This window comes from Heloderma suspectum, chromosome 4, assembly GCF_057233095.1.
Source record: "Heloderma suspectum isolate Gila_16-S chromosome 4, 16-S_ref, whole genome shotgun sequence".
NCBI lineage: Eukaryota > Metazoa > Chordata > Lepidosauria > Squamata > Helodermatidae > Heloderma > Heloderma suspectum.
This window is the reverse complement of record NC_139461.1, coordinates 199,563,697-199,784,304: the sequence shown is the minus strand read 5'-3', so window position 1 is coordinate 199,784,304 and position 220,608 is coordinate 199,563,697. Positions and strand designations below refer to the sequence as shown.

At 43.5% G+C, this 220,608-nt stretch overlaps 4 protein-coding genes across 29 annotated transcripts; 2 read left to right on the top strand and 2 right to left on the bottom strand.

Annotated features, from left to right (window-relative positions):
* The first annotated feature begins 9,461 nt into the window (after window positions 1-9,461).
* C4H1orf146 (chromosome 4 C1orf146 homolog) lies at window positions 9,462-36,597 on the top strand. Of its 7 annotated transcripts, none has more exons than XM_084851923.1 (6): window positions 9,462-9,559; window positions 17,899-18,030; window positions 26,763-26,856; window positions 28,852-29,020; window positions 35,164-35,242; window positions 35,960-36,575. In XM_084851923.1, the coding sequence occupies exons 2-6, from the start codon at window positions 17,962-17,964 to the stop codon at window positions 36,092-36,094; spliced, it is 546 nt and encodes a 181-aa protein (XP_084708049.1). In that variant the 5' UTR covers window positions 9,462-9,559; window positions 17,899-17,961; the 3' UTR covers window positions 36,095-36,575. The 7 variants fall into 7 exon arrangements, with proteins under 7 accessions (XP_084708049.1, XP_084708045.1, XP_084708048.1 ...); XM_084851922.1 differs by lacking the exon at window positions 9,462-9,559 and adding an exon at window positions 13,251-13,421 and having other exon boundaries at window positions 35,960-36,597; XM_084851920.1 differs by lacking the exon at window positions 9,462-9,559 and adding an exon at window positions 14,569-14,828 and having other exon boundaries at window positions 35,960-36,574.
* GLMN (glomulin, FKBP associated protein) lies at window positions 36,082-77,504 on the bottom strand. Of its 5 annotated transcripts, none has more exons than XM_084851916.1 (19): window positions 77,430-77,504; window positions 75,664-75,724; window positions 75,143-75,268; window positions 72,028-72,147; window positions 65,241-65,349; window positions 62,061-62,307; window positions 58,949-59,051; window positions 56,441-56,631; window positions 52,826-52,879; window positions 52,165-52,195; window positions 50,512-50,601; window positions 48,873-48,914; window positions 48,710-48,783; window positions 48,308-48,392; window positions 47,317-47,426; window positions 45,489-45,552; window positions 39,587-39,710; window positions 38,513-38,592; window positions 36,082-38,345 (listed from the first exon to the last, which is right to left on the bottom strand). In XM_084851916.1, exons 2-19 carry the CDS (start codon window positions 75,700-75,702, stop codon window positions 38,229-38,231), a joined length of 1,806 nt encoding a protein of 601 aa, XP_084708042.1. In that variant the 5' UTR covers window positions 75,703-75,724; window positions 77,430-77,504; the 3' UTR covers window positions 36,082-38,228. The 5 variants fall into 5 exon arrangements, with proteins under 5 accessions (XP_084708042.1, XP_084708041.1, XP_084708039.1 ...); XM_084851915.1 differs by having other exon boundaries at window positions 36,104-38,345; window positions 77,210-77,504; XM_084851913.1 differs by lacking the exon at window positions 77,430-77,504 and adding an exon at window positions 76,896-77,185 and having other exon boundaries at window positions 36,104-38,345.
* A 48-nt stretch (window positions 77,505-77,552) lies between these two features.
* RPAP2 (RNA polymerase II associated protein 2) lies at window positions 77,553-134,971 on the top strand. Of its 16 annotated transcripts, none has more exons than XR_014790474.1 (14): window positions 77,553-78,010; window positions 80,584-80,629; window positions 81,685-81,799; window positions 82,550-82,648; window positions 85,461-85,526; window positions 87,104-87,192; window positions 93,647-93,682; window positions 96,856-97,822; window positions 98,982-99,076; window positions 99,666-99,746; window positions 108,449-108,517; window positions 129,013-129,184; window positions 129,807-129,956; window positions 132,816-134,971. XR_014790474.1 is itself a non-coding variant. In XM_084851906.1 (13 exons), exons 1-13 carry the CDS (start codon window positions 77,575-77,577, stop codon window positions 132,826-132,828), a joined length of 1,884 nt encoding a protein of 627 aa, XP_084708032.1. In that variant the 5' UTR covers window positions 77,553-77,574; the 3' UTR covers window positions 132,829-134,971. The 16 variants fall into 16 exon arrangements, 6 of the variants coding, with proteins under 6 accessions (XP_084708032.1, XP_084708036.1, XP_084708035.1 ...); XR_014790473.1 differs by having other exon boundaries at window positions 77,553-77,632; window positions 132,816-133,381; XR_014790475.1 differs by lacking the exon at window positions 129,013-129,184 and adding an exon at window positions 106,854-106,914 and having other exon boundaries at window positions 77,553-77,632; window positions 132,816-133,380.
* Window positions 134,972-193,161: 58,190 nt separating this feature from the next.
* On the bottom strand, window positions 193,162-219,965 carry GFI1 (growth factor independent 1 transcriptional repressor). Its single transcript, XM_084851905.1, has 7 exons — window positions 219,822-219,965; window positions 212,188-212,446; window positions 211,529-211,726; window positions 201,949-202,355; window positions 201,031-201,168; window positions 198,582-198,747; window positions 193,162-195,782 (listed from the first exon to the last, which is right to left on the bottom strand). Exons 2-7 carry the CDS (start codon window positions 212,300-212,302, stop codon window positions 195,604-195,606), a joined length of 1,203 nt encoding a protein of 400 aa, XP_084708031.1. The 5' UTR covers window positions 212,303-212,446; window positions 219,822-219,965; the 3' UTR covers window positions 193,162-195,603.
* Window positions 219,966-220,608: the final 643 nt, after the last annotated feature.

The following is a 220,608-nucleotide window of genomic DNA, read 5'->3' as shown; positions in this document are numbered from 1 at the left end:
CTTAACACTGGCGTCCCCTTGTAGAGTTGCCCCTGTGAAGCACAAACTCCACCCACCCACCGATTCTTTCTACTACCACTCAGTTCTTGTCTTGTTGATGAGGGCAAACCTTCTCCCTCCCAGTACCTAAATCCCTAACTTCTCTTCCTTTGGTGTTTGGCTGGCAGCTGTATAGAGCAGCCTTCCCCAGCCTGGTGCCCTTCGGATGTTTTAGACTACAACTTTCAGCATTTCTTACCATTGGCTATGCTGGCTGGGGCTGTTGGGAGTTGCAGTCCAAAACATCTGGAGGGTACCAGGTTGGGGAAGGCTGAGACAGAGTGAGGTGGCCACCTCAGGCAGCTGTTTTAGGTGTTTCAGGGCCTGTTGTTGTTGTTGTTGTTGTATTTCTACCCCAGTGAGGGGAAGAGGTGCTTGTCGGATTTTCTGCCTCAGGTACCAAAATAACTTGCCTGGCTGTCGTCATCATCGTCATAATCATCATCTTCATTACGGTCACCGACCAGACTTTGAACATACAAAAATAAAAGAGTCTACAAACACATTTAGAGAATATACAATAAAATCCATTCTGAAGAGATCTGATTCCCAAAGCATTCAAAAAGAATTTATCAAAAGCCTCGATTGTATCCCTATCCTCTGTTGTCCTAAAACAATAAAGGAGTACATTTATATCTGATCTAGTATCAGACAGTAATTTCTCTCTAATATCTACATAAAAGGAACAAGAAAGTAAGACATGAATACCCGAATCGATTTCGTTCCTTTCACATGGGCATAAACAATCTAAAAGACTAGTTTTCTGAAACCTCCCTTGTAACAGAACAGAGGGTAAGACATTAACTCTTGCCAAAATAAGTGCACAATGATATTTGGGAATGTTACGGACTGATTAAATATTTCGCTTCTACCAGCCCATAACTCAGATTCACACCCCAAAACAGAGGAGAACAAATTCTATCCGCTGCAGACCTTAAAACTTGTAGGCCATAATCCCTGGCCCTTTGCAACAGAAGATCTTTGGCCTGCTTAGCTTCCATCATTAGTACAGACTCTGGGCATAGGCCCAGAGAATTGATCTTATTCCAAAGCAATTTCATCCACTCAGAAACATAAGGGCCATTACGTATCTTGTATAAGTAACCTAAGGGACCAGGGCCATACAAATGGATCAGAAAATGTAATGAGCTAATCCAAGCTCTCAGGGTGATTATCTGTAGGCCAGTTTCCAACAAGAGAGCAGGGGTTGCCACACATTTTGGAAGACCAAGGATGGAGAGTATGAAAGCTGCCTGCACAGATTCTATTGAAAAGTTAACAGCTTTGATCCAGATTGCAGTGCCATACATCAATTGCATAAGTGGCATAGCCTTAAAAACCTGAAGTGCAGCAGGGACAGACTGACCCCCTTTGGTATTTTTTTTAATTATTATTTATTTCTATACCACCCAATAGCCAAAGCTCTCTGTATAATAGAACCTTATTCTTGCAGCAGCTGTATTGTTAGCTGTTGCTCTAGCCCTATCTCTCTGCAGAGACCAGTTGAGAGTTTTATGGAAGTATATACCCAAATATTTATAGCCTGAAATTTTTTGATACAATTCCCATTCACAGACCATCCAAAAGTCCTCCTGCACCTTGAAAAAACCAGCACTGCCAGCAGATGCAGGAGGCCAGCCCTGGTCTGTGATATTAACCGTGATATTAAAGCAGCAGCATCTGCATAGAGTAAAATGGGAATATTTGGATCAGGCCTGGATCAGGCCTTTGTGTATCTTGCCTTTTGTGGGTGCAGGCGGGATCCTTTGCTGCTCTGGCTCAGGCACTAAAATATATTGGCTGACCCTTTTGGAGGCAACCACCAACCCCGCATCAAGACAGCCAAAATTATGTATTGTCTCGTCCTGTGATTTTGAATTCAGGCATGGATGCTGCCTCAGGCAGACTGTTTCAGTGGGAAAGTGGGATATACCTTTAAGATGAAGAAATGCATAACTCCTCTGAGGTCACAGAGATGCTGACTCAACAGTGCTCCGAGTTCCAAATGATACCATCACCTCAGTTGTGTCTTTTTGTATCAGCTGTTAGTACAGATGAGGAGCACTGTAGGTGACAAAGGGCTGGATCCAGAACTGCCTTCTGCTCGTGGAAAGTCCCTCTGCCCAATTTTGGGGGATTCCCCACCCCCAGATCACAGCTCACTTCATTCAGCAGGATCTCCTGAGTCTCCGTAGTATTTTCAGGGGGCTGGAGGACTGCTGTGGGAAGGAGAGGGCATGACAGTCCACTTCCATCAGACCAGTTGGTCCAGTGTGAATTTGGATCCAATCCAGAGATGGGTGTTTTTGAAATATTTACATAATTGTTTAATCTGTGTGTGTGTGTGGTGGGGGTGCTACTTAGATTCATAGTTTAACTAAGCATTATATTTACAGATTGTTTTTGTTCAGTCATTAAGTCGTGTCCGACTCTTCGTGACCCCATGGACCATAGCACGCCAGGCCTTCCTGTCCTCCGCTCTCTCCCGGACTGTGCTCAAATTCATATTCGTTGCATCGGTGATGCTATCTAGCCATCTCATCCTCTGCCGTCCCTTCTCCTTTTGCCTTCAATTGTTCCCAGCATCAGGGTTTTTTCCAGGGAGTCTTCTCTTCGCATTAGGTGGCCAAAATATTTGAGCTTCAGCTTCAGTATCTGTCCTTCCAATGAGCACTCAGGGTTGATTTCCTTTAGGATGGACTGATAGGACCTCCTTGCAGTCCAGGGGACTCGTAAGAGTCTTCTCCAGCACCACAGTTTGAAGGCATCAATTCTTCGGCGCTCAGCCTTCCTTACTGTCCAGCTGCCACAGCCATACATTGCTACTGAGAAAACCATAGCTTTGATTATATGAATCTTTGTCAGCAAGGTGATGTCTCTGCTTCTTACTATGCTGTCTAGGTTTGCCATAGCTTTCCTCCCAAGGAGCAAGCGTCTTTTAATTTCATGGCTACAGTCACCATCTGCGGTGAACTTGGAGCCCAAGAAAATAAAAGCTGTCACTGCTTCCATTTCTTCCCCTTCTATATGCCAGGAAGTGATGGGGTCAGATGCCATGATCTTCGTTTTTAAAATGTTGAGTTTCAAACCAGCTTTTGCACTCTCCACTTTCACCCTCAACAAGAGGTTCTTTAGATCCTCTTCACTTTCTGCCATTAGGGTGGTATTGTCTGCGTATCTGAGGTTGTTGATAATTCTCCCGGCAATCTTAATTCCGACCGGTGATTCATCTAACCTGGCGTTTCTCATGATGTACTCTGCATATAAGTTAAATAAGCAGGGCGACAATATACAGCCTTGTCGTACTCCTTTCCCAATTTTTAACCAATCAGTTGTTCCATGTCTGGTTCTTACTGTTGCTTCTTGACCCTTGTACAGGTTTCTTAGGAGACAGGTGAGGTGGTCTGGTACTGCCATCTCTTTAAGAATTTGCTACAGTTTGTTGTGATCCACACAATCAAAGGCTTTAGCGTAGTAAATGAAGCAGAAATAGACGTTTTTCTGGAATTCTCTTGCTTTCTCCATGATCCAGTGAATGTTGGCGATTTGATCTCTAGTTCCTCTGCCTCTTCGAAACCCAGCTTGTACTTCCAGTAGTTCTCGGTTCACATACTGCTGAAGCCTAGTTTGTAGGGTTTTGAGCATAACCTTGCTGGCATGTGAAATGAGCGCAATTGTACGGTAGTTTGAACACTCTTTGGCATTGCCCTTCTTTGGAATTGGAATGTAAACTGACCTTTTCCAGTCTTGTGGCCACGGCTGAGTGTTCAAAATTTGTTGGCATATTGAGTGCAGCACTTTAACAGCATCATCTTTTAGGATCTTAAAAAGCTCAGCTGGAATACTGTCATCTCCACTAGCTTTGTTATTAGTAATGCTTCCTAAGGCCCACTTGACTTCACTCTCTAGGATTTCCGGCTCAAGTTCAGTGACCGCACTATCATGGCTATCAGGGACATTCAGATCTTTCCTGTATAGTTCTTCTGTGTATTCTTTCCACCTCTTCTTAATCTCATCTGCTTCTGTTAGGTCCCTGCCTTCTTTGTCCTTTATCATGCCTGTCTTTGCACAAAACGTTCCCTTGATATCCCCAATTTTCTTGAAAAGATCTCTAGTCTTTCCCATTCTATTGTTTTCCTCGATTTCTTTGCATTGTTCATTTAAGAAGGCCTTCTTGTCTCTCCTTGCTATTCTCTGGAACTCTGCATTCAGTTGGATATATCTTCCCCTTTCTCCCTTGCTTTTCACTTCCCTTCTTTCCTCAGCTACTTGTAAAGCCTCATCAGACAGCCACTTGGCTTTCTTGCATTTCTTTTTCTTTGGGATGGATTGAGTTGCTGCCTCCTGAACAATGTTACGGACCTCCGTCCATAGTTCCTCAGGCACTCTGTCTATCAGGTCTAATCCCTTAATCTATTCCTCACCTCCACTGTATATTCATAAGGGATATGATTTAGGTCATACCTGAATGGTTTAGTGGTTTTCCCTACATTCTTCAATTTAAGCCAAAATTTTGCAATAAGAAGCTCATGATCTGAGCCACAGTCAGCTCCAGGTAGGGATGTACGAAAGTCACTTACCTGTAACGAAATTTGATTTGCAGTGGGGGGGAGGCGCTCCCTCCCTCCCCCCGAAATTCTGGCTGGGGGGGGAGGCGCTCCGACCCTCCCCCCCGAAATTCTGTCCGGGGGGGAAGGCGCTCCTTCCCTCCCACCCGAAATTCTGGCCGGGGGGGGAGGTGCTCCGTCCCTCCAGTCCTGAATCCTGGCCGGCCAGGCTGCAAATGGCGGCGGCCATAGCCGCCGCCGTTTGTGTCCCTTCAGTCAGCCGTGATAGGCTACGTAAATGTTTACGTAGCCTATCACGGCTGAGTAAAAAAAAACAACCCACGCGTATGCAAATGGCGGCGCCCATGGGCGCCGCCATTTGCGTTCCTTATTTTGGCACGTCTAGTCTACGTAAACATTTACGTAGACTACGGCAAAAATAAGGGAAACGCAAATAGCATTGACGCTACGGTATTTGCGTTCCCCTTATTTTTGCCGTAGTCTACGTAAATGTTTACGTAGGCTAGACGTGCCAAAATAAGGAACGCAAATGGCGGCGCCCATATGGCGGTTGTTTTTTTTTTTACTCAGCCGTGATAGGCTACGTAAAGTTTTACGTAGCCTATCACGGTATTTTTTAAAAATCTAGCTGTGATAGGCTACGTAAATCTTTACGTAGCCTATCCCTTTTTTTTTTACTGGAAATGGCGGCGGCGGCGGCCGGTCAGAAGATCGGCTGTCGCAGCCACCGCTGCCGAACTGCCGCCGAACTGCTGCCGAACCGCCGCCGCTGCCGCCAGGAGGATTCGCCCAAGGTAAGTCCCGTCCCGGGGGGGGGGGCGGGGCGGGCAGGCTGTTTCGCCACCAATTTCGGGGGGCCGAATGCGCTGGCATTCGGCCTCCCCGAGATCCGTGGCGAAATTCTCTGACATCTCTAGCTCCAGGTCTTGTTGTTACTGACTGTATAGAGCTTCTCCATCTTTGGCTGCAAAGTACATAATCAATTTGATTTCAATATTGACCATCTGGTGATGTCCATGTGTAGAGTCACCTCTTGTGCTGTTGGAAAAGAGTGTTTGCTATGATCAGCATGTTCTCTTGGCAAAACCCTATTAGCCTTTGTCCTGATTCATTCTGTACACCAAGGCCATGCTTGCCTGTTATCCCGGTTATTTCTTGACTTCCTACTTTAGCATTCCAATCCCTATGATGAAGAGGACATCTTTTTTTGGTGTTAGTTCTAGAAGGTGTTGTAGGTCTTCATAGAAACGATCAACCTCAGCTTCTTCGGCCTCAGTGGTTGGGGCATAGACTTGAATTACTGTGATGTTGAATGGTTTGCCTTGGATTCATACTGAGATCATTCTATCGTTTTTGAGATTGTACCCCAGTACTGCTTTTCCCACCCTTTTGTTGACTATGAGTGCTACTCCATATCTTCTAAGGGATTCTTGCCCACAGTAGTAGATATAATGGTCACCTGAATTGAATTTGCCCATGCTTGTCCATTTTAGTTCGCTGATTCCCAAGATGTCGATGTTCAATCTTGCCATCTCATGTTTGACCACCTCCAGCTTACCTTGATTCATTGATCTTACATTCCAGGTTCCTAAACAATATTGTTCTTTACAGCATCAGACCTTCTTTTCACACCAGACACATCCACAGCTGAGTGTCCTTTTGGCTTTGGCCCAGCCGCTTTACTCTTTCTGGCGCTACTTGGAAATTCCCTCTGCTTTTCCCCAGTAGTATATTGGACACCTTTCGACCTGAGGGGCTCATCTTCCGGCGTCATATCTTTTAGCCTTGTGATACGTTCCATGGGGTTTTCTTGGCAAGAATACTGGAGTGGGTTGCCATTTCCTTCTCCAGTGGGCCACATTTTGTCAGAACTCTCCGCCATGACCTGTCCGTCTTGGGTGGCCCTGCATGGCATATCTTATGGCTTCACTGAGTTACGCAAGCCCCTTCGCCACAACAAGGCAGTGATCCATGAAGGGGATATTTACAGATAGGATTTGCTTTATGTTTCATTTATATATTGATAATGCTATTTAAGAATAGTGAGGTGCAATCCTATGCATGCTTAGACAGAAAAAAGTTATGCTCGCTAAGGGATGCTGAAGGATTTTTTTCTGTCTAAACATGCATAGGATTACACCTTTAGTAATTTAGGTAGAGAGGCTGGATAGGTAGATTAATATTTGACATTTGACATTTGACTGTGTTCCTTCGTGTAGGTAAAGCCATTTACCAGCTAGGATAACAAATGTAATTATGTGTTACTGTAGCATTTTTGTCATAAATAAAAGCATTTGGAAGACTTAGATTCTCAGCCCACCCACCACAGCTCACTAGGCCTTTCTGTGTTTTCCTTGACATTTCTCAGGGAAGGCGTATTTGATCTGTGTAGAGATCCCCCACCCATGCCCCCTGGTGCCCCTTGAATTACAGTTCCTAGGGAAGAGGCAAATACTGTACACCACCGTAGGTCTGCAGTATAGATACATACCCATACATTTGGGCAGGGAGGGTCTCTCCACACGGAGCTTTTATCCTGCTATTGAGATGGCTCTGTCACAGAAGTGTGCAGGCTCTTTAGATGACGCCAGGGCATCTCCCGCCATTTCCCCCAGCCTTTCCCATGTTTTCCCCAAATGCAAAAATGTGGTATTTTTTCCAGCCCACGGAACAGGAATGCCATGACCTCCCCATGAAATTCTCCAGTAGCAGAAGAAACCACTCTGTTTGCCAGCTGTGGGAGTTCGTTTTCAGTTGTTGGGGGAGCGGTAAGGATGACGAAGGCACTGAGGATGGGCTGAGGGGCTGCGGGGCATGTTGCAGTCGGGAGATCCTGAGCGGGGTTGCACAGAAGGAAACTGAGCAGATTTCACAGGCACGAGGGCAAGAATTGCCCACCAATTGTGCTGTCTCCCTTCCTTGTAAGGAGGGGAGGGTGCATGGTTGGAGGGCGACTCCTGCCTCCGCTCAAGTCTTGCTGAGGAAAGACTTTCCTCAATTCAAACCATGTGTCTGCCATGTAAATGCTTGAGCACATTTCTCAACTGAAGGGAGAAGGTAAAATGCCTCCATGCAACAAAGGGGGACACATTGATCCGCCACCCCACCAAGCTCAGAATCAACATCCTCTGTTGATTCAGAGCACCCAATTAAGTTCAGTGGGGCTTACTCCCAAGTAAGTGTGCTGAGGGTTGCCGACTTACAGTGTGTCAGTCCCCATCCACCAGTAATGTGCAAGGGGAGGGAAAGGAGCAGGAACCAGGAAGGAATTATCGCTACACCCCAAGTGGCATCACCACCCCCGTGAGAAGGAAAGAAATGAAAAATAACACGATGGGGGACAGCCATCTAAAGAGAATGACCCAATCCTGCAATGATACCAGATGGGGAAAGAATTGGCATTGATGTGGAATTCTCCACCTGTGTGATGGAGCCCTAATAATGAGACAGTCCCTGTCCTCAGGCTTAGACTCTAAAGACATGACACAAAAGAAAAAGGGATTGGGAGGGAGGAGGGGGGAAAAACCAAAACTCAGGTACTACTTCTTCGTTACAAAGTTCTTATAGGTGTTCTTTCCGGTGAAGCTCACAACTTCGAATCTTCGAAGATCATGCCTGAATTAGAAAAAAAACATTGTGGAGAAGCTCCGATTCTGCGAGGATAACGCCTTAATTTAAAAAAAAAAAACATCCGGAGTGGGGGATAGGAGGGGGTAAAACTTAGTTTCATTTGAAGGGATAGAACAACCCCCTGCTCAATGCAGGAAGCCTGATTCCCAGGTGGTCTCCCATCCAACTACTGACCAGGGCCGACCCCGCTTAGCATCCAAGATCCAGGGACACTGAATTCATTGCGATGGTGGGCGCAATGTAGATTGACCCTTAGACGTTTGCTAGTTAGTATCCTGACTGGACATGCTGGAAAAGATTTTCTCACAATAGATTACAACTATCTGAGAATCCATTCTTCCATTCCTTGCAAGTAGTTAAATGAGTTAAAAATTCCCCATTCCATCAAAATGGCATGAAAAAATGAAATTAGTAATGATTTGTCTCTTATTGCAATCGTAACGTTGAGAGAAAAATAATTGAAGAACAAAATTTCTTGGGGTATGCAGTTCTGCAATATTGCCACTAGCTTCGTTCTTCCTGAATATTACATAGAATTTCTGCCTCAACAAACAACAGACTGCTGTGCTGCTTCTACTTCTCATTTCACTTAATAGCTTTTGACAATAAAGGGATGGATGTGATTTCCATCACAAAATTTTTGTAATCATTTCTATCTGCTCTGCACATGTATTTACTGAATCCTTATACTTCCAAGAATCTTTCCCTTGAATTCAACCTTTGTTTTTGTTTTTCAACTAAAAAATGTGAATTGCTTACTGCACAGTGATGGGGCAGCCAGCTATGTGTTGGTGGAAGTAAGGGTGGGATTAATACCGAATCACTGAGAATGTATCCAAACCAGGATAGAAAGAGAGTCCAAAGTTTCTCTGCCACACCATTTAACACCTTGGGAACAATTGTGGAGAACCTGGGACCAGGCCAACGACAAGGATACTGACACCACGGACATAGTGGGTTGGATCCAGATTTACATGTGAGCAAGTGCACTGGTGGATGTGGACTTCTCAGCCCCCTGCTTCCAACAGCAACCTCTCCAGTCCCATGAAAATGCTACACAGCAGGAAATCCTGCTGAATGGGGTGAGCTGTGGTGTGTGGGAGGGAGAGGGATCCCCCAAAATTGGATAGTGGGGCCTTCTGTGAGTGGAGCCCTGCCTCTTGTGGAAGGCATAACCTGGATCCAACTCAGTGTAGCTACCTCCTCCCACCACACTCCTTATCTGAGGCCCTGGAGGAGACGATCAAGGGTGTGTTGACATGGGAAGAGGGTTCAGCAGCAGGACATGGAACTCAGCGGCAGGGCCAGCTCCAGGTTTATAGGTGGGCAAAGAGTTCTCAGGTTATCTGCCTCCTCTGTTAGTGGGCCTTGGATGGGGCTCGCCTGGCTGCAGTGGCAGTACTGGGCAATTGGGTCTAGTTACCCTTTAAATTTCCCTCAATGTTTCAGAGAGACGGGGGGAGGGTTCCATGCTATCGGCTTCACCTGGCTTGCAACTTCGTTGCAATGTTTCCCCAAACACATCTGCTCCTCTCCAGTTTCCACAGTCTTTGAAGTCCTGGCTTATCATCACTGCAGCCTGGGGCTCTGTGTTGTTTCCACTGAGCTGTAATCGAGTTATTTTCTTGATGGCTGGGTGGAGTCTGGGTGGAGTCTGCATTGGGTCTGATTACCTCATCCGTGTTCCTGCCTCCTCCTCTTGCTAAGTCCCCCCTCCATCTCCCCCTTCTCTGACAGAAACATACTTCTAGGGGGATTGGGTGTGAATGTCATCTTCTAGGGTGGGGGGATTGGAAGTGAATGTCATCCGACTGGCAGGGGCTGCTGAACCAATCAGAGAGGCTCCCCCTCCAGGCTCTACTCCCCTTAATGGCAATCTCTGGAACAAGTCTCATTGATCTCAGCGGGAGTTACTTCTGGGTAGACTTCCCAGACCTATGCCTGATTCCACCTATTTTTTTTTTCTTTTCCCTCTAAATAGCAGGCATTAGGAGGCACCGTTAAGGCTACCACATTAGCAGGTACACGCTAAGTTGTTAGGGATGTACGAAAGTTACTTACCGTTTCATGGATCTGCTTCGCAGGGGGGGAGGCGCTCCGTCCCTCCCCCCGGAGTCCTGCCTGGCCGGCTCCGTTCCACGGGGATTCCACGGAGCCGCCGGCCAGCTCCACCAGCAGCCGGACATCCGGCCGCTGGGTAGCAGGGACGCAAATGGCGGCTGCTGTAGCCGCCGCCTTTTGCGTCCCTGTTTTCAACCGTGATAGGCTACATAAAGACTTACGTAGCCTATCACGTCTGGGTTAAAAAAAAAATGCGTACCCAAATGGCGGCGGCTACGGTGGCCGCCATTTGTGTTCCTTATTTTGGGCTGTCTTAGTCTACATAAATATTTACGTAGACTATTACAGCGAAAATAAGGGGGAACGCAAATAGCATAATGGGCGCTATTTGCGTTCCTTTTTGATTTGCCGTTTTAGCCTATGTAAATATTTACGTAGGCTAAAACAGTGAATCAAAAAGGAACGCAAATAGCGCCCACTACGCTATTTGTGTTCCCCTTTATTTTCGCCATAATAGTCTACGTAAATATTTACGTAGGCTAAAACAGCGAATCAAAAAGGACTGCAAATAGTGCCCACTACGCTATTTGCGTTCCCCTTTATTTTTGCCGTAATAGTCTACGTAAATATTTATGTGGACTAAGATGGCCAAAAATAAGGAACGCAAATGGCAGCCGCCATAGCCGCTGCCATTTGTGTACGCGTTTGTTTGTTTTTTAAACCCAGACGTGATAGGCTACATAAGTTTTTACGTAGCCTATCACGTCTATGTAAAAAAAAAAAAAGACGGGACTGCAAATGGCGGCAATGGCCGGTCGGAAGACTAGCTGCCGCTGCTGCCGAAGCTGCCGTCGGAGCCGCCGCCATCCGGAACATCCGCCCCAGGTAAGTCTCGTCCCAGGGGGGATCCACGGGGGGGCAGGGGGGGAAGGCTGTTCCGCCATGGATTTCGGGGGGCTGAATGCACTGGCATTTGGCCTCACTGAGATCCGTGGCGGAATTCTCTGACATCCCTAAAGTCGCTATCTCATCACACTATTGCGCAAGTCTCCCATCAGTACGCATACCCTCCATGTCAGTATGTTGCTAGGACTCTATCACTCAATCATGAAATAGAACTAACACGCATTTGCGCTATCGCATGATAGTGCTATCACGCGATAGCGCATTACTCCAGGGGTGCCTGCTGACTCCTGTTGAGATCAAGGGAGCTTGTTCTGGAAAATACGTTATTGCACAATCCCACAATAGCGCAAATACGTGATAGTGCTATTTTGCGATTGAGTGAGAGTCATAGGAAGATACTGACATAGAGGGTGTGCATATTGATTGAAGACCTGCGCAATAGTGTGATAATGAGATAGTGACTTAGCGTGTAATATGAAAACTAGACTATGATGCTTGCAGCATTGTTTCCCTGGTCCAAATGACACAAAGGAATATAAGCCGTGGATCCTCCCCACATGTAGTTCTGGGGAAGCTACCTGAGATAAACTTGATTTTCAGGCTGTAATGGGAGTACTTGCTTGCCCGTGATAGCAGGCTTATACGCACTACTGTTCTAGCACTTATTTTCAGTGATGTTTTAAAAGTTGGTCCCTCGGCATCCTGCTCCAAAACAGTGATTAAACTTCCAGAAAACAGGGAGGGAAAGGGTTGGGTCACTGAGGTCATGAGCGACACACTCACAAAGGCCGGGCTACATGCCCCATGGGCAGGACTATGATACTGAATCCAGTGTGGTTATGGAAATTCAGGTCAGTAATGGAGCCAAAGTAAGCTGGAAAAGTCAGACTATAACCAGTCTCCGAAGAAGTGGTTTTTCCACAATAAAATGCGGGGCTGGTGCTGAATGGCCACAACATCATGGAAACACAGAGACCTCACCTTGCAGCCAGGTGGGAGTAAATCACTGGTGGAAACACACCCCTGGAGGTCAGGAGCATTGTGAGCAATTAAAAGGGCAGCTAGAACCAGCCACCTGATGCTGCTCAGAGTGCCAGGCCAGAAAAAACTTGGGGAGGGGGGATGGCAAACATCAGCAATGGGTCCTGCCACAACATTAGGACCTTGTTCAGTGGGCAGAGCACATCTGCTTCCATGGACCATGAAAATCAAGGATCTGCCACTCATTGGCACCACCTCAGCACAAAAACATGGATCCAAAGCACAGATCCTCACAATTTTTACAGGGGAAATCCTCCAAACCACAATCAAATTACACAGCACCTCTGCTTCCACAGACTGAACCACAAAAATCACCCATCTGGTACTTGTTGGTGCCTCCACAGGGTAAAAATATGGATCCGAGGCATGGATCCTTATAATTTTTACAGGGAAAATCCCCCTGTAAATTAAATCAAACCAAACCACAATCTGATCATAGAGCACATCTGCTTCCATGGACTGAACCTGAAAAATCACAGCTCCTGTACTTGTGGGTGCCTCCATGGTGCAAAAACATGGATCTGAGGCATGGATCCTCATGATTTTGACTGTATAATTTATTTAACATAATTCTCACTGATTTTTTTTGTAATGCTTTAGATCAGAAGTGTGTCTGTTGCACAAATTATGCTTAAGTTCGTTCCCTCTAGGAGGGGTATGCCAATATCCCCTTAGAGACACACAGAACTCTGAGATTCAGTCCAACGCAGTTTTTTTTGGCAGGAGACAAACAGCGCTGTTTGGGTGGATTCTCGCGGCTAACGCCGCAAAGGAGAACCACACCCTAGATATTTTTGGTACAGCTTATATACATTCAGTATAATGACCTCATTAGCTATGTGGGGTGGGCCACATAATATTCATGAACTTCATTAAGCATGCGTAGTTGACATGTCGCTACGGCTGACCTGTCCTTGCAAGCTGGGCAGAAAGCGATCTAGCTGGAACTGATTCTAACCAGCTGCAGGAGTGGCAGCTACTGGGGGGGGGGGGGCTCCTCTCGCTGTACCTAATATGAAACAGACCATTACTGTTGGTTTCAACAAGGCACTTGATAAGACTATCTTCCTCTGGGACTTTTCCACTGTAGGAGGCTGCCTCGGATGGCTGCCAATACTTTAAGATGGTGCCTCTTTGGTTCTATCATATCTAACAAACATCATAACAAGCAGTAACGTACGCCATTTTTATTACAACACCCTATTACAACACCCTATTCCTTCTCGGAGCATTCTCCGCTGTTGTTGTTTTTTAAACAACTACTTGTATAGATTACAGAGAAGCACCGCTCAGTACTTATTCTTGCAAAATACCTCAGATGGGCTTTGTGGCTTTAGTAGTGATTATATTTTAATAATTAGCTCTTGTTTTAGGGCTGGATGCGCCTGATCTCGACTGATCTTGTAAGCTAAGCAGGGTCAGCCCAAGCTAGTACTCGGATGGGAGACCGCCTGGGAATCAGGCTTCCTGCATTGAGCAGGGGGTTGGACTCGATGGTCTTGTAGGCCCCTTCCAAACCTTTGAGTCTATGATTTATTTGTGCAGTTATGGTGGATGTAGCTACATCACCAATCTATTATGCTGGTTCAATAGTTCCAGGAAACCTTGGGAACTGTAGTTTTTTTTTTATGAGGACTGGATAATCTATTCTCAGCAGGACATGTTAAGTAGGAGGGTGGGGTGGAGAAAAGAAATGGAAGGAAGCCACTGAGCCAAATCCAGCTTTTTGCATAAGGGCCTGGTAATATTTCCATTGGCAGCGGAGTGGCTAGAAAAAGCCTAGCGATGAAAAAACATCTAGCAAGTCCCTTATTAATCACTGGTAGCAAAAATGGTAGAAGATAGCTTTATTTGAGAAACTGACACATCAAATATGATTAGGGACAAATGAAATTGGATGTTTAATTTTTATTACAATGTGGCAAAGCTTCATTTCTTTTGTTAATAAAATTAATAATTTGCATCTCACACACACACACACCCTCCAGTCTCCTGGGCAAATGTGGAAAAGAAAGACATACTGGAATGATGGGAAATATTGATTAAAAAATATTGATTTAAAAATGGAGTTAAAAACATTACTGTTCTTCTATAGGCTCTTCATGCTCAAGTTGTAATGACTCCCAGAGGAGAGGTGTTTTCTCACTGGCCCACATTATATTTCAGCGTATCTGTAAATGTAAAGTTGCCTGTTGACTAAAGCCTGTTTAAAAATAAATGAAGAGGCCTGTGGAAAACTCTGCATTCCTTTGATTATGACACCAGAAGAGGGAAGGGCCCTCAAGAGCTAGGCCCAAAATCCTTCCTCCATTTGTGTCTGCCTGACTTTGGCTGTGAGGGGCAGATTGACTGAGGCCTTCCAGCTCTCTAGAGGAGCTTTAAAATGGCCTATGCAAAGTGGGAATGGGAATATATTGTTTAGAAATCCCTTTGGCTCCCACATCATCCTTAGCAAGCCTTAATGACAAAACCAACATACTGAAGATCACACTCGGACTCTGTTTTAATTAATTTGGAATTAATTACAGAACAATACATGGCTTTGTAACCACAATAACCAATGCTGATTAGAATTCTCACTGTGTGAGTATACGATACTGAGCAGGTGGGGAAATACTGTCTTTCTCGATCTGTTGAAGTGCCACTTTTTCTGATCGTTTTGTCAGAATGAACCTGCTGAATTTCTGCCTGTCAGGGTGCTGTTATTAGTTAAGTAATAGATGAACTATTAAGTATTGGATCATTACATTTTTATCCTGCTTTTCCTCCAAGAAGTTCAAGGTGGCATTCATGGCCTCCTGTATACCCCCATTTTATCCTCGCACAACAAGAATTAGTGAGGTCAGTTTAGAGATGTGAAGGCTTGAAAAGAACGTTGTGGGGGGGGAGAAAATGGAGAGGGGGGTTGCTTTTTCTCAAATTTTCCAAAAATCCATGGGAAGAATGGGGGGAAATGGGATTGTTGTTTGTTTGTTTTAAAAACTTTTTTCTGGTTCCCCGCCCCCCATTTTTTCAATTTTTTTTCTCCAGGCCTTCAGATCTCTAGCTAGGTTAGGTTGAGAAATAGCAGCTAGCCCCAAGTCACCCAGTGAGTTTCATCACTGAACATGACTGGAAGCCACGAGGTGTAAATTCAATTTCCTATCCACTTCATCACACTGTTAAAGGCACAGTGCCCCTGTCACATAGAAAATTGGGAAACCTAGTCTTTAACCACCATAACTGTGAGGTCAACAGAATTGTAAATGTGGTGTCAAGAGTAAGTTAATCTGCATGAAGTGATGGTGCTATGTCCTCTGTATGTCACGCTTGGCTGAGTGTCATAACATTTCTCTCATGCAATAACAGAGAGAGGGCTGCTTACCTATGTGAAAAGGTGACCAATCTTGAATTACCACAGTAGCTTCCTGAGGCCTGCCTTCCAGATGTTACTGACAGCCTCGGTCACAGCTAGTTTGCAAACTCTATGAATTTACAATTCATAGACTGCTGAGCCAGACCGAAGCTATAAAAGCTAGAAATATCCCCTCACAGTACTACTGTTGTTCATAATATTAAACAAATCAAGGATGCCACTTGGAAAAAAGTGCCTTCATGATTCAATAAAGTCCTACTTGCTTTGGTACAGATATATTTGGTACAGATATATTATCACTTTTTATATAGGGCCATCCATGTACTGGATGCTTTACAAAATTTAATAAATAAATAAATAAATATAACCCTGTTCCAAAAGGAGATTAAAATCTAATTTGACTGTGGGAGTGATCAGAGGGAAAGGAAGGGAGAGGCAGGAGTAACTCTGAGCAAATGTATCTATATGGACTCAGACTTCATTTTGGGTGGCACAAGAACTAGGGTTAAACCTAATGAATTAACCAAAGAGGTGGGTTTTCAGGGGAGCCTTGAAGGAAAAAAGAGAGAAGATGATGTTCTGGAAGGCAGTGCTACAAGGTAAGATTTAAATCAGCTGCCCCCAACTTGGTGCCCTCCAGATGTGTTGGACTACAATTCCCATCAGCCATGACAATTGGCCATGTTGGTTGGGGGTGTCCAACTCATCTGGAAAGCACCAGGTTGGGGAAGGCTGATTTAAAGGATCAGAAGAGTTTGGGACTGTGGCTTTCTTCACATGGAGCTTTTATCCTGCGACAGAGATTGTTCCTTCACGGAAGTTTGCAGGCTCTTTACATGACACCCTGAACCTCCAAGGGCATCTCTACACCATCCTAAAATCCTGCATTTTAAACGGGGCTTTCTGCTTCGATTTTAAATGCGGGATCACAACGACTCCCTTTTTCACATGCTTCCTTTCCCCCCACCCCCTTCCCCCTCCCCCTCCCCCTCCTTCCCCCCATATCTGAATCTTCCATTATCTTACATTGATCTCGCACCTCTTCTTGCCGCTTTTACTCTTTTCACGAGGAAACCAACAGGGTAATGTCACAGCTCGTTATCTGAGATCTATTTTAAAACGGAACAAAGGGCATTTAGTGCAGGAGATGCCATGTAAAGAGCCTGCAAACTTCCGTGAAGGAGCAATCTCAATCTCAGGATAAAAGTTCAGTGTGAAGGAGCCCCAAGGCATCTCCTGCATTAAATGCCCTTTGTTCCATTTTTAAATAGATTGCAGATAATGAGCTATCAAATTACCCCATTGTGTTCCGCTTGAGTTCCCTCCATGAAAAGAGGAAAAGAGCCAAGAAGAGCAGTGAGATCAATGAAAGATAATGGAAGACTCAGATACAGGGAGAAGGAGAGGGGAAAGGGGAGGGGGGAAAGGAAGTGGATGAAAGAGGGAGTCTTTGTGATCCTACATTTAAAATGGAAGCAGAAAGCCCCGTTTTAAATGCAGGATTTCAGGCTGGTGTAGAGATGTCCTGTGTTGGGGTGATAGAATTGGATGAATGATGGTCAGGGGGCAGGAATATGTTGGGAAATAAAGGTTAATAGAGAGTTTGGAAAGGCAATAAATTTGTGCTGGATGAGAAAGGCAATGGGAAGCCAAAGAAGGGATTTATTCGTATTAAGATAAAGCTGCAATCATAAAGCTCTGTCACTTGTTCCAATCCAGCTGTAATAATGCAATATACTTTGACCAATTCGGTCCAAATGGGCTGCACAGTTGAAGGGGAGTGAGTGTACAATGATTTGTAGCCTGTTAGGCCTACTTAGAGTAGACCATTGAAGTGAATAAGATTGGATATAACCCACAGTCTCCAAGAACTAAAATGAAATTAAAATAACAGCCAAGAGTTATGCATGTCTACTCAGAACCAAGTCCCCCTGAGTTCAATGGGCCTTACTCCTAAGTAAGTGTGCTTAGCCTAACACAGTGCTGATCTTCTGTACTTTGTAGATTATACCTTCCCTTGGCACTTTTGCTTGGCTTCTGTCATTGTTTTGGCCATAAAGGGGGAGGGGAGAACATCATTACAAAGTGCCCTGTTACATTAGTGCTGTTTACCAGGGGTTGGATCCAGAATTAGTTATGCTTAGAGTAGTCCCATTTAAATCAATTGAAAACAATGGGAGTTAAGTTAGTCATGACTAACTTGTCACATTGATTTGAAAGGGTCTGCTCTAAGCGTGACGAATTCCAGATTGAAACCAAGATGTGAACAACATTTCTACTATTTTCCTCCTACCATAGGTAGTGTTTCCATAAGTATTAGAAGATTGTGGCCGAGACTGTACTGCACAAATCTGTGTCAAAATGGTGGAAAGTGGTGGGCAAGAAAAGACACGATGGACTACAACAGTAATCATGAGTTCATCTCTTCAGGTACTGTATACTACCACTGTTCGTAAACATTGTTAGAGCCATGAGCCACACTTTAAAAAACATATCCTAGAGTTTAGGGCATTAAAAATACATGGGGCCTGTCCTTTCCAGAACCAGCCAGCTTGCAACTTTGTCCAAGAACACCTAATATAAACACATGGAATAAATATTTGGGAGTGTATCTGACTAGATAGGAGGGACAGCAGGAAGGAGAATAGGGCCGCACTATAGGATTGATTACAGGTCGGGGATGGCATCATCATCATCATTATTATTATTATTATTATTATTATTTCTTCATTGATATCCCACCTTTCTTCCATCGTGGAACTCAAGATGGCTACATGTCGTTCCCAGGTGGTCTCCCCTCCAAGCACTGACCAGACTCAGACCTGCTTAGCTTCAGCAAGGTAGCTGTGTCATGTGCTTTCAGACCATGCCTGGGACCGTGGCATGGAATGGGGAGAAGGAAGAATTAGCAGTTCAGAGGATATAGATGGGTGCAGGCCACCTCCTCTGTCAAGATGGAGTCTCTGAGCATCTCTACACAACTGCTTTATTCCACCACAGCACTGCTGTTTCTGGTTACTATTCAAGTATGGGGTTCTTTATATGGGTTTCTTTTACCTCGCTTTGCTTTTTAATCATTCCACGGAGGGGCAGTGCGTTTCGTAAGAACTGGTCATGTTGCGAGACAAGCCCTTATGTGCTCCGGGTCTATCATGTCTCGTGCTCCGTGGTACCTCCCCCTTACCGTGCCCTTGCCCTCTCCTCGCTGATCACTGGTTGCTTCATGGTGATTGGCACACCCAAGCAAGCATCCCAGAGAGGCTTACAATCTTTTGTAAAAAGCGGGGTAAAAGTAAATTAAATAAAGAAATAATGTATTTGAATTTATATTGCACATTTCCTTGATTTGTGAGCCTCTCTGTGTTCCTCCCAAGGCTGAAGAGGGTAGAGATAGAAATATACAAAATCTGTTTTTAAAACTATTTGGGACATGATGTGTGTGAAAGAAGATATTTCGGGTTCTCGATGTTCTCCACCATGCCACACTGCTGTGTTGCTGCTCCGCCAGCAAACAGTAACAAATGAGGTGGAGCAGGAAGGGCACAGGAGCGCTGGGGTGACACTCCCAACCCGTCATGTCACTGCTATCATCATCTAAACCGCAGCCCCCAGAAAAGCTCTCGCTTCTGTCATCACACAATCACACAGGCTGCTGCTGGTGCTATCATGGTGCGGGCACAGAAAATACTGCATTTTCTCCATCATGGGATAGTAGGGGGAAAGCTCGGAACAACAACAGGAGGGGGATAATGTCATGTAAATGCCTTGCAAAAAAACACAGTTGGGGAGTACCCAATGCACAGCAAAACACCAGTGTAGAGACACCCTCTATGGGTGGGTGGTTCCCAAGTATGGAAATCAGGGAGTTTGTCTGCTCTACAGGGGTTTGTACTCCCTCAGAAAAAACAGGTATGTAATTTGGGAGTGCTCATAGATTCATCATTGTTATTAGAGACCCAAGTGGCTTCTGTGGTGAAGAGCACCTATTACCAGCTCCGGTTGATATGTCAGCTACGCCCTTTCCTGGACAAGGGTAGCTTGGCCACTGTAGTCCATGCACTGGTAATGTTTAGATTACTGTAATGCAGCTGGTGCAAAATGCGGTAGCAAGGATGCTGAGTGGAGCGTCTGGCCATACACATATTACACCAGTCTTGAAGCAACTGCACTGGCTTCTTATTAACTACCAAGCCAAGTACACGGTTTAGCTGTGGTCATAAAAGCCCTGAACAGCTTGGGACCAGGTTACCTGGCAGACTGCCTTCCCCAATACAGACTGATGCAATCATTAAGGTCATCAGAGGAGGCCTTGCTGGTTGTGCCATGGCCTGCAGATTGCCATCTTACAGCAGCCCAGAAGCAGGCAGGCTTTCTCCACAGTGGCACCCACCTTACAGAATGACCTCCCCCCAGTATGCAAAAAGCGCCAACTATAGCATGCTTTAGGCACCAATTTAAGACCCATCTCTTTACCCAGGCCTTCCCTGAGTGAGCGTGCTGCCCAGTTTTTGTTAATTATGGTCTTGCATTGGTTTTAATGTTTTTAGTGATGTCTTATATAAATGTTTTAGCAATGATTATATATTTTAATTGTATTTTCATGTATATCACAATATATTTTAATATATTTAAATCTTCTTGTAAACCACTTAGAGATATTTAAAAAAATGGTAAGGGTATAGAAATCTTTAATAATAACAACAACAACAATAATAACAATAATGAGCAGAGTGCATTTCCCACACCACTGTATTAACCATGTCCCCACATAACTGTGGGGATTAAGATTTACAGATCAGAGACTTAAGCCCACCACCTTTCTTTTTTAGAAATTAACCACTGTGAGGCATGAAGGGATTGACTAAGGTTGAAGAATATTTTTATTCAGCCAGGATTGGTGGCTGCTGCAGAAGTATGATTATCTGAGAATGCATGTATATTGAAGAATGAGCCTATTCCACTTCCTGTGCTGTGCTTCTCCCCCTGCTCCCCCCCCAAAATGCTGTTTTTATTTTTAATTTTTTATTAAATTTATTAATTGCCCATCTGGCTGGTCACCCAGCCACTCTGGGCAATGTACAACGTACAATAAAACAGTTTAAAACAATAAAATTCTACAATAAAAACATTTTCTAAAATACCCTAACCCACCCCAAATGCCTGCCTGAACAACCACGTTTTTAATGCACGACGGAAGCTCATTAAAGAGGGGGCATGGTGGAGTTCCCTAGGGAGGGAGTTCCACAGAGTGGGGGCCACCACAGAAAAGGCCCTCTCCCTCGTCCCCACCAGTCTAGCTGTCCTGGCTGATGGGACAGAGAGAAGGGCATCCGAGGCTGATCTTGTTAAGCGGCCCGTGTGGTGCTGCTGGAGGCGCTCCTTAAGATAGGCCGGGCCGGAACCATATAGGGTTTTAAAGGTCAAAACCAACACCTTGAATTTGGCCTGGAAAACAACTGGTAACCAGTGCAACTCCCTTAGCACTGGAGTGATGTGATCTCGCCCCCGGCTGCCTTTAATCAGGCGAGCTGCCACGTTCTGTACCAGCTGCAGCTTCTGAACCGTCTTCAAGGGTAACCCCACATAGAGCGCATTACAGTAGTCTAAACGAGAGGAGACCAGGGCATGTACTACCGATGGGAGCAGATGGTCGGGAAGGAAGGGGTGCAGCCACCGTATCAGATGGAGTTGATACAGCGCTATCTGGGTCACAGCTGACACCTGAGCTTCCATGGACAGCTGGGAGTCTAAAATGACCCCCAGGCTGCGGACCTGGTCTTTCAAGGGTAGCCGTACCCCATTCAACACCAGGTCAACATCCCCCAGCCTCCTCTTGTCCCCCACCAAAAGTACCTCGGTCTTGTCAGGGTTCAGCTTCAGCTTATTCCTCCCCATCCAGCCAGTCACTGTCTCCAGACATTTGGACAGGGATTCTACGGCCAACCTTGGTGAAGATTTGAACGAGAGGTAGAGCTGCTTGTTCAGCTGTCATGACCAGAGCACTGACCATATTCACACTTTCAGTTCAAGAAAATCAAAAACATCGGTGGCCTGCCTAGCAGGAGAATCACTATATCCTTTTGCCAAGAAAGTGATATATTTTGGGGTACAGGATCAGTGCGGTATAGCTAAGGTGTGTATCATTGTACCATCTGCATAAAAGGATGGAGATAGGAATGTAGAAAGCCCCCATTTAAACATGCCAAGGACTGCATCTGGGTGCCCATGTAAGATGGCAAACAATATGGCAGCATCGTTAGTGGCTCAAAGTTGGGTACCAACATCCAGCCTTCTTGGTACATTCACTGTTAAGTGCTTCTTCCTAAGTTGCTGTGGGAAGATGAGTCACATCTTGGTGCCCTTCCAGTACCACCTCTGTGACATGTGGAATTGTTACCCACTTGGGGCAACCCCTGCTTCCTGTCAAACAAAGTGGTTTATGCATTGACTTTTCATCTGTACAGCTGATGTTCACCAATGAGTTGCCCTTCCCTTCGTTTCCCCTCTGGAGTCTTCCTTTAGCTTGTTAATAGCAATTGCAGCATGCAGTGAGCAGTCATAATGACAAACAGGCGATGCAGAAAGTGCTGTAGAGGGTTTTATCTGGGTACTCCTTGCTTTCAGGAAGCATTTGGATCGATTAATCTATAATGTTGATCTTTGCTGTTTCTCCTTTTTTTAATGCAGCTGAAGGGTGTTGATTAGTTTCTCTTTTCTTGTTGGTGGATTAATTCTGGAAGCCAGTGCATTGTCAATGCCTTTAAAAGTTGACATTCTCACTGAATTGATAGAAAAGAAAATATATAAAAAGAAACTTGGCTAGTTTATCCCAGGATAAAAGTGTAACTGATGAAACAACTGTATACCTATCTAGCTATGCGGGTTTGTTTGTTTTTTAAATTGCAATGAACCCTTGAAAGGACTCACCATGACATATTGGGCTGATTCACATGACATGACAGACCATTGTGGATTAATTTACCCTTGAGGAGCTGTGGTGCATGCTGGCTGCCACTGTAAATATGCAACCCCTGACTGGGTGTTGTCAGGGGTAGTTGTGTCAACAGGGGTTATTTGAGAATTAAACAACCCTGCAACAGACCATGGGTTAAGGGGTGGGAGGACAGTGGCTATTGTCCAAACCAGGTCTTTGTCAAGTCTCTGATCTGTCAATCACACACAGGGTTGTCCAGGGGTACAGCTGAAGGCGAGTGCAGCTCTGGCAATTTTTCCAGAGCAGGAGCAATGCTATCATCTGCCAGAGCAGTATTTGTTGCCTGTGCTTTGCATCAAGCCCAGATAATAATCATTCAGTCGAAGCAATTTCCCCAGTGATGAAAAGGCCTGTTCAATGGTCTGTCTCCTGTCATAAAGGCAGGGCCATCCATCAAGCAATCTGCACATTCCATACCCAAACAGAGAGTGGGTGAACCCTGGGCACACAGACAGATACACACAGACTATGGAACAAATAGCCCCAGATAATTTGAATACGTAAACGAAGCCACACACTCTGTAGAGCAGCTTTCCCCAACTCGGTGCCCTCCAGATATGTTGGACTGCAACTCCCATCACCTCCAGCCAACACCAACTTAATTGGGGATGATGGTAGCTGTAGTCCAACACATCTGGAAGCACCAGGCTGGGGAAGGCTGCTATAGAGAAACAAAAGAAGGGGTGCTTACTGTAACGAGTGCCTTTGCAGTTCAGATTTAACTATGGAAGTATGTCCCAGATAAACATGCTTAGTCCAGCAGCTTTCGTTTGATGCTTGGCAGCATGTCTTTATAGGGGCGTGGCTATGTGGGCTATCATGACAAGCTTCAGCACTTCAAAATTTACCACTACACCACGGGTTGCCAGACTGCAGCCAAGAGATCTGCATGTGAATGTATTAACATTCCCCTGTTGAAGTGGAGACAAGGCAGCCATAGCGTCTCCTGTCCATTCCTCCTCTCATTCTGGGCCCACCCTAATTCCTTGCATGTTATAATAAACAGGCTTCAGGTGTGCCACCCCAGAGGTGGAGGTGGGATATGGATGACAGGATCAAGAGGAACTGACAGGGGAGGACTCTGCTGTTTTGTCTCCCATTGCATTGGGGAGTTTAAATTACAGCATGGATCTCTAGGCTACAACGTGGCAACACTTATGTATGGCAAGCCGAACACAAACCACCCTGGTTATAATGGCCAATATTTTAAATAAAAATTGGATGTTTCATAGCATCTTACTTGTGGTGGTGTGAGAAAGGGAGGGAGAGGTTTAAAAAAATGAATAGTGTGAGTAATTTCTCTCATAATACTAGGACTTAGAGCAGAGCTTTCCAAACTTTTAATGTCAGTGACACACTTTTTAGACATGCATAATTTCGTGACACGGTAATTCAGTTTTACTCGCAAACCGGAGGTTAAACTAACCCATTATAAGAGATATGGACACATACATAAACTGTAATAACGAAATGTATGGGGATACAACATATCTCATGAAAACCTTTCATTTATATCTTTAAAAATATATGATTTGTAAGCTAATAACATACATTGTTGTCATTTATGAGTAACAGTATGTAAATATGTGCAAGAATTTAAAAAAGTTGAATAACACCAATAACTACTTACCATTTTAATGGGATGTATGAGGTTGATGGGATGAACGCAGCTTTTCAATATTTGGTGGAATATTAGATAAAGACACTCGCATTTCATCATCAAGCATTTTTAAGCTTCCACGTTTCAGTGTCTTTAAGTTTGCCATGGCTGAAAAGGATACTTCACAAATGTATGTAGTACAAAACTGCAGAAGAATTTTTAACGCTTTTTTAGCTATGTTTGGATGCATTTTTGAAATGCGAATCCAAAAGCTGTCTAAGTCACCCTGTTCATGCATCATTAACAGATTTCGATCATTTTTTATGTCAGATAATTCTTCTTCTTCAATAAGTTAAAAGTTCCTCATTGCAGTTGAAAGAAATGGATTTCTAATCCAATCATAGTCTTGGATTTCAACATTTGGGAAGTCATGATGAACTTTCTCTCCAAGCAAAGTTAAATGCTCAACAATTAGCGAGCTGATATCACATTTTAGCTGGCACTTAGCAGTTTTGGAAAACATTTCAAAATTTCCTTCTTTCACTTTCCTTTTCCAAATCGCTATTTTGTCTCTCATAGCACAAATTTTATCTACCGCTGTTAAGATATTTTCTCCTTTTCCTTGCATACTGGTGTTTATTTTATTCAAATGTTCAAATATGTCAGCAAGATATGCCAATTTTGTGCACCAAAGTTTGCTTTGAATTAGATCACAGAATTCATTTTGCTGATTTTCCTCAAAAAGTTTAAGCATCATTTCCCTCAATTCATATACAGGACAAAGCACTCGACCTCTTGAGAGCCAACGAACTTCTGTGTGTAGTAGAAGCTTTTTAAACCCTGCCCCCATGTCTTCACAAATATGAGCAAATAATCTTGATTGAAGAGATCTACTTTTAATGTAATTGAGCATTTGAACCACTTTGTCCTAAACTTTTCTTAATTCATTTAAGAAAATGAATTTAAGAAAATGGAGCGCAGGTGCTGAAAATAACAGTACCTGCGCTCCACTCCCACAGTGATAAAGTGAGATAATAAAGATAGGAAGCAGGACCAGGAGAAAATGTGAAAAATAAACAAAATTAACTAAAGTATTTACAATACATATTAGGACACATAGGTCCAGGTAGGAGCTCAGCTGCAAAAACACATGAAGTAGAGAAGCAAAAGTCCAACAAAAATGGTGTAAATACACATATGTCTCACTACAAGGCTATACTGCTGTAAATATTTGCAGTGCCTATGTCCAGAGTCCAGTTCCAGCACTCTCCGGTGGTACACTGCCAGTGGGTGGTTAATCCACAATTACAGCAGAGTAAAAATAAAAATAAATGGCAGAAATCAACGGAGCTCTGTTCCGACTGGCCAAGATGGCAGACGGCCCGCTCGGTGCAGTCCCAGGCGGTGTTTCCACCTGCGTGTTACTCTGGCCTGGCCGTGAGGCAGCGTGGTGCAGAAGTCCGTGAAGGACACGCCCAAAACCACGCAGGGCTGGTGGCCGCTGCCACTTCTCTGTGCCGGTGTCGGCCGAGCTCTGCTCCCAGGGCAGTGCCTCCCTTCCCCTCTCTTCGCCCCACGCCTCTACCTTTCCGGGGAGTGCAGGCTCGAAGGTCTTCGCCTGCCTGGCACAGCCTCCCTGCTCTGGGGGCGTCCAGCGGGCTGTTGTTCTCCCCTGCTGCCCTGCAGCCACACCAAGGACGTGGGGAAGCCTCTCGCCCAAGCTGATTGCGAATTGCTCGACTAATTGCTCCACTAACTTTGAATTCTCCACACTCCTCGTGCAGCCCGTGTTACCACACTCCTCGCCGTACTGCTCCAACACCGCCAATCACGTGCGTCCTCCGTCAAGACGCCACGTGATCCTAAAGCAGCTAATGTTAAAGCACCTAAGCCTTAGCAGCTAAGCTGCTTTAACATTAGCTGCTTTAGGAAGTTCCGGGGGAGGGGCCAAGCAAAGCAAACGTGAGTAAGGGAGCTCCGCGGTGCTCTTCCGCACAATTTTCTGCATTTCGCGCGATACACCTACACACTGCTGCCAACACACTAATGTGTTGCGGCACACAGTTTGGAAAGCTCTGTCTTAGAGTAACCCAATTAACTTGATTTTGGACAGACAAGAAAGTGCTCTACAGAACACACAATTCTCATGTATAATTTCCTTCCTCAAGATATGGTGATGGCCACTAGCTTTGATTGCTTCAAAAAAGATTAGAAAAATGCATGGATAGGTCTACCAATGGCTATTATTTATGACAGACTGAAACCTCCATGTATAGAGGCAGTGCACATCAAATACCAGATTCTGGGAACAAAGAAGAGAGGGTGTCCTTTGTTTTCATGCCCTGATAGTGAGCTTCCAGGATCTCCTGTTTCGCAGCTCTTGGAATACTGCAGTAGATCAACCTTGGACTGATGCAGCAAGTCAGTGATTGTAGTATTGTTGCTTATAGATACGTACATATTTCAAGCTTTTTTTTGAATATGTGAATATTTTCTAATAGAAATTCCATCCAAGGCATAGAATGGCAAGTAAATAAACATGTTTTAATATAGTATTTTATAACTTAGGGTCATGAAATTTCAATGTCCCTACAAAACCAGCAACATCGGGTTCGATACTCAGAATCAGTGGAAGATGGATCCATTATTTTCTCTCTTTCTGGTACAGTATCTTACATTGTGGCAAAGACAGACTTCTTTTAAATCCTGACTTTGAATAGGCATCTCAGATCCCCTTCTAAAATCAGCTATCCAGGGAAGGAGAGAGAATAACATGCTCTCATACGTTCTTTATCTTTGCAAACTCTGTGGGTTAAGTGAGCAATGTTGTTGGCTGCAATAGTAAACTTCTTTTGTTGGAAGGAAAGTGTTACTGGCTTTGCCTGTTACATGATGCTCTCCTTTCCTGTAGCAGTGTGCCCCCATAACCTCTATTTAACAGTTTGAGAACCACTGTAATAAGCTAAGCAATATTTTTATTTTTTAAATTGCATTTATTATTACATTTATATCCCACCTTTTCCCCTCTTGCAAGGAGCCCAAGGTGGCTTAGATGGTCCTGACCCTGTCCATTTTATTTTCACAATAACCCTGTGAGGTAGGTTGGGCTGAGAGTCTGTGACCGGTAGGGATGTCAGAGAATTTCTCCACGAATCTCGGGGAGACCGAATGCCAGTGCATTCGGCCCCCCCAAATTGGTGGAGAAACGCATTCTGCCCCCCCTGCCCCCCCCGGGACGGGACTTACCTTGTGCGAATGTCCCTGGCAGCAGCGGCTCCGGCGGCAGTTCGGTGGTGGTTTGGTGGCGGCGGCAGCTGCGGCGGCCGATCTTCCGACCGGCTGCTGCCGCCGCCATTTCCAAGTTAAAAACAACAACAACAACGTGATAGGCTACGTAAAGATTTATGTAGCCTATCACGGCTAGATTTTTAAAAAACACCGTGATAGGCTACATAAATGTTTACGTAGCCTATCACAGCTGAGTGGAAAAGAAAAAAAAATACAGTGCGTACGCAAATGGCGGCGCCCATGGGCACCGCCATTTGCGTTCCTTATTTTGGCACGTGTACTCTACGTAAACATTTACATAGACTACGGCGAAAATAAAAAAAAAAGGTAAAGGTGTCCCCAGCCAGTCGTGTCCGACTCTAGGGTGCGGTGCTCATCCCCGTTTCTAAGCCGAAGAGCCAGCGCTGTCCGAAGACGCTTCCGTGGTCATGTGGCCGGCATGACTGAACACCGAGGTGCACGGAACGCTGTTACCTTTCCCGCCGAAGCGGTACCTATTTATCTACTTGCAATTTCTTGCTTTCGAACTGCTAGGTTGGCAGAAGCTGGGACTGAAGACGGGAGCTCACTCCGTCACGCAGCACTCGGGTCTCGAACTGCTGTCCTGCCGACCTTCCAGTCTGCAGTTCAGCGTCTTAACCACTAAGCCACCATAGCATTCCCCTTATTTTCGCCGTAGTCTACGTAAATGTTTACGTAGACTACACGTGCCAAAATAAGGAATGCAAATGGCGGCGCCCATGGGCGCCGCCATTTGCGTATGCACGGTGTTGTGTTTTTTTTTCACTCAGCCATGATAGGCTATGTAAAGATTTACGTAGCCTATCACGGCTGACTGCAGGGACGCAAATGGTGGCGGCTACGGCCACCACCATTTGCGTCCCAGCAGGACAGGATTTGCGGCCGGAGGGACGGGGCGCCTCCCCCCCGGCCAGAATTTCGGGGGGGAGGGACGGGGCGCCTCCCCCCCACCGCGAATCAACTTTCGGGTTCAGGTAAGTGACTTTCGTACATCCCTAGTGACCAGTCCAAAGTCAGCCAGGGAGCTTCATGGCCAACCACAGACTAGAAACCAAATCTCCTGACTCCTAGTCTAACATTCTAACCACTAAACCAAACTGGCTCAGTGTGGACATTGTAGAAACCATTAGTTCCAGATCTACCTTGCCACTCTTTCGTCCCTGTCCTAGACCGACATACTTGGATGTCCCATTGATTCCAGGCACATGTGCTTAGGGTTGCAGCGTTACGTTAATTTCTGAACAAACACGGTTTCAATAATTGTAGTATATACCCCATCGACATATGCATTTTGTTTACTTTTTTATCAGCAGTTACATCTATCATAACAAACTTTCTTCTTTCCCAGGTGTTGCTTTTTTCTTTGCTGATGCTCAAGACTTGTTTTTCACTGACAGAGAACTGTTTTTTGAAAAAATAAAGGGGTTTATGACCATTCATAGGAATGGATTTTTGCTTTTGTCAGCTGCCCTTCATGGACCCAAGGAGTGGGATGTGATGTTCAAAGTTCAGCAGAGGTATGAAATAAATAAATCATCAATAATTTGTTTTATTACTAAAGGAAATTGGGTATACCAATGTGTAGTAGCTGCCTAGTCATCTAAGTTGTAGGTGAATTTGATTTTGGTAATCCAATGGAAGCTAGCCAAGAAAGAAATGCACTGTAACTTCATCTTGTTGTATTGCAGTTTGTAAGCAAGTGTCATATCTCAGTCACTGTGACATGTGTAAGTCATTTTGACAATATGAAGCAATTTTTGAAATGTTACAACTTAATAGTCCCCAAGTACAATGTAACTTTAAAAATTATTAGATCTGGAGCCCTAGCCTAATAAAGTTAGCCTAGAAGTAATTCCTGTTGATTTTAGCGAGACTTGCTTCCAAGTAAGTATGATTAAGCCTGCAGCACAAATTTACTTGACCTATGATTTAAAAATGGGAATTGTATTCCCAAGGTCCAGTCATACAGATTTTTATGCCAACAATAAAGCAATCAAAGTGGGTAGAGCAATACTCCTATCTGGTGCATGCCACTAGAATGGCAAGAACAGAGTTAATTCTAATGATTTAACAGGGGTAGGTCAGCATTACATTTACATTCAAAGGGTAAATGCAGTGATTTAGGAAATTGTCATCCAAGATTATTTGAATATATAATTACACTCAAGATTTCAGAAGATCATAGATTTGGTCTGCTGCTACTGTTAACCTACATGAGTGCTTGCTAGCTGAAGGGTGGCATTAAAATCAGTGAATAACTAAATAACTAAATAAATAACGCTACTTATCAGGTCAAACTCTTGGTCCATCTGGTGCACTATTATGGTAGATCAAAGGTAGCATTTATGTGTGAGTTACCGACTGAACAACAACAACAACAAAGAGTGCATGGGTGAGCTTTCCCATCCCCTGAACCTCCTCATTAAAGATTCCACTTTCCCTATGCAAACTCTGTGCTCTACCACTCAGTTATGGTCTCTCTTGTATATGTTGTTATTTGAGTAAATAAAAATGTAATCATTATTCATATAGTGCCATTGATGTTCATGTACAGAATAACATAAGCAAAAAAGGTACTTTGCTGTTTCCATGGCGCTTATAATTAACTTTTCACTAGTAGGAAGAAAACAGAGGAAGAGGCAGGAGAGAAATGCCTAGCTAATAATCGATGAATGTTGGCACATGCATTTATGTGCATTTAGGCTTTGTTTTGGTTTAGGGGAGAGAGGTTGTGCTACACAGAAGGGAGTCCAATACATATTTTTATACAAAACTGCTGGTTTAAAAGTAATGCAATAATTATTGTGCCTGCGTATATTTTCGCACTCATATACAGGAAGGGTAGAGCATGACTTTACAGGAGCATAATCACCAGCTCCGAAAGCTGTAGAAAACCTGGGGCCCTCCAGATGTTGCTGGACTACAACTCCCATCTGTTCCAGCTAGCATAGTTGATGGTCAGAGATGATGGGAGTTGTAGTCAAAATATCTGGAGGGCCACCAAGTTCTCCACCCCTGTGCTATGGCTTCATTTGCCCTGGGAAAGTGTGGATCTATGTTGGATGCTGCTTTGGCCCAGACTGAGGGGACCCTAATTCATCTTCTGACACACCGAAGGTGGTGCTGGGGGTCTCCTGTTCAACTCCCTGGCCATTGGCTTGTGGGGTCCCTCAGGGTTCTGTTTTGTCCCCCATGCTATTTAACATATACATGAAACCACTGGGGGAGGTTGTCTGGAGTTTTGGGGTTTGGTGTCACCAGTACGCTGATGATACCCAACTCTGCTTTTCCTTTCCATCTAATTCCAAGGAAGCTGTTGGGGTGCTGAACCGGTGTCTGTCGGCAGTAATGGACTGGATGAGGGCAAACAAATTGAAGCTTAATCCAGACAAGACAGAGGTGCTCCTGGTCAGTCGAAAGGTAGATCAGGGAATAGGGATACAGCTTGTGGTTAATGGGATTACACTCCCCCTGAAGACACAGGTTCGCAGCTTGGGTGTACTTTTGGATTCAGCCCTGAGCCTGGATGCCCAGGTCTCAGCGGTGGTCAGGAGTGCATTTGCACAGTTAAAGCTAGTGCACCAGCTGCGCCCGTTCCTTCAGATGTCTGACTGGGCCACAGTGAAACATGCCTTAGTTACATCCCATTTGGATTACTGTAATGCAGTCTTCGTGGGGCTGCCTCAGAAGAGTGTTTGGAAACTTCAGCTGGTTCAAAGAGCTGCGGCCAGACTGCTGGCTGGGGCTGGTTACAGGGAGCATACAACTCCCCTGTTAAAACAGCTTCACTGGCTCCCAGTTTGTTTCTGGGCACAATTCAAAGTGCTGGTTATGTCCTATAAAGCCCTATACTGCTCAGGTCCAGGTTATCTGAAAGACCGTATTTTCCCATATGAGCTTACTCATGCCCTGAGATCTTCAGGGGAAGCCCTTCTCACCATCCCGCCATCATCACAGGCACGCCTGGTAGGAATGCAGGAGAGGGCCTTCTCGGTGGCTGCCCCAAGGCTCTGGAACTCCCTTCCCAGGGAGGCGAGAGTGGCACCCTCCTTGATATGTTTTCGTAGGCATGCAAAAACTTTTTTGTTCCAGCAGGCCTTTGGGGATATGCAACGTATGGATACCATTTTTGTTGTTCTGGTTGTCTTTTAATGTTTTAATATTTTTACAATTTTAATATTGATGATTTAATATTTTAAACTTTTGTACAGTTGTATTTCTATTTCTATTTATAGGTTTTAACTGTAGCAGTTTTAATGTTGTAAGGCCGCCTTGAGTCCCAGTATTGGGGAAAGGGCGGGATATAAATAAATATAATAAATAAACTAACTGGGCAAAGTAGACCAGTGGCCAGACTAAGGCAGTTTTGTATGACATCTCCCAAAGCAAGTATCTGCGTCAGCTTTCCTACACATCAGGCCCCATTCTTCTATACCAGGGGTGGGCAACCTGTCACCTCAAGATGTTTAATAACTGCATCTCCCATCAGTCCTAGCCGGTACAGCCAATGGTGAGAGCTGAAAGGAATTGCAGTCCAACAACATCTGGAGGGCCACAAGTTGCCTAGCCTATACCAATGAGTGGCTTGAGAACTGTTGTCCACCATCTATTAAACTAGATTATTGTAATCAAACAGTAAAGAAACCTGGTTCCCATTCCTTAAACATTTCCCAGTGATCCCCAGCGATGTCTGAATATTCAACTATAGTTTAGTTTTTTGCTGCTGATACTAACATCAAAAACCATGAACACAGCTCAGTTCCAATTGTAGGGTATATATATTAGCAGACCAACTGCCATTTATTTTCTTCTTTGCATCAAAGGAGCAACTATTCTAATGGGATGTTTGATTTCCAGATAGCTGAGGCTAAAACCAATTTAGGTAAAAGACTTGGGCAGATTGCCAATTGCTGCAGAGCAGCAGAATATGCAAAAGGAAAATAGATGGCTGCCATTGATACATGCAAGTGTCTTGTTAACTTTAATGAGAATTTTCTCAGAGATACTTCTTAGCTCTTGTGTAACCACTTAAAAAAAAAGAAAAAAGAAATGTAGATAACTAATGCCTATGTAAATAGGATTCTCAGAGTTAAAGTTCATGTTACTTTAAGCGCATTATCACATGTAATGTGTCCCTTCATATTTTTTTAAATAGCAGCCATGGCATGGAGGCAATCAGGACTGAGAGCATGTTATGTGAAGGAGACTTAACCATTCTCCAATCTACACTGCAGTCCTAACAAAAATCCTTTGTTCCCAGAAGCTATTTGTCATGGGAACAGCTTCCCTCCTATGGCAATTTAAGGGGGCAATTTTCATTGGTACCATGGCATCATAGGGAAAGCATGAAAATAACCCTCCTACAATTGAGCTCCTCCTCTGGTTATTTCCCAAAATACCCAACGCAATCATACATTTAACATAATATGTAGTTTGGCCCTTCTTAATCTGAGGCTATCCCCTACTATGGAATAAGACTGTACTGAAATTCCTAAAGCAGCATCCTATTCTGGGCAGGCAGAGTCCTTATGGTACCCTAGTTGCCTGTTCCTTAATATTTAGATACCCTTACTACATCTCCTGACTGAGAGCTCTTAGAATGGACCACAGGAGGCTGACAGCAGGCCCAGCCCACACTCTACTTTTGACAACACAATGCATAAAACTTTGTGCTGTGCTCCTTAGGAGCTTCACCAGTGCCACAAAGCATTGTGCCAGTACAGGTAGCCCATTTCTCTGCTGCCCTAGTGCAACAGGGCCTATGACTGCGTTGTTGGAGGGAGCAAGCAGAGATTGTTGCGTGCGGTTGGGAAACTCCCATAGATGAATGTTTCTGATTCATTCATGGCTACGAGTCCTGATGACTATAGGCTGTCTTAGGTACAGAGGCAGTGTGCCACTGAATTACCAGCTGCCTGTGGGTTTTCTTGAGGCATCCATTCGGCCACTGTGGGAAACAGGATGCTGGACCATTGGTCCAGTTCGGTAGGCCTCCGCTTCTGTTCTTATCCAATAAAAGAGGGACTCAAACTGTGAACTGTCAAAGTTAATTTTTTTCAAAAGCAGCAAGAAATATTCTCAAACCAGCCAAACTACAATTATCCCATCTCAAGGCCTTCTTTTTTTTTTTTTTTAATTCACATTGCATAAATCTTGTTGGAAGGTGTATCTAATAGGTGGGTCAGTAATATAGCTGCTAGGAAGGGGGCAATCAGGTGCTGAGGAAGAAGAGTTTTTTGTACTATTACTGAACTGTAATAGTCACTTTTGCTAAACCAACACACACACTTTACATTTTAAGTCTGCTTAGTGATACCTAGTTATGATCTAGGGAAGAGAGGGTGGGGGTGAGCAATATTAGGGAAAACTTTTGGACTCTTCAGCTTCCCCCCCCCAAATGGTTTATAGCTGTTCTCAGACTATCCCTACTACTTACCTACCTTCCACTATCCCAACATAGCAACAAAGAAATGCCAGAGCCCAAAATGCTGCAATCAGATTAAAATATATTTATTATTAATTAATTCAATACCTCCTATAATAAATTGCTGTAGGCTATTACTTATGTAATCATATAACATAAGTTATATAAGCTGGGGATATATATAAGTTAGATAGGGTGGGGAGAGGTAATGAGTGCTGTACCGCAGGGCTTAGTCCTGGGCCCAGTGCTCTTCAACATTTTTATTAACGACTTGGGAGGAGGTGGTGCAGGGAATGCTGATCAAATTGGCAGATGACACAAAATTGGGCGGGATAGCTAATACTTTGGAAGACAGAAACAAAATTCAAAGTTATCTGGATAGGCTGGAGCGCTGGGTAGAAAACAACAGAATGAAATTTAACAGGGATAAATGCCAAGTTCTGCACCTAGAAAAAGAAACCAAACGCAGTTACAAGATGGATGATACTTGCCTCAGCAATACTACAAGCGAGAAGGATCTTGGAATTGTTGTCGATCACAAGCTGAATATGAGCCAACAATGTGATGTAGCTGCAAAAAAGGCAAATGCTCTTTTGGGCTGCATTAATAGAAGTAGAGCCTCCAAATTACGTGAAGTACTAGTTCCCCTCTACTCAGCACTGGTTAGGCCTCATCTGGAGTACTGTGTCCAGTTCTGGGCACCACACTTTAAGAAGGATGCAGACAAACTGGAGAGGGTTCAGAGGAGGGCAACAAAGATGATCAGGGGACTGGGAACAAAGCCCTATGAGGAGAGACTGAAAGAACTGGGCATGTTTAGCCTTGAGAAGAGAAGACTGAGGGGAGATATGATAGCGCTCTTTAAGTACTTGAAAGGTTGTCACAGAGAAGAAGGCCAGGAGCTCTTCTCGATTATTCCAGAGTACAGGACACGAAATAATGGGCACCAGTTACAGGAAGCCAGATTCTGGTTGAACTTCAGGAAAAACTTCCTGTTAGAGCAATGCGACAATGGAAGCAATTACCTAGGGAGATGGTGGGCTCTCCCACACTGGAGGCATTCAAGATGAAGCTGGACAGCCACTTGTCAGGGTTGCTTTGACTTCGATTCCTGCGTTGAGCTGGGGCCCCTTCCAACCCTACTATTCTATGATATGCTACTATTCTGATCCATTGTGTAAAATTGTAAATACTTTACTTGGCATGATTGACATTTATAAGCATTCTGTGCTTCAGGTTCTTAGGCAGTAATTTACGAATAATCCCAGTCCACAATACTGCAGAAGCCATTAAACTCATGCTGACTATAGCAAAGGTAAGTAGCAGCATTTAAAGTCACTTGTACATTCTTGTGTACTTAACTGCACCCAATACTGCTACAGCAGGGATTCTGGCTTAAAATCAGCCGCTTGCTGATTTTAATTACATTATTACTTGTAATACAAATTATAGATGCATCTAACAACAGGATCCAAGGTTTCATAGGATATGAAGCAAACTAAGTCATATTAGGTACTTCTGCAAGGATTATTTAGGAGTGCATCTTTAAAAAAACAAGTTAAATATTACTGTTCTTCTGTTTGGTATAGCTTACTGTGCAGTGAGAACAGAAATAGATTTAAGAGGCTAAGGATATTTTAAGCTATGTTCTTAAAAATAGCTGCAGCTTCTTGTTGTTTTAAAGGTACTTCAGTTTGAACCCATGTTGTTCCCTAGATCCCAACAAATGAAATCATAATTAAGGTATTAAGTTTGGTGCCTGCTTAAACGATCACCTGAAAATGCTATGCAAATTTAGATAAGAAAAAAATCCTGCAGCTTCCAGCATTCCCAGCTGGTAATACTGCGAGTTGTAGGACTCTTTTCTGTCTAAACATGCTTAGGATTGCACCCTTATAGACCCACTTCCACGATTGCCAAAATCATGGGAACGCTGAACAAAAAAGACTCCAAAGTCATTCTCAACTCTTATGGTATATTACCATTACTATAACCCACCCCCTCCTCTCTCTCTCTCTCTCTCTCTGTGTAGACTACTTCAAAACCACACCTGGACAACATTTGTTATAGAATGCTAATGGCAAAGACGCAGATTGTAGAACAAAGCCCTGTTTGGAAAATGCTTCATCAGAGCCAACTGGATTGTAGTTTATTAAATACCACTTAAGGTTTTATTCAAAATGTTGACCATGTTTATTTGCAAAATACAATCTCAATTTTGTGCTTTAAAAAGCCGCGCCCACAAAGAAATAAGCGTGTCAGTTTGGAAAACACATTTCTGTTTCAGATACATTCAGAATGAAAATCTGTGTGTAATTTGTGAAAGTTTAATTTCCTGCATAACCACCAGAGCCATATTATTGTTCACTTAGATTTCTTTTCCTTGCAGCATTAAAATATGAAAGATACTGTTTAAGCTTGAGTGGAAATGGGTATCCCAATGTCCTTAAACAACATTTTGGGTGAATACTCATTATTCAAGAGCACAGATGAGCAGCTACTGGGAGGGTCTCCAAATGTACATGATTACAGTGATTTAATTTATGCCAAAAAGTTATTTATTCAGTTATACTGCTGCTTTTCTAAGAATTATTTTACTTATTAGTTTCTTCCCTCATAAATAGAAATAAATGTATGTTTGTTGTTCAAGAAGTACTCTTTCTAGTCAGTAAACTCCACCTCACAGTGTCTTTGTTCAGGACAGACTGTACTGGGGGAGGCTCTGGCTAAGGGACAAGTTCAGGAATGATCAGGCAAATTTGCATGGAGGAATTTACTCACAGGTGACATCACTGTTAAATTCCTAATGTATCACCTTGGCCAGTATCCGGTGTTAGTCCTACAGGGAGTAGGCCCATTGAAACAAATGAGACTTAGTAATGACTAACCCAAGTCTCATTCATTTCAGTGGGTCTATTCTCTGTAGGACTAACATTGGATACTACCCCTTGACTATGTTTGAATACAACAACATAGTCTCAGGGTGTGGTGTCATAGGTTGTGGACTGGTCAAATTCTCTTCATTGCCAGAAGGTTTCAGGCAAGTAGTAGTTCAAGCTGTTCAACATGTGATTAGACAGTGCTGCATACTCTGTGCTGCTATATACCCCAGACCTATCTCCATATAAGTTGTAAGACAGAATGAATTCCCAGTTTCTATACTAGACATATAGTATATGTCTAAAATAAATTATTTCCAGTGTTAGCATAGGCACATATGTCTTCTCCATTCCACCTGTTGGGGCATTTCCCTACCTGCTCCCATATTTTCCTTGTGGATATGAAGTAACAGAAGCAAAAGAATGTATCAGTTACTGGCTTGTTGTTCAACCTTAATTTTTGTCTGATGCTCCTTTTTCCTTGCTGCTTCCTGAAGCACTGGGGGGCGGGGGCGTCTATATCATATACCTTGGCATTCATTCCACCAGTGCTGTGTTTTGGGAGCTGAGAAGTAGTGTGCCAGCACATCGTGTGTATAAACCTATGCCATCCAAGTTATAAAGACAAATATGTCAACCTTCTGTAGATGTGTCCACTGGACACATTCAATAGGACTGGATCCCTCCATTCACATAACAGAGATCCAGCAGAGGCTCTTTGCTGAAGGGGGGGGGGAGAGGGAGAGAGAAAGAAGGGAGAGACAATTTTTCCAGTTCCTTCTTCCTCTTGCAGTCATCTTTGTGCTGCCTGTCATACTGTGCTGCAGGGTACCACAACCCTCCAAAGCAGATTTACAGGGGACTGTAGGCGGAAGAAGGGATTGGCAAAAGTTTCCTCCTCACCTTCCTCTGAGGTTTGTGATCACCATCAAGTGCGTGTCTGGATCCAACCTACTGAGTAAAACTGCATGCACATGTACCAGTGACTGTTCTCATCCCTGATCACCGTTACATTGAGCTGCATGTCTTATGTCATAGTAGGGCCCTATAATTAGGCTGTGTCATGCAAAAGCCTAGTATGTTACTCATGCCATGAAAACTCATGGTTATGCATGCTCCTGGGAGTTTTGCCAGCCAAAAAAAATGGCTCAGATCACTGAATTGTACTGTGCACTTGCAGACTGGTGTTTAATTAAACCTAACACACACTTTACATGTATTTTGCAAATATGCCAACTGAGCTAACACTTCTTTGAACTTCTGAAGGTGTAAAAATATTCTTGGACCTTCTTTTCTAGCAGCCAGGATAATTACTACTTGGTATATATTTAAAGTTTGGTACTTTATATGTTCAAGTCACAATGTCAGACATATAAATGCAGTGCATGATGTGAAACATTGGGATAGGGGAGACAAAATGCTTCATTTGATCCCAGTAGTTTCTCCAGTTGCAGGCTGTGTTTTGGTTTCAATGAGTTCTTCTACTCTGGCCAGAACACTCTCTATTAAATCAAACGTGAAAAGGGCTGAACGAAGAACCTGAAATATTAGGGGGAAATTAATATTAATTATATATTAAGCAGTTACCAGTTCTCCCTCCCCAGGGTAATTCTAAATATATTCTTTAGGTAAAAGAAACCCAAAGTCTATCTTCATACATTTGAACTTCATAATTCAAACAATTTCAGCAAATGTAAGCCACTCACTTTAAGTTCCATTTCAGTTGTCATAGTAGGCATCTTTTCCCCGGGTACTGTTACAGAGCAAATCTTAGAAGTGTGGGATTCTGTAACAGGAAAGAATGAAATCTGGTAACATATCACTTCCTGTAACTTCTGCATTTCCTGCTGTCACAGACCATGGGGTGCTGATCCAGGGTCCTGCAGCCCAGAGGGCCCCAAAATGGTAGCACTGGCAGCTACAACATCTTGTGCATTTTAACTGTAAACAGAGGCCAGGTGAACCCACCATAATAATTTCCCAGGGAGCCTCCGGACCCACATAGGTCCAGAATCTCTCTGGGGAGTGAAGATGGTGGGAGCACCTGGAGCTTTGCTCTGCAGCAAGCCAGACTTCTTTCAAAAGTCTTATTACACATACATGCACAAAGACATTGTGCAGTGGCTAGGGATGTTGGAGAAATCCACAACAGACTGGCTTTTTCCAAGTTGTGCAGGCTTGCGGACCAGTTTTTTTTTTTTTAAACTTTTGGGAGGATTTGCACATCCAACTATTTACTTTGGGAAGCAGTATGAACCTAGTATTTTAGCGCTCAAGCCCAAAATGTACAACCACAAAGGCAAAAACATAAAGGGAGGAGCCCTGCGAGTCACTACAAGATGAACAAAGAAATGATTCTGGGATGCTGTTCAAGGGATGTAAATAATCTGAACTTTTTCAAAATTAAAAGCTAGATTTCTCATCTTTGACTAAGAAGGAGTTCTTTTCTATGGGGAAAGGCCACAGCTCAGTGGTAGAGCACACCCTTTGCAATCGGAAGCTTTCAGGTTCAATCCCCACATTCCCATTTAAAGATCTCCAGGTAAGATCCGTTTGAAATCTTGGAGAGCTATTGACAGAACAGACAATACTGTGGTAGATGGACAAATGGTCTAAAACAGTTTCATATGCTACTACAAAAAATAGTATTTCTTGTTTTTTGTTTCTATAACTCCATATAATCCACGCACCTTGGTCTAAAATGCAGCTTCCATCAACTCACACCCAAGCTTCTTGGGTCACACCAAAAGACAGTCACGACAATAATGAAGTCAACTCACCTCTTCTGTTTTCTTTTTTATTCTTTATTTCTGCTTCATAGTGTGCTCTTGACATATTAAGTCCAATGTGTAAGGGCTTCAAGAAACTTCGTTCAATCTTGTAAAGTTCTGTCCACACACAGGTCTCATGGAAAAAAAGAAAAAATCATTGTACGGTAGCAGTGAGATCCCTAAGTCTAAATGAATATTTTCTTCAGCTACATAACCTGCTGGTTTAAGGAAAGGAATTTAGATGTATCCTATAATGCTGACCTATACTTTAATGTGTTGAATACCTGTAGCCTTCCCAGCCCTCATAATTCAGCATAATTCACCTTACTCATAAACTAGACTTCAGCTTATCTTCTCTGGAGTGTCCTATGAAACAGGCATGCACAACTTATAATTTACCAAGTTGAGTACAGCCGACTAACCTTAGGCTGAGGTGCGTCAGATACTTGACAGCTGCTTGGTTTTTGTAGTCCAAATGAATAATAGGAGACCTACTGAGCACTTGTTGGGCCACTGAACATGACTAATAGCCTACCAAACCAAGGACAGCCTACAAATTGTGCAGGCCTGTCAAAGAAGCTACACAAGACTCTCATCTTTGGGTCAGCTTTCTTTGTGTGGTGACTGTTAATTTACTGCATTTTAATTCTTGATTTATGCTTTAGCGTGTCAAATAGAAATATTGCTCCAAGTCAGCAGATGATTTCTCTTCCAGGTAATTCAGAAAACATGTTTACACAGTATTAGTCTTGCAGGAACTCTCTCTTCTCCAATATTTTCTATCACAGTCACACAATATAGACAATTGTGTCATAAGAAAACCACAGCCACTCTCCAAAGTCACATCAATGTTGGGATGTAATCCATGAGCTAAGTGGATGAGGAGTATTAAGCAAAGATTTTTATGTGTGTATGTTTTAAAATCAAAAACAAAGCACAACATCCAGTGACATAATAGTTATTTATTATGGCTGTTCTATTTGTAGTATTAGGGGATAGGACCTATAATGCTGTAAAATATACAGCAGTCCAAAGAGACAAATGTTCTTTTTGTTTGCCTTGTATAAACTTGCCATTTCCTGGTTAACTAGATATTTGTCCCCATGCTGACATGGAAGTTAGTGGCGTTTTTGGGATAAGCGGCCTTCCCAGGATTGAAACAGCCAGAAAACTAAAGTTACAATGGCTTGTCAGTGTTTAATGAACCTCAGCTAGAACAGTGCATGCTCACAGAATATTAGGAAATAGAAATCTGATGCTAAGCCTGCTGCAAAACTTAAATATAAATTGCTCCCTTGACGATCTCAAACAATTTGTCCAGCAAGATGCAGCAGCTGGATATGGATATGAGCATGCAAAAGCCACCATATCAATCAATACATTTCTACAAAAAGCTACTACAACCACTGAATGTTAAGCTACCAAGACTATGAATACTGGATGTTGCAGAAGGCGTAAGGCAGGAGACAGGCAAAGAAAATTGGGGGGTGAGAAATAGACTCGCTAATGCAGCTGTGCTTTTGTGCCACTGCAAAGCCCAAATGTCAAGTAAAAATAATACTCAGGAGAGTGGGTGGTGGTAAGTCACTGAAATCCAAACTGAAATTTTCCATGGACAGGGTTTGGCTACCAAGCTTCAATTGATAAAATCTGAAAATCTGTCAAAAGCAGTATCTGAAAAGCTCTTTGCCCAAGTTATCAGAGACTAGTAAAACACAGTATTTTCTATTGAACAACTCTACTTCTGTCTTGCTTTTCTTTAAATGTCCCTGTCTACCGCTTGCTAAGCTAGAGCTCAAAGTTCAGGATTTGTTCACCATCCTTCTACTTCAAGTTTCTCTGCTCTAGAGATTTAGGAAGTTTCCAGTAATGCTTATAGTCAAAGGACCTCTATTCCTGGTACAAGTATAGCTTTTGCTATTATTTTCCAACACTTTGCTCAAATCCTTCCACATACACTAGCAATCTACCTGAATATTGCAACCTTACTCTTAACATTACCATGTACAAATGGGAAGGCATTTTTGGATTCCAATATCAAACATCAGAAAAATCAGAGCAATTCCAAATGATTAATGATTGCACCTGCCTACTTCCATGAACTAAAGCTTCAGATACTTTGAATGTACCATATACATACAGGAGTGCCAGAGGCCTCCCTGCAGCCTGAATTCCCCCAGTCTGGATGGGACCATCTCTTCATTTTAATTACTGAATTAGGAGAGTCCCAACCAAGTTGGGAGGAGCTCAGATTGTAAGGAGGCCTCTATGCCCCACTATACCCTTGAAACCACCCAATCTTTGATGCTGTAGCCCCTAGAATCCTCTAACTTTGCCACCCCTGCCACTTCCATGGAGTCATCCAAGTATGTGGCGGTGGCAGGGTGCTAAATATACAAGATCCAATGTCATTGGAGTTGCGGCTGCTATCATGGAAGAAGAGGACTGGGTAGGTGGGGAAAGAGAGGGCAGCACATCCAAATGAGGTGCTCTGGGAGTAGAGATAAACCCTTCCCGCAACAGATGATGTGCTCTCTGGTGGCCCATGCAATTACCACACTGGAGAGATAGAGGTGGTTTGTTTTGGTGGAAAATTGGCAGTGGCCCCTGATTAAGGTCCCAGTCTAGGTTGAACAGAGGTTCCCAGGGATCCTTATATGACCCAATATAAAGGTCCTCAGTCCCAGTCTCCCTCCTTGATGCACAATAATCCGCTGTGTCCTGATTGAGCAATACCATGCTCCTGTCGCCTACAGCGGAGCTCTAGGGGCAGCTTGAGCCAGCTGGTGGAAGAGCAGCAGAGCTCAGGCAGCAGCTATGCTCAGCTGTAACAGGTTCGCCAGCTAAGCTGTGATGGCAGCTATGCCCAACCAATATAAGCTCACTGGTAACTGTGGGCGGCTCCTAACTGCCCCAAAGCACTCTGGTGATTTCAGCAGGGGTTTGGGCAGACTACAATGTAAACCTCTTCTGTATGACTCTAACAGGAGTCATAGCCTCAGAAATTCCCTTCCCCTTTACATATTTTCTGTCCTTCTAGCCCATTGGGGACATTGCCAAGGAAAAGAGGGAGAGGTGAAAAAAAGCCCTTTTAAAAAGTGTACAGGAAGAACTGAAAAGAGTTGAAAGGAATTATTATTTATTTATTTAGCGTATGGCACACGTTGCCAGGGAGTCTACAATGTTTTTACACGGTAGATGTTCTGGTGCCAGTAGTTGCTAGTCTTTGTTGCACTGATGCACCACAAGAGGGCAAGCTAGCTTTGCATCAGCTGGCCAGCAGCGTTCTTAGGGAAGTCAGCTCATCTGGGCTTTTTCTCCACCGCTTCTCTGCAGATTGCATCCAGGCAGATACAGTGACGGTTCCTGCCCCCCGCATAGAGTGCTGCCAGCGTTTCCCCCCACCAAAATGGGGGTACCTATTTATCTACTCGCAGATGGTATGCTTTCAAACTGCTAGGTGGGCAGGAGCTAGGGATGAAATTATAGGCGCTCACTTCCGTCATGTGGAGCTGGGCTCAAACCGTTGGAGTGTCGACCATTTCTGGCTGGCAAACTCCAGCATCATTAAGCCGCTGAGCTGCTGCGTCCCTTCGTTGAAAGGAATAAAATTCAAGAATAAAGAGGTATATGAGGCCTTGAAAGAGTTGTGGGAGAGAGAAATATGTACAAGCTCTGTCCTGGGTGAAGGCAGTGAATGAAAGGGAAGCAAGAACCACAGAGGTTGGGATTAAGGCATAAAGATCTTGGGCACAGGATCCCTACCTTCCTGGGCTGTGGGGAGACATAACCAGTTCTGATGTTGCCTCACACCGAACAGGGAATATAAAAGCTCTAATGTCATTGGCAGTGCACCAAGGCCAGGAGATCATGCTAATTCTCAAATATTTGTAAAAAGGGATTAAGTTTAGGAAGTCCAATAGACACTCTTAATTAAATCAAATTTAAGCAGATCAATTTGAAATTGGATGCTAATTATGTATATTAAACTGCAATTACAGAAACATGAGAACAATCCAAATTGCACTACATTCCAACAAATATGTAACACAAAGCATGTAACTGTGCACTTACATCCCATAGATTTCAATGGACTCTATATGGTACATAATCCCTAAAATAGTTCCAAATCAGTAAATCCCACTAAAGTCAGTCAGTTTAACTTCTGAATAAACATAATTAGGGGGAGGCTGCTCTATTATGCATTTAAACGGATACATCTTACTTTCAGGTTAGTACTTGCTTTTTAGTAATGCATATGATTAGAACTGGGGTGCAAAGTAGCTCACACGATTAGCATATGTTAATTGTCAATTTGTATCAACCATGGGATTAGAAAAACCAGGTCAGGGTGCAAGGCCTGCATAATGAGATGTGAATGTACAGGGTAGAAATATTAAATAAATACAGAAATGGAGGTAAAACTGTTCGCTGCTAGAGAAGCATAAATTATCTCCCAGATCAGAACCTTCCAACCTAGGTTGGCTTTATTTATTTATTCATTCATTTCATTTCTATACCGCCCAATAGCCGAAGCTCTCTGGGCGGTTCACAAAGCTCTCCGGGCGGTTCTTTAGTATGCTGAGAGCTATTAGCCCTCCAGTAGAACAGAATTTACCTCAAGATGACAGTTCAGTAAAGCATATCTACCAGTAGCAATATAATGCTAGCTCCATTGCTCTCTCCTTTTCCCTCCCACATTGATTTCAAGAGCTTGCAATGCTAAATTTAGCCCACTCATTGTCTTAACACAACAAGTTAAGATTTCACATCTTATATAAGAGATAGGTTAAGCACTGCTGTAGAGATTCTCACAATCGAAGATACCAGACCAATAATCATTTTACTTGTGGAGGCAGGAGGAGCCATTAAGATGATTAGATGTCTCTCCTGATATAGAAATAGATATTATAATGTCTTTATATAAATTCAAACAGACCTATCACTCCTGCTATTGCCTGAGCAGTTATATCCTCCTGACAAGCTGAAATTCAGATCAAATACCCTGTAGTACTGTTGACCTGTTTATAGAATGGAGCTGCAAGGAAGGATTACAAAACCAAGCATCATCATTCTTGTGCAAGATTAAAAATAAATGATTTGAGGCAAAGTTGTCAAAACACTCACAGATATACCCTGACATTGCTATAATTTTTTCTCCTACATGCTGGAAGAGTATAGAACATTCCTTCAAGCTGTGTGATGAAGAGCCATATTTAAAAAGGGAAAGGCACTTCCAAAATTCAAATGGCTTGTAGAGACACATTGTTGGGACATGTTCAAAACACTGGAGAGAGTTTAAGCTTATTTCTATGAAAGCAAGCTAGATTATTCGTAAGGTTTGCTACATGTAGATATTCAGTTATTGCTAAATTATCTGGAATTATACATTCTGATCTAGGTTACTAGTATATGTAGATCAAAAGGACAAAAGGCGCAATCACATTTAAGAATTCAGCAGTGTATTTCAACTGTACCAGTTTCAAAAATCTGCAGTGATGTTAACACATTTTGATCTGGTTTGCGTCATACGGCAGGCTCACCATGGGCTGTTTAACCCATGAGGAGCCACGGCACATGCAGCCACAATTATGAATGTGCAACCCTTGATGGGGTTATGTTGTACTGTCTGAACCCGACCACCCTGAGTTATATGAGGGTTAAAGAACCCTCACATAATCCTACAAACCAAACGAGGTGGCTGGGTTTGGACGACACACCACAACACCATTGGGGGCTGCATATTCAAAATACCGGCCACACATGCTTGGCATGCATCGCAACTCATCATACGTTAAACAACCCATGGTGAGTCCAACATGTGGTGCGAACCAGCTTCTTGGCCCCCCCCACACTTTCATTTACACCCTACTGTTACAGAAAATTTGTTTTTAAATTCATCATCACTTACTCGATTGTCATCTTCATTATCTTTAATGATTAAATATCTCAGCAGATTTAGTGATGCCATAATCCTGCAAATTAGAGATGTTTAAAAAATCACTTAGGGCTGTATCAGACAATGCTTTTCATTCACAGAAGGATGCCTGTGGAATTAGTGTGAAACAGGTTATGCTGGAACATGAACTCTACAAGGATTTTGCAGAAATGATAAGAAGTCTACATTTCCGCTCTTTCCCTCCTGCAGTATTCCCTGAAAATTCACACAGACTTTGCATCCTTTTATAATATTCCAAGTGCATTTAACCAGTTCTGGCCATATGGTTTCTTGAGTACTAAATTACAATAGGCCCCAAGACCACCCCAAACAACCAGTATATGAAGCTAAGCAGTTAAAGCCTATTTGGTTAACGAAAGAACTAGACTATTAAAAGAAAAACGGTTGTAGACACTAACTCAACTTGATTTGGGTCTGACTTCATCAGAATATTCATCTACTGGATTGCCAGTGCCATTAAATTATTGAGCTAGTTGTCTCTCCCTTTCCCACTGCAGTCATTACTTTTTAGCATCTGCATTTCATGGGATGCACAGAAGGCAGCCTTGTTCACACCCATACATTTACAGAAAAAACAGCCGATGTACAGAACCCACTATTTTAAGTGGCAAAATGACAAAGAACAACCTTTATTGCATGGCTGCATTTTTATTTCACTTGTCTTTCAATTATATTCTTTACACTGTATGAAGAAATTAACAGTTGGGACTACTGGCTAAAAGTGGAGGAGAGATTTTTGCCTTCTACAACCACCACCTATCAGTTTTCACTGCCACTTCCCCCGCTCCCTCTTACACAGTCTACAAGGGATTCCTCAGAAGTTGCTACAAGCAAATCTAGCTTCTCCTTACTCTCAACCTATTCCCTCCCCCTTACTTTCCAAGGGAATTTTGTGGTTCCTCCCAATGACTTCTGGCAGATACCAGGCAGGTGCAAAACAACATCTCAAACAGGGTGAACCAGATGCCTTGAAGGTTTGCAAACTAAACCATACCTCCCTGACCAGAGGGTCACAAAATATCTGCTTGGCTTACAGCCAAGCCTCCATTTGCTGTCAGCACCTGGAGCCCTTACGGAAGCACAAAGAGGTTAAGGGAAATGTCTGGAAGCTTGGATTTTAAAAAGCAGGAAAAATACCTGCTGTTCCTTCTTCAAACTGCAGCACAAGTATCAGAGGCTCTTGAGAGTCTCTCACCAGATGGTGAAGGGTACTTGCTCTTAGTGAGCAGATCTGTGGACACTTGCCCCCTCTTCCATAACCCTTCACCAAATCCAGTAAAGCAACTACATCACAAAGTATCCTTTAATGTGAACATTTCTAGGCAATCTCCAGTCGCTCTGGTGGCCATTTAAGCTGCCAGGGGATTCCCAATCAACATAAAAGTTCCACACTCTGCTCTCCAACTCATGCTAAAAGAAAAGGTAAAATCTGGATCACATTTTAACACTTACAGTTACGATGTGAACGTATTATCTGAATACATGACTGTCAATATCAAAATAAGATACTTGAACCTATGAATAGATTATTCCCTGAACAGTAAATTTTATGTTTTATGTAAACAGTAAATTTTATCTTTTTGCAATTCTAATACTTCTGACCACCTGCAAATCTTAGCTTGGATAGGAGCTCTTGAAGGAAGCTCCGGTAAACTAGTTAAACTCTAGTGAAATGTATCTTGATTATCAGCACTGTTGCAAATTCCTCATCAAGGTGGCTTGGGGGCGGGTAGGAGTCCTTAGCAAAATACTTCTGCAGTGATCATTAATCACATCTCACCTGTCCGAGTTCTGGAGAAGATCAGTTTCAGCACCTTCAGGAAGTGAGAGCACTATGTCTAGTAGTGAGACCAAAGCAAATCCAGTAAAAAATTTGCTGTCCTCTGACCTCTGAAAAGCAACATATGGTACAGGAAATACTTAGCCGATACATTCTTTGTGCAGTTCGTAGCTATTAATATCACACCTGAGCAAGGTCCAGAAATGAAGCTATTGAATTTGTATTCCAATTGCACAGTATCATTTTTTGCAATGGCAGCCTTATGTTGTTGTCTCTTACTCTTAGCAAAGACTGTATTCTAACAATGTCATATTGGTCTTTGTTTTTTCTCCAGACTACAAGTTAGTATCTAAAAATAGGTTTGAGGATATTTGTTACAATATGACACCCAACTGCAGAAAGACCAAACCCAAAGACTGCAAATAGAATAAGTTGTATATTGGTCATACAGCTATTTTTCAAGATTTTTTTTAAAAAAGCATTTGTTCAAAATCCTCTTAGTTCAAGTCAGAGAGGTGTACAAAGTGGGAATATCTCTACAAATTAAGGCATACCTGGACCTTGCAACATGTGCACCAACTAATATTTGTACTACATTAAAAAGACACATCCTATGACTATTTGCATTTTTGTGTAGAACAAAAATTGCAGATTTTCAATAAGACCATGACAGCTAGAAGCTTGCTTATTAAAAAAAGAAAAAGAAAAAAGCTGTAGCTTCTGAAGATGCTGTACAAGCTTCCAGTTAGATATTCTTGCAGGAGTTCAAGACGACACATCTTACTGTCCCCAGCAATTATTTATACTCTTAGGCCAGGATCCAAAAGGTCATGTATGCATTTCTTTTTTGGTCATCCCCTTCCTACTGTAGCCAATACCCCATTTCTATGTGTGTCCAGAAATAATTGTGCACTTATACAGACCTTTGAATTCTCATCCAAATGCACAGGAATACATTCTCCACTGTTCTACTTTCAATAACCTTCCTCACCTGCAAGGCTAAATCAATTTGATTTTTAATATTTTGAATGATGTATCCTTCCACACCAGAATGGTTACTTGTCTTCAACAAACACCTGCAACAGAAGACAGAAGAGGAAAGAGTATACCCTATACCAGCCTTCCCCAACCTGGAGCCCTCAAGATGTTCTGGATTACAACTTCCATCAGCCCTGGCTAGCATACCAATGGTCAGGGATGACAGGAGTGGTAATCCAAAACATCTAGAGGGCCCCAGATGGGGTAGGTCTGCCTTATGTATTACTTTCAGTTGGAATCAAATTTCTAGAGTATACAAGACAGTAATAGGCTTAAAACTAGAGTACCCAAATTAAACTACAGTTACAGTACCCTTCATATGGCTTACTTGATTTTTGGTCATATTGAGACATACCTGAACAATGTGTATTTTCCCTCTTCATCAAACTTATCTATATACAGCTGTAAAATCTTTAAACTCTTCTTTCTCTGCAGAGAAATACAAGTAGGAGGGAATGAATGAGATAAACTGTACTGTAGAAAAGACACATTTAAAGTCATATGAAATTGTTACATACCAGAGGTTCAAAAGGACACAGTGTAATGACCTTTACCAAATCCTGTTATTAAAACGAAAAACACACACAAGTTACTCAATCAAATTCAGAGGAAACAAACTGTTCGCAAGCAAATGCGATGTAAAATGTTATTGAAAAAAGGAAGTAACTTCAACTCACAAAAATAAAAGGAAACAGAGTAGTAAAGCTGTAACTCCATCCTTAAGCCACGCTACTGCACACATACATATTGGAGAGGACAAGGCAGTAGGCAATCTCAATAGAGGCAGAGAGGAATGGACTAAGGAGAGAGTGACAGACATCAACTCAGATATAGTACTTTGCCCAAGACAGCAATAAGGTTATAGCAAGTGTTTAGAAGATGAAGAAAAATCCAGGAACTGGTTAACTCCCCATGAAACCTAATCAACTCATGTGAACACTTTCTGGAGACACCATACATATGCAAGAGAACTGATTAGGCTCATTTCTATATTCCAGATGGAATCTTCTCACAGGATTATTCTAGGGAAAATTAATTCTGTGCATAACCATATTCTGACAGAAATGTTTCATTCTGTTTTTATAATTTTACTTTATAAAGTAATTGAAAAGGTGGGAAAAGCATCAGGTTAACTCCCTGGATTATCTGAATGCTTCCCCTTGTTCTAATATTCTGTTCTTCTGTTCCAATACATTGAAGGCTGAAATCCTAACATATACTTAGTAGGGAGTAAGCACTAAAGCAGGTGTTACATCAGAGTAAATATGCATAGGTTTGTGCTGTACGTTTTAAAAATATTTAAAGCAGTAATTAGTAAAGTACAGTGTTCAAGAGTCCTTGCTTCAGATGTCACAATACTATTTTGCATTGTCCACCCCCCCCCCCTTCAAAAACAAATGCAGGAGTCAAGCTAGCATTTGTACGTAAATGTATGGAGTTGGTTCCAGATAGATTTTCCTCTCCTCCTTCCCACATGCCCCAAATTTCTTGAAGACCTCCCAACCCTCCGAAGCAAGTTTAGGGGTGCGCAGGCGAGAGGGGAAAGTCCATTCTGCCAGTGTTCTGCTCACTGGTGGAAAAATACTATTGGATACAACTGAAAATGATTCCCTGAATGTGCATGCCAACTTTCATTCTAGTATCTCAGTGTTCTCACTGCATTATACCTTGCATTTTTCTGCCAGCCTTCAAAAACTGGGGCAGGGGTTGACCTGCTATTCAGTTTTGAAAGATACAATATGTGTATCGAGTTTTATACTGGTGTCTCAGTGTTCTATGAAGTTATTGGGTTACAAACAAAGCATCCAATTGGCTAGCTTAACTACAGACATTACTTTGCTTGACCAGTTACTATACAGGATTATCTCAAATGGCTGGAGTCTAAGTTTCATTTTTAGTCCAAACCAAAGTTTGAAGAAAAGGAGGATTTTCCATTTAAGTGACAGAAACGAAACTTGAAAAATGTATGCTAAATGATACCTTTCTAAAAAGCCACAATGGGTATTTAAACATTTTTGTCTCAGCCTGTTTAATTAGCTCCATTAAAAGTACTAAGCAAATACTTTCAGTCTACATTCTTTTCAAAGCACTTAATATCACTTTATATTAGAAAGTGCAGTGTGTATAGTTAAAAGCGCATTGTTTCCATCAAATTACCTGAGGAGTTGTAATAAAGCCTGTGAATTCCAAGTGCTCAAGGAAAAGGCTTTTGTCTTCCAGCCTCAGCAGACAGTTCTCCAATAGAGCCTACAAATTAATTTTAACATATTAATTTTAAGAACTGTGGGCATGATCTTCACACACAGGGAGCATTCCCCCAAATGACAGAACAGGGTAACCAATATGAGTGGGGAAACTCTGAGTGTTCTCATTACAGCCTTTTGTGTACAATAAAACTCCTGGACCACAGTGAATGGAACTTTGCCTTTGGAATGCTAGACAGTGGCTAGATGGCCATAGGATTTTTCAGTTTTCAGGAAATGACCTCAGAGCCAGCGGTCCAAGGGCAGTTCCCAGAAAACCACCTCCCTGCCCCCTCCCCTGTCGCCTCATAGGCAGCACAGCTCGTCCCCAGCTCTGGGCTTGGAAGAGCAGTGTGGAGTGGGGGAAAGGGGGTGTCCCTGCGGCGGGGACTGCGGAAACCGCCCAGAGAGCTTCGGCTATTGGGCAGTATAGAAATGAAATAAATAAATAAAAAAAATGGAGGAACGACACTTCTTATGTGCCGTCTGCCCCCCTGGCTTTAAACGGCTCCTGCTGGACAGCCGCACTTGGCCATCTAGCTGCAAATGCAGGGTGGCCGGATCGCAGAGAAGATGCTCTCTGCGCTCCACCCACCCAGCAGTGGATAGGCAGTCGGCTGCCTCTAAACTCGGAGGCGACCGATCATCCCCATAGGATTGTGCCCTCTACTATTTTTTTTTGTATCCTCATCCTGGGATCTCTTTTTTGGGCAGGCTTGACAGGATAGGATGTTTGGAACTGGCAGATTAAATAAGACAAGTTCTACCTATTTTCAAGCAAGTGTAATAGTGCACCTCTATTTTCAGACCCCACCACATTAGTTTGTATTAAGATGTCTCCAGGGTTTTGGACAATGTATGTAAAAAGACCTGCAAACACAAGGCACAATCAAGCAAGCATGGTCTCCGTTTATTTAAACTGCAATCAGTACAGCTACTCAATATGCTATATTCAAATCAATAGTGAGTTGTTGCTTAGCAACAGTGCTTCATGAATGAGGCAGGGGGGACTGTAGTTCACTGGCAGAACATATGCTTTGGATGCAGAAGGCCCCGGGTTCCATCCGTGGCATCCTCAGTTAAAATGATCAGCTAGAAGGTGATAGGCAAGACCTCCACCTGAGCCCCTGGAGAGCCCCTGCCAATCAGAGTACACAATTCTGGGCTAGATGGACCAAGTCCACCCTGGTTCCTATGTTCCTTTGATTGCTGTGGCAGGCGTGCAAACTACTCAAGCGCACATGTTAAAGACATACCCATTTCTATTGATATAACCTAAGTTAGGCTACAACCATAAACGAATTCCAATGAAATCTATGTGACTAATTGTCAAGGAACTTACATGTAGGATCAGGGTGATGCATAACAAGCCTATACATGTCTGCTTAGAACCAAGTCCCACTGAGTCCAATTAGACTTAATCCCAAGTAAGTGTGTGCACAGGAGTGCAGCCGTGTGTGTGTGTGTGTGTGTGTGTATACATATATTCCTTTAAGAAAAGCAAACGGATAGCTATATTGTGCTTATGTTTTCTGAATAACAGCTTATAAATAAATCTTATACTTACAAGTCCTTTTGATAAAACAGATTCTTCTGTCCTGCAAGAAATTAAGATGCGATCAGTTTTTAAACATAAAATTTAAAGTTGTTTTGTTGCTTTTTCCAGTAACAACTAAGACTCTTTGTCACCAGTATATTATATCTGTGATGTTTTGCTCAGATCTCCTTCCTCAGCCATTACCTAGCAAAAGTCTTCAGATTGGACCTACCCACAAGATGCTTTTGTAAGGCAGTTTACTGTTTATCTCCGAGTTGCACAATACTCTTGTAGGTCAGCTACCTACATGACTGCAGTACATATCATAGTTCTTCACATCTATTGGAATACAGTGCTGTGCAAAATGGTCCCAAACCCAAATATGTTAATGGATCTGAGCCCTTTAAGAGTAGTTATAGTTGGTGCAACCTCATCCTTTGAAGTTAGAATTTTGACACTAACTTCACCACAGTCAGGCCTTCATTGTCTCAAATGCTACATTGTGTCAAAAAATAAACTGAGCCACAACTAAGCTAGTTAAGCAGGAAATAATATGTCTTCCTGCCAAGCTCCAATTGTGTTATTGTTAGTCCCTTTTATTGTAAGTTTCTGGAAGTGTTGTTCCCTGCCCTGCACCCTTGAGAACAGTTGAGGTAAAAATTGAAATAAAAGAATGAATAAATAACCTTACCTTTTCAATAGAACTCTGATGTGCACCATGTTGCACTGCAGAATATATGATGGCCTACAATAGAGAATCATGCATGACAATATAACCTACAAGAAACAAAAACTAGACAATACAATTTTTTTTAAAAAAACTCCATCTACGTTATATTAAACATGTCACTGAATATGGCAAGCCAGAATATACAGCAAGCCATCCTCAAAGTATGTTCACAAAAGTTATTAGCCCACAAAAAATTTTCCTAGCTTGCCCACCCACACAAACATACATGCCTATATTAATAATTTCTACCACAAAGGAGAACCACCTTTTGTTAAGTTGCCTTGCTGCATCGCTTGGAAGCATTCCAATCTTTTTGTGGTGTTAGTTCTAGAAGGTGTTGTAGGTCTTCATAGAACCGAACAACCTCAGCTTCTTCGGCATCAGTGGTTGGGGCATAGACCTGACTTACTGTGATGTTGAATGGTTTGCCTTGGATTCATACTGAGATCATTCTATTGTTTTTGAGATTGTACCCCAGTACTGCTTTTCCCACCCTTTTGTTGACTATGAGTGCTACTCCATTTCTTCTAAGGGATTCTTGCCCACAGTAGTAGATATAATGGTCACCTGAATAAAATTTGCCCATGCCTGTCCATTTTAGTTCACTGATTCCCAAGATGTCGATGTTCAATCTTGCCATCTCATGTTTGACCACCTCCAGCTTACCTTGATTCATTGACCTTACATTCCAGGTTCCTAAACAATATTGTTCTTTACAGCATCGGACTTTCTTTTCACCACCAGACACATCCACAGCTGAGTGTCCTTTCGGCTTTGGCCCAGCCGCTTCACTCTTTCTGGCGCTACTTGGAAATTCCCTCTGCTCTTCCCCAGTAGTATATTGGACACCTCTCGACCTGAGGGGCTCATCTTCCGGCATCATATCTTTTAGCCTTGTGATATGTTCCATAGGGTTTTCTTGGCAAAAATACTGGAGTGGGTTGCCATTTCCTTCTCCAGTGGACCACATTTTGTCAGAACTCTCTGCCATGACCTGTCCTTCTCGGGTGGCCCTGCACGGCATAGCTTATGGCTTCACTGAGTTACCTTCTAGAACTAACACCAAAAAAAGATGGCCTTTTCATCATAGAGGATTGGATTGCTAAAGTAGGAAGTCAAGAAATAAACGGGATAACAGGCAAGCATGGCCTTGGTGTACAAAATGAAGCAGGACAAAGGCTCATAGAGTTTTGCCAAGAGAACATGCTCATCACAGCAAACAATCTTTTCCAACAGCACAAGAGGCAACTCTACACATGGACATCACCAGATGGTCAATATAGAAATCAGATTGATTATGTCCTTTGCAGCCAAAGATGGAGAAGCTCTATACAGTCAGTAACAACAAGACCTGGAGGTGACTGTGGCTCAGATCATGAGCTTCTTATTGCAAAATCTCAGCTTAAATTGAAGAACGTAGGGAAAACCACTAAACCATTCAGGTATGACCTAAATCATATCCCTTATGAATATACAGTGGAGGTGAGGAATAGATTAAGGGATTAGACCGGATAGACAGAGTGCCTGAGGAACTATGGACGGAGGTCTGTAACACTGTTCAGGAGGCAGCAACTCAATCCATCCCAAAGAAAAAGAAATGCAAGAAAGCCAAGTGGCTGTCTGATGAGGCTTTACAAGTAGCTGAGGAAAAAAGGGAAGCGAAAAGCAAGGGAGAAAGGGGAAGATATATCTAACTGAATGCAGAGTTCCAGAGAATAGCAAGGAGAGACGAGAAGGCCTTCTTAAATGAACAATGCAAAGAAATCGAGGAAAACAATAGAATGGGAAAGACTAGAGATCTTTTCAAGAAAATTGGGGATATCAAGGGAACGTTTTGTGCAAAGACGGGCATGATAAAGGACAAAGAAGGCAGGGACCTAACAGAAGCAGATGAGATTAAGAAGAGGTGGAAAGAATACACAGAAGAACTATACAGGAAAGATCTGAATGTCCCTGATAGCCATGATAGTGTGGTCACTGAACTTGAGCCGGACATCCTAGAGAGTGAACTCAAGTGGGCCTTAGGAAGCATTAGTAACAACAAAGCTAGCGGAGATGACCCTATTCCAGCTGAGCTATTTAAAATCCTAAAAAATGATGCTGTTAAAGTGCTGCATTCAATATGCCAACAAATTTGGAACACTCAACAGTGGCCACAAGACTGGAAAAGGTCAGTTTACATTCCAATTCCAAAGAAGGGCAACGCCAAAGAGTGTTCAAACTATCGTACAATTGCACTCTTTTCACATGCCAGCAAGGTGATGCTCAAAATAGGCTTCAGCAGTATGTGAACCGAGAACTACCGGAAGTACAAGCTGGGTTTCGAAGAGGCAGAGGAACTAGAGATCAAATCGCCAACATTCGCTGGATCATGGAGAAAGCAAGAGAATTCCAGAAAAACATCTATATCTGCTTCACTGACTACGCTAAAGCCTTGGATTGTGTGGATCACAACAAACTGTGGCAAATTCTTCAAGAGATGGCAGTACCAGACCACCTTACCTGTCTCCTGAGAAACCTGTACGAGGGTCAAGAAGCAACAGTAAGAACCAGACATGGAACAACCGATTGGTTCAAAATTGGGAAAGGAGTACGACAAGGCTGTATATTGTTGCCCTGCTTATTTAACTTATATGCAGAGTACATCATGAGAAATGCCGGGTTGGATGAATCACAGGTCGGAATTAAGATTGCCGGGAGAATTATCAACAACCTCAGATACGCAGACGATACCACCCTAATGGCAGAAAGCGAAGAGGATCTCAAGAGCCTCTTGTTGAGGGTGAAAGTGGAGAGTGCAAAAGCTGATTTGAAACTCAGCATTAAAAAAACGAAGATCATGGCATCTGGCCCCATCACTTCCTGGTATATAGAAGGGGAAGAAATGGAAGCAGTGACAGATTTTACTTGCTTGGGCTCCAAGATCACTGCAGATGGTGACTGTAGCCATGAAATTAAAAGACGCTTGCTCCTTGGGAGGAAAGCTATGGCAAATCTAGACAGCATAGTAAGAAGCAGAGACATCACCTTGCTGACAGAGGTTCGTATAATCAAAGCTATGGTTTTCCCAGTAGTAATGTATGGCTGTGAGAGCTGGACTATAAGGAAGGCTGAGCGCCGAAGAAGTGATGCTTTCGAACTGTTTGGAGAAGACTCTTATGAGTCCCCTGGACTGCAAGGCGGTCAAATCAGTCCATCCTAAAGGAAATCAACCCTGAGTGCTCATTGGAAGGACAAATACTGAAGCGCAAATATTTTGGCCACCTAATGCGAAAACTCCCTGGAGAAGACCCTGATGCTGGGAAAGATTGAAGGCAAAAGGAGAAGGGGACGGCAGATGATGAGATGGCTAGATAACATCACCGATGCAATGAATATGGACTTGAGCACACTCCGGGAGAGAGCGGAGGACAGGAAGGCCTGGCGTGCTATGGTCCATGGGGTCACAAAGAGTCAGACACAACTTAACAACTGAACAACAACAACATCACTTGGAAGTGAGATTCTTCCATGCCTCAGGCAACCAAGTGAATGGCTACTTAAGCCTGCAATTAAAAAAAAAAAAAAAAAACTTACTTGAAAACTACTGGAAGGCAGTCAATACCAAAGCAGTCCTGAACAAATACCATATAAGACAGACATGCCAGAGAATCCGCAAACAGTTCTTTGTCCATTTCCAGTAGGGCCTCATTTTCCCAGTTTTCATTTCTGTATCCATGCCAAGAGAACACTTTTGGAAACAATTCTTTAATATCCACCAAAATGCTCTGTTAAACAAAAAGTTTTTTCTCATAACTAAACATTGTGATGTTGTGAATATGTTTAAAGGCATACTGACAGAATACATACATCTGAGAGAAAGCAAGAAAACAAAAGTTTCTGCATCAACTTGAATGTAATGAAAAATAGGTATCATCTAAAAGAGAAGCTTAGATATGTTCTGTTTGCTGTAATATTTTTATCCACTTTTTATAATAGTTTGTGGACTTTGTAATACAGGGCAGGATAACTTCCATCATCCCAGGCTATTGGCCAGGTTGGGGTTGATGACAGTTAAGAGCTCAACAACATCTGGAGGGCCAGAGATTTCCCACTCCTGTTGTGATGTGAAAATAAGGTTTTATGTGTTTTTACATAACAACAGCACCCTAAATATACTAATACACCAATGACTTTGTAAATGGGTATAGACCTTCAACAGGAGAATACAGGTTTACAATAGATATGTAACTATCTATTCGAAGTACCAAACTGAAAATTCTATCTTTGTTTACTGAAGTTGGGAAGAGCCAAATATATAATAATGTTAAACTCAGATGGATCAAAAGAAGGAAACCACTAATACATTAAAACATTAGGAAAGGCCATTCTCTGTGGTTGTGGCTACATTTTGGAACTCCCTGCCCAGAGGTGGTTGGCGGGGTCTCTTTTTAATAGCAAAATGGGTGCTTGGTTGAGGAATACAGGACTCTTTCCTCCAACTAGAACTCAATTACATTTCTCTTAGCTGAGAACACTTCTAGTTATCAAAGTTTGTACGTGGAGAAAAGCGCTGCTGTGTGTGTGGGGTGGGGGTGGAGGAGGTGGGCAGGGTTGTTAGACTGCTGGAAGGTAAGCTGTGTGTGAGTGAAGGTTCTATAGTCCTCACCCTCATACCTCATTTGCTGATAAAAACAGACCCCCTCCCACCGCCCTTTTTCTATATGATAGTGAAAGAACTGTGTTTAAACACATAGACATTCTGCTTTCATGTCTAGTATGACCCTGACAGTCTTAGCTTTCCTTTATTTAAAAAAGCAAGTTCTTAGTCTTCAGAGTTGTCTGAAATATGTCAGTTGTGTCTGGTGATGTGTTCACAGCATGAACAAGAGGAGGAGGGGAGAAGAACTGTATGGAGACTGAAACTTGGGCCCCCTTCCACATGGTTATTGTATATTAGCTGCATAGCCGAAGTGTCTAAAGCCCCCATAGACTTCTCTTTTTCCTTCGGTTCTTACAGGGGAAAAAATTAAGTTCTTTGAAAACCTAGGTCTCAGATGCAAAATAAGTGGATTAAGAAGAATTTAAGTAGCAGCAGAAAGGACATTCAAATGGGATGCTAATGACGAGACAACTGGACAGTTATGATGGGGCATACATTCAGCGCTTCTATGAACCCGTGGTTTCCAGCTTAAGGGCAAGCTAATAATACTGAAAGGTAGAAGATGTACACAACCAAGCTTAAGATACCTACTCCTTGCCTCTGGTCAATTCCTGGGTATATGAATATTCAGTTTCATTGGCATAATAAAGTCTAACTACGGCATAATCCTATGGAGATAATCGTCAGTCTCTGAACTTGGATGCTGATGACTATCCACTGCAGGGCTCCTGGAGCATGGAAGCAATCCTCTGGCTGTCCTGCATTTCTAGCTAGACAGGCGATTTTGTCTGTCTAGCTAGGGAGCTTTGGAGTGAGGGAGGGGAGGCCACACAGAGCATAGGAAGCTGCATAACATGGGTTCCTCCTCCTCTCCCCTGGGACTTCCCCCTTCTCCCCATCTCCATGCTCCATTTCCAAGCACAGAGACGTTGCTGGCATGGAGAGAACCATGCCAGTGACAAGGAGGCAGGGAGCATGGTTTCCGGGAACCGAAGTTGGAGCCCTAGCTCTGACCTTGGTTCCCAGAAACTGAAAAATCCTATTTCCCCCGGTTGCTGTCTAGGGAACACAGGACTGCTCCCTTACAGAATTAGGAGTGTGCATGTGTGCGCAGAACGCACGTACAAAACAGCCTTATCATCTGGTTTATACCACAGCAACAAACAAGCCATTTACAGCAGACACTGCAGCTGAAGCAGCTGAAAGCAATTTATCACAAGGAGGGAGTCTGGATGTTCAAGTGTAACTCATCTATAGCATTAAGAGTTTTAGGCTCTCTTTAGATACTGTTTCCAGTCCTTACCTGAATCAACACTGCCTTAGAGAATCCTATACATGATTCTTGATCATCAGGACAGGAAACCAATGTTTGTAAATGATTTTGCAAGTAACTGTAAATCATTTTACAACTGGGGGGAAACACACACACACAGCACACTTACTAGTATGTCAGAAGCAAACTGCCTTAGCGGATGCTTCAGAGTGTCTTCAGGCAGTTGATCAAGCTCTGCCATTAAGAGGGGATATTTCAAGCTTTTCAGACAACTGAAAACAAAAGAGGTTGAGCACATTATAGAACCATTCAAGATCCTCAATAATAAAATCTCCAGTAGAGTATCAAATGGCTTTACTGTCTTATCTACTTTAAAAATGACCACACCATGTAACTGGAGGTGGGGGAAGGAAAGAAAATCTCTCAGAAATTAGGAACTAGTACTTCCCGTTGGAACCGATGTCGCTCTGGCAGCTTCCCCACGGGTTCTCCGTGGGAGCTTTCTCAAACAGCTATTTTAAAAGGTTAACAAACCTTTTTGTCACCCCCCTGGAATTAAAAGGGGGGAGGGGCAAGGCAGCCCTGGATAACATCTTGGAGCAAAGTATCCCCCACAAGATAGTGTGGGGACTGGATTCCAGGATTATCTCCCCAGAGCTTTACCAATGCAAAAAGCTGTACTGAGACTCCTATTTCATAGGAGAAAACAGGGCTGACGTGTTCTATAATAATATATGCTTTAAGAAATATCAACAACTTCTGAGGGACGATTTAAGAAATGTTAACAATATTTGAGAACATCTGAAGACCTGTAAGATCTGTTTGAGAGAAACATGTCTGCGCCGAGGAGAAGAAAGGAGCTGGCATCAACTCCCCCCCACCCCATGTGTCAAAAGTTTCGTGAACAGAAGATATAGGGGAATTATTTACTCTGATAAAGACTTTCTCTTCGCAATTTACGGAGCAAGCCAAAAGGTTGGATTTAATCCAAAATTCCATCACCGCCTTGCAAGGAGCTGTAGAATTAATTAATGCGTCATGGCAAAAAATGGAGATGAAAATTAATGAGCTAGAAGACCAAGCGGCAGGAAATGAAACTACGACACAAATTTGTTTTAAAAATGCCTGATAGAATTTCTCAACTGGAGGCCTTCACAAGGAGATCCAATGTACGTATTACTGGGATTAAAAATCTGTCTAATGATGTAAAATTGCCTATTTTTGTGGATAAATTTTTGCATGAGATATTCTCTATCCCATCTGATAATTTACTTGATATTGAGCAGGCATTTTGTGTGCCAAATGCTAAAGGGACTGATTACACGATCATAGCTCAATTTGCAAAAGTCTCCACAAAGAATTATATCCTGCGTTTGGCAAGAGGGTGGAAGCGTTTCCTTGAAACAAGATAAAGTTATGTTATTTCCAGACTACATCAAAGAGGTGCCGAATAAAAGAAGGCAATTTATAAAAGCAAAAAATATGGCAAAACAAATGAACTTACAATATTACTTAAAATATCCTGCTACACTTTTTATTGTTTCTGAAGGTCAGATGAAGAAGTTTCAAAATCATGAAATGGCAGAGGCATGGCTGAACGTAAAAATGCGTGAGAATTCTGTTACAACCCCATGAACTGGAATCTTTAAACAAGCTTTGTTAACTGTTTGTGTTTAGTCTACATGATCCAGGCTAGCTCAGAAGATAAATGATTATACATATATTCGTTTTCATCTTTTTTTTCTTGCTTTTCTTTATATTTTTATTTCAAGATAGATAATATATCTAGTATAAAATATATTACTGACTGTTGAAGGTTTATATTAAGTTTTATTATATAACGCTATTTATTATTATTATTAATAATAATAATAATAATAATAATAATAATATAGACTTCTGGGAATGAATTGTAGACCTGTTTTTTTGATATAAGATTGATGATATGATATTGAAATGTAAGGATGTTTATTAAACTGTAAGATTGTTAAGGTTATATAGTTTTTAAAATACAATGGCATCCGAGGCCAGGGGATATTGGAGCTTAAACTTAATTCTTTAAAGGGGAGGGGGAGGGAAGGGGAAAGAATCTTCTTTTTTCATCATTTCCTTTTCTCCTCCCTTTTCCTTTTTCCTTCTCTCTTTGTTATTGTGGTGTCCTCATTAGAATATTGTATTGTTGGGAAATTGTAGTATTGATCAGGTTATTGGTAATTTTGGTATTGTTTATTTCATTTATAAAGATAAAATAAAAAAGAAATAAAAAAAAGAAATTAGGAACTAGTACAATGCCTGGAAATGGAAATATTGCTTTTCACTGTAATACAGCAGGGGAAAATCCCCTAAAGGTAAAGGCTGCTTGCTCACCTTCATACTAAGGAGCTACCAGGCCTTGTATGTCCTAGCTTTCTTCCTTTAGGTTCTTTAGGATGGAGAGCCAGTGTAGTGTAGTGGTGAGAGTGACGGACTGGGAGCCGGGAGATCCGGGTTCTAGTCCCCACTTGGCCATGGAAGCTCACTGGGTGACTTCGGGCCAGTCACAGACTCTCAGCCCAACCTACCTCACAGGGTTGTTGTTGTGAGGATACAACGGTGAGGAGGAGGATAATGTAAGCCGCCTTGAGTTCCTTGCGAGAGGGAGAAAGGCGGGGTATAAATGCAATAAAGAAAGAAAGAAAGAAAGAAAGAAAGAAAGGTTACCTAAAAAAACCTGTCTGGTTTTTTTTCCTAGTGGAGCAAAGCCCACTGAGGAGTCACAGAAGAACAAAGTTGTGGGACCTAAGCAAAGATGAAATCCCACAAATGGCTCTTCCCCCTTCCAGCAACATATTTAGGAACTACAGGTCTAGCTAGTAACATGGCACCAAATGTCTACAAAAAAGTCAGGCATGCACTCTGAGTTTTATGCTTTAGGATGGAACTACACTTTCAGTAGCAGAGCCAGCTCAATGCAAAACAACTGTAAAGTACCATGGTAAGGGAGCAATTTACAGCAAAGAAAAGCAGAGTTAACTTTTCCCCTGGAATTTCCTCTTGTCTTCCACTTTCCTCCCATAATGTGACAATTATACCTGGAAAGTGGTATGAGGTGGGGGTTTCAGGGCAAAAGCCATGGGAGAAGGCTTAAGCACCACTCACCGCTTCTCTGCTGCAAATCATCCCCTCAACCTGCGCCTTTGCAACTGTTTGTAAAAGTCCAGTTCCCAGACTAGGGTACACCGATGAACATGTAGTGCTGTGATTTATTAAATAACTGTTCTAAGCAAAAGTAGGGTACTTACAATCCTAGCAATTCCTCCTTCAGATCTTTGTAATCTCCACCTATTGAAGCTTCCATGCGTTGAACAACCTCATCCACAAAAGGTTTAACAAAATATGTTAAAGCATTGCAACACTGGCAGAGACCATGCTCGTCTTCTTGGAGTTGATGTTTTGTGTAAGGTACTGGCAGATGTGAGAGCTGGTTCAAAATGGTAGACAATGACAACCCCACCGAATATGCTTTCTTACAGTGAAGTTTCAGAAGCACTAAAAACACAAAAATAATTCCAAAATACTTCTTTAAAAATTTAAAATTTTTACTTATTGACTGTATACATTACACATTTTTCCATGTTAGTTCAAGAATAAAGAAGACATTGAATAATGGCTTACTGAATCCATATCAGCTGTTGCAATTCTGAGCTTCAGCAAAGTCTCTCTCACAGACAGAAAATAACCTTCTGCCTGAGGAGCTCTGCAAATGCTCTTACCATTACAAGCTAGTCCAGTAAAGACTTCACCCTCACAAATTATCATCTAATGCAATAATGCAATAAAATATTTTAGAATAAATTGCCAGTTTTCTCAGCTGTATCATTTCTCACTTAAAACTAACAATATCAAGCAGGTAACCTGGAGTGCAAGAGCTCTTTTACTAAAATTCCATTTTGGAGAAGCTTTTGAGTGCCGTATTCCAGTGGTGGGTGGTGCTGAATGCAAAATGGAGTGGGCAAAAAATACCAGTGTATCTGAGGTTAAAGGTCTTACTGCCAGTAAGGAAGCCTTAGGAGATGCATTTCAGACTTTTAGAATTGGGGGGGGGGACGGGGGACGGATGGACAGCACAGAAGCCAGGAAACCACCATACAATTGGTGGTTGGAGGAGAGGATAGAGCCAAGGAAAGGGGCGTGGCCATTTGGGGAACCCCAGCGGGCTGTATTTGGCCTCTAGGTCTGAGGTTCTGTACCCCTGAGGTAACCCAGAAGCTGGTATCTAAAGATCTGTAATGGAATTCTTGTGTTCTCTTTTTGAACAGGATTCCCCATGCCATTCCACAAACTATTTTTGCAAGTCCCATCATGCAATAGGAGTTGCTACTTGGGTCCCATTTTGGGTTCAAGTGCTGGGAACAGAGGGCTTATAAGGAAGTCATGGAAGGGAATAGGTGTAAAACTTTGGTTCACAAGCAGGCCTGTCTTTCCTTGAGGGCAGAAAGTTTTTGCTGCCTGGAGTCTGAGATGCAGACAGTAATGCTAACAAAGCTGTGGTCAAGTTGTGGAATAATGGACCAGTATGAGAAGAAGTTACGATGTTTGTTACTCCTCACAGCTAGCAACTCCCTAAATCTGGAATGTTCCTGCATACCCTGATAAGGCCTAGGGTAACATCAGCTGCCTAAAGCTATGAGAAAATACTGCTTTTGCAGGTTTCTGGCCACCCAATATGTCTCTCACAAATCCAGAACCAAATTTGTAGTTGATAACCAGAAAGGAAAAAAGCCAGTCAGAAGGCTGGAAAGTTTAGGGGCATCAGTGAATTAAAAAAAGTGACTGAACCCTAGGAGAAGAACTTTGTTTAGTTCTTTATTTTGTTTTCTCCTTTTTGCATAGCTCTCGTTTTTGCTAACAAATTTTTGCTAGTTTAGGGGCCTTTTCAACCATAGTTTGCATGTTTGCCTTCTTTTTGGGAGAATAGGGAATTTCTTACTTTTGCCATGTCCCTTTTTCACTTTTAAGGCTGTAGTTAGCCACTGTTTCTGAACTAGCTTTTTGGGACTAGATGCCTATCTCTTGAGAAGCTTGATTCGGTTTTCCCCACTATTTTATTTTACTCACTGGTGAGGCTCAAACTTCACCACCCCTTTCTACTTTAGAACTTTCTCTTCACTTCTTACTCAAGATTAATTTTTCTATCTGGACTTTGGACTCTAGAAGTCTCTTTTAATTTTCCTCTGGGTCCACAAAAGCCTGTCCTATCTCTGGGATAGGTAGCTATACATTCCTTCTAATTCCCATCCCCCTCTTTTTCTCTAAAAGTTTGGACTATACTGCTATATTGTTGAAAGCTTTAAACATTGCATTTAACTAATTTGGACTGGTGGAAGTTTAAGTGGAGCTAAATAACAATTCAAACTGCAGCTAGTTGGGCCTACTATAACTTTTGTATGTCATAGCTATTCCATTTGATGCTCTAATTTTTACTGGCATGTGATGTTCCTTTGCGTTTATTTTTCTCTACAAACCATTAATACCGTAATAATTCCTGTGTGGCATGTTTTCATTTGATTAACAAGTTTAAAGGGAATTCACTGTTTTCCTGCTTGAGTTTTAAAATATATTTTAAAACATACTGAACTTTTAAGTAGCCTTAAGTCAGCTCTGGTTACACTCTCTCTCCACTGGAGCAAATTCAGAACCTCATTTTCAGAATGGCTGCTGTTCAAGAAACACAAGCCCCCAAAGCCCTCATGGGTGTGTGCAACTAGTTGCGCTGCTCTTTGCAGCCCACAGTATTTTGGATGTGGGTTGAAAACATTCTGCTCTCCATTTGGGTAGGCTTGGGCAAATTCTCATCTCAGCCTCTGCTTTCCTTCAGTAAGACAGAAATAAAAGGTGCAGATCCCAAGAACTAGGAGCAGCATTCCACTCACAGGAACAAGACTTTGCCATCCCCCGTTTCTCACTTCAGCCTCTTGCAACCCCTGAAAAGCCAGCCTGGAGGATCTGGGACCCACTGGAATGATATTCTGTGTACCCTGCAGCTGGAGTGAGGAAGTGGCAGAAATCAGGGACTCCCCTTGTGTGAGCGGAAGTCCTTCCACTTGCCCTAAAACATCCTTGGACCCAAGGCAGTGCTTCCACCCACAGAGTGGCCATAAGACCTGTTGAGAAATTCTCTCAGCCTAACCTACCTCACAGGGTTGTTGTAAGGATAAAAGGGGGAAAAAAGGAACTATGTTGGTTGCCTTGATCACCTTAAGAGGCAAAGAAGAATTAAAATGCAACAAACAAGCATCCTTCAACAGTGATAACACTACAACACTGGATGTCTTCCCCAGAGTTCCAGCTGTATGGCATCACTTAGCTTCTTTGATTGTGGTTATCAGGTGAAATGTTTCACAACACTTTCTGTGGCAACTAAAGTAATAAGGTCAGTCAAGCAGCTTGTTTCAGCATTCAGAAAATAAAATGTGCATTACCTTCTTGCAGAGGCTTAAGCAAAAGTAGAACAGTTTGAGATGTCTGCTCACTAGAGGCTTGTTCAATCTGCTCCAGAAAAGCTAGCACAAGCTCTTTTGGACTGCACAGCTGCAAGAAAAAGCAAGAGTAACATGCTTGTATTAGTTTGTTTATTTATTTATTTTTACATCTTAACCACAACTATTTCCTTTACAATGATAAACATATGGCAAACCAGGACATTTTGTAGGATAATGATGGTTACTATTCAGCTAAGAGGTCTTAAATCACTTTTAGTTTATTAATTCATACAAATTAAATCTGCATAGATTTGCATGCGAGGAAAAAATCTCAAGAAAAAAAGCACTTTGTTTTTAGATTATGCATCCATGTATTACAGAAGAGGCATTTTTCCTCTCTTGCTCACAGCTTTCCTTCTCTTCATCTTAAGATGGCAGCATCTACAGTTTCCATATGTACTTGTATTAACAATCCTTAAAAAAAAAAAAAGATCAGTGTCCCGATTTTAATCAAAATGTTTCTGTTTGATATAATCAGCTAAATGCTGAAGCCCTAATTATAATATTTCCTTTTGGGATAGCACTTGAGGTTATTACAGCAGACAGTTTTCTGTTTTATGCAGAAAATGTCCACTCTGTGATTGTGTAAAAGGTGAAGAGATTCTATTTTATTCTACAGCTTACATTTAATTCAAAGTGACAACTTCCACTTCACTACTCTGATGTTTCATAGTAGCATAGATGTAGATTGTTCTATCAAAAATCCAGTTTGTCAAAACCAAACTTTTTGATTAATTACCTCTTGAACAACTAGCTTTTAAATTTCACTCACACACATACCCTCAAATCATCCTTCCCTGTATGTACAATAAACACTAAATATGAGTTCTGATTTAAAGTTCTTGCCTTTTCACTATTGGGAGATGCTCAGGCCAGGGCTTTAAGAAATGATACGTAAGATCCCATGGCAAGCGACTCTAACGAGAGAAAAGGAGTCCAAGATGGGTGAGAGTTCAAATCTCCAGGGCCAGATGAACTGCATCCTAGAGTAATAAAGGAACTGGCAGAAGAACTCTCAGAACCGCTGTCTATTCTCTTTGAGAAATCATGGAGGACCGGGGAAGTGCCAGATGACTGGAGGAGGGCTAACGTTGTCCCTATCTTCAAAAAGGGTAAAAAGGAGGAACCTGGGAACTACAGACCAGTCAGTCTGACATCAATCCCTGGGAAAATTCTGGAGCAGATCATAAAGCAATCCATCTGGAAGCACCTTGACAACAATGCCGTGATTACTCGAAGCCAACATGGATTTGTCAAAAACAAGTCCTGCCAGACAAATCTGATCTCATTTTTTGATCAAGTCACCTCCCTTGTAGACCGTGGGAATGCTGTAGACATCATATACCTCGACTTCAGCAAAGCTTTCGACAAAGTGCCCCATGATATCCTGATGAGCAAACTTGCTCGAAGTGGGCTAGATGAAACAACGATCATGTGGATCCACAGTTGGCTACAGAATCGGACTCAAAGAGTGCTTATCAATGGGACCTTCTCAAGCTGGGGAGAGGTAACGAGCGGGGTACCGCAGGGCTCAGTCCTGGGCCCAGTGCTCTTCAACATTTTTATTAATGACTTGGAGGAGGAGGTGCAGGGAATGCTGATCAAATTTGCAGATGACACAAAATTGGGAGGGATAGCTAATACTTTGGAAGACAGAAACAAAATTCAAAGTGATCTGGATAGACTGGAGTGCTGGGCAGAAAACAACAGAATGGCATTTAATAGGGACAAATGCCAAGTTCTGCACCTAGGAAAAAGAAACCAAATGCACAGTTACAAGATGGGGGATACGTGGCTCAACCACACTACGAGCGAGAAGGATCTTGGAATTGTCGTCGATCACAAGCTGAATATGAGCCAACAATGTGATGTGGCTGCAAAAAAGGCAAATGCTATTTTGGGCTGCATTAATAGAAGCATCGCTTCCAAATCCCGGGAAGTACTAGTTCCCCTCTACTCAGCACTGGTTAGGCCTCATCTGGAGTACTGTGTCCAGTTCTGGGCACCACACTTTAAGAAGGATGCAGACAAGCTGGAGAGGGTTCAAAGGAGGGCAACAAAGATGATCAGGGGACTGGAAACAAAGCCCTATGAAGAGAGACTGAAAGAACTGGGCATGTTTAGCCTGGAGAAGAGAAGACTGAGGGGAGATATGATAGCACTCTTCAAGTACTTGAAAGGTTGTCACAGAGAAGAAGGCCAGAATCTCTTCTTGATCATCCCAGAGTGCAGGACACGGAATAATGGGCTCAAGTTACAGGAAGCCAGATTCCGGCTGAACATCAGGAAAAACTTCCTGAGTGTCAGAGCAATACGGCAATGGAACCAATTACCTGGGGAGGTGGTGGGCTCTCCCACACTGGAGGCCTTTAAGACGAGGCTGGACAGCCATTTGTCAGGGATGCTCTGACTTGGATTCCTGCATTGAGCAGGGGGTTGGACTCGATGGCCTTGTAGGCCCCTTCCAACCCTACTATTCTATGATTTTTAAAAAGGAAATTCTAAAGCAACAATTACAAGCAATTCCAACAAGAAGAAAAGGTGGAAGACAACAGAAGAAGCCAATGCGGCTTCACAAAAAGCTTAGAGATGACCTGAAAACAAAAAAGCACACATATAGGAAGTGGAAGGAAGAATTGCAGGGATGGCATCAGGAAGGCTAAAGCTGAGAACGAGCTGAGGTTAGCGAGGGATGCTAAAAGCAACAAAAAGGCTTTCTTCAGATACGTGCATAGTAAAAGACAGAGGAAAGAAATGGTGGTTCAACTATTAAATAAGGATGGCGAAATGATAACAGATGACAAAGGCAGAAGTGCTCAATTCCTACTTTGGCTAAGTCTTCTCCCAAAAGAGGGTCTATGACCCCCCCCCCCCCCCGGCCAAGGCGAAGAATAGGCTGAAAGGGCAGGATTGCAGCTTGGGATTGATAGGCATATGGTCAAGGAACACCTAATTACTTTGAATGAGTTCAAATCTCCAGGGCTAGATGAACTGCATCCTAGAGTAATAAAGGAACTAGCAGAAGAATTCTCAGAACCACTGTCTATTATCTTTGAGAAATCATGGATGACAGATAAAGTACCAGATGACTGGAGGAGGGCTAATGTTGTCCCTATCTGCAAAAAGGAGGAAACTGGGAACTACAGACCAGTCAGTCTGACATCAATCCCTGGGAAAATTCTGGAGCAGATGATAAAGCAATCCATCTGTTAGCACCTTGAAAACAATGCAGTGATTACTCAAAGCCAACATGAATTTGTCAAGAACAAATCCTGCCAGACTGATCTCATTTTTTGATCAGGTAACCTCCTTTGTGGACTGTGGGAATGCTGTGGACATCATATACCTAGGGATGGCGGAGAATTTCTCCCCGAAACTTCGGGGGGCCGAGCGCCAACGTGTTCGGCCCCCCGAACAAGTTTCGGGGAGAAATCCTCCGCCCCCCCCGCCCCCCGCCCCCCCCCCCCCGGGACGGGACTTACCTTCCCTGAATGTCCCTCCCGGCGGCGGGTCCGGCTGGCGGTTCGTCCGGTGTTCGAGCGGGGCGGGAGCGGCAGCCGGTCTTTCGACCGGCTGCCGCCCCCGCCATTGCAATGAAAGAAAAAAAAAAAAAGTCCCCTGATAGGCTACGTGACGATTCACGTAGCCTATCATGGCAAGATTTGCAAAGTCAGCCGTGATAGGCTACGTGAATCGTCACGTAGCCTATCACGGGTGACTTAAAAAAAAAAAAAAAGTGTGTACGGATAATGGCGGCCCCCATAGGGAGCCGCCATTCCCGTTCCTTATTTGGTCGCTGTAGTCTACATCAATGTTTACATAGACTACGGCGAAAATAAGGGCAACGCTATTTGCGTTGCCCTTATTTTCGCCGTAGTCTACGTAAACATTGACGTAGACTACAGCAACTAAATAAGGAACGCGAATGGTGGCTCCCTATGGGGGCCGCCATTCGCGTACGCGCTTTTTTTTTTTTAAAGTCACCCGTGATAGGCTACGTGACGATTCACGTAGCCTATCACGGCTGACTTTCCAGATCTAGCCATGATAGGCTACGTGAATCGTCACGTAGCCTATCAGGGGACTTTTTTTTTTTTACTTTCGTGTTCGCGGCCAGGCAAGGCGGGAAGCCTCCTCCCCGGCCTGAATTTCGGCCGGGCGAGGCGGGAAGCCTCCCCCCCCCGGCCTGAATTTCAGACGGGCGAGGCGGGAAGCCTCCCCCCCCCCGGCCTGAAGTTCGCGGGGGGAGCAGCGAAGCGCTCCCCCCCACCGCGAAAAAGCTGCGAGAAAAGGTAAGTGACTTTCGTTCACCCCTACATATACCTCGACTTCAGCAAAGCTTTCGACAAAGTGCCCCATGAGATCCTGATGAGCAAACTAGCTCAAAGTGGGCTAGATGAAACAACCATCAGGTGGATCCATAGTTACCTACAGAATCGGACTCAAAGAGTGCTTAGCAATGGGATCTTCTCAAACTGGGGAGAGGTAACAAGCAGGGTACCGCAGGGCTCATTCCTGGGTCCAGTGCTCTTCAACATTTTTATTAATGACTTGGAGGAGGAGGTGCAGGGAATGCTGATCAAATTTACAGATGACACAAAATTGGGCGGGATAGCTAATACTTTGGAAGACAGAAAGAAAATTCAAAGTGATCTTGATTGACTGGAGTGCTAGGCAGAAAACAGAATGAAATTTAACAGGGATAAATGCCAAGTTCCGCACCTAGGAAAAAGAAACCAAATGCACAGTTACAAGATGGGATGGATACTTGGCTCAACAATACAACATGTGAGAAGGATCTCGGAATTGTTGTAGATCACAAGCTGAATATGAGCCAGCAATGTGATGTGGCAACAAAAAAGCCAGATGCTACTTTGGGCTGCATTAATAGAAGCAGAGCTTCCAAATCACATAAAGTACTAGTTCCCCTCTACTCAGCACTGGTTAGGCCTCATCTGGAGTACTGTGTCCAGTTCTGGGCACCACACTTTAAGAAGGATGCAGACAAACTGGAGAGGGTTCAGAGGAGGGCAACAAAGATGATCAGGGGACTGGAAACAAAGCCCTATGTGGAGAGACTGAAAGAACTGGGCATGTTTAGCCTTGAGAAGACTGAGGGGAGATATGATAGCGCTTTTCAAGTACTTGAAAGGTTGTCACAGAGAAGAAGGCCAGGATCTCTGCTCTATCATCCCAGAGTACAGGACACGGAATAATGGGCTCAAGTTACAGGAAGCCAGATTCCAGATGAACATCAGAAGAAACTTCCTGACTGTTAGAGCAATACAACAATGGAAGCAATTACCTAGGGAGATGGTGGGCTCTCCCACACTGGAGGCATTCAAAACAAGGCTGGACAGCCATCTGTCAGGGATGCTTTGACTTGGATTCCTGCACTGAGCAGGGGGTTGACCTCGATGGTCTTGTAGGCCTCTTCCAACCCTACTATTCTATGATTTTATGAGATCTCTACAGAGGAAAATTGCTAACCAGTAGAAAAGCCTCCAGGAAATATTTGTTTGTTCTTCTGAATTAGATAGTGTCAAGGCAGTTTTTTTGGATTGTCCAAGCGCCACCTAACACATTGCCCAATAAGGAGTAGATTTGACAAAATTCTAGACTGTACTGCTTCAACCTGCAAGTAGGGAGGCTCCCTCCATATAGTAAAGTAGTGTATCAGGAAGAATGTTATGTTAAAGCCTCTTTACCCTATGTGTTAGTTTACTACATGCAGGAAGTGTGGGGGAGCATTAAAAACGATCACTTCCACACATCATCTGGAGTGATAAACCCAGAATTCTAGCCTCACTTCATAAATGATATACATACGTGTGAGAGAGAGAGAGAGAGTGTGTGTGTGTGTGCGCGCGCACACGCACACACGTGTATGGGACCACCTATCTCACTATGAACCTGTACAGTTATTAAGATCTGCAGGAGAGGGCCTTCCAAGTGCCATTACCCAGAGGCCTGTTTGTCAGGCATCTGTGAAAGGGCTTTTTCCTGTATTGCTCCCAAACTATGGAATGCACTCTCTCAAGAACTATGATTTACCTCCACTCTCCTGGCTTTTAGAAAGGGTGTAAACATGCATCTTTTCAATGTAGCCGTTTAAAGTACATAGTTTAATGTTTTTACCATTTTTAATGTTTTTGTTTTGTTTTAAATTGTTATACACCACCTTGATGGCTTTTTATTAGATAAGGCAGTATACAGATGCTAAGAAAGAAACATAAATGAGCAGTACCCAATGGTGTCATTCCACAAATTCAAATCGCTATAGCAGACCTCCACTGAATCTTTCCACTGTGCAAGTGGCTGCACAGCCACAACTGCACTTACACAAACATAATTTTAGTTGGATTTTCCTCTTGCTCATAGTTCGAAGCCTAGTTTTCACTAGCCCAATGTCGTTTGTGCTAGTGGAATAACACAATTGGATACTGCCCTATGTGATCCAAATACAGTCTGCCCAGTCCTTTGTCTCTCACTTATGTATGCTGCTTCAGCAGAATTCCTTTCCTACTTCAGTCCCCAAGAATATACACCAAACGATTGCCATTCTCCCTATCCTCGGGCAATTCTACCCATTCCACATACCTTACTTGCTCAGTTAGCAAAAATCCTAAGAATGTCTACCTTCTGTCTCACTACTGAAGGGCAAAGGCAAATGATAACCTGTAGAAAGCGCCCAAAGGCAATTATCGGGACAGACATCATGACTTACCTCTGTAAGTTTATCTAGCATTTTCAGGCAGTGTTCTCTCTCGACATCACCTTGCTTATACTTCAGTATGCATCTGATTAAAGGGCCAATAAGATTCCAGCCCATACTTTTAACAATAACCTGTAGGGAGAAAACGTGTTTCAAATACCAGTTTAGATGAAAGCAAAAACTATTCAGATACCAAAGACAAGCACAATGAGTTAGTACAGAGTTTTACATTCAAGTTGTTCCAACATCAATGCCTGGGGCTGTTTTTGAAATATATTATAAGCCCCACAGCTACTGCTAAATTACCTGCAGTCTGCATAATGTATGTAAGACCTAGTCCTCACTGAGGTGGTAAGCCTGTGTATGGACTGTACTACTTCAGACTGCAGATGGGAATTTACATAATACAATGCTCCTCTATACAAAAAAATAAAATAAAAGTAAAAATCCTTCCACAGAGTAAACTAACATACAAGCAATAAGGCTAGGTTAAAAATAATTCTCCTATGTACTATTTTAAGTGGAGGGACGTATTTGTATAAGGAGCATTCTATCATGCAACCCCCCTCCTACAGTCTGAAGTGGTACAGCGCACACACAAGCTTATTATTTCTGTAAGAATTAGGCCTAAAGCTTCAGAGTAGAGTAGTTCTAAACCAGGAGTGGGCAACTTGTGGCCATCCAGATGTTTTGACATACAATTTCCAGCATTCCTGACCATTGGCTATACTGGCTAGCACTGACAGAAGTTGTGGCCCTCCAGGTGTTTTGGCCTACAAATTTATTTATTCATTTCATTTCTATACCACCCAATAGCCGAAGCTCTCTGGGTGGTTCACAAAAATTAAAACCAACAAGCACATGGTAATACAATATAAAATATAAAAACATTAAAACATTAAAACCACAATATAACTATACAACCAGAATAAAACCAGCGTAAAACCTAGCAGCAAGGCAAAGATTTAAAATACAGATTTAGAACAGCAAAGCTAAAAGTCTAGAAAGCTAAAATGCCTGGGAAAATAAAAAGGTCTTCACCTGGCACCAGAAGGAATACAACGTAGGTGCCAGGCAAACCTCACTACGGAGCTCATCCCACAGACCGGGTGCCACAGCAGAAAAGGCCCTCCTCCTAGTAGCCACCTGCCTCACTTCCTTTGGCAGAGGCTCACAGAGGAGGGCCGCTGAGGATGATCTTAAGGTCTGGGCAAGCACATATGGGAGGAAGCAATCCTTCAAGTTGCCCATCCTTCTCTAAACTGAGAAATCTTCCTGGTTAAGTCCTCCGCCTGGGCGTGCAGGAGGGGAAGGGTGTTACTACACTTGTTCGGGACATGCCTCTCTATACATTTCTGCACACTATGTCTCGGTGTTCAGGTTTTAAGCCCTTCTGGAACATGAATGTTTTGGGGGATTTTAGCTCAAACTGTGTGCTAGGGGAAAGCTCTTTCCAATGCAACCCTGCCTTATTCCACCAGAGAACACCCAAGTGTCAGTCTGATGGAACCTCGTTTTACCAGCAGGCTAAACAACATGCAAATGAGCCAAGTGTGGGCAACTTTCAGATCATTTAGCCAGGATGGAGGAGTTGCCCTCATAAACTACTCAGGAAACAATGAAGAATTAGAGCTTTTCCAGAAAACACTTTTTTTTACCAAGATGAAAATAACAAAATAAAAATTAAACCATTAATTACAAGATTCTCTGAAAAGGGACAGAGATAGGGAGAAGTAGGTCTGTGGGGTGAGTTGGTGGCATGGCTGTGCAGTATAGCTTTGGCTTGGGTGAGAAGGTGGAGAAAGAAGGGGATAGTTACTGAGGGAGGCAGGAAAATGGGGTTACAGAGCTTATTACTTATTGTTTTTTATGTGGCCTAAGAAGGGGGCAATGATCCACCAGGATACAAGCAGGAATCAACCAGGAACTCACAGACTTGGGGACAGGAAAAAGGGAGGTCTGGGGAAAGCTGGTGCTGTGTCCAAGAGAGCAAAGGCTACAGAGAGAAGGGCTAGTGTGTCCGAGCAGTTATAAACTTGGGTGTCAAAAACTTTACAAAAGAAGGGTGATGGTCCTGTAAGGGAAACTCCCAGGCAGGAAAGACAGACAGCTATCTTTGGCTTGATTACACAAAACAGGGTGGGGTGGCAGGTGACTGACCTCTCCTTGGAATGTCTTTTCAGGGGGATTGGCTCCTCTTCAGGGTGATGGCTGCAGAAGCATACCAGGTACAAAGAGGGTTTCCTGTTCAACTTTTGGAGGTGGGGTGATGACCTTAACAGGTGCTAATGTGTTCATGGCATTGTTCTAGCAGAAGGTTTCACAATGTTTCCTGCATAGTGTCTTCCATCTCCTAGAGCTCTCTTAGCCAATACAACAAAGGTGCTGTGTGGCTTGATTAGACTGGAGCCAAGTAAAGAGTAGGGCATTTGCACATTCCAGAGGTCCCATGCCTGAAGAGGGTGGAGATGTGTCTCCTGTTCATGCTAATAGAGGAAAGCCATTGCATACTTGCAAACCATTCTGCCCTTGAAGAGCAATTCTGGATTAGATCACTTCCCCAGGGGAAATAAGGTAGCAGAGAAACAGTCGAAATGGCAGGGAAAGTGTGCCTCCTTGCCAATGGGTTATGGGGAACCCATGAGCCAAAAGCTTTGCTTGGGCTCACAAAGGCTTCTCCATGTAATGCTAAATCCTGGCTTACTGTTATGTGCTAACACAGCCATGGCATAAAAAGGCATATAAAAATAGTTAAATACCTTAATATCCCATAATGTTTTATACACTTCTAATTTATTGCACAAATGTACGTTTCAATAGGGCTATGCTGGAAGTACATAAGTTTTTATATTTTCCCCTCTGCGGTGCAAAGAGAACATTTCTCCTAGCATATGCTAGGAAACATCCTGCAGGTAACTGGCTAGGTGTCGTGATGTGCCAGTAAAGCCATGAACACACGTGAAAAAAGCTTGCAGGTACACAGCCACCAAACCTATGGACTGAGAAGAATGTAAACTGGGCCTATCACTAAAGCAAAGCATATATGGCAAAAATGAGCTTAATTGCCTCCAGGTGCTATTGGCTTTAGTACCCAAGCATTAAAGACAAATATATACTTTTAACTCACCATATTTTTCTCATTTTGAACAACTTCCAATACTTCAGCTATATATCCTTCTTCCAAGCACTTCTGTCCTGCAACTTGAAAGAGATTGAAGTCTTCTCCTTTAAATTCCTCTGCATCTAGAATTTGCTGTGGGAACATAAATGCTTTCATTGTAATTCACAATATAAATGTAGATAGAAACAAAACACCTTAACTTGCAATAGCAAATTCAAATCAACAAAAATATGCTACTTAAAGATATGGCAGCAACTCCAGGAACCTGCCAGACTCTTAGTATTTTGTTCAAGCATAGTTTAGAAGCATTGTGTTCAAACTACTGCCTTTCAATAAAACTTTAAAACAAAGTAGTCTTTCTTTCACTAGGCAAATGGCAAGTAATATCAGCACTCGTAAATAAGAAGAGATAAGAAGAGAAAAGAAATGAAGATCAGGCTTTATTTACTGTGTTGACACTTATGAAGACTATCAGAACAGCAACTTCTGCCACTTGGCATAGTTTAACAAGCAAATAAATTACTTACACATCTTTGTACTATGTCCCGAAGTTCCTCTTCTGCCATTATTTCCAAATTCTCAAGAGCTCTATCACAAGTTAAAAAGAAAAGACTTAAATGAGATACACTTGACCTATATCAAAATGTGTTGAATGCCTTTTTCTTTTTTCCTGGCTGTTAGACATTCAATGAGAACAAGTCATGGAGAGCATCCCTTGACTATGGAAGCATCCCCCAACCTGGTGGCCTCCAGATGTGTCGAACCACAACTCCCATCATCCCCAACTACTGGCTGTGTTGGCTGGGGCTGATGGGCATTGTAGTCAAAACCATCCAAAGGGAACCAGGTTGGGGAATGGTGGTCTGAGATGAATACAGGAAGGAAGGAAGAAGCCTTATGCTGAGTTAGACCATTGGTCCTTTATCTCAATATTGTTTGCACGGACAGGCAGCAGCAGATCTCCAAGGTTTCAGACAGGCCTGGCATCAGCACCTGGTATCCTGGGGCACCAGATAAATAATAATTAACAACAAATGTTAATTACTTTCCCTTAGCAGTTGGATAATGAATTATATATATAAAGAGGGGCCAGGGGAAGAAATACTATTGTGTTCATTTCAGAAACCAGGACTCAACTTCCTACAAGACATTCTAGAAATTTGGGACTGCTCTTCCAGTACTTACAAAGGAAGCTTTATAGGCCAACCCAAATTTAATGAGAATTAAACAGGATATGCTTCCCAGTAAGTACGGTTAATAGCCTTTCAGCAGACTATTAAGCATATTACACAAGAAGTTCTACTGAGTGCAATGATATGCTGACCTGATTTAGAAAAGAAGAAACTTAAAAGAGCATTCTGTTTATTTAAGGAAGTAATAAAAATTATAACTTAATTTGGCCTCATCTATATTATGGCCAAAAGTAAAGCTAAAGCTGGGTGAGAGTTTTAATTGGTATCAAGACAGAGGGGCAGAAGGCTGTTGAAGGGAACGCATAATTCTGAGGAAAGCTGCTCTTTGATGCAAACAGGAGTAGCCAGTACACTTCTGAACAACACTGGGGAAGAAGAGCCCAAGAATATGAAAACAGTGTTTAATGGTCTAATCCTATGCATGTTTACTCAGAAGTAAATCCCACCGTGTTCACTGGGGCTTACTCCCAAGTAAGTGTGTATAGGATTGCAGCCTAAATCGCTAGAGAGACAGAAAAAGGCCATAGGCTACCCAACAGCTATGCAACCCGACTGGAGAAGCTCACCTCCCGCGTGGCTCAGCATTAACGCAAAGCCCCTCTGCACATGCCCCGAAATGTTTTCCTTTCTTCCGCCTGCCAGGAAGTGGCTCAGCTCCCAAGCCGAGCGCACTCTGCAAATAAGACTGCAAATCCAGCGCAGGCTTATGGGGAAGGAGCTGCCTTAACAAGTATGAGAAAGAAAGAAAAAATCCCATGGGGCTGTATCCAAAACGTTAGCCCTACTTACAGCAGACCCATTAAATGAATGGGGCTTAAAGTTAGGCTACCGCTGGGCACAACCCACGGAGTCGGAGCTACAGGAGGCTACTCACGCTTACCCGGGCATAAGCTTCACAAGAGAGCGGGCGAGAAGAACTGACTTCCGAGTAAACCTATCGCGAGCCGGGCTGCCATCCACTCTCTACCCCCGAGCTCCCGGTCCCTCAGACTCCACATGAGGGGCGCATTTGTCTCTTCTCGCCAAGGCGGCGGCGCCTTCCCCCCTCCGTCGCCCTCTGGTACACTGAGAGGCCTCGCCCCCTTCGCGGCCCCGCTTACCTCCAGAGCCGCCCGTCCCCCGCCCGGCTGCAGCCGCGACTCCCCCGGCGGCCTTCATGACCACCTCCAGCGCCCGCCCCCTCCCGCAAACTCCGCCCACAGCGCCGCGGCGGGTGAAGGGTCAGAGACGGAAAGGCTCGTAGTGATGGCGGAAGAGAAGCCGCCGAGCGCCTCGAAGGCCAGGAGTCACCGCAGACGCGCAGGTCAAACCAATAAATACATTCGCTGACAGGAATCCCACTAACCCCCTTTCTCTCTCTCTGTGGGCTGTTCCTTCCCGCTTCGTCCCTGAGGATAACAAACGGGGAGGAGGGCTAAACCAACGCACGCTTTCTAGAGGGGTGGACAGCATGGGCTCGGTGGTGGGAGAGGAATGTGGGAGGAAGGTGCTGCGCAGCGCGGCCCTACGCGCGCCGACTCGGAAGCGAGCCCCGCAGAACTGAGTGAGGCTTGGTGGGTCGTAGGTGCTCGAGGGATGACAGCCCTGCTGGTTTTCCTTGCTCCAAATCCCGCGTGCGGCACGATCCTGTGCAAGCTGATTCGAAAGTAAATTGCACTGAATTCTCTGGGACCTACTTGGAGTAAGTGTGAGTGGGTTTGCAGCCTTATTTTCTTTCACACCGATTCTAAATCGTACTTTACTAGAAGTAATTTCCATGGAAAAATCAATAGGACTTACTTCCACGGAAACCTGTTTAGGTTATGAATTTATGTTTGGCTTTTAGGAGTTTTAGGCTGCAGTCTTCCAAACCATACTTACTAGAAAATAAGTGCTACTGAACACGCTGGGATTGTGCTGTTAAGGGGGTAATCCTGCACAAAGTTACTACTAAGTCCTATTGGAATCAGTGGGGCTTGCTTACTTCGATGTAAACATGCATAAGATTGTGCTGTATGCCTGCAGACTTGTTCATCTTATCTGGGAGAAAGCCTCACTGAACACAGTGGGACTTACTTCCAAGTAACTAAGAACTAGTGCCTGAGTTTGCGTTTTCTCTCCTCCTTACCAATTCCTTTTCCTTTTGTGTTGTGTTTTTAGATTGTAAGCCTGAGGACATTATTATATTATTATAGAACCAATTGCATAGGGAGGTAATTGGCTGAACGCCTGCACACTGGAGGCATTCAAGACAAGGCTGGACAGCCTTCTGTCAGGGATGCTCTGACTTGGATTCCTGCATTGAGCAGGGGGTTGGACTCGATGGCCTTGTAGGCCCCTTCGAACCCTACTATTCTATGATTCTATGTTATTATTAATCTTTGTAAGCTGTTCTGAGAGCCTTTTTCAGCTGAGTGGGATAAAATGCTTAAATATAAGTAAACATGCATAGGCTTGGGCTGGGGTTTCTCTTTTGCTTGCTGTGCCTCAGTTTCTAGAAATTAAAAAGGACCTCTCTAATTCAGGGAGACTGGTGGGGTTCTTTAATATGGACAGGGGGTAGCAACTTGTGGTTCTACAAAATTGTTTAGCCTACAACTCCCATTATCCCTCATCACTGGCCATGCTCGCTAGAGATGCTGGGAGTTGTAGGCCAAAACATCTGTAGGGCCACAAGTTGCCCACTCTTGATTTATTTCAGTAAATAATAAATAAATGTAAGTTAAACATGCATAGGCTTGGACTGTGGGTTTTCTTTTGCTCGTGGTGCCTCACTGATTAGAATTGCTCCAGACAATAACAGGGTTTAAAACCCTGCACATGCATTAAGTGGTGAGTTATCCATTCCCCCTGCCAGGACTCTTGTGTCTTCACTAACTGTACAATATGCAGAAATTCAGCAGGTGCAGTACTCCCACGTACAGAGAGAGAGAGAGAGTGTGATGAGGAAAGCTGGCCCTGCTGAACTCTACCTGCCGTATAGCTGTGAAAGACAAAGAGGCTTTAGCCATATTCAGACGATCACGGAAAAGAAGCCACCATGTCTTCTTTGCCCCACACATGCTGCTCACGTGTCTGCAACACGGCTTATCATGTCATCTGAACCTGGCAGGGGTGCAGCAGGGGTGGCTTCTAAACTGCCCCATGACCCTACAAGAAGCCATGGGTTTAGAAGTCAAGCCTGTGGTGCGGCTGCCCAGGTTCGGATGACATGATAACCTGCACCACATCACAGGTAATTAGGGTAGCCATTGTTAAAATAAGAGCTGGAAACTCAAATTATAAAGGACCTTTATCATTCAGGGAAACTGTGCGGTTCTTTAGTATGGATGGGGTTCTCTCCTTAAGCATATGCACATGAACTTTTTACTTAGGACTAATAAATAGACTCAAGCAAACTGTTCCTTAAAATTATAAATATCACTGACCTGTGCCTTTAATAGCAGCTAGGAATAAATTTAACAAGTAACACCTGGTGCACAGGTAAAGGGAAGGGCATCACCTGCTTATTTTCTACATCTCAGGCTGCAGTTAAAGACACAGGAGCAGCACCAGTAAAAACATGTTGGCAACCCTATCATTGAATGAATTGGTCCTGTAAAGTATTTCAGTCTTGTTTACTCTGTGGATACACAAGGGAGTACCCCTTTAACCTACATTAACTGCCACCGATTTATGCATTCAGTACTGCTAATGTGGGCTACAGTTGCCTACTGTAAATAAGCCTGGGCAGCAAAGGTGTAAAACTCACCTTTTCACCGCAGTGTAACTGTTCTGAGAGTGTATGCAAAATAATGGTTCAAATATGTTAATCCACAAGTGCTTTTGAGTATGTGACTGGTGTCTTGTTTTGTGGGACCAATAGACATGTAAGCTCATACTTGCAGCTGGTAAATCTTAAACTACATGTGCACCAAAGGCAAATCATACTTACACAAAGCTCAACATGCTGTTTTTGATGTGTTTATGCAATATATGTTTGGCTTATTTTTCTCAGCATTTGCACACGTAATTAGAGATACTTTCCATGCCCGAACATCTGTTATAATCTAAGTTACAGCATGCTTTAAGCAGACAGCAAAGTTCCCAGTCTGTTGCTAGAGGAGCCTGTACCTGTAGCCCAACACACTTGAAAAGTGGGATAGGAAAGATATCCTACAAGTAAAAATAGGGCTTTCCCCAGATGAGTTAAGCTATCCACGAGAATCCTATATAGCCTTACATTGAGTTAATCGCTTATTTCCTTGTTGTTTATTTTGTTTGTTTTATTTTTAGGAAATGAGCCATCCAGTGTTATGAAAAATGAAGATGCTGCACAAAGGTATTGTTATCTCCAAACAGAATTTAAAAGATTTGGTTTCCCTATCTCTTTGTAGCTCATTAAGTTTGTGTTTTGTAGATACTTCACTAGTCTTTTCAGTGAGAGGTCTATTAGCAAAGGAGAACAGTGCAATCTTTCTATACATGTTTCCTTAGAAGTAAGCTCTAGTCAGTTCACTAAAACTTACTCCAAAGTAAATGATGGTTAATTCTAAATTTGTTTGACCAGTTTGCTTTCCTCTGGCCCGTCAGGGACGTGTAAGTTCTTGACGTCAGCCCCAAAAGTGTCCTGTGCGGGTGGGCCTTTGCTCTTTTCCCCATTTCTGAGCTGGAGAGGGGATTGAGGTTTGTCCTTGTCAGAAATCAACTATGTAACAAATGTTGCTGTTGCTGTTTTCTGAGAGTCTCTGAAGTTAGCAGTGTGTGTGTGTGTGTGTCCGTCTCTGCCCTTGTCTAGACTTGGGAGAAGGATGGGAACCCTCCCTTATGTAGCACTGAGCTCTCACAAGATTAAAAAACATGGTCACCGACAGCAAGCACGTTTGTAGATGACCCTTGTGTTTGACTGCTAGCAATTTTTCCAAACCATGCCAAGAATTTCACACCCAGTCTGAAAATAAATGTAATAAAAGTGGGTTGTTGTTGTTTTTCATGTCATGTGTGAGAAAGGGGAACATCAATATTGCAGTGAAATATGTTCATGAAATTATATTGAAAGAGTCGAAAACTTTCAGGTATACATTTCATAAGCATGTGGATACCAGTTGCCAAAGTGTTATCCGTAGAGTTAAGCAGGGGTGGGCAACCTTTGGCCCAGTTTCAAAAGTGCTTTGCATGTGATCAGTTGAGACCTCTGGCAAGAGTGATCTGTCCCTTCCCTGGCAGCCTGCTTGGTGGGAAGGAAGAGGGAGAGAGAGAAAGGGGTGACTCACCCACTTTTGGCTTTGACCCTGCCCACCTCCGACATGTGGCCCGTGACAGATTACTCTGGGGGAATGTAGCCTTTGACAGAAAAATGGTTTCCCACCCCTGAACTAAAGGTTTCTTCTGCCATAGGAAAGTTGCACTTGAAGCTGCTATCAGAAAGAAGATTGAGCATGAGCGAAAAGCCTTGCAGGTTGTCGAACGACTGTTGGAAGATGATATCACTGAAGAATTCCTTGTGAATTGTGTATGTCCTCTTTTTACAAGTTTTATACTAAAATGTGTCGTTTTAGAGTGCAGTCCTATGCTGGCTGGGGAATGCTAGGAGTTGTAGGACTTTCTTCTGTCTAAATATGCATAGGTTTGTGCTCTTAAATGTTTTAAGGTTCATTTTTGCTCTTGGAAAAGGTTGATGATTTCGCCAACTTTCAGTAGTGTGTTATCCAGATAATGCTCCAAGTCCAGAGAAAGCTAAAGTGTATAGTGTTTTCGAGTGTTCAGAGGACTTCATATGCATTATCTAGTTGTACTCCTTCGCCAACCCAGTAAGGGCAATCAGCATGGTTTCCCCCCATATTGCAGATGACGCTGAGAGAGAGGGCTATTCAGATTCAGCCTGAACATGTCAGGACCATGTCCCCATGTGCACTGGCTGTGTTCCCTTCATTCTCAACATGCAAAGATCTGAAGGAGACTCTGAGCAGGTTCAGCTGGATGAGCTTAGAAGCTTCCCCATTTAAAAGATGCTCACTCTCCCTCTTTCATTGTTCGCTGTTCCTTGTTCAGTGTTACCCTCTTTGTTTTCTAAGGCTGCAGTCCTCTCCACACATACTTGGGAGTAATCAAATTGAACTCAATGAGACTTGCTTCCAAGAAGACAAGCATAGATACCACTGTCAGTCACCGTCTCTCCACCCCACCCCCGCATTTCATTTACTGCCAGGTTGGGAGAAGGTACTTTTTTTAATGTGAGTCTCTTTGTTTTTCATAATTTCAGGGGAAATTTATAACACCTTCTCACTATAAGGATGTTGTGGAAGAACGATTTATCATCAAGCTGTGTGGCTATCCCATATGTCAAAATATGCTACAGAATGTAAGCATCTATGAGTTACTTCTTTTTCTGCAATGTCTCATTCAAAATATATTCCTTCCAGGGAACTGTCCAGTAGGGATGGGACAACCAGGGATGCTTGAGTTCACAGTGATTCTCTGAACTCTGCATCATAGCTCGGTTCAACTTGCTCCCGTTCTCATTTGCGACCTGTTTTTCGTTTCATTCGAATGGAGAAAGTGTGCATTTCGAACGGAAAAGTGTGCATCTTTGTGTGCATTTTTAAAAAAATGCAGATCTTTCCCCCATTGACTAAAGCATGAAAATGCTTTCAAAATATGCATTTTTGAACACAGTCACGAGCTTGGGAATTTGTAACATTTTTTGAAAAAATATGCTCCCATTTGCATTCGGGATTGCGAGTGGGCCAGGTTCAAATGATTTGCGAACTGAAACAAAATTCTTGTACGCCCCTATTGTCTAGTACCTAACTTTTATTTCGTTCTCCAAAATATATCTCTGTATTGGAAACTGGAATTTGATCAATGATCTTCACTGATGCATGGAAGGGAATCCTTGGTCATCTCTGTGTGGAGATAGTCACCTGCCCAAAGTCATCTAGTGAGTTTCATGGCTAACAGTGTAATCCAGTACATGTCTATTGAGAAGCCTAAGGCTGCAAGCCTATATCCACTAAAGTGGGAATAAGCCCCATTAAACTCAATGGGACTTACTTCTCAGTTGACACGTATAGAGTTGACTCGCGTGCTGTAAGTGAGGATTTGAACCCAGATCTTCACAGTCTGAGTCTAAAATTATGTGCTACACAATATTGGCCTCAACTGGACATAACAGTAAACTATGGCCTGGGCATGCCACAAGCTCGCATATTCCCCCCTTCTCTTTCCTCCTCTGTTTTTTCATTGGAAAGATTATAAGCTTTTGCTTACGTTTTTGAGTAATCACAGGTTAACCCAGTTCTCATGGGAGGATTTGTGGGGATGGGCACCGCCTGCAAGCCGCTTCCATTTCTGTAACCAACCTCCAATCAGAAGTTGTCAGCATTATGTGTGAACCTGGACTGCAGTGTTGTTTAGGGGCTAAACAACCCAGTGGTTAACCCGTGGTTTGTTGTTGGGTTAAATGGTCCAGGTTTGCATATCACACAGCCTCTGATTTCACTGATTAGAACAATAGAATCATAGGGCTGGAAGGGGCCTTCAAGACCATCGAGTCCAATCCCTTGCTCAATGCAGGAAGCCAGATTCCCAGGTGGTCTCCCATCCAAGTACTAACCAGGGCTGAAAGGTTATTTACAGAAAATGGAAGTGGTTCACATGTGGTGCAGTTCTGTGCAAATCATGGTTTGATGAATTACCCTGTGATTTGCCACCATGACATGTGAACAGCCTCATCATGTCTGAACCCAGACAAACTGTGGTTAGTTTTAACTAGGGTTTACTGATGTAAGCCAGCTTCAAACCTTGATTTATGAAGCTGGCTTATTTCAATAAATGATAGGTAAGATTAACCACAGTTTAGGGTTTGGTCATAATGCTAAACTGTGATTAACTGAAAACAGAAACAAAATCTTCTGATCACCTTACAGCTGTGCCAGAGGAAGAAAGGGGAGTGGGGAGCACAAGAGCCCAAGGCTCATGCACATAATAATAAGCCATAAACCATAATTGATTGTTATGTCCAAACCGGGTCATTGGCTGCGTTCTTTTAATTGATATAGTTTAGGGCAGGGTGGGGAACTGCTATACAGATCCAGGGGCATTTGTGGGCCAGAGGATTTCAGTGGATGTTGTCATACCGATTGACGCCATCCCCCCTGCCCATTTTGCCTGAGAGGTGGAAAAGATCATGGAAAAAGCGACTCAGTTGGCAGTGGGAGGAGTGCCTCCTCCCACTGCCAACTGACTCCCTAGCTTCATTTGCTACTCTTTCTGTTCTGGAGGTTGTCTCCATAGGGGCAGCAAGCAGCACACAAACAGGTTTGGCCGGTGTTGGCAGGAGTGGCTTCTCCCTGCTCTGCCCAAGTCCCTGGGTTTGCATGCCTTTCGTCGTCCTGATGGGGATGACGAGTCGCATACAGAGAGATGTGGCTGGCTCCTCCCAGTGTTGGCCGAGTCCTTGGCTTCACACATGCTCGCATCCCTGCTGTTATCTCCAAATTGTGATCAGAGAGAACAATGGCGATTCCTCCAGGGGCCCAAGCCCTGCTTGCTGTAGGAATCTGAGGAGGTTCTGCAGGCTGGATGGGGGAGCCCTGCAGGCTGGGGGTTCCCCATCCCTGGTTTAAGTGGACCTCCATTGAATCCCTTGGGAGGGAATATTCTACAGTTTATGCAACATATCCCAAGAATGTTCTCCCTTAAACATGTTGTTTAACGTGTTCACAGTCTTCAATAACTCCTGGCCTAAAATAATTGAGTGATTCACACTGGGCTGCCTGTGATTGACTTGGGGGCTGATAATATGCTCCACACACATATGGAGAAAAGTGAACACCATTAAAAGCACACACACACACAAATAAATATCCAGGGAGCAGGGCAGGCACAAGAATGCACTACCAGTGAGGAAGGTGGTGGAGAAAGAGCGCCTGCAGTCATAGTTACATGAAGAATTGTAACACCTAGAAAATTACTCTTTTCAAGTACAAGCTGAAGTCTTCTGGGTTTAAATGACAATTCTCAGAAATCTCATCAATTTGAGATTTGTGGTGATAATGTAGTGGTTGGGTAAGCAATGCTAAATACGGAGGATTATTTCAGAGAAAAGAAATGCTAAAAGGCACAGTAACTATTTTTCCAAAGTATGTTTGTGTTTATTTTTATTTTTTCAGGTGCCAAAACAAAAGTACAGAATTTCAGCAAAAACAAACAAAGTTTATGATATTACTGAACGAAAGGTAAGTTCAGACGCTGTTTCTGAAATTAACATTTTAGGGTGCAATTCTATGCATGTTTAGACAGAAAAAAGTCCTACAACTCCCAGCATGCCCCAGCCAGCCAGCTGGGGCATGCTGGGAGTTGTAGAACTTTTTTCTGTCTAAACACGCATAGGGTTGTGCCCTTACGTTACTGTTCACTAGACATTGGTTCAAAATTGCCAAGAACTATGAGGATGGAATACTGGCCACTTCACCTATGTGCTCCTCTATCACCGCAGATGGATCCCCTCTCCATGCCCCAGCGATTTGGGGCCACTTCACGTAAACAACTCTTAATGTAACAAAGTCAACCCCGAGTTCATATTTTCAGTGGATTTGGATTTGTTGAGCTGAGCATGTAAATTAGAGCTGGGCAACTTGTGGCCCCCCAGACGTTTTGGCCTACAGCTCTCATCAGCCCTATCAGCATAGCCAGTGGGGAGGGATGATTGGAGTTGTAGACCAATACAACCAGAGGGCCACAGGTTGCTTACCCTGTGACATGTAAATATTGTGACATGTGGCTGGATTAGAACTCCAAGCCAAAGAAGGAATTCCCTCACTGCTGCTCTGATGTGAGCTGCTGCTCCAGTGACACAGGGAGAGATCTGTCTGTTAGTTTCTGTTCCTGGTGCCTGGAACACTGGGAAATGTAGTTTTCCCAGGGTGCCTGATAACAGCTGCTCCTAGGAAAACTACATTTCCAGCGTTATAGGCACGGTAGAGAGGAAGGAAGAAAGATACGTCCTATTCAGACGTTCTAAACCTGAATAGGGTAAACACGTGAAGGAAGGGAGCACTTTAGCCCTGCTCCTCTCCCTTGTCCCATTTTGTCACCCTCTACTTGTTGAAGGTCTCCATGCGAGCCAGAATGCTGGAAATCAGCATTCTGGATTGTGTGGAGAGCCTCCAAAGATACAGGAGACTCTTCTCTTCACAAGGCTGTCCTCCGCAAGTAGAGGGTGACAAACGCAACAATGGAGTGGGGCGTAGCAAGAGCACTTCCTCTCCTCACGAGTTAAAGTTAGCCACGTAGAGTATGCCTGAATAAAGCTAAAGAGAAGCAAGCAACTCACCCGCTGCCTCCTTGCTACTGTGACCAGAGCAGTCATTGTGGAGGAGGGAAGGTGGTAGAGAGAGATGCAGCAGACACTAGGTTATGATGGTTGAGGGGCCTACCAGTGATAGGCAGATAGGTTGGTGGGCCGCATCTGTGAGGAACTATAGAACTTTCGGGGAAACCCTTTTCTTAACTGTTCTCCACATTTGCTAGTAATTGCCAGTCCCAATCGAAACTGAGCCTGGGGGATTTTACCTGGGGGAACCTGTGGCCTTCTGGACATTCTACAAAATGTCCATCTATACAAAAACAACCCTGGCTTTCCTGTTGTTATTGTGATTTCTGTGTTCAGCACCTGATCTTTAAAACTTTTAAGTATCTGTGCTTAATGTGTTAAATGATTCTTCACATTTACTGATCTATTAAAGCTTGCACCAAGTTTCTATCTATTTTATTAAAAGGCAATAATGCTTGTTGTGGTTCTTTTTTGGGACAGTGTTTTTGCAGCAACTTTTGTTACACAGCTTCAAAATACTTTGAGGGTCAGATTTCCAAAAGTCCAGTGTGGATCCGAGAAGAAGAAAGGTAACTGGATAAACTTATAACACAAGTTGTCCTTCATGATCTTTGCTTCTCTAGACCAAGCGGGGCCAGGGTGTGTGTGGGGGAGCCTGTGGCCCTCTGGACATTCTTGAACTCCAGCTGCCATCAGTCCCAGAAAGCATAGCTAGTGGTTAGGCATGATAGGAGCTGAAGTCCAACAACATCTGTTCTCCACCTCTGCTCAAGGCTCACAGTTCTGTTCTTTGGCATCAGTGGCAGGAAAACAGGTTGTGTGTGTGTGTGTGTATAGAAAAAGGCAGTATCCTTTATTTGTGATGTGCTTTCAGATATGCCTTTTGTCAAAGGATGCAGTATTTACTATTGAATAAAGTAGCTGAATTTGCTTAGCTTCTCAATATTGATGTCTACACTGAGGCAGTATGCCTGCTAAGACATGTTTCTAAACTGATGGGGAGAGCAATCCTATGGCCCCTAAACAGCAGTTGGGGGCTATAAGATATTTTGGATTCCTGGATCCAAGGTCAGAGACAGCATCTGGGGGGCTCAGACCCAGGAGTCCAAGGCCCTCTCCCCCTCGCAGCCAGTGTGGAATGAAACACACCAGCTGCCTCTCGAGGTCGCAAAGGTGACCTTGGAAGGAAGGGGAAAGGGGCATCCCGGTGGGCAGGCAGGGGAGAGGATGGCTTATGTCATTTCCCCAGGCCTTGCCTGCCCCTTCCCTCCCTGTCCGTCTATAAACTACCTATCTAGCCAAAATGCAGGGTGGGAGGAGCACAGAGGTGAAGATCACCTTTGCTGCTCCTCCTCCTCTGTATTGGATAGCTGTAAACCTCTGAGTTTGAACACTTATGGCCATCCCCATAGAAATGTGCCCACAGTGGTCAAGACAACCTCACTGAGCACATTGGAAGCTGCCTTATACTGAATCAGAAAACTGGTCCACACCAGGAGTAGTCAATTTGGTGCCCTCCACGTGTTTTGGACTACAGTTCCCATCAGCCCCAGCCAACATGGCCAGTGGTCTGGGATTGCGCGTGGTATAGTGTGTAGCCAGTGTGGTGTAGTGGCTAGAGTGCTGGACTGGGAGCCGGGAGATCCGGGTTCTAGTCCCCACTCAGCCATGGAAGCTCACTGGGTGACTTTGGGCCAGTCACAGACTCTCAGCCCAACCTACCTCATAGGGTTGTTGTTGTGAGGATAAAAGGGAGAGGAGGAGGATAATGTAAGCCGCCTTGGGTTCCTTGCAAGAGGAAAAAAGGCAGGATATAAATAAATAAAATAAATAAATTGTGGGAGTTGTTGTCCAAAGCATCAGGTTGCTTACCTCTGTGCTGACTGGCAGTGGCTCTCCCAAGTTTCAGACAGGGCTCTTTCTCAGCCCTACCTGGAAATCCCAGAGATTAATTAGTCATAAAGCAGTTGGGATAGGCAAACTGGGGAAAATATGAAGAAATGTCTGATAATATTTTATCTATGCAGGCTAAAAGCATACATTAAAAGTCAACAGGAGAAAATATAATACTGTTGTGTATTTTCCTCTGTTGTCTTTTAATGTTTTTAGCCTGCATGGATAAAACAATATCAGTATTTCTGGGGTTTTTTTTAATCTTCACCAGTTTGTCTATCCCAGCTGTTTAATCACTATTTAGTTCAGAGTTGGGATGCATTTCCTGTTTTGTTTGGAATGCCAGAGATTAAACCTGGGATCTTCTGCATGCAGCACATGTACTCTACCAATGGGCTACGGCCTTTCCCTTAACAAGGGATAACTCCTGAAGCACATGCCAAATATAGGATACTGTCTCCCCCACACACACACACACAGTTGCTTTTTGTCTTTTCTCCCCCATATATTTTTACAGCCATTTGGGTGCTTCTGGGTGCTTGGAAAGAACACAAGCTCTACTACCAGCAGTGGAAGGATTAACCCTTATTTTACTCTGTAGCAAACTGAGAAAATGGCATGATCAAATGGTTGCGCTGGTGACTTTGAAGATGAATTGGTAGTAAAGCGCATTCTTTTGGAAAGCAGCGCAGAGTCTTACAGAAAGCGTCGCTCCTGCAGGAGTGATGTGGCCGATGACTGTGCTGTTATGCTTCGCTGTCATAGCGCTGAGCAACTGTGGCTTCTTCGGAGGATGGTGCAGATGTAATGTGCGATTCCCATTAGCTGAAGGGAGCAAGGACAGAGCCAGCTTTAGGGAACAGGCAGCACCTCCCCAATGGCTTGACCACAGTCAAGCCGTTGGCCAGCACTGACGTTAAGCTTTTTTCAGGCTAACCAGGGATCTGAAATGTGCATCTGTCTGCCGATTTAAATCATGGTTAGCCTTAACCACGCTCCACCTTTCCCAACCTGGCGCTCTCCAGATGTTTTGGATGACAACTCCCACCATCTCTGACTATTGGCCATGCTGGCTGGGGCTGACGGGAGTTGTAGTCGAAAACCTATGGAGGGCACCAGGTTGGGGAAGGTTGACCTGGTGTTGATGAACTCTGTAACTACAGTTAAAGAGATGAGGGAGGGACTTGCCCGGGAGAAGCAAGGAGCGGTGGGGAGGTTATGCATGTCTCCAGGGCTGGCATCCTCTTTGTTAGCAGTGGTTAGCGGGGAGCCAACTGTATGTCTGCACTGGCCCCTCTTTATTCAAAAGCCTCCTTCTGAGATCCTGTCTTGGATCTTTTTATTGGAAAGGCAGGGTTATCTTTCCTAGTCTTATTAGAACAGTTCTAATTTGAGCAATAATATCAAATGAAGACTCCTAAATCAGGCTTTGGAAATATTCACTTGTGAAATAGACTGTTAGGGTGCTTCCAGACAATTCTTTTATTGTGCAAATGCAGAATTGTACAGGACGTCCAGAAAACGGTGTCTTCCATTTGTAACCACCCCATGTTGTCCCACCTCTTCTTTCATCTTTTTTTTTTTAAACCGCTGAAAATCCATTAAGGAAGGGAAAGACAGAATCATTGCCTAATGCCTTTTGATTGGTAGTGCTAGGAGGCCTCCCTGTGGAAGCATCCTTAGAGTAGATATGGCAGAACTACAAGGTTGAAAAGAACCTGTGTTCTGTTCCTTGTCTGCAGCAGATGTGTTCTATCTGACTAGGCTAACTCGAGAAACTGACTTACAACTAACCAAGTTCCCACTGGGTGGCACTGCCTTCCAGGGCATGTCTCTCTTATCAAGAGACAAAAGGTCATACCGATCTAGCAAACAATATTCAAAATCTGATGCATATTGTACAACACAGATAACAGTTCTAGAATCAAAAATAATCTTTCTCCCTCCCATGCCCCCCATATCAGTACAGTTGGAAGGGAGGGATTAATCTGAACTTTCAAAACTAGAAAAATACAACTATTTCAATTGGATTGTATGAAAAAGATATTCTGAGATAATTGTGGTATCCAAAAGTACACCGCTGCCTTTAAAAACGATTAAAGCTTTGGAGAGTTGTTCCCCACCCCATTTCTTTCTGTAGTGATGCTAAGTAAACTCAAGGAATCATGCTGAATTACAACATTCAACTCAATGAGAATATAAGAAGAGCCCTGCTGGATCAGGCCAAGGGTCCATCTAGTCCAGCATTCTGTTCACACAGTGGCCAGCCAGCTGCCAGTGGAAAGCCTGCAACTAGGACATGAATGCAATAGCACCCTCCTACTTGTGTTCCCCAGCAAGTAGTGTACATAGGCATAGTGCCTCTGAATCTGGAGGCAGAATATCGCCATCAGGACTAATAGCCATTGATAGCCTTCTCCATAAATCTGTCTGCATTAAGCCTAAAAGGCTTTGCTCAAGGGAAGTAACATGAAGGTAAAGATGGCTTGTGACATTTTGGTGCCAAGATCAGAAAACCCAAGTGGCATTTCTGAAGAATGTATCATGTGTTGCTTTTTAACAGCACAGCAAAATCCGTTTTTGGTGGCGGGGGATGAGGGAGGGACCTCTCCTTGCCTAATGATATGGATGGTTTTGGTTGAGGAGAGAAGCTCCAAAAGGATCCCTCCAGACTGGGAGAATGGGTATCTAAATGGCAAATGCGGTTCAATGTAAGCAAGTGTAAAGTGATGCACATTGTGGCAAAAAATCCCAGCTTCAAGTATAGCCTGATGGAATCTGAGCTAGCAGTGACTGACCAGGAAAGAGATCTTGGGGTTGTGGTGGACAGCTCAATGAAGACGTCAACCTAGTGTGCAGCTGCTGTAAAAAAGACAAACTCCATGTTAGACATAGTTACAAAAGGAATTGAGAATAAAACTTCCTCTATCATACTGCCCCTATACAAATCTATGGTGTGGTCACACTTGGAATACTGTGCCCAGTTCTGGTCACCACACCTAAAAACATATTGTAGAGCTAGACAAAGTGCTGAAAAGGGCAATTAAAATGATCAAGGGGCTGGAGCATCTCCCCTATGAGAGAAGGTTACAACAGCTGGGATTGTTTAGCTTGGAAAAAAGGAGGGTAAGGGGAGAAATGATAGAGGTGTACAAAATTATGCATGGTGTGGAGAATGTGGATAGGGAGACATTTTTCTCCCCCTCTCAAAATACTAGAACTCGGGGTCATCCAATGAAGCTGATTGGTGGGAGATTCAGGACAGATAAAAGGAAGGACTTCTTCACACAGTGCATAGTTAAACTATGGAATTCGCTACCACAGGATGTAATGATGGCCACTAATTTGGATGGTTTTAAAAGGGGGTTGGACAAATTCCTGGAAGAAAAGGCTATCAGTGGCTACTAGTCCTGATGGCTATGTGCTACTTCCAGTACCAGAGGCAGTGAACCTATGTACACCAGTTGCTAGGGATCATGGGTGGTAGGGTGCTGTTGTGCTCATGCCCTGCTTGAGCATTCCCGGCTGACAGCTGGTTGGCCGCTGTGTGAACAGAATGCTGGACTAGATGGACCCTTGGCCTGATCAGCAGGACTCTTCTTATGTTCTTAGAAGGTGCATGCAGTGACTCCCGATAATGTATTAGAATATACATGCCTGCTCACATCAAGTGGGTGATGGATGGAATGTCCGTCTCCATCTGCATTGTACGGTGGCTATAAGGATCGTACTGGATATGTCCCAGCCTGCCCAGTGTGGGATTTTGTGCCAGGTTCTGTGTGTGGAATGTGGCCCCCTGGATCCAAGAGTGGCAACCCAAAGCCCCACTCACCTTTAAGAGTCTGTTGCCTGTTCTGACAGATGAAGCTGTGCAGCCCCTGAGGGGAGCGAACAGAGGGATCGCTCGGTCACACGCATGGATCTGCAGTGCTGATTGCAACCATTTCAGCAAATGCCTGAGAAATTTGAGTTAAAGGTTCTTCAGGGATGAGACCATTTCAAAACAAGAAATACATTCACAACCAATTATTCTTCCATTGCCTTTGGAAACAGCTCCAGTGTCGCCATGTCCCGCTACTGCCGCCACCGGAAGACTAATGAGCAATTGGAGTGAATGCACAAATATTTTGGAGGGTACATTAGCAGTTACTTTGTAAGGATTGCTTCCAGGGAATTTTCTCCTGGCCCATTCTTAGCCCAAGATTCAGGCTGCAATTCTAGGACTTGCTACAGAGTAAATATGCATTGGAATGCACAGCACAGTTTGCAGACTTGTCTGGTGTATCTTATTCATGTGAACATAAACATGCAGGTATTGACTTATCTTAGCAGGGCATTTGAAACCCCACCCCCCACCCCAAAAGTTCATTGGGTCTGCATAAGGTATGTTGTTTAAATGTTTAGATTGTCGCAGAACTGAATTAATACATAATTTAAATCAGTTCCACATAAAATCAAAATAAAGTATGCGTTGGCACAGGATGGGTACTGTAATCAATTGGGAGCTGACTATAGTCATATCTTTTAGAAATGTCCAAAGATTAAAACTTATAGGTGGTCTATATTGTTTTATATTGAACGAATTCTAACCTGTTATAACTTCTCAGTGGCTCTTTAAAAATTCTGTTATTTTTTTTTTAAGATAAAGTCGAAAATTATGATGTTGAGATGATTGTTAACTATTGACTGGTGCTAAACTCTCTATTGCATCTTACTAGGAAAAGCAATGTTTCTCCCTCCCCACAGAATTTTTTTTTTTAAGAACTGGAATAGCATGATAATGATGTAATTAAGGGTGCAATCCTATAGGGATGCTGGTAAACTGTCTAGGGATTGCGACGCTAACTTACATTTGCTCTACATAACTAACATTTGCTCTAGAGATGATCAGATATATGAAGATCGTTTTGTAAAAAGATGGATGATATTTAATTTTTGAATGATCGGTTTAATGAAGATCCTCATCCTTGTTCCTTATTTACTACATTATATTTTTAAATATCTCTATATTTCTATGCAAAGTATGGTTATATGTTTATATTAAAAATAAAATAGATAATTTAAATCAGTTCTTCACTCATCAGTATAATCAGTTTTGTTTCTAAATGCATTTTATTTTTATTTTTCAAGGCCACCAGACATCGAGTTGCTGAAGGAAGGGGCAAGGTACAGTAGAATTGATGGTGTCATTTATATATCCACAATCGGGTTTCACAAAGTCTTTGATTTCCTTTTCTCTTCTGTCATATGACTACACTTATTGTAGCCCCCACAAAGACTTATTTGCCTTGATTGTTGCTGGTGGTTTTTTTTCCTTTTGTGATGGTGAAAAGTGTGTTTGATTTGTATGATTTTCAGCTGCCCCTAATACTGTAGTGTATTTGAACCTGTTGAAACACGGCACAAATGCAGTGTTTGCTCTTGGATCCGATGCATCAGTTTTTGTATATGACTTCCTTTGTAAGTGAAATGGGAGCAATTATATGTGCTGAAAGCTTGTTTACATCTTCAGATAAAACATTAAATAAGTAGGTCCACTGGTTTTGTATTTATTTAAACATAGAAAAGAAAACTTTGGCTAGATCTGCAATCTGTGTGGTTTTACTTTTTTTTAATGGCTGTGTTCCTTGGGTCTGTAGAGGTCTTTTTTGTCTAAAGCGGAAAGCAAATTCATAGTACTTGCTGTTCTTGTGTAATAGGGTGGGGGGAGAGGGCTGTGATGTGCTTGTTGATATGATGTGCTTGTTCTTGTATAAATCATATAGTAAGATAGACTTTTAAGCTCCTTCATATAGTAAGGTAGATTTTAAGCTCTCTCATATAGTAAGGTAGATTTTAAACTTTCTTTAGAAATTCAGCAATGTATGAAATTGTTATTGCCCAAACATCTGATAGCTGAGGGGCACTTTCAGTCCTACAGCTGAAAAAGTTTTACTTCTTAGATTATATCCTGCCTTTCTGCCAAAAATGATGCTTAAGATGGCTAACAATAATAAAATACAGATTAACATCACATAAAAACAGATTCATTAAAACACAATTAAAAATATAACAATAAAAGCAGCCGGCACATGAGCCTCAGCTAGTTGGCGCGCTTGTGAAGAAACGCCTGCCTCCACATCAGTCTGCCCGAGCACTGAGGTTGTCATCTGAGGCTGTCCTCCATATCCCCCTGCCATAAGAAGTGTGGTGGGTGGCAACTGGCGGAAGAGGGAGCCCTCTCAATGGTGGGTCCCATTTGTGGAATTCCCTTTCCAGGGGGACTCTCCTGGCATATACTTTGCTCCCTTTTTGGCACCAGAAAAATGCCTTTTTTATTTTCTCAGACTTCAGTTGTTAGACTGTGACAATTTTATCTGCCACATTTCCCCCTCCCACGGCCACTGTTTTATACATTTTAATTTTTGTATTATGCTGTTCCAAGTGGGACCTGCAACAAAATGTTGCAGTGTAGAGTGTTGCTGTTCAGGATTCCAGGCCATCCGTTCCATCCTCCCCCTACCCTCATTTTCCAATGCCTTCCCCCTAATACTCAACATTTAGTGTTCATTGAGCATGTTCAGGTCTCACTGGATTGGGTTTTTTTGCGGGGGGGGGGGGGGGCTCCTTAGGGTTTTTTTCCACCATATTTTTTTTGTACTTCTGCAAACTATTGGGGTTTCCCCCAAGCCTTTTGTACCTCCCTCTCCTGCCTAGGTGAAGCCATTTTGGCTCCAAAAGGATGGCATGCACACCCCTAACATTGGAAATAGAGAGAATGACGTTAGTTTTATTTTTATTGTGCAAGCTGCCCTGAGAATATTTATACTGAGGGGTTGCATAGAAATGGTATAAATAAAAGTATGAAATCCACCTTCAGAGGAGCCCACTCCCTAGTTTATAGTTTTGGGTCTCCTACTGATTGTGGAGTAAGCGATTCATGCAGAGAGCTTCCTTGGAATGGAAGTGGGTAGTTCTGCTGTGTTTCTGCATTGGGAGTGATTGGATCATTCAGAAAGTCCTTAGAATTTCTTATTCCCAATAGAGGTTGAGTGGAGGAAACAAAACAGATCAGTGAATCATGCACAGTGACAACTGGCATCCTCCTCTCTGGGTATGGGTTCTTTAGATTCTCAGAAGCCTTCAGTTATTAACAGTGCAGTCCTATACATACCTACTCAGAAGTAAGGGCCACTGAGTTCAAGGAGACTTATTCCCAGGTAAATAGGCTTAGGATAGCAGCCTCAATCAATCTATTTCTTGTGGCAAGCAAGTTACCGGGATGTTATCCCTCTAGAGTCTTCAGGATAGAATGCAATAATAATAACAATTTTATTTTAACACTTATAAAATGCCTACAACTATACAAGTGTTGTACAGATATTGAAAGATAAAATTGTCCCTGCCCACAGGCTCACAATCTAAAATGCATAATGGGAAAGGAAAAAGGAATGGAGAGGGAAGAAGAAAGCAAACGTTGGAGCTAATGGAAGGGGCCAGGTTGGCCTCCCCCTTGCCATGATGCTCCTCTTAGGAGGCAGGGATTGCAGCCTCCCAGTGGCCCTTGGTCTCCTGGGTGGTGGCAGAGGCCAAAGTGTGTCCCCATTCAGCTCTACGGTCCAGGTTTCTAAATTAAAGTTAACCAACTCACTAAAAGTCACAGTAAACCCCAAATGTGTCTCTGTTTGACACCTGATGTTTGAAAGAAAGTAGACGTAATGACATTGCAATCAAATTGTGGGAAGTTGGCCAAGTGGCAGACCTTGTTTTCTTTCTTTTTAAAAATTATCCTTGCTGCTACTACACAAGCAAGGGGAATGTGGTCTACTGTTGCTAGTGCAAGCTTGCTGCGAAGGGTAGATGTCCCTTGAGATGTGAAGGCCTGGAAAACAACAAAGAAAAAATGTGTGTGGGCGGGGGGAGAAAGAGAGATTTTTCAAAAAAGTAATCCCCCCCTCCCCCGCTTTTCAGGGATTTTTGGCGAATTTAGGGAATTGTTTCCCCCAATTTTTTCTGGTCCCCCCCCCAGTGCTTTTCGCCAAGCCTTCACATCTCTAGATGTGCCTGGTTGAACATCTGCCTCTCTCCTTCTTACTGCTTGGATGTGCTCCATGTGACTGTATATTCTGTGCCTCCTTTGGCCTGCCAGCACAAGAGGCCTGTAAATAATCCTCATGCTGGGGAAGGGGAGGGCCGGATGGTGGGCAGACCTGTCCCCATTTCCCATGCAGTCCCAACTTCTTTGAACGAAGGGCTGTTAACCTGTAGGCTTTCTTAAAATGGTAATCTTACCAAATCTTTTCGCCAGCCTAGTCCCATTCTCTATGCATTCCTTACTGTTGTCGTCTTTCTGTTAACAGTGGCCACTCTGGAAGGGAAGTAAAACTAGTCACTGAAGGCATTAAAGCATTAGATGTTGAAAATCCTATCCCAGCGGCAGTCCAGGGTGACTCCAGCACTGAGAGCGAGAGCAGCAGTGATACTGAACAAGAATTTGTCTCCTCTGTTCTGCAAGGGAACCTACCGAGTGCGGAGAAGGCAGATCATCCAGTGCCCAGGAAGAGCATACTCAAAAAGAAGCATGCTGAGAGAGCCCAGATCAAGCTGACCACTACTAAGGATGCAGTTAACGAGGCAACAGAGTGGCTAAGTAGATGCAAATTAGATACCCAAGAAGAGAAACGGGCTGTTCTGGGCAACACTCAGGTTGCAAGAGCTCACACTTCTCCAGACAGTCTCATTCCTGAAACTGTACAAACCTCGGAAAGCTTTGGAGACCCCTCTAGCAGTTCACGAGTGGTTTTCCTGGGTGTGAGCCAGAAAGGGGCAGACCAAATGAGAAGGTTGCTCACTAAATCAAAACAGCCTGTCAAAGGTGGCCTCACGAGTGCTGTGGACCCTTTTGCTGCCAAAGGTAGCTTGCTCGAAGGCCTCAGGCAAACATTTAGCGAATGGAGGACGGAGGAGACGTTGAAACTTCTCTGTGGCTCCAACTTGGCGCCCCCCTGCGGATTGCAGACCACCCTCCCAGCCAATGGTGAGAAGGAAGACCTTGATGAGGATGATTTGGATAGTGCTGACGAACTGGATGTTGCTGCCGCCGCCGCTGCCACCAACCAGAGAGACACTGTGAGCTATTTGAACTGGCCCTTGCCTTTCCGGGCCTCAGTTACAGCAGCTGAAGCTTTACCTAGCTATGAAAGATTAAAAGAAGAGACATCACAGTTGGAATTAAAGGTGAGGGAATTTTACGAAGGAAAGTTCACCTTAGCTGAAGAAGATTTGGCGACGCCGTTGGGAAGGGAACAGCACCGCAGCAATGCTAAAGTAAGTATTTTGAAAACGAGTGGACGGGTTTACCGTTCCTCCTCCCCAAAAAGCGATCTTGTTTTTTATAGTGCTTTATCAAGTACCACATGGGATGTTGAACACAAATGTGGCATGGGGCGGCTGTTGCCTCAGGGTGGAAAGGAGCAAGTGGGGTATCCCAGAGAGTCTTCTCTTATATTCTGAACTGGCATACCAAGATCTCCTTTGGTATATATCCTGGAATATTCCACAAAGTGGTTGCTGCTTGCTGTCTCTTTCTTGCAAGCCAGTGATGTGGATTTTCCAGGAAATTTTCCATTGCCCTAAATTGATGGATATCTGATTTAACATGTTTATTTGACTTGTGCTGAGTAAACAGAACTGAGCTCAAAGCGCAGGGAGGCTAGCATGGACGAAAGGTGTCCTTCCTATAATCTGGTCCCAGACTGCCTAAGGCTTCATAGGTCAATACCAGCATCTTAAATTGGACCCAGAAATGCACTGGCAACCAGTGGGACTCATACAATATTGGCGAAACGTGCACCAACTGCCTTGCCCCCACCAATAACTGAGCAGCTGCATTTTGTACCCGTTGAAGTTTCTGGACCATTTTCGAAGGCAGCCCCATGCAGCGCACTTTACAGCGGTCCAGCCTGGATGTTACTAGCACATGGATAACTGAGGCCAGGTCCACTCTGCCCAGATAGGTTTGCAGCTAGTGCACCAGCCTAAGCTGGTAAAAGACACTTCTAGCCGCGGCTGCTGCCTGTGCTTCCTCCAGATAGTGCCAAGGCCAGGAGCACTTGGTCCTTCAGGAGGAGTGCAGTCCATTCAGGCCAGGTTGCACCCCACCACCTGGATCAGGCGGTTTCCCTACCCACAGCACTTCCATCTTGCCTAGATTACGTTTTAGCTTGTTCACCCTCATCCATCCCGAGACCACCTCCAGTCCCTGGTTCAGAAGTTCTGCAGCCTCCCTGGGATGAGTAGATGGAAATGAGAGGTAGAGCTGCATGTCAGCCACATACCAATGACACCGCAGTCCAATTTGCTAACGTTGCTTATGTTACATTTGTTCCACATAGAATAAAGTGTAGCATCTTCTATATCCCCCGCCCCCTCACACTCAATGACAATATTTACTGAGCTGTATTTTTGCTATTTTTAAATCACATAGGATGATCAGCAGTGGGTTCCTGCTTTTCCACTTGTAGATTCTAACGCTCAACAGCAGATTCGGACACGGATCGTTCTTGAAAAGCTCCGAAACGCGCAAGTACCCTTTCATGCCTGCTATTCAAATACTTTCAGAAAAACTGAATAGCCAGGTAGAATTAGCCCAGAAGGGATCATATGGCCAGAGCCCCCAGGGATGGGGGAGGCAATATCCCTGTGCACAGTTGATGGGGAGGAACTAAATTATGAAGTTCATCTATAGCCCAGTATAGTATTTATCTATACCAGGGCTGCAGAACGTCTTTCATTCCGTTTTGGAGAAGCTCTTGGCGGCTGCATTCCAGTGGTGAGTGGAGCTAAAACCAAAGGTTTGGGGCCAAAGGGGCAGGGCAGCATATTTTAGATTAAGCTCTTGCTGCCAGGCAGGAACTAAGCCTTAGGAGAAGCATTGCAACTTTTTAGAATGGGGAAGAAACTGCATAAAAGATGATTGGTGGTGAAGGGTGTGGCCTTCTGGAGAACTGTAGAGGGCCAGATTTGGACACTCAGAGGGCCGGATTTGGTCCCCAGGCCTGAGATTCTGCACCCTTCATCTATATTGTTGATGTCCGGTGGGCCAAAGTCTCTATTTTGGAGTGAGAACATTTGCTAATAACTAAATGACCTGATTTTATTTCCTTTTCAGCTTGCCTGCTGTTTTGGGGCCTCTTCAGATTCCTCTCGGCGATGTTTATAGTGAACTTAAAAATCTTGTTAAAACATTCAGGTAAGTACAAAGAGCTATCGGGGACTTTGTCTAATTAAGCAGTGCCAATGGGCGCTGCTTGCTAAGTAGTGGCAAGCTAGGATGATGTTGGATTAGGGATGTCAAATCTGCAATGGAACCAAATGAGTTTGGATTTTCATGAATCCAGCCCCTGGATTCTGCAGCGGACAGGCTTTTTCCCGTGGGTGGATTCTGTGGACTTGCAGACCAGTTTGATGACTTTCCTGAATTTTGCGCAAATTCCATTGTTGAAAATACGCAAAATAAAAAACCCTGGCCAAAAATGTGCATTTCCCCCAGAAGCTAAAGTGTGAAAATGCACATTTTGGGGATTTGCACATTTTCAGATATGCAAATTTGTGCAAGTGTGAATTTGTTCAAACAAATGCATAAACGAAAAAACCCTGATTCTGTCGATGGGCGGACAACAGAACAAAAGGCGCCTGGCAATCTGCAAAATACAGACAGAACAGATTTTACACAATCCATATGTCCCTGTGTTGGATCCCCTTTTGTTGTGAGAATTAGAATCCTAAAGTGAGGACAACGCCTACGGGCTGTAATGTCTAACCAACCTTGATAAGGCAGGATGGCTTAAAGCTAAACCTGGCTCATATGTACTCACAAGCGTGCTTATTTTATCTAGAATGCAGAAGACTGTAAATCTGTAGTAGTATGTGCAGTACGGATTCTGGGTTGTAGTGCAAAATCTGGTATCTTAGAGTTTTCTCGTTTTTCTGTGTTTTTAAATCAATCTTCAAAGGCTTAAGAAGTTGTCTTGGTTGTTGCTTCATGGGGTTATGAGTTGAGGGTTCCACGCTCTCTTCCTTCTTTTTAACAATCTGCATCCTTATTAATGCAAGAATATAAAAAATACAACTTTTTGCGAGCCAAAATAAGTAAATTAAGTGCATTTGCCAAATTAAGGCTGCAAGCCTATATGAATACTTATTTGGGAGTAATCCATATTGAGCACAGTTCTCCTTTTGAACAAATATGCACAGTATTAGGATATACATGTATGCAGCTGTGATTTGTATTTTCTGAGTGCAGAGTTTCTGGGGTGTGGGGTTCAGGGCATTTTTAGTACAGAAGTCTATAAGCCTTTCTATGAATTATGCTGAATTTCGCTGGGGAGAAGCAGGGAGAGTGTGTGTGTGTGTGGGGGGGGAGCAGTGACCTGGTTCACACGATCCCTGCAGCCTACCATGGCTTATTAGCTACGGTTGGTTGCAACACCCATGGGCGCCAGGTTGACAATCCAAGGCCCTGCGACCACGGCTTTTTGTTATATGCGAACCCAGAGAGGATGGGTTGTTGAGGTGGCTGACAAAGCCACTCAGAAATCATGGGCTGTTCAAGAATCTATGGCACACACCCCACCGTGCCCCAAATATTCCAAATGGTGATCACTGCCACAACAAGGAACCCCAAGGGGAAATTCACCCATGGTGGCTTCTCATTACATGTAAACCAGGCCACTGTCTCATCCTTTTCCATTCTTGAACAAGATTGTCACTGTTACTTATTTTTATTAAACATCAGCACTAGGCCACACAGAGTGTTATGACAGATGGTTGGGATGTAAATGATAGCAAGAAAATAAAGACATTGTGTGTTCAAAGTGCACAGATTACAAATGTAGTCTGTATCCATTTGGTATGAACAGATCATATGCATTGTACCTTGTAGTAACAAAACGTAGTAAGCATGTCTTGGCACATTTGGAATCTTCTGCCATGGTTCGACATTTCCCTCTGTGTCTTCTGGCATCTTCACTCTCGTAGTCTCCTCCTCAGCCTATGACCTCTCTGCCTGCCTCACATCTCTTGATAGCATTGGCTGAGATTTGTTGATGTCACAGAAGGTCTGGGCTGCTTAGGGCTGCACAACAGTGTGGTAAGGAGGACTTGGTTGTCTTTAGAAATGGAATCCCAAACTCCACGTGATTATAAAGCTCATGGGCTGGACGCGCCTGATCGCGGAAGCTAAGCAGGGTCAGCTGTGGTTAGTACTTGGATGGGAGATTGCCTGGGAATCAGGCTTCCTGCATTGAGCAAGGGGTTGGACTTGATGGTCTTGTAGGCCCGTCCAACCCTATGATTCTATGACTGCCTGCATACCATGAACTTTTGGGAAAGGTGAACCAAAATGGACATACCTGAACCAGTATTGACTATTCTAAGCTAGTGGTTTTTAAAAGGCTTCTTTTAAAAGGATAACATTAATTGGCTGTACTTCTGTGTGGTGTAATTCTTTGTGACCTACAAATCTGGTTAAACAGGCCTATGGGCTGTGATGGATTATGGTTGTGTCACCGGTTCTTTGTATTGAGGAGAAAATTCAGATTGCCTTATCTTTTCTTCAAAGAAAGGGAAAGAGCATGGATCAAGATTAAGAGCCATACTGTACCCCTTCACTGACCTCATGCAGTCATAACACTGCCATAACCCCTTTCTTTCATTTCGGAAGCAAACCACTGTTAAACATTATATCTCCTTGGCATTTTCACTAACCCCATATGGTTACCATAATTAAAAATGGGATTGCTAACCATGGTTGTAAAGAAATGCTGCACCTGGTTAACTCCAGAAGCTAAAGAGAGGGGTGAATTTGCCTGTGAGGGGGAAGGAGCACCCAAGTGAAAATACTACTCCTGATCTCCTTGTAGTCCAGCACTTCTGGTGGACACTAGGTTGGGGAAGATTGCCCTATAGTCTTATCTCTTGGTTGGGGAAGATTGGCCTATAGCAGGAGTGGGGAACCTCAGGCACAGTGTCCCAATCTGGCCCTCCAGGGTTCCTCAGATTACCCCACCCCCTTTCCCTGACCACCAATCATTTAGTGGTTTCTTGGCTTTTGAGCAGCTCCCCCCCCCATTCTAAAAGGCTGAAATACCTTTTTAAATTAAGGCTTACTTACCGGCAGAAAAAGCTCAGTATGCTGGTGTCTTTTGTTTTTGTTCCACCCCCTTTTGCCTTTGGCCACACCCCTTTCCCTTTGGTCCCACCCACCACTGGAATGCAGCCCCTGAGAGCTTCTCGGAAATTGAATTCGGTCCTCAGGCTGAAAGAGGTTCCCCACCCCTGTGCTATGGTCTAGATTGGAGAAGACTACCGTATAGCCTTATCAATCCTGAAGAGGAAGTTATCAACCCAGACATTTCCCCCCACCCCCAGTTCTTTGCACTCCATCATCTCTTCATCAGAACATTGTGGCAATAAAACTTTACAAACCTGTGCTCATGAGTATTTTGGCCAATTCATTTACAGTAATAGTCTTCATGAAGACTTTTCATGAGTAAAGTTAAAACTGTAAGCACTTGTCAGATTGAAAGCCTTAATGACAGCTGACTAAATAGCTAAAAGGGCATTGGACCTGTGAGTAAAGCAAAATTAAAAGCCATCAGTTGCCTCAGATAGGATCCTTCTGTGTGTGCATGGGCTGAAAGTAGGGATGACGGAGAATTTCTCCACGAATCTCCGAGAGGCCGAATGCCAACGCATTCAGCCCCCCGAAATTAGTGGAGAAACGGTCCGCCGCCACCCCCCCGGGATAGGACTTACCTTTCCCGAATATCCCTGGCGCTGGCGGCTCCCGGCGGTGGTGTGGCAGCAGTACGGCGGCGGCCGGTCTTCCGCCGCTGCCATTTCCCAGTAAAAAAAAAAAAAAAACTCAAGCAAACGTGATAGGCTACGTAAAGATTTACGTAGCCTATCATGGCTAGATTTTCAAAAAACACCGTGATAGGCTACATAAATCCTTACGTAGCCTATCACGGCTGACTTTGGAGGAAAAAAAAAAAGCGCGTACGCAAATGGCGGCGCCCATGGGCGCTGCCATTTGCGTTCCTTATTTGGGCACGTGTAGTCTACGTAAACATTTACGTAGACTACACGTGCCCAAATAAGGAATGCAAATGGTGGCACCCATGGGCGCTGCCATTTGCGTACGCGCTTTTTTTCCCTTTTTTCCCCCCAAAGTCAGCCGTGATAGGCTACGTAAGGATTTACGTAGCCTATCATGGCTGACTGCAGGCCAGGAACGCAAACGGCGGCGGCTACAGCTGCCGCCATTTGCGTCCCGGCCGGCAAGGAGGATTCGCGGCCGGAGGGATGGGGCGCCTCCCCCCCGGCCAGAATTTCGGCCGGAGGGACGGGGCGCCTCCCCCCCGCCAAGAATTTCAGGGGGAGGAACGGAGCGCCTCCCCCCCACCGCGAAGCAAGCTGCGGGACCAGGTAAGGGACTTTCGTCCATCCCTAGCTGAAAGACACTTCAGACTAAATTTGAAAAAAAGCCCTATTCCAAGAGATAAAATGCATGCTTATTATTTGAGGGAGTTCAGTTAAATAAATAAAAAAGATGACATCAAGAAAAAAGCATGTGGTGAACTCAGCAAGAGCAATTTTCAGCTCCATTGGTTTTTAAAGGAACACTTGCAGTTCATCCTCTTCTGTGCAGCATTTTATTCAATCACCACTGCTGGGAAATACACTAAAGAGTTCTCTGGAGACACTTTAGAACAGTTATAGTTCTTCCTAAGCAAAGCCCCTCAGTGCCTGTAAGCTTTTGTTACGAAAACTGAGATGTCAAATAATCTCTAGAGTCGTCTGGAGCATTTTGTTGGAAGAGCGTAGTTGGGGGTGCGGTGGAGTGGAGCGATTACAGAGAAATCCAGGCTAACTAAAGAAGTTGACAAGTCTGATTTTTGTTGTTACCCTTTTAGTATTTCATCAAGCTTGATAATTTTGGACTTTGAATTTCTCTGGTCAAGAGAAAGGAAAAGTGTATTGCTTTAAATCTTTTTGGTTGGCAAATGGTTTTGCTAGTGGGCCGCTGTAATTTCAGCTCTTTTCCATTCTTTGCTTTGCCTTAAACCAGTTTTCCCCACATTGTGACCATGTGTTTTGTCTGTTGGAAAAGACAAAAGCTTTTTGTTCAGAACTTGTGTTGGAAGCATCTTCCAGCCAGTGTTATAAAATATATATGTAGTTTGTTATAAACAGTATACATTTTGGGGCTGCTTTTTAAGACATGCCACTTAATTTCCTTATGAACTGTCTATTAGACTGACCTATCCTCTTTATACATTTATCATTGCAAATGATGAGACTGGCTTCTTAAATATAAAGTAGGTTATGGTTTTGAGTGTAAGAGTGAAGTGTGCCCCCAATTTTAACCAAGAAAAAAAACCCAACCCTATGCCCCAAGTATCAAAGGTTTAAGAAATTGTGCTTTGACATTTTGTTCTCAATATTTTTACCAACTTGAATTTATTTTTTTAAATTTTATTAATATTTCTATATCTCCTTTCCAAGGGGTTGTATAACAATTCAGATACAAACAATAATACCTAAAAGCAATAAAACCATATTTAAAACATTAAAACAACAATGAAACAATATTAAAACCACTATGCACAATTTTAAAAGGTGCAAATCCTATGAATTGTTTTCTAATTGCTATCTGTCTGTTAGATTTGATAGTGAATCTGCACATCTGCTGGGGGGTAAAGGGCAGGAGGAGGAGGTCTACTCTTCTTCCTTTGCTAACAACTAGTTTTACATTAGGTCATTAAAAAATATATATATATTTAAAATATTTTTATCCTGCCTGTCTGCCTAATGACAGACCCCAAGGCAATTGACAATAAATGCGAATGAATGCATAATAACACATAATAAGAACCTTTAAAAGGCAATGTTGACTTATGAAGGCTCTGGGTGGGATGAAGGTAGAAAATGTCCACTCCCCAGGCCTTAGATCAGGGGTGCAGAACCTAGGGGCCAAATTTGGTTATCCAGAGGCCCCAATCTGACCCTCTGGGATTCCCCAGAAGTCCATGCCCCCTCCCATGGCCCCGCCCCTTTCCATAACTACTGATTGCTTGGTGGTTTCCCAGCCTTTATGCATTTTCCCCTGGATTCTAAGAGGTTGAAATACCTCTCCTAAGGCTTAGTTACTGGCAGTAAGAACTTTAGGCTAAAATATTTTGGGTATTTTGGCCCTGTGATGAAGGCTCTGGAGGGATGATGATGGAATATGCCCACTCCCCATGCTCTCTTTTCCCCTTTCAACATTCCTACATGGCAGGATGTAGAACAGGGGTGGGAAACTTGTGGCCCATGGGCTACATGAACCCTCCCATAGGCAGTTTTGTGGGGGCCCTGGTGCTGCTGAAAGTGTATGTGTGTGTGTATATATAAAATTTAAAAATGTAAAAAGAAAAAATTGAGAGCTGTTGCGGAGTGTGTGCCTTTTTTGCAAGGAGAACCACCCTCCTGGAAGCTTCCCAGGAGTACGATTCTGCTTGTGAACAAGGTGCATGCTCCTTGCAAAATGGCCACTTCTCTTGCTGCTGACACTGCCACAGCAACACATTTTGGTGGGGGTCGGGTGCCGTTCCAGATGCAATATGGTGTCCCCGGTCCCCAGAAGTTGCCCACCCTGGCGTATAAGGAGCAACCAGGATGTTCTTTTAAAAACAAGTGACCGCTTAACCTTTGTGTGTGCCTCAAACCTTTCCTTGTTTTCTTTTTATCAGGGGAATCAGCCTTGTTTCTCTGTTGCTCCTGGACCTTCTGTACACACACCATGATGGTTTTCTATAACAATTCCTACATGTAGTTGGAATAGCTATTCCTCGACCCTGTTTATTCCTTGCCTTTCTACTTGATTTGCATTTATTCAGCCAGCTGGAATGTGCAAACTGTAGGGATGCTCTTCTTACCTCAAACGACCATGGCCTCCAACGACGGAAACAGTGTGGAGACCTTCACAAGCGTCCCACATGAAACAAAATGACTGGCGATTTTCTTGCATGCTTTTTTCCCAACATAGCAAGTACTCTACAAAATGCAAACAAAATTGACTTTCAAGAGGAAAAAAAATCTTTTCCCACCCTGTTAACTTGTGTTTTTGCGAGGGAAAGAGAGTGCAGTAGTATGTGTTATCTGCAGACAACACATAGAACTAGTGAACCATTTCTCTATGGGACATGCTCTTGACCGTTTTCTGAAAGCTTTGTTCCCTCTTCTGCGGCCTCGGTGCTGACACACAGCTTGTTTTTGAATGTGACTGCCCTTTCTCTGCTCCTTATTATTGAAGGCATCACACCTGTAGGTTGCTTGCTTCGGTCTGAGATGGCTTCTTCAAGACCACTGTGCAGGTGAGAAGCTTGCTGTGGGACTGGTGTTGTAGCCAAAGGTTTCTGGAGCCCCGGTCACTCCTCCAAATGAGTGACGGTGTGGCAGCATATTTCCTGCTCTCCACTGTTCCATGGAGCAAATTATTGGTGTCTTCCAGCTACCTCCGCTGTAAGCAGCATATTGATGGCAACAACTAGTGTTGAGACCTTGCCAATCAATACTGACATTGAATGAGAGTTAATTGACACAAATAACTGCATCTCTTGGTTTGTGTACAAGAAGGATGCCTTCTTGAGCTGTGATCAATAATGGCTCCTTGTACGGGCACTGAAACAAAGCTGCTTTTCTCTGCTGTTCGACAGAGTTCTCCCCAGTGATTTTTGGATCTGTCTCTTCCGTTGCGTCTCATGGAAGCAGATTAACTGGAAGGTTACATATGAATTGCCTGTCAGGATGATTCCATCAGGCATTTCTTCATAAGTGCTTACGCCTGTCATCAGTATCAAGTCTAGACCTCCAGCCTTTGTTTTGGCTCTTATTCACAAAGCCAGGAAATATAACAGCTTAGTAAGTACAGACTATGTTGGTTGTACATGGAGTGGGTCTTTCCCCCACTACTTCCACAAACTCTCTGTTCCCTTAGAAGACCCCCTTCTGAAGATGTGCGCTTGGAAGTAAATTCTGCTGAGTCTAATGGCGCCTACTTTCTAGTAAATGCACGTAGGATTACAGCCTTAATGAATGTTTCATAACTCGGCCGGGAACGGGAAACAAAGATCTCCTAATTGGTTATAAGCATCAGGAGCTATTGTTAATTTTTTTTGTAGCTTCATAAAAATAACACAGTTCATTATTGATTCCACCTTTTCCAAATAGAGTTGTGGCATATTAGGAGTTCATTCTTGAAACATTTCTCAAAACTGAGTGGAAAAGAGCCATGGGGGAAGAAAGAAAGATGGCTGACAGTTAAAATTACTGTCAAATGAAACAGCAAGGGGTGTTGCTGTTTCTTTTGTTTTGTTAAATTATTCTTCTCGCTCTTCTCTTCTAGTTAGAAAAACATGGTTTATGCGGTGTACTTACAAATACCTGATCATCTAATTATGTTTGGAAACTGGAAACAGACACATGATATTGTGCTCTCAGTACGTTTTCATATCTTCGGGCATTGGTGTGACTCCGCAGAGGAGACTTGTGGTTTTTATTTGATTAAGCAGTAATACCGATCCAGTAGATTTGCGTTCAGCAGTCAGACATCTGAATGGGGTGGGGGTGGGTGTTCTGTGTGAGTTGTAGGATTTCTAGGTCTCCCTTTTGATTACAGCAGGGTGGGCTTGGAGGTATTACTTAGAGAATTTTATCTCTGTATAGATATTTTTATGGGCTTATGTGACCAAGCCCATGGTGCATCAGGAAAGCAGACATTACAAGGTAGACTTTTATCACTGAACTCCTGGTTTTACCATGTGGGCAAAGTTCATCCATTCTGCTCTAGCTGCTTCAGAAATAACTGCACCTGTTAATGCTGGCTTTGCCATTTGTTTGTTTTCTTAGGTTCACGAATACAAATATTATTCACAAATCTCCAGTATGGACCCTAATTGCTGTTGTGCTGTTGTCTGTGTAAGTACTTGGATGGGATTCATTTCTTCCTGATCTTTTATTAAGGTATTTAGAATTAAAGCAAGGGTGGGAAGCCTTAGGCTCGGAGGCCAAATCCGGCCCTAGTCTGGCCTCTGGGGGTTCTGCAGATGGCCCTTCCCCTGGCCCCACCCCATTATTCCCCACCCACCAATTGTTTGGTAAACATTGGTAAGCTAAAACATGCTAGTAGTTTTTGTATTTCTTTGTATTTTGGGCCCTTTGCCTTTTGCCTGTGGCCCTGCCCACCACTGGGATGCAGCCCAAGAGCTTCTCCGAGATTGAATTAAGCTCTCAGGCTAAAAGAGGTTCCTCATCCCTGAACTCGAGACACCATAATTGTACTAAAGAGTGGTCAGTTTGTAATATAAGGAATATTCATATTTTGCTTCTTAATTTAGCCAGCTTTGTTGGACTTCTCTTGTCAACAGCTGCAGAGGTGAGAAGACTAGAAGAAACAGTATGGAAAGAGTAGGGGGAGTGGAAGAGTAAAAAAGGGCAAGACCTTCAGTGCCACTGGCATTTGGAATACCCTGTCATTCCTGTGAGGTCTGACCCCTGAGGAAAAGCACGTTGAGGCCATAATTTGTGATGGTCTAGCCTTGGCCTGCACAACTTGCAACCAACCAAGCTAAACACAAACCACAACTATGAATTGGGACCGGCCAGATACTTGTTACCCCAACCCTAGTTCTGTAGGCCCAGCAGGCTTCCCTTGGGTGCTGCCATACATTGCTACCACCCTGTGTTGGTTTGGTGTGTCACAAGTTGTACAGGCCTGGTCTAGCCCTTGGATACTGTATGAGCCTGAAAAGAGCCCCCCTCGGCCCCATTGGCAAAATAGTCAGGCTCTTTCCCTGCTGAGTGGCCAAGTCCCTAAATATGCTGCTTTTCAGCTCCACAATCCTCTGAGGAAATTATGTGCCTGACTGTTAAGAGATCAGGGGGCAAGTGACCAGTCCTCATTTTTATGGCAACTTAGATTGTGAATATGTTAAGCGGCTCAGGGGGAACAAGAGAGCATTTAATTTGACTCTGGTTCTACCCACGGTGCACCCTAGTGTGCATATCATATCACTTCTTAATTTCGACTGATTAGAGGTTGCCATGGACAGGAACTCATGGTTAGGAAAACATTTTTCCAGAAGAACGTGATCTGGCTAATTGATTTTATCGGCTTGGAGGTAGAGGTAGAGATGGAGAGAGAGAGAGTCACTCTTTTCTATGCATTTTAAGGAACCTCTCTCTCTCTCTCTCTCTCTCTCTCTCTCTCGCTGTTTCTTCAAATACAGCAACTTTTTAAACACCTCATGTGAAAGTGTGGCATAGGGATGCTCTGACTTGGACTCCTGCATTGAGCAGGGGGTTGGACTCGATGGTCTTATAGGCCCCTTCCAACCCTACTATTCTATGATTCTATGATTACAAAAGCAGAACAGCCACAGGGCAGTAACTGGTTTCAGCTATACATGTTCAACTGAACACTACCCAAGCTCACTTTGTGTATATGTTTGTATTTTAATATAATATAATTATATATTCTCTTATATGGTTTTATACAGGCATTTTGATTGGGTTACCTAAGTGTTCTCCACATGCATTTTAGACAACGCTTTATTTCTACATGTGAGAAGGGCTGAATTTTCTACCCCAATCTCATCGGGGGGGGGGGGGCACTCTGTGCATGCTCCAAATGACTATTTTCTTCTTTTGCTTCATATATCCCAGGCCTAAGTTGTGGCTTTCAAAACAGATTCTGCAAAGCCCTAGTGAGAGCTGGGTTGAATAAAGATCTTGAATGCAGCCTTGCTAAATTAGAAATGTCATTGCTACTCGAAAACCTAAGTCTTTTAGCACACGTGGTGATTGAGGACCACATCTGTAGAAAACTGTCCTAATTGAGCTTAGCTTTCAATGTAGTTCCCTAAGTTTATTCTCCAAATAATTGTACAGACGTTGTGGTACAACCTACAAAAGTATAGCTAACGCACACCACAACTGAGCACCAGCAAACCCCAGACATTCCTGGGAGCCTCATACTGTGTTCCACAGGCTATGCAATGACTACTGGTGCTATTTTCTTCCTGGCCAGGAGGTTTTGCAACTATGGGGATCACTTGCAAAACCTCCTGACTGAGAGCAGGAGAGGAACCTAACATCAGCTTCGTGCTTCATTTAATGGATTGTGCCCTTTAAAGTGAAATTACAGGAAAAATACTTTGCAGCATCAAAAGACATTTGTAAAGTCAGCCATATCTTAAAAAAACAGCACTGTGTGTGTGTGTGTGTGTGTGCGCGTGTGTATAGATATATATACACATATATATGGAATTACTGGTGGCTTTAGAAAAGTGCCATGGTCTGCCTTTTAGTGGAGTCGAAACCATCAAGCAATCTTTGTCTGGTTTTCAAGCTTGAATTACAAGATTTCAAAAAATCTTATTTCAGAGGCCCTTTATTACTGCACCACTGCTTCTGCTTCCCGTTCTTTTGGGCTTGCTGGGTCATTGGAGTCTATAGGACAGCAAGTGTGCTTACCAGCCATTCACGGATCAAGATGTGTTGTAGGCCAACCTCATAGCATCCCTGAACCGCACTTACTTTGATCTTGCTTCAGTCTGACACATTGTTATGCTTTTGTTGTCCCAAGGAAGGCTATACCAGCAAGCATTAGCTCAGGCTTCAATGAGCCTTACATCAGTGTCACCCCAGCCACATACTGCTCAAACGATTCATTAAATCAGAACATAGAAAGTAACTTTACTTGAATGCCTTGGTATAAATTTTTTATCAGCTGTAAGAACAAATCTTTTGTCATTTCTTTTTTCTTTTTTGGCTATACACTTTTCTGGTTGAATTCCTAATGTGTGAAACAGATCTTATGAATTTTTCAGGTGGTGTCTTTACATTTAATAAAACGGTGCCTGTTTTGTTCACAAGTAAATATGTGTGTCTTGGAGATGAGCCATAAATGTTTCCAAACCTAAATTGCTTTAAGCTCAGCAACCTCCCTCCCCCACCCACCCCAAAACACATGTCACCAAACATCCTAGGAATAGTCTGTATTGCCAAATTAGTGACCTACAGTCAGCCCTGTTCTACTTCCATCTTCTCTGTGCGGCAGATGCTGCAACAATAAATAAGAGAACTGGGGTGGTATATTGCATTTCAGCTAAGGGGACCTGGGTTCAGATATCTGCTTAGTCATGAAGTTCATTGGGTCGCCTTGGAACAGTCACTGTCTCTTACTCTACCCTACCTCACAGGGTTGTTATGAGAATAAAACAGGATCACCCCATGTACGTCACCTTGAACTTTCTAGAAAGGCTCCAGATACAAATGTAATTATTATTTACTGTATTTCCCTCCCATTTTTCAGAAAATTACTGCCTTCCAAAGTGGCTCACATCAATAAAAAAGAGCGAAATGGGCCCTGCTATCAGGCTTACAAACAAACAAAAGACAAAATACAGAAGGGGAGGGGGGTTGAGGGAAAAGGGGAGAGGAGGGAGACCAGTTCTTGAAGACCGGAAGAAACTGTGGCACTCTAAGCAGGCATTTATATCTAGTTCAGGCCAGTGTGATCTACTTTGAACAGCAGTGGGTGGCTCTTGTTCCTTTAGCCAGAGCACCTCTTTCCTCTGGCTTCTGCAGTCCCAGGGGAACATGCAGTTGGAGCCAAGTGTCCCTTCTGGCAGGGCAGGGGAAGCGTGTTTCCTGCAGCTGCTCCTTTTCTAGCTGATGGATGTGGCCAGGTTGGTCTCCCCAGTTAAATAGGGGCAGCCATATTGGGCTCCTAAAAAGGCATGGTTTGGATACTTCTTTACTCCCCCCCCCCCAATCTGACAATTGGGCTCATTCATTGTGCTTGTATAGTGCCTGTTATGAGATGTGCAGAAGAAGCTACTGACCTCATACTCACCTCATACTGAGCTGAAAATCAACCTTGTCTCTTGTCAGATAGCTAAGCAATCGGCTGACTGTCTATGTGGCCATCTGTAGTCCACAATCTGCACAGTGCTCGGGTTCTGTGGCTAATTTAAACTTTGGTCACATGACTCAGCCCAGAACTTTCACTACTGAAATGAAGCCCATAACACAGGATTTGGTATTTTGAATGCAATCTTCATCCTATTGGTAGCATAACTTCCATTGATCTTAATGGTTCAGGATTGTACGGGTTGCTTATTACCAGAAACTATCTGGCCTCACACATAAGCTGAAAAGGAAATATTCCTCCCGATCCAGTAATATCCATAGATGGTATGGATGTGGCTTTCCTGGGGAAGTGTTGTCTATGGAAAACAATAACATATTCATTGTTCTGCTTTCCTGATACAGAAACTATACCATCAGTAGGAAGAAAATCTTGTACAGATTGGCAAGGCAGATCAGCTAATCCATTTCCACGTGAACAAAGGGCAGTATCCAACATTGCCTGCGCACCTCCACTCATTCTCTTGTGCCCATGGGACCAACTGCTGACACAACAGGAAACTAGTGTTTCCTAAAGCTGAAATGCTAATTTCAGAAATGGCACACATCTTCTGCAAGCTTTGCTCACCTGCCATGTTTCAGAAATGAGTGTTTCGCCTTGTTTTAGGAACTGCTAAATTCCCACTGCCCTAGCAGTGGGACCACTGGTGAGCAGGCAGTGTTGGATACTGCCCAAAGTGTTTTTCATGCAGGGATTGTGTGTGGCAAAACCCTCCAAACCCACATCTAGCAATCAGGCCCACATTCCACAAAAATACAGTGGAATGTAGGATGTCTGGGGAGTGGGAATAATGAATTTCAACATCACATCATCCTTCCTCTCCAATATTAAGCACTGTCTAAGCCAGGGGTAGGGATGTCCATCCTTTGAAAACCCGGCCCTTCTTTGGGCCCAACAGATCCCTGCTGCCTGCCCAGCTTGACTTGAGTTTGTGAGCTGAGCCACAGGGTTTTCATGAAATCTGGTAACTTCTTGCATGTTTTGTTTCCTCGTCAAGAGAAAGTTGTGCAAATTGTGGGTGTAATTTGTGCAAATTACACATATTCCTGCCATAATTTGTGCAAATTAAGCAAATTATGGCCGGAATTTGTGCAAGTTATGTGAATTGCACCTGCAGTTTGCAGAACTTTCTATTGATGAGAAGGAAAAAAACCCAGAAAATCCATAAACTGGCCTGACTCAATGCAAATTGAATCTGGCCAGCTCACAGGTATGTGAGCTGAAGTCCGCGGGGCCGACCTGCTGAAAGCTCGGCATCATCCACCCCCCGGGTGGCATAATCAGCATAGCTGAGGGTGAAGGTTGATGGGATTTGCAGTCCATCAACTGGAGAGCCACAAGTTTGCCCACCCCTAGTCTAAGCTGACTGGGCCCACAATCTGACTGTGTCCCAACCTCGTGCACAAAGCCCACTGCTATTTGTAAGAATCTCTGAATTGTGGCTTTGTGTGTGTGTGTATGTGTGTGTGTGTGTGTGTGTATGTGGCTGTATACCTCAATTGCTAAATGAATGCTGCCCATAAACCTGTCATTTTAGAAAATGTCCTTGACCACCATGCCCCATTCAGGTGTTTTGGCCTTCTAGCTGATTCTAGTGATTTCATTTCTAAAGACGAGCAATTCTTCCTACTAGCAATCCGTCCTACTTCTAGCCTTCTGTCGTAGTATTAAAGCCTTCATATAAGAATATTTCTGGCAAATATGATTTTCCACCCAAAGATCTTTACTAAATATCAAATCACGTATTTAAATAGATACAGATGCAGCATTTGGAAGAGGTTCGTATTAGGGTTGGTGAAGGGTTGCTCCAAACCAGCCTGGGCACTTGGCTGTTAGTGAATACCCCTGGTACAGTCTAATGGAAAGCTTTCAAGATAATTTCCAGGAACGTCCGCTTTCATTTTATTTACCTGATCAGGCTGATTCCAGTGAACTGTGGCCAGTTTCATCTACAAAGCCGATGCAACAGTTCCCTCCCCCCTTTCTTTCCCCATCTCTTAAAAGCTTTAGTGACTTCCAAACGTTCTGGGAGTAGCGTGGTAAGCATTGGGAGTCCATAGTTAAACAAACTCGAAACGCCCACAATTGCTGCAGAAAAGCCATCACTAGACATGTGCACTTTAGGAAGATGTGTCATGCGGAGACAGACTCTAGAGGTTTGCTTTGCGAGAGGTAGCAACGCAAAGACAGAAACATCTGCATACAAGTGCTTTTTATGCAGCTCTAAAACACACCTATTGTGCCTGAGAAGGAAACGCCTTCAAGAAACCTGCTGAGTACTTTGGAAGAAGAGGCTGCTCTCTCTCTGCCCTTAAACTAGTGTACTTTTTATATCTCTTGCAGTTAAGCTTGTAAAGAACATACATTTCAGATGGGCTTCCTTCTTAAGAAACTCTGAAGAACTGGGGATGGTTCCATGATTGAGTTACTTGGGAGTAGCCAGATTAAATGCAAATGCAAATGAACTTGCTTACCTTCACTAGTTCCACTCAGTCTGATTATTTATCTTACAGATCAAGGTATATTGTCCACTATGCAAAAGAGCAAGAGCTTTTCTTTACTATTTAATCTTCTCAGGTGACCTGTTTTCTCCTCACATTGGGGGGGGGGGGGGAGACCAAAGGGGCAGCATTATCTTATCTCACCCCATTGTACAAAAGGCCAGAATTAGGACCTTAACAAAACTTGAAGGGGAAGAGTCTCCATTTCAAGACATACAAATAACTGATCGAAAGATTGGAGGCTTGTGGTTTTTCATTATTAGCAAATGAAAATGTTGCAGCTTCTGACGATGATGAGTGTATGACTTATTATTGGAAACATTAATTTGTACTTGGTTCCCTTCCCTTGCAGCTTTTTAATATTCACCTTTCCTCTGCTTCTGTCATTCAGTTGACCAAAGCAAATCAAGAAGCAGTGCTTTGTGTAATTCCAAAAGTCCATTCTCCACCCTGTGTAAAGACACTGTAATCAGAATTGCTCTGAGGAAGAGACATACTGTTGTTAGGGCATTTCCGTTGTGGCTGTTATGTCTAAACCGGATTTAGACATAAAAGTTTGACATTGGAGTTAACTTGGGATCACCCATTGAGCAAACGGGCTTGAAATATTATCCAGAGGTAAATTGCGTAGCATTCATGGTATCTGTGATTGGAAACAGCTCTTATTCAATGCAAACGTTTGGGATCTGTTGAACTGAAAATGTGCTGGCTAGCCAGAGCCTTTTGGTTCAAAGCATTATTTTTATTATCTAACTTTCTAAGAAAAGCTCATTTATACTGATGACAAACACTGCATTAATCCTAGTCATTAATCTTAGTCACACTAGCTTTTCATTTGATATAAAATTGGAAGGTGAGTGTATGTGCTTATGACTCCCATGCACACCTGTATTGGCTCCTGCCAGACTCCCTGCACCTCCTGAGTTTTATTTTATTTCTTAAGATTTTTTAACTGGGATGGTGGCATGCTGTAAAGTCAAGTGCTGCCTTCCAGCACCATCTTGATTTGGGTTCAAAACAGTGGTTTTGTGTTTTGGAGCTCAGACCCCACCTGTGCCTTGTACTATGGTTCTGGGGCAGGTTACATTTCTTTTAGTCCCACCAGTTTGCCTTCTGAAAAATTATTATTATTTATTACATTTCTATACTGCCCCATAGCCGAAGCTCTCTGGGCACTTTACAGAAGTTAAAACATTAAATACAATATAAAAAGTTTAAAAGCCATTTACATAAAAGCACACAGGCAATATACACAAGCAACATATAACTAAAAACAACTTTGAACTATCAGTCATAACTAAAGACACATACAGGACCAATTAAAACTCATAATCAAACACACAAAATGAGTGTTTTGTCTCCAGCTGTGCCCACCATGGCAGCCATTTTATGAATGGGCAACCCCCCATGGCAGTCATTTTGTGAGAGCACCCACAACACTTTAGCAAAATTCCAAATATGCCCACTGACCCAAAAAGGTTGGGGACTCCTGGAGTATTACATTCTTATGCATTCAATAATCTATTGTTTTTTTAAAAAATACTATGTATTTTTAAAAAGATCCCTACAACTATGCAAAACCCCCAGATTGTCCCTGTTCTGCAACATCGGTGTGCATGGGGTGGAGAGGAGTACACACAGAGTGGCTGCTTTATTTACTTTTGGATTTCTTCCCCATTATTTCTGGAGAAGTATCCCAATCAGACACAAGGCTCTGTCCCCTGATACAGAAATGAATAGATGAGTTCCACTCATCATGACTTCTATGGCTTCATCAGATTCCCATGAAGCTTTGGATTGAGGCTATTTATTTATTATTTTAAGGATATTTGTACCCTGCATTTCAGCTCGGAAAAAGGTCCCTAAAGTGGCTAACAATAAAATACAACTATTATACAAATATGCATCATACTTTACGGGCTTGTCCAATGCAAGGCTTGCTGAAATTAATGGAAGTTGTGTTTTGCATGCTACTAAGAATGACAGGGACGTGACCCTGGGGGAGCTGGGGGTGGCGACGGCCGACAGGAAGCTCTGGCGTGGGCTGGTCCATGAAGTCATGAAGAGTCGGAAGCAAGTGAACAAATAAACAACAAGAATGACAAGAAATGTTTCTAAAGAAAGTGTAGGATATGAAATCAGAGTAAAGTATTAAGGAATGAACCAAATATGTACTCATCGTTTGCAAAATATTTTAATATTGAATGTATTTAAATGCTCATGCTAAGAAGCTAGAAGGTTTTGGTCCCCGTCCCCCGCTTTATTCATCTCTTTATTCAGCTGTTTTATTCCAGGTGCTTGGATTGTGTGTTGGGTTAGAAATGGAGATAATCAGATTATTGTTTTAGGAGTTTTAAAGTAAGTTATGATCAATTTTATGATCATAGTTTCCGCAGCGACTGAGTGCAGGTGAGTACATTCATAAAGTCTTGTATTGATGAGATGTTTACCTAAGTGGATTAGACTGCATTCTTTCACCTGCTACTCTCTCCTTCTGAATCCATATTCCCTACGTGTTTTCCATAACGTTACTTATTTATTACTGAACTTATATAGCCACCCATCACGATATGCCGTCTGAGCGGCTCATAGAAGTGAAGAATAAATACAAAATAAAAAACCACAATCAATTAAAATGCAACAGCAGAAACTTTATAATGCAGCTCTAAAACTTTCCTTTAGCAGAGGAGAATAAAAACAAAAATTAGCAGCTCAGTATTCAAAATGCATTAAAATGCCAGAGCATTTTGTAAAGTACTAGAAAGCAGTGTATGAAATCACTTTCATGAAGAATGCATGTGTAATTTTATTTTTACTGTTCTAAATCTAGAGATTTCAGTGCCTTTATGTAACATTTCCATATGGACTTACATTTCATGTCCCATCTTTATTTGTAGGCTTTATACAAGAAACATAAAGCCAAAAAAGCCACATTTACTCCAATATGGAAAACCATTGTAGTGTAGTGGATAGGGCGCTGGAATCAGACAGGGAGACTTGTACTCAAATCCCCACTCAGCTAGGAAGGCCACGAACTGTCAGCCTAGCCTGCCTCGCCTGTTTGTTGTGAAGATAATATTGGGGGAGATCCATGTATTTTATCGTGAAGGAAGGGTGGATTCAAAATACAGTCATATTCACCACCACCACCACCAAACCACAGTGTATGTTGAAGTTATGAAACTTAATGAAATATATGCTAAAAAAAAAACCCTACGCAACACAAATTTTGTTTTTTAAAGGAAGACTTAACATATTGATAAAAGACTTAAGAATCTAACTATTCCACTCTTTCTGTCTTTTTTTTCAAACATTATGGGTTGGATCCAGACTAAGTCATGCTTTAGACCCACTGAAATCAGTGGGGAAAGTTAGATTTCAGTGGGACTCAAGCATGACTAACATAGTCTGGATCCAACCATACATTTTTTCCCTCTGAGTCTGTAATATTCTACTTGAAAGCTGCATAGCAAGTGAATCTTTGATAAATCCAAATTATTTTTCATAAATTGTTCAGTGTTCATTGTTCTTGTATTATTAAAGTATTTTATTTCATGTATTTATTACAGCGTCTCTCCCCACTTTTTTTCTCTTCATAAAAGTCCTGTAAGCTAGGTTAGTCTGAAAAGATGTATTTATTTATTTAGTTATTTGCTGAAATGTATATCCTGCCTTTTCACACAATGGTGCGCAAGGTTACTAACAGCAAACAAGATAAAAGATAACATAAAACAACAGAAAATATAAAATAGTATATAAAACATGGAGGTAAAAACAGTTCGCTAAATCAGCGAGTTAAAAACAAAAACAGCAGCAGATAAAATGGATCAGTTTGACAGCTGAAAGGCATGTCTAAATATAAAGATCTTTCCTTTACTTGATATTGGAAGACCACCAGAAAGGGGATTAAATGGGCTTCCCTAGAAAGGGAGTTCCAGAGCCTGGGTGCAGCCACCAAAAAGGCCTTCTCTTAAGACCCCAAGATGTATTTCATACATTGGCAGGACAGAGAGAAAGGCATCTCCCAAAGAGAATGTGGTCTTTCCGGTAATCAGGTCTCAAGAGGTTTAGGGGTAAATAAATAATAAAAAGCACTTTGAATTTTGCCCAGAGACAGACTGGTGGCCAATGAAGCTGTTGTAACAAGGGAGTCATATGCTCCTTGTAACTGGCCCTGCATTCAACAGCTTGGCTGCAGCATTCTGAACCAGGTGAAGTTTCTGAACACGCTTCAGAGGCAGCTCCACGCAGAGCATGCTATCCTAGTCCAGACCAGATGTGACTAAGGCATGTGTCACCGTGACTGGATCGGACATCTCCAAGAATGGGTGCAGTTGGCACACTAGCCTCAGCTGTGCAGAAGCTCTCCTGGCCACTACCAAGACCTGGGTATCCAAATACAAGGCTGGATCCAAGAGTACACCCAGACTGTGACCTGGAGTTTTCAAGGGGAGTAGAAGACAGACTGAATCTCTGTTCCCTGATCTGCTGTGTTACTGACCTGGAGCACTCTGTATTAAGCTTCCATTTGTTATCCCTCTTCAGATCCATTACAAATGCCAGGCACTGATTTGGGACTTCAACAGCTTCCCTGGATTTAGATCAAAAAGGAAAGATAGGTTGTCTGTCCATCCACATACTGGTGGCACCAAAGCTCAAACCCCAGAAAACCTCTCCAGCATCATCTAGATGTTAAAGAGCATAGGGGAGAAGGTGGAACTCTGAGGGATACTGCAGGCCAACAGCCCAAGTGGCCACCCCCACACCACCTTCCGGAACTGCCCCTCCAGGGAACCATAGCAAAAGTGCCTCCCAGTCACTAATCCCTATTGATCAAGTGCACAGTAGGCAATTAGTTAATGGAAAACCCATGAGCCATCTGCACCACATGCGGAAACACCCCCCCCACACACACACACACACTTTTTTGGTTTCAGCAGCCATTGTATGGCCAATGGGGCCATTTTGACTCATGAGGGGAAAAGACTCTTAGCAAAATTTAAAGGTTTGCTCTTGGACATAATCAAGATTAAAGTGCGTGCACGGGTGCGCATCTGTATGTGTGTGTAAAAATCCATCATGCTTTTTAAATACATTTAATCAAATTTTATTCTTCCTCCTTTTCCTTTCTTTTCCTTTTTAAATAACAGGATTAAACCACTGACTTGCATACCTTAGATAAAGGCCCGTTTTATTGTTTATATGGTGAGGGACTATTACAAAACCAGTGAGTTGGCCAGAAATGTCTGTGGTTTGGGGGAGCGGGGATCACATGTAATGTGAAACATCAAAGCGCTGGGGGGGGGGGTAATTCCTCTCCCTCCCCCCCCCCCACATGGCACCCATTGATGGCAAAAGAGACATTTGGGGGGAGAAGGAGGGAAAGCTGGTCTTTCAAATTGGCAGATTATATGAATTGTTTGAGTTACAGAGATCCAGTAACTATGTTCAATGAGAGGGAGCAAATATATTTGCGTCAGCTGTGAGCTGGGCTTGTGCTCCAGAAATACTGGGTTTGCACTTCAGAAATGAAAAGTGAAACCAAAGGTTTTTCTCTCTCTTCCCCCCACCCCCACCCCTTTTTCTTTTTTTTCTTTCTTTGCTTTCAGGGGCTTCTGAAAATAGCCAACCATTTGTGTGATTAAATCAGGGCTTGGCTAGGCTGCATGAGGTGAGGCTGCCAGCAGTGGGAGCAGTCAGCTAAGTTAACATTGGATTGAACTTTACTTCTTGCAAGATGCAAGGAGCATGTTAGAATTCAAGTCTTTTTGGTTGAAATCCTTTTTTGTTGTCGTTAGCATTGATTTAAGCGTATTGCCTGTAAGTGGACAAAACCCCCATATGGATAATTTAGCTTCAGTTCCAACAAACGATAAAAGAACTTGCTATTTTGTGTGAATCCATCAGCATACAAGAATAAAATTTTAAAAAATTAAATAAAACATAGGCTGCCCTCTATTTGCAAAGTGTATGTTTATTATAAATAAAGGAGCTTTGGCTGGCACTTAAAACTGGACAAGAAGTAGAGGATTTGGTATCTATTAAAACAGATGTCAAGTATTATGAAAATCGAAATGTAGGCCAGGCTGTTCTTATGACTCATCAGAGTAGATGACATCTGAATTTTGGAGAGGGGGTCAACATCGGCCAAAGTATTTCTTCTCCTTTGCTGTTGGAAGGCCAGTATTAAAGCATTTGATATAAATATTTGCTCTTTAAAAAAACTTTTAGATTACTTTTGTTCAGATAAAATTGGGTTGATTGGGAATATTAAACTGCTAAAACCTTGTACTGGGTCTGTCTTTAAAACATGCTGCATGTTGATAATGGTAAGTTAGATGTTTCCAATTCAAGACCATCCATCAAATATTAATGCATTCTAATGGAAAATATTCACTCTAGAGGCACCTCTTTTTGCTTTTAACTAGATTTTTTTCCATGTGTTTTGTTGAGCTTGCATTTAATACACAAGTATGCAAGTTATAAGTGAGGGATCTTTTAAAAACAAACTCCTAATAACACAAATGAGGGAGTTATACTCAGGAATAATTGAGAAAAACACATATGTACTCCAACAGATGTGTTTCTGTAGTGTCAGAATGGGTATTATAGTTGCTTTTAAAAAAAAGGTATTACTCTGCACCTTTTTTCAGTCAAATGCATGCCTGTGCATTCTCCAATGAGTCATAAGAATAGATTGTCTTACATTTAGTTTTTCATAAGGAATGTATTTCATTTCAGTCTTCATCCCTCCATGTTAAAATAGCGAATTGTTTTAAGAAATTGGACTTAGCAATAAAATTTTCCTAGAAAAATGTACAAAAAGTTTTCTTGTAGCACAATCCTATGGATATCTACCCAGAAGGAAGGCCCACCGAGTTCAATGAGACTTACTCCCAGGTAAGTGGGTACAGGATCACAGCTTTAAAGAGTTTCCTGAGAAGGAGAAGCCATTTGATTTTTCCCACCGTGAAAAGGTTGGAAAGGTATTCTGCAAAGATTTCAGTGCACTTTATATATGATTCTTTATTCCTTTGTTTCTTTTGCTAATGAGTTCAGTCCATCAAAGCCATGCTTAGGATATATGTTTGCATAAATCACATCAATTTATATCTCCTACAAGTGTCCAACTATTTTAACTTGGAGCAGCAAGGAAATAATACCTCTTTGTAAGTGACTTTTGACACTCAACCTCTACCATGATGTATATATACTGTATAAATATGATTATTTTGGTTTTATTTGTATTGTTTCCAATACAAATGAAAACAGAATTAATTTTGCTTTTCCATTCTTGTACTTCGGAAATCTGAATGGGAAACTGACACTGAGGTGCTTAATACTGATATCCTTTATAAATTATGAAAGATCAGATGCAAATCTGAGATATGCATCTGGCAGATTTTCTGAGCAGTTTCATTCCCATCTCTCATGATGCATACACAAGATCACCTTTAATATGAATTAACCCTTAAATTCTCCATTGTACTCACACTCAAGATAATAACAAGCTGACTGACAGTATGCCAGTCATGTGGAAAACACCTACCCAATCAACTCTGCTAACAAGGTTGCAATATTCACATACATTCTCCAGCAATGTGGATCCCATCAAGGGAAAACAGCTCCCACGCTGCTGCTGGTGTGTGTGTGTGTGTATGTCTCAGAGAGAGAATGTTTGTGATCCTTTTATGCCCCCCTTAGAGTACAATCTTATGCATGTCTACTAGGTTCAACAGGACTTGCTCACAGGTAAGTGTAGTCATCTTTTTCTCCTGAGCTAAAAATCCACAAATGTTTAACCCTTTCCTTATCAGAAAAGCATTCCAACCCTTTGATCATTTTACGCTGCAGTCCTGTCCACTTGGGAGGAAGTCTCATGGAACTTAGTGAGACTTCATTTTGTGCTGTAATAAGGGTGCTTCCAGACGAGGCTTTTATTATGCAATCACACCATCTCATTCCCAGAATTTTAGGGGAGTCCAGACTATGACATCCTCGATTTGTAACCCTCCAGTGTTTTCCCACCGCTTCTTCCATCTTTTTTCTTACCAGAAAAAAAGTCTGTTGAGGAAGAAAAGATGGAATAGCTGCACAGTGCCTTTTGATCGGTAGAGCTAGGAGCCCTCTGTCTTGAAGCACCCTAAGTTGCCCTTTTCCTGTACCTTTTCCAGCTCTATAATATCCTTTTTTGGAATGTTGGCCCCAGAGCAGTACACAGTGTTCCAAGTGGGGCATGCCATACATTTGTAATGACACTGTAATGGCTCTCCTCCACTTATGGCTCAGGGGTGCTGTGGAAAAAGCAGAACTTTTAAACATTAAACAAGATGCAGGATCTTTTTCATGACAACCTTTTAACATGATTAAGTCAAGGCACAATGGGTCATTTGGGGTTTATGTTTCACTCTGCTTCTTGGGATGCTTCTAATGAATGTCATGATGTCAGATTTCAGATGGAAATGTGCATTTTAGGTAAACAGGCCTTAGAAAACTTCCCCATGATATTGCTCAACCGTTGTTAGGGGAAATGATTTATTGATGCTTTTAGGTAGGAGAACATGGTCTAGGTTGTTTTTTTTCTCTCTTTATGCATTAAGGGCTACACTTTATTCTTAATACGTTTTTTATCTTAGATGTGCACTGATAAATGCCATGTGCTGGAGAGACATTTTCTGCAAAATCAGATTTCATTAAATATTTAGATTTGTTTTCTCCAAAGTCACAATGCTGTTGACACACCTTGCATTATAGGACTGCTCTAGGCCAAAGCTGCAAACCTGTACACACTTAGCTAGGAGCAAGTCCCATTGAACTCAACAGAGCTTACTTCTGCATTGTTAATTACTGTGTTCTAGATATTAGGTTGGATCCAGACTTAATTTGTGGTAGAATAGACCCATTGAAATCAGTGGGACAAGTTAGTCATGACTAGCTTGTCCCATTGATTTCAGTGGGTCTACTCTAACCCTTAAAGTACAATTTAGAAGTAGTTGGGCCTGCAACAAAATGTTACAATGTGTTGAGCTCCTCTTTGCTAGTGGCTGGCTGGAACTCTGTCTTCTCCCAGGTTACTCCATACTGGCTGGGAATGCTGGCAGTTGCAGTCCAGCACATCTGGAGAGCACCAGATTTGGGGAAGCTGCTCTAGCCTTATTCAGCGGTCCACCCACCACACCCCCTTTGCATCCTTGTTGCCCTCCACAGAGTCTGTTGTGCGAATGTCTGCAGTGGGGAGCCAGCTCTACTCTTTTTAAAAATAATATATTTTTATTTTATCTTTATAAATGAAATAATACCAAAATTACCAACAACCTGATCAATACTACAATTTCCCGACAATACAATATTCTAATGAGGATACCACAATAACAAAAAGAGAAGGAAAGAGGGGGAAAAAAGGAAAGGAAGTAAAGAAAAAAGAAGATTCTTTCCCCTTCCCTCCCTCTCTCCCCCTTAAAGAATTAAGTTTAAACTCCAATATCCGCCAGCCTCTGATGCCATTCTATATATATAACCCTAACAATCTTACAATTTAATAAACAACCTTACATTTCAATATCGTATAATCAATCTTATATCAAAGAAACAGGTCTACAGTTCCTTCCCAGTAGCCTATATTAATAATGATGATAATAATAATTAAAAGAAATATAGTGTTATATAATAATAAAACTTAAACCTTCAACAATCAATAATATATGTTATATATAAATGCATGTGCACAATCACCCTCAAACAAATTTATATACCATATCTATTTTGAAATAAAAAATATAAAGAAAAGCAAGAAAAGAAAGATGAAAGAGATTAAATGAATATATATAGGGAGCCAGCTCTACTCTTGTGGGATCCCTGTGCAATTGGGAAAATCAAGTTTCTAAATCACGCAGGGAGCCTTATACAAATAAAGAAGACTTCCTGCTGCCAAAGTAATCTCTTCAATGTGTAGAGAAGGAACCAGCAACAAGGATGCAACAGTGGGGCCACTGGGCTTCTCCCCACTTTCCCCTTCATGTGATTCTTCTAATTGCATGAGGGATGATCTTCTGATTTTGGCTAGTGCCTAGTGGTCCATCCAGTGGTGATACAGGCCAACCCACGTTCCAGCAGCCATCACCTGTCCCAAAGCTCCTTGCGGTGTTTGCTGCCATTCCAGCCCTATCTGACATGCTAAGGGTGCAATCCTAAATGTTATTACTAGGAAGTAAGTCCCATTGAACACAGTGGGACTTACTTCCAAGTAAATAGCACAGGATTGCACGGTAAGGCTGCAGGTCTATATATATTACCTGAGAGTAAGCTCCATTGAAATCAATCAGACTTCGGTAGACATGGGACCTCAGTAGACATAGCTAGAATTGTGCCCTTTTATTACTTTTATTAAACCATGATAAAATCCAGTAGCAGTATAATATGTGGATTGAGTTCAAGATGTGCGTTCTGTCTGCTGCTATATATGTGCCCTTACACTGCACAGATACTTTGACAAAAACTAGTGGATTAATGTTAGGGGAAATGGCTCAGGTGCAGAAGGCTGGCAAGATTTTCTTTCAGTAAAAATAATGAAAATATTCTAATACTAGAGTACTTGAGTGCACATTATTACTGCACTGTCAAATTGTTCTTACAGTAAACAATTTTATAAAAAGCTAGGGATTTATCATTTCTTCATTTCAGTAAGGAAAGGTGGTGGTGGGGAAATATTCTAGAAGTTTTTCATGTTAAGCAGATGTCGTTTTAATAGTTTAAGAATAGCTCAGTACTGTTGCTTGTCGTAACATGAATTTTCACTCAGGCTTTTCTTGTCTAGCATATGTGGAGTAGCCTGCTTAATAGGGATTTATTATCTGGTGTTCTTTAGACTCTCTTTTTTAATTTTATGAAGACCTATTTACCATATGCTGAATGGAAGGATTTGGAGCAGGGGTGGGGAATCTGTGGCCTTCCTGGCGATGTTGACCCCCAGTCCCATCAGCCCCAGTCAACATGGCTAATGGTAAGGAGAGTTGTAGTCTACCAACATCTGAAGGGCTACAAGTTCCCCATCCCTGATGTTAAGGATGAACTGCTTTTCTATCCGTAATCTACATTTTTGTTCTATAATGCAAACCTGGAACTAGGCTTGCCTGATTAAGTGGCCTCTTTTAGGCAAACTTTGAAATATTGCCATACTACTTTAAATAACCAGGGAAGTTTGACTACTGCAAGGGAGGAGAGGCAATTGTCAGAGTTTCTTAAAGCCAATTGGGTCGTTGTCCTATTAACATTGTCCTATTGCAATGGTTGACAAACCTACATTGAGTAGGCTGCAGAGGAACACCTGCACGTTATAGAGGGTTCTGGGTAGCGTTATTGGGGTGCCCAGTCAGTTCCTGCTGTTGGGCCATAGGGATTGGGCCCAGCAGCTCTGCAAAGGCATCCCAGAAAGATGTGGGAACTGATTCAGAGTCAGAGGGGGAGGAGGCGGAAGAGTTTGTTGAAGTGCCAAAGTTGCAGGAGACCACCAGTCCCAGAATGGAGGCTGTGCAGTGCAAGCTAATCAGTTGGAAAGTAGCCAGCCAGGGACCTCTTCTCCCATAGGGATGCCAGAGCTGGAAGAGGAAGAGTTAGATACATGTGATCACAGGGTGAGACATCAGGGTAGGCAAGAGGTGAAGCATTCCAAGAAGTTAGCCATGCAGGGAAGGTCCCTCTGGAAAGATCCGCCCTAAGGGAGGGGCTTAGCCAGCTACTCAGCTTCTCAAAGAGACAGCTGGCGCTAGTTTTCCTTGCAACTATCTAACATAGTGCATTAACCAAAGGGTGTTGCTTGTTGCCTAGGTGGTCCTGTAGTATGCAAAGCTGTCTAGAGACTTAGTACTTTGCTGCTGTTTGTGGATTACAGTTGTAATGTGAGACACTGCTGGCCTGACTGTACATTGTATAATGAAAGCAATTGTTTTGCACTTCGCCTTCTCTGATTGATCACAAAAGAGGCTGGACACTTGACATGGACTGCCAGAGTGCCTGAAGTGAACTGAAAGTGTGCACTAGAACACTTTTTTGTGAACTGCCCAGAGAGCTCTGGCTATTGGGCCAGAAATAAATAAAAATTCCCAGCCCTCCTTTGTATTACAGGGGGAAATCAGGAGAGGTGATCAAGCCGTTTGTTCATTGGTTTTATTTCATAAATATGGCACTTTTCCTCCAAAGAGCTCAAGGCTACAAACATGGTTCTCCTTTCCCCTTTTATCCTCACAACAACCCTGTGAGGTAGGTTAGGCTGAGAGGAGATGACTGGCCCAAGATCTTTCAGTGAGTTGTGTAGGTCAGCGGGGCTTGGAACCTGGGGTAATTCTTAAAAGTACTTTTGTCCACTGTTGCTGCTCTTCTGGTTGAGAAATCCCTGCTAAGCTTCTGAAGGACCGCCAGGTTCCCTGAAAACACAGTTTGAAAACCACTTCCCTATGGTGTCATTGTCTCTCCCGATATGGCCAGAGCCTACTGCTGAAAGCAAACGTGGCTGAATCAAAAAGCAACTGAGTATGGGCAAAAGCTTTCAAAGGTTTCTGCAATGAGCAGGGGGTTGGACTCGATGGCCTTGTAGGCCCCTTCCATCCCTACTATTCTATGATTCTAGGTTGCTTAGTCCATAAAGGTGAAAATAGCTGTGTTTGCAAAATGTTGTGTCTGCCATTGATCTCATGGGATAATGTTGCTCCTATAACTGAGACAATTTTTAAAAAATTGCCTACAGTTTAGGTGCAACTGAGATAAAAACATTAATCAACTGCCAAATCAACAATTCTCTGTCTGTTCATATACACATGATAGACCTGATTCTCTCCCCCGCTCTTCTTTTTAATCACTTTTTACCTTCTGAGTTACAGATCAATTCTAAGTGGGGGTAGTGGAGGAGCAATCACCCCCCCTCCATCCAAAGCCCTGCCAGCTCATGCCAGCCCTGGTGGAAGGGGGGGAGGCAGTCTCCCTGTCTCCACCCCCCACCCACCCCTGTCTGAGTAGATATTTTAATATTCTCACAACAGGAGGGAAGTTCCTGTGCCAGCTCCAGGTTGGCATAAGTGAGGGGCTTGAATCAGTCTGTTTTCCAGAGTGGCTTTGGATCCAGTGGATTTGGGGGTTACTGTCAGTGGGAGAGCCACCGGCAATTCCTTTCTTCCTTTCTGCCCAGGCACAGTGGTCCCCACCAGCAGAGCTCTCCACAACCAGAGGCCGGTGGAGGGCCCCCATCTTTAGATCCTAACCCACTCTGGCCATTAAGGATGAAGGTTTAGAATTGCCCTGTCAGGCACCTTTTAAAATTTCCATGCACTAATGCTCTGCAGTCAGTGGAGAAAGCAGCTGTGGGTCTGGTCCTTTTAAAATACCAGCATATTTGTCATCGTTTTTCCTAGCTTCATAAAATGAAATCTTGAACTGCGTGCCCAGTTGCACGGCCGTTTTTCTCTTGCCACGGCTGCTTTGAAGCCATCCCTTGCGGTGTGCATCTTTATTTATTTTTATGTTACTTCTTAGAATTCTTGAAGGAATGGGAGCTCACCGGAGAAAATGCACTGCTCTGATTGCTCACCCGCTCCCATTGACCTGCAGCTTCCTAGAGTTATTGTATCCATATTTTATGTGCCCACTGGCAGTTAGGTAAAGTTAAATTAAATAGTCATCTGAAAGGCCCTTGTGGTAAAGCATCCAGGCATTTTGTAGAAATCATGGCACACAAGGCAGGTTCAGCACATAAAAACCTTTGTTTCACACATAGGATGGGAAGAGATCGAGCAGCTTCTGCTGTTGTTAGGCAGGATATAAATAAAGAATATGAACAGGTTATATATTCTCCTTTTAAAATGAGAGCATACGAAATAGATGCAGGTTAGAACTTCAATTACTAGGTGAAGATGCTGTCTGAGTTCTCTGCCCTGCATATCCATTGCTCTTCTTCACTGGTCCTGTATCCTCTGATTTTTCTGTTTGTATAGGTATTACCCAGTTTTCTGGCTACCCAGAGCTGTGTGTTGCTGGGTAATTCTGCAGGATCAGGTGCAAAGGGCTGCGCCAGCACATCTGTTGGGTGGCATTTGATGCAGGTAGCCAGACTTCGTGTGCAGCACCACACCCATGCCTTGTGTATGAAACATAGGCAAGCAGATGGTAGGTATCTGCCCTACATGTTTCACAATAAAGACAGTTGCAAAGATTTAAGGTGCCACAAGATGCTTTGTCATTCATCCTTATGTGTATCCTTGTGTGTTAACTGATACACTATTACCCATGACTTACTAGCTGTATGCAACACCTAGTTGCATGATTCTTTCTGTACTGGGGCCTTGAGGTTAAATATCAAATCCTAGTAAATAGCCATGATGCATTATATGTGTTGGCACTGACGTACAGCTGGAATTACCTTTGGATGTGCTTCTTCTGGTGTAGCAGTCGCATTTGACAAGTGATCATTTGGTGTTCAATTACTATTGGAAGTCATAGTAGGATGTTACTGCTGTTTCTCCCAGTCTGTTTGAAAGAGAACGTGCTGCCTGTTCTGATTTCAGTTAATTATTTCAAATCATTGTTGGAATCTTTCCATAATTCTTATGGAAACGATACATCTAAAGAATAATTTCATACATAAAGAGTATTTCTTAACTATCTTGCCTCCAAAGCTGTTGGTTAAAATTTGACATTTCTTTGTACCGATTTCTAATGTTTCCTCACTCCCAATCCTATTCAGTATTGTAAAATTACTTATTTTTTAATATTCAACATTGTGTTTCAGGTTGTCAAAAAATATTCCTGTCTTCACAAGTTCCCAGCAGAGTCAAGGATATACACAGTTCCTGGCAACTTTCCTTGAAGAATTACATTTTAAACATGAAGACTTAGAAAGTTTAACAAGAACGTTTAGAAGTGATTATCTTCCTTACGGGTCAGTTCATTTTTTTCTCCTCTTCTGGTGACTGTCTTCTTTCTTTGATTCCTGTAAGATCCCCGATGAGCTGATTGCAATCTAGACTGCAGATTTCTTAGCCAAAAACCTACATAAGGAACATTCTTGAAAGTATATGTTTTTCTGACTAAAAGTCAGAAAACTTTGACATTGTTGTTAAACCCGAAAGAAGTGTATCCAGTCCTCATTTTTTTTCTCTAATGCTTTGCACAAAGGAGTAGCATTTCCTGCCCAGTTCACTGATGGTAAATAAACTAGCAGGGACTGCAGAGGATATGGGACACTATTCGATTTCAACATGATTTGAAGAAATTGAAGTAATGGGCTGAAAATAATAATCTAATTTCCACACAGGAGCTTCCTGTGCCCTTTGGATGTGCAGAAACTCTTCCACATTTCCCCAACTAACACACACACACACACACACAACTACAGCTTCTCATGCTGTGTCAGAGGCTGTTTCCAAACCTCCACCAACAGTCAGGAACCACTTGTCAGGTGATGTGCAGTTGGGAAGCACTTCTTTTAAAAACCATTTGCCATAATTTCATTCTGTGAATGGACCTCCCTGTATGGCTCTTTAGCTTTGGTCCAGCCTTAACTCCCAACTAGAAATGTGGGAAGAAGTGTTAGGGAAGGGGTGAAGAGGTGTTATTTTGAGAAAGGCTTTGTAGCTCTTCCATCCATGTGTTGTTGATGTTTCTGGTTTAATTTATAGCAGCCTTCCACAACCTGGTGCCCTCTAGAAGTTTTGAACTACAACTCCCATTGGCCATGCTGGTAGAGACTGATGAGAGCTGAAGTCCAAAACGTTGGGAGGGCACCAGCTTGGGGAGGGCTAGTTTATAGTACTGATAAATGCATAGATCTTACAATAGCTATGCAGACTATCAGGAAATCAAGATCGAGTTAGCATGTGAATAATGAATAAGTGAGGTTGCAGGAGGACACCATTTGGACCTGCTCTACAATCCAGCAAGAACAAGTGCAAAGGGAAACAAGTAAAATAAATCCCGAATGAGAGGTAGTACTGTTAAGGAGAAATGTCTGTAGGTCGTACTAGAAAATAAGCTTGCAGAGAAGGGTTTGTTTTGTTGTTGTTCAGTCGTTCAGTCGTGTCCGACTCTTCGTGACCCCATGGACCATAGCACGCCAGGCCTTCCTGTCCTGCGCTCTCTCCCGGAGCGTGCTCAAATTCATATTCATTGCATCAGTGATGCTATCTAGCCATCTCATCCTCCTCCGTCCCCTTCCCCTTTTGCCTTCAGTCTTTCCCAGCATCAGGGTCTTTTCCAGGGAGTTTTCACTTCGCATTAGGTGGCCAAAATATTGGAGCTTCAGCTTCAGTATCTGTCCTTCCAATGAGCAAGGGTTGGAATCCTACAAATGGCAAATATGCAGGTTTCACCCTTAGCTGCAGGATGCTGAAGATTCGTACTCTTGGTTTGCTAGGTAGAGAAGAAAGAATATACTGTCTTTTTTCCCTTCAGTTTCTTTCTTCATATGGATGTGTGATCTACATCTTCAATATAATATGATCAATTGCTTCTAAAAGCCAGTTTCGTTCAAAGTGTAAATATGCAGTTGTATTAGAGGGGTGAAGGGGGAGGAAATTATGGGGAAATGACTGGACTGGAAAGATAAGATTACTGTGTTTACCAAGATGATTCCATTTGTCTGCTAAACGCGGGTCATCAATAAAATGATTTAAGTTTGGTAATGTGGTTTTAAGTGGGATTAGGTTCACCCAGGGCTTGTTAACGCCATCAAATATATATAGAGAGAGAGCGGGCGGGGCTTTGGAACAAGTTAGCAAGCATTGTATTTAAGAGAGAGCATCACTCTGGTCAGCACTTGTTGGGCCTCAGCTAGAGTATTACGTTCAGTTACATGTTACCACATTGTAGGAAGGATGTGGACAAGCCAAAGAAGATTCAGAGGAGAGGAACGAGGTGATAAAAGTTTCAGAACCCAAGACTTATGAAGCAAGATCGATAGGGCCGGTGTGTGTGTGTGTGTGTGTGTGTGTGTGTGTATTTAGCCCACAAAAAAGTAGATTTGTCAGGAAGCCATGAGGTAGTAGAGATTGCCCAAAAAAATTGCTTTATTTTTTGGCAAACAGCTTTTTTCACTGCTACTGAAGGAAGGTTAACAGTGCATCCTTTGCATGTTTACTCAGACGTCCCCACTGTATTCAGTGGCACTTACTCCCTAGTAAGTGTGTTTGAGATTGTAGGCTAAGTAACTGCAACATCCATTTGAGATTTGAATATTGAGGGGTGGAGATGCTAACTCTAAACCATATTGTCAGAGGAAGTCAGCAGTCTTCTATAGCTGAAAGGTATATAAGGATCTGTCTGGAATGCTACAGCTGGCTTGTATTTTCTAAACCAAAACAGGGAGCTAGAATGGATTATGTGATGGATCTCCTAGTTTTACAATTCTCTATTACCTTGTTGGAGACAGTTCTAGCATTTGTAGTATTTTGACACAAATCAAGATTTCTGTATTTTTATGTTTCCACATAAATATGAACTTTCCACACAATAAGGGCCCCGTCCCCTAGAATGCATTACAGATTCAGAGGGAATTTTATATTTCATTATTCAAATCAAATGCCAGTGAATTACATGGCATTCATCTTGTTAAGTAAGAAAGAAACTTCAGACACTATAATCTGTTTCATATGTATGTTTCCAATCAATCTCTTTTCATTTTTATATTTTATATGTAGACTTCTATACTTTTTTTTTTCTTCTGTAGCTGATAAATGTTTGCTTTGATGATAATGCCTTCATGGTATTGATGAAATATTGTTTGTGTCTTCTTTACCTGTAGAGTAAGAAGATGATCGTGCACTTCTTTCCTGATGCCAGAAATCTGATCAGGATTGAAAGAACACTATCAATACCCAGACAAGTTAATTTCAGTACACAATGTAAAGGAAGAAAAAAAATTCATTGTGCTGTCACCAATCCTAGTTCCTATGAATAAGTGACGTGAAAGTTTTCTAAGAAATCTGAAAACTCCACCACTGATTTTTTTTAAAGCCAAAGTGAAGTTCTTTGACAATTTTTTTAAAGGACCTGTTTAAAAAATACAGTAAGAATATTTGATATTTTTTGTCTCTTATAACTGTGCCACACTAATTTTTGGACACCATGGTTGAATACCTTTCCAGCTCTTTCACCGTTTTCATCAAATTGTGCCAATGGAATACCAAAGGGGTTTCGTGCATGTGTGTGTATATGTACACCTTTAGTTTAGTTCATAAGGAAATGTTATCATTAAACATTTCTGAAAATGTGAAGCAAATTTTGATGAAGTTAATTACTTTGATATTTCAAGTAACAAGCACCTTGAAATGCATTTTCAGTTTTCTTAATAAAGTATCAAAGACACATAATTTTAACTTCTAATTTCAGGAGTTACAAAATAACGTAATACTTAGACCTAGTATGTTATGGAATTTATCAGTAAATTGATTAGTGAAGGTCTTTATAGCCCATGTAACTCAGCATTGCTTTATGACAATTTCCTGTTAATGCACTGTATACGTTTTTCTCCTTAGTTTAAGAATGTTGAACGAGTACTTGATGTGCATCTTCAGAAGCCAGAGAATTCACACTACTTTCCAAGATAATGTTCCACGTAGCATAAAATCATAGAGCTGGAAGCTGTGGAGGCTGGTGGCTTCTATTTTGGTGGGGCTGTGACTCCATTCTGGGTTTCAGCCAAAACCAGCCAAAACTGTAAAGGAGCTATCCAAGATGCTGAACCTATTTGGGGGACAGGGCTCAAGACCTTGGATAGCTCCTTTAGAGTTCTGGCTGGTTCTGACTGAAATCTGGAATGGATTCATAGCCCCACTGAAATTGGAGCCACCAACCTCCACTGGCTGGAAGGGCATTTGGAGGTCATGTTGATGCAACCCCTTGCTTAATGCAGGATCTGCAATGCAGGGTGTAACTAGAGCAGTGGTGGGCTAATTTCAGGTTTGTGGGACCTACTTTATTCTTTACTAGAACCCCAAGATCCACCAACCAGAGCCTGGTGCAAAAGACAGACACTCAGCATTAAAGAATTCTGGGCCAGGGAATTTGTTTTGAATCTCAGAGCTGAATAGAGCTCACACTCTCTTCACATGCACAAGAAGCTGTACTCCTGTTTACCCCAAGCTTTCTTCATTTCATCAGTATAAGATAGCAGTGGCGGTGGGGGGGAGGTTATGTAGTTGCTATTATTAAACAATTAGGAGTCAGAAATTCTTGCTGATCTACTACAACTCATCCAGAGATCTACCAGTACATCCAAAGCTACCTTCTGCCCACCCCTGAACTAGAGCATCCCTGACAGATGGCTGTCCAGCCTCAGCTTAAATACATTCAGCAAAGAAGAACTCATCACCTCCCAAAGCAGTCTGTCCCAAAGCAGTCTGTCAACAGGGATCGTCCTGTTAAGATGCTTCTCATGATGTTTCCCCAAAATCTGCTTCCCTGCAACTTCCACCCACTGGTTCTAGTCCTGGAGCAATATGTTATTTATTGCCTTTATATCATTTACAGCTAAGCTAGCTGCTCAGCAGTTTAGTTTGATATGAAAGCCACAGACCTGCTCCTTCTAGGGGCTCCACAGAGGGGCTCCACTGCAGAGTTCCAAGACTGACACCATAATCTTATATGAAGTCTACTCAGAAGTAAGCTCTATTGAGTTCAGTGGAACTTACTCCCTGATAAGTGAGTAGTGGATTGCAGCTTGAGTGTATTGGGTAGGATCTATGGACACACAACAAGTATTGTTTTTGCCCTTCCATTTTCAGAGGTTTTTATTTTTACATTTCCTGTTAGCTTAGCGGCATGATTTTTACAGGTTTATTTTAGGCTTGCTCTTCAGCACTTAATCTCCTGAAAACATTTGAGCTGGTTTTTAAAATGAGAATGGCTTCTAAGAGGCTAAATGTGTCAGGCTGTAACTGAATAATAAATTACTCCTTTAAAACACACACACACCGAACAAACCTTTTCTTGCTGATCATGACCCCTTCCCATTATTATTACTATTACTACTACTATTACTATTCTTGATTATATTTCAATACCACCCCATAGCCGAAGTTCTCTAGATGGTTTACAGAGATTAAAAACCATTAAAAATACAGCACGCAAAGTTTTAAAACGATTTACATAAAAATACGCAGACAGTTCACACACACACAACATATATCTAAAAATAACTTCGAGCAATCAACCATAAAGGTGAAAAGGTAAAGGTGTCCCCAACCAGTCGTGTCCGACTCTAGGGTGCGGTGCTCATCCCCGTTTCTAAGCCGAAGAGCCAGCGCTGTCCGAAGACGCTTCCGTGGTCATGTGGCCGGCATGACTGAACACCGAGGTGCACGGAACGCTGTTACCTTTCCCGCCGAGGCGGTACCTATTTATCTACTTGCAATTTCTTGCTTTCGAACTGCTAGGTTGGCAGAAGCTGGGACTGAAGACGGGAGCTCACTCTGTCATGCAGCACTCGGGTCTCGAACTGCTGTCCTGCCGACCTTCTGGTCTGCAGTTCAGCGTCTTAACCACTAAGCCACCGCAGCCCAATCAACCATAACCGCAAGACAAATCCAGGACCTTATTAAAACTCATAATATGCTGCCAAATGCCTGAGAAAAGAGAAAGGTCTTAATCTGGCACCAAAAAGATAACCATGTTGATGCTAGGCGGGTCTCATCGGGGAGATTATTCCACTCCACTCTGTGGAACTCCCTTCTTAGGGAACTCCGTCATGCCCCCTCTTTAATGAGCTTCCGTCGTGCATTAAAAATGTGGTTGTTCAGGCAGGCATTTGGGGTGGGTTAGGGTATTTTAGAAAATGTTTCTATGGTAGAATTTTATTGTTATAACTGTTTTATTGTCTGTTGTACATCTCCCAGAGTGGCTGGGTGACCAGCCAGATGGGCGATTAATAAATTTAATAATAAATAAATAATAAAAAAACAAATTAGGGTTTTATGTGAAAATGGAGCAGGACTTTTCTACCCTTAACATGCTCCCTCATAGCAGCCTATTGAACCCTGAAAATCATGGCTTTCATTTTAATTTAGTACCACAAAAAGAAATACATTTCAGGCCCTCCTTATTATGAGAAACTAGAAACTGCTGCGGTGAGAGGATCTTGAGGGTATGTCATTGATAAACAACTCTGCTTTCAGCACAAGGTCTTACCCCTCTTTATGGATCAGTATCCGTGGTCAAATGGGTAGTATACAATGTTAGTTCTACTTAGAGTAGCCCCATTGAAATGAATGGGACCTAAGTTAATCATGACCCATTTCAGTCCCATTTATTGTCCCATTCATTTTAATTGGCCTACTTTAAGTAGGACTAACACTGGATACTACCCAATATCTATATTTACTGTTCCCTTGTGTTCTTTCTCCAGACCCTGCAAAGCGTTTTTTTTAAGAAGTTCAAATTTAGAACAAAACAAACTAAGTACTGCAGTCAGACACGTACATATTTGTATATTTTATATACTTTATTCCAACTATAACATTTAGATTTTGTGGATTACAGAATATAAGAGGCTTTTTTAATGTAGATTTCTATTTCCCTAAGCCCTTAGTGTCTCTTAAAAAAGACAGGACAATTACTTAGAGCTGTTCTTCTTCTTCCACTTTCCTTCAGCTGTGGTTAGGCTTAACCTTTATGTGAACCAAGATGAAGCATAACTCTCAGACAAAAGACGCCTGCTGACAATACTGAAAGCTGAATTGATTCACTCAGAGTAGTCTCAGGAAAACCTAAAGTTACTGAAACCTGTCTGCAATGCATTTCTCAAGGCAGCCATGGAAGAAGCCTCTTTTCTATTAATCCGACTGCAGCAGCAACCCAATACGCACACAGCTGATGTGGGAAGTAGTTTTCTCCGCTTAAACCCAGCACGACCACATACAAATGGTGGAACCCTCGGTGGCACGCTGTGATGAGTTTGCACGGCACTTTGAAGATAAAATCGTTCAGATTCGTCATGAATTGGACACCACGATTAATGCAGTTCCATTGGTAGAGGCGTTCACAGCACCGTCTGGCCCAGTTTTATTGGATGAGTTTCAGTTACTGAGGCCTGAGGATGCGGACAAGGTGCTTGGCCAAGTCCAATCGACCACTTGTGTGCTTGACCCTTGCCCTTCATGGCTTATTAAATCAAACAAGGAGGGGATGTCTGGCTGGGTCCAGGAGGCTGTAAATTCCTCCTTGAGGGAGGGAGTGGTGCCTGCCACTTTAAAAGAGGCGGTAATTAGACCACTCCTGAAAAAGCCTAAACTGGAACCAGGGGATGTTAACAATTATAGGCCAGTGGCCAACATCCCCTTCCTGGGCAAGGTGCTTGAGTGGGTGGTTGTAGGACAGCTCCAGGCACTGTTGAATGAAATGGATTATCTAGATCCATTTCAGTCGGGCTTCGGGTTTTGGAACGGAAACTGCCTTGGTCGCCCTGTGGGATGATCTCTGCCAGGAGAGGGACAGGGGGACTGCGACCCTGTTGATTCTTCTGGGCCTCTCAGCGGCTGTCGATACCATTGACCATGGTATCCTTCTGGATAGGTTGTCTGGGTTGGGAGTTGGAGGCACTGCACTACAGTGGTTCCGCTCCTACTTGAATGGCCGATTCCAGAAGGTGGTGCTGGGGGATTATTGCTCTGAGCCATGGCAATTGTGCCATGGGGTTCCACAGGGCTCTATTTTATCCCCTATGCTGTTTAACATCTACATGAAACCACTGGGGGGGGTTATCCGGAGGTGTGGGCTGAGGTGCCATTAATATGCAGATGACACCCTGCTCTACATCTCTTTCTCATCAAACCCAGGTGCCTGGGCACGGTATCAGTGCCTGGGCACAGTAATGGACAGGATGAGGGCCAATAAACTGATACTCAATCCAGACAAGACAGAGGTACTGTTAGTGGGTGGTTCGTCTGCCTGGCTAGGTGATATTCAACCTGTTCTGGAGGGGGTTGCACTCCCCCTAAAGGATCACGTTCGTAGTTTGGGGGTGCTCTTGGATCCAGAACTATCGCTTGAGGCACAGGTGAACTCAGTGGCATGGAGCACTTTTTATCAGCTTAGGCTGGTATACCAACTATGCCCTTACCTGGACAGAGACAGCCCAGCTACAGTTCTCCATGCTCTGATAACTTCTCGTCTGGATTACTGCAATGCGTTATACGTGGGGCTGCCTTTGAAAACGGTCCAGAAACTTCAGCTGGTCCAAAATAGGGCAGCAAGATTGTTAACAGGGACTGGCCTGCGAGCTCATATTACGCCAGTACTTTTCCAGCTGCACTGGCTGCCAGTCCATTTCCGGGCCCGATTCAAAGTGCTGGTATTAACATTTAAAGCCCTTAATGGCTTGGGGCCAGGTTATCTGAAGGATCGCCTCCTCCCATATGTGTCTGCCCGGACCTTAAGATCATCGTCAGTGGCCCTTCTCTGTAAGCCCCTGCCAAAGGAAGTGAGGCGGGTGGCTACTAGGAGGGCTTTTTCTGCTGTGGCATCCCTGCTCTGGAATGAGCTCCCTAGTGAGGTTCGCCTGGCACCTACATTGTATTCCTTTCAGCGCCAGGTGAAGACCTTTTTATTTTCCCAGGCATTTTAGCATTTTAACTTTCTAAACTTTTAGCTTTGCTGTTTTAAAAATTTGTATTTTAAACTCCTGCACTGCTGCTATGTTTTATTGTGGTTGTATTGTTATATTGTGTTTTTAATGTTCTATATATTTTAAATTGTTTTATTGTGTGCTCTTTGGTTTTAATTTTTGTGAACCACCCAGAGAGTTTTGGCTATTGGGCGGTATAGAAATGAAATAAATAATAAATACATACGGCTCTGATTTATGTGTGTGTGTGTGTGTGTGTGGGGGTGTATATTTAGGGTGCAATACTACGCATGTTTAGACAGAAAAAAGTCCTACAACTCCCAGCATGCCCCAGCCAGATATACTGGGAGTTATAGCCTCTCTCTCTCTCTCTCTCTCTCTCTCTCTCTCTCAACATGCATAGGATTATGCCCTAACTGCATTAACTTATGGTCCCTCTCCTGTAGAAGTTAACATGGGCAAAATCCAGCAGGAAAGTCTGGGTATCTCTACACCAGCCTAAAATCCTGCATTTAAAATGGGGCTTTCTGCTTCCGTTTTAAATGCAGGAGCACAACTGACTCCCTTTACATGCGCTTCCTTTCCCCCCTCCCCTTTCCCTGTATCTGAGTCTTCCATTATCTTTCATTGATCTCGCTCCTCTTCTTGGCTCTTTTCCTGTTTTCATGGAAGGAACTCAAGCAGAACATAACAGGGTAATTTGATAGCTCATTATCTGCGATCTATTTAAAAACTGAACAAAGGGCATTTAGTGCAGGAGACACCCCTGGAGGGTCACGGCGTCATGTAAAAAGCCCACAAACTTCCATGAAGAAGCAATCTCAATTGCAGGATAAAAGCCTGGTGTGAAGGAGCCCTCTGTCCCACAACTATCACCCTCTGAAATACCAAGGCTATTTTTGATGTAACATGCATTAACTTTTTTTTTTTTTAATGGATCACATGAGCACCTACAAGTACAAGTGTTATGTGGGGGATTAGTTACCCAATTAAGTTTTCTGGACCAGGATCTGTAGATAACATGTGACCAGAATATAGGTCGCTGTTCAGTTTGCTTATAGCAAAGGTTTTAATCCTATCACATTCACTGAAATGAATGGGACTTCTGAGTAAACATTCTTAGGATTGAGCTACAAGTTCCATTCCGTTGCTTTCAGCAGGTCTTGCTCTTGACTAACTTTCGTTCGATTGTGCCCAATGACTTGAATCAGGCTGCATCCTATTGCACCAGTAGAGCGGCAATTATAACTAATTTGGAAACAAACAAAACCCCGAGTCTGACATGCCCTGAATGGAAGCTGATGGAATAGCTTTGGGTGCTGTGGTACTTTTTTTGGCAACCGAACATGGGTTTCAAGAAACCCTACTTCATGTATCATCTAGCCCAGGGGTGGGCAGAAGGTAGATCTCAGATGTTTTGGACTTTGACTCCCAGAAGCCCCTACCAGCATGTCCAGTGGTCAGGAATGGTGGGAGTTGAAGTCCAAAACATCTGGCGATCTACTTCCTGCCCACCCCAGAACTAGCCAAAGTGAAGTACTTTTAAGTTGGCATTGGTTTCAGGGGAAAAGTTAAGCATGTGCTTAAATGATTCTTGTTAAAATCTGTGAGAAATTAAAGTGCTTAATTTTGGATGGGAGTCTACCTCGTGTTTCCTCTGCAACAACTGACAGGTGAAATTCACATACGCAGCTTTTGCAGTCCATCTTCTTTGAACTGCTCACATTCATATCAATTCAAGTTGTTATTACAGATATTGTAAAGTCTTGGGCCTGATGGAGGCACCCTTTGTATCTTCCCCATCCCTCCTTTCACCCACTGCTCAACATGTGAGAGTTTGATGATGCCAACTCCCCACCCCCCCACCAGCACTCTTGGCTCTTAGGAGCACCTTTATGTACTCATACAGGGATTTATGTTATCCACACAATGTTGTGTGGGGTTTGATCATGCATATTAAGTTTACTGGATCCAGATCGGAGGCTGATATACGACAAAGATCTAGGCTCTTGTTCTTGGCTCCATCCAGGACACAGCAAGTGTTATCCACATATTTCATTTTCACATAGAACCACAGAGTTGGAAGGTGCCTAGGAGGTCATCTAGTCCACCCCTTGCTCAATGCAGGATGCAACTACAGCATCCCTGTCAGGTGGCCATCCCACCTCTGCTTAAATACCTCCAGAGAGCCCACCACCTCCCAGTGTGTTCCACCCTGTAGGTGTTTGTATGATCTCTTAAAAAACCAATATATAGGAACATACAATGTTGCTGACAAAGGTCCGTCTAATCAAAGCTATGGTTTTCCCAGTAGTAATGTATGGCTTTGAGAGCTGGACTATAAGGAAGGCTGAGCGCCGAAGAATTGATGCTTTCGAACTGTGGTGCTGGAGAAGACTCTTACGAGTGCCCTGGACTGCAAGGAGGTCAAATCAGTCCATCCTAAAGGAAATCAACCCTGAGTGCTCATTGGAAGGACAGATAATGAAGCTGAAGCTCCAATATTTTGGCCACCTAATGCGAAGAGAAAACTCCCTGGAGAAGACCCTGATGCTGGGAAGGACTGAGGGCAGAAGGAGGAGGGGACGGCAGAGGATGAGATGGCTAGATAGCATCACGGATGCAATGAATATGAACTTGAGCACGCTCCGGGAGAGAGCGCAGGACAGGAAGGCCTGGCGTGCTATGGTCCATGGGGTCACGAAGAGTCGGACACGACTGAACGACTGAACAACAACAACAACAACAATGTTGCACCTTAGAGTCCAACTTAAGTCCCATTTATTTCACTTCCCTAAATAGAACTAATACTGGATACAACCCACTATTTCAAAAACGGGCGTGAAGCTGGATCCTGAAAGTTAAGCTGTCTTTTGTGAAACCCTGTATCCTTCATCTCCAGTGTGCAGTTGTCAGTTGCAGTGATGGAAAGGCACTCTGCGTGTGCTCATATTATTAAATCGCATGTCCCATGTTTAAACCCAAAAGCTGAAAACTGGTAATGCCGAGGAATGAAATGTTATGAAAATAAGCACATCTACATTTGGACTCTAGAAGGCATGGCAGACCTGTGGCCCACGGGACAAATCCAGCCCTCCTGGAGTACCAACCTAGCCCTCTGGAGTTCTTCAGATGTCCATGCCCCCTTTCCCCTAACCCCCAATCATTTGGTAGTTTCCTGACTTTTGTGCAGTCCCCCCAACTTCCAAAAGGTTGAGATTCCTCTCCTAAGGCCTAGTTACTGGCAAGAAGATCTTTAGGCTCCATTACACTGGTATTTTCAACCCCGCCCATCACCAGAATCCGGCCCCTGGGAGCTTCTCCGAGACCTAATTTAGCCCTCGGACTGAAAGAGGTTCCCTTCTTTCATAGATCATACAAGCACCTCTGGATTACAGCCTGTAAATTCTTCTTCAAAATAGAAAGAGTAGGCTTTCATTTAAAATAATTTAAGTTCCACCAAATAGCTTTCTTTATGGTCTGCAAATCTGTTTCTGTTTTAGTACTCCAAGTGGGAACTTTTCATATATGCTAAGATAACTCAAATCACCTTCTTCCCCTTTGCAAAAATCCCTGACCATCTCAAAAAACAAATAGAGGAGACTGCTTTAAAAGAAAAAAAACCACACTCCTACTGCAATAACTTTTTCAGCATCAAAGTATGCTGAGCGCAGGCGTAGGATGTGGGTTGGGGGCTGTTTCATTTTGTAGGCAGCCGGGGGAATGACAAAAGTAATCTTGAACCATATTTGCCACAAGCTGCTAGTTACTGGGGGTTCATCCAAATCATCAACCATTTTTGCAGTCCAAGTCACTTTCCATGCATTGCTCAGAGACATAAAGCAGTCCTGGAAAAATGTAACATGGTGTCACCTCCGAAGTTTCAGTGAGTCACTTACATTGACCCCTCCCTTCTTCCCATTCTCATAGCCTCTCTGCTGCTCAGCTTTGGATTCCTGTAGGACAGGGGGTGTTGAACCTCTTTCAGCCTGAGGGCTGAATTCCATTTTGAAGAAGCTCTTGGGGGAAGGGGACATTTAGCAGTGGGCAAAAGAGGTGGAGCTGAAATATTAGCATATTTTAGCTTAAAGTTCTTACTGCTAAGAGTAACTGAGCCTTAGGAGAGGCATTCCAACTTTTTAGAATGGAAAACTGCACAAAAGCCAGGAAACCAGCAAATAATTGGTTGGGGAAAGGGGACATGTCCATCTGGGGAACTCCAGTGAGGTGGATTGGGACCCCAAGGGATTTAACACTCAAGCCTGAGCGTCTGCACCCCTGTAGTACAGCCACTGCCTTGCAGGACTGATGCGGCCATTTGAGTATTGTTGATGGAGACATAATCAAGCAGTCCCATCCCTGGATTAATCTGGAGATGTGTCCATGGGATCAACACTCCCAAAGATCTATGGATATGCATTTGAATGTACAAATCATCACATTAAAAATGAAAGTCTCCCCAGATTCCAAATCACATGGATGCTCCAGTAGGTACTTGCTGGCTCAAACAGCTGATGCACATGCACAAAGGAAATCACACACAAGTCTGCAGTGTTCATTGAGGGAAATGGGGCTAGGGTGGCCAGTTGAAAAAGCGGACAGGGCTCCTGCACCTTTAATTGTGGTGTTGAAGAGGGAATTTCAGCAGGTGTCATACACAACTATTAAAGGTGCAGGAGCCCTGTCGTCTTTTGCATCTTGCCACCCTAAATGGAGCGATCATGTGCATAAGTTCTGCATGGGCACTAGAGCTCCCATTCCTGTAGGAAATCGGAACTTCATACTACAGTTCTTGCCTGTGATTTGGAGTATTTGCTGTCTCTATTGAAATGCAGGAAGTAACTAAAGAAAAATTAGGTAAAATTGAAGATCTCAGCACTTATTGATGTACTCCCAAAGAATCTTCTGTTAGGGCTTTTTCACACACTTTTTTTAGGTGCCCAACTGAAATGTTTTTAAGTTTACACCTGAAAATTTAAAGTGTGAATGTGACAGACCAATGTTTGGAAACGTGGCTTGCACAGGGTACACCCTGACCCGTCCATAAGCCAGGATTTAATGGGGGTATACTATCTGCTAAATATATTCAGTGTCAAACCACCCATGACAAGGGAGATGTGTGAATTTCCCAACCCCATTACATCAGCAGCCAAGGGCTCTAAGTTTAGTTGTAGCAATAGTGCTGGAGGAGGAGGTGTTTAACCACTTTCCCCACTCCGTTTTCCAAATTAAATATACACACAGGCACTCTGCTATTAGTCCCACACTTGGAAAAAATACAGGTACCTATATTGTGCTTGTTTCCTCCCGCCCGCCCCCGGCTCTAATGGCCGCTTTGCTGGGGGTGGTGTGGTGTTAGATTAGAAAATGACTTGGAGGAAAGGATTAAATCCTCTCAAATCTCAGCATTGGTGTTTCATTCAAAATCAGAACCCTGTGGCTGCTTTAAAGTTTGTTTTTTTAATATCATAGTGATCCAACCATGGATTATTTATATCACGGCTTACTTTAGTCATACATGACCAAGGCAGGTTTGTTTCTATGAAATGGGCCATAGGGACAGCTCCATCCCTGAGTTAATCATTACACACACACAGCCAGTGTAGTAAAGTGATTAGAATGTTGGACTGGGACGCAGGAGATCTGGGTTCTAATCTCCACTCGGCCATGAAGCTCACTGGGTGACTTTGGGCCAATCACAGACTCTCAGCCCAACCTACCTCAGAAGGCTTGTTGTTGTGAGGATTTATTTATTTATTTATTGCATTTATACCCTGCCTTTTTTCCTCTTGCAAGGAACCCAAGGCGGCTTACATTATCCTCCTCCTCTCCATTTCATCCTCACAACAACAACCCTGTGAGGTGGGTTGGGCTGAGAGTCTGTGACTGGCCCAAAGTCACCCAGTGAGCTTCCATGGCTGAGTGGGGACTAGAACCCGGATCTCCCAGCTCCTAGTCCAACACTCTTGCCACTACACCACACTGGATAAAATGTAGAAAAGGAGGACCATGGAAGCCACCTTGGGTTCCTTGCAAGAAGAAAAAAGATGGAATATCAATGTTGTAATCATCAACATAAGAATAGCCATGCTGGATCAGACCAAGGGTCCATCTAGTTCAGCATTCTGTTCACACAGTGGCCAACAAGTTGTCGACGAGGAACTCACAAGCAGGACATGAGTGCAACAGTACCCTACCACCCATGTTCCCCAGCAGTTCATGTACATAGGCTCACTGTCTCTGGTACTGCACATGGCTATCAAGACTAGTAGCCATTGATAGCCTTTTCCTCCAGGAATTTGTCCAACCCCCTTTGAAAGCCATCCAAATTAGTGGCCATCACTACTTCCTGTGGTAGCAAATTCCATAGTTTAACTATGTGCTGTGTTAAGAAGTCCTTCCTTTTATCTGTCCTGAATCTCCCACCAATCAGCTTCATGGGATGACCCCGGGTTCTAGTATTTTGAGAGAGGGAGAAAAATGTCTCCCTATCTACATTCTCCACACCATGCATAATTTTGTACACCTCTATCATGTCTCTCCTTACCCTCCTTTTTTTCCAAGCTAAACAATCCCAGCTGTTGTAACCTTCTCTCATAGGGGAGATGCTCCAGCCCCTTAATCATTTTAGTTGCCCCTTTCTGCACCTTTTCCAGCTGTACAATATCTGTTTTTAGGTGTGGTTACCAGAACTGGACACAGTATTCCAAGTGTGGCCTCACCATAGATTTGTATAGGGGCAGTATGATGTTGGCAGTTTTATTCTCAATCCCTTTTCTAATTATGCCTAGCATGGAGTTTGCCTTTTTTACAGCAGCTGCACACTGGGTTGATGTCTTCACTGAGCTGTCCACCACAACCCCAAGATCTCTTTCCTGGTCAGTCACCGCTAGCTCAGATCCCATCAAGCTATACTTGAAGTTGGGATTTTTTGCCCCAACATGCACCACTTTACACTTGTTTACATTGAATCGCATTTGCCATTTAGATGCCCATTCTCCCAGTCTGGAGAGATCCTTTTGGAGCTCTTCACAATCCCTTTTTGTTTTAACCACCCTAAATAATTTGGTGTCATCTGCAAACTTGGCCACTTCACTGCTCACTTGTAATTCCAGATCATTTATGAACAGGTTGAAAAGCATTCGTCCCAATACAGATCCCTGTGGGACCCCACTTTTTACTTTCCTCCATTGGGAGAATTTACCATTTATTCCTCGTCTCTGCTTTCTGTTCTTTAACCAGTTACTGATCCATAAGAGGACCTGTCTTCTGATTCCATGACTGCTAAGTTTGCTCAGGAGTCTTTGGTGAGGGACTTTGTCAAAAGCCTTTTGGAAGTCTAAGTAAACAATGTCTATCGGATCACTACATGTTTATTGACACTGTCAAAGAACTCTAAAAGGTTAGTGAAACAGGACTTACCTTTGTGGAAGTCATGTTGATTCTTTTTTCAGCAGGGCTTGTCCTTCTATATGCTTACTAATTTTATCTTTAATAATTCCTTCAACCAATTTACCCAGAAAAGACATTAAGGTAGCTGGCCTGTAATTTCCCAGATCACCCCTGGATCCCTTTTTAAAAATGGGTGTTACATTGGCCATCTTCCAGTCCTCTGGTATAGAGGCTGATCTTAGGGACTTGTTGCATATTTTGGTTAGAAGATCAGCAATTTCATATTTGAGTTTTTTGAGAACTCTAGGATGGATATCATCTGGGCCTGGTGATTTATTTGCTTTCAATAAGGTTAAGAATTAACCTTATTGGTTAATTCAATAAGGTTAAGAATTTCAATAAGGTTAAGAATTTCATCTTTTGTCACCACTATTTGCCACTATTTGCCTCAGTTCCTCAGACTCCCTTCCTGAAAACATCAGTTCAGGCACAGGTATCTGTCCTATACCTTCTGCAGTGAAGACAAATGAAAAGAATTCATTCAGCTTCTCTGCAATCTCCTTGTCCTCCTTCAATACACCCAATGGTCCAACTGCCTCCCTAGCTGGTTTTCTGCTTCTGATATATTTAAAGAATTCTTTATTGTTGGCCTTGATATTGTTAACGATATGCTCTTCAAAATGCTTTTTTGCATCTCTTATTGTCTGCTTGCATCGTCTTTGCACAAGTTTGTGCTCCCGTTTGTTTTCCTCACTTGGGCGAGACTTCCATTTTCTGAAAGAAGCTCTCTTTTCTCTAATAGTTCCCTTAACGCTGCTCGTTAACCATGCTGGCGACCTCTTGGACTTGGTGCTACCTTTCCTAACCTGTGGTATACATTATTGTGGTTTTGAGTAATCCCCAAGCATTTTGAAGGGATTTATTCCTTTTGACTCCCCCTTTTAGCTTCCGTTTCACCAGTTCCCTCATTTTAGAGAAGTTTCCTCTTTTGAAGTCAAATGTGACTGTGTTGGACTTCCTGGGCAATTTTCCACATAAATATATGTTAAATCTGATAGCAATCATCATCATACTGAATCATTAGGAGGCTTAGGAAGGAAATGTTCCAACCTAAGTGGGACTTAGCATGTCCTAAAACCCACTGGCATAGTACAGAGTCCTATCATGCCATTTCCATTAAAATGTTGGCATTAAATATTGAAAAGACAGAACCAGCTTGTATTAGCAAGTCTTTGGTTTCTGTATTCAGCAGATGGTATGTAAGGCAAGGCCAGGCTGTCTATAAAACTCTTTTATTCCCCTGTCCCTCTACCACCTGACAGTTCATTCTTTCTAGCTCCACTGATTAGATTCTGAGAGTATATACTGGAAATCACACACCTTTCTTTCTGCATATGGTGTTCCCTTTCAAAAGACAGTAAACCAACGAGATGGCAGTAAAAGAAGGTTCAAGCACAAAATCCTGGGAACTTACATGTTTGGATATCGGGAAACTTTGTAGCTTCTTTGTTGGCAGTGGCAAGGTGTGGTGAGTTCAAATCCTATATTGACTGGGTATATATATTCAAAGCTGTTTTCCAGCTTGATATAACCTTTCATCCACTGGAGAAATGGGCTAAAAACCATGCAGTGCAATGCAATGGAATATAATCAGCAAACAGAAAGCACAACCAGTGTTGCACATAACTCCCAAACCCCTGCATCGATACAACATGAAAGACATCAAACAAACCACAAACTGGGTAAGATTGATTTGGAGACTACTGTAGGTCAGACACAAGGCAAGAGCTGGTGAGAGTTGGTTTTGCTGTTGCAAAAAGAGGGTGTATAGCTAGAGAAATGGGAGAAAATTCAAAGAGGAAGAAGCACCGGCACAGAGACTGGTCTGGAAGCACCAGATGTGGCAGCATTGCTGAAATGGTGTAGCATTTCTCATCTATCCTCTGGATGAGAGACGACTGGAGCCCTACGTAAAAGTGGGATATAAATATAATAAATAAATAAATAAATGAGAGCAAAGCATGATCAAGAGTCTGAAATACCTGTGAGATGAAGCTGAAGGATCTACTCAGCATAGCTTCTAGAAGACCAATGCATTTCAACCCTGGGGTTCCTCAGTGAGAAGATCTGTCATGGCAGACAAGCAGGACAGGCTACAGGTTTTGGCTGGCCCTTGGCTAGAACATTTTCAGTGGGCCCTTCCTTCAGCTAGTCAATCTACCTCCTCCTCACAGCTGTTGTGACCAGCTGCTGCCAATTCCTGCTTCTCCTCGCCATTGCTACTACCTACTTGTTTGCCAGGCAAAGAACCAATAAGCAAGCAGGTGGTGACAGCTCCTGCTCCATCATCTCCACCATCAACTTGTTCACCAACTCTGGGCCAGAGAAAGAAGCAAGTGAGCAAGCAGGTGGCAAAGGTGAGGAGGAGGAGGAGGAGGAGGAGGAGGAGGAGGAGGAGGAGGAGGAGGTCCAGGAATGCTTCTCAGTGGTCCCCATGCTGGAGCAGGGTCCCTAGGCAGGTGCCCAACCATGCCAAACATAGCGGCACCAGCACTGCATAAAAGCCTTCCTAAAAGTTAGTTTTCTCCCCAAAGACCACCAATTTTCCTATGAGGAATGTACTCACAGAAGATGCTTGTGTTTGAGATTGCACTCCTAGTTCAAATGAAGCAAGGTGAGGTCCAACAGGTCTGGCTAGTCCCATAGAAGAACTGAGTATGTGCCCTCGCACATGGGCCAGAGTCCTCTGCAACGTGCTGGCAGAGATGCAAGAATTCCTTGGCACATGGTGAGTCAATGTAGAAGGATCTCCTTGGAGGTAGAAAGCTTGAAAACCATCAGCTTAATGAATAGTTAGTGGGGAAGCACCCAATCAGTTTTCAGTGGTTGCCATTGTATAGTAGCCAGAGGACTGGTTATTGAAGGAAAGACAAGAGGCTGTGGCAGCAGTCTAGCACAAAGGCATGCTCAAGCATCATTGGTTACAACAGGACTTGTCTAACTGAGCACTGCTGAATTGTGACCAGTGGGTTGAAGACCACACTGCATTATGGCCAATGGGCTGAAGGTTAGGACCAGGCCCTCACCCCAAGTGCCACACCTACAGCAGATAAGAGAGGACAGCTAGAATTCCATGTTATAAAAGTTCCGATTCAGTGTTCAGAAACACAGATTCTGTGGTTGGAACTAAATTATGTCAATGGGGTGCACGTGAATTGCTTGACTGATGTATATTTTAATTACAGTTTTGCTGGGGCATGCTGGGAGTTGTAGGGCTTTCTTCTGTCTAAACATGCATACGACTGCTCCCTTAAAATAGCATTTTAGGGTGCAATCCTATGCATATTTAGACAGAAAAAAACCCTACAACTCCCAGCATGCTCCAGACAGCCTTGTTGGCTGGAGCATTCTGGGAGCTGTAGGACTTTTTTCTGTGTAAACATACATAGGATTGCACCCTTAAAGTGGTATTACTTACAGGCCTCCTAATGAATATTTCCACAATATCCAAGGACAAAAGAGTCACATATTGGCCAGCACTGCCCACATGGAAATTTTTTCTGACCTTTTCTCTAGGTCTGGTGTAACTCACATCGAATTGTGGGGACACCAATGGGTATTACCCAACACCAACTTAACGGCCTTGTCTAGACATGCTTTGTTGGTTAATTCCATCTTCAAACGGACTTTACCTTCAAAGCTGAGATTGCAAAGGTCACAGCTAAATTTTGTAGCAAACCTTTATTAGTGAGGCTAAACCTTCTGACATTAATAAATTAAATGTGGCATGGAAACTTCATCTGGATTACAATGGAGTTGTCATGGCGAATATTTTTATTATATCTATAAGTGATGTAAACAACTCTGTTTTTGCTGAAGCAGCAAGCATCCTATTTGTGTCCCTGTAAAAGACTTTTTTCTTTCATTTGTTTAATGAAGTACTATATGACTGATATTTGACACCGAAGAAATCATATGAAAGTTGTAAGAATAAAACATATCCTTACTGGAAGTGTGGTTTACACTGCCATCCTATACAATGTAGCACAGAACCTCCTTCAGCCGGAGGGCCAAATTCCATTTCAGAGAGGCTTTGGGGCGCTGCATTCCAGGGGTGGCTGGGGCTGAAGGCAAAAAGGCGTGAAGGCGAAGGGGGTGTGGCCAAAATACCAGCATATTTTAGCTTAAAGTTCTTACTGCCAGTAGCTAAGCCCTAGGGGAACCATTACAACCTTTTAGTATGGGGGGGAAACTGCATAAAAGCTGGGAAACCACCAAAGCTGGCTGGGGAAAAGGGAAGGTCAGGGAAGGGGTGGGGCCATCTGGGGAACCCAAGAGGGCCAGATTTGGCTCCTGGACCTGAGGTTCTGCAGCCCTGCTATATATGTCTACTCAGAAGTAAGTCTTGTTAACTTCAATGGGGCTTATTCCCAGGCAGGTGTGTATAGGATTTCACAGCCTTAGTGCAAGCAAATTATCTTCACACGAGGTGGTACTGCCCTAAGTTTTGGAATAAATTAAACAGAGACACTCAGAGGATGGCTGGATATGAATTACTGCCTATAAGCATTTTCAGGTCAATAAACCTTGCCCACATTCAGAAGGAAACACTGATGCTTTTATAAATCAATGATCTAAATGTTCCTAAAATGCATCAAGTTATGATTTCTTCTTTATTAATAGCTGAGTTGGTCATGGCAAAACATTTGAAAAATGCTAAAGCTTTGACATTTTGGATAAATACTATTTGGCTAATGGCACATGGCACAATCAACTAAATTAACTGACAGTGCAATCCTATACATGTCTACTCAGAAGTAAGTCAGAGTGAATTCAATCCAATTTAGGGCTTCTTCACACAGAGCTTTTATCCTGCTATTGAGATTGCTCACTCACGGAAGTTTGCAGGCCCTTTAGATGAAGTCGTGAACCACCAGGGTGTCTCCTGCATTAAAGGACCTTTATTCCATTTTTAAACAGATCAGAGATAATAAGCTATCAAATTGCCCCACTTGTGTTGCACTTCAGTTCCCTCTGTGAAAAAGGAAAAGCAGCAAGAAGAGGAGGTGGACCAATGAAACATGTGGAAGATTCAGATAAGGGGGAGAAGGACAGGGAAAGAGGAGGGGGGAAAGGAAGCACATGTAAAAGGAACCCATTGTGATCCTGCATTTAAAACAGAAGCAGAAAGCCCCGTTTTAAATGCGTTTCTTACTGCTGTATGGCACTGCTAGCTCATGTTCAGCTTGTGATCCTGTAAGGTTGCAATCCTATGCATGTTTATAACTGGCTATAGCTGGCTGGGGAATGCTGGGAATTGTAGGACTTTTTTCTCTCTAAACATGCATAGTATTGCGCCTTAAGACACCTAGTGTTGTTTTTTCCTTTACATTCAGGAGATGACGTGAACTAATGGGAAATCCTCTTGAATATACTATGCTGTACTATATTATATTCAAGAGGGTTACCTATGCAACTTCATATAGAAAAGGAAAAAAAACACTTTTATTTACCTTTAAAGAAAGAACCCTTCTGATATCCTGAAACTGATTACTGATCGCAAATATATATATATATATATATATATATATATATATATATATATATATGAAAGAAAGAAAGAAAGAAAGAAAGAAGCATTCACTTTTTCCCACCATGTTTTTGGTTCTGCTCTCTATCCAAAAAGCCTTTAAATCAGGTTGTTATACTTTAAAAAAACATACAGTAATAGAAATGTCACAGACTGTACATCAGGGGTGGGCAACTGTGGGAGATCCAAGGGCCGTTTTTGCCCCTGGGACATAGACGCACACCTGTGGGCAGCAGTCCACGGGGTGCTGCAAATTCTATGGGGTGCCCCCCAAAAGGTAAAACAGAGAGAGAGGAAAACATGGGTTTGTTGCTGCACTTCAGTGTCAACCCGCTCTAGCACTATAGAGCACTACAAGGGGTAAATTAAACTGGTTTCCCAGCTAAATTTACCCCTTTTGGTGCTCCTTAGTGACTACAGAGTTCGAAAAGGGCCAAATTTAGCTTGCTGTTACAGATGTCAATCTTTTGGTTTAAAGAATTTTTAAACACAATTTCTAGAGGTGAAAGAGGCCATTTACAGTTCATGGACTGCGTATTGTCCATCACCACTGTACATCTTGCTCTTCTTTGTCTTTTGGCCTCATTATTTACTCTGCCCCCCCCCCCGCGCTGTGTCTGTGTGTGTCTGCAAACAAAGATAGAACTTTCATGCATCTAAAGAAGTGGACTCTAGTTCATGAAAGCTTATGCCACAATCAATCTGCCAAGGGAATCTTTTTTTGTATGTATACAGTGATACAGGTTGGTTTAATTTCTTTTCTTTTTAACAAGGAACAATAAGAACTCCATTATCAATGGAGCCCAAGCAAGCTGGTTGCTCACAGTTGGTAGCTACACAGTCTGACTCATCAGGAGACTTTTTTTTATGACAGCCAGATGCTGAGCCTGTCAGAGCTCACTCTTCATGCAAAGAAGATGATAACAGTTTCCTAATCAGGATTTGCTACTGAGCAGGATTTCCTATAAACATTTCAGGCCAATAAACCTTGCCCACATTCAGAAGGAAGCATTGATAGGCAAGAGGTACAGAATAAGTGCAGGTCAATTTTCCCTGCCAATCAGATATCTGCTATATCTGAATTATTTTGTACTCCATCCAGACACGGAAAGGGCATTTGCATGACTGCTTGGATGAGTCACAGTTCAGAGTTTGCTCAAGATCCATGCCAGCGATTAGCCCCAGAGTCTATCAGTGCTGGGTTTCATCCCTGGAACAAGGAAAGTAATAATGAGGGTTGCAAAAATTAATCAGGTTAATCACTAAACAAATCAGCTGAAGCTTTAGTTGATTAATTGGTGGGACCTAATTTTAATTGGGTTGCTGCAAGTTAACCTTTTGAGGCTATTTGGGTTCTCAGGTGTGATTTTAATGTGGAATGAACAAGAAAATATTCAAGATGGGCTTTTCTTCTAGCCATCAGGGGCAGCATTTGCTTTTTAAGTGGTAAGTTACCTACCACTTCTGTCAATAGTTCAATACGGCATCTAGGCCGAGAGATTGGTAATATGGAAATATAGTTAAATGTAATCAATCAATTGATTTATTACAAGGCTAGAGATCCAATATTTTTGGTGGTTAGTCAATTGACAGTTCTGGTAATAAAGAGAAGAGGGTTTATGTGCATGTGCAAAGTGTCTTTCTCTACAATGAACACCCACATATTTGGAAGTCAGGGGAAAGGTTTTCAAGGGAAAGATCATTATTTCCTTTCATCTTAAAAAATTAAACACTAGTTCCTAGTCTCTCAGGAACAGTTCATAAACACCACTGCAGTGATGTAGCTTCTGCATTATCAGGGTTCCATATTGAAATATCAGCAATTGGTAACCAAATGGGTGGGTTGCATGGTGTGGAGAGAGACCGTTGCTCAGTGGTAGTGCACCTGCTTTCCATGCAGAAAGTGTCAGGTTCAATCCCTGGCTTCTCCAACTAAAAATGAATCAAGTAGAATGTGAGGTGGAAGACCCCTGGCTGATAGCTTGCATGGCTGTTGACAGTCAGAGTGGACAGTAATGGGCTAGACAGGCAATTACTCTGTCCTGATATAAGACAGCTTCCAATGGTAACCATAAACCAGGCTGTGGAGGAAGTGGTTCAACAGGACCGGCTCTAACATTAGGCAGAGTAAGGCAGCCTGTACCAAATACTCCTACAGATTCAAACATAATAATCTAGATGTTGACTTAGCACAAAGTAAAAAAAAACAGTAAGAGTCCAGCATGTGCCATCCCAGAGATTCTCAGACGACCAGGAACAGAATTTGCTCTGCAAACTCATGTGGATCAAACAAATAAAGTATGCCACACGTACAGGCGGAAATGAATCAAATTTGTCACATGTCCCAATATACTTATTTTTTTAAGCGACTTAAGCTTTGATTTTTACACAGCTCACCACTGAAGTCTCTTGGTGCGTGTGTGTTTTTCTGTAACCACAGATGCATCCTCTTGAACAGAAAATAAAAACTCAGTCTGAAAATGGTAACAGGTTGTACAGTACATCAAACCTAGAAGCAAGCAGCACTGGAGGAAAACAAAACTCTAGACCAGTAGTAGACAATCTGGTGCCCTCCAGATGTTTTTGACTACAACTCCCATAATTCCCAAGCACTGGTCGTGCTGCCTGGGGCTGATAGGTGTTGTAGTCCCAAACATCTGGAGGGTGACAGTTTGCCTATCCCTGCTCTAACCTTTCTTATCCCAACCTGATGCCTCCCAGATGTGTTAGACTTCAAATCTCATCATCCCCAACCTAGATGGGCTAATGGTCTGACTTGCATTAAGGCAGCTTCCTTTCTTTCTTATACACCAAGCTGCCTTTTAGTGAGGGCCAAACTAGATGCGATATTAACTGCATCAATGCAGTGAATGTGCCTTTTGTTGTTATTATGAAAATAGCTTCCCTATGCAAATAGCAGGTAATGCTTATTGGGACTATAAATTATAATAGGGAGAGAAAGTAAAACTCTCTGCACCCCACCTCCTACAGCCCCAAGGCTAGGGATGTATGAAACCCCCCTTACCTGGCTCCTCCGGGTTCTGCTGGGGGGGGGGGAGTCACGCCATCCCTCCCCCCGGAATCCTGGCCAGCCGACTCCGCTCCGAGGGGATTCCGTGGAGCCGCCGGCTGGCTCCACCAGTAGCCGGACATCCAGCTGCTGGCTAGCAGGGACGCAAATGGCGGCGGCCATAGCCGCCGCCATTTGCGTCCCTGTATTCAGCCATGATAGGCTACATAAAGACTTACATAGCCTATCACGTCTGGGTTAAAAAAAAAAAAACATGTACGTAAATATTTACGTAGACTAAGACAACCAAAAATAGGGAACGCAAATGGTGGCAGCCGTAGCCTAGATGTGATAGGTTACGTAAGTCTTTACGTAGCCTATCACGAATGGGGGTGGGGGAAAGACTGCAAATGGCGGCGGCGGCCGGTTGGAAGACCAGCCGCTGCCGCCGCTGCTGGAGCCGCCGCCGTCCGGAACATCCACCCCAGGTAAGTCTCTTCCCGGGGGGATCCGCGGGGGCGGCAGGCCGTTCTGCCACGGAGTTCGGGGGGCCGAATGCATTGGCATTCGGCCTCACCGAGATCCGTGGTGGAATTCTCAGACATCCCTACCCAAGGCTACTCAGACATAAGAAAAAGCATGCGTGTTAATGGCATTAAATGCAATTAATGCCACATCTAGTTTTATACTATTTTTATCTAAACTGTATGCTCTATTGCACTTGGCTGCGGCCCTCAAGGGTCTCAGGTGGGCCAACCTTGCTTCCTTTCACTAGCAAAGCCAGTGACTGAATCTGGGACCTTTGGCATCTAAAGCTAAAAACTGAACTATGGCTCCTCCTTCCCCCTGCATTTTTTCACAAGATTGTGCTCAGGTTCCCCTCAGCAATGTAAAACACAATATTTGAATGTGTGGTCCCAGGAGAGCCATTTCCAGCTTAATCTACAGTAACCTTTTCCAGCCTGGCACCCTCCAAATGTGTTGGACTACAATCCCCATCATACCCATGCTGGCTGGAGGATGCTAAGTGTTGTAGTCCAACACATCTATAGGCTGGGGAAGGCTGATCTACTCAGTCATGCAAAGCCACAGCACATATCTTTGTCTCTGAGAGTCAGTCTTCTCTGACAGTGCTATCCTAGACATGTCTACTTAGAAGTAAGCTCCAGTGAATTAAACGGTGCTTACACCCAGGTAAGTGCATATAGGATTGCCGCTGCAGTGCAAGGAAAGCCCACTTCCTAAGGCTCAGAGGACAGACCTTCCCTGGAAATGCCTTTATATTTTTGATCTTAATTAGTGGCATATTTATTTGCCATTTTAATGCCACAGTGACACTCGCAGTCAGTGTCCTATGGACAGCCTAGTAAAAATATGAAGGTCCATATTTTAACAGCCTCAGAGTCAAACTAGACCAAGGTTGGGCAACTCTCCCCCCCCCCCCCTGCATCATTTAGGAGTTGGGGAGTTAACACTTCCCATTGTGCCACAGTCCCAACAAAAATTGCTTTTATGAAGGATTATGTTAGGGAAACTTGTGAGGGAAACTTCCATACGAAATGAAGACATGGAATTGAGTGGTCCAGTAATTGTTACACACTACAGGGTGGGACTTGCTGCCTTGAACAATTAGGCCATCATCTTGGATGCTTCCTCCTCTCCATGCCAGTCAGAGAAGAGAGGCCCAATGCAGCACCAATTCTCTCTTAAGATATGAGGAGTATCTTCACCTCAGGAATGCTTCTGCATGCCAGTTGCTGGGAACAACAGCAAGAGAGGGCTATTGCCCACATGTCTTGCTTGTGAGCTTCCCATAGGCATCTGGTTGCCCACTGTGGGAACCAGGATGCGGGCCTAGATAAGCCTTTGGTCTGATCCAGAAGGGCTTCACTTATGTTCTTAGGAATAAGGTCACACAGGGATTCCCCGATGCAGCCCATATAGCAGCTGACCCGCACAGCAGAATCCCAGAAGCATCACCATTGCCCAGAAAGTATGGACTAAAACTAGGCAAAGAGGTGCGCAGGTGCCAGGAGGTAATAATGCCTGAGCTCTTTTGCAGTTACACGAAGGACACTTGCATATTGTTCAGGAAACTGACAAAAACAACATATGTGTCTTTTGAGTGTAGGAGTGAAGGGTGTCTCCACTTTCAGTCCAGGAAATAAACTGCCTTCATGGGTACCCAAAGTGGGGGAAACACGAATCAGTCAATTAAACCAGGTAGGCGGAATACAGATGATCATTGACCTCATGACAACTTAGCATGGTGCACATGTAAGCTAGTTTTCTCCAAATGGGTGCCCTGCAGATGCACGTGCGTCAGCTGAAATATCCTGCCAAGTGATGTGAAGAACCACCCTTCACATCACTCTTTACTGCTCCCTTTCTCCTGCAGATTTCTGATCAGGTATAAACGCATGGTATATTTGTTCTCACTTAAGTTCTAGATGACCAAGTGGTTAAATGTAGACTATGGTAAGTTACGACTTGGTAAATAGTCACCTGCATTTATTGAAGCTGGAATCGAATGCAGAATACAGCTCAGACAATTGCATGGTGTGTGTCACTCGCGTGTGTTGCTTGTGTCCATGAGCCTTTGCTACGTCCAATGGTGCTCCGTTGTCTCTGAAAGGGTTGCTGAGCAAGTAGCTGTCATTGGGAGAATCAAGACAGTGACTTGCATCTTGTTCTGCAGCAAGCAAATTCTACTTTGCTATGACCTTATAGAAAGATCCTGATTGGCACAGCTCCAACAACGGATTGAGATTTCTAGTACTGCCTTTGCACAATTAGGCAGGAGAGCAAAATAACCTGTACATTCTCATAAACTAACCAAAGCTGGAAAGCCTTGGGTGCATTAATAACCATCATAATCATTTCCATGGTGCTTTAGAATAGGAATGGGATTTACTGGTAAATCTGGGTGCAGCAATAGCTTAACAATAGTAACAACAAAAATAAATTCTCCACCTAAGTGAGGCTTCTGAAATGACGAAAGCTTGGGGTAACCAGGAGTGGACATCTGCATGAAAGTACCGTGAGTTCAGTTCAGTTCTGGCACTGAAAACAAATTCCTATGCTCAGAATGTGCCCACCGTGTTCTTTCATTCTAAATCAGGCATGTTGCACTTCAAGACCGCAGGCCAAATCTGGCCCATCTGGGGTCCCAATCCAGCCCTCTAGGGTTCCCCATACTGCCACACCTCCTCCCCCTGGCCCCTTTGCCTCAATTGCCAATCATTTGGTAGTTTACTGGCTTTTGCCTGTCCCCCCCTCCCATTTTAAAAGGTCAAAATGCCTCCTAAGTCTTAGCTAGTGGTACTAAGAGCTTTGAGCTAAAATAGGCTGGTGTTTTGGCCCTGCCCCTTTTGCCTTGGGCCCCGCCCACCACTGGAATGTCCCCCCCCCCCCCGAGGGCTTCTCTGAAACTGAAGTCAGCCCTCGGGCTGAAAGAGGTTCAACACCCTTGCTTGCTCTAAATGTATGTCTTTTGCACCTGGCTTTGGTTGGTGGATCTCAGGGTTGGGGGGTTGGGGGAACAAAGTATGTTTGTCCACCCCTGCTTTAGAATGTTCAATATGCTTTTGCATATATTATCTCAGTAATTCTTACTCCAGCCCTGTATATTAGACCACTGTTCATCTTCCCATTTTATAGAACAGGGGTGGGCAATTGCGGGAGGTCCCAGGGACACCCCCACTGCCCCCCCACGGGCCATACTAGGAGGGGAGGAATTTAAATCACCAGTTTGCAGCCAAAATTTGATGGCAAATAATTACTGCAAAGCACTCAGTAGCAATAAAAGGGCTAAGTGTAGCTTCCTGTCAAGCTAAATCTGGCCCGTGGAGCTCTCCCCTGCAGCTACAGAGCTGCCACTGAGCACCATTTTGTTTCTAAAAAAAACCCCCAGTTCTGGGGCATAGCAGGGGGTATGTTTCCCACCCCTGTTGTAGAAGGAAGGCTGCTGCTGAAAGAGAGCCACTTGCTTAAGACCATCCACCACCTTCATGGTAGAGAAGCAAGATCTGAAGCAGGAACTTTCTGGTTGATAGCAATGTCGCCATTCAGCTGGAGAAGCCCTCCATGTGCTTCCTTCAAGATTCATCTGACCCTTGGACACTTAATCTTTTCATTCCTCATGGCAGGGTTCCTGCTTGTGAATTCTGGGTCATCCCATCCATATTTTAAGATGCTTGTGGTTAAAACTCGAAGCCTGGATATTTAATGCTCCATTCCAAATTGATTGTTCTGAATATGAGAAAGACAGAGCCCACCTGCCCCCACTGCCAAGGCAAGACCAATAAAAGCCCTGTTTTGCCCACTCATGGCTGGGGGGATTGACAAAAGGTCTTCAGGTTTACATATTCATTCCTTGGAAGCTGTTTTCCCCGGAAGGGTCTCCAGGGCTAGATCTACACTAGTGCTTTTTATCAGTATTGAAGCACACTGATAATTGTTGGGGCACATTACATATTCCATACACCACTTTTCTAGTGTTATTTCCCTCTTTTTATTCTGTATTATCCAAAATACCACAACATACGTCATTGTGTGTACTACGAGGTATAAATGTGCAAGAGGGATATAGCATCACCATGATGGGATTGTATCAATATGACATGAACTGTAGGTCTGGCTGGAAAGCCATTTCATATCACAACACCATTCCCACTCATGGTACAAAACATGCCTCCCATTCCTTTACAGGCGTGCTCTGACGTACGTCTGGCTTTCAGTGGGGCTTACTCCCAAGAAAGCACTGGTACCATTGCAGCATGACATGCTTACTGAATGCGACAATCAATTATTCATTTATAGTCCATTTAAAACTTGTGAGAGTATAGAATAAAATCTGAGCAGTTCCTGTTTGATACATTCCTGCATCTCTTCAACAGAAGATCACAGATGATGGCTATACAAAACGTTGCCCTGTGGAGTGCCGCTGTTCAAGATTCTAGCCACACTATTTCATTCCGCTCAGTTGTCAGCATTCCATGGGCGCTGAACATGCTATGGGTGGTTTTGGTTCCCCCCCTGCTTTAGGACTCTCCCCCTGCCCCCCCCCAGGTATTTTGCACTTCTGCATGTCTTGTGATTCTCCCAAACCTGCTGATACATCTCCCTTACGCGTGCCGTATTAATTACATCTGCAATGGTGCTCACAGCTGGAACATCAGAAATAGAAGGAACGATAGGCAAAATTCAACTGAAGCAAAACACTTTTCAGTTCCATTTATTTCAGCAGGAGAGAGATACTTAAGCATGAGTTTCCTGTTGAAATCAGTGAGGCCAACAGAGTGATCCTAAACATGTCTACTCAGAAATAAATTGAGTGGGGTTTACTTCTAGGTAAGTGTGTCCAGTATCAGCCTAAGTCTGCAATCCAGTGCACGCTTACCTGAGAATAAGTCCCACTGATCTCAGTGAAATGTACTTCTGAGCAATGGGTAACATTGGGCTGTAAGTCTGCAATCCTATGCACACTTACAGGGGTGGAAGCCCCACTGAACACAATGGGAGTTACTTTCAAGTAAATGGGGATACGTATGGTTTGCAAGGCTGCAGTCTTAAATATGCCTATGAGGAAGTAAGCTCTATTGAACCCAGTGGGACTTCTGAATAAACGAGTGTACAAACTTCTCTTGGAAACAGACACATGTAATCACCATCTCTTGTTATACTTTTATACATCTTAAGACATGCATGCGTACAACCACATCTGCTTAAATCAGGTGGGGGGGACATGTGGCCCCCTGGCCTTTTTGTGACCCCCACACACCACCAAATTTGCCACTGAAATTCAGCACTGCAACAGCAGCACTGAAAAAAGTGGTGATTTTGCTTTAAATAAGTCTTGCAGGAAGAGGGGTTTTTTTTCAAGCAAAATCATGGTGGGGTGGGGGGTGGGGTGCTGCTGCACTGCCAAATTTCAGCAGCATGCCAGGAGCAGGACAGGGCAGAGGTTCAGCTCCCATTGGGGTCCAGGTGGGGCAATGCAGATCTCTGGAAGTTATCCACCCCTCTCTGAAATAAACATAAAAAGTGATCCATAGATAATTTCTGTATGCCAGTGACCTGATTTAGTGAACCCCCTGTGCAACTGCATTTAAGGGTTACTTTTCACAGGAAACAAATCATCAGTTCTAATACAGTTTAGCAGCGGGCGGGGCAGGGAATGAAAGGGGAAGGCTGGATGGTGATCACCATGCATGCAACCCTAAGGATATGCTCCCTTCCCCATCACCTGCAACAGCCTTTGGGGCATGTGGGAGGAAGATCCATACACAGAAACCTAATGCAGTTCATATGGGATAGGTGATAGCTCAGAGTAGTAAAGCACAGGCTTTGCATGCAGAAGGTCCGAGGTTCAGTCCCTGGCATCTCCAGGCAGGACCGGGAAAGGTCTCTATCTGAGAACCTGGATTGCTGCTGTCAGCCTGTGTAGACGACACTGAGTGAGATGGACCAATGGTCTGAGTCAGTGTCCACAGCCAATAGGAAGTGTGCATGCATCTTCATGCTAATGGCATAAAATGGGATGGGACACATGCTGTGTAATGGTTGAACTCGCCCCACCTTGCGAGCACTGCTACCTATTTGTGCAGGCCAGACTTCCCCAGCCTGGTGCTCTCCAGATGTTTGGGACTTAACTCCCATCAGCCTCAGCCAGCACAGGCAATGGTTAGGAATGCTGGGAGTTGTCATCCAAAACATCTGGACAGCACCAGGATGGGGGAAGGTGGGTTTCAGGCTATGCAAGCACTTCTCTCGCTCTAGAGTCGACAGCAGTCTCCCACTTTGCCAGGGCTGACAGAACTCCTGGAAGTTTGTGCAAAAGCTTCAGATTTAACAATCAAAGTCTCAGCGAGCGTTTGCCTCCAGCCTGCCGTAAAAGCTTCAATAAATAATCAGTCAGTAATAGGAGGGTAAAAAGGAGCCCCCACACCAGTCCTTTCCAAGTGGAAAGCATACCTTTTTGACACAAATGCTTATTTGAGGTCTTCATTGCCCAGATTTCCATTAAAATAGCCAAGGGCAAAGAGGCACTCAATCTGCCTTTTACATTCATCTGGAATTCTTTAAAAAGCAGACCGGCTGCAATGTTGAGTGAATCCAAAGGCGAGACTGTTCCCATGAACTTCACTAAGGCTGCAATCTTATACACGCCTCTTTGGGAGTAAGCCCTATTGGACCCACTAGGACTTACTTCTGAGTAAACATGCACAGGACCAGGTTGTCTCCTTCTCAACGAACACAGAAATATCATTGTCCTGGCAAAGAGAGTGGATAATATGGCTCCACTGCTCAGCTTTTGGGGGTTTCCGTTGAATCTGCTATCATAGGCAGAAATGCAGGAACCTGTCTTGTACCAGGTCAGACTCTTTGGGAGCTTCCAGATGGGGGGCTCCTATAGCTAGCCATCAAAAGGCATTATGTAACTATTTGGTCTTCTGGTGGGAAAACACAGGAGTAAGGATGTATGAGAAAGTAGTTTCAGTTCGTTTTTTATCTCGATTTATTTATTTATTTGCAATATTTATATACCGCTCCTCATCAGAAGATTTCGGAGCAGTGAACAGCATGATAAGAATAAAACAATGGTTAAAAGAGTTTAAAAAGTTGAAACATTTTTTAAAAAGACAAATCCCAACCAAGTGGGGATTTACCCAGATAAAAACATGATATATCTGGATTTGCACCTTCCGGACCAAATATGGACTCAGATGCAATCTGCAGTCCAAGTCCGTACATTTTTGAGCTTGCAATGTGACTGACAGACCAAAGCCACTGCGCTCTACAGCTTGCATACATTTGAAAAACGGGCATGAAAAAATGTGCACAAATATGCTTTAATCAATGGGAGAAGAACATGTACATTTCAAAGATGCACATAACTGATGTGTACATTTGGAAAAATACTCACAAAAATACGCACGGATTTTCATGTGAAAAGAAAAAACAAAGCTTGCAGTCTGATACAGACTCGCATAAGAATGAGCTTTGAGATGAAATTCAGAGGACTTCAATGAGGTCGAGTTTTGCTGACTTGCACATCCCTACACAGGAGGGCTATAAATGGAAGACAACGCCTTCTGGACCCTCCATAAAATGCCATGAATGAGGCAAGGCGATTGCACCATAAAAGCCTTGTTTGAGAGCACCCTATGTCTATCTAGCCCAGTATAGTCAACCCTGGCAGCAGGACTGGACCAAGAAATTTTGCTGCCCTGAGGCAAAGGACAATATGGTGCCCCCTTCTGTTGCATGTTCAGAAGCCAACTGGACTGGCAGTTGAATCTTACTTCAACACTGGCAATGGGATAGGTACCTCCACCATAAAAAGGTAAAGGTAAAGGTGTCCCCAACCAGTCGTGTCCGACTCTAGGGTGCGGTGCTCATCCCCGTTTCTAAGCTGAAGAGCCAGCGCTGTCCGAAGACGCTTCCGTGGTCATGTGGCCGGCATGACTGAACACTGAGGGGCATGGAATGCTGTTACCTTTCCCGCCGAGGCGGTACCTATTTATCTACTTGCAATTTCTTGCTTTCGAACTGCTAGGTTGGCAGAAGCTGGGACTGAAGACGGGAGCTCACTCCGTCACGCAGCACTCGGGTCTCGAACTGCTGACCTGCCGACCTTCCAGTCTGCAGTTCAGCGTCTTAACCACTAAGCCACCGCGGCCCCTACCTCCACCATACCTGATGGCTAGTTTCGGAGGTGTGGAACAGGCTTTGTGTCTTCCAACAGGGAGGAATGGATAGGGATGATTAAGGAGGAATGGCTGTGGCCTGCCACTGCCACCCCCCTGCATCTGCCACCTGAGGCGGTTGCCTCACTTTACCTAATGGTAGGGCCAGTCCTGTCTGGCAGTGGCTCTGCAGAGTCTCAGGGAGAGGTCTTTCCCATCACCTGCTACCTGTCCCTAATTCAGATATACCTGTGTATACAGCAGGGGCTTGCCCGTCCCATGCTGCACACAACATCTCCCCACAGCAAGCGGCTGATCAGGTGATTGGCATTGGCTGCTCAGGCAGCATCAACCATCTCTTCCAGGGTGCTGCTGAATTAGATCCTTCCATCTACCCCTGCACAGATGATTGGTGTCAATGCCAAAGCTGGTGATGCCGAGAATGGGACTGGCAGCTCGCCACACTTAGACTCACATGATGGCACGCATGATTTCAACTCTAGCAAGGGGAACCACACGTGCAGCCCTGGCTTCTGGAGTTGGTGATCAGGCTCTTCTGGGAACCACACCTGCTCCCATTTGGGTGCATGTTTCCCAACCCAGTAAGTGAGGCAAGATCATCCATAGCTATGAATCCCTAAATGATGAGCGCATTACAGAATGAAGATATTTGAGAACTGGCCCGGCCACAGCACATCCCAGGAGTGGTGCTTGTAAGCATGAGGAATGTATCGTTTGTTTCTTTTCCATCCAGAAGCCACATGTTTCAGAGGAAGTCAAGACTTCCACACATAACACCCAAGAGGAAAGTATTGAGCCATATTCATCTATGGTGCAACACTTCTGATTTCAGAAGAGTTACAGCAGCAACCGTGCACTTGGCTCATCTAACTGCAAGGTATCTTTACGTGGAAGAACACACACACACACACACATGGGGAAGAAAAAAGCTTTCATCGGAAAAGATGTGGATAGTACAGTGTGACTTCAAAATGTGATCCAAATGGCTTGGGTAAATGTGGATGCTTTCCCCATACATTTACAGTAGCCGAGAGGACATGAGGAATTAAGGCCAACTCCAGGGCCGATGTCAAAGGTAGGCCTGGTTGGGCACATGCCAAGGGCCCACACCCCAGCAGGGGCCCACTGACAGCCTCCTGGACATGTTCCTCCTCTTCACCATTGCAACCTGCATGTTTACCCGCCTCTTGCTCTGGCCCAGGCAACAGCAGCGGTGAGAAGGAGGAGCAGATGATGCCTCTGCCTACTTGCTCCCTGGTTCTGTGCCTGTCAAGCAAGCAAGTGGGAGCAATGATGAGAAAGAGGTTGAGGAGCAACAGCAGCTGGTGACAATGGCGGTGAGAAGGTAGTGCGCCCACTGAGGGTAACTTGCCCGCAGGCCCTCAAAAACTCTGAGGGTAACTTGCCCACAGGCCCTTAAGGGCACTGGCCCACCTCGCATGACTGAGAAGAAACAAGAAAACTGGAAGGCTGAGAGACACAAAGGTGTGCATTTAGTTCAATGCACTCCAGTGGGCTTTGGGCTTGTGGCCCTAAAACAAGGTTCCCCTGGCCACCTGGCCAATCTGTTAAAAGTGGGAGCACTTTCAAATGCACTCTGTTTGTTGTATGGAATGAGAGCTACAGGAACATTGGGAGCTGTCTTATACTGAGCCAGCCCGCTGGTCCATCTGCCTCAGTATGTTCTATACTAGGGATAGGCAACCAAGTGCCCCCCAGATGTTTTGGACTACAATTCCCATCAGCCCCAACAAGCATGGCCAATTATTAAAAACTATGGGAATTTTGGTCTGGTCTGCGCTGACGAGCAGTGGCATTCCAGGGTCTTTCTCTCCCTATACACCCTGGGGGTTAAACCTGCCCAGGACCTTCTATATGCAAAGCACAGGCTCTGCCACTGAGCTGCAGCCCATTGACCACTGAGCTGGTCAATGGAAAACACACGTCAAAACTCACCCTGGGCATCCCCATGCCTCTGGGCATACCGATAGTAGCTCTTTGGAGCCCCGCCTACATATTGAGCATACATCAGGAAATGCACAAAGTCGCCAGCAGCTATGTTTCTCCCTGGTTCCCTGAAGCAAATTTCTATGGCTTATACACAGTGAAAAATATGATGTGTAGTTATCATCTTTATGGATCAAGGCATAAGGGTTTAGGATTGTGCATAACAACCATACAGTAATGTAACAACCTGTTGCACCACTGTCACAGGTTGATCAGAGACACTGGGTTTAAATGTGAATCAGGGCATTCTAAAAAAGCAAACAAGCCCAACAACAACCTTTACTCATGCTGGGTCCCATTTAATTTCATTTAATTTCATTTATTATATTTCTATACTGCCCCATAGTTGAAGCTATCTGGGTGGTTCACAAAAATTAAAAACCATTAAAATACATTATATAAAATATAAAAACCATTCACATAATGACATAAAACAAATAATACACACAACAACAACATATATCTAAAACAATTTAAAACAGCCAGAGACAATCAAGGGACTCATTATATGCTGCCAAATGCCTGAGAGAAGGGTGCAGTTATAAACTGGCACTGAAAAGATGCCAATTGGTGCCAGGTGGGCCGCATCAGAGAGATTAGTCCATAAATGTGGAGCCAACACCAAAAAGGCCCTCTCTCTCCCATGTCCTCAGTGTCACATTTAAACTGTCTCGCTAGTTAGTACCCTAGAATAGCACCCTCTGGAGCCACAGGTCCCTGGCCCACTAATGTCAACACGTGCATAGGTTCCAATGGAAATGTGATGCTGACTGTATGCAGGAAAGCAGAATGTGGGCCATGTGGGTAAGTAGAGTGAACACCACATTGAAATCAGGCCACTGTGGTAATGCAGCAAATGCTGGGAAGAGCCACGACCATTGACAAATGTGTCAGTATCATTATGTATCTTTCACACACCACAACTACATCAGCCTCTAGGAGAGGCCAGAGGTGTTGTAACTCTTTCAGCTCAAGAGCCAAACTCAATTGGGAGAAGTTCTCAGGGGCCGCATTCTAGGGCATGGGTGGGGCAAAAGGCAAAAGGGCGGGGCCAAAATACAAAAACAACAACAACCCAGCATAGCGTAGCTTGAAGCTTCTTACTGCCAGTCACCAAACCTTAGGAGAGGCATTTCAACCATTTAGAAGTGTGTGTGTGTGTGGGGGGAGGAAACTGTGCAAAAGCCAGGAAACCCCCAAATGATAGGTGGTCAGAGGAAAGGGGGTAGGGTCAGGGGACGGAAGTGTGGTCTGTTTGGGGAACCCAGATGGGCCAGATTTGGCCCACAGTCCTGAAGTTCAACATGCCTGATTTAGAATGAAAGAACACGGTGCCTGTGGGCACATTCTGAGCATAGGAAATTGTTTTCAGTGCCAGAACTGAACTGAGCTCATGCTGCTTTCATGCAAATGTCCACTCCTGGTTACCCCTTCATTTCAGCAACCTCATTTAGGTGGGAAAAATCATTCTGGCCATCCTGTGGACCTCTACAATGGGGGAAAACCTACTTGGTATTAATTTGCTATCATGGCTTTGGAACTGACACCTGGTGTGTGATGATGAACCTGTTACAGCAATTCTGGCATAGAGCATTTTGAGCTCCATCACAACTATGCCCATCATAGGAACATGATGTGAGTCAACATGGTGAAAATATGAGCATTTGACAGATAATCATGGCTTGATCATATGGTTTTAATGAGAGTGCAAATCTGTTCCCTTGTAAACTGAAAGCCACAATGCTAAAATCTCTTTAGAAGTCTGATTTGATTCTACAGGCTCTGAAGTCATTGTCAAAACCTCTCTCCAAATAAGCTAGTACTATTGATCAACCTCATCTATAAGCTTATTAAACCAAAGAACATGGATTCAAGCCACTTGATTCTCATTGCTTTCAATGAGACTCAGTTGGCTCCAGCCCACACACTGTTGGGTTGTGGGACTGGCCCATATGAAAGAAGTGTAACACTTCACCAGACCTTTGCCGTGGATTATGGGGTTAAGCCTTCTGGTATCGTTATGGGGTGCACTGCCTTCCAGGGCACCACGTTAATGTAATGAGTTTGAAGCATGAAGAAATGATCCAGCTAATCAGCCAGTGTAAATCCTTCCTTTACAAGGCCCTTTTTTTTCATGTTTACAGCTGGGTCCATGCTTATCTTAGAGGGAAAGAAGAAAATCAAGCGCAACGGCTCCCAATGGCGCTGAAACTGGGAAGGAGAAACGACTGCCAAGATTGTCCGTTACTGATAAACCAATTGAAGTGGTTTAGCTGGGGAGAATGTAGCAATCCATCCTGCCTGCAGTGAGCACAAAAATGTGTGTGTGTGTGACAATAAAGCCTTATATACCTGATCCTTCAACAATCCCATTTATACTACCTGCATTGTTAAATCCTGTTAGAAAGTTATACATGAGATCAGGGGTGTTGCTAGGGTCTTAAAAGATCCAGCGCACAGGCCTATAACACAAATTTGCATACACACACACACACACGAGTCTAAGCGCACGTCTAATATATACAGGGGGGTGTGTGTGTGTGGTACGTGCATGCAGTGTGCTTGAGTGTGTGTATAGATTACATACATACATACATAAGAAGTGTGCACTGACCCCCCACCCCACCTCAACTCAGACCCCAATTCAGCATTTTGGAAAACATCCCACTTCTGCTCGGGCCAATTTGTAGTCAGACCACTTCAGCTCAGCACCAAACCTGAGTCAAGGTTTAGAAAAATGAGTCTTTATGCTTCCTGTTGACTACCATGGGAAATAAGAAAAAAAAACAACCTGTAACTTTTTTCGCTTGGTCAGAACTGGATAATTTCAGGCATAGTAGCCCCCTAGAAGGGGATTACACCTGCCCAATGTCAGAAAAATAGGTGCAGGGTTTATATTTTGATTTTCTTTTAAAGGGAACTGCCAATAACATTTCAATTCCTTGGAAAAATTCAATAAACAAATTCAGGATTGATTGCCCCATCAGAGGAGATCATGTCTGCCAAATTTCAGAATGATAGCCACAAGGGTTTTTGTGCAAGGGTGGCCTTGACATTTTGAGGTCTCCAAAAGAGGACATACTTATCTCCTTATGTTCCTTGTGGACCATTGTTCTGAAAGTTACAGACAGCCTACAGTTGTCCCTAAGTAAGGAACCAGCAAAGTTTCAGAAGGATAGGTGCAGCAGTTCATATGGAAGGGGAGTTCTCCAGTTTGGGGGAGGGAGTGATTTGCTTTCCCTTCCATTCACCCCTTCCCCAATAGTTTTTCTCAAAGGCTTGAGTGAGAAGGAGAAAAAGCAACCCTCTTGTCTGTTTGTATAAAGTCAAATACAGTTCAGAACTTCTCTTGCCCACTGAAGAGAATTCTCTTTAAGAATTCCCCAAGATATGCTCTGGAATAAAGAAGAGAAAGAAAGAACAGGATAGGGGAGGGAAGAAGAAAAGAAGAATGGTGATTGGAAATGTGTGTGGGGGTGGGGGTAAAGAGAATTCCCTAAGCCAAGTGGCTCCTTTCAGAGAGGTAGTACTTCAGAGGAATTTAGGAGGCTATGGAGGGTTTGCAAGGATTGGACGTACTTAAATTAACTTTATGAGGTGAGATGGCTGAGGGCTTTTTCTAGCTTTTTTAAAACTGTAGAACCTATTTAAAAGCCCCAGAAGTTTCTCGATCATGATGCCACATAGTCCTAACCCTACGTTTGGGATTATTTGAGTCCTACAGCTGTTTAGGAGAAATTAAAGTGGAGGGGGAGAAAGAAGTTTGTGGAGGCTGATTGGATTCTGTGCTGTACTGAAGCTACTAAACTTCTGCAAAATCCAAAGGTTCTGGTTTGGGGAAGTGAAATCTAATGCTGTGTAAAATACCAGTATTTCACATGGAGCTCTTTCTTCCCTTCCTTCTCCCTCTTCAAAATTTAATTGCAGGCAAGCTCACAACAGTGGGCATGTAAAAGCAGAAAAAAAGGGGGGGAGAGAGGTGTTTTGCACCTCAAAAAAACCCTACACCAGAGATTAGGGATGGTGACCGCCTAATAGTCACCTTAAACACCTTCTGATTAGGATCTCTAATCCCCTGGATGACTTGACAGTTTTTACTTTTGTTTTAGACTTTGAGAAAAGGAAACTTTATGCATGGCTAGCGCAAAAGCCACTGGACCTGTCTGAAATTTGGTAGATTCAGTCAGCTCCATAGGGCCTGCTAGGTCCCCAAATTCCATGAATTTATGTGGAGGTATAAAAAAATTATAGCTCTTTACTTTGACAGATTTTCTTCGAAAAAGCAAATTTTACCTGTGGCTAGCACAAAAGCCACTAGACCTAACTGTCTGAACTTTGGCAGGCTCAGTCATCTCTATATGGGCTTCCAGGTCCCCAAATTCCATGCACATATGTGGAAGCACACAAAAAATATAGCTCTTTGCTTTGACACATTTTCTTGGAAACAGCGAACTTTACCTGTGACTAGCACAAAAGTCAATGGACATAACTGCCTGAAATTTGGCAGGTTTCCATCAGCTCCACAGGGGCTGCCAACTTTCCAAATTCCATACACTTATGTGGAAGGACAAAGAAATTATAGCTCTTTACTTTGACAGATTTTCTTCGAAAAAGCAAATTTTACCTGTGGCTAGCACAAAAGCCACTAGACCTAACTGTCTGAACTTTGGCAGGCTCAGTCATCTCTATATGGGCTTCCAGGTCCCCAAATTCCATGCACATATGTGGAAGCACACAAAAAATATAGCTCTTTGCTTTGACACATTTTCTTGGAAACAGCGAACTTTACCTGTGACTAGCACAAAAGTCAATGGACATAACTGCCTGAAATTTGGCAGGTTTCCATCAGCTCCACAGGGGCTGCCAACTTTCCAAATTCCATACACTTATGTGGAAGGACAAAGAAATTATAGCTCTTTACTTTGACAGATTTTCTTCGAAAAAGCAAATTTTACCTGTGGCTAGCACAAAAGCCACTAGGCCTAACTATCTGAAATTTGGCAGGCTCAGTCATCTCTATGGGGGCTGGCAGGTCCCAAAATTCCATTCATGTATGTGGAAGCACAAAAAAAAATAGCTCTTTGCTTTGACAGATTTTCTTGAAAATAGCAAAGTTTACCTGTGACTAGCACAAAAGCCACTGGACCTAACTGCCTGAAATTTGCCAGATTCAATCAGTTCCACGGGGGCTATCAAGTCTCCAAATTTTGTATATTTATCAATTAAACTACAAAGGATATGGCCATTTTTGTTTTCCAATGCAAGTCAATGGGAAAATGTAAAAGAAAATGGCAATCAAGATAGCTCAAAAGATCCGGGGCACAGCTCAAAAAAGATCCAGGGCCCATACCCAGGTGGGCTTGTTATAATGGCACCCCTGCATGAGATGTCTACATGAGGAAGCACAAGAATTATTTTTTTCTTTTTAAAACTATGTGGAGACAATCCAATATCAGATAGATTATTACATAACGACACATAAAGGAATAATGGCAATCTAGAAGGATGTTTTTACAGTGGGAAAGGGAACTTGTACAACTGTGTCTTCACTAGAACCACTCATTTTAACATATGGAGCTTTATTATAACACACAAACTTACATTCAGGTTAGCATGAATTTAAGTGGAGACTACGAAAATTGCCCCAGTCAGAACAACAACTGGTACCCTCAAAGGGTTGCAACTGTTTCCAAGGCAGTGTTCCTCTGCCTATCTATATTGTCTATATTGCCTACCTATACCGTGTTGTGCTTATGACAGTCAATCCTCTGACACCAACTGGCTGAGCTGCTTTGATGGTATGGAATGTTCACCAACATTACAAGTGCGCAAGGAACCAAGCAAGGCTGAAAGTATTGTCCTGTGAGAGCAACAGAACACCCCGAGACACTCCTGTGATAAAAGAGGAATTAATTCAATTACAAAAAAATCTCTAGAAGGAGCTGTGGCAAAGCTTTATATGTCTGCAATGAGCCCCAGCAGAAAGCTGAGCCCTGGTGAAGGCTGCTTCAGAGATTAAGGTTTAGTTATACAACCAATGTCAAAGTTATGGATTTTGATTTACAATGGTACAATCACCTGGAGGTACATTCACAACCTATGGGGCGGGGGGGATGGCACCAATGATATTCTCTTTCCATTGGTGATGCTTGGTATGTATGTAACTCAGTGGTTTTCAAACTGGGCGGCGGGGGTGGGGGGGAGCCTTGCAAAGTTCCAAGGGAAGATAAGTTCCTACAGGAGAGAGTTCTTTTCTTCCCCCAACAGCCAAGCCCTGTATGGGTTGAATCCCCCTCCCTGAAAACCCTCACTGATTCACATTGCCCTTGTGACAGAGACTGCAGCACTCACTGCCCCACCATTCCAGCCTGAATCGGGGCAAAAGGTGCCCAGGAAGAGCTGCTACCAGGGCTGGCGCCAAGTTCAAGGGGGCCCTGGGCAAAGTGCCCTCCGGTGGGCCCCCTCCTCTGTTGGTTGGCCCTGTCAGGTTGGCCCAGCAGCACTCCAAGCCACATGGGCTGGCTGAGAGCTGCCATTTCAATTTCCCACAATGTCCCTGAGTGATGCTACACTGTGGGCATCAAGAGAAATTAAAATGGCAGCAAGACCCAGCAGCTTGGAACATGCAGTTCCAGTTTTTGTTAAAGGTGTGCGTGCGTTAGTACATGCATCAATGGTGGGCTCTGCCAAGGCATTTGGGTACCATCAGCTGCCTAAGGATACCAAGCACTGACGCTTTGTTCTGATTATAATTTCTCTTCATGTTGTTTTAGGAGGGGATCAGGGATGTCCTCGGACACGACTTAACAACTGAACAACAACAACAACTGGGATGTCCTACTGCCAGTGCTGGATTAGTCCAAAGATTCCTTCTTGCAACAGCGTGTTGAAAACCAATTGCCCATGAGACTCATCATACATGTGCAACCGATTATCATTCGGGAGGTGGGGCAGAAGACAGAGGAAGTTCAGAAAGGGGATCCCAACTTCAGAGCATTTGAGAAACACAGGCCTAAGTGTGCCATCAGTGTTAAAAGAGACAAACTTTATCCAGGAAGTCCAAGATTAGGTTTACTTTGCACACAGCTGGGCCTAGGTCCAACTTTGATTGAAAGCTGCCAACAATCTGATAATGGCCCTTTGACTCTTCTCATAGCTCAAGAACTTCATAAAGTGTCTGAGCAATTGTATGGGCAAATATTAACCTTGCGATCCAACTGACTGAAAATGTTTGGTTTGCACCAGATGTGTCGCGTGGTCCATCTTGGAAACATTAGCCAAAGGAGTGATTTGAGAAAATAAAGCACTGGGTGGGTATATTTACTTTCCAAAGCTGTTTGCTTTATGTTCATATCCTGAAGTGGTGACCAGAGAATTTTAACAATTAAGAGCCAGTGTGGTGTAGTGGTTAGAAAGCTGGACTGAAACTCGGGAGAACCAGGTTCTAGTCCTCACTTGGCCATGAAACTCACTGGGTGACTTTGGGCCAGTCACTACCTCTCAGCCTAACCTACTTCACAGGGTTGTTGTGAGGATAAAAGGGAGAGGAGGAGGCTCATGTAAGCTGCCTTGCATTCTTTGCAAGAGGAAAATGGCAGGATATAAATGCAATAAATAAATATCTAATCCTAACTGTGGCATTTACTCTAAATTGCTTTAAAATTCAATGAGTTCCCAAAGCAGCAGAAACATACACACAAACTATGTGTGTGTGTGTATATGTATATATATGTGTGTGTGTGAATAAACAGCCTGAAATCAATTTGTACAGCAGAACATGTGCATAGGAGCATATGCTCATAGACCCCAAAGCATGTAGACATGAATCATGACCTGTACACTGTGGGGAAATACACTTACAGTTCTCACACAATTTGTTCCTATGTGCAGAAGGCCTTTTCACAGGTAGGCCCTCTGCAGATGTGCTGTCCAACCAGGGCCAGACCTACCATTAGGCTGCCTCAGGGCAGGGAGTAACAGCAAGGAGGTGGAAGAGAGAGCTGTATGTGCACTACACCACCTACTCTGTGACCTTAAGCTAGACTACTGTCCTCAAATGCGGTAGAGGCAGATTGCATTGAAGTAAGGCTCAACTGTCAGTCTCGTTGATTTCTGTAAGTAGAATGGTCCTTCACCTCAGTCAGGCATGGCTCTGCCATAAGGCAGAGTGAGGCAACCGCCTCAGGCGGCAGATACTGGGGGGCAGCATTGGCAGCTGCCCGGCCATTCCCCTCTCTTGGAGGACAGAGCTGTGTGTGCCACATGGCCTGTCCTTCACCGCATAAGCTAGCCTGCTGGCCTCAGGTGCAGTGGAGGATGTTGACCTGTTGCCACCATTGAAGTAAGATTTAACTGTGATACCTATTGGCTTCTGTACATGGAATGGAGGGGAAGCATCTTGTCCTTTGCCTCGGGCAGCAAAATGTCTTGGGCCGGCTCTCAGGCAGCAAAACAGCTTGGTGTCCAACACTTGGGCCTCGAGTATATGGAAGGGATTGGACCTGCTGTTGCGACCAAGATCCCGTCACCAATATTAGAGAAGGATGGAAGAGAACATCTGCATAAAGGTTTTATGATTGGCAGCAAAATGCACAACATGAATCCACTAAAAAGCACTTTGTCTCAAGCAATATGTACATTCATTCAACCTGCAGTGTTGTATCTGTGACAGCCCATTCGCACATGTACGTCCTCACTTGCTCATGTCACACTTCTCAAATGGTGAAGATGTATGTGTGATCTAGAGCCCATCTACACCTGGCTTTTACTCCGGGTGGGTGTGAGTCGAGGTCCCTCATGATAGATGATGCAGCCATGACTTTGCAGCCATCCGTGGCTTTCGCCCAGAAAATGCAGCGTTTCAAGAAGTCGTTTTGCTGTGATGTTTTTCGTTTGCTACGGGTTTCCCCGTGCTTGTGAGCTGTCTGTCCCTTCCCCAAACTGACTTCGAAATTTGCAGTGGGCGTGTTATAAGAGTGAATAGTGCCTGCATCACTCTGTGATGCCCCTTTACTTCCCCCATCCCTTCACAGCTGCACAGTTACAGAGGCACAGAGGGGCATTTTCATCTATTTAATCACACTTTCACACAGTTTTGCAGCTTCGTATCTTCACAATGGTTGCTTTTGGACTCACTACCCAAGGGCGGGGTGTGTGTCTTGGGGGAGGACCAACATCACTCCGGCCACCATTTCGGAGCGATGGCTAGGCACGTAGTGCTCACGCTTCTGAGTGCGAACCATTGCGAGAGTCTCAGGCTGGGAAACTGACAAAAGCTGATGGTGTGGAAATGAAGGAGCACAAAACACTCACTTTTTACCTAAAAAGGGATGGAAAGACACAGCAGAGCCCCTCAAATACAAAACAGCCACTGAAGTGTCACACCCCCACACTCACGGGACTGCACAGCTGCACATTTCAGTATAATAGCAAAAAAATAAAATAAATGGGCATGGCGAGTCTATTAGGGAAGCACGCAGCACAAGTGTATCGCAGGGCATGCTGATTCGAAGCTGCATGGCTGCACAGTTGCAATGGGGTGGGGGATCAAAGCGGTGCCATATAGATGGGGCCCTGGTCAGAAGAAAAGCAAATGACAACCAGTAAATCTGTTTCATGCTCTGTTTGACTATATCTCTGAAATTAGCCAGCTAGAAGTGAGTGTACACTTTGTGTACAGGCAGTTCTGGGTTCACTCCCCAGCATCTCCAATTAAAAGGACTGAGTAGCAGGTATGACGAAAGCCCCTTGTTTACCTGAGTCTCTGGAGTGCTGCTGCCGTTCAGAGTAGACAATACCCGGCTAGATTGACTCATGGACTGACTCTGTATTAGGAAGCTTAAGATGTTACTAAACAGGTACCCCTGTTTTTCATTATGTGAAATAATACTTCAGCCTCATAGGGTACGAAGGCACTGAAATGGAGAACCTGTTGCCATTGATTCCAGTGACTAAAGCAACCTGCTGAAGGATGCTTGGAAAAGCTGCTTTCAGTGTGTACTTTGTCTGCAACGTGTATTTTTATACTTGTCTTTTTATCTGTAGCATCTGCATGTTTTAATGTGTTACACACAAGAGCAACACTGAGATAAACATGTCGGAGATGTTCAGCATTCGGTAAATAAAAGCAGAGTGGTAAGAGTGGTAAGATCAGATATGAAAACCACAAAGCCAGCATTTCCCCAGCCAGACTGATACAATGGCAAGATTTGCTCCAGACAGGGTTGCCATTTTGGGAGGGCTGGAAGTAGCTGCTCCCTCCACCTACTGGTCAGATCACCTGTGATATTATTCAGAAACACCCATATTGTTGTTGTGAGGCATAAAAAAAGTAACCACAGTAAATGTTCTGTTGCTTACTTTTTAAAATTGAATATAGAATATATCCCCCAAATGGGCTTTGATCCTGTATTTGAAACATGGCCAGGACCAGCCTAGGACATTTTGTTGCCTGACCTGGAGAAGCAAATCTCTCCCCACATCTGAAGAAGACCAGCCAAGTTATTTTGGCATCTGAGGCAGAAAATCCCCCCAAAGCCTCTCCCTGGCAGTAAAGAATACAGTAATAATAGATAAAGAGAGCAATCCTATGGTCCCTGAGTGAGCGTCCGAGGGACCATAGGATTGTTCAGATTCCCCCTTCCGAGGTCAGAGACAGTGCTCTGACCTTGGAAGAGGGAATCAGAGATCTGCCTCCCCTCCCCTGCCTCCATGCAGCTGGTGCAGGAAGAACCGTGCAAGCTGCCCTCCAAGGTTGGAAAAGTTACCTCAGAAGAGGAGGAAAGGGGGTGTTCTGGTGGGTGGGGAGGGGAGGGGAGGACACCAGAGAGGCCAGGCTATGAGTTAGCCTGAGCCTGCTCCTGCCTCTCTGAAGCACCCTTACTAGAGGGGCTAAAAAACCTGTCTAGTGAAATCTGCACGACGGGATGATGGGAAGGCGAAGATCACCTCCACCACTCCTCCCATCTTGCATTGGATGATCGGATGCCTCCAACTTTGGGGGCTTGCGATCACGAAGGCACAATCGATAGGACTGCGCCCTAAATAACTGATTATTTGTTACCCTTTCATGACACCCCAAATCAGTTGCCTGTGGTTTCTGCCTCAATCTGGCTTTCTGCCTCCCTCGGCGGAAACCTCAAATGGCTTGCCTTACTTTAGTGTAAAGCACAACCTAACACAAACCAAGCAGTTGGCATGCAAGAACAAGCAGCCTTTCTTCTCCCCCTTAATCTTGAAGGGTGCAGGGGGAGAGAGAGATTAAATGCGTATTTGTTTTTCATTTGCAGTGTTCAGTCTGCATATATTTTGCCCAGGATGCACTTTTATTACACAAAAACATCAAATTTTTAGAACTTAAAGTCAAAGATTTCATATTTAAGGACCATCTTATGCATTTCGTTGCACTTTGCAATCCCCCTGAAGCCACAGTTAATTCTGGGGCCAATGTTCAAAATGACAGCTTCCAGAGCATAACATTTAAAAATTATTATTAATTAGCATTAGTATTAGTAATATGACATAACATTTTTGTCTTTCGGTCACCAGTGTTTCCATTACTAGTCAGACCTTGAACATCGTAATTCCTTAAGTGGAAAATTTTTACTTTGCCTTGACCTGTGTTTTCCCTCCTCACTTAGAATGAAGAGACCTGGGTGGCTTGTTTTTTCCTTTATTTCCTGTGTGATTTCTTATCCCATGCAATTTCTTGGTATTGTGAGCCAATCTGCGGTAGAAGAGCAGTTTGGTTCGTTCAGTGTCAGGTGCTTTCATTAACACTCCATTTCCTACAGGTTTAGCAATCTCTAGATTGATTTTGTGGCCAGTCAAGATAGCGTGATTGCTTTGTTGTCCGTTTGCCATCTCTCATTTGATTCCAGTCCAACGGTGATATGTTCTAACGTGTATTTCCTTCACAGTTTCTTCCCCAATCCAGGTTGCATCACTGTGCTTCAAAGTGTATGGAACACATAACCGTTGTCTTTCTGTTTGCTTCCCTTTTACCCATTCTTGAAACCCAACTTGTTTGGATTTTGTGCATTGTTCTTCTCTACTCTTTTTCTAGCGATGGGTTAGCTTTATTATTGGTCCTGATTGCTACTCAGGCAAACTCTCCACTTTGTGAATAATATGGTGTGTTTTCATTCATTCCAGCTCCCCCCCTCCCCGGCACTTTGAGTCTCTGTTTAAAGTGTCTGGCTTGAGCAATTATTTTGTAGAATATGATTTACCACTTGCGGCTGCCAACTCCTCACTACAGATCTTCTCCTTACACATTTTCAGTGTGATCCCTGAACCATTTAAGCTAGCTTGCATGCATTTTTGAAGCCTGCTTATTTCTTAAGGCTAAACTGGCTTAAGAGTAAACACCTTGGAGTTATTGGAGTATGAATTCCATTAGCTGAAAATATTGACTCATCCTAATCTTATATGAGTCCATATATCAGACAATATAGATCATAGGCAAGCTGCTGCTTTCTTCTTGTGTACACTGCAACCCTAATCCAAATAAAGTTAGTCACCCTTAAACCCCATTTAAATCAATGGGGCTCAAGTTAGTTGTGTGACTAACTTGACCCTTTGATTTCAGTGTGTCTTCAGCATGACTACTCTTCATTGAAATAGAGGCTTCCATGCCCAACCAAGCCTCTGTTCACAGCTGCCACAAAATTTTCACATATATCAGTGTTCTAACTATTGATGGGTAGGGTCTGTGACAGCAAATTGACCATCAGCTGAGAGGGGAGAAAAGTGGGAGAGAAAAAGAAATGAGACACACATTTCATTTGTTGATTGGGTCAGCAGTTAATTCTATTGCTAGAAGTCTCAGCAGCTGCAAACAGAACCACTTTTAGGGTGAGCAGGTGTCCTCTTACAGAGGACAGTCCTCTCTTTGAAAGACTGCCCTGTCCAATTCTGTTTTAAAGATAACAAACTGAATGAACTGTTGCTCATCAATAGTTAGCACCTGGGCAGCAGACTGAACAGGCAGGGACACAGGTCATCTGGTCCCATCTTCCACACAAAGGTGAGATGTGCTGTATTTCTATTTGAATTATAATTATTTCTAAATTTGCACCTAGATATATTTAAATTACCACATGCAAAGTTTATGCAAATTGCTGTCTTCTTTTGCCCTCTTTTTTGGTGATGCATTTCTCCTTTTTGGGGAGGGTGATTGGTAAGTGGCCAAACACAGCCCATCAGGCTGTGTTTGGTGGGATGTGTGTGTGTCACCTGGGGCTCAGCAAACCTTCTGTTCTTGCCTCCTGCCAAGAACTGCAAAAACAGGCAGATTGTCCAATCAGGCCCAGTGGCTTGTATTCATCTAGGTGAGTCATACATGTAGGACTGCCCTGCAAACTGGCACTGCAAAAACAGGAAGCGCTGAACCAGCACATCCTCAGTTCTATTTAAGGCAAAACAAACAAACAAACAAGAGTGCACCATTTGGTTTTTGTGTGTGCACAGGTATGGAGCACTGGAAAGCATGTACCCCAGGGCCTCCCAGCATGAGTGAAAGACTCCACAGCCTGCTCCCTGTGGGCAAATAGGAGACGGATCATGTATTGTGTAGTTTAGGTACAAATGTAGAACATCTTATGAGCACAACTAATGTAAAACTGTGAATGCAGCAAGCATATTTGCAAGTAGATAAAGATGTATGTCAGGAGCCAAGACTGGCTATGGATCCTTGCCATATGTACACTTCCCGACAAACCTGGGTTTGCCACTGCATAATGTGTGAAGCAATCTTTACTCTGGGTAAAAGATTGCTTCCAAGATTACGCAAGGCGTAACTATTCACCACCTTTTCCACAGCCTGGTCAACTCACGTTGGCCAGATCAAAAGATGTGTGAAGGTTCCCCTTTTGCCCCACCGGAGCAGGTTTGTTTTTATTTTGCCTCCTGTTGGTTCCATGGGGAGAGAATTTTCCTATACCAGCTCCATGCTGATGTAGGCAAGAGGCCTGGATTGGGCTCCTCTTGGGGGAATGGAGCAGCTTTGCATGCAACTGGTCTGTATGGGGGGGCTTTATGTTTTCTGCCATTGGAGGGAGAACCACTGGTGGAGGTTTCCACAGGCGCAAGAGAGGCCTCCGCCACAGCAGCAGCTCTCCTGCCAGCAGAACTCCTCTCCGGGGCAGAGGCTGGCAGGGGGACATCAGCCAGATCCTAACCCCCTCCCACGAACAACATTGGCAGCAGGTTAGGATTGCAGTATAACTTACTCTAAGAGAAAAACAGAAATGTCTGTAACCATTTTGAAATGAGATTAACCTTTTTCATATTCTATATGAGGAAAATAATCAGAACTGTAAGAAAGTAAAAGGTGTTGTACTCTTATAGCAGCTACATTAATTAGTATCAGTCACACTGTTGAAATTCATATAATTTCAAATCTTGACCCTATATTGCTTTTGCTATTTTTTCTCTATTGAAAAATCAATATAACATTGGGGAAATGGCTTCTACTTCTGTCTACATTTTTACTGTATGGTCGTTTTGGTTTGAAGAAAGAAAAGCATTGATGATGATGAATGAATGAATGAGTGCCAGCTACAGATTTTTGTGGGTCCTTGGGCAAGTTACCCATTACCTTCTCACCACCGTTGTCACCAGCTGCTCTTGCTCCGCCTCCTCTTTCTCATCCTTGCTACCACTTGCTTGCTTGCCAGGCAGAGAGCCCGGAAGCAAGTCGGCCATGGCAGCTGCTGCTCCCCTTCTCACCACCACCGTTGCCTGGGCCAGAGCAAGAGGCAGGTGAATAAGCAGGTTGCCATGGTGAATTGGAGGACCATGGCCAGGAGGCTCTTGTCAGTGGGACCCTGCTGGGGTGTGGGCCCTTGGCATATGCCCAACAGGCCTGCAGCTAGAGGTGGGCTGGGGGGAGCCTGGCCCCCCTACATTTTCTCTGCCTCCCCCCCTTTTTTTTTTACAAGTAAATAAGTAAATAACAGTTTACAATTTTGCCTTTAAAAGCCCTGCAAACCAGATGAACTGCCCATCCTACTTTTTTGGCACCCCCACCGCCACATGTTTAGTCTGGTTACAGGCCTGGTCAGGCACTACCTTTGACGTCAGTCCTGCTGGTGCTGCTGCTTTTACATTCTGATAAATTTTACTTCAAAACCAAGCAGAGCTGAAACAACTTGCCTCACTTTGTATTCGTTTTCACAAGTGCTGGATAGGGTTTCCCATCTTCATTCATTTTTGTCACCTGTTGCAAACATATTCCAGTTCTATGCTGTCATTTCCAGCAGCATTTTCCCTCATCTTCTTTGCCTTCACAGTCGTCCACCTCCTTTGGCCCCACTGCTGTTTCATCCAATGAGCTGTGACAACCTGCATTATTTTTGTTGTTGTCAAGATGATGACATTGAGAGCCAGTGTGGTGTAGTAGCCAGAGTGCTGGACCGGGAGCCAGGAGATCTGGGTTCTATTCCCCACTCGGCCATGGAAGCTCAGCGGGTGACTTTGGGCCGGTCACAGACTCTCAGCCCAACCTACCTCACAGGGTTGTTGTTGTGAGGATACAATGGAGAGGAGGAAGAGGAGGATAATGTAAGCCACCTTGGTTTCCTTGCAAGAGGAAAAAAGGCAGGATATAAATGCAATAAATAAATAAATAAATAAATAAAATCTCACTTGATGACATCATTAACACTTGTAAACAAAACCATGTGGTTCATTCACTATAGATAACAGGATTAACCAGCAATATGTGTAAATGAGGCCAAGCACAGTGAGGGCAAAGAAATAGAAGGAAAAACATGACACCATCCAAGCACCAGCAGTCAGGGCGAAAATGGGCTCTGAGCAGCAAATGTTTTTTGATGTTTTTTTTCTGTAATTTGTGCAGCTTCTTTGAGTGTGCTTTGATATTGCTTTGATATTTCAAGGCAAATATCAGTATAAGAGAATATTAGGAAGCAGCCTTACACTGGGTCAGACCATTGGTGTCTGACCCACAATACTGTCCAGCCCAGTATTGTCAACACTGACCAGCTTCTCTCCAGGGTTTCAGGCAGGAACTTTTCCAGCACTACCTGGAGATGCCAGAGATTGAACCTGGGACCTTTTGCATGCAAAGCAGGTGCTCTACCACTGAGCTATGACCACCTTGTTGCAAGTTCCCTACTATCTAGAATCTATAGCATGGGTGGAGGACTTGTGCTGCTATTATTGTTGTTGTTGTCATTTTTTCTTCTAAAACGTTGGCTTCAAAATAATTGAGGTAGCGGAGGAAACAATTACTTGGAAACAATCCAATTTTTAAAAGATTACCTTTCAGATCCAAATGGCCAGGGTTTGGCAAAAGGTTAGGGACAATCAGGTTCCATCAAGCTTTAGGTGCATGTGAGTTGGTGAAATTTGCCTATTGCATTTTAATTGGATACTCTGATAATTTGCTGAGTATTTATGAATAGTTGATATCTGTATTTAACACCTGCTTGCTTCCAAGAGGCTCTGCTTGCATATTTGGAAGTAAAGTAAATATTACAAAGACACCGTAACTCTCTAATGCTGTCTCGCTCCAAAGCAAACTTACAATGCAATCCTCTACAGTCAGGGCCAGAAATATTGGAACAAGTATAACTGTTTTGGCAGTTGGCCTCTGTACATCATCACATTGAAGTTGAAAGGAAACACACCCAGATGGGAGCGAAGTCAGGACTTTCAGCTGTAATTCGAGGGGTTTGACAGAAGTGGGGCACTAACCATTCAGGAAGGACAGCCAGTGGCATACACACACACCCCATCATTGGGAGCTCATAAGTAATGGAACAATCCAACATAATTTCAAACTTAAGGATCACCTTTAATACTTGGATGAAAATCCTTTGCAGTCAGTGACTGCCTGAAGTCTGGAACCCATGGACATGACCAAATGCTGAGTTTCCTCCCTCGAGATGCTTTGCCAGGCCTTTACTGCAGCTGCCTTTAGCTGCTGCTTGTTTGTGGGTCTTTCTGCCTTCAGTCTTGTCTTCAGTAAGTGAAAAGCATGCTCTATTGGGTTGAGATCAGGTGACTGACTTGGCCATTGAAGAACATCCCACTTCTTTGCCTTGAGACACTCTTGGGTAGCTTTTGCTGTATGTTTTGGGTCATTATCCATCTGCAATATGAAGCGGCGTCCTATCAGTTTGGCAGCAGTCGGCTGAATCTGAGCAGAAAGTATAGCCCTATACACTTCAGAATTCATCCTGCTGCTTTTATCAGCAGTCAGGTCATCAATAAACACCAGTGACCCGGTTCCATTGGCAGCCATACATGCCCATGCCATAACAGTGCCTCCACCATGTTTGACAGATGATGTGGTATGCTTTGGATCATGAGCTGTTCCTTTCCTTCTCCATACTTTTCTCTTCCCATCTTTCTGGTACAAGTTAATCTAGGTTTCATCAGTCCAAAGAATCTTATTCCAGAACTGGGCAGGCTTTTTTAAGTGTTTGTTGGCAAAGGCTAATCTGGCCTTTTGGTTCTTGAGCGTTACCAGTGGTTTGCACCTTGTTGTGAAGCCTCTGAATTTACATTCATAAAGCCGTCTCTTGACTGTAGATGTTGACAATGACATGCCCACTTCCTCAAGAGCGTTCTTGACCTGGATAAATGTTGTGAAAGGGTTCCTCTTCACCATGAGCAGAAGTCTGCGGTCATCCACTTTAGTTGTCTTCCGTGGTCTTCCAGGCTTTTGCTGTTGATGAGCTTGCCAGTTAATTCCTTCTTTTTCAGGATGTTCCAAACTGTTGTATTGGCCACTCCCACTGTTTTTGCTATCTGTCTGATGGGTTTATTTTGTTTCCTCAGCCTAATGATGACCTCCTTCACTCGCATGGACACCTCTTTGGACCTCATGTTGGGAGTTCCAGTGAACAGCTACCAAATGCAAATGTAACACTCAGAACCACCTCCAGGCCTTTTATCTGCTTGCTTGGTCATGGAGTACCCGGGAAACAGGCCACACCTGGCCATGCAGCTGCTTGTCAGCCATTCCTTCCATTACTTATGAGCCACCAACGATGGGGGTATGTGTATGCCACTGGCTGTCCTTCCTGAATGGTTAGTGCCCCACTTTTGTCAAACCCCTTGAATTACAGCTGAAAGTCCTGACTTCGCTCCCATCTGGGTGTGTTTCCTTTCAACTTCAGCGTGGTGGTGTTCAGAGGCCAACTGCCAAAACAGTTATCCTTGTTCCAATATTTCTGTCCCTGGCTGTACATGTCTAGTCAAAAACAAGCCTTATTGAGGTTAATGGGATGTACTCAGATGTAAGTGCATCTTAGGATCACAGCCTAAACCCTTTTATCATTGGGAAAATGGGAAGCTGGCTGTGTTTGATAGTTGGCTTAGAATTACATTTAGGTTGCAACAGTATTTGATAGCTGATATTTGATAGTCCAGAAGTGGCCCATGGGACCTGGCCAACTAGCCCGCACCTCCTCTCCCCTTGTCCTCCCAGAAAACTTCGGCTTGAAAAAATCCTCCCATTCACTCCAGCGGGAGGCTTTTTTCATGCCTAATTGCAGCGTGGAAGGCAAGGGGCGGGGGGAGGAGTTGCAATTGAGAAGGAAAGAGTTGTGCTATGTCAGACATAACAAAAAATAGTTTATACTAACCTTTACCTGGGAAGCAAAAATGTTTTAAAGAACGGTTCAAACTTACAAACTAACAAATCCTTTCATTTCTTAGTACTCTCTGGGTTGGATCCAGATTTGGTTATGCTTAGAGTAGACCCAATGAAATCGATGGGCCTTAAGTTAGTCATGACTCGCTTAAGTCCTGTTGATTTCAGTGGGTCTACTCTAAGGATGACTAAATCTAGATCCAACCCTCTTCCTTTTTCTCTTCTTTACTGTGTTGAAGAAAATCGGAATATTACAGCAGTTCTCCATCGGAAAGGCCCCCTTTTATTTTTTCTGAAAGATTTTATGACCAATGTCAAGTTAATCTTTGTCAGGCAATGGGCAGTAAACATCGCCACAGGAGGCGTGCCTGACATTTTTATAGATACAGACGTATTTGCCTCCAACTTGATATTTGCTCTTCATATATTTTATATGTATATAACGAGCAGGTGCGATAAAGATTCATCAGATGAACTGACGGCCGAACTAGACAAGATGCCGCGAGATTCAGGATCAGTCTCCAGACAGCTTTTCTTTTCTTTAAAAAAAAATTGAAACACAGGTTCCCTGTATCATTTCCCCGTGGTTAGGAAAGCAGCTGGGACAGCCCAATTTTGATAGGAAAAATGACCTGAGGGAATAGGGGGTCAGCACCCTCCACCCCACCCCCAAAGCTGCGCCATTCAGATTATCAGCCCCATGCAGGTGCCTTTCAATAGCAAACGAAATGTGTAACTGTTGTGAGATAGATCATCAGTCTCCAGGTGCCTCTCCCAGCCCTGGGATCAATAACTTATTAGCAATGTGCCTGTTATTATGACAAGTGGTGGGATTGCGGGATGTCTGTCAGCAGGGGCTGGGCCATTCTTGCCAAGAAGCTCAGCCGTGATGGCCTTTACATGTGCATTTTATTGGCCTCACCCTCACACCATGTCTAATATGTCTAACAAGTATTTTGTTCTGGGAAAGGCTGCATGGGTAAGACTCATCAGGGCAGCTAGGGGCAAAGGGATGATTCTGACGGTAGCATGTTCACTACCTGCTTTATGGTAATTAAAGTGCATGACTTACGTGTACTCTACAGCCAGCCTTCTCCAACTTCGTGCCTTCCAGATGTTTTGGACTTCAACTCCCATCAACTATCCTGTATCACTCTAACTATCCACTATGCCTCTTGTGCAGTCCACCCCTTGCCATTGCAACTCGAGTTATCCCATCATCCTTGGGCCTCCAAATACCATCTTGCCATATGCCTAGCACTCTCCCTACTCTTATTTGGAGAAACCACAACTCCCTGACCCCATCTTCTCTCCTGCTATCGCTATTATTAGGAACAGCCTGCCAGGCGGTGGTATCCTAATCAGTTTTCCTTTCTGTAAACAACTGTGGCACAATAAAACCTGAATGTTTCCAACTTAACCTTTGCCTCTGTTCTTGAGTGAGTTTCCCAACTCCATTTTGCATAGTTAAATGGTCCCAACATTTAAGAAACTGCTGTCTCTTCAATAATGATCTAGAGTTCTTCTAAACTTTGGCAAGGGTCATTTTTGCAGCTCTAAAAGAATAAAGAATTTCCCCATGGAGATAACCTATCCACAGACTGGAAGAATATCATTTTAGGATCCATCTTACTGGGATATTGTACGATTTTCCTGCAAGTTCCTCCCACATAAGACCAAAATGTTTGGAAGATGGGACATTGCCATCAGAGAAACCACACTGATTCCATCAAAAGGCACTATAACCTCTTACAGCAGCCTTCCCCAAGCTGGTGCTGTCCAGATGCTTTGGACTGCAATTCCCAGAATTTGCCATGCTGGCTGGGGCTGATGGGAGTTGAAGCCACATCTGGAGAGCACCAGCTTGGGGAAGGTTGGCTTAGAGATCTCTTTAGGTATGGTAAGTGGTATATAATTGACTAATTAAATAAATTCTCTATTAATCCAATGTAATTTTGCAGGGTTACTTACCTACATCTGACAGTATTCAAGTGGGTTTCCCTGACCAACATACTTATGGATAGCTTACAGTTAACACTCCACAAGTGCGACCTGCAACAAAATGTTGCAGTGTAGATTGTTTCTATCCATTGTGCCAGCCAGCCATGCCATTCTCTAGAATACTCCATTCCCAGTTTCCTATTTTCCCTCCATAACTGTCAGGCAGCATTCAGTGCCCTAGTCCTCTTTGGGCTGTTTTGGGGTTTCCCTCTTCCCTTAGGATTTTTTTCTAATTTTTCCCCCCACTTCTGCAAAACTTCTCCCCCAAGCATTCTGATACCTCTCTCTTCTGTGTGCATGATGTTTTGACTACATAAGAACTAGCATTCAGAGACCTGAGATAACTAGCTGTATGCATGATTTTAAGAACTGAAGGCAATAAAACAGATTTAATTCTATCTCTTTTTAAATATACATGAAACCCAATCCTGTCTTTATGTAGCCAGAATAAAAGCGCCAAGCTACACATTACATGGGAAATCTGTGATTTGATTTACCAACCTTTTTTTAAAAAGGTTTGTTGGACTTCTGAGAATCTTTCGAGTTCCCCCACGCCTGCTGGTACTTTCCTCATGTGTATGTGGATGGTGCTGTTTTGGCTACAGAAGATCCACACTCTGAGAATAAGTTCACTATGAGTACATAGGATACGCCTTCTTCAAACGTTTCTTCCAAATCTGCTTCTTGTGCCTTTGTGTACAAATGTTCTTCAGAGATTTTACTGGAAAGGATCAATTGATATAGTGCTGGCAGCATCTATATAAGAATATGTTAGTGTAAGCCTTATTACTAGAGATCTACCAGACCAATTTTGCTCATTTTTTAAAAACTGAAGCTTGAGTAGTGTAGACATGCAGAAAACAAAGCTCGAGCTTTAATAGCAAAACAGTGTGTTTATTTGCTCCGCGCCAAACAGTCTCCTATTGGTAAACAGTTCAGTGCTGGTTTATTTGCTCCGCACCAAACAGTTCCTGATCTGACACAACGTGTTTTCAACCTAAAACTTTAAGAAAACTTAAATGATCTTTTAAATAAGAATGTGACAAGCAGCGCCTGATCTGACATCACATGTTTTTAATCTCCATTATCTACATCCTCCCGTTTTCCTTTTTTCTGTTTCCGTTTTGGTTTGTTTTTATTTGTTTGCTTTGCAGGCAGGCTTCATGGGGCGCTGCTAGGCCTCGTAGCAGTTGCTAAGGGCAACAGCCATGTTCTCCCCCCCCCCATTGATTGTTTCGAATGGGACAAATCAGAGAGCGAGGAGGGAGGGGCTGTTGCTGTTCTTCCCATTATGCCCTGCGCATGGGTGGGGTTTGTATATTTGTGGGTGTGTATGTGGGTGCAGTGACATGGCAAGAGTGGGCGGGGTGCAAGACTGGTGCCATATTAGATGGCTCTGGCTCAGGGCAGGTGAGAGAAAGGTGGTGGTTCCCCCACCTTTTGTTTTTCAGGCCTGGGTGGGGGCAGGGATGCTTAGGTGGGGGCTTGTAACTCCTCCTTTCCCTGCAACAGAAGAGGGATGGGTCTGTCTATGCGTTCATGTAATGGGAGGGTGTTCTTATTGGAAGGAGGGAGGCTAATCGTGTGGGTGAATGGGAGGGAGGTGGGCTGGAAGACCCCGTTTGCTATGGCGGGGGGAGGCTTGCTTTAATGTAGTGGGAAGAGGTCATATTATTGGGGTGCTCATTGAAAGGAAGCTGATGCAGGCCATAATTGGAAAGCTGAGAGAGGAAGAGGGAAGGAAAGAAGGAAATACCCCCTGAAAGTTGTTGCAGTCAAATGGGAAACAGCCAGACATAATTTCATCCAATCATTCTCAGACTGCTAGCACCCATGGCGACACAGGCTTTACACTAGTACAGGTAGAACCAGGTTGTATTGTTGTTGTTCAGTCGTTCAGTCATGTCCGATTCTTCGTGACCCCATGGACCATAGCACGCCAGGCCTTCCTGTCCTGCGCTCTCTCCCAGAGTGTGCTCAAGTCCATATTCATTGCATCAGTGATGCTATCTAGCCATCTCATCCTCTGCCGTCCCCTTCTCCTTTTGCCTTCAGTCTTTCCCAGCATCAGAGTCTTTTCCAGAGAGTTTTATCTTCGCATTAGGTGGCCAAAATACGTGAGCTTCAGCTTCAGTATCTGTCCTTCCAATGAGCAGTCAGGGTTGATTTCCTTTAGTATGGACTGGTTTGACCTCCTTGCAGTAAGAGTCTTCTCCAGCACCACAGTTCATACACCAGGTGCATAGCAGGCACCAGGTTGTATAGCAGGTTGTATAGGCACCTATACACCAGGTTGTATAGCAGGCAGGTAAAGTCCAAATGACATCAAAGCATTATTTGCTGAAGTAGGGAGATCATATGGCTCCTGGATGAAGAGTGCTGAGGCTGAAGAAGATGGCTCAAAAACAGCCTAGATGGTTCACCTTTATCCTCAGATGACATCAACCAAAGAAAGCCATTCATTTCCTAATCTGGATTTTCCTGCACTAATTAAGACAAGGCCTTAGGACAATTATGAACTTCAAATTCAAGAGGACAATAAACAGGAGAGAGTGGAGAAAAGCCTGAGGCAAGGCTCTTACTCCACTATTTTTGTGCAAGTAAATTACTATTTATAATAGGATAGTTTAGGCAGAGCTTATTTGGGGGCAGTATTTCCCACTGACACCAAATCAAAGTCCAATGAATGATCTCCAGTTTGTACCCAATGGTCAACAGGAGAACCATGCAGCTAACCTACAAAATACCACAACTGTGCAGCAGCATTACAGTACCCTTCCAAGTATGAAATACACAGACCCACTGTACTCCATGGCCTAATAAGCATTTCTTTTTTCCAACTTTTTTCTGGTTATGAATAAATTACCTGCTGTTCTGAAAAACTGCAGTTGATAACACAAACAAGAATATAGACACTGCAACTATCCTAGCTCAAAATTAATATTGCAAATCTTTCTATATAAGGGATGATAATTTAATTTGTAATGCTTCTGAAAATTAAGGGTGATATTAGAGATGTGAAAGCTTGAGAAAAAACATTTCCCCAAAATTTTCCAAACATTCCTGGAAAATAATGAGGGGAAAAAGGTTTTTTCAATTGTTTCTGGTCATACCCCCCACCCTCCATTTTTTCCCCCAGGCCTTCACATCTCTGTTCATTAGCTTTTTAACTGTGGGAACAAACTCTGGGTTGTTCGGACATCACAATAAATAACTCAGGGACAGAGCATCCCTGGACTGTTTATTGCAGCAGGAGCAGGTATGCACACAGGAAACCAGCATGCATGCTCGCTCCCACTTGTCTTCTCAACAACCCATGGTTTATTATCTGTGGGTTGTTATGATCTGTGAACTGAGCCAATATGTATGTACAGCTTAATGTTGCTCATGGTGATATCACTCATAGTGATAGCCAGGTGTCCTGTTGTCAAGGCAAAATATAAGGGGAGCCTTGTTGTGTTCCCCTACTTATCGATTGTGGCAAATAACTATGAATAATCACAGCTCTAGCAGAGCTACAATTGAGCTCCATTAACTAAAAATACCCAAATTTGGTATCCCCTTCCTATATCAAAAATTTGTGCTTGTTTTGTGCTACCAGCAACTAGCCCGTACTGACATATTCCTCCAGGGTTCCTTCTTAACACCCCTCAAAATATTGTCTTATTCACTCAAAACCTATCCCACGGTTTTGTACTGTTTTGTGCTGCCACTTACAAATCGGTAACTGACATACCCAGTGCGGGGGCCATATTGAACATCCCAAAACCAACATTGTCATATCTCCCCAAAACCTATGCCAAGGTTTTGTGCTAGATTTGTACTGCTTTGTTCCACAAAGCCCAAGTTTTGTACTGCCACCTCTGTGTATAACTTATCCATTCAGGGCTCCCAGTTAATACCTTAAAACCCATGAACACATGTCTTTTGCCAGGTTATATTTTACAAAGCTAGATACTTCGGTGCACTTAGGGTACAATCTTATGCATGTTTAGACAGGAAAAGGTCGTACTACTCCCAGCATGCCCCAGCCAGCATGGGAGCTGTAGGACTTTTTTCTGTCTAAACATGCATAGGATTGCACCCTTAAAGCTGAAGAGGCATTTTAGCATATTTTCCCTAATAATTAATTTATCTACAGGATGCTGATCATGAATTTTCTGGTGTGGAGGTCAGAATGCTAGGCTGGGATTATGGAGACCTGGGCTCAAATCCTTACTTAACTATTAAACTCACTGGGTGACCCTGGGTCAGTCCACTTAACTTAATCTCTCAGCCTAATCCAGCCTCCCCAAGCCTGGTGCCAGAGACGTAGTCCACGACATCTGGAGGGCACTAGACTGGGGAAGGCTGGTGTAACCTAACTTACCTCAAAGGGTTGTTCTGAGGGTAAAATGCAGATGAGGTGAGGAGAACCATGGTTACAACCCAGAGCTCAGGGCTGGCCCAAGACATTTTGCAGCCTGAGGTGAACAACAAAATGGTGCACCCTCCCACATTCCGCATACAGAAGCTGACTGGACTGCCAATAGAAGCTGACTTCAATACTGATAAATGGGATCATATCCTCCGCAACACCTGAAGGCATCAGGCCCATTTAGGGGGTGCAGGATAGGCTGTGTGGCACACACAGCTTTGTCCTCCAACAGAGGGGAACAGCCAGGGGGCTGTTTCTGCTGCCCCCAACAACTACCTCTGAGGCAGTCGCCTCATTCTGCCCAATGACAGGGCTGGTCCTGCCTGAGCTTCCTGCTTGGAGGACGTGTAGGATAAAAAAATAAAAGTAATGCTGAATAAATTTTGGACACTTACGAAATAAAAAATCCTGAATTTTCTGCCAATAGCAAAAGATAGCATTAGCAGCCGTCCTTGTTGTTTCTTTTCTCAGTTCATTTGTTCTTTCCCCCTCCCCTTGTATTATAAATCAATCAGGTGAAATCCACCTTGTTCTTTGGAGCCCTGAATCATGATAGCTCTGCACACTTGATAGGTAATTTAATCATCACCAGCGTGAATGGACACAAGCTCAAATTAGCTCCTGAAAGGGTTAGTCTTTCTGAGATAGCTCTGCCTTTCCACTCTTAGGTGGGCACAGAGCTTCACCAACTGGCTAGCTGGAGGTGTTATTAAAAATTCAGGGAGAGAAACAAAGGTGTGCGTTGTGGTGTCTCCTATTACCCTTTCCTTCAGTTACTCTGGCAGACAAAAGGTATGGAACCTGCTTCATGAATAATGAGTCACATAATATACACCATACATTTTTAATGCAACTAAGTAATAACATTAAGAAAGATATTTGCAATCTTCTAATTTCACACTATAACAGTCTCAATAATTTGTTGATTCCTAGTTGGTTAGATTATTACAATATTTCCCCCTCTTTTCACTGTTAAAAGTTTACTTTGAAACTGTACTTCTTTTGGTCTGTTTTATTTGGCCTATAAGCGTGGGGAGAAGTGACCCCTTATCCTATGCTTTAAAAGATCCCATGTGGAATAATAAATAGCCCTTAGTATTGCAGGAGGTGGGGGGTAGGGGGGTTATCCTGTACCTTCTGGTAGACATGCAGTGAGCTGAGTCCACACGCATGCAAGCACACACACGCACACCTCTTTTTTGTGGTAGGTCCTCAAGTCATCATGGTAGCCAGAGCTTGCAGACAACTCTTCCAGCCCTCAGCTAGGGTTTGCCATGTGGAACTTCTTATTTTAAAAGAAAGGGGGGGGGGAGTGGCAATGCTGTGGCCATCTGTATTAATCCCAAGTCACTATAGAACAAGGCTTCAAAAGGAACATGATGCCCATGTTGTTCAGTGATTTAGGACACAACTGGAAATACAGACGTAGTGTGAAAAAGGAACAGGATGGTTGTTTGAATAGGATTTTGACATATTTTCCATTGTGTTAACTATCCATACTGTATTTCCCCCTTCCCCGACAAACACAGTTCCCTTAGTTTTCCATGCAAACTGTGGATACATCTGCCAAACAGTCATAAGAGGTGACATCTGTGGTGGTTTGCTGAATGAACAGCTCCAAAACATGCTTGAATATTTCTGTGTAGATGTTATCTGTGGTACAACCTACATGTTAAGAAGAATCATGTGGTACAACCCTCCTGGAACTGTAAAACTTCAGAATGCAGTGGGAAATCACATGATTGAACACTTCCTCATGTTAGAAAAATCTCCTTGCAATAGCATGTTGTATGTGGCGGGGGACGGGGATGGGACTAGACTTCAGTCCCTGAGTGGCTAGCTTTCTATAAGCCAGGAACATTCAAATATTCAATTTCCCACTGTACACTCCTATATACATCTACTCAGAAGTGCCCTATTGAATTCAATAGGGCTTACTACAAAGAAAGGGGACATAAGATTGCAGTCTCACTTACTTTCTGATATTACACAATGCCAGGAAGGTTATACCATGTGAGTCTCCCCTCCTGAATGAGAGAATAGTTCAAAACCTTGTATTTGGACAGGGGTCATGTTTTCCCAGCCTCCATTCATCACCTATAAAAGGGATATGACTACAACCTAGTTCATGGGAGTTCATAGAGATGAATATAAAAGAATATTTAAACCACTTTTGCCCACTGGGCAAGTACTGAAATGAATAAATACCAATAAGTAAGCTACTTCAAAAGCCGTTTGTTTTTGAAAATATGTCAGCCCTATGGCTTAATAGCACAATGGTACTACTCATATTTGTCAACAAGTCAGACTGATTAATATGTGGTGTTGATATGACACAAATACTCATGCCAAAGCTGTCCTTACAGTGACACCATATTGGCTAATGTGAGCCATGTCTGTCTTTCCCCTTTTGTGATGTAAAACCAGATAGTGTTCTGTTTTGCTGTTTTTTGCAGAGGGATTGTTCTTCACGCACACACACACGCATGAACATTATATACAAGCTTTCAAGTTAAGTCTGGAATTGCACAACCCTTAAGTCACAGATCAACCAGAAATCATTCTACTTCTTGAGTGCCAGGCCCAGTTATGATACTGCCATGCACAGAAACTGTATACATACTACACATACACAAGAAATGCTGTCTGCTGTAAATTCTACATCACTGGGGGTGCAAGCCCATAGATTTGTGGATCTGATCTCCAAGTCAGTCTGTTAAGGATCACGGTACTGTCTTGATTAAAGTTTTCTGTTGAAATAAATACTACTCCTGAGGTTCCTCAGTACTTTATTAATTTAAAACATTATTCCAATAAATACGCATCAATGAACATACGACACACTGTAAAATCTAAATAAAGGCATTTACAATCCTACCTATAAAGTAAAAACATATTATCTCCCCCCACCCCCATGAGGTATGCACAGGATTAGTTAAGGCAAATTCCTACTATAACACACTGATAGTAATTCCTGGGTCCTTCCAGGCATGAGACCATTTCAGAGCAAATAGCCTAGGTATTCAAACCAGTGTATCAGGAGCTCATCAGCTATTTCTCACTTACTCATTATCTATTTATAAAATGCCAATGGCATTTAGGAAGGAAAATCTGTCCATGACCCTTAGTTCTGCCCTTTTTGACTCAAGGGCAAACAACATCAGTTTCTAGTTAATAAGGCGTTGCTTGCTTTGTGTTTGGCTCTTCCTTTTTAGCTCCCCATATGTGGTTTCCTTCCCCAAAATGCAAAGTAAAGCCCAGGCACGCGCGCACACACATGTAACAACCAGGGTTTCACTAGAGATGACTGAAACTCTTGGAAGACACCATCATTTGGAAGAACATCATTTTGTCCTAAAATCCCTGGCTTGAAGGGGGCTGTTGTGGATTGAACAAATGGCATGGGTGTGCAGTTATGAGAGAAAAATGAAACAGAGCATGGGCATATGGGAAATGCTGGAGTCTAACACAGCAATTGACTGCTGGTGTTCGGCTTAGGGCCAAAGTACCCATTACCTTAGCGCATAGTTCTGGTCTTAAGTGCTCGTTTTCCCTCCAAAAATTACCAGCATCCCCCACCCCCAATCTGGATCAGGACTCTAGTGTGTTTTGGAGCTTACGAAGGCTTTATCCTTTTGCCCCTGCTGCACTCTGAATCCAGATCGGGAGGCAATTTGCACCTGCAATTTGCATTGCCAAAAAAGCATCAATTTCAATGGCACTTTTTTTTTGTCAGTTCAAATTGCAGGCACAGGGCCCTGATCCAGATTGGGGCTGCAAAGGGTTAAAGTCCACTAAACATTTCCCACCCCCCCGCTAGAGTCCCAATCCAGATGGAGGAGCACCACACTGGCAATTTTGAAAAACAACGCAAAGCCAGAATGACACAGCTATGTTAATGTGTACTTTAGCAAGCTTGACCAGACTCATTCAGTCTATATGATGTATGGCTGAAGTAGCCAAGGAGATTTTTTCCTCAGGTGAAAAAAAAAAATGCCTCAGGGCCCAAGCCAGTGGCCAACAGTCCTAAAAGGGGAGACTCAGCCCTCTTGGCTGGGAGCGAGCAATCTAATTCCCAGTTACCTAGTAGGAGCTTCTGCTGTATTAACATTAGAGGAGACTATTAAGGCTCTTTCTCCCGAATACCATCAAAGTTTGAGAGGCATCTGACTCACTCAATCCACCCTGGTGGTTGCCTGCATCCTTTAATGGTTGCCTGACAAGGAGAAGTTTGCCACACACATTTGAAGCCATTGTGTTTATGACTGTGGTGGCTGGGGTCACAGCTGGGACTGAAAGCTTTGCCACACACCAATGGAGCATCATCACACCTCCTCTTATCACTGCAGTGCTATAAAGAGAGAAGCCACCCAATGCTACAATGCTACATACATGCTACATAGCTGCAAAAGGCCAAAGAGCCCCTCTTCAGGCAAGGAGTCAGCAAAGAGCGAGCAGCCAAACATTTGCCATAGTTAAACAGATCCCTTGTAATGTGGGAAATATCAAATGCAAGACTGAAAGACACTATTGGCAATAGCCCTGGGACCTTCTTTGCCACTCGCATGTTTCAGAATCACATCTGACCATCTGTACATTATAAAGATAAGAGGGAAATAAAAAATCAGAAGCGAGCTTAAATCCCCATTCACTCTGAAAAAGTTCCCAGGAAGAAAATAGTTAAGTAAAACCAGTTTTAACTATTAAATGGTACAAAATAAAACACCGTTCTGTCCTTTGTCACACTGCTCAGTGTGTTTACCACGTAAACTCATGTAGTTCAGATTTCCCAGAAAAAAATGGTTTCAGGAAACCAAGGCTAACTCGGGAATTCACCAGGAGTGGGGAAAAGAGAAGGGCTTTCTGGTTCATAGGCACCAGGTAGCTTATACATATAGGGCCTTTGGGGGCTTCAAGGTAGTGGGGTTTGTATGTTATTTTTCCAGTGTTTAATTTTAAAAGAAGAGAGAGAAAAAGAGGCTTCACCCCACCTTTCTTCAGCCTTGGCATCCCACTTCCATCCCAAGAGCTTTTGGTTAAGTTCTGCAAAATGCTGGCTGGCCTGCTTTAACTTCCTGTTTAGTGAGGATATGGCAGGAAGTGGGCCGGAGGAGCAGACCAGAAAGGCAGGGGCAGGAAAAGGGCAGCCCACCAGGAAGAAGAGGAAGTCTGTTGACATAGTGTTTGTGTCGTTTTTTCAGATTTCTCATGGCTCTCATTTCAGACCATGTTGGGTCTCCCGATGTCTCCGCAAATCCACCTTTCTCTGGAAGCCTTTGCCACACAGATCACAGCCAAAAGGCTTGAAGCCAGTGTGCTTCCGACTATGGGTGATAAGGTTGGAGCTCTGGCTGAAAGCTTTGCCGCACACCTGGCACTTATGAGGCTTCTCACCTGCGGAGGATGAGAGGATGGACACAGAGTTAAATAATGTAGCATCCCTAGAAAACTAGTCTGAAGAGTCCAATAGGAGATGAATTTTCACACCCAGATATCCAAAGTGTGGTCACTCTGCCTCAATAAATGCTAAAGATAAAATCCTTATGAAAATATTGTGAATTTTAATGAGCCTACTTTGGGTCAAATGTATAATCTGGCAACTCATTCTAGGGACAAAGAAGGAGACAAGGTAACTCTGATACTGACCTTTCAGGGAATCAGAGCCTGGCAATGTTGTCACCCAAAAAGAGGATAGTAATTTGCATCACATTTGCATATGAACATTTATAAGTACAGATGCAAATTTAGAAATTATTACTATTATTTAAATACAAATACAATGCATCTCACTGTAGTGGGAAAGACTGACTATGTGACCTGTGTACCTGCTCAGTCAGGTGCTAACTGGAGATAGGCAGCTTCAAGGCCCCTGCTGGCTCTCCCTTCTTTTGGATCTTTATCTTTAAATCCAACTTAGACTGGACAACCCTTCAAATAGATGGTACCTTCAAACAGACGGCTGTCCTCTGACAGCTCTTCAGATAGAGGACCATCCTCTGTAAAGTACGACACCTGGCCACCCAACTGCTGAGCTTTCCATAAAAGAGTACCATGTTAGTATATAATGAGTATGTACGTAACAAGTAACACACACTCAAATTCTTACCCCTGCAGTTAGTCCTTTCAGGGCGGGGGGTCTTTTGGCCTTTTCTGAACTCAAGACCCTTCACTAAGGAGAAGTGCTACCATGTGGATGCAGTCGCCAGTAAAATTCTTGTCCTCTTTGTGTATAAGCCGTACACTTTTTCTCTTCACTTCTGAACCTAAAAGTCTACCCCAAATAACAAATAACACTCCCATCCTAGGCGTGTGCATTAATCTTGGAACAAATGAACCATGGAACCAAATGGGGCCCATTCACTGAAGAACAAATGACTACACCAGCATTCTCCAACCTGATGCCCCCCAGATGTTTTCGACTTCAACTCCCATCAGCCCTAGTCAGCATGGCTAATAGCCAGGAATTTGGGGAACTGTAGTCTAAAACGTCTGGAGGAGATCAGGTTGGAAAAAACTTACACTTCTAATTACCTCCATTCATGCATTGGGGGAGAGGGGACCTGGGACACAGTGCACCACATGTTGCACTGTTCTAGGGCATTATGGGAAAATAATTTTGGCTGCTATATAACTGTTACAGTCACCAATGAGGGCTGCCATTTTTCTCACCGTGCCCTGGAATGATGCAACATCTGGGCCACTGCAAGCAAATACAGTGGTGACCATCAGGAAACAGCTGCCTGCACGATATCAGCCACCAGAGGCAGAACCAACACACACACACACACACACACACCATGAATGTGAGTAATGAAAAATGAACATTACAACAAATGAACAACAAAATGAATATGATTTGCATGAATGAATAACAAGATGAATGTGGTCTTTCAAAATGAAAATGAATGGAGTAACAGAAAATTTTTTCCTCTTGCACACCCCTATCCTATTCACGTGCAAAACTGAGGACAGGGTGCAATTTAAAGGGCAAAGGGACATCTGGGCAGGCAGGTGCTGAGCCTTCCTAGGGCTGCTTTTCTTACCCCTGCAGTTAGTCCTTTCAGGGTGGGGGGTCCCCTCCTGAATGGGCTCCAATACTGAAAGTGGGCCCAGCTGGGAGAAAAGTGCCTGGAGCAAGAGGTTACCAGGAAGGGGGAGGAGGGGGAGTTGTGGATGGAGGGAGAGTTCAGCACCCCTCTGCCCACACAAGCCCATGGCCCTTTAAATTGCATCCACCCCCTCCCAGCTGTAACATGTCAATGGGGCAAACCCACATTGATATACACGCAGTTTTGCCATCGTCATGTGCAATTTGGGCCTTAGTCTACCTGTTACTATAGCCAGGCGGAAGGTGTTTTAAATTGCTCCATACAGCAGCAACCATAATGTGGTAATAAGACATTCCTGTGGAGTGGCTCACCAGACAGATGGAGTCACATTCTCCATGCCAGCACAAACACCTGAAAATGAATATGTGCACTGGCATGGAGACAATTGCCCCAGCTTTCCAATAAGGTGCTCCATACAAACAGTGGTAATGACATCTCCTATTGTTGGTACAATGCCTTCTTCTGTAAGGCTGAGGACTAATGGTCGGTTTACTGGGGTGCCAGGATGGGGCTTGGCTTCTTTTTCTTTCATGGTAGCCCTTGGCTACTGGTTTTAGAAGGCTATTGGAGGGCCATGATTTTGCTAAAATTGGAAGGGGTGAGTTATTGGGTAGGGGCTTGTTCATTTCATTGTTCTTCCTAACCTTTGCCCAATATTTCGAATACTGCTAAGAATAGTGCAAAAGGTTATGTCACTTGCATAGTTCCTAGAAAAAAACATACCTTCACTTTAATGTATGTACCAAATTGCTTTGCTGTGACTGAGTGAACACAGAGGAATACACTACCCTGGTTTTACATAGGTCCATTTAGTCCAATTCTATATGTGTCCATTCAAGCTTGGGATTCCCCCCCCCCACTTTCCCCCTGAAATTATGTTTCTAAAACTAATTGCTTGTACTTTAGAAGAGAAACAGAATTGATATCCTTGTCACGAAGTCTGCCCCATTAAGTAAGTGCACACCATGTTCTATTAGTAGTGCGTCTGTTATGGAGGAAGGTACATTGAGGCCCATTTATCCCAACAGCAGGAAAAGGAAATGTGTCTATGATGTCTGGGAGTGGAGAAGAATGTAGAGCTCACCTGTATGGATGAAAGTGTGCTTCTTCATGTCGGATTTCTGGTGAAACCTCTTCCCACAGTACTGACATGGATAAGGCCGGGTATCTGAGTGGATGAGAAGGTGGGTGGACAAGGTGGAGGACCTCTTGAAGCTCTTCCCACAGATCTTACAGTCAAAGCTACGTTCCTATGGAAAGGAAAGAGGCTTTATCACACTGCACAAGGCGCACAGCCAAGCATCAGGACTGGGGCGTTCATTGCCTTGTCCTCACTAAAGGGTCCACAACATAACAAGGGCTCATAGAAAGCCGACATTACAGAACAACTTACAACATGTACTTTCGCATTATTAATCCAAGAGAATAGTCAGTGTCCTAGTGTGTTTCAGGCTGTACAGCATTTCTCCAGGGGAACATATGAGTCCTTAAAATGAGGGCCAAACTGCATATTACATAAGTTATATGGTTTGCCCTTGATTGTAAGACTTTTCTTTCACAAATAGACAGTGCAAAGGCCTCAATCCAGAGCATGACCCTGCAATGGGGAATAATGGGGGCTTTAACCCATTTCCTCTTTGCTGTAGTCACAAACCAGATGGGGCCCTCCATCTGCTATTTGCAAGGGGGGGGGGAAGCTCCCATTGGAGTGAATGGGAACATTTTCCCCTTGTGCAAATATTAAGCACCCCCTACCCCCATGCCAATTCAGACTGGGTCTCCTACACTGGCTATTTCTGAAAGAAAATCTTGCACTCAAGGGCAAACCATGTACATAACATATTGGCCTGGTTCACACATAGTAACAATCTAGAGTATGGGTTGAGTATGGGTTATCTTTGAATTGTGGGTTGTTGAATCATGGGTTGTTACATGCAAACCCTACACTATGGTTTAAGTATGGGTTGTTAACCACCCATAGTTCCAAGCCCTGCAATGTTCCAGGCCCTGCAATACTTTTAAGAAGGGATCCCCACTGAATTAAGTTCCTGTACAATTTGCCTTTGATGTTCTCTCCTTAATGAACTTACAGCTGTTTTGCATTAATTATTTTGTGAGTATTCCTCTCCAGATAGGTCTCACAGGAACAGCTTAAATTAACGGTGCTTTCCCACAAAAGGAATTGTATTGAAGTATGTGCTTATTTAGAGGAATATGAGCAGTCAAATATAAATGTGGGTTAATTCAAACAGATATTCTTTATCTTTCATTCCACTTGCACCCTGAACCTATATAATAATTGCTCAGAAATGTTTGACTGATTTCATTCCATGACCAAGTTTTCACTAGTGACTCGTCAGTGATAGTTGTTGCTTCATACAACCAAGCTCCAACCAATCACATGACAGCCACAGTTATCACATTGGGAAAGAGGACATGTTACTCCAGCTGCAGCCTTTGTAATTTGAAGGACATTTTTTAAGCAATGGGTTGGGGTTTGTCATTATTGAGCTTGCCACTGAGAAGTAACACTGGTCCTTCATTAGGCTCTTCTGGAATTCACAACTCTTATATCAAATGCATTTGATACTGAATAGCTAAAAAATAAATGTAAGGATTTCTTCCATGTGGGGCCACCCAAAACCACGTCCACAAGGTGGCTTTCCAAGCAGGGACTATTGGTAAGCCTCTTACTGTAAGAATTACAAGCCTTCCCAAATGTGGTGCCCTCCAAGTGCTTTGGACTCCAACTCCCATCAACCTCAGCTAACATGGCCAATGGTCAGGGATGCTGGGAGCTGTAGTCCAAAGCCCCTGGAAAGCACCAGGTTGGGGGAGGCTAACCTAGGGGGTATCCACACTGATGCTAGTGGTAGCTGGGAGCATGAGCTCACATGGAGACTTCACATGCTTGGACTGATGTAACAACGTAGCCACTAAGAGTTGGACAAATGTTCTGGGCTTTATGTAGAATTTGGCAACCTTCTCACATAAAAGGTCAGATAAAAGGAAGTACTTCTTAACACAGTGCATAGTTAAACTATGGAATTCACTGCCACAAGAAGTAGTGATGGCCACCAATTTGGAGGGCCTTAGAAGAGGATTGGACAAATTCATGGAGGAAAAGGTTATATATGACTACTGATGGCTGTATGGTACCTCCAGTATCAGAGGCAGTATGCTTATGTACACCAGTTGCTGGGCAACACGAGTGGGAGGGTGCTGCTGCACTTATGTCCTCCTTGTGGGTTTCATATGGGCAGCTGCTTGAACAGAATGCTGGACTAGATGGGGCCACGGTCTGATCCAGCATGGTTCTTCTTATGTTCTTATGGGGTGGGTGAGGTGGGGCTGTAATGTATGAAATATCACTCATTTGCCCCTTAAGTGGATCTCCTCCCAATTCAGTGACAATTGCATAATGGTCCATCACTCAGGCTTAATCCCAGCTGTGTGTGATCATCCCAACAACTTCTCTGGCTGCAATGGATCCATCACTCTTGAACTCCTTGCCCCCTTCCCTTTCCCCTCACCTGCGAGTGCACAGCTTTATGTTGCTCCAAGCTAACAGCATGGCCAAATGTCTTGCCACACATTTCACAAGCGAAGGGCCTGGTGCCACTGTGCGAACGACGGACGTGCACCTCCAGGCCATGTGGGGTGGAGAAAACCTGAAAAAGGAAGGAGAGAGAAAGAATGTGATGATTTCAAGACTGAAGCTCACAGCAGATTCTGAGCCAAAGACCTTGGCGATGTTGAGCAGTTTCCCTTGCACTACCACTGAGCTCCAGCCGAAGAACTTTACTGGGACCTGGACTGCTAATTGAGAAGTGCTATACTGTTGGCAGTAGATGCTCTTTCAATATTTATTTGCTGCTTCATATGCTATGTGTTTATTCCTTTGGGGCATTTTATTTTAGCTGTTTTATTGCTTTATCATGGTGGCTTTATTACGGTATTCGTAGTAAGCAATTCTTAAGGCCCTGTGGAGCAACATGGCTGGATTTTTTAAAAATTGCCTACACTGATGAATGAATCCAATCAATCAATAGTTAGAAATATTGCAATATCTGATGGCTAAACTACACACTCTGGCTCTGAATACCAGTTGCTGGGGAACAAGAGTCGGAGAGGGCTTTGGCCCTCATGTTTTGCTTTTGGGCTTGCTGTTGGCATCTGGTTGGCCACTGGAGAAAACAGGACAAATCCTTGGTCTGATCCAGCAGGGCTCTTCTTATGTATTTGAGAACCACCTCAACAATTAATAATAGGCCAGCACAAGTCATCTGAGTCCCTCACCAGATCTTCCGAGTCAGACCTGCCTCAGCTTTGACCAGCCTTTCTCGTGGCCTTGGCCCTCCTTTACCTGGGCCTTGCTCCTCAGACCTTGCTACATCTTCTGAAGCCAGTTGAGGGGCCAGAGTGAAGGGGTCGTAGAACACAGTCCATACCTTGCTGCATTTGACACACTTGTAGGAACCAGTGCTGAGCAACAGGGGGCGACAGAGAAGCTCCGGTTCCAGTTTGATGCCACTTTCACTCTTCTCCTGTTGGAGTCCAGGTGGAGCCTCTACATAGATTCCAGGGGCCGCTGCTGGCCGCTCAAAGAGCCCAGGAGAACCAAAGTCACCATAGAGTCCCAGAGCTGAGCCGCGCTCTGATCCATAGAGAGGGGGCTCAGATCCCCGCTCGCAGAAGAGACCAAGGGATGAGCTTTGTTCCAGAGCTGGGCAAGGCCTGTAGCTCTGTACCAAATGTCTCAGCTCAGAACCTCCCAGGCTACTCCATGCATAAGGTTTCAAGGGCACCGAGAAGGGGGAACCCTCATCTAAGGACGGGCAGATGGAGCGCTCAGATGCTGTTGAGACACAAATCGAGTGGAGGCAGTTAACAGAGTCCACATAGCACATAAACTCCTCAGCCTGGTCTGTATGTTGACCTCACCCCCTCACTTTCTCACACACACACACACACACACACCTGCCTGAACTTATATCCTGTTTTTGGGGACATCCGATATCAAGCCATTTGTTAAACCAGTTCTACACTATGTAGTCACTAAGGGCCACCACTCACATTTCAATTTCAAAACATAGAACCACTCCCAATCTGGTGCCCTCCAATTACTACACATCCCATCATCCCCAGCCAGCCCAGACAATGGCCATACTGGATTGGATCTGATGGGAGTTACAGTCCCACAGATCTGGAGGGCACTGGGTTGGAGAAGCCTGATGTACTGTCTGAAATAAGTGCAAAATGCTGTCAGCATTAACATGCAACAATAACGAGCAAGCCCTCTTGCAGGCAATAGGCAACAATACCGAAAAAACTTTCCTTGCCATGCAGTTAAACAAAAGCTGCACAAGAAGCCACTAATTTCAGAATCTACAAATGTTTTTCAGGAGTGGAGTGGGAGCTGTGGGCAAGCAACCACCTTACATTTTACATATTCGTTTCGCTCTGCGTGCAAAAAGCTACTTTCAAATGTACAACTTCACATTTTTCTGTTCTTAAGTATTTGAAAGTAGAGAATATTTCTCTACTTTGTACTTTTCAGGAAAAAAACCCCCAACCCTGGTAATTTACCCAATGCTGGCTGCGGAATTCTGAGAGCCGTAGGACTTTTTCTGTGCAAACATGCATAGGATTGTGCCCTAAGTCTATAATTCACTGGTCTCCTCTCAAAACTGCTTGCCTACATGATCATTCATGAGCAATACATTTCCCCTTCTTGTAGGTATGTGAGTGGTTAGCAGTACAGCTCCTTTGTTTGAAAACATAATATGAAAGGCATCCCTCACTGTGTGGCTCAACTGTGGAGACAATGAGAAAATGTATAATTGCAGCTGCCTTCAGCAACATCAGACATTTTAGAGACCTGAAACCTCGGGGGGGGGGGGCATTACAAGGTGTCTAAAACAGAACTCCTCAGATCAGTGACAACATTTGAAAATGCTGAGCTAAAGCATAAGGCCTTAAAACTGGGGGCAGGGGGATGACCCACACCTATACAAGGATGCCAGTTAGTAGCTCAGTAGTTATAGGTGGGTTAAGGCTGGGGTCTCCAACAGGGTGCCCACAGACACCTCTTTTGGCACCCAAAAAGCTCTCTGCCCCTCCTAACTTTTATTTCTTAAGACTTTTCAAATGATTTTTTAAACTGGGACACATTTTTTAAACTAGGACACTGCAAATCAGAGTGCTGCCCTCCTGCGTCATCTGTATTTGGGTTCAAATGAGTGGTTTTGTGTTTTGGAGCTCAGATCCCACCACTGCCTTGTACTTGGTTTCTTGGACAAAGTTACTTTTCTTTTACTCTCACCAGTTTGCCTTCTGGGAAATGAGTATTTTGTGATCGGCTGTGCCCATCGTGGCAGCCATTTTATGAATGGGCAAGTCCTCTGCCATAACACCCACTTTGTGAGAGTGCCCATGACATTCTCAAAATTCCAAATTTTGACCCAAAACGTTTGGGAGCCCATGTGTTAAGGTATAGGAGTTTGCTTTTTTTAAAAAAATCCCTCACCTATGGGCAATTTCAGCAGAATCAAGAGGTAAAGCTTTTCCTGGACCATAACATTTCAGGCATATGCATGCATTTAAATTGATATATTAAAATCTAGGTAGCCACATTTTCTTTCTTTTCTCTTTCCTTTTGTTGAAATTTTACAATTAAAAAGAAGTTTAAAAAACATTTCAGGCTGTAAGTGGGTTGCATGTTTTTCTTGCTTGTTCCCCCATGGGCAAAAAGTCAATAACAACAGACTCTCAGTCCAACCCACCTCACAGGATTGTTGTTGTGAGGATAAAATGGAGAGGAGGAGGATAATGTAAGCTGCCTTGGGTTCCTTGCAAGAGGAAAAAAGGCAGGGTATAAATGCAATAAATAAATAAATAAACAAACAAACAAACAAACAAACAACAAAATCCATGCACACAGAAAAAATAGAATGTCAGTGAGAAGGCTAGGTTGATCCTTCTCCCTGGTACACTAGTGGTCTGCCTACAGGTGGTTAATTTGTAAGAGAAGCATTCAAACAATCAATCTTCCATCTACAACATGAGCTAGAGAAACTTGACTGTGTTATGCTGCTAGTTTTATAAATGGTACCAAATTTGGGTGCTTGTATCCCCCCCCCCCAATTTCTAATTAATAAAAGTCTTCATTATCTCAAAAAACAAAAATTCACATTCATCATTTTAAATATGGCCCGGTAAGTAAAGTTGGCCCAGTAAAGGCATCAATCATCTCTGGATTTCTTGTCTTATGTCATCATAAGTGTCCTTCTGCTACATGATAGGTTTTAGTTAAATTAATGCATGGCAATTATAAAGTTGTTGCACCTGATCTGGTTCTCTCATTGTGCTTCTGTTACATATATATTATTTTCTAAGTACCGGATGCATTTGTAGCAAGGCATAATATTAAATTGAAGGGTGTGGTATAAATAAACAAACAAACAAACAAGAGGGTCAATTGATCTGTAAAACACCTTGTGATTTTTGTTTAATTTAAAGTTTTTATTGAAAAGTAATTGATGTCCATTAGACCCTAATTAAATATGTATTAGCACCTGACAGTGGAATCCTGTGCATGTTTACTCAGAAGTAAGTCCCACTGTTTTTAATGGGGCATATTCCCAGGTAAGTGCGTATACGATTGCCAACTAAATATCCAAAAACATGAGGGAAACTTTCATTTAACAACAACATATCTACTTATGCTGATGCAGCAGTTAAAATAAGGAGGTGATAACCATGCAGATTTATACTGTTCATACCTGCAGTGCAAGAGTTTTGAGTGAAAGAAAAAAGCACAGGAATCCTGTTAATCCCATATGAATTAACACTAGAGGTCATTACAGATCCCAGATACCATTCCAGTATCATAAATGGTAATCCAGCTTTGTATTTTTACATGAAATTGAGTCATTATCAAATACATTTAATTGTGGCTCCTCCTCTTGATTCTTTTTTTGGCCATCACATATGTCACCATATTTGTTACCATGTGTGACAAACTGGTATGTCTGCACCTCCACCCTGTGAGGGAAGACAGACTGCAAGACACCCCTTGTCTATTTTCCTCAGTGGCTTACCACCATTAATAACTCTTATTGAATATTAATATTCAATAACATGAGTTAATGTTTAATAACTCATAAAACATTAATATTCAATAACAGGTTATCAACCCATAACCTGGATATGAGGTTTTATTATAATTAAATTGCATTACAGTTTTAGCAAGGAACATATTTTTAACAAATATAAGATAAAATACTACCCGACTCAGTAAACAAGAATAATTTAAAAAGTAAACAACAATTAACTCCAGAGTTATTATTTACCAGTTAGATGATCCAATAACAATCATAAATGTTTAATAGAGAGGGAAATGAAAAGAGGAATAATCAGTCCAATAACAATTTTAAAAAGAAATACCAGAAGAACACGTGTGACTTAACTGAATTCTATCTGCCCCCATAACAAATTAATAAAGCACTTTCGGCATGTGCTCCCTCCCTGTAGGAAGGAGTAAAACAATTTGATGATGGCAATTTAAAAAAATAGAAGAAATTAAAGGCATAATCCTATGCATGTTTAGAGAAAGAGAAAAGTTCTACAACACCCAGCATTCCCCAGCCAGCCACTCTGGCCAGGGAATACTGGGAGTTGTAGGGCTTTTTCTGTCTGAACATGCATAGGATTGTGCCATAAGTAATATTTTGGACTTAAAAGCAGTGCTTTTCCAACTGAAAAGAGAAAAATATAATAGGACCAGTGGTTGATGTAGGGATATGGATGGATTATGTTAGTAGGTTTTTTAAACGTTTGCTGTAGCTTTAATTTTGTACTTTGCTCTGACAATTTGAATAGATAGATGACAGATAGGCAGACACACAAACACACTTATATTTCACTCTTACATGGCGTTGTCACTGGCATTTCATGCAAGGGAACGATCATATCCATATCTGTTTAGCTTCAGTAATGAATTAGCATCAGGTGTTGCCAGATCACTCAGTGGGTCCTGTTTTGCTAATTTTAGCTTGCCAAAGACTTGGGTGAAATTGAGTCAAACACTCCCATAGGTTATGGGGTGTTTGGGCTCTTCCACAACCAGTTTTGCACAATAGAAGCAGAGGCAGGACTATGATAAGATAGGATGAGGAAGCCCACCCACTGACAGATTTTGGGGTACAGTTAGAAATGTCAGTGATTTAATGTATTCTTACATGTTTCTTTCAAAGCCGACACTATTTTGAAGTTCTTTCTCTGGAAATGACATCTTGGGTCAACTCTTAAGGAAAGCTATCATATGCATTAGTTTCTTGTTTTACTAGACCAAGAAAAAGTCTATACTTTAAAACAGTCAGCTTGGTCAAACTTGTGATCCCCAGCTTTCTTTTGTTGAAGGAAGAAGGTAGCAACTTTACTATTCTCAGCTTTCACCACAATGTAGCTTCATTAGTGGAAATGCTCAGATCTGTCAGCAATTTCCGTTGCTGACCAAAACTGAAAACAAAAACAATAAAAAAGCCTAAATGGTTGTTGTTGTTGTTTGCTTGCTGTTTGTGAAATGGACCAAATGTCAACCTTTGCTTTGCCAGTGCCATATAAAGCCCCAGAAAAGTAATGGGCCTGGGGGAGAGGGGAGAGAAGGATGGAGCTCTGTGGTGCCAATCAATGGAGAAGATGTACAGTAAGAGATTGGAGGAAGATGACCAGGGGAGTAAATAAACAAATAGGGATAACCGTGTATGGAGAACCAAAAGGTCCATGTCGGCACTAGTTCCTCCCTACATTCCTCAGTACAATCATGAGGAACAGGGAACCAGTGTTCACTTACTGCACCCCCATCCCATCCTAAAAGGAGTTCCCTCTCCCTGCTATAAACAGCTTTGCCATCATTCCTCATCCCTAACAAGAGAATGCACTGGTATTGTAACTTCCATACGCAGAAGTACTCTCTTCCTCTCTTATTAACTATGAGAGGTTGCTGACAAACAATGGGGAAGGCTGGCTGATGTTTGAATGCTGGACTAAATACACCTTCAGTCTGATCTGGCAAGTAGCTTTGATATTCTTCAAATATTGATATTGAGACACACAATCCTTGTGCATTTTCATAAGAATGTCAAACTCAATCATATTCAATCATAATACTGTAAGCATCACTAGAAATACACTTCAGTGGCATGTGTCAAGTGCTTCAGATATTTTTTGAGACAAAAGGTTCTTGAATGTTCTGGTTAGATATTTATCTGTGCAAGCCAGGATCATGATTTTGAACAAGAGACTTCCTTCATTTGAAGTTGTAGACATGTATTAATGACATCCAAGCACATGGCTACAGGCATGAAGCCACAGAATTACATTTATATAATACAAATACATGTGCAGAATGAATGCATTATGTACGCATGTGTGTGTGCACATATGAATAAACACACAGCATGTAGTACATAATTTCTCATTTATTATGTGCCTATCAATTCATTTGTCTTTATTCCCTTCTGCAGAATTCAGTTTCCTTTGCTTTCTTTAACTCAGTAGTGTGCGTGTGTGCGTGTGCGTGTGCGAGAGAGAGAGAGAGTGAGTTTAAAGGGGTACATCCTTGAGATCCAAATGGAGTACACTCTGGGAATTGGAATACATAAGATGCCTCAGTCTGGGTTTGCTGGTCAGTTACAATTCCAGAGGAAGATACATATCTGGGGTGGAGCCCCTTGTCTGCCCAGTATTTCAGTGGGAGACCAAGAGAAGCAGCTGAGACCCTAATTCCCTCCTGTGGATCCCTGAAGGAACCATCCCCCAGAAACTCTTGCTATCCTAGTAAACAGCATCATGGTGGGTTACTCATCTTCCCTCGCTAGGATTCTCTTTCTTCTGAAAGGCCATAAACTATTTCCCTAGCAGGCAAGGTATAATAGGCTGGAAGGAAAACCTTAGGCAAGTATGTGAAAGCAGTAGGGCTGTGAATCCATTCTATCCAAGGTGCTGAACCTATTTGGCGGATAGGGTTCAGCACCCTGGAGAGCTCCTTTAGAGTTCTGGCTGAAACCCAAAGAGGATTCACAGCCTCACTGAAATCCACTGTGTGGAAGAGACCAAAGTATTGGTCTGATTGGATTCTCTGTTCTTATGCTTACATGTCCACTATTCTTTCTGATGGATATTCAGCTGTCCATGCCATCATATATTATCATCATCATTATTTTGTAGTAAGCACCCTAGTAAATCTGTATAGCTCATGAAACAGGGCATATAAATTTACGTTACAGCCCAATCCTTAGAAACCCCACTATGTTCAGTGGAGCTTACTCCCTGGTAAGTGTGCCTAGGATTGCAGTCTTAAATTATACAATTGCTCACATACGCCAGAAGCTTAAAAAAGCAGGGAAAGCTGGTATTATTTTCATTTAGTTCCGACCTCTTGAACTGCAGCGGAATTCTGGCAGAGACAAGGAAGACACCTACACTTATTGTAACCTATGAAACAGTCAGTGTTGGAGGGAGAGGAGTATGACTTGGTAGGCAGGCAAGTCATGGATAGCTTCTGATCTGCATCTTTAGTCAGCGCTAACACTACTTTCTGGGGCAATCGCAATACATCGCTTTTCGTACATTTCCTAGAAACGCAGGACTTGATGAAATTGCAACTGCTTTGCGAACGGGGAGGTGGAGGGGGGAGTTAGAGAGAACAGGAGGTTTCTTACTGCACAATACACCCATTTTAAAATAATTTTATTTAGTAAGGATTTTTGGGAGCCCTTTTTGGAAATTAGCTAGAAATTAGCTCTTCCCCTTTCTCGCTTATACCTGGCTGGTTTCCCCCTTTTTCCTGCCAGAGAGCGTTTCCCTTGCGCTTTTAGCATTTGCTTTCCCCCGCCCAGACCTTGTAGAGTGGGTTTTTTTTTCCGGATCTAAAAAAAGAAACCAGTAAAGAAAACCGCCAGAAAAATTGCTCTAAATCGCCAGGGCTGAATTTTTACACACGCTGATGGTAAAGTGAGGAGCTGAGCTTCCTCCCGGTCTGACCACATCAAAGGCAGAAAGAGCCAGTCGGAGGCTGCTCTGCTGCTCTTGAGGTGTCGCTAGAGGAGTTGCACCGCCCAGGTCGAACTGGGATGGGTGCTAAGGGGGCCGCCGGGGTGATGGTATCTCTAGGCAGGCCGAAGCGTTTCTTTTTATGGACAGAGAGAGAAGAGAAGAGAAAAGAAGAGAAGAGAGAAAAGAAGAGGGCTTCTGCTAATTAGATGCGCACATTCTTTCTCCATTCAAGTTGGAGCAGGGCTGGGCGAACTTCAGGCTAGCAGAATCCAATTACTATAATATTTTTAAAACTAAAACCGTGAGATCCATCCACTAGAACCTGGTGCAAAAGACATACACTTAGAATTAAAGAATTCTGAGCCCAGGAATTTGTTCTGAGCCCCAGAACTGAGAGGAGCTCATAGTCCTTCCGCACAGACATCCACTCCTGGTTGTTTTCTTCATTTCAGTCGTACAGACTGTGAGAGGAGGAGGAGACATTTTGGTGGTGCTACTCTTAAATAATCGGGAGTCAGAAATCCTTGCCATGAACTGCGAATCAGTCAGAGATCTTATCAGTAGATCCAGATCTACTTCCTGCCTACCCTTTCCCTAGGGTTATACCGAGAATATTTTAATGTATGCAGATGGCCTGGAACGAGTGACGCGATCTGTTCCGGTCCTCACTGCAAACATTTCGGAAGTCCTTTCTGCAGAGATTCCATTCAACACAAGCAGCGTTGCTTTTCTCACAGTCCAAATGCTGATTTCGTTAGCTGGAATCCCTACTCCTTTTGCAAAGCTCATGCTACTTGTTGAATACCGCCTTGATCACGTTGTAGAAAATAAGGCAGTATATACACACACAGTTACTATCTTATCTACACATACATATACATACATACACACACCAGGGTCCGTCCCTCGGCTAATCCGAATCTGGTCTCACTGTGGTTCTGTGTCCTTTGCACAGAGGTTCTGTTTAGGTGTCCCGTCCCCCCACCCTACCCCACCCAGCCCGCTGTTTTTCAAGTTAAAAAAAATGTAGGGAGAGATTGCTCAGGGCTAATTTGCCCCTAAAAAGGTGGATCGGAAAATCCAGACGTTATATTTCCACTCATTTTTTAGCCTGAATGTTTCTAATCTGCCCTTCCTGCACCCCTTCCTCCGGGCTACGTTTTAGAAAGGTACTATGAAGAGTTTTGGTTTTCTGAAGGGTACAATCTTGATGAGAAGAAATAAAACCATGTACAACTCGTCCTCCCTTATTTAAGAAAAATCACATATCCGAAAACTCTTTTGATTAATGCTGCAACGGACTGAACACCTGAAGGCCATGCTTGGCTTCCCACTCCCCCTCACAGCAATATGGGGGGGGGGAGAGAGAGACCGACCTTGAGCCAGGGGAGGCTGGTGGCTCCGATTTCGGTGGAGCTGTAAATCCATTCTGGGTTTCAGCCAGAGTCAGGCAGAACTCTAAAGGAGCCGTCACTGGTTCTGAACCTAGTTTGGGGATAGGATTCAGCACTTTGATAGTTTCTTTAGAGTTCTGACTGGTTCTGACTGAAACCCAGAATACATCCATAGCCCCACCGAAATCAGAGCCACCAGCTTCCACCGCCTTGAGCCAATCGGACGTATATCTAGGAAGTGACTTAAAAAAGGGCGATGGACACCCCCTCCCCTCCCGGTTCCCCCAAGTTTAAGGGTACAATCTTATACATGTTTAGCTGGGAGGAAACCTTGTTGAAGTCAGTGAGATTTACTGGCATAGGACTGCTCTGTAACCGAGCAATCCTATACGTGTCTACTCAGAAATAAGCCCTAGTGAGTTTAATAGGGCTTACTCCCAGGTAAATGGGCATACAACTGCAGCCTGAGTCTACCATTCCCGTGTAAACCTTCCGTCCTGTCTCACAGCCATCACCGCGGCAGTGCCAGTCTGTGGAAGGCCTTACCCCCGCCCCGCAGCGCTCCTCAAGGGCCTACCTGGTGAGGCTGACGGGGAGGGCGGCCTCCAGAAATCTTCCAGCTCGGCGGCTCTGTCGCACAAGCTCCCTTCGCAGCTGGGAGCCGAGTCTGAGGTCCCCTCCGCCCTGTCCGGCTGAGAATCTGGAGAGAAGCGGTCCTGCTGCGGGGGCTCTGGCTCAGGGACGCCCAGACTCAACTCCCCTGGAACCTTAGTGTCTGCCCAAGGAAAAGGAGAGAGACTTGGTGAAATGCTTGCTTCCTCGGGGCTCCCTCGATACTCATTTACTCCGTAACTACAGCCCCTCACAGACTCCGAATAAAGCATGGCGAGGGGAGGAAAACCCAAATCCACACTTTACCCGTCAGACTGTGAACGCAAAGGGTGGTCACAGCGCATTCAAGAGCACCTAATGCGCGTCTTTCGGCAAAAACCACCCGGTTCGTCTCAGATTTATAAAATCTGGGGCATTTTTATGTTTCATGGTGACTCGGTTCCTTCGTTCTCTCCATGCGCAAAAAGCAGGCGCTGAAGGAGACGCGCGTTTGCGCCCTGCCTGCGATGCGCCTTGGAGGGGGAGCGGGGTGCAAGAGCGCAAACGGATCCGCGTGCAAGGGGCGCTCTAGTCTTGCCTCGCATCCTGGGCTGCCGAACCACCTCGGGCAGATCCCGCTCTTACCTGCGCAGATCTGAGCCAGGACGCTTTCTAGGCTGAGGCTGTACTCCCCGTCGGAGGCTCGGGGCTGGTGGTAGCTGTGAGCCTTCTTGCTCTTCACCAGGAAGGACCTGGGCATGGTGCCGCACCGGGTGGCTGCTGAGGCGGCAGCGGCGCTTCTTCTTTCTCACGGCACTCGGACTCTCCCGCTGACAAGCCCGAGCTCTCTCCGAGCGTCCCCACAAGTGAACCGCGTTGAATCCCCAGCTCTTCTGGAAGGGACCTGCGCCAGAGGTTTGATAAGCCATTGGTCAGGGATCCAGAGGAGGAGGAGGAGCGTGGCTGGAAGGCAAGACAGCCCTGCCGTCCACTAGGTGGCCTTCCCACAGGTGGGCCGAGCAGGGATACAAGCGGCTGCGTTTTTTTTCTGCCAAGCGTCTGGGAAATTGAATCACAGGTCAAACCTCGAGATCGCGCCCTCTAAAATTTAGGAGCTCTCTTTTGCGGGGCGGGATTTGCCAACGGGGCTAATGAGGAGGTGGCCAGAGAGGTGTGTGTTCCAGGGTGCCCCCCCCCCGAAATCTAACACACAAGACGAATTTCGCCCTCCCCGCCCCGTATTTTGCCCCCCCACACACACACGCAGTGGGAGGGAGGGTTCTGGTGCCCCGGCTGAGGTGACTCCAGGTGATTTTATTGGCAGAGGGCAAGATTCTCAGAAAAGTTTGAAGGTCCTCCCTTGGATACACACACACACACACACACAGCACAACAATCCGAAGACTGTGGCGGTTAACTTAAAAGTGTGATCCTATCCATATCTACTCAGAAGTCAGTCTTATTGGCTTCAGTAAGCCTCCCGGGTAAGAGGGTATAGGATTGCAGCCTAAAGGAACACAATGTTTGGGTCCCCACTTACCACTGTGTAATGCATGATGTTGGCTTGATTTGGTTTTGAACAAACAGTTCCAAGATGGTGCCATCGAAATTAGTTTTGGACTGCTACAGTCCTGTGCACGGTTACCTGGGAGTAAGTCCCCATCGAACTCAGTGGGATTTACATCTGACATGGTATAAGATTGCACCGTCACTTCAAGTTAGGGTAATTGAAGTGCTCCAATTCCCCCAGTCGTTGTTTCAAATTCAATCTGAACGACCGAGTATTCGTTGTGGTTTGCTGTAATCTTAACTCTCTAGGCATGTAATCGAGACAAAAGTTTTCTTGCCCATCCCCTTTCCCTCTTCTCCAAACATAAGGAGTTTTGCCTTCCACCTGGATAAAATAAGCTGATTTTAATGGTTCGTGACAATTAAATCACACAGTGTGAAGAAAAAGTCAGTGAGTCGTCCAAGAGACAGTATTGTTAGCTGCCTTGAGCGCCATTCTTTGTCAGAAAGGCCGTTAGAAATTACTAAATAAATAACAGTACCGCTGAGGAATATTTAAACGTGTGTCCTAAATGGCTCCTAGTTGCTTAGACAATCTGATAATCTGAAGAACCAGAACTTGGGGAATTCAACCCTTCCAGTTTAGGACTAGAAAAAAAGATCCCCCCAAAAGAGGAAAGTGAGATGGGGTTAAGTCATCAAACATCATTGGGGAGGGGGGGAATCTCTCCCATCTGTAAGTGTCCACATATCCAGCCTGATGAAGACGTCTGTGTAACTCCAAGAAATACGTTGATCTGAATCAATCTGAATCGTGACGTTGATCTGAATCAATAGCAGTCTCTCATCTCTGGTTCTGTGTTTGTCGCTTTGTAAGACCAACACAGGGCTACGTTTTAATTGCAGACAATGACCAGGATCGGTTAACAGGAAAGCCCAAACAACCAAGAGCCCTGTGGCACCTTAAAGACATCAGATTTATTGTGGCATGAACTTTCCTGGAATAGAGCCCACTCGTAGGGGTGATCAACTAACCAGATTCGAGTTTGACAGCCCTAAAGGAGAAGATAGTGGTGAGGAGGAAAATGAACACTATAAGAAGTCATAAATGGAATTAATCTTGTATAACCAAGTTTTGATATTGATCCGATACAGACAGACAAGGCGCTTCTTGTGTATATTTTCATGTCAGGAGGTTCTGATGTAAATGTACATTTATATAAACTACAGTTAGATTATATTATCCTTATTGTATTGGGAACATGTTAGTTTATTACACTCGAGAGGCTAAATATTGAGCGTGTTCATTTATTTGAAGGGGATTTGCTTCTAAGAAACCAGTTTAGGGTTGAATCACTTGAACTTGGTCCTGTTTCTGTTAGGGCTGCCCACAGGGGATGGAGCAGGATTGGGAAAACAAGGTCTACAAACAGACATCAGTTGTGCCAGAAATCTGTTTTCTCCTTTTCTTTTCCATGCCCAGATTTTACCCAATAAAGATGCAATCCTATCCACGTTTAGACAGGAAAAAAAAGTCCTACAATTCCTTGCTGGGGTATGGAGGACTTTTTTTCTGTCTAAACATGTATAGGATTGTGCCCTAAATATCTTATTATCTAAATATCTTATTGTGTTTCAACTATTTTATTGTGAGCCATCCCTATAATTTTACTGAAGAGCAGAATTTAAATCCTAATAACAAATACATTGCATATGCCAACCGACAAGCCATTCCCCCCCCCCCCTTTCCTTTCCTTTCTTTCTTTTTTTTTTTTAAAGCAGCGCGGCTTGGAGGTATAATCTGCCAGGATTAGTTCTGAATTTAAATTTAGCTTCTCTACCGAAACTCAGGCGGTCCTTGACAGGAGTTTAAAGTAACCAAATGTTGAGGTTGCCGTGAGATAGGGAAGAGGTCAGCTGCGGAGGGGAAAGGATCAATCACATATACACACACCGCCTTTCCCTGCTGTTCGTATCTGCTTAAACTCGAAACCTCCAGAGGCGGTTACTCTTCGTTTAAAAAAGAAAGGGAGGGGTGTGAGTGAGCTCACCCAAATGATGAGCGCCCATCTTTTTCCACACCCAAACTTCCAAACCAGTTAGGACGACCCATCTTCGCGAGATGGCGCATTCTGACAGACCGATTCTACGCGTGCACACTCGGACGTCATCCCCGAAGGGTTCACTCCCAAATTAAGGTGCCTAGAGCTGCAGCCTAACAGCGCGATCTTATGTATGTTTATTCAAAGGCATTTGCTGCCTAGTAAGTAAGTGTGTATGTAGGAATGCAGTGTTAATCGATAAAGGAAGTTCCTTTGGTGGTGGTGGTGGTGGTGGTGGTGGGGAAATCATAATCTTTTGTCGTTCGATTAATGTAAAACAGCTCCCCCGCCTTCTCGTTCAGTGCCCCAGCCGTAAAGACCGATAGGAATTCTCATTCAGCGGAGAACAACCCATCAAGGAGGAGAAACGCGTTGCGAAACCCAGCCTGATTTAAAGGCTGCTGAGGAAGAATAATCTGGATTAAATGGATTTGGTCATACACGAACTGGAAAGTTGCACTCTAGTCTACGCCCCTAAAGTAGCAGATACGCGATATAAATATATGTATAAACACACACACACACACATACACGCACCATGGAGATAAAGAAAGACATTCGAACCAGGATGGTCCTGTAGGGTCTTTCTTCCATTTCTGTCCGTCTAATTCGGAATTAAATCTGTAAGGGGGGAAGGCGTCAAAGATCGAGAGACTCCCCCAATTCAGCGTAATTCAGCAGAACATCCCTTATCCGTAACCTCGGCCAGGGTCCTGTTTTGTCACCCCAAAAGATCACATCCTTCGAGTAAAAACTAAGGGGGTGAAAGCTTCAGGTTGCTTGGTTTGAAGATCGCTGACAAAATAACGTACTGAATACACTCGTCCTGAATACTGGGTCTACACTGGGTTAAAACAGAATTTGTTACACTCATGTCCGCCTTTCCTCCAAGGAGCCCAAGATGAAAACACTTGTATGCACCAAAGGGGGTTTGAACTTTCAGCCTCCAGGTTCACAGGCAGCTAGGCTTTTCTCCCTAATCTTTGTTTTTTGTGTTAGTTTATGTAGGAGTTATGTGTGCGTGGGGGGGGAGGGGTATATATGCACCTAGGAGGAATGTTGCAAGTCAGTTCTGAGCTGAAATTTAAAAGGGGCAAAAAGTCTGTGTGTGAGAAATCTCTCTTCAAGTCTCCACCAGCAGTGGTCGTTGGAGTACAAGGGCGTGATTAAGCAGAGGACTATGAACAGTATGAGTTCGGGCTAGTAGAATGGACTTTAGAACTCAGATAATTCTGATACAATCCACAGGACATTGTCCCGAGCAAACCCTATCGAAATAGATGGAAGAAGAGGCGTAAGAGAATCCTTGTGGGTTGTGCTCTTCTGTCCATTTCCCAGAAATATTTATCTGAAAAACTGACCGGCCAATACTAGAGGACCTGGAAGGCAGAGGAGATTTAGGATACAAGATGGTGGATACTGTTCCCTGCATGCTTAAACCAGGACTAATGCTTTTCACCCTGTGGACTTGTCTGTCTGTCTGTCTGTCTTATTATACAGTGCCTGGTATAAATTAGCCACTTTTACAAATAATAAAGAAAGAGAAGTTTACCTACTTCTTTTTTTTTTTTTTTTTAAGGACACGAGGCGTGCCCGCGTGATACACTGGGAAGTTGTCCTGCACATACCTAACTGAAATGCATGGGAGCTGTCAAAGTGCACGGTAGACTGTGCCCAAAGGCAGAATCTACAAGACAAGAGTGTGATTACAAGTGGCGCAGCTCCCACCATTCATTTTGATGTAGTTGTATGTAGAGATAGATAAACATTATACACACATACACTATATAGAGAGAGCGAGAGAGCGAGAGAGAGAGAGCAATGTATAGTGTGTATCATATATATATGATACATATAGTGCATAATTAATCTATCTCATATATATATATATATATAGAGAGAGAGAGAGAGAGAGAGAGAAATGTTTGTGTATGTATGTATATGTGTATTAGAATATATATATCTCCATCCTCCATCCTTATATTTATTCTGTTAGAACACATATATCTTCATCCTTATGCGTGTGCATATAACATGCAATGCGAAGGTTTCTGAAAGCACTGCCCATAACTTGTCAATTTCAAAGAGAAGGCATCAAATCTGCGGAGTGTTCCATGCCGTTTATGGTCAGAGCGCTGCTGCTGCTGGTGGTGGGAAAAATCTCCCGCGCTCCACCTGCCGCTCCATTCATCCTTGAGAAGGGGACGCAGGAGCGGAAAGTGGGGACCGAAAATCAAGCGCCTTGATAGATCGGTTGACTTATCTGCACAAGCCTTCTCAGCCTCTCTCACCCCTGCCCCCAACTGAAAGGAAATGGCAGCGGCGCATTCCAGAATGTCTATTTCTAAAGATTTCCAACCTGGCTTCCCCCACCGCAGCGCAAATATAGGTGCATATCAGTGCCCTGAATTTTCGAAGAGTGTCGCTTGAAAAAAGAGCCAAGGATGCTCTCCCTGCCCCACATTTATTTCAGATCCTGCCCGGCCTTTCCTACCTCGTAGATGGAAAGGGGGCTTTTAATTCTTTTTTTTTTTTTAAGTGTCCTGGATTAAATGGTCTTTGAACCTCCCTTACCAGCCTTACATCGGATTGAAAGTCAATTTGGAGGAGTTGATAAAGTGATTCAAATCTCTAGTCAGCCCAGAGGCTTACGGAGGACTGTCGGACTACCAAGTCCCTCATTTTGAGTCAGCTTTTCGAGCATTTAAATGATTAAATTTAAAGTTATTTAAATGCGCGGAAACGGAGTTGATTTAAAATAAATACATTTATCTGGGATAGATTCACACACGGATCCAAAAAAAAAAAAAAGCCCAGCTGAAATCAGCGGGAAGGCACGTTTCCCGACATAATAGTACGCGGGTGTGTAGTACACGGGTATGTACTGTAATGTATGAACACTAGCCCGTGTGTTTTGCGCGATATTTACGGCCCGAGAACTCACCCAGAGGCAGCGTCCTAACAGGTCCCCCTCTCCAGGACAGTGTACACCAGTATACGCGGAACTCCGCCATGCCCCCCCCCCCGCGCCGCTTTCAAACAGTGATTTAATTATTAACGTTAACGCTAATGCTACTCCAGCCGGTTGGGCTGTAATGTTAGGAATCATCTCGGGCGCTTGCGATTCGAATCACGGGGGAGCCCCCTCATCTTTTCCCCTGAGGGCGGGAAAGCAGCTGGGGAGGGGAAGCCCCCCTTCCTTCTCCTCGCGGTTGCATTTCGGTTTTAAACAAAACAACGCTCTGCAGCCCTCTGGTGTGTAACTCCCACACAAGCTACTACTCGTTTAAATCTATGCTCTCCCTAGCGGCTCCCAGGGCCAAAGCAGAAGTTTTTTTGAGATAAGAAGCCCCCCTGGACACGTGTGTGGGAAAATGGTTTGCGCACCCAGCCGGTGTGATCTCTCTCTCTCTCTCTCTCGCACGCACGCACACAGCAGCGAGTGGCCAGCTGAAGAAAAAGAGAGGAGACCCCCTCCCCCCTACTGCTTCTCCGCTGAAAACCGCCCCTCCCGAAACCACTTTCTTAAATATAGGCTGCAGTCCTACACACCACCCACCTGTGACCTGGTGTCCTCTGGATGTGCTGCACTACAATTCCCGCGTCTGGGAATGATGGAACTGGACTCGATCCGGAAGACATGAGGCTGGGGAAGGCTGTAGTTACCTAGGAGTAAGTCCTATTGCACTCAAATGGACTTACTTCTGAGTAACTATTCATAACTTTGCGTTGTAGAGGACCCCCAAACGCTTCTGAGAGACACGCGGCAGTGACACGCGTTTATAGTCAGTGGGCAGAAGGGCCAGATATATAGTTGCGAGCGTTCCCAGGAATAATCACAGGTGGTCTGAACCTGAAGTCGGCACAGCCTGGGGGTGGGGGTTGGATTTCCGAGCCACTTTAGGCTACTCTCTCTCTCTCTCTCTCTCTCTCATGATTCTCGAACCCAGACCCATCCGGAACCTGGTCTGGGGGAAGGGGGCCGCTGGAGTGGCGTGGGATGGACTCATCACGCCCTGAAGTTTTCTATCCAGCGACGGAGGAAATCACGGCAGCGGCTTTCCCCTTCTCAAGCAAATAAAAACTTCACTCTGATCATCAATTCACAATTCCCTGCAACGTGCGTTTCCCAAACAGACTTTGAAAGACAAAGAAGCGGAGGAGGGGAAGAAGCGACGGTGCCGCGCGTATCTCTTTCTGTATCCACTACCAAGTTAAGAAAACACGGCCTGTCATCTGCAAAACGTAACCCCCTAATATCCCAGATCGCAGCCGGTTCTGAATATTTAATAGTGTGCGCGGGAAGGGGGGGGGGAGGAGGAACAAGACACTCTGCACATCCTCAGAAATGAGCGATCAAAAAAGTTTTCCAAGCGTTCTGAAGCTGCAAGCATCGGAGATCAAGAACAGGTGCGGAGAACGTTTAAGCCCTTGGCCTTTGCATCTATCCCCTTCAAGGAGAGGGAAAAGTCCATTTTACCTACACACACGTTCGTTAACACAGCAACACGAACACCGGTAGTAGGAGGGACCCAACCGCCCGCTGTGTTGTAGGGAAACCTGGGTGTAAAATATGAACCCTCCGCTGCTCCCGTCCTTCTTTGGGCTCACAGATTGTGCGAAGGCGGGCAGAGAAGGAAGCCAAGGAAGAAGAGGCACTTCGCTTACCATGGGGAAGGGCTGGAGACGGTTGCTTTCTGCCACTCCTGTCCCTCGGGGACCTTAAATATGCAGAGCCCTCTTCTCTTCCTCCTCCTCCGCCGCGGCTCAGAAGAATCGCCGTCTTTGCGCCGGACTTTTCTCTTTCTTTCTAAACAGCCTTCTCTGAGCTCAGCCCCTGAAACCACAGATTCCACTTCCTGAGCGTTAGGGAGCTTCTACTGCTGCAACAACAACACTAAATTTTTGCTCCCCTCCCGCCTGCAAACCCCCAACAAGATGATCAGCCCCGCTGCTTCGGTTTCGCCCTCGCTCTTTAGTCGTACTGCATCCGAGTCCCTTTCTGAGGTGTGTCAAATCAGCCAAGGTTTAGGGCCGAGGTGATGATGGCGGGGCTTTGTGCTGTTCTTAAATCACTTGAGCTTTAGGCTTCCACCAACAGGAAGAGCTACAGATCCAATCAGTGTTGAAAAATATGAGAGCATACACCACCCCAACATTTAATATCCCAGAAATTGGGTTGTAGTCTCATTGATTTTCCTTATATTCTCTCTCCCCTATTTATTTACTTAAACTAGTCTTTCACCTCCAGATGTTTTGGGCTACAACTCCTAGCCTCTCTAGTTTAAAAAAAATCTGGGGGGCACAAGGTTGATTTAGGCATTACATGTTACTATTTGTATATAAATCAAAGCCAACTTAGGATATTTTTGTGCATCCCTGGTGGTAAATACATAAGAACAAACTAAATAATTGTTTGCTTCCCTTTAATAATAGCCCCGAATCTGCCGCCTCA

What these genes read in the sequence shown, in the direction of transcription:
- C4H1orf146 (XM_084851919.1), top strand. Translation starts at nt 9,523, where the DNA reads ATGGAACTCAGCGGCAGGGCCAGCTCCAGGTTTATAG. An exon ending in GGCCAGCTCCAGGTTTATAG is followed by an intron (nt 9,560 to 17,898) that starts GTGGGCAAAGAG and finishes CTCCTACCATAG; the next exon opens with GTAGTGTTTCCATAAGTATT. An exon ending in TCATGAGTTCATCTCTTCAG is followed by an intron (nt 18,031 to 28,851) that starts GTACTGTATACT and finishes CTTCTTTCCCAG; the next exon opens with GTGTTGCTTTTTTCTTTGCT.
- GLMN (XM_084851913.1), bottom strand. Translation starts at nt 77,086, where the DNA reads ATGGGATTTTTTCTTTCTTTCTCATACTTGTTAAGGCAGCTCCTTCCC. An exon ending in TTCAAAATGAGAAAAATATG is followed by an intron (nt 72,148 to 75,142) that starts GTGAGTTAAAAG and finishes TTCTCCCTACAG; the next exon opens with GTTATTGTTAAAAGTATGGG. An exon ending in TGCCTTCCAGTAGTTTTCAA is followed by an intron (nt 52,880 to 56,440) that starts GTAAGTTTTTTT and finishes TCTCTATTGTAG; the next exon opens with GCCATCATATATTCTGCAGT.
- RPAP2 (XM_084851906.1), top strand. Translation starts at nt 77,575, where the DNA reads ATGGCGGAAGAGAAGCCGCCGAGCGCCTCGAAGGCCAGGAGTCACCGC. An exon ending in AAGAATTCCTTGTGAATTGT is followed by an intron (nt 81,800 to 82,549) that starts GTATGTCCTCTT and finishes TCATAATTTCAG; the next exon opens with GGGAAATTTATAACACCTTC. An exon ending in TGGATCCGAGAAGAAGAAAG is followed by an intron (nt 87,193 to 93,646) that starts GTAACTGGATAA and finishes TTATTTTTCAAG; the next exon opens with GCCACCAGACATCGAGTTGC.
- GFI1 (XM_084851905.1), bottom strand. Translation starts at nt 212,302, where the DNA reads ATGCCCAGGTCCTTCCTGGTGAAGAGCAAGAAGGCTCACAGCTACCAC. An exon ending in ATAAAGCTGTGCACTCGCAG is followed by an intron (nt 198,748 to 201,030) that starts GTGAGGGGAAAG and finishes TCCTTTCCATAG; the next exon opens with GAACGTAGCTTTGACTGTAA. An exon ending in GCACACTTTCATCCATACAG is followed by an intron (nt 195,783 to 198,581) that starts GTGAGCTCTACA and finishes CATCCTCCGCAG; the next exon opens with GTGAGAAGCCTCATAAGTGC.